Here is a 288,358-nt window from a genome sequence, read left to right on the forward strand (position 1 = left end):
CTCATTTCCTGTATTAACTGCACCTGTTTGAACTCGTTACCTGTATAAAAGACACCTGTCCACACACTCAAACAAACAGACTCCAACCTCTCCACAATGGCCAAGACCAGAGAGCTGTGTAAGGACATCAGGGATAAAATTGTAGACCTGCACAAGGCTGGGATGGGCTACAGGACAATAGGCAAGCAGCTTGGTGAGAAGGCCACAACTGTTGGCGCAGTTATTAGAAAATGGAAGAAGTTCAAGATGACGGTCAATCTCCCTCGGTCTGGGGCTCTATGCAAGATCTCACCTGGTGGGGCACCAATGATCACGAGGAAGGTGAGGGATCAGCCCAGAACTACATGGCAGGACCTGGTCAATGACCTGAAGAGAGCTGGGACCACATTAGTAACACACTATGCCGTCATGGATTAAAATCCAAGGTCCCCCTGCTCAAGCCAGCGCATGTCCAGGCCCATCTGAAGTTTGCCAATGACCATCTGGATGATCCTGAGGAGGAATGGGAGAAGGTCATGTGGTCTGATGAGACAAAAATAGAGCTTTTTGGTCTAAACTCCACTCGCCGTGTTTGGAGAAAGAAGAAGGATGAGTACAACCCCAAAAACACCATCCCAACAGTGAAGCATGGAGGTGGAAACATCATTCTTTGGGGATACTTTTCTGCACAGGGGACAGGACGACTGCACTGTATTGAGGGGAGGATGGATGGGGCCATGTATCGCAAGATCTTGGCCAACAACCTCCTTTCCTCAGTAAGAGCATTGAAGATAGGTCATGGCTGTGTCTTCCAGCATGACAACGACCCAAATCACACAGCCAGGGCAACCAAGGAGTGGCTCCGTAAGAAGCATCTCAAGGTCCTGGAGTGGTCTAGCCAGTCTCCAGACCTGAACCCAATAGAAAATCTTTGGAGGGAGCTGAAAGTCTGTATTGCCCAGCAACAGCCCCAAAACCTGAAGGATCTGGATAAGGTCTGTATGGAGGAGTGGGCGAAAATCCCTGCTGCAGTGTGTGCAAACCTGGTCAAGAACTACAGGAAACGTATGATCTCTGTAATTGCAAACAAAGGTTTTCTGTACCAAATATTAAGTTCTGCTTTTCTGATGTATCAAATACTTATGTCATGCAATACAATGCAAATTAATAACTAAAAAATCATACAATGTGATTTTCTGGATTTTTGTTTTAGATTCCATCACTCACAGTTGAAGAGTACCTATGAAAAAAATTACATGCTTTGTAAGTGGGAAAACCTGCAAAATCTGCAGTGTATCAAATACTTGTTCTCCCCACTGTAAGTGCAGTTAGTTTGAGTGCAGGTGGACAGCCACTGTGCTGTTTAGAAGTATTGCTGTACTGATGGACTGGGTTGTCCACATCACTTTTTTTGTCTACTTATAAAAGCTGGTCATAGTCACACACATATCTGGATGAATGATTGAGTCAGGTAGCTAATTAACGAAATAAGTGACTTGCATGCTTTTGTGAAGACAATGGAAACCTAACAATAGCTCGGCATAATCACCCCTTCCCTGAAACACACCTAGCTATCTGCATTGATGGTTCGACTAGAAAGCCAACATACAAGAAGTGTTACAGTATTATTTACTAAAGTATTGCTAATCATCAGGAAAAGCTAGCTACCCAACGAACAAGCTAGACACCAGGTAATGTTAGGTAGCTGGTAAGTTAACGTTGTTACCTAGCTAGCTAACGTCCCATACGGAAAATACATGTATTCTAAATATATTTTTGAATACATTTGGAAAATATATTTCCGAACACATTTGGGAAAAAAATACCTGAATAAATATATGTCAAAATATTTTAAATTGGCTGCTTAAATATATTTGTAAAAAATATATTTAATGCATATCTCAATATATCAGACAATTGGCTAGATGGTATTTTGAACCTGAGACCTAATGTCCTACGGTCAAACACACTAACCACTACTCCAAATAAGATCTGGTTGATATGAGAGGCAAGTGATGTTACCAAGTTTACCTTAGTACATTAGGCTATATTTGTGACTAAGATGAAATGTATTTTGGTAATGTACACATCTATAAAATTTGTTTCAACATCTAAATGTGATAAAATCAATATGTCGATAATTACAGTTCGTCTTTTTACTTTCATAGCAACTGAAAAAATTCATTTTAATATGGGCTTCAATATACATTTTGTAATGTATTTTCTATAATACATTACAACTGTTATGAGAGCATTGTTGATGGTGAAATACATTCGGACAAAACTGAAATGTATTCATACATTTTCAAATAAATTTAGGAATAAAAGGTGAAATACATTTTGATACCTGAAATGTATTTTGAATAAAGATAAATGTATGTATACATTTTTAAATACATTTCATAATAAAAGGTGAAATACATTTTGATACCAGAAATGTATTTTGAATTAAGTTCATTCCTCCACTTGGGGTGGAGGACGTCTGTGCTGCTGCGTCTTGGGGAAGCCGTCGCCTTTTGTCTGGTTTTATTTGCGTGACATGGCTGCAGGCACACTGGCCCACTCTGTGCTCAGTGTGGCTGAGACTGGGGTGTGAATTGGGTCCGTTGAGCTGCTGGGAAGGTGCATTTGACATGGTCCCGTATGATGCTCCGGTTTGCCTGTGCGGTTTTTGTTTGGGTGCTCGCATTGGCCCTCATTTATCATTCTTGCGTAGAAACGGGCGTATATGTTGGCGTAAGATTTTGCTTACACTCCTCTCACCGCCTGATTTATGAAGTTGTGCGTACCTTTAAAATCCAGGTGTACGCAATACCTGCCCTTGATAAATGCCGCGGCTGAAAACGATCGTCATTATAATAACACGCCCCTATATATTCAAGTCTCCGCTTCCCCCACGCCCTCATTTTACGCCATGGACACACGGAAGATGGCAAAAAAGAGAAACTTCTCTGACGTGGAGATTGAGACGATCACCAGGGAGGTAGAAAGAAATACAATTGTTTTATTTGGCAGTTTAAAAAGTGGAATAAAAGGCACCCACGAAAACAAAATATGGACCCAAATTACGAGTGCTGTTAATAGTGTGGGGGTTGAGAAGCACACTCCAGCAGAGGTAAGAATGTTTTATTGCTTAATACAAGTTAAGCATGAGCTTTCTTTATTGCTTAATATAGACCGATCAAGTTAAGCATGAGTTTTCTTGTTTATTGTAGGTGAAAAAAAGTGGTCTGATTCAAAGATCGCCACAAAGAGGCGCGTCTCGGCACTAAAGAGGAGCCAGAGTCAGACTGGGGGAGGCCCACCGGATCCAAGTCTCCAGCTGACACCGAACGAGGAGCGTTATAAAGCTGTTCTTTTAAAGCTGTTTGGATGAGCAAATGATCACAATGCATTTTACAGCACGCGTTTGAAACAATTAGCATTTCATTTCGTATCACGTCACATGTATTGGGGTGTTCAATAGTGATGATGATGTGATGTAGAGTACCATTCATTCACATTAATAATTGCATGACAATTTGTAATATTTGTCTTATTATTTTATGATTTTTATTATTAATGACGTTTATTGTTATTTAGAAGAATGTCGTTATTATTATTTAAAAGAAGAATGTCATTTTTATTATTTTGTCAGTCTGAATTATATTTTGGTCATTAAAAGCCTTTTATTACTGAACCCAGTACGTGCGCAACTGCCGGGCCCAACCCTGAAACTTCATGTAAAGCGCACAGGCTCGTATCTGAAGGAATACATATAAATCAAATGCTTTGGTAAAGTCACACAAATTAAACATTGAAGTCCATGTTGCACAAAAATAAACACTTAAGTTTATAATTATGGTTTATACATTTTTTTTTTTTTTTTACAGTGGATCATAATATATCATATCTTTTAGTTTGTCAGTGCGTTAGGATTTTTTTTTCTGCGCATTTCCGAACTAACTTGAAACGTGCGTACACCACCTCCTGAGCTGGCGTAGGATTTGAGAGTGCCGTACGCCAACGTCCATATTGATAAATCTCAAAGTCACCGTGGTTTTGGGTGTACGCCAGGTGTACGCTGAAAATTTGGTGTACGCACTTTTGATAAATGAGGGCCATTGTGTGTGCTTGAGAGTCTGCTTGTGGGCTGAGTCCAGGTGTTGGAGTGTTTTTTAGCCTGGCCTTGGTCGCTCTGATTCAGTTTTTACTGATTAAAAAGGTACCGGTTGGGTTAGTGCCGTGTGTGCATTCGTTTGGGGCTATTTATCAGTGCGCAAACATATGTGACTGAAGTGAGTGGGATGGAAGCGGCTCTGTGTCGTGGTTAGTATTCGGCCTGAGCCATCCTGTTGGGCACTTATCTCGTTGGTGAGGTAGGAGACTGGCAGGGAGTACATCTTGGGCTTGCTTGCTTTGCCCTAAACCAATAGGACTGAAGCCCCTATGGGCAAAGCATATTTACATTTTCAGTGACTGCCTATTGGCAGAGGGGTAAACCAATAGGAGCAAAGCCCCTATGGGCAACGCTCCACTCATAGAACTGGAGTTACGAAAGTAACTGTTACGAAAGTAACTATCGTACTGCTCCTAAGGCAAAAAAGTGGTTGGCTATCGCAGTGACGGGAAAAGTTAACTTGCGCACAAGAAGTGATGCAATTGACATATCAAACAAAGAGCTGAGGCTGGACAAAATAAGGAAGTTGGCTACTCTCATTTTGTGGATCATGCAGAGAGAGATGCTAGCCAATTTTATGAAAAAAAATTAACAAGTTCAGAATGTAACGGAACCTAAGAAAGTACGATTTGGATCAAAAGAAAGCAAATCTGGTAAATGAGAGGCAGATAGATACAGTTCGGAGTGAACATTGGTGCAGCTGCCTATCCACGATGGATGGAACTAATCATGGAGCAAAATGCATTAAACTTCCATGCTGATGTGGAAATTGATGTGAAAAATGCTAGCTACTTAGCTAGCCTCACAATGTTATTAGTAATTTCCCTACTGGTGTTAATGTTTCTAGCTATACAGACAGAGCAGACATGGCTATAGTTACTGACTGTACATCTATCCAGCAGACATAGTTCACAAGTTTTGCTATTACTACCAGCTTCTAATAACGTCAGCTTGCCAGAAAGGAAAATGTTACCTGCCTAGAATAACCTCTTTCTGTTGTTAGTAACTGGCTATAACTAATTACCAGGCAAAAACGATTGGCCAATGTGGTTAACTAGCTTACTTTCTGTGGATAAAGAGGCGAGCTGCCGTCTGTAAATGCTGTTTGCTTTGTTTACTAGCCCAGCTAGCAGTATTGTAATCGGAAAACATTTCCAGGGTGTGTTTAGACTAGTGGCTCGCTATTCTCACATTTCCGTATGTGTGCTAGATCAGATACATTGCAGCAGCTCGCTGCCTGTAGCCATTTGTTCATGCTGTTTGCTTTTTTTACTAGCCCAGCTAGTAATTGTATGTTAACTCACCTGGTCAGATTAATATTTTTTTTAGATGAACTGAGTAAAGTGCACAGATTATGTGTGGGGCTTTAAGAGTGAACTGACGTCACACCAGCGAAAGCTGAGATTTCTGGGAAAATGAGGCGGAAATACTTCCTATTTTGAAAGTTACATCCTTCAGCTTTAAGCCTTTAAATGAATTCTGCCACATTTTTTATCAAGTATCTTCGTATTGTGCTCCTTGAAACAACCACACCGTCATTTTCCAGAGCAACCTTTATTTTTCCTGAGGTTACCTGTGGGGGTTTTTTTGTATCCCGAACAATTCTTGAGGCAGTCTTGGCTGAAAAGTTTCTTGGTCTACCTGACCTTGGCTTGGTATCAAGAGATCTCCAAATTTTCCACTTCTTGATAAGTGATTGAACAGTTTTGACTGGCATTTGCAAGGCTTTGGATATGTTTTCATATTCTTTTCAATCTTTATGAAGTTCCATTACCTTGTCAAACAGGTCTTTTGACAGTTATTTTCTGTTCCCCATGGATATCTAGCCTGCTCAGTGCATCCATGTGTGAACTAAGAAACTCATTGACAATTGATACACAGACACTAATTGCAATTTAAAAAGCCTCAGGTGTGAGAAATTAACCTTTAATTGCCATTTTAGCCTGTGTGTGTCACCTTGTGTGTCTGTAACAAGGCCAAACATTAAACGGTATGTAAACTTTTGATCAGGGCCATTTGGGTGATTTCTGTTATCATTGTGATTTAAAAGGAGCCAAACAACTATGTGATAATAAATGGCTTCATGTGATCACTATCCTTAAATAACATTTTAAAAATAAATAATCAGAAGGGTTAAAATTAAGAGACCAGGGAAAGAAAGGAAAGAAAAAGGTGCAGTGGTAGATTTTTTCTGGAGCTGTATTTTGTCAAAACTATCTACCTTTAATAGAATGATTTTTTAAGGAGGTAATTTTCTGTTGTTACGTCTCGGTCTTAACGCTCCATTTTTCTAGTGAGTCAGTGTTCACTGCCTTCGGCCGTTCCAACTATTTCCTTTCTGAGTCTTTGCTTCCCTGTACTGTTGCTTTTTTTGTTGTTATATTATCAGGGATCTGTTTGTTAGTTTGGATGAAAACCATTACGAGAAGCCTAAAGCAAATGATACATATGGCTTTTCGAATAGCCCAACACGCTGTGTTTTCACAGCACGTAACGCGTCAACCCGCAAAAGTCCTAAAATCCGGGGCTTGTCACCTAGTGAGAGCTGGACTACTCGGCCAAGGTCTAGTGGCTGACTTTGCTGGCCTGTGTCATTGGAAAGAAAAAAAAATTGTTAGAGGCACAACATTTAATGTTGTTGTATACTTAGCGCACATTTTTAAAAAAATTATAATTTAGAACAATTTGAAAATGTTGTATATCACTTTGACATTATTATCTCTTTGTGTTGATCAGTGGAATCATCTCGATTTATTCCATTTGGATTTCATTTACACAATAAAAGCTGGAAAATGTCAAGCGTGTGAATACTTTCGAGGCTTAGTGGACCTACTACAGCTTTTGCAATGTAATTAAATGTTCATTTGTGTACCTAAGCCGTCTCCAACATCATTTTAGAGAGTGACAGTACATCCAACTGGTCTCAAAACTTAATATCACATAGGTACACAATCCGATGACCTCCACATCCAGATTCTTCGCCTACAGGATCAACGGAGACCAGCTACCTGCACAGCTGAGGAATTTGTGCGCAAACTGTTCAGAAGATCTCCGTGTGAGCTTGTCATTCTTACCAGGCTGTTTTCTTTTTTCAATTCAAGTTTTTATTAATTCAAACAAGCACATGTACTGTAGACAGGCTCTATACAATCATCAGTTAAGCAACCAGTTATCCGAAATCATTGAAACCCAAGTTTACAGACAAACACGTTACCTATATTTCATGAGCAAAGAAACGGTCCCATGTTCTCTTGAAGTCCTTTCCTCGATCATTGATCCTGGCCAGCACAGGTTCATGTGATACTATTTCTAACACTGAATCAATACACTCTTTAAATACTGGGATGGGGCTCTTCCAGAAACTGAGAAACAATAGCATAGCTGTTACCAACTCCACGTTTATAACAGCATAGCCTTAGAGGAAGATAAATTGTGCCAATGCTGGTATATTTGAGCCCAAATCATTTCCAATATATTCCAGAACCTTTGCCCCAAATTGGGTGCAACATTTTTCCAGTTTCGCTCTAGCATTTCCAAAGCATATCCAACACAAATTATCTTTTATCAAACCCCTCCAACAGTATGAAGTCGAGAAGTCCAGTACAACCTGTGTATTACCTTCTACTGCATGGACTTCCCCCTAGCTTCTCTGATATACTTCCCTGTATTAGACAAAATCTGCAAGCATGTGTCATCACTCAATTCCCACAGTAATTCTGCCATATCATCTTGAGTTCAAGGTTTGATAAAACAGAGCAACTTTATGTACTATAGAGGGAGACTCTAGACATTTCCTCAATGGGTCATGTAACCCTTCATAGTACAGCTCTTCAATTTTGCATATTCCTTTTAAAAGCAACTGTTTTCGGTACACTGTATCTTCCCCTATAAGTATGGCTGGAATAGGCCACAGAGATGGATAGTACTGTGCTAGATGTGAAGCCCCACACATTCCATGTACCTCTCTCCAAACTTCTCTTGAATGAGATAAGATTACATCTCATGGATGAATCCAGCCATGTGAAAGACTATCAATAAGCTTCAAAGGGTATACTAATTCCTGCAAAATTTCAAAAGACATGTTATAGAACTGAACATTTTGGAGAGCAAGATCTTCTTTTTCCTTTGGTGAACATTTTCTTTTCTGTATTCAACCAAGGCAACTTTTTATCCCAAAAGAACATCTTTAACAATTGTCATATTGCGTGAACAACTGTGATGGTATTCTAACGGGCACCATCTCAAATATATAACTGTTTATGTGGAGCAAAAAACATTTTAATTACATTGATCATTCGCCATAAAGTACGTTTTAGGTTTTCCAATTAATCTAGATTTGGTTTTATTATGTGGAGCAGTCGTTCTATGTTTGTTGACATCACCTCATCCAAGTTTGCCTCACAAGGCTCTTGACCTGACTGCAGTTTTGTGTTGTAACCGACTTCAATGGGAAAATGCTCATCTGATATGGCCACTGGTAAGCTGGAGAAGTGTGCTCTTTATGGATGAACCCCAAATTCAACTGTACTGGTCAGATGGCAAGCAGCGTGTATGGTGTTGTTTGGGAGGTTGGCTGATGTCAACGTTTGTGGCTCAGGGGTTATGGTATGAACAGACATAAGCTATGGACAACAAATACAATTACATTTTATTGATGGCTATGGAATGCAGAGATACTGTGAAGTGTTCTTCATGTTACATTGTTGTGCCATTCATCTGCTGCTATTACCTTATGTTTCAGCATGGTAAATGTGTTTTTGCATACTTACCTGGAAAAATAATGGTATAAACTATAATAATATTAATAATGCACAGTGTCTTGAGGACACAGCTGACTCAGTTCCTCCATGCCTGCAAACTCAACAGACATGTCACCCATTAAACATGTTTGGATGCTTTGGATTAGTGGATACGACAGCAAGTTCCAGGTTCCAGTATGCTGCAACTTCTGATAACAATCAAAGAAGACAGAGACAACATTCCACAGGTCCATCAACAAGAAGAAAATAGTGCTCACACCAGGTCCAAACATTTTAAACTACACCTCTCCTTTTTTAGTGTCTGTTACCAACAGATTCATATCTGTGTTTCCAGCCTTGGAAAATCTTTACATGGGGGCCTGAAATGTATTTCAATTGACAGATTTTCTTATATGAACTGTAAGTGAGCAGAATCTTTGAAATGATTGAATGTTGTGTTTATATATATTTTTTGTCTTTAAAGCTCTTTTAACATGAGCAGCTGTTGCAAAGTGCTTATAGTTGCTTAGAGTTGCTTATCCTAAAACCCTAAAACTTAAGATTCAGAGAGGGAATAACTAAGTACAGAATTCAGGAGAAATTACAACCAAGCAGTACAGACTGACCCTAGTCACCGGATGGTTACTGTCCAAAGAAGGATCAGTTGAGAGGATGAATTAAACAGATTTTTGGCAAATATTGTTAGATAATTAAGTTGATGTTAGAAAATTGGATAGCTTTGGGCTGCTAGTGAATGCTGACAACATCATTTCAAATTGAATGTCATTGTAACTGAAGTGTCAGAAGATGTTCAACCTTGGACTTGCAATGTTACTTTACTAGGATCTGCTCTTGTATTCTAAACCTAAAGTTAACGTACCATAGTCTTAACTTACAGTTAAGTTCTATGCTATAAAATCAATTACATTTAAGAAACATTTCACAAAGATTTTTTTCTGGGAATGGTTGAAAATATATTGGACTGCCAAAACACATGGCATGCCTAATTGATTTCTATTCACTCAGATCTCACTACTCCCAAGAGTGATATACTAAGCATCATTAGAGTATTGAAACTTCTCAGTGGATAATTGGCTGAGTGGCCAACCGTCCTGGAGCATGGAGGAAGTGCTTAGTAGCAGGAAACATTCAGGATGTCTGTCAAAGAGCCAATTAAGCTTATGGTGCAGATCTTCAGTCTCCCTCACAAAAGAGCTCACTAAAGGTAGATGGACATGATGGTAATTCCAAATACAGCCCTGTAAAGTCACACTCTTACTGTAGGCATAGATCCTTATAGTGTTTGTCACTGATAAAAGACCACCACAGGAAAGACTATAGGTGCATTTGCTACAACATACTTGATAGTCTCCCTGGGTGGTGGAGTGTGTGCCAAAACATCAATATGACTGGGAAAGTAGTCATCACACTGAGCCATGTTTGGATGTTGTAATTTGGCCAAAACTCAAATAAATCTGAAACATGTTAAAAAAAGGTTTGTAGCTATTGAGGAATGGTGTTTCCAAGGACATGCATGATCATAACCACAATACATTTGCTGCTAGTATCCAAACTCTTTGAAGGAAGATTATGGGACGTTGATATTCCAATTGATCTCCTGTGACCACTCTGTCAATGAAAATGTAGTTTTTTTTTTTTTTATCAACAGTTAGTAATATGGATAAACAGAAGACAGAGCATTTGTGGAGAATTTAAACATAAGAAAATACAAATATAGCTACCTAATATGTACCAAGGAGAAGCTCTTTTGTTCTCCCAGCTTCACCTAGTGAAATATATAATCAACCAGGGAAATATATGTAGAATTTCCAAAGAGTCCATCACTCAAATTCTACCTGCCCTCCTTTCTTCAGCAGAAAATGTATGCATATTTATTACGTTTTAGGAGTTTTTACTTCTATTGATTTACCTTTGCTTGTTCAACCAGCAGTATTTATTCCTATCACTGGATTATATTTTTAAAGAGAACCATTCCAAGGATCATTTAACAATTACATTTTGAATTTTAGAACCGATGTTGGTATATTAAAACAAAATCCAACAAGTAACAGTAAAATTGGTAATTACTGCTATAGTTCATATTCATGCATTTTAAAATGTGTACTGTATCTGCAAATACACAGATTGTCCAAAAAAACGGTAATAGGTTTTATCTTTTAGAGCCATTGATACTTAGCTTACCTTTTGATCAGTACTGATGCTTGTGTGTGTTATGCAGACTCTCTCTCCAGTTTTAGTACTTAAAATAAAATGTTTGGTTAAAATAGGTAAGCAACTGTTTTATTAAAGGTTAAAAGGCATCAAAACCTGGAAGTTATCATGCGATAACTCCATTCCAAATGATGTGCCCTGGTCCTCAGGTCTGCCTCAGGGCTACAAACAGCCCTTACTCGAGAGTTATGACACGACAACACCTGGGTTGTCATGACTTATTTCCAAATCCGTTTCTAACCCTACCTACATGTACATAATGCTTAGACCACCCGTACACCATGCATACCAACCGGGTAATGGTACTAACTGCGTTTTTACCATTGGAATTGCAATTGAAATGACTATATATACCTTGTGTTAACATCTTCCATCTTAATATTCTTGTCACTTTTTTAGAAAGTGAAATGAGCCCGCAAGTAAACATCTCACTGTTAGTTGATACCCTTTAGTTAATGAAGCATATTACATTGCATGTATGAAGCACGTTTTTGATTTGATTCTTTTCAACTGCCATTACAAAAGCATTGCAGAATTCTCTTTTTTGGTCTGTTTTAGATTTCCTCTATCTCTATGCTATTGTTCCAAAATGGGAATATACTGCCAAAATGGTAATATGGCACAAATTAGTAGAGTGCTAAACATGTCTTTGTGCACCCTATGATTATCTTTTTGAATATTACTCATACAACTTGACAGCTTGACTTGCAGCAACAGTTCTGAGCATTATGTAATTGTTGGGATTTTTGTCAATGTGTCTACAAAAACATTATTTTCATGGCTTGGTGACTTTGTGCAGTCAGTGAAATGTTAAAACTGAGCAAATATTTTCAAACTGTGGTTAATTGCATTTTCCCTCTAGTTGCATTACATTATGCTCACAGGAAAGCTCATGACATACTTTTCCCAGTACTGCATACAGTTTGGCTCAGGGGAAGCATAGACTAATGTTGTTTGTTTTCCTTTGAGACCATGGATTTTTTAGGTGCTCTATATATTTTCATAGTTTGCTTTGAGACTTTATAAATTATTTATATGCAGTAATTTGCCTAGATGACATCTTGGTTTTGTGTGCCCAATTCAGGTCAAGGCAAACATGCAACTATTTTAAATTACTGATAAATTGGTTATTGTGTTCAATGATATTCCATTATTTTGAATTTATATTTAACTTCAGATACACATCCAACAATGCTAAACATTCCCAAAACATTCCTTTATTATAAATAAAGTATTTGTATAAAAATGTGCATGCTTAAACCATGGCATTTACAGATTTCACAACTCAAGGCTACAATTCAGTTAGCCGATACAGAGATCAACTCATCTCGTAAAGCAGGTCAGACGACATGAGACAAAAATTTGAAATCTTCACAACCACAAAATACATACAACTAGAATAACAACTAACATGGTTGATCCCACCAAATTCTTTTAAAATTCTGTTTTAAATGAGGTTTTGATTTTGGCCTTGCTTCACCATCCTGTCTCTTGGATGATTTGTTTAGTGACCATTCATTCTATGTTGTCTGCTTCTAGCAGGCCATTTAACTCTGTCTGTGAACATGAAAGAGCAGGCATATTTATTTTGGCTGCCACCTTCTTGGTTGTCATTTTGACTCAGAGCAATATCAATGTCTCATGCTTGTTGGAGGGCCCTGTCATGTGTGTATCTGACACTTCCAAGTCTGCATGTGGAATTCCTCCGTAATCCTCTATTCTGGGCTTCACTCTTCAGATAGCATGATTGGTGTAGCTGACATATGTTGTTTTGGATGATGGCACTGTAAAGGCAAAGAATAGATGAAAAGTATGTTAGTTTCCTTGAGGGCAGTGATTCCTTTTGTACTCAATGATTTGTTTTCAATCATTCCTTAAATGCATACCTTAATAGAATATTGAGGATATCCTGGCTTACAATCAACATACCAATATGAAATAAAATTAGATGTATGTATTGACCATTTTATGCAATTGGTCATGACAACTGACTAGTGGTATTTACCTTTACAAGTTTGTAGCCATTTTTTTTCTTGTTTTGCTGTTTTCCAAATAGAATTTTGGAATATTTTTAATTGCATAAAAATACAGTAAACGCAGCAATTGAGCATCTACCTCCTGCTACATGAGCCACTTTATCATAATGTTACTTAGATGTCGAACAAGTCTAGTTATCACTCAATATCATGTTGTGCTATTGTCATGTCTGGGACTGCTGTCTATGAAAGCATACCCCCTGTGTTTTTAATGATGAATGATGAGTTCCTTTGTCAGTAGTTCTGCTTGTGCACATTGCACTGCATTGATACACAGTGAGCCTTCAAGTCATATTGGCGGTGATAACACTTAGTAGGCAATAAAGTACATTTTACAATGGATTGGGGCTTCTAATTTTGTATTCCTGTTTTGACAGAAAGTTTATTGATTTAGGTTTTTTCACTAAGTTCTATCTATTGCAGGTGTTCCCAACCTTTTCATTACCCAAATGTTTTATAAAAGCTATTAGGCAAGCAAGGCAGTGCTGTCTGATGAATATGCTCATAGATAAATGGGTCAATGATACAGTATGGCATTTACCTGCGACTGTGTTAATGATACAGCCTTTTGTGTCATATAGCTTTTTACGTATTACTCATAATGAAGTTTATATTTTCTGTTCTAAAGCAGAGTTATAGTGAAAAAAGTAACATAATTTAAAAGCAGAAAATTACATCCTAATGAGATATAGTGGGGAGAACAAGTATTTGATACACTGTTGATTTTTATCATAGGCACTCTTCAACTGTGAGTGATGGAATCTAAGACAAAAATCCAGAAAATCCCATTGTATGATTTTTAAGTAATTCATTTGCATTTTATTGCATGACATAAGTATTTGATACATCAGAAAAGCAGAACTTAATATTTGGTACAGATTTCTTTTTTGCAATTACAGAGATCATCTGTTTCCTGTAGTTCTTGACCAGGTTTGCACACACTGCAGCAGGGATTTTGGCCCACTCCTCCATACAGACCTTCTCCAGATCCTTCAGGTTTCGGGGCTGTCGCTGGGCAATACGGACTTTCAGCTCCCTCCAAAGATTTTCTATTGGGTTCAGGTCTGGAGACTGGCTAGACCACTCCAGGACCTTGAGATGCTTCTTACGGAGCCACTCCTTAGTTGCCCTGGCTGTGTGTTTCGGGTCGTTGTCATGCTGGAAGACCCAGCCACGACCCATCTTCAATGCTCTTACTGAGGGAAGGAGGTTGTTGGCCAAGATCTCACGATACATGGCCCCATCCATCCTCTTCTCAATACGGTGCAGTCGTCCTGTCCCTTTTGCAGAAATACATCCCCAAAGAATGATGTTTCCACCTCCATGAGTCACGGTTGGGATGGTGTTCTTGGGGTTGTACTCATCCTTCTTCTTCCTCCAATCACAGCGAGTGGAGTTTAGACCAAAAAGCTCTATTTTTGTCTCATCAGACCACATGACCTTCTCCCATTCCTCCTCTGGATCATCCAGATGGTCATTGGCAAACTTCAGAAGGGCCTGGACATGCTCTGGCTTGAGCAGGGGGAGCTTGTGTGCGCTGCAGGATTTTAATCCATGATGGCGTAGTGTGTTACTAATGGTTTTCTTTTAGACTGTGGTCCCAGCTCTCTTCAGGTCATTGACCTGCCATGTAGTTCTGGGCTGATCCCTCACCTTCCTCATGATCATTGATGCCCCACGAGGTGAGATCTTGCCTGCCCCAGACCGAGGGAGATTGACTGTCCATCTTGAACTTCTTCCATTTTCTAATAATTTCACCAACAGTTGTTGCCTTCTCACCAAGCTGCTTGCCTATTGTCCTGTAGCCCATCCCAGCCTTGTGCAGATCTACAATTTTATCCCTGATGTCCTTACACAGCTCTCTGGTCTTGGCCATTGTGGAGAGGTTAGTCTGTTTGATTGAGTGTGTGGACAGGTGTCTTTTATACAGGTAACGAGTTCAAACAGGTGCAGTTACAGGTAATGAGTGGAGAACAGGAGGGCTTCTTAAAGAAAAACTAACAGGTCTGTGAGAGACGGAATTCTTACTGGTTGGTAGGTGATCAAATACTTATGTCATGCAATAAAATGCAAATTAATTATTTAAAAATCATACAATGTGATTTTCTGGATTTTTGTTTTAGATTCCGTCTCTCACAGCTGAAGTGTACCAATGATAAAAATTACAGACCTCTACATATTTTGTAAGTAGGAAACCCTGCAAAATCGGCAGTGTATCAAATACTTGTTCTCCCCACTGTATGAATGAAAATTATATATATATTTCCTTGTTTTTCCTCACTGTGCAGTCAGCACAATTTTGTCAAATGAGCAATTTAATACTTGTCTTTATGGAACTTCTACTCAGAAAAAGAACCAGCTTTTATAGTCTAAAATATAGTCTAAAATTGAGCATTAAAACTTACGCTTTATCAGTTCTCAGGTGTCTTTCAAATTCTTAAAAAGGAGCATACAACATTTAAAACAAGCTGATTTCAAGAACAGTATTTCAGATACTGTAACTATAGGTGACAACCTGCTGTTTATTTTACAGTAAGTATGAATTCTAAAGCCCAACATAGGCTACACTACACAAAAATGACAACAATGAAATGATGGGCGAACAAACTGGGGGCGGTGGTATAATATGAAATAAGTGAGGGGATAATGTTTTTCTACTTACTGCTGGCATCCGTGCCCTCGCAGAGTTCTGTCTTCACCTCCCCGTTGGGTCGCTCAGAGGCCAGCTGGGACAACTTGCTGGTCATCGTGGCAACGGTGACAATAGCCTTGAAGCTGCGCTTTCGCTTGGGGACGTTCTGCTCGGGGTGGAAGATGATGATGTAGACCTTGGGCATGTAGAGCATCCCCAGAGAGACGGAGGCGCTGAGGCTGAGGGAAACGGTCAGCGTGGCTGTCTGGATGTACATCTGATGACACACAGAAAGAGATAGAGAAGGGGGAAGGAAGAGAGTACATTCACCTGAGTGGCTGCAAAGAAAACAACGGGGAGGGGAACATTTGTGAACTCTGACCCAGCAGCCGGTATCGATCAAATCATATTGCACAACACCACATAGTCATGCACAGTGTGTAACCATGGAATGTTCCGGAAGTATACTATTCCGGTTGTTATAAGGGACCCATTCTACCACGGACGACCCAGGTGACGTACCCTGACAACACGTGCACACCTCCCCTCCTCTCCCACCTGTGGAGCTTAACCAGGCTTTACCAGCGGTATGATTCCTTGCTTTCTTTCCAATGTTTCTGTACCAAAATGCCTGTCAAGAACCATTGATGCGAACACTCCTGCATGCACAGCAAACACTCCTGCTCAGAGACCATCTCCAGTAGTCATAGCAACAGCGTTTAGAATCTTGAATACAACTAATGGCACTCTCATTGAGCAGTAAACTGACAGTGAGAATTCTCAAAGGGTGTCTACTCAGCCATATCTGTGTAGTTAGTGTGGTAGAGAATGAAGAGGAACTGGCAACAGATGGCACATCTCCCTTGAGTCTAAACATCTCCTCAGAGGAAACCATTACATCAAACATCAAGGTATCATTATGAAAATGTATGGTAGACGTTCAAGCATAAAACCATTTAGAGAGCATTTATACAAACATTTAGGAATGATTGATAATGTGACAACAAAGCTTAGACTATTTCACAGACCTACTTTAAGATGTAGATTTCAAGGTCAGCCATGCTGGTTCACAAACAAAGTAATTGGTTAAAGGGATAGTTTGTCCAAAATTCACATTTTTCTGAAAGTCCACTTGATAAACATTATTCCTGAATACACTTTTTCAAACAATCAAAATTATTCAGCTCTGTCCCAGTCTGTAGTGACTGTTATTGGTGTAGTCCAAATTCATGAATGGAAATGGTTCAAACTTTATCAGAAAGATACATTGCAAGCAGAAAACTACTCTAAAACACTTCCGACCACATTCAGGTATCAGTCACAGTAGCATTGATTTTTCCATCTGTACACAGACAAAACAGCCAGCGGAATTGGCTGACTTCAAACTGGCACTAGCGAACATTTTCCACCATACACATCTTCTGTTCTTCGGTGAACATGAACTTTAACCTCAATAAGCTATGTTAAGATTGGTTGCTTCGTATAGCTTTTTAAAATTGCTGCTAGGTTGCACTTAGGTATATTATTGCAATATTTTTGCTTTATATATTTCTTAATTCTTACTACGTAGATGTTGTATGACATCAAGAATTTACAAGTCACAAGAATTTCATAGTGCAGGATGACGCTGTGTTATTCGGTGCATTTGATAAATAAACTTTGACCTTCTGGATTTCCTTTGTTTGTAAGTATCGATGTCAACTTCTGCCTGCTCATGGATCTTGAGTTAATAAAATTCTACCCGCTCTGCAATTGGGACAATAACTCTACCGAGTCGTATTGTGGGAAAACCAATAGAGAAACTTCGCTAACGAGACATACAATTGTTGCAAGAAACATTTTAATACAGAGGATCGTAACCCCCGTTCACTTAGAAGAGGATTAAAGGCGATTGCAATACATATATATGTATTTTCCTTTCTCTCTCAAGAAAATAAAATGTGATTGTCCGAGGTGGATATCAAAGACGAAATAGGTAACTTGCTTTTTAGCTTGCGATTACTAACTTTTGTTTATAGTGTATACACTTACACTTCCCAAACAAACACATGGATTGATACAATTGTGAACAAAACTGACCGGTACACGTTTTATTGAAATGAGAATTATATTGCGAAAATTTAAATGTATTATGAGGAATACAACATTTTAATCTTCTTTGAGGTAAAAAAAAACACCCCTTGTCTTAGTTTGCAGTTTTTTAGAGTAGTTTTCCGCTTGCAATGCAGCTTTGCGATAGGGATACATACAGTTTCCATTCGTGAATTAGTATGATGCTAACAACGCTAATTACAGACTGAGACAGAGCTGAATAATGGATTGTGGATGTGCCTGAATGACCTACTTGGGGTAAGGGGACTGTCACCGAAATATGATTTTTGGACAAACTATCCCTTTAATGACTTACAGAGGGGATGCTATTATCTTGGCTGCAGAAAGTTTTCCAATGAGCCTCCAGTTGTGGCGGATGGCAAGCCCGAGTTCGAGACAGTTAAGCAGCTGCTTTAGATCTATAATAAGAGTAATGGTGTGTGCTTCAAAAGGCAAGAGCTAAGGAACACTTGCTTTTAGGTCAGCCAAGAATCTGGGGCATGAAGCTCAGTGACATTTACCGCCAGAGCTTGCAAATGTGGCCATGGCAGAGCAAAGAGATTGAGTAATAAACACATGCTCATAAGCACAATGTTTATAGTGGTTGTGGGGTTAAAGGAGGACAGAGTTTCTCATTATTATATATTATTATATACACTATATGACCAAAAGTATGTGGATACCCGACCATCACAACAACATGAGCTTGTTGTACAAGCTCATATTGCAGTTATAAAAGCTGTGTCTCTGTGCAAATTTGTGCCCATTCAGCCAAAAAAGCATTTGTGAGGTCAGGCACTGATGTTGGACAAGAAGACCAGGCCAAATGTGTTCAGTGGGGTTGAGGTCAGGGCTCTGTGTACGCCACTCAGGTTCCTCCGCATCAACCATGTCAAACCATGTCTTTATGGATCCCATGTCTAGAACAGAAACATTGTCTAAAATGTGTTGTATCCTGTAGCATTAAGAAGATCCTTCACTAAAACAAAGGGGCCTAGCCCAGACCCTGAAACACAGCCCCAGACCATTATCCCTCCTCCACCAAACTTTACAGTCGGCACTATGCATTCCAGTACATAGTGTTCTCCTGGCATCAGCCACACCCAGACTAGCCCATCAGACTGCCAGTTAGTGAAGCATGATTCATCACTCCAGAGAACACTTTTCCACTGCCAGAGTACAGTGACGCTGAGCTTTAAACCACACCAGCCGACACTTGGCACTGCGCATTTTGATGTGAGGCTTGCGTAAAGCTGCTCGGCCATGGAAACCTTTTTCGTGAAGCTCAACTTCACTGAGTAAAGTATACATACTAATATTGAGTTGTGCGATTGTCCCAGCTATCCATCTTACGATGAATGTACTAACTCAAAGTCACTCTAGAAAATAGCATATTATTAAAATTAATCTGAACAAATTGAGAATTACATGCTTTTGGCACCACACTGTACTTGAGTTTTCGGCTCTATGATGAAGAACAAATGTACACTCACCTAAAGGACTATTAGGAACACCATACTAATACTGTGTTTGACCCCCTTTCGCCTTCAGAACTGCCTTAATTCTACGTGGCATTGATTCAACAAGGTGCTGAAAGCATTCTTAAGAAATGTTGGCCCATATTGATAGGATAGCATCTTGCATTTAATGGAGATTTGTTGGATGCACATCCAGGGCACGAAGCTCCCGTTCCACCACATCCCAAAGATGCTCTATTGGGTTGAGATCTGGTGACTTTGGGGGCCATTTCAGTACAGTGAACTCATTGTCATGTTCAAGAAACCAATTTGAAATGATTCAAGCTTTGTGACATGGTGCATTATCCTGCTGGAAGTAGCCATCAGAGGATGGGTACATGGTGGTCATAAAGGGATGGACATGGTCAGAAACAATGCTCAGGTAGGCCGTGGCATTTAAACAATGTCCAATTTGGCACTAAGGGGCCTAAAGTGTGCCATGATAACGTCCCCCACACCATTACACCACCACCACCAGCCTGCACAGTGGTAACAAGGCATGATGGATCCATGTTCTCATTCTGTTTACGCCAAATTCTGACTCTACCATCCGAATGTCTCAACAGAAATCGAGACTCATCAGACCAGGCAACATTCTTCCAGTCTTCAACTGTCCAATTTTGGTGAGCTCGTGCAAATTGTAGCCTCTTTTTCCTATTTGTAGTGGAGATGAGTGGTACCCGGTGGGGTCTTCTGCTGTTGTAGCCCATCCGCCTCAAGGTTGTGCGTGTTGTGGCTTCACAAATGCTTTGCTGCATACCTCGGTTGTAATGAGTGGTTATTTGAGTCAAAGTTGCTCTTCTATCAGCTTGAATCAGTCGGCCCATTCTCCTCTGACCTCTAGCATCAACAAGGCATTTTCGCCCACAGGACTGCCGCATACTGGATGTTTTCCCTTTTCACACCATTCTTTGTAAACCCTAGAAATGGTTGTGCGTGAAAATCCCAGTAACTGAGCAGATTGTGAAATACTCAGGCCGGCCCGTCTGGCACCAACAACCATGCCACGCTCAAAATTGCTTAAATCACCTTTCTTTCCCATTCTGACATTCAGTTTGGAGTTCAGGAGATTGTCTTGACCAGGACCACACCCCTAAATGCATTGAAGCAACTGCCATGTGATTGGTTGATTAGATAATTGCATTAATGAGAAATTGAACAGGTGTTCCTAATAATCCTTTAGGTGAGTGTATGTTTTATAACTTCAGTATACATACAGTATCATACTGTATTTATGCATTTTGGAATTGACGAGACTCCATCTGTATATCAATCCATGCCAATGCTGAATTTACCACATCTTTTTTTGAAAGCTAGATTGAGTCGTTATTCTGCTGAAGAGGTCTGTGATACGATATGTGTAAGCTATCATAAATATACCAGCTCCAACTTGCCCCATTCTTCTATCAATTTATTTTTATACATTCTTCCACAAGTCTCTAAAGTGACGATTACCTTCGGTCCACTGCATATCGTTCTCATATACCTTGAACTTCTGGGAAGAAAGTCAATACAAACCATATTATTATTGCCACCATCCATAGCCATCATTTAAGCTCCAGTTATATTTCTACTGAAAAGAGGGTTGTCTTGGGTCAAATAACACATTATTTGTTTCACAGAAAAGAATTGAGTAGTGTTGAAACTTCCAAAAATGTGTTCTTTCTTTTACAAGTTTAAGTATATAAACTTGTAGTAACATTACAAACATTATAGCTAATAATTATAGTTTATGATTAAGTAATATTTTAGCATTGCTTCAAAGAGCAGTATCATGCCTAACACACTCCCTGTCCTCCCTGACTAGATCCCCAAACATATATATTTTTTTGATGACCTCGGTCTGGCACTTGGCATTGTGGGTAAAGCCCTGTGGTAAACTAGTGTCCTGGCAATTGGGAGTAGAAGTACATCAAGCTGCCTCACACTAAAAAATCAGAATATAAACTCCTGCTTTAGACCTCCTTTTCTCTCAGACAATACTGACTTTTTAATGTCTATCTTTTCCCCAGGCTTTTCTCTTTTGCGATATTCAATTTGTATTTATAAACTTGTCTTATCGCAGGGACTCCCAATGCTGTTGGGAGACTTGGAAATTGTCAACTGTCCTTAGACGCATGCTGTTTTTTCTTCATTTCACAAGTGACTTAACCCAACCGATCAGAAAAGAACCATCCCACAACCATCAACCTTAACTTGCACAAACCCAATCTACCAGAGGGTATCGCTAGAGCATGATGGGACAAGCTATCCATCCATCACTCTGGTCTGTGCTGAGCCAATTCAGATGGTCAATCAGGGACAGCAAGCCACAACCAGCTAATGGAGCAACCTGGGAGGCCCACCCCTATAAATATTATGCCATTAGTAATCATCTTGCCATCTGTCCTTGAAACAAGGCAACGAGACCTGGAGAGGAATTACATGATGAGGAACTGTACAGCAATACCAACTAGTCAGGTACCAACAGCCCTCACAGTTCAGCATATATAGATCTGACCAAGCTACTGCATGAAACAAGGAAGCCATAGACGAGTAGGCTAATTGATTTATAGGAAGTGGATAACCTAATTTGCCCACAGCGGCAATGAACCTAAATGACCTTTTAGAATGTCATCTCCACACACTGGTGACATTTATAACAACTTACTTCTGATGGAAAATCGACTCAATGTTTCGGAAATTAGGATGAGGAAATGAAGGAACTGAGAAAAAAAAACACGCCTTCCGAAAGACTATGCTTATTAAATGTTAAATGGAAATTATCTATAAACACTGCATACATTATTTGTATAGGACTAATGCTGAGACTTTGCATGTCCTTTACAAAACATGTGGAAATGGAAATTGTGGTGACATAAACTCAAAAGATCAATGTTTTGGGGGAATTTTAATCTGAGGAATAACAAGCATTAACGTGCAACCATAAAAATGGGTTGGAAAATGACATATCAGTTGACAATCTCAGCCAGGGAAAGTGCACACGCCCCACACATGGGTATTAGCCTACTGTACCTTAGTGTGATGAAACTGGAAGTGGCAAGCATCTGTTTCTAAAGTGACAGACATGGGCATTTATACAGCTATTAAATAGCTTGATATGATTACTGGGGAATACTGAGTAATAGTCATGTCCAGTTTGTTCCCACTTTTTTCTTAATCGACAACTAAATATTTTGATATGTTGTTTACTGTTCTCTAAGAATGTGATGGTTGTAGAGGTGACTTGTTAAGGTCCAGTATTTTCTGCAGATTAATAACATATATTAACATTCTCTCTGAAGACAAAATCCTCAACCATCAATCTATTGGTTAGTGGTGAGTTTCATGCATCATGCTCAGAGCTACACTGCGGATGTGCAAAAACCGAATAAATTAGCAACATTACAAGAGTGATATCATCTAAAAGGAGACCGAATAAAATGAACAATTATAATGGACAGAATCCCAGTCATTCATTGATGCCTATAGGTTTATGCGCTGTACCATGTTATTACTGTAGCATACTGTATATCAACATTGGATAGAAGTGGGATTGTTGTATCGATGCCTGAGGAAAAAGGGACACACAAATCAATACCGTACCTTAAGCAACAGTTATGTTTCTTGTTTCAGAGAATAGCAGATACAACATTTTGCAGAATAATAAAGATCAAGGTGTTTCCAAGATTTAAATAGAGAACTCTTGTGTTGGAAGCCACAGTAAAAACAAGAATGCTGAAGAATGAATCTGAGGAATCTTGCTTCATACGTACCATACACATTTCACATAACTTTCTTTAAGGTTCCATTGGTCTACAGTTGCTTAATGCGTTGGAGGCTTTTTTGGTACATTAAAAACGAAATATGGTACATAACAGTCAAAGCACAGTTCATGATGTCAGAGAACTTAAACACTGTATTTAATTGAAAACTCTACTGAACATTGCAGGATAAGGAGTTGAACCTATTACCCCCACTGATTGGGCAACTCTTGCAAATGTTTTGTTGTCTATATGAGGGAAATTCTGTAAATAATGCATACTTTTTATTCTTAACGGATAAGAGAAAGGTGGAATTGATTGGCTGCAATGCCAGACAATTTGTTTGGCAAAGAAAAACACTGCCTTTGAACAGAAGAAGCCCATACTTACTATTAAGCCTGGTGGCAGGCGCATTATGGCTTGGGTCTGCTTTGCTGCCTCAGGGCCTGGTCAGTTTGTCAACACTGAGTTTACTTTGAATTCTGCATTGTATCACAGAATACTTGAGGAGAGTTTGAGGCCATCTGTGAAAAATCTGAATCTGAAATGAAAATGCAACAGGACAATGATCCAAAACACTTGGCAAAAAAATATACATACAAATGAAGGGTAATGAAATGACTGTGTCAAGGCCCATATATACATGGTGTGGGAGGACTTGAAGCCAGCTGTACATGCAAGAAAGCCCTCAAACATAACACAGTTGAAGCAGTTCTGTGAGGAAATGGGACAAGCAACTTCCAAAGATTTCCCAGTCAAATAAAAAATCTAATAGACAATTACAAGATATGGCTGCATTAAGTTTTTTCTACCGAATGGGCAACACCAGCTTTTGAATCTGAAATAAATGTTTTGCCATAAATGAAAATTGCTTAAATTGACTTAAATTTTGTGTTATATTACTACAGTTTTATCATTTAGTAGCATTCATATAAAAATACGTAGGCATAATTGTAGCAATGTACATATTATGGCGTACATAGCAAAATTGTAAATAATCAGCGTTAAAACCACAGAGATGGCAAAATGTATTGTATTGCAGAAAATCCACTTTAAAAAAAGATGTATCACTACTTTCCATGGCAAACTTAATAAAATTCCATGAAATTTACGTTTCACTTTCCATTGTAAAGGGGACTATTACATTTTCTTTGCCTGTAGGTGGTGCCCCAAACCAAATCTAAGGGCCACCAAAAGACCTGCATTGCATCATAACCATCATTCTTTCTAAAAAGAACTAGTCTACTTTCTTTTGTTGACTGAGAAGAAAGGTCAATGTAGAACACAAAAGTGAATGACTCCTTTCTGAGCACAACAAAATTATTATGGTTTGGTTCTCTGAATTGTCAGGTAAACTATTCTGTCCTCACCTTGGGTATAATCATTCCTCCATAATCTTTTATGGAAAAATAACCACTGTTCCATTTCACTTCACTTGCTTCCATATTTATGCATATGCTCGTGGGAAACATTTCAATATTGCCTATCCCTATAGGCCAATTCCCATGTGTATAAAGTATTAATTGTTGGGGACCACACATTGTTTCACATCCCCCCGCCTCTTCCATACCAATGTGATAGAAGAAACTCTAACTCACAAGAACACTGTACTAATGAGATCTGGTCCAAAAATAGAGGGAAGGAAACAAAGCCTTTCTTTGGCAAACCAGATGCAGAACAGTTACTTAATTTGATATCGGATAGGTTCCGTTAGAAAACTTCAATGAAATAAATCTCTCTTTGAAATCATTCATACAGGCTATTTATTGTAGTCTTTGAAAGTATTTGAAATTGTCCAATGTGCTGCAGTATTTGGATCAATTGAAAGCATTGTATTGCCATGGGATTTGCTAGTGTGTGTGTGTGTGGTATGACACTGACAAAATTGTGCATGTAATCCCATGGAAAGACAGAATATGCAATGTGGAGATTGGGAGCTAAGTTTCTCATTTTATTTTAAGATACCATGCTTTTAAAGTGTAACTGTTATGGCCTTTACACTTACCTGCTAATAATATAGTGAAAAGCACTAATCGCTCAGCACTGGTGAATAGTAAACAGACAGGGACAGAATAGTAAACACACAGGGACAAAAAGATTAGGCTACGAGCTTATAGGTAACACAACACTGACCAAGGTCCATGTCTACTACCTCTATCACCAAACAGCCTCTGAGGTTCCCAACATATTAGCCAAAGGAGGGATGAATTTACTGAAAAATACACACACAGTACACAAAACATTTTCGTGTTCCCATTAATCATTGAACTTATGATGATTACAGCTCGATTACAGCTCTGACATGCCAAACCTCACCCCTGAGCTAGCACGTCACAATAAAGATTAAGGATTACATTATGTTACTCGTCAGTTGAAGGTTCAACTGAAATTTGACTCCTGGTTTTAAACCAAATTGGATCGGTATAGGGGGCTGCCACATTAGATGCCCACGGAGCAATTAGGGTAAACTTTGTTACTCAACGAGAGAACAACAGATTTTTCAGCTTGCTTGTTTAGTGATTAGTCTAGCAACCTTTTGCTTACTGGTCAGATCTTTTAATTGCAAGGCACATCTGCCACCACATCTATACAATGCAAATTCTCCAGTGTTAAATTAACCCAGTGTTAAATGTGGAAGAAAATATTGCAACCAGTTTTAAAATATTAAATCATATTTTAATATATTTCCGGAGTGCCTTTCTGGTGTCTGTCAGGTGAATTTTAGAGTTATCAAACTTTTATATATGGCTTTGCATTGTATATATGAAATACATGCCTATTTCCTAAGTCATTAAACCTTAGTTTTATCCTAAAAGTCACACATATCACTTTGAACCACTCAATAAAAAGTTATACTTATTACAATTTAACAACTCTACATAACCCCATAGCCACTGTATATTTTCATCTCCAAAGTGATGGAATACAGTGTACAAAAATATAACAATCATGTGTCACTGTCCAAATACTGGAGTTCACTATAGATTTATTAAACCAATATAAAATGTAACTTTAACTTTTGCACCCACTTCTGAAATAATTGTTCCAGTTTGGATGGTATAAACCCTTACTGGAAACATAAGTAAGAAAAGTCATAGTGTACTTGCAAATTAATGTAATACTGATGGAATCCAGCCAGAGTAGCAGTATACACCATTTGGATTTATTTTTATATATCACCTTTAACCTGCATGCAGAATGACTCCTAGGGTTGGAAAGACCATGAAACGAACCAAAGCATCTTACCTGGACGCATAAGATTAATTCTTGAATACATTTACGAATAATTGTAAAACTCCACCCCCAATGGGAAATATGATAATCATCAGCATGGTTTAAAGTGGTGTTGGTAAGTTTCTGGGTGCAGTCAAAGAATTAATGTATAAAAAATGTGCTTAAATCTCAGCTAGTGAGGTCTTACGCACCAAATACGTATGAATGCTTAATATGTCTGTCACTAACCAAATCAGTCATTAGTGAAAACTCTACAATTCACCTGAAGGACAAGGTTCTTTGGTACATTTTCAAATATAGTTTTACATTTAAACCACACATAGTCAAGTAATTGAATACTTGTTCCAGTGTATATACCAGGCCCGGCGCTAGAACAAACGTGTTGGATGGGCACTTGATTTCCATGGGTGGGCACATTTATCCTACTCACCAATGTAGAATAGTAACTTTAGCATGTGGACGCAAAGCAAAAAATTACAGCATGCTTGGCTTACTAAAGCTATATAAAAGCAAAATACACAGTTGTCAATCAAATTCAAAAGCTTTTAGTAACTGCAATAGTTACACATTCTTTGTAGCTTAGTGATCACATCACTTAAAGAAGATCTTCGATCGCATTTGCAGACGAAAGCATGAGGGCTACATTCCCAACAGTAATTATTAAGAAACTTCTAACCCAAACTATTTTTGGGGGACAAAACATTCTGGTTGGAGGTGTGCACTGCCCACGCCGCCGGGTCTTGTATATATGGACCCAATTTTAACACAGTGTTTATTTAACCATGGAAAACTTGCTGTGAGAATGAGTAAGCCATTTTCTGTCCAAGCATGTGCTAAGAAACCATGCCACATCTTGTTTCATCCCCTTCTAGGGTCACTACATCAAGGACCCACAGGTAAAAAGGTTGTATATAAGTATGTTCATTTTACTGTGTTGATCTGATTGCATCTTATTCCCTTGCGTGTGATCCAATGTATACAGTATGCATGTTTGCATTAGGTGGAGGTGACAGCCTATGCATACAAAATAAGCATATTTGATTATATTACCAAGCTACACATAGGGCAGTTGATGTAAGTGCATGAAATACAATCACACAACCAATTGAGACTCACCCTTTCCGCTGACTGTGCCGTCCCAAAGAAGATCGGTATAAAAGCTAACCAAATGATGCATGTAGTATACATAGTAAATCCAATAGGCTTGGCCTCATTGAAGGTCTCCGGCACTCCCCTGGTCTTGATGGCGTAAACAGTGCATGTGACCATCAGGAGGATACTGTATCCAAGTGAGCAGATGAGTGAGAGGTCCGAGATGTCACACTTGAGAACCCCGCGGGCATTCTCTGGGTCCTGCGTGCGCTGCTCGCCATAGTCCACCACCGTGTGTGGTGGGTCGGCGGCGAACCACACCAAAACTCCCAGTAACTGGACAGAGATCAGGCTGAAGGTAATGACCAGCTGGGAGGCTGGGGAGATGAACCGCGGCGCAGTCACGGCCTTCTTGCCCTGCTCGAAGATGCGGTGGATGCGGTTGGTTTTGGTAAGCAGAGCCGCATAGCTGAAGCACATCCCCAGGCCCAGGAAGATGCGCCTGAAGGAGCAAACGGAAACGTCAGGGGCTGCGATCATGGGGAAGGTGATAGCGTAGCAAAGGAATATGCCCGTTAGCAGAACATAGCTCATCTCCCGGCCCGAAGCTCGGACAATGGGCGTGTCATGGTAGCGCACAAAGGTGACAATGACAAAGGTGGTAGCCAGAATGCCCAGCACAGAGATGAAGACTGGCACCAATGCCCAGGGTGAGTGCCACTCCAGCTTGATGATCGGGATAGGTTGGCACCCGGTGCGGTTCTGGTCGGGGCGCTGCTCATACGGGCACAGCTCACATACAAACTCACTGGCCTGGAAATGGTAGCCCTCACAGCGTTCGCAGTGCCAGCAACATGGTACGCCCTTCACCACCTTCTTTCTCTCGCCCATCTTGCAGGGCAGGCTGCACACTGAGGCAGGCACAGAGGAATCTCCATTGGTCCACTGCATGGCATCTATCTGGAGGGAGCAAGACGTGTAACATTAATCTAAAAAATCACCAAAAGAAGATGACTAATTAACACTTCATTACTGAGCATCATGATCATCACATTTGAAATCTTTCATTTTTTAACTTATTTGTAGATTTACCCTATGATATTGATATAACAGATATTGTGGAAAAAGAGTTCTCATGGAGGTAAATTGAATTCATCAACAAGTAATACAACATACCATACAATAACGAGACAACCTATTTATCGAACTTGGAAGAAAAGATGATTAACGCTTATTGTCCTTACATTTAAGTAAAGCTGGTCGGTCCAGTGGCCAATGACCTTGTAGCCTGCTGTGGACCGGTTGTTGATCTGGTACTGAAAGATGTCATAGCGCCCTGGAGCATCACCATTCTCATTAAATGTGACTGGAGTACCAGCACTTCCTGTAAAACAGGAAACTTTATTAATTTAATTGAAGAATGTAAATCAATATAGAGAAAATATCACTGACACAAGGACTTGGATTAGTGTACAAGGCTTTGAATCCCCTGCTTTTACCTGATTGGAGGGGAAACGCACTGCCACTGTGTGAAGCAAATATCTCTCAAGGTTGTTTGTCAGTATGCTTGTCAGATACTGCTAAAGAAATGGTTTAGCAGTCATTATTTACTACAATCTCCACTGCCAAGCTCCAAACTCCTTTCAGGTAGCTATCTTGTCTCCCAGAAGACCTGCCTACAGTAACGTTGCTCACGTATCACCTCAGGTCCTTAAAACCTGCAAAATCCAACACAGTCAGGATAGCTATGTATTATTAAATTTACTGCAGAGAAGTCAGGCGGATTGGGCCTGAAGTATCAGATAAAGAGATGCGACTTGTCTCCCAAACACCACCCACAGCTCTGTGCAGACGCTTCACTTCCTGTGCCTGTCAGAGATAAATTAATCCACTCACACGCTTTGCCACTGCACCTATCACCCTCTTTCCTTGCGGTAGCTTGGCAGAGAGTTGGAAATTAAACAGGAAGAATAGCTCTGATTGTTTGGCCATGCACGGCCTAGCTACCTTCCTCTTCCTTTAGCACAAGTGAGTCTAAATTAGACACAGGAGGAAATCCACCAGTCTGAAGGTAATTGTACATCTTCATTTGTATTTTAAGAACTAATACATCAGGGATTGGCATCATGAACCATTGCAATAAGCCATTGTCATATGTTACTGAAATACCCACATTACACGTATATATGTTTGCCTTGTTATCACAGCATTGTGGAGGTTGGAAAAGTCAATTTGTGGCATGTGTTTCCCATTAACCATCACTCACATGATGATGCTGTCTATGTAATTTATTATTTGTACCAGTGCAGACTTTCTCTTTCTTGTTTCACATTAGTTACTTAATTAGACTAACTGCATTGTTCAGGAGCCGATACACAAGCATTCCGCTACATCCACAGCAACAACTGAGATAATGTCTATGCAACCAATACATTGTTCAAATTTGAAAGGAGACATTTGTAAGATTTCTACCGTACAAAAGCAGAAAATAACCTTTTGCACAAAAGAAAATAAAACGTTACCAGTCCCAAGAAAATGGTGATAAAGCTTGGGAGAGGATTTCACTAAATATTTGAATCTCTTTTGAGTGATAAAGGAATTGTCCAGAATAGTGATGCAGAGTTCTGTATATTTATCCTCGCCAGGTAAGCTATTAATCCATCTACATAGTACCAAATTAGCTTTTTGGCAACACTAGCCTAGCACACATATACAAAAGGCATTTGTTCACTTGTTTATAGTTATAAACAGCAGGAATGATAGGCTGTAGTTTCTGCTACATCAACTTTTGTGGATTTATATTTAAAGAAAATTAACAATCCTGTCACATAAACCCCAAACCCCTGTCTGATTTGTGAAGTCTGTTTTACATCCATTCCTGGAAGTCTTTGGCTTTTAAAACCTATGTTTTTGGTCTCCCTCCCAGTGTATTCACCAATCTAATTAAACATTTTAAAAAGCTCAGTGTCATTATCCTCACAAGGTGAGGTCACAGAACCAGGAGCCAGATGCTTACAGGGTGTGTAAATGTGAAGCATCTGGTTGTTATTTCCACTCCCTAAGGAAAGAGGCTGGGCACTGGGAGCCTGTGGAGCAAGATTGAACTGGGCCAACATTCTGCAGATTTTTCTCATCAATGGAACATCTGGCCTCAATACATATATACAGTTTACTGTTCCCTGAAGTTGAGTTTGTTAGGAACAGAGTGGACTGGGTTCTGTGGATTTTACCTGTGGCCAAAGTTTCTAACGTATTTTGTTTAGAAGGTGCATTTTAGAAGGAGCTTAAATGATTATATGTTCCCTACCCCAAAAAATGCATGCATGACAGAACACGGAATAGGATCTCCTACTTGCATTGCTCGCCCCCTTAAGCTTCTCATAAGTATGATTTCTATCATTTTAAGAAAATTAAACCTTATAGCCCTAATGTGCCTGCAGCATAAAGAAGTTGGCCGAGTTACAGCAAGAACAGTTTACATTCAAAATAAGTTGTGTGGGATGGTACATTTGGCCAACATCATGAATTTACGACTAACTTGATTATAACAGAATAATGACTGGGTATGGGGGATGGCTCTGGACCATCCTTCAAGACAGATACTTGATTGGCTGTGGGGATGTCTCTGGACTTTCCTACAAGCCAATCAGATCTGTATGACTGGGTATGGGGGACAATTCTGGACCATCCTACAAGCCAATCAGATCTCTATGTAAATATTTTGAACAAAGGGCCCACACAATCAGAGTGAGCATTGCAAAGGAGACTCATTATAAAAAGCACACAGTGATCTATTGTAATGAAGAAAAAAAAAAACTATTAATTAAAAAGACTGCATGGGGACTTAAAACAATTACTCAATGTCCTGGTAATATTTTTTTCCTAACCAATCTGCAATCAGCCTCCTGATTGTAACTTGAATAAATGTGCCTCAATTTCTATACAGTGGCACTTTACATAGATGATTATGTGGTTGGACGAGACATAATTACGGGTTGACCCACTCTCAACCCTCCAATCACCCACACAGTTTCCAATGAAGATTCTTTCAACAGGATTTTTTATTAAAGACCAGACACCCTCTGTAATGTATGATTAGTGAATGGGCACAAGTTATGATTACATTAAAGATCTACTTTCTTCAACATGAATATGAGTCTTCCTATACAGTGTGGAGAACAAGTATTTGATACACCACCTGTCTACACACTCAATCAAACAGACTCCAACCTCTCCACAATGGCCAAGACCAGAGAGCTGTGTAAGGACATCAGGGATAAAATTGTAGATCTGCACAAGGCTGGGATGAGCTACAGGACAATAGGCAAGCAGCTTGGTGAGAAGGCAACAACTGTTGGAGCAATTATTAGAAAATGGAAGAAGTTCAAGATAACGCTCAATCTCCCTCGGTCTGGGGCTCCATGCAAAATCTCACCTCGTAGGGCATCAATGATCATGAGGAAGGAGAGGGATCATCCCAGAACTACACGGCAGGACCTGGTCAATGACCTGAAGAGAGCTGGGACCACAGTCTCAAAGAAAACTATTAGTAACACACTATGCCGTCATAGATAAAAATCCTGCAGCACACGCTAGGTCCCCCTGCTCAAGCCAGCGCATGTTGAGGCCCATCTGAAGTTTGCCAATGACCATTTGGATGATCCAGAGGAGGAATGAGAGAAGGTCATGTGGTCTGATGAGACAAAAATAGAGCTTTTTGGTCTAAACTCCACTCGCCGTGTTTGGCCAACAACCTCCTTCCCTCAGTAAGAGCATTGAAGATGGGTCGTGGCTGGGTCTTCCAGCATGACAATGACCCGAAAAACACAGCCAGGGCAACTAAGGAGTGGCTCCGTAAGAAACATCTCCTGGAGTGGCCTAGCCAGTCTCCAGACCTGAACCCAATAGAAAATCTTTGGAGGGAGCTGAAAGTCAGCATTGCCCAGCGACCGCCCCGAAACCTGAAAGATCTGGAGAAGGTCTGTATGGAGGAGTGGCTCAAAATCTGGTCAAGAACTACAGGAAACGTATGATCTCTAATTGCAAACAAAGGTTTCTGTACCAAATATTTATGTCATGCAATAAAATGCAAATTAATTACTTAAAAATCACATGTGATTTTCTGGATTTTTGTTTTAGATTCCATTACTCACAGCTGAAGAGGACTTATTACAGACTTCTACATGCTTTGTAAGTGGGAAAACCTGCAAAATCGGCAATGTATCAAATACTTGTTCTCCCCACTGTACATACAGGACCCAAAGTGTCACATCAGGGTCCACATTTCAAAATCGTTTGAAAATATATATAAATATTATTTTCTTGCCTATTCACAGGAAGGAAAGTCTGGATTGACATAATGAGACAATTACTCCACCTAGAAAAAACAAAACATGTATACACACCAATCATAATGTCACATCAAACATGAACAATGCATCATTATTTTCATGTTTTTTTTATTTTTATAGTTGATGTTGATGTTCCTGTTTCCTCTATACATAATGTTATGAAGACGTTTAAGGCCTAGTCCAAAGTAATTAATTTTTGGTGATTTCAATATTCATATGGAAAAGTCCAATGACCTTCTTCAAAAAGCCTTTGGAGCCGTAACTGACTCAATGGGTTTTGTCCAAGATGTCTCAGGTCCAACACACTGCCAAACTCATACCTTAGACCAGTCACGAGAAATAGATATTGTGGATCTAATAATTATTCCCCATAATCCTGGAATATCGGATCGCAGTCTCATTACATTTACCGTTAAACTTGCTTCCTGGTACACAAACAGTACTAGAGCACACAAGCAAGCCTCCAGAAAACTGGAGCGAAAGTGGCGCTCCACCAAGTTGGAAGTATTCTGACTGGCCTGGATAGACACTACACTACAATATCGAAAGCACTCACATACGCTTGATCAGCTTATTTCTCCAACCTGATTGGGTGAACCATCATCATCATCATCATCATCTTCTTCCGCTTATCCGGGGCCGGGTCGCGGGGGCAGCAGTCTAAGCAGGGATGCCCAGACTTCCCTCTCCCCAGACACTTCCTCCAGCTCTTCCGGGGGGACACCGAGGCGTTCCCAGGCCAGCCGGGAGACATAGTCCCTCCAGCGTGTCCTAGGTCTTCCCCGGGGTCTCCTCCCGGTGGGACGGGACCGGAACACCTTCCCAGGAAGGCGTTCCGGAGGCATCCGAAACAGATGCCCAAGCCACCTCAGCTGACCCCTCTCGATGTGGAGGAGCAGCGGCTCTACTCTGAGCTCCTCCCGGATGACCGAGCTTCTCACCCTATCTCTAAGGGATCGCCCGGCCACCCTGCGGAGAAAGCTCATTTCGGCCGCCTGTATCCGGGATCTTGTCCTTTCGGTCATGACCCAAAGCTCATGACCATAGGTGAGAGTAGGAACATAGATTGACCGGTAAACCAAAAAAATCAAAACATTTTCTTTGATACAGTTGCAAAGTTAACAAAAAATGAATACAGGAACTTTTTTGATGAATAGATCATCACAATTATCACCTAAAGGATTATTAGGAACACCTGTTCAATTTCTCATTAATGCAATTATCTAATCAACCAATCACATGGCAGTTGCTTCAATGCATTTAAGTATGTGGTCCTTGTCAAGACAATCTCCTGAACTCCAAACTGAATGTCAGAATGGGAAAGAAAGGTGATTTAAGCAATTTTGAGCGTGGCATGGTTGTTGGTGCCAGACGAGCCGGTCTGAGTATTTCACAATCTGCTCAGTTATTGGGATTTTCACGCACAACCATTTCTAGGATTTACAAAGAATGGTGTGAAAAGGGAAAAACATCCAGTATGCCTTGTTGATGCTAGAGGTCAGAGGAGAATGGGCCGACTGATTCAAGCTGATAGAAGAGCAACTTTGACTGAAATAACCACTCGTTACAACCGAGGTATGCAGCAAAGCATTTGTGAAGCCACAACAGGCACATCCTTGAGGCAGATGGGCTACAACAGCAGAAGACCACACCGGGTACCACTCATCACCACTTCAAATAGGAAAAAGAGGCTACAATTTGCACGAGCTCACCAAAATTGGACAGTTGAAGACTGGAAGAATGTTGCCTTGTCTGATGAGTCTCGATTTCTGTTGAGACATTCAGATGGTAGAGTCAGAATTTGGCGTAAACAGAATGAGAACATGGATCCATCATGCCTTCTTACCACTCTGCAGGCTGCTGGTGGTGGTGTAATGGTGTGGGGGATGTTTTCGTGGCACACTTTAGGCCCCTTAGTGCCAATTGGGCATTGTTTAAATGCCACGGCCTACCTGAGCATTGTTTCTGACCATGTTCATCCCTTTATGACCACCATGTACCCATCCTCTGATGGCTACTTCCAGCAGGATAATGCACCATGTCACAAAGCTCGAATCATTTCAAATTGGTTTCTTGAACATGACAATGAGTTCACTGTACTGAAATGGCCCCCACAGTCACCAGATCACAACCCAATAGAGCATGTTCGGGATGTGGTGGAACGGGAGCTCTGTGCCCTGGATGTGCTTCCCACAAATCTCCATCAATTGCAAGATGCTATCCTATCAATATGGGCCAACATTTCTAAAGAATGCTTTCAGCACCTTGTTGAATCAGTGCCACGTAGAATTAAAGCAGTTCTGAAGGCAAAAGGGGGTCAAACACTGTATTAGTATGGTGCTACTAATAATCCTTTAGGTGAGTGTAAAACATATAACTGGCTCCTCCTTAAATAGGTATAGTCCTCAAAATATCAGTTGTCCTGAGAATACCCAGAACTTCTCTGACCTGGTGTCAATGGGGACACTTGAATTTTTTGAAACTATATCGCTCGACACTATTAATGAGTTCCAAACCCACACATTCTCAACTAGACCCGATACCAACAAAACTACTTAAGGAGCTACTTCCTGTGCTAGGTCAACCAATGATGAAAGTAAAATAATTGTGGAAATAAAGCCTCTTCTGAAGAAATCTAATCTGAATCCAGATATATTAAACAATTATAGGCCAATATCGAACCTACCGTTCCTCTCAGAAATCTTAGAAAAGTGTGTTTCTCAACCACTGAATGCCTTCCTGACACTGCCAATTGCATTACCTTCAGTAGTTAATCGCGACTAATCACACTTTTAGATTATATTCAAATTTTCCACTTAAAACCCACTTTTCTGGGATTTTCTGGATTTTTGTTTTAGATCCCGTCGCTCACAGTTGAAGTGTACCTATGATAAAAATTACAGACCTCTACATGCTTTGTAAGTAGGAAAACCTGCAAAATCGGCAGTGTATCAAATACTTGTTCTCCCCACTGTATATTTGTTGTGAACTTTGGACAGTGCTGGACTTGAAAGTACATAAATGCAAGTTGTCACAGCCCTTAAATGTTGGCCCCTAACTTATCACAATAACTGCCAGCATATATACATAGACCATAAATAGAAGGTCTCTGATCCCATAGTTCTAACATCTCCTACCATTGTTCTATTGATTAAGGCACCAAGTACACCATCTGCTACGTTAGGCTACAGTGTATAACACTTATCAGACCCTCTTATCTGGAGATCTGAAAGGTGTGCAGGCATTTGACAACACTATATCACACCTTTGCTCTTCAAAGTATTGCCCTTTGATGTTTAGGCTGATATGTTGTTTGAACCGATTTTAAGTGGTGGCCTTTAAACAGTAGCTTTTCCCGATGGACTGATAGCCACAATTAAATACTAGTGTCTATATTCCCAAATTCAACCAAATGTATAAGGTAGTCTAGTTGAATACACAGTGGCATAAGCTAGTAAAGGTGGCTAGAGAATGTTTATCTACAAACAATAAACAGGAGACATTCATACAGAGTATGGACATTATTAATTCCACAATTAGAATGTTTGGTGGAAACGTGACCAGCAACGACATTAATGCTTAGATTAGATTACAAATAATATTCAATTGCTAGAAGCAATGTTTAAGCAGGTGGATTCACGCAACAAGCAAGCATGATCGGAACCAGTTGGAGAAGAAGGTCAGAGTTAGGGGAGGCAAAGCTGGCCTAGGATTCTAGGTTTTATAGGCTGACTTGTAGCCTACTATCGCATTGTTAGGCAGGATTCTTAAACTAGTGTAGAAGAAATACTATTCACAACATGAATGCTTACACTCCAATGCTATATAGAAAAAATACCTGTCAAATAATAACAAAGTTACTGGTAAACAATAAGTGCAGACGGGTACTACAAGCCTGCCCAGGGATGCCAGATTTCATTGACAATCATAGACAAAATCCCTGCATTGTTCAGTTTATTTATTTCTGGAAGTGTTACATTAAATTCTCTTTAGGAAGCTTTTGTAAGAGTGTTGGTGGTTCCAAACATTTTCCATTTACAAATGATGAAGGCCACTGTGATTGTGGGGACCTTCAATGGTGCATTTTTTGGTACCCTTTCCGAAATCTGTTCCTCAACATAATCTTGTCTTGGGGCTCAACGGACAATTTCCAAATGGCACTGTAGTTAAGGCCTTACCAGATATGTCAGACTTTTTCATCAATCTTTCATCAAATTAAGTTTACACCATACAATATAAAGAGCAAATAAACCAGTGGCATAATCATTTCCATAGCATTTCTATTTAACTCATATTTGTATAATCTCTAACCAGAATCAAGGGTTCTGTGTGTGCAGCAACTTGCTCCTTATCAGTTTCCACTATCCCGATGTATTTTCAAAGGCTACATTTGATAGTCTACTTAAAATACTTGGCTACCTATGGCCAAATTATAAAAGCAGGTGAATTTCCATTATCGTCCTCCTCCTCAATCACCCCCGATAACAAGGTAGGGTAAAACATAGCCCACAGAAACGTGCATTTTACAATCAGACATGACAATGACGTCCAAACAATTGCATTTGAGATTAATTTCAGCTCCTCAAAACTTCATAGACTATGTTATCCTTCATACTTTAACACAGGTGCATTTGAGATCGTTTTCAGTGGGAGCAATGCGATCCATTCCGCAGTGTGTAATTGCATTAATTAGCACAAAGTTCAATAATTTCCTTAAAATTACAAATGTGAAATATGATTCTCTTACAATACTCAGCTGTTCCGGCAGACTTTTTCATGGCCAATTTTAATCTGTATGTTAATTTATGACAAGAATTATGCATTGCATAACATTATCAGTACAACAACAACAACAGCAACGATTAAAATTAATCTAAAATTATTTCCCCCAGTTTTCACTTCAGAAATCAGAAGTCTTCCATTTTATGATCTATTATCTAACAGGATGCACAGTCCTGTTTCAATGAAACATTTGGAGAGGTTTTATTACACCAATTGGTAGAAAACAGTGTACATTATGTGCTGAGGGTGTGTCCCATGTCATCAAAACCCCTCACTTTAAATTCCATTGCTAACCAACGAACAGTACGAAAGTGATTCAACTTATAGATTACACATTAACAACATATTACACATTCAGCATAAAATGGAAGATTTTAAGAAAACAGTTATTTGCAAAATTCCTATACTGCATCTTTAATTATAAAATGTAAAATACACAGTAAAAGTGATAGCGTACCTTTTATAATAAGTGTACCATCGTACAACCGATGTTGGTTAATATCACTGAACAAAGTGACACAGTCCTATGAATACATTTTAATAGTGTTACATAAAAACACCCACTGTGTTCAATTTACTGAGCATATTTTGCTGTTTGATTCATTGTGTGAGTCTAATCTTTGCTATATTATAATGCATCATGAGGCAGTTTCCTGTACACAGATTAAGCCTAGTCCATGACTAAAATATAACTGCCATGGAGATTTCCCATTGAGCTTTCCATCTGAGACTGGGAAACTATGGGGATGAGCACATTGTTATGATGCATTTGGGTAGCAAAGAAAGTGTTATGTAATACTTTTGTTTGGTTGAGCAAGCAGCTAGACTGTCAATGCAATTTATTAAGGAGTGTCACTGTACAGTAGGTCATGTAGACATGTCCATATTTCATGTATATCTAATGGAGGGGAATGGCAAGACACATTTGATTTCCTCTATTTACAAACAATCCATGGCACTGCCACAATACTCTCTCAGCTACAATAATGCCCCCCTGATGGAGCCAACTGTGTTATGATTTAAATATCGAATACCAGCCCTCTTGCAAGTAAGAGTAGTAATTTCCAAAATGCTTTAAGGGATAGCTCGTTCACAAATCATATTTCGGTGACAGTCCCCTTACTCCCAGTTGGTCCTGCAGGCACAGAGTTTTTTTTTTTAAACAATCCATTATTCAGCCCCATCTCAGTCAGTAATTAACGTTATTTTAACGTTGTACAAATTCATGAATGTAAGCCATACGTACCCTTATCGCAAAGCTGCATTGCAAGTGGAAAACTACTCTAAAACACTCAAACTCAATGGTGGTGTTTACCTCAAAGAACATGAGGAAGCTGTATTCCTCAAAATAAAGTTGACATTTTTGCAATATAAATATATTTTCAATTAAGCGTGTATGGGTCAGTTTTGTTCACAGTTGGATCAATCCATGCATTCGTTCAGGAAGTGTAAGGGTATACACAGTAAACGAAAGTCAGTATTTGTGAGCTAGAAAGCAATTTACCAATTTCGTCTTTGATATCCACCTTGGACAGTCCACCTTGGAAAATACTTATATATTATGTCTGACTCTGAATACGAGCAGGAAGAAAACATATCGGGGGACACAGCCTTCCTTGTTCTAACCATAATAGACAGATGAAGAATTTACTGGATAGAAGCTTGGAGAGCAGCTAAAAGGGGGCAATGGTGAACACGTTAATCCCCAACCCTTGCCCAGAATATCTTTGTGTATACTTTGTGTATTATAACATAGCAATCAGAAGTATTACTTACAATCTGTCTTGTCTGCACGGGTTGAACTGGGTAACTTGATCGAATAGCATTCACCTTTAGTCCTCTTCTAAGTGAACGTGGGTCACAATCCTCTGTATTATGTTTCTCGCAAAAATTGTATGTCTCATTGGCGAAGTTGCTCCATTGATTTTCCAAAAATACGACTCGGGAGAGGCAGAGGTATTGTCACAATTGCAGAGCGGGTAGAATTTAATTAACTCAAGATCCTCGAACAGGCAAATGAGCAAGCAGAAGTTGAAATCGATACAATCAAAGGAAATCCAAAGGTTTAAAGTTTATTTATCAAAGGGTCAACCTGCACAACGAAATTATTATGACATGGCACAGGACATCTATGTACAGGGTTCATACACCTTTTCCAAGGTCAAATTGAAGCACTTTTCAAGCACTTTCAAGGTCGTTTTTAAAGCTTTTTCCAGTAGTTAGTCTATCAGATTCACCTCATTGACCTTTTTAACAATATTGTGCAAATCAAAACAACTTCAGTTGTCAAACACAGAATTAACAACACAAAATAGTGCTAAAGTATGCAGCCAAAAGTGCTACATTTACAGATTAGGCCAAAAGTTGCACTTTATGTATATGGTATATAACCTCAAGTGCATATTTAACTTAATTTAACAATCAACTCAACAAGATGTGTAAATGTAAACAAAATCAACTTAAAGTTGACTTCAGTGGACTTTATCCTGTAAAAATAAATAAAAATAAATACACCAAACAACACAAAATACTGCAAAACTAAACAAATCAACTTAAGTGGTCTTTATCACTCTGTTAAATAAAACAAAACATAAAACTGCACTAAACACCGAACATTACATGTTAAGGCCATATAATACATTAAGGACCTATTAAGGAGTGTCTTTGAGCTCCATCAGCTTGTCGTTTTGCTGTTTTTCTACAGCCTCCAGACTTTTTGCAGCTGTGCGAAGACCATTTGATTTCGAGATGAAGCTGAGTTTTCCAACCGATTCAGCTTTCTCTGCATTACTCTCTGCATTTCAGAAGGATCCTTATGTCCTCCTCCATTCTCTTCTTTTTGGCCTTGATCTCAGCTTTCTCTTCTGAGCAGTCTGCTCATCTTTTTTTCGACATTTTTGGTCATCCAGATAATTGTGGTATTTCTGTCTGGCAGCAGCTGCAGAGAGGAGTAGCTCCTTCGTGTAGACTATGTTGAGCAGCCCTCCAATATGGTTTACATGGTCATGAATGATCCGCTAAGCAATAAGAGAATCCTCTTTCAGGTTCTCCACCATCACCTCTTTGTTAACAGAAAACCCTCTCTCGACAGAGGCTTGACCATGGGAGAGGACCAGGACAAGTTTGACTACCTCCCAGAGATGGCGAAACTCTACATTGATTGATAAATGTTCATGGTAGAATTCATCCAACCTTCCCATCTGTGGGTTGAAATTCCTAAATGAATCTGACGCACACATCAGACTGTGGTCATAAAATAGCCCAAACTTTGCTTTTGAGGAGCAGACAGGCCTCTAACAAGTGGATATTTAAGTGTTGCCTTTTCAAACAGTTTAGACACCATCTTAAATCAAACAACAATATTGTTGATGATAAATTCAAAGTATTTATTTTTCAAAACGCTATAAATCCATCAATTTCCCTCCCAAAACGCTATAAATCCATCTTTTTTTTTTTTTAAATGAAGTGTTTTGTCTTTTATTTGTTGTGTTTGCATTTATGAGGAAAAAACTAAGTTATGGGCCGTGAGCGCTCTAAAAGCGGCACTAAAACACTTGCAAACTTTCACGTAAACCTCAAAACAGAAAGCACAAAGCCTTTCTTTAAAACAAATTTCGTTTTGTATAAATTGTATCTTAATTTTAAAAAGAATTAGGTAGGTTAAACATTCAGAATACGATTCCATATAAGGTATATTTCAGCACTTCGGGAATGGACAGCGACTCAAAAGTAGCACATAGAACGCGCGTTCATGTTAAGTGAATTTGACGCTACGATGATGAGCATTTACTACTTTTAAAAAATGTGGGTTGGGTACAATATTTTCTTTTTTTTTGCGGTCCGAGTTGCGGGCGGGTTAGTTGAAAACGTCAGTTGGGTGCGGGTTGTTTATATATTGACTCGCGCATCACTGGTGCACAGGCCCCTGCCTGATAAATAGGCTATATTAATTGAATGAAAAGTGTATTCCACTGGCAAGACATACATTTATCTACTGTAATAGAGCAGTGTAATATTGCATAAGCCTAACCCATCCTCAAACTTACAGTAGGCTACTTGTATGACACTCAATCTGACACGATTTCTGTTCAGCAATCAACAAGTTTTTATGCACTTGGCTTACGTTTGCAGGAAGTTAACGTTACAGTTACTGTGCTGTAACTTTTGCTAAGTTCACTGCATATTGCACAAATGAACTGCAATACTAACATTACGTCATTATCACACCAAGTAGCCTACTCTCAGTCACTAATAGCCCTTTCAGACAGTATGCGGAATGCACCGCGCTATGAAACACATTTATTTCAATGGCTTGCTTTCCAAAGAAAGCGAATGCACGCAGCGGGCAAAGTAAAAAATAGCTCAACTTTCGGCATTGTGCTCTGTAACAATTAACTGCGCGGCCAATAGAAACAGGGCATCCAAACATGCACAGAAATCAAAATGAAAACACCATAAAAAATAAAAAAATCAGCGGCCAGCGCAGCACATTCTGGTCCTGTCAGAAAGACCCATTAGCCTGCGAATTCCTAGCTAGCAGTTACTAGCGTAAACAAATAGGCACTAACGTGTACAGTAGGCTAACGTACTTCAGGCTTAACGCTACTTGAAAAATCTTATGACTTACCTTTATGTGACTTGAGAAAGCAGACTCGCCCATTGTGAAAAGCTACACGTCTTTTTTGCAGACTTTACAAGCGGCAGCTAGTGGTGTTTGCCCCCGTTTAATCCATAATTTATATTTGGCATCTTCCAGCCAACGTTCATTAAAACGACAGCATCCCGGCATGGTGCAGTAGTGGTTTCATGGGGGCAGAGTCACACAAGGAATAGACTGGCAGATCGCAGTCCCACATGCACAAGCGAGCACAGCAGGTTTCATTTTACGATCTCCAACATTTTATTTCTCCATTTAAATAACTATTCATGCAGATTAGATATTTGTTGTGAAATAAATACAGTTTCAATTTCAAGCATTTTCAAGCACTTTATCCAAAATGTAAGCACTTTTCAAACCTTGAAAACATCATCAAAATTCAAGCACTTTCAAGGACAAATAGCTTGTTGAGGTTAAAGTTCATGCTCAGCTCGATGACATCACTGCCGAAGTACAGAAGCTGTGTATGGTGAACGAAATAGTTCGCTAGTGCCAGTTTGAATTCAGCCAATTCCACCAGATCTTTCGTCTGTGTACAGTTTAAAAAAATCTATGCTTTTTGAAGTGATGTCATGAAGTGTTTTGGAGTAGTTTTCCACTTGCAATGCAGCTTTGCAATAGCAGTACGAGATGTTTCCATTAATGAATTTGGATGATGCTAATAACACTAATTATAGACTAGGACAGAGCTGAATTATGGATTGTTTGAAAAAAATATCTCTTGGTAAGTGATATTTCAGAAAAATATGAATTTTGGATGAACAATCCTTTAAATGTTCAATTATTTCACAGACTGCAATTTAATATTTCCAACACATAGGTTACATTCATGAGACAACAGACATTAATGATTTTCAAGTTTTTGTCACTCATCAACACAAAAACATCCACAACGTCCACATAAAAAATGTAATCCTGAAATTATTCTAAAAAATCATTGATGGCATAAATATTACCCCCCCTTTCATAAATATTTGGTAGAGGAACATTAGGCAGCAATTACACTTTCACAAATCATGTCATTGGAATTTTTATTGGAATAAGGTTCTATGGCCTGATGAGCCTAACATTTTTATTATTGGCGACAAACATCCGAAGTGGGTTTAATGTGCAAAGAGCCATGAACCTAATTCCCACTGTGAAGTACAGCGGGGAATCTGTGATGCTGTGGGGCTGTTTTACTTCCCAATACCCTGGGAACCTTCTTCAAATACATGGCAACTTGAACTTCATCAAGTACTAGAGGATTCTAGGCCAAATTGGTCTGCCTCTGCCATGATGATAAAACTGGGTCATTGTTGGATCTTCAAGCAGAACAATGATCTATAGCATGACTCATAATTTACACAAAAATGATGCAGTGATAGGGCTTCAACAACTAATTTATAAAATCGATAATTGGCAATAAACTTCATTATCGATTAGTTGTGTCTACGTAGTCATTCCGATTAAATACTAGCTTCTATACTACTTACATTAAGTTGAATTGTCCCAAGCTTAGTATACTCAGATGAAATGGGGGCTGTAGAACTCAAAGTTCTGTTATACTTAGTTGGTAAAACATAAATGTGTGTATGTGTTGAAACAAAGAAACAGAAATAAAAGGTGACAGTCTGTACGTTTGCTCATATTCATCTTTTAATCATATTTTTGTGTCTCACGTTCTGGCACGGCAGGTTGCCTGTGAGATCCAACGCACTCTCCCTCATTTGGACCACAGACACCTCTTTTGTTGTTTATTGCCCTGACCTGTTTCCTTAATCACTGACACTTTGTTTGGCGCATGCCATATGTAACAATTGTTCTTCCTTGTCTTGATGCTCAGTGTTTCTTTTGTTATAGTTACAGTAAGCACATACTCCCAACAGACACAAGAAAGTTACTGATGTGGAACTTGCCAAAACCGAAGAGGAGTGACAGAAATAAAACAATTAAATTGTCCACAAGGACTGACAAGAGAAAAACTTTACCAACCAGCAGGTGTCAATTTATTGTCTTAAAGGGAACCAACAATAACACGAGCAACCATTTACTAACAGAAATGATCTATTTGTTTATATATATACACATGTTTTATTTGTGATTATGTTTTCGCATGTTTGTTGCAATAGGTGTAACCCAGTTGTTAAGTGTATTTGTTCTAACGTTCTTTATAAATACAGAACAAATCTAAAAAATGGCTGGGTCGCATCTGTAGCTGCCAACATATGAAAAAGAGTCTATTCTCTAATAAAATGTAAATATAAATTAAAACACATTATTTGTAAAAGTAATTATTTGCTTATGTTGTTATTCATTGGCAACTGTTCTTTAAGCGGGATAAACGCTTCCATAAATTTTGGTGTTTTTCACTTTCTAAATGTAGTGATCTGGTGGCCTTTTACATCATGATTAGGTTTCCTGTTTATCTGTCCCAAAATATTTAACTGTCCATGAATAAATGTTCATTGTTGAAATCAATCTAGCCAAAAAGCAACAAGTATTAAAAAATAACTAGCATATCTACAGTACACACACACACACACACACCCATATATACTCATTAATTCTAATTTGAGTGAACAGCATATTAGTAAAAACTGTGAAAATTGGCATCCTTGTCTTTATTACCCTTTAGACTTTAGACTATATCCAAAATAATGGAATAAATCCCCCTGATGGCTATTCTGCTATTTCTATGTTCTAGTAATCACAAGGCACAAATGCCTTTATATTACAAGAGTGTTATTATAGTAAATGTTAGCATTCAAGGCCAATAGTCCTGTTTATGCTCATTCTCTATTAGACTCCCGACGCTAATCTAAATATAAGGTTATGCATGAAGCCACTCGGGCAAATGGGATTGCGGTTGGGTTAGCAATTAGCCCCTGGCTGTAGACACAGTAACTGTCAAAGCGCTGCTCAAAGCTTGGACGTCTGATTCAGTACATTTCAAACTCTTATTATGGGTAACCCTATGCCCTGCTCCTAGAAAAGCAGTGTGGGGGAAAAAAAATCTGATGATGCTCATATGTGAAATGTGTGTTCATAGGCTAAGGCACTCCTAAGGGCTTAATCAAGCATGGGATGCCCAGGCAGAAAGAGACACACACATACTGACTATAAAATACCCAAATGCGTGTTGGAATTTATCTTTTATGCTAAGGCACTCCTACAGGCTCAATCAAGCATAACACAAACACACACTTGCTTTCTTTTCTGTCCTTGTGGGGACCAGAAAAATGATTCCGTATTTTTCCTATTCCCTAAAACTAGAGCTGGAAACTTTCTCTATTTTGTCAACCCCCCCCCCACACACACACATATACAGTAAAGTAATGATTGAACTGCATATTGAGGGTTTTTGGACATCCACAAACAGACATCAAATGTTTGTTTACAATGGAAACTGTTTGTTTGATTGCACTTAATGCTGAATCTGTATCTTCCATATCTGACTCTATTGCTGGCATTCTATCTGGGATCCTTGGGGCGTCCCCTGGATGCCCATGCATGCGTTGAATATCATCCAATCACAATTCAGCAGCTGTCTCGTACACTGACTATGGTAGCTCTGTATGGATCCTTTCAGGCAAAAACAAATCCGGACAGAAATGAACCAAAATTGATGAATTGGTTAATTCAATGCAAAGGTTTGTAGAAATGTAGGATATCTGTTGATTTACATTTTACTGATTGCATTTACTTTTAGTCCACTTTTAGATCAATGTTGAAGATAATGTTTTTGTTTCTGACTTTGTCTACAGATACAGTAGTCAGTGCAATTGTATTATATATTGTCTTGCATTGTTCATGAAGTATTTGTGTGTGTGTGTGTGCGCGTGCGCATGTACGATTATGATCGTGAATTCTCACACACACTGAAATACTCTGTATTCCGATCTCCTTATTTTCTCTTCTCTTTAACTTCCAGTATCAATCACTGTTATTTGTGGAGAAATAATATCTGTGAAAACATTCATCATACACATAACTGCAAATTAATGCCTTTTTTAATATCACAACTTCTCATTTAATTAAATGTTCAAGACACAATACATTGGGTTTCATAACCCAACTTTGCTCAAATGGGGTTTGACATTGACAGAGCGTTGCATTTTTAGCCCTGTAGTCAAATTTATTGTCAACTCTGTTTATTTTCTCTCAAAATAACACTGTGCATTTATACATTAATAAATCTTAGCAGAGTTCGGAATCAAAGAATTAAAAAAATGAGCTTTACAAGTTCTGCATGTTTGCTGTTAAAAAGTAGTGAGACTGAGCTACTGCAGGATGCATATTCCCCTGCTTCTTATCTCTCCCTAGCCATTTGCATGTGAAGAAGATAGTAGAATTATTCAAATCTGCCTCTCCTTTTCAGGTAGGCAGCTAGAAGGAGAGGCGCTGGTGGATAAATGGGTACTTTACCGACTGAGGTGTTAAATTTTTTAGGCATATCCACGCAAAGCGTGGAAGCCAGCTACACAGGAGGGGAAAGATGAGAGCAGGGAAGAGTACTTTGTAGGATCTGTGTTCACTGCTCACACTTGGACAGCAAAAAGGAAAAATGTCAGAGCCAGCTTTTATGTCAGAGCCAGCACGCAAAAAAATATTCTGAAGATAGCGTTAAATGTTAACGTACATTTTTATTATAAAAAATTCTAAGTCAAAAACCCCTTAATGATGATTAAAATTATGTGTACCGTGACGTCGCCCGGTATGGCGCAGCCGGGGCCCCACCCTGGAGCCAGGCCCAGGATTGGGGCTCGTATGCGAGCGCCTGGTGGCCGGGCCTTCCCCCATGGGGCCCGGCCGGGCTCAGCCCGAACGGGCGACGTGGGGCCGCCCTCCCGTGGGCTCACCACCCACAGGAGGGACCATAAGGGGCCGGTGCGAAGAGGATCGGGCGGCAGTCGAAGGCAGGGGCCTAGACAACCCGATCTCTGGACACGGAAACTAGCTCTAGGGACGTGGAATGTCACCTCGCTGGCGGGGAAGGAGCCTGAGTTAGTGCGTGAGGTTGAGAGGTTCCGATTAGAGGTAGTCGGGATCACCTCTACGCACGGCTTGGGCTCTGGAACCACACTCCTTGAGAGAGGATGGACTCTTCACCACTCTGGAGTTGCCCATGGTGAGAGGCGGCGGGCTGGTGTGGGTTTGCTTATAGCTCCCCAGCTCTGCCGCCATGTGTTGGAGTTTACCCCGGTGAACGAGAGGGTCGTTTCCCTGCGCCTACGGGTCGGGGATAGGTCTCTCACTGTTGTTTGTGCCTACGGGCCGAACGGCAGTGCAGAGTACCCGACCTTCTTGGAGTCTCTGGGAGGGGTGCTGGAAAGTGCTCCGACTGGGGACTCTATTGTTCTACTGGGGGACTTCAACGCCCACGTGGGCAACGACAGTGACACCTGGAGGGGCGTGATTGGGAGGAACGGCCCCCCTGATCTGAACCAGAGTGGTGTTCAGTTATTGGACTTCTGTGCTAGTCACAGTTTGTCCATAACGAACACCATGTTCAAGCATAAGGGTGTCCATCAGTGCACGTGGCACCAGGACACCCTAGGCCGCAGGTCGATGATCGACTTTGTTGTCGTCTCATCTGACCTGCGGCCACATGTCTTGGACACTCGGGTGAAGAGAGGGGCGGAGCTGTCAACTGATCACCACCTGGTGGTGAGTTGGATCCGATGGCGGGGGAAGAAGCTGGACAGACTCGGCAGGCCCAAGCGTACTGTAAGGGTCTGCTGGGAACGTCTGGCCGAGTCTCCTGTCAGAGAGATCTTCAACTCCCACCTCGGGCAGAGCTTCGACTGGATCCCGAGGGAGGCTGGAGATATTGAGTCCGAGTGGACCATGTTCTCCACCGCCATTGTCGAAGCGGCCGCTCGGAGCTGTGGCCGTAAGGTCTCCGGTGCCTGTTAGGCGGCAATCCCCGAACCCGGTGGTGGACACCGGAAGTAAGGGATGCCGTCAAGCTGAAGAAGGAATCCTATCAGGCCTGGTTGGCTTGTGGGACTCCTGACGCAGCTGACGGGTACCGACAGGCCAAGCGGGCTGCAGCCCGGGTGGTTGTGGAGGCAAAAACTCGGGCCTGGGAGGAGTTCGGTGAGGCCATGGAGAAGGACTATCGGCTGGCCTCGAAGAGATTCTGGCAAACCATCCGGCGCCTCAGGAGAGGGAAACAGTGCCCTACCAACGCTGTTTACAGTAGAGGTGGGCAGCTGTTGACCTCAACTGAGGATGTCGTCGGGCGGTGGAAGGAGTACTTCGAGGATCTCCTCAATCCCGCTGTCACTTCTTCCATTGAGGAAGCAGAGGATGAGGTATCAGAGGTGGACTCGTCCATCACCCGGGCTGAAGTCACTGAGGTGGTCAAGAAACTCCTCGGTGGCAAGGCACCGGGGGTGGATGAGATCCGCCCTGAGTACCTCAAGTCTCTGGATGTTGTGGGGCTGTCTTGGTTGACACGCCTGTGCAACATCGCGTGGCGGTCGGGGACAGTGCCTCTGGGATGGCAGACCGGGGTGGTGGTCCCTCTTTTTAAGAAGGGGGACCGGAGGGTGTGTTCCAACTATAGGGGGATCACACTTCTCAGCCTCCCCGGGAAAGTCTATGCCAGGGTTCTGGAGAGGAGAATACGGCCGATAGTAGAACCTCGGATTCAGGAGGAACAGTGTGGTTTTCGTCCGGGCCGTGGAACACTGGACCAGCTCTATACCCTCTACAGGGTGTTGGAGGGTTCATGGGAGTTTGCCCAACCAATCCACATGTGTTTTGTGGATTTGGAGAAGGCATTCGACTGTGTCCCTCGCGGCATCTTGTGGAGGGTGCTTGGGGAATATGGGGTCCTGGGTCCTTTGCTAAGGGCTGTCAGGTCCCTGTACAACCAAAGCAGGAGCTTGGTCCGCATTGCCGGCAGTAAGTCAGACTTGTTCCCAGTGCATGTTGGACTCCGGCAGGGCTGCCCTTTGTCACCGGTTCTGTTCGTAATTTTTATGGACAGAATTTCTAGGCGCAGCCAGGGGCCGGAGGGTGTCAGGTTTGGGGACCACACAATTTCGTCTCTGCTCTTTGCAGATGATGTTGTCGTGTTGGCCCCTTCTAACCAGGACCTTCAGCATGCGCTGGGACGGTTTGCAGCCGAGTGTGAAGCGGTGGGGATGAAAATCAGTACCTCCAAATCCGAGGCCATGGTCCTCAGTCGGAAAAGGGTGGCTTGCCCACTTCAGGTTGGTGGAGAGTGCCTGCCTCAAGTGGAGGAGTTTAAGTATCTAGGGGTCTTGTTCACGAGTGAGGGAAGGATGGAACGGGAGATTGACAGACGGATCGGTGCAGCTTCTGCAGTAATGCAGTCGATGTATCGGTCTGTCGTGGTGAAGAAAGAGCTGAGCCGCAAGGCGAAGCTCTCGATTTACCAGTCAATCTACGTTCCTACTCTCACCTATGGTCATGGGCTTTGGGTCATGACCGAAAGGACAAGATCCCGGATACAGGCGGCCGAAATGAGCTTTCTCCGCAGGGTGGCCGGGCGATCCCTTAGAGATAGGGTGAGAAGCTCGGTCACCCGGGAGGAGCTCAGAGTAGAGCCGCTGCTCCTCCACATCGAGAGGGGTCAGCTGAGGTGGCTTGGGCATCTTTTTCGGATGCCTCCGGAACGCCTTCCTGGGAAGGTGTTCCGGTCCCGTCCCACCGGGAGGAGACCCCGGGGAAGACCTAGGACACGCTGGAGGGACTATGTCTCCCGGCTGGCCTGGGAACGCTTTGGTGTCCCCCCGGAAGAGCTGGAGGAAGTGTCTGGGGAGAGGGAAGTCTGGGCATCCCTGCTTAGACTGCTGCCCCCGCGACCCGGCCCCGGATAAGCGGAAGAAGATGGTATGGTATGGTATAATTCTAAGTCAAATGACATTACATTCATCCTTTTCTGTCAAGGCGAGGCAACATAAAGTGACATTGAAGTTGCCCAATTTTTGGGAAGTTCACACCCCAGGATAACAAGGAATCACCAATCCATTTCACAGATACTAGAGAGCTATTCTTTGTTGGCCAATCACAGATAATGTCATCAACACACAAATAGCTGCTCACAAATATTACAAGGGTTCCCAAGTGTTTTTCTCAATCTTGACCTTCATACTGAAGCCTTGACACTGGCGTACAATCTTACTCCAGAGAAATACATTTTTGACTTTGAAAACATCATCTAGATAAACGCAACACCTGAAGCAAAAAAAATATTGGAAAATTTCTTGGACTTTCGAGTTAGCGGACTTGAGGAAGTTAGATTAGATTAAAAGGAAGTTAAATGTAACGTAAGTTAATTAGTCAGATAATGATTTTCACTGTTACATAAAATATCATATTTTTTCATATTTTCTCACAAATGTCAAATAAACAAAAATATCACAATATCAAAAAACGAATTACACGTTTACTTTGTTTTAAAGAATGCATAATCTTCTTTAATTTGACATCACATACATTTTACCTGGAGTGCGGTTGGAGCCCCCCTAACGATCAAGGGTCCTAAGCAACCGATATTGTCACTTACAGTTTGCATACCCTTGGAGAATTGGAAATAAATGTAATACATTTGTGAAGAAAACATGAGTGAGCAGGCAAAACACGTCTTTTATTTCTTATGGGATTCACATTCAACTGTAGGTTATAATAGAATGGCACAATAATAAAACAAAACATGGCAAGAGAACCAGTCGTCTTGGCAAAATGCCTCCACGTCATGCAAATTCTTTGGTCGTCTGCATGAACCGCACATTTGAGATCTCCCCAGAGTGGCTCAATGATATTAAAGTCAGGGTACTGTGATGGCCACTCCAGAACCTTCACCTTTTCTGCAGTAACCACTGGTGGGTCAATTTGGTCTTGTGCTTAGGTTTATTGTCATGCTGGAAAGACCAAGAGCGTCCCATGTGCAACTTTCATGCAGAAGAATACAAACTTTCTGCCAGTATTTTCTGATAACATACTGCATTCATCTTGCCATCATTTTCACAAGATTCCGTGTCTTTAGAGCTCAAACACACCCAAAACATCAGTGAGCCACCACCAATCTTCACAGTGGGGATGGTATTCTGTTCACTGTAGGCCTTGTTGACCCCTCTACAATCATAGCACTTATGCTTGTCAAGGTGTTGTCGGGCATATTGTAACCAGGCTTTTTTGTGGCATTGGTGCAGTAAATTATTCTTTCTGGTAACTTGACCATGCAGCTCACTTTTTTTCAAGCATCGTTGTATTGTGCTCCTTGAAACAACCACACCATCTTTTTCCAGAGCAGCCTGTATTTCTCCTGAGGTTACCTGTGGGTTTTTCTTTGTATCCCGAACAATTCTTCTGGAAGTTCTGGCTGAAATCTTTCTTGGTCTAACTAACCATGGCTTGGTATTAAGAGACCCACAGTTTACGACTTCTTAATAAGTGATTGAACAGTACTGACTGGCATTTGCAAGGCTTTGGATATCTTTTTATATCCTTTTCCTTTATAAAGTTCCATTGCCTTGTTACAGTCTTTTGACAGTTATTTTCTGCTCCCCATGGCTCAGTATCTAGCCTGTTCAGTGCATCCACGTGAGATCTAACAAACTCATTGACTATTTATACACAGACACTAATTGCAATATTAAAAGCCACAAGTGTGGGAAATTCACCTTTAATTTCCATTTTCACCTGTGTGTATCACCTTATGTGTCTGTAACAAGACCAAACATTAAAGTGTACTGTATGTAAACCTTTGATCAGGAACATTTGGGTGATTTCTGTTATCATTCCGATTTAAAAAGGAGCCAAACAACTATGTGATAATAAATGGCTTCATATGATCACTATCCTTTGCATGATCAGTCATATTTTCAAAATCAATGCCAAAATGTCACAATTTCTGCCAGGGTATGCAAACGTATGAGCACAACTGTATGTGTAGAACCAGTCCTGAATATACCATTTGAAAATGTCAGATATTGGTAATAATAGAATGCTGGGGTTGGCTGATTATGCTTCAGGGATTGCAGCTTTAACTCTTTGTTTTCTGGAGGGAAAATTACACAGGTCACGCATTGATTGGCAGCCAATTACAAAATTTGACAATAAGTAAACTATTTACAGATCCCTACATAACATTTAGTTAGTTCAGACTTCAGAAATGTATTCATTTATTTTTAAGTGTGAACTTACTATTTTCGTCAGGTACTTTCGTCACAACATTGTACAACAAATGTCCCACGATGCCTGTATACATTTACCATAAATCATGAATAAACCACTTATAAAACCAGTATTGTAACTGTATCCAGCAAACGCCTCATGTCCATAGCAATCTTAGTTTTTAGTCTTCTTTTGTACTTCTTACTTTTTTGTTGCCCAGTTTTTAAAACAGGATACAGCACAGTTTTGTCTTAATAATGACAAATATTACCAAAGTTAGATAGGGCCTTTGTGTGGAAAGGATGGGAACATTTGGAAAATAAAATGTTTTTCTGCCCTTGTTTACAGTACAACATGGACATTTTGCCCGAGGCCTCTGTCAGCACCGCAAGTATAAAGAAAGCCATTTTAAAACCTTACGTTCCACAGTCAGAGAATACAGGAGATATGTGAAGCATGCATCACTTCTTTCTGTCTTTATCTAAGCAAATCCATCTCACGACATGCTTTGAGATGTCAACCTTGAAATCCAAGCCGAAATATGAAGCTGTACATGCTTTATCTTGCCTCTCATCAAACTCATTCATGAGGTACTTTGGTGTACACTACAGAAGTTCTGGGGCAATGTAAAATGTATCACATTTTTATCTCAAATTACTGAATATCAGCTGTCATCAGCTATGCACATGTTTTGAACTGGAGAGATGTACAAATATATATATATGACTGTATAGTCTGAGCCAAATTGGTGAATCATAAGTCTAGCTCACAACACAAAAACTCGAAGTGAAGAGAAAGCCATTTCTATCTGCCCTACAGTTACTGTAGAATAAACCCAGTAGTAATGCAAACAGAAGGTCTATACGTATAAGATCAAGATTACGATCTTACAAGAGTAAGGCAACGGTCAGTTATTTTTCAAATTTTGTGTATTAGCGTGAAGAGGCCGACTATTAGATCTTGGAACATTCCTAAACATGTATTTGACAGCCATGGATCCCATAGATTCTCATTAATCATGGATTTACTCAAGCCAATGGAAGTGGAAAATAAGAATCGCACCATTAATTACAGACTGAAAAAGACATGATGAATGGAAGAGAAAAAACTAAGAGCACAATAAACTAACAATTATTGTAACACTGAATGATTAACAAATCATCTTATTATCTCTGATAATACCAATAACCAAAAATTAAACGGAGAGAATTTGTTTTTCTCTGGCTACTCAAAAAATAGGACACGTCTTGAGGGAGGACCAACACTGGGGATAAGTGAAGGAAGATACGTGAAAACGGCTGAACAAGATGAGGATTCCTTAAAGGAGAGAAGGGCTGAGTCAGTAATAGAAGATACTGTATGGAGAGGAAGGAGTGAGAAAGAGGAGGATGAATGAAATTAGATGAAAGGGGTAGAAATAGATGGACTGCTCAGGATGCTGGTGAAGAGAGTAATGGCCAAAAAAAGAGATGAAAGGGCTAGTCAGATGGAGGAGGAGGGGGAGTAAAGTGAAGCGAGAAGAGCCAGAAAGGAGAATACATGTTATAAAAAAAAATTTGAGGTCAAAAGGGATGCCCGTGCTTGGCCTCTATAATAAATATTTTCTTGTATTTTATGTTATATTGTATTTTTCTATACTGCTATCGCACTCAGACATCGGCTGTGGGGTTAATCTACACCAGGATCGGTTTTAGATGCAAATATATCACATTTTATTTTTTCGCACAGGAGGGGGCCTGTAAGGACAGCTTGCACCCTGGCCCGGCATCACCACGCTACGCCAGCACTGGTAACATTGGAAGATAAGTATGAAGTGGATGGTACCAAGCATTTACTGTATAAAGAAGTAACAGACAAATCACAAGGTGATAAGGAACAATGAAATGAATGAAACATGTTGAAAATGAAACAAGGTGCTTACCATTGAAGTTTACAGCCCGGATGTAGATCAGTAGCTCCTTCCCGTCAATGTTGGCCATGCGAGGGCACAGGCCTGGGTACCCAGAGCAGAGCTCTCTGTGCATGTGGTGAAGGGCGTGGGCCATTGCATAGACCGCATCCATCACAAACTGTACCTTTCCCTCCTGTTCGTAGGTTGAGTCACGACCAACCTTCTCCAGTCCTGGACATGAGTAGAAAAACACAAAGATAAACAACATTATTCAATAGCCAGTTGTTGTCTGTCAGGTCCAGAAGTTGAGGCTCTCTAGAGCATGCGAGTCACATGCTCATCTCACAGCAAATAGGTGGTTGGTTAACAAATTTGTAGTTGACATTTAAGTCTGACAAAAATGTTGTATTTCTGAATTTTTTAACAAAAACAAAGAAAACCTACAAATACTGTATAAGCTAATTGTCTGAAGAACAACTCAAAAATCAAATGAACATATCCCAATTAGACAAAAACATATCTAAAAATACAGTAATGGCTCTAGCATACAATTATTAGGCAAATCGTATACCTCAAGATTTATTTGATTGTTGAACAAACAAAATGCTCTCAGTCAATCCTAAATATAATAGAACCTCAAACATGAATGTTTAATAAAGGAAAAGTGAGTTTTGATCTATTTCAGGGGAATACATGAGAGTGCAGAATTATTAGGCAACAATTGGTGTGCAGAATTATTAGGCAACTAATAAAAAAAAAAAATCACCCAACTCACGTGTCTATTCTCAAATTTTTAAATAAGTGTAACAAATGACAATTAAAATGTTTGTCCTTTCAAAAATATTCAGTGACCCTTATATAACCACCCTTCTTTTCAATTCTTCTTTTTAATAACTGCCATGAGCCTTCCATCCATGGAGTCCATGTCAGTTTCATGATCTGTTCACGATCAACTTTCGCTGAAGCAGCAACCACAGCCTCCCAAATGTAGTTCAAAGAGTTGTATTGTCTTCCCTGAATGTAAATCTCACGTTTGAGAAGGTTCTCAATAGGATTTAAATCAGGAGAGGAAGGGGGCCAGGTCATTATTCGGGCATCTTTGTGGACCTTGCTGACTAGCCAAGCAGTGGAGTACTTGGATGCATGTGATAAAGCATTGTCCTGCATGAAGATCATGACCTTTTTGAATGCTGAGGACTTCTTCCTATATCACTGTTTGAAGAAAGTATCTTCCAGAAACTGGTAGGTTTGGGAGTTGAGTTTCAGTCCATCTTCAACCCGAAAAGGTCCAACTACCTCATTCTTAATGAGAACAGCCCATACCAATACCCCTCCTCCACCTGGCTGGAGCCTGACTGAAGTGGTGCTGTGTCCATTAGTGATCCAGCCACGGCCTCATTCATCTGGTCCATCAAGAATCACTCTCATTTTATCTCTACATAAAACCTCTTCAAGTATTTCTTTGCCCAATCTATACAGTACATTTCAAATCCTATTCAGTGGTGGTTGTGTTTCAGCCTTCGGGACCTTGGCCATGTCTCTGAGCACTTGACACCTTGTACTTCTGGACACTCCAGGTGGGTTGCAGTTCTGGAATATGGTGGCACTGGAGGATAATGGGTTCCTGGTAGCTTCACGTTTAATACTTCTCATGTCTTTTGAAGTTTAATTAACATATTTTTCTCAATGCGTTTTTGTACCCCAGTTGACTATTCTCAACAAAACCTTTGATTGTCCGGTGGTCACGCCTCAATAGTTTAGCTATTTCAAGGGTGTTCCATCCGTCTGAAAAGCATTTTACAAATTGGTTGGAGTCTGTTTGATTGAGTGTGTGGACAGGTGTCTTTTATACAGGTAACGAGTTCAAACAGTTGCAGTTAATACAGGTAATGAGTGGAGAACAGGGCTTCTTAAAGAAAAACTAACAGGTCTGCGAGAGCCGGAATTCTTACTGGTTGGTAGGTGATCAAATACTTATGTCATGCAATAAAATGCAAATGAATTACTTAAAAATCATACAATGTTATTTTCTGGATATTTGTTTTAGATTCTGTCACTCACAGTTGAAGAGTACCTACGATAAAAATGACAGACTCCTACATGCTTTGTAAGTGGGAAAACCTGCTAAATCTGCAGTGTATCAAATACTTGTTCTCCCCAATGTATGTACCAATACAACTATATTACCAAATATAGATACATTTAATTACAAACACATGGTGTGTTCCTTTAACTTTCCTATCAATTCTCTGTATAAAATTTACTAACTAGACTTTTGTTATTATAACTCAATTACCTAATATACATGAACTATATTTAATAGCTTCTAATCCAGACAACATGGACTTCTAAAACCACTTGCATTTTGTACACTGACCTTCCTTGTCAAGAGTACGCCCCTTAGTTTTGCCATTTTAGATTTCTGTGAATTTACAGGAATTTATCTTTCGAAACCACTCTTTTTTAATAGCTCACTATCCATATGAGTAAGAGATCTACAAACAAGTGTGATATATGTTCCATTACCTCTCTTCTGAAAGGTACACCTCTTTTTTTCCAAATTCATCATCTGGATTTCATTTTAAAATGACATGCATTATTAAAACTCAATTACCTAATTCACATGAACTAATCTTAATAGCTTCAAATCCAGATGACATGGACCTCCAAAACCACTTGCATTATGTTCACCGACCATTACATTTTTCATTTTCAAATTAACGACAATTTTTTTAAAGGATAAAGTCTATGCCAAGGTACTGGAGAGGAGAATACGGCAGATAGTAGAACCTCGGATTCCGGTAGAACAGTGTGGATTTCGTCTCTGCTCTTTGCGGATGATGTTGTCGTGTTGGCCCCTTCAAACCAGGACCTTCAGCATGCACTGGGACGGTTTGCAGCCGAGTGTGAAGCAAATCCGAGGCCATGGTCCTCAGTCGGAAAAGGGTGGCTTGCCCACTTCAGGTTGGTGGAGAGTGCCTGCCTCAAGTGGAGGAGTTTAAGTATCTAGGGGTCTTGTTCACGAGTGAGGGAAGGATGAAACGGGAGATTGACAGACGGATCGGTGCAGCTTCTGCAGAAATGCGGTCGATGTATCGGCCTGTCGTGGTGAAGAAAGAGCTGAGCCGCAAGGCGAAGCTCTCGATTTACCAGTCAATCTACGTTCCTACTCTCACCTATGGTCATGGGCTTTGGGTCATGACCGAAAGGACAAAATTCCGGATACAGGCAGCCGAAATGAGCTTTCTCCGCAGGGTGGCTGGGCGATCCCTTAGAGATAGGGTGAAAAGCTTGGTCACCCGGGAGGAGCTCAAAGTAGAGCTGCTGCTCCTCCACATCGAGAGGGGTCAGCTGAGGTGGCTTGGGCATCTGTTTCGGATGCCTCCGGAACGCCTTCCTGGGAAGGTGTTCCGGGCCCGTCCCACCGAGAGGAGACCCCAGGGAAGACCTAGGACACGCTGGAGGGACTATGTCTCCCGGCTGGTCTGGGAACGCCTCAGTGTCCCCCGGAAGAGCTGGAGGAAGTGTCTAGGGAGAGGGAAGTCTGGGCATCTCTGCTTAGACTGCTGGCCCCGCGACCCGGCCCCGGATAAGCGGAAGAAAATGATGGCTATTTTTTTATAGTTCACTACCCATATGAGTTAGAGATCTTCAAACAATTGCAGCACCGGTGCTTAGGGACAGTGTAGAGGAGGTGAGGTTGCCCATTCTCACCACCTGGGGTCTCTCCGTCAGGAAGTCCAGGATCCAATTGCCGAAGGAGGTGTTAAGTCCCAGGGTCCTGAGCTTGGCGGGCACAATAGTGTAGAATGCAGAGCTGTAGTCCACGACCAGCACCCTCACGTATGTTTTGCCTTTTTCCAGGTGGGAGAGGACGGTGTGTGTCGTCAGGGCGATGGCATCATTCGTAGATCTATTGGGGCAGTATGCAAATTGAAAGGGGTCTAATGTGTCAGGAAGGGTGGAGCAGATGTGAGTTCTGACCAGCCACTCAAAGCTCTTCATGATTGTGGAGGTCAATGCTACAGGGCGGAAGTCGTTCAGGCAGGTAATGGAAGGTTTCTTCGGTACAGGGACGATGGTGATCTGTTTGAAGCATTTACAATGTATACTTCTCAGCTATTTAAATATAAAAATAAAATCTCTTATCAAACTTGAGATATTGCAATGAAAGCAACCAAACAGGATTTTTTGCAATTCTTAAACAGATTCAATTAAATGTACTTTCCAAAAAAGTTGTGAGCTGCATAAAAATGTAAATAAAAACAGAATGCAATGTCGTGCAAATCATTTAAAACCTATATTCATTAGAAAATAAAAGGACAACACATTGAATGTTGAAACTGAGAAATGTTATTGTTTCTGGAAAAATATATGCCAACATTGAATTTGATGATAGTAACATGCTTCAAAAGGTTGGGACACAGGCAACAAATAACTGGAAAGGTTGTGCAATGCTAAAAAACTAAACCTGGTAGAATATCACACAAATAATTAGGTCAGTTGGCAGCAGGTCAGTACATTCAGTACATTATTGGGTATAAAAAAATTATTCCGGAAAGGATGGGTCTGTCAGAGGTGAAAATGGGGAGAGGTTCACCATTCTGTAAGACTGCGCAGGGCTTATAGTGCAACAATTTAAGAATACCGTTTCTCAGTGTAAAATTGCAAAGAGTTTGGGGACCTCATCATCTATGGTACATAATATCATTAAAAGATTCAGAGCATCCGGAGAAATCTCTGTACGCAAGGGACAAGGCCGAAAACCAATATTGGATGGCCATGATCAGGCCCTCATGCGGCACTGTATTAAAATCAGACATGATTCTGTAATGGAAATCACTGCAAGAGCTAAGAAACACTTCAGAAAACCGTTGTCGCTTCATCCCCAAATGCAAGTTAAAACTCCCAAAAGGTCCCAAATTATTGGAAATGGGGTTGCAATAACATGTAGCTATACTTCTGATGAGTGTATAAATATTCCATACCGGTCTAGAGATAATGCAACCATAGCAACATGTTTTTAAGCAAAATTTGCCAAAAAGATGCCGTTTAACCCACTTGCCCAGCTAGATAGACAAAAACTATTTATTCCTCTAATTCTGAGCTATTACAAAATTACAAAAATATCTCTTCCCAAACTCAAGATACTGCAACCAAAGTAACCATAGTAATAGGATTCCTTTCCAAAAACAGCTCCAATGTAATGTACTTTCTTAACCAGATACACAAAAATGGATTTACTCAAATTAACATATATTTCTCAATTATTCAAATGAGAAAAATACTGGAACCGGGGACATCATAGAACCAGAAATGTTTCCTACTTTTCGAAAACAGCTCCAATTGAATGTACATTCTGAACCAGATACAGCAACATGGATTAACTTAAATTCAGCAATTCATATCTGAAAACAAACATTTAAAGTGAAAAGAATTAAATACTTTTTTTGACCAATAATGTTTTTAGAGAACTCAGTTGATTAGATTAGTAAAGGCCTTCTCACAAGGGGCTTGGCTCCTAACTTGGGAACCTGCATAATAACCGTTCCTTCTGCTTGTTTCCTCTCTCTGTCTTCACTGCTTCTCCCTGCATGTATTACAGTGTACCTCAGCCACGCAACTGGGTGCCACACTACTGTCTGTCTCATTAGTAGCTCATTCTCTGTAAACAGAGTTATTTTGAGAACTTAGTTGCCAACTGTGGGCTCCTGCAGAGGTCAGCCTCAGTGTTACGTTAGCTTTTTATTTCCTTATTCCAGCTGGCTAATAGCCAGACACACAGAGCCCTAGAATTCTGCCTGAATATAAGGTATCTATAAGCAACTATTAAGCAATTGTGCACTCACTCTCCCCAAAAACTATTTTGCTTGGTTGGCGAAATCCAAAAAATCTACCATATACCTACACAAAAAACTAAAACAAAGACAAACCGAAAACATGTATTTCAGAATTTGCACTTCTGCCAATATTTCTTCAGGTCATGCCACAGATGTTCTAGTCTTAGTAGACTTTTTCTCCCATCCCTGCAGAGATACTCTGAAGCTCTGTTGAAGTGGATATTGGGTTTTCTTCCCTGACCTAGGGAAGAAAACCCAATATCACTTCCCTGACCTAGTCCATACTTAGTTTCGCCAGACAGCCGGCTGTAGTATGAGTGTTGGTGGTTCCAAACATCTTCCATTTCAAAGTGATGGAGCCCACTGTTCTCATGGGATCTTTAAGACTTTTTGATATCCTTCCCCAGATCTATGCCATGTATCTCAGAAGTTTTGTCCTGCCCATTTGATTCCATGTCATCGCAATCTTGTGCGGTTGATTCTGAACATTTCTGGATCAAAGGCAATCTTGATAATGCCATGACTTTTGTTCTTTCTCTCCGTGTTTACTGATTCTCTTCTCTCTCTCTAATGGCATTTCCTATTTTATTTAAAACAAGTCATGGAAGGAGTCACCTTTTGTTGGGTGCTGGAAATGGAAGCTAAGCTGAATGCTTATATTCTTGGCAGACATAATATATTTCAACATATCATGAAAATAACAGTACTCTAACTCAAGCTTTTTGTGTCCATTGCCATCATATCTTAAATAATTACTTTTCGACATTTAATTATTTAACCTATCCACACTCAATGTTATAAACAAACCCAGCCTGCAGATGTGAGCAGTGCACTTTCACTTGACAGTTGCAGGCTGTGGACAAGAAAATTAAACTGTCATTTACTAATTTGCTCCATTGAAAACTGGGCCACTGTTTTTCCATCGATGAACAGCAATTGTTTCACAATAGATGCTGTAATTTTTACTGACTTTTTTGGCAATGTTCAATTCACTGACAAACAAAAAAGCATTCAAGTCACTTTCACTGTATTTTATGTTACTGCACATCAGCATCTGATATTTCTCTCAAAACACAAGTATGTTCATTCAAACAGACTAGTATAATCAAAAGGAGCTCAGAGATACCCAAATAGGTTTTCCCAGATGCAATTGTTACTCACCAGCTACGAAAGGAATACATTAACTGACATCCAGTAAATTGAATAACATGAAGTGTGAATAGGGCTATAGTATAATTGGAATTAATTGTAAATGCGGCATACAGCAAGATCCATAGCTATTCATGTTATGAGATTCTGTGACCTGCCAATCTTTCAGGAGAAATAGTATTATGCAAGACTTGTCTTATAATGGACATTAAATGTTACATTCTCTGGATTAGACAGGGCTTTTAAGGCTTTGCAATGGATAGCCTTGCATTTTTTATAGGTCCTGTATAAGCTCTCGGGAAAGTCAGTTGGTCGTAAGAAACAGTTGTTCTTGGCATCTTTGATTTAGTAACAACCAACTCAACAAATTCAATGAAAAGTCTACTGAAACAAAATACATTTTGTATATTCCACAATAACTTCCAACGTATTTTTAAATGAAAGCCTGTCATGACAGATTTAAACCAAAACGTTATATTGTCAAGATTTGATTGATTTTGAGTTCAAGCAACACATTAATTAATACTTGTCTAAGCAGATGTTAATCAAGTCATTGATACATGTAATGAGTATGTGGAAACAATTTTATATATGATAATGAACAAGCCTTTGTTTATGGCTCACATCTGCTAAAGAGGTCTTGGTTTGACCTGAGGATAGCTTTGTATCTGTTCTTATGTACAGTAAATATATTGCCATTTGTCTTGCAAGTATCATTTACAATGGTGAAGGAAATGAAAAATAGCAATTCTATGTTTATTTACATATTTAAATCAGGGATGGAAATTACATTTTTTGTCCACCGGCCACTGTGGCTGGTGGATTTCAAAATCTACCAGCCACTCAATGTTTTTACCAGCCACTTTCTTGTTTTTAACCAACAATGTGAAGCGTGTTGACGACATACAGAGCAGTACATTATCAGATTTGTCTCGTCTTGAACTAACCAATCGCGGGACTCCCCATTGTCTGCTTTTCTCCATCGTTCTTTAAAAACAGTTTTTTGACTTTCGCCTCTTTGTCCACTGGCTCCTCCTGAGATGTTTTCTCAGCGGACATCTTAACGGCTGCGATGTAACGCCACATTTTTTTTAATGTGCGCCGCATCTTAAGTGTACGGAAGAGGATTAATGCCAAGCAATAATAAAAATAAAAACATCTCGACAATAAAGTCATTATAACGCGAGATTAAACTCATTAAATATCGAGAATAAAGTTGTGTTTCGAGAAAAAACAATTAGTCAAGCTATATTATAGACTTTCTTTCAGTAACAAAGAAATACTATCAACTATTAGCTAATTATGACATAGTTATAATTAGCATACGAATTAAAAAGAGAATTTGCAAGCGGCTAGGTCTTTTTAGAAGAAAAAATCTGTCCAATTAGTGCGATGTACTCGCTTTTATCCAACATGAATTGACAACCAGTGGACAAATGCAAGGTTATCGCTGGCTTCACCTACGCGATTCATCGAGGTTTCGTGGTTTCCCAGGATACCATAAGACGGATTATTAAACTTTATTCTTGATATTTAATGAGTTTATTCTCAAGATTGTATTTTTTCTCAAAATGTGACAAGTTTAATCTCGCATTATAATGACTTTAATGTCGAGATGGTTTTTTTTAATTTTTATTATTGCTTGGCACAAATCCTCTTCCGTAAAAGTGTCCGGGTGAAACAGTATGCTATTTTTATTTACCCGCCACGGTGGCCGGTAGGTGAAGCGAGTTTACCCGCCACAACACAAAATCACCCGCATTTGGCTGGTGGCGGGTGCTAATTTCCATCCCTGATTTAAATATTCTTCATTATTTAATATAGACATTTATAAATATTTAAATATGCACTCAGTTTCCTTCCTAGCCTACACCCTGTGTGTATGATCATATACCATCATTATGAATACAGGACCTAAGGTCATGCTTTAAATCACCATCTTGACCCATGAGTAGATGACTCTGTTTTATGATGTGGTGCCAGGAAGCATAGATTGGAATGTGTCTCTAGTTGATAAGAGGGTCTATTCTTTAGGACTAGTCTCGCTATCCTTAGGTTAGCTATCAAACCCCAGAACTTCAGTTTTTAGAATAAAAGCCAGAGCAGGTTGTGGAAAGGGTCTCTCTTGCATTTTCCTCATCTCTGCATGTGTCTTTGCTCATGCAATATCTCAAATCTCCAGATAACTTTTATGTTTGTACTGTATTTGTAGCACTCTTAACATATTAAATGCAGTTCTTACATTCATTTGTTGGCTATTTGAATTAATCCAGTTCCTTCAATGGTCAGTAGTGCCCAAGGAAAAGGGGGTTGACTCCCATCCACAGGGTTCTATTTAAGCATGGTCAGGACTTAAATTCAGTAAGCAGTGTGTTGCATATGAGACTGGAACTATTGCTTCATGCAATTGCTGTATTAATAACGGTTCAATTTGAGTATTCAGACTCTCTTCATCATTTCTGGTCATTTCCACGACAGGTACAATAGACAATTTGTTTCAGTATCATTATACAGCATTTGTAACTGCTGATGAGGCAGGACACAAGCACAGGGAGAACAGAGGACATTTAATAAAATAACTTGAACTGCAGTATAACCAAAGGAAACAATACAAATGAGACAAGACAGAACAACTGAAACACATGGCATACACTAAACAAAGACCGACAAGATACACTGAGAAAGAAAGAACTTAAGTAGGAACAGTAATTAGGGAAACAGTTGAGGGCGATAAACAACAAAACGATTGTCCGTGATTCAAACGAGGGAAAGTTGGATCTCACCGGCACCTGGGCGTGACAATATTTTTTGTGTTGTACTCAATATATTTGGTCATTATAAGGTCATTTCAGTTACATTGTATTAGGTCAATTCACTTCATACACTGCTCAAAAAAGTAAGGGGATACTTAAATCACATACTGGGTGTTGATGAAGGGAATACATAAAAACTCTAAATCTTTACATTGTGTAATTCATTTTGAACCAAATGACGTAACAAAGGTCAATGAATACCAAATTTACCATCTGATTGAGGGCTGGATTCGAACTCATATCAAAAAACGAAGTTAAATAATTGAAATCACAGGTTGTTCCAACTTGCGTGAATTTCATCACGGAAACTCTTAATGCGACTCAGTACGGTGTATGGCCCCCACGTGCCTTTATGCACTCCCGACAACGTCTGGGCATGCTCCTGATGAGACCACGGATGGTGTCCTGGGGGATCTACTCCCAGACTTGGAGCAGGGCATCAGTGAGCGACTGTAGTGCTACTTGCCAGCGTCAGGTGCACCGATACATAACGTCCCACAGGTTCCAGGAGGAACCCAGGGCCCACTGCACCAGAGTATGGCCTGACGATGGGTCTGTGGATTTCATCCCAATACCTAACAGCAGTCAGGATATTGTTGGCTAGCATTTGGAGCTCTCTGAAACCCTCCAACACCAATTCTGGTGTTCTCTGGCGAATGCCAATCAAGCTGCTCAGTGCTGGGCAGTAAGCACAGGTCCCACTAGAGGACGTCAGGCCCTCATGCCACCCTAACAGAGTCTGTTTCTGACAGTTTGATCAGAAACATGCACACCAGTAGCTCGCTAGAGGTCATTTTGTACTGCTCTGGCAGTGCTCCTCCTGTCCCTTCTCACACAAGGGAGCAGATACCGGTCCTGCTGCTGGGTTAATGCCCCTCTACGGCCCTGTCCAGCTCTCCTCCTGGTATCTCCTCCATGCTCTTGAGACTGTACTGGGAGACACACCAAACCTTCTTGTGACAACACGCATGGATGTACCATCCTGGAGAAGCTGGACAACCTATGTAGCCTAAATGGGCTGCAGGTACTGCCTCATGCTACCAGTAGTGACAAGGTCACTAGCAAAACCTAAAAAATAATAACTCAGGAACGATAAGGAGATAGCAAATGTCTGTGGCCACCACCTGCAAAAGCATTCCCTTTTTGGGGGTTGTCTTGCTGTTGCCTCACAAGTGCACCTGGTGCCACTTTCATTTGCACAAAAACAGGTGACATTGATTCACAATTGCTTATGGTTCCTAACTGGACAGATTGATATCCCTGAAGTTTAATTGACTTGGTGTTATACTGATGATTACGTGTTCCCTTAATTTTAGCAATATATTAATAAGCCATTGAAAGGACAATGTGTTAATGTATTACATTAAACAAAATCATTTTTCTCAATATATCTATCTGATAAAAAAAATGTGTAATTATATTTAAGACTTACAGTTCATAGCTCACCTTAACATCTTTTGAGTTATTTTCACTCATGTTGTATTTTGTGACTACTAATTTATTTTGATAACATCAAATCCAGAGCAGACTTGTTTTAATTTTTTTTTATTACAAGTGTAACATTTCAGTAATATTATCCAAAGACTGGAAATGGCAGGAAACTTGCCAGATGTGAAATTTAAAGTCCGTGGTTTTATCCAAAAATATCCCATTTTGTGACTCTAACAGAACCCTAAACAATAGGACCATAGCCAGAGGTTGAAGGAAGATATCCCACTCAGTCTTTTGTTGTTTGTTTCCCATTAGAGTGAAAAGCTATGTTTTAGCCCTGCAGAGCTGTGTAAAGTACATTGAGCAAGGCCAATGCAGCCTATCTGAGAGGAGTACTCTTCTGGGCATAACTTCACTGCTTTTTAACAGTTGCACCACACAATAGTCAGCTTATGAGCGGCCTAAACATGGACACTAATAACAGAGTAAGTTTCACATATCTCCACAAAGACAAGACAGACAGACTTTTTTAGGGCTCACCTACTAACTACATGTACATAGGGCTGATTTTACTATTGTTTCATAGTAACATCAGCCTTGAACCTGCTAACAAATCTTGTATGAATGAGACAAGATGAAAAAAGAATCATAGTATAATACATTTTAAAGTTAAATATTTTTGTTGGACCGCGTCAGTGGTGCCGGCCAAGAAGAGCAAATTACTCTTACTGCCTACCTGTCTGGCTGGCTGATGTTGTGGTTAGAGATGCAGCCTGTCACGCAGGCGACTGGGGCTCGATTCTCGCACCAACCAAACAACCTAAGCATTATGTTTTCTTCAGGATAGACTAGAACTTTGCGTTATATTGGGATGGACGAACAGCACCGATGATGAACATATTCCTCACATTTTTCATTTACCTAGCATAGTTCAAATTTATTTGTTTTCTAAAGAAATGAACCAACCAATTGTTTTTATTATAGGTACGGTATAGCTATTAGCAAGCCTTACCAAACAAATTAGGCATGAGGATTTTTTCAAGATAGACAGAAACTAGAGAGATATAATGAAGGGTGAGGTCACCTATTTGTTGAGGAATATCATGGCTAAGCCCGGTAACGGTTCCTGGAGTTCCCCATGCATACTCTTACCTAAACCCGTCTTGTGTACAGACTATCGTCGCGTGAACTCTGTTACAATTCCTTATTATTTTCATCTGCCTTGCATAGATGACTGTGTTGATAGAATTGGTTCTGCTGCTATTCGTGAGCAAGATAGATTTGATAAAAGAGTATTGTCAAGTGCCTCCCCAGTGAGCAATCGCTGGCGCATCGCAGGCATTTTGCTGCTGGGGGGCCGCCGGCGGCTATAATGTCGTGCAGCCAGCGGGCCACCAGCTTTTGCCGCTTTTCTCCTGATCTCAATTTGCATAAGTTCATTTGCATCTCAGGCGGCTTTCCACCAGCAGCCGACTGCGTTAAGCTGGCGTCTTGCCGCCGAAAAGTGGACATGCGCTTTAGTCGGCTCTATCTGCTTGTGTTGCCATTTTTTCCAGCAGAGATGCTATTGTACCTCTTTGGCCATTTTTCACTACATGGTACCAGCTCAAATCGTCTATAGCCTCGACTTTAATGCTTTATGGGGGACAGTTCTTTACGGCGTTTAAACACCGCCGTGTCCGTAGATGGCGCTATAGTAGCGAATTGCACATGTGTAAGGCAAGACCATATGTCTATGGGTACGACAGTCGCCATTTGGATTCCACGCTGTTGTACCGCGCAAACTAGAAGGAACATTAATTTTAGCGACTTGGTTCTCTCGTCAACTCTTGTTCAAAGTGTATAAGTCTATATGCTCTGAATTGGACAATACAACATGTGGATTATCACATTGTTTTACTACAATTTGATGAATTCCCGAAACAAACAAATATCAAGGATTTTTTAGACATCAGACCGAAAATTGTTGAACGCCGAGTCACCTACATAGCTATGGTGAGTTCTGTTTTACGATATTATAAATAATTAGTGTTGTTAGGTTACTGAGTAAGAACGTAATGACTGTTTTGTATTAAACAATGACGGTTTGCAATATTATATTAACATTCAAATTCTTTAGTCAAGTCACTGGTAGCTGAACCCAAGTTATAAACCATTGGCTGGAAAACAAGTTATAGAAACTGAGCTTGAAAAAAACAGTGCTGGCCTGAGATGAAATACCTGCAGTAACCCTTGTTTCTTCGTGTGTCAATAGTTTGGTTGGTTACTATTTTTGTTTCATTGTTTATCCTCAAGTTTGGATGTTTTGTGCTTCTTCGCCTATCAACAGTTGAACAGGTATGGTAACATTGTTAGCTAACTTGTCTAAATCCTGTTTCTTAGGGTATCAACAAGTTAGAATTTTATAATATGTGCTTACTCCTTGTAACGTTTATCAACTGATACGTAACGTTGGCTGAATCGTGTTTCTTTGTGTACCGTTATCCACATCATATGGATAACGTTACTCTTGGCAGTAAATTTAGATAGACTAGCTCAACCTGGACCTGTTGCAATTCCGTTACTGAGGACTCTGTGTATCCACATTGTTCTTAACTAGCCTGTGTGTGTCTAATGCTGCCGTTTTTTTAAACTTATTTTCTAAACATTGCTTTCAGGTGATGACGTTTCTGTAGTTTTGTTCCCGGAGGATGACTGTGTGGCAGCAGTTCCATGCCAGGTATGTGAATTACATGTTGATCTCGTAATTGCTGCAATGTTTACTTGGTTTCACCACATTTACCTGTTCACCAACTTTTGTTTATTTTTAGGATGGAGCAAGCACAGTACTCGAAGGCACCAGAGAGGTACTCCACGCTACAGGATGGCTACATAGGTAAGTGTGGGTTCATTCACTTAACCCAGATACTTAATTTGTTATTAAAGCATGTTGCTATTTTTAAGGGAAAGAAGGCAGAGGTAGGGGGAAGTTTTAGCTCTGCACACAAGGTAAGAATGAACATTTTGGTGGACACTGTGATTTGAGTTCTGATTGTAAAATAACCAGATATTTAGGACTGAATAATTAACTGTCTGCCTTTACTTTCAGAACATTTGGAGAAGATCAAGTGGCTGACTGAAGAGAAGGTCGAGCTGAGGGCACAGCTGGCTCTACAATCAGGTAAAAACAAGACTATAGTTACGCTAGCATCTTGTCTTAATGAAACTGCATTTGTCTGAATGTGAGCCCTTTACTGAAATGCAATACTGTACAGCCTTTCTGAAATTACATGTATATGGCAGTTTTGTTTATTTCACTATTAAGCTATTTCATTGTGCTTTTTAGCTTCTGATAAATGTCTGACTGAAAAGAATGTCAAGCCGAGGGCACAGCTGGCTCTACAATCAGGTAAAAACAAGACTATAGTTGCGCTATCATGTTGTCTTCATGAAAAAAAATGTTTGTCTTGAATGTCATGCAATTCTCAAAATGATGTCAGATCATTAAATACAATATCTGATTACTGTATTACAGGAGCCATAAGGAAGAATCTTTCCAGCCGGGATGCCACTGATGAGGCTGTCCAGAACCAGGTCCCCAGGTACCAGAAAGGGGCAGCTGACCGTACAGGTGGGAGAAGATGTCGCGGCGGTACAAGGGACCTGCCGTGAATATGAATTACATCTCCAGCTCAACCAATATTGCTGCTAAGCTGCAGTACTGTATTTCCTTTTTTTCTTCTTTTTTTTTTTACTGCTGCTATGTACAGTGTTATATATATGATTGCATTATCCTCTTAATATATTCATAGCTCAGTGTGAATGTTCTTAATTCTGACTGTAGTTGTAGTGTTATGCCACCATTAATAAGCTCATTGCACTGATGTATCTGATATGCAATAACTATTGATTGCTGCTAGGTCATACTTATGTATATTACTGCCATTCTAGCTCTCATTTATTTTGTATTGTATTATGTTTATTTTGTACTTTCACATTCAAATACTGTAATTTTACTACCTGTAACTGGACACGTTTCGTGCACTATTTGATTTTCTAACATTTTCAATTCATTTGCACAGGTTTATTATGTATGCTTGCTGTATTAATGCTTTTTTGTATGCATCTTGCACTATTTGAAATAAATTGTTTAGATTTTATTCAGTTCATTGTCATTTGTGATATGACCAAAATTATTATAAAGGATAATTATAAATAAAACCTAATATTGGGGCGTGAGGCATCCCGCTGGGTTTATTGCATAAAAGCGGCTAGCTATCGTCGGGCTGCTGGTGAGCCGGTGATCAGGGTATTGTTAGATTGCAATGCGCGCTAAAAAAAAAAGCCGCTGCCGCCGCCTGCCAGACACTTTGCGGAAACGCTCGGCGGCCGCAGCGGCAAAAAGCTAGTGGGCTGCCGGTGAGCCACTGGCGTGTTGCTTGTGGGTCTAACCTCTCGGGCATCTGACGTCTCGGCTTTCATAACACATAACTTTGCACAGTATACTTTAATGCCCTTTGGGATGTGTAATGCTCCTGCTACTTTTCAGCGTCTGGTTTACCATGTGTTAGGGGATGTGTAATGCTCCTGCTACTTTTCAGCATCTGGTTTACCTTGTGTTAGGGGATGTGCCAAATTGTACCGCTTACCTAGACAATGTGGTGGTCCACTCGCCTACTTGGTCCGATCATCTTGCCACTCTGGAAAATGTGTTCCAGCGGTTACAGAAGGCTTCTTAAACCCTCGATTTGGCCAAGCGTGAGTTCGGGAAGGTTACTGCCATTTCAAAACATTAGGCCAATTTCCAAAACACATTTGAATGAGTAGTAGTAGTAGTAGTACAAAAATACAGATTTCCAAAGTATTGGCATCCTGTTATGGTAATTTTGAACTAAGGTACATTTGAGAAATGTCTGTCTTTCCATTTGGCTGATATGTAGATCTTTACTTTGATTGTGACACACATGTATGTATAATATCAGAGGATTAACAGGTATTTGGGCCATGTCCTCCTGCCTAGAAGAACGGTGTCAGTCTTTTGTTCCTCAGGAATGTGGTCCTTGGTGGGAGTAAGGTCAGTTGGCCCCTTTGGGTAAACACTACAGTAAACATGGCAGGAAGGATAAGGTGGGGGAAGATAGCATTTGACTTGTGTGATAGAACAAAGGGAAAGGTGTTTGATTGACATGAGACAGATGGCAGCATCTTACCACACCCCTTTTTCCTATGTGATATATACGGTTGAATGAGCTATATTGAGTTAGAGACTCCTCAGACGATTATGTGTGTGTAAGCGGTTGATGCGTCTCTCATAATAGTCTCTGTGCATAATAATTAATAAAACGGTTATAATGTACAAAGAGAACTTTGTCTCTGTGTCCCTTACTGCGAGTGTCGATACATGGAATTACCATCACAATCCCTAAAATCATAATTTTTTGGAGCCTCCCTAGGAGTGGATGTTATGAAGCACATTTCAAGATCTTTGATTGTGTTTCAATTGATGCTTGTAGACTGCAATCTTTAATTCAGACCACACATTTTCAATTGGATTCAATTGAATGGTTGTGGGACCATGTTATTTTCTGTCATAAAATCACTTAGTAATAACTGCAATTACTACAGTTATATTTATTTGCACTCAGTCTTTAAAAGCTTTTCGAACTATTTAATTAATTTATGAGACAAAAACAGAAAGAAACAGAGCCCCTGTGAATTGAATGTATACCACATGGACCTCCATATAACCAGGCTCCCCTGGGGCCTCTAAATTATTAGACCAAATGTACAGGTTAATTACTACTCGATCTGTTTTCTCAGTGTTCCTCACTCAGAACATCCTAAGATAACATGCTCCTGATGTTACAGACTTAAAGGCTGTCTGAAACCTTTTTTCCAAACCAGAAAATGGCAAATCTAAGATTATGCTGATTTGCATGGAAATTGTGAGTTACAACCAAATGAGAATTTGATAAGAACATTGATAATGCTTACCTTTTCCTAGTTGTATTAATATCAAATGGCTATGACTGTGGCAATGACTGAACATCACATAATCATACTGTCTGACTAAACTGTTTTTCCACAACCCAATTGACAATTCTTAATGATGAGCAGTGATGTGTATTCTCTATTACATTGTTTCAGGACAATGTTGTCCTTTTGCATAAGGAAGAGGAGCCATTTGAGATGTAGGTCTGTGCTCGGTGGTTTTCCATTTCTCACAACAAACGCTTTTTAATTAAAAGCTGTGCAGTTACTCGGAGTGGCTGCTCCGCTCCGGTATAATGAGTTGAACCTCAAGAGCTTATCATCATAATAAGGAAAAAAGAAGAAATTCTTAGGAAGAAGATAAACACTGTCCATTTTTTTTGTAAGCTGTTGTCACAGATTGAATTGCCAGAGAAACTCTTTGACATCAACCTTTGCCAGGTTTAGGCACTTTAAGACTCAGCTTCACTATTTTATCAATTCAAGATTCTTCCCAACCTGATTACTTGGTAACTTATATTCTAAAGAGACCTTAATACCTTGACTAGGGTTGGAATTGGTTTAATCTCTTCTAATGTGATTGAAATTGCATACTTTTGAGTTAATGCTTACTACTTAAGGCTAGACCGATTGATGAAAAACTGTAATGACAGGACTTACTCACTCATTGGATTTTGTCGGCTAAATTTGGCTTCCTATTTGGCTACATAACAGATGAATGTTGAAAGACAAGGTTAGACCTTGAAGCATATCTATGTTATTTCACCATTAATAAATTTTTTGACGTGAGTGATAAACAATGGAGAGTATAACGATAAGATATTAATGTAAATATATTCAGGCTTGTCAGACTTGTCATATTTGTGCGGAACTTGCTGCTTTAGCTTCTTTCAGGACTTCTAATCGTAGAAGACTATCTCTGTAATTAGTCTGTCATTTATCAACTTTTCTTATCTAAATGAAACAGAATTATGCCCCTGTGCATGACAGAAAAAGGAAAACAGAAACTACTCATTCTTGTTCAAAGGGAATTAAATTTGCCCTTGTAAACTATGTTTAATTGAACCGCCAGTTTCCGTAATTAAGTTGTCTGTCAAGCGTATTGCAACACATCCTTCAAAATGATAAAGCATATCATATTCCATGTATTATCAGCTAACATCATTAGTAAACACACTGGCAAACACACCCTGTGCAGAACTGGGAGACACTACATACTGCTACAATAGCCTACAATGGCCTTCATGGAAAGTGGCAAAAAGAAAAAAAGACATCAAATCTCAACAAGGTTGCTAAAAGGCATGTAGTAGACCAAGTGGAAGAAGATTTTATGGTTGGATGAGACCAAAATAGAGCTTTTGGCCTCAACTGTGTTTTTGGCGTGAACCTTACACCACACATTATCCTGAAAACACCATTTTCATGGGGAATCATGGCGGTGGCAGCACTGATCCAGAGCGCACAGGACCACAGATTGGAGAAAAGATTAATCTTTCAGCATGACAATGACCCAAACACATAGCCAAGACAATGTTGAAGTGGCATTGGGAATCTCTGGATGTCCTTGGGGGCACCAGTCAAAGCTCGAACCTCAATCCAATTGAAAATATGTGGAAATAGGTGGAAACTGCAGCTCACCAATTTTGCAAAGAAGATTTGGCAAAAATAGCTTGTAGAGATGTGCAAACCTAGTTTCGACTAATCCAAATTGTGGCAGAAATTGCTGCACCATATATTAACTACAGGGAAGCAATCAATTATTGTCTGTTTTGTATTTGTAATTTGCAGTGGCAAACACATTGTGGTTTCATATTGTAACACAATAAAATGTGGAGGTCCATGGGGGGTGAATACTTTTTACATTTCAATTCTAATCGACAGCCGGTGTCTGAAGATTTTACACGTGGTCGAATAATCGTTGTAGTCCTACTAAAAATATTTATCAGTTGGGAAATGTTTGCATTCTGTTCCTCCCCTGCACAGACTGTAACATGGCTAGGGCTCATCAACACAGAGAAAGCTGACAATTATGAATGTGCCCTCTGACCTTGGCCTGTTATCTTTTGTAATATACTTCATAATCCTAATTACAATTAATCTTAATTACGATAATTGACCATAGAGCCATAGAGGATGTATAAAAAAAATCAAGTGACTCATTCTCTCTCCTTTTCTTTATCCCTTTTCCTCTCTCTAAAAGTGTGAAAATTAAATCAATAGGACCACAAAGGGGTGTATAGTCCTTTTTTACTGTGATTTATGGACCAATGACCCACATAGCCTGAAGACAAACACTGGAAAGAAAAGGGAACAAAAAGAATACAGAAAGGGTTGGAAAACATTATGACTGTATACAACTCACTACCAAATGGCCTTAACAGTGGAGAGGATGGGAGGGATGCTGGAAAACAAAAATAACGAAACATGACAGTTTCTGACATGAAGTGATTGATTGAGAGAATACTGCCATATCAAGACAGTAATTACAATATTTTTTGGGTGGATATATAGGTGAACTGTACTGTTAAATATTCATATATGCTAAAAATGTCCCCCCTAATATAGTGATATATAAATAATAAATAAAATAATAATGTGCTATTCTACGACAAGCAACCATGCGCCACCGTCCAAAATAATAATTAGCAAATGTAAACATAAACATCACTAAACTTAACAAATTGCCATTATTATTATTACCTGTTCCAGTTTTAAGGTTTACTGTAGTTATGCGTGTGGTTTGTACAAGTGGTGTTGCCGAACCCCAGCAGAAGCCGTTGATCGACTGCTGTTGGTAGGTACAATCAATGTCAAGCACTGTACTGACTCTCTATAATGTTACGTAGGCTATCTTCCTTTCAATTGTAATAGTTATAACATCAACACCTCATTTTGTACTGGAACTGTAATTGTAGAAACAAATAATAGTGTCAGTAATTTTAAAGTGAAAACAGGCCAATTTGTGTGTGCTAATCAATCAACCATCGCTAATGTTATCTGTCATAGCTAAGTTACCTGGAAAGATAATTAGCCACACATTCACCCAGCGACCAAAAATGGCGCTCATGTATTCAACTAACGTTACTGTCTTTATTTTGTTAGAATTGTCAGAAAGCTCACATGAGCTTTGAGTAAAGTGTCAATCATTTGTTGTGCTACATGTGTAATTTATGCAGACAGTCGTTTTCATTGATTGCATATTCGTATAGTTTACTGTAGCTGTACCTGCTTATAATAAATAGCATTATTAGTGTTTATTTGATTAAAGTGCAAGCAGTTTTATTAGACAGCTTTCTTTCACAGAGTGTCATCATGAACATGAAGAAGGGTGGCAGTTACATTTGTCAGATTTTTGGGCAGCCTTAGAAAAGCAGTTGAGAGCAGTGAGAAAATGAGTTCCAGTCAGATGATAGAAGTAGTGTAGGACAAGAGGTGAGTCACTGTTTCTTAATATAATAATAATTGCCATTCAGATCGGAAATGGTTAGTAATCCATTCCTGAAAAACATGCCAAGAAACAGAACTTGTTTACTGATAATATTTTTTTCATGTTCACTCTGGTGCAAATATTGATGACTGATCTGATCGCCGTGTTGGAGTTGTTCCTACGACATCATCATTAATGCAGGACTCACTGAGGTCAGGTACAGGCCCCACTGAGGTTAGGTTTAGGCACAGGTGTCTCTGAGGTTATGTTTAGGTCAAAGGGTGGGGAGCAGGGGAATATTCTATAATTGGACTGGGGTAACCAACTAACTACAGGTCAGCTGCAATGATGGTCCTGGAGCAGCATTAATTATGATGTTGTAGGAACAACATCAACACAGTGATATCAGATAGTGTAAATATATATGGTTAAGAGTTATAAATATTTTTTTGCACCCCCCAATGTTGACTCCATGGCAACGGCCTTGCGCCAAATGATTGATTACACGTAAAAGCCAGCAATCATTTGCACACTGGAACTAAATTATAATTATAATAAACTGGTCCTATATACTGTTCTACGGAATACCAAAACGTACTTAAAAAAAACAAAATGAGTATTTCAGTACTAGATTTTTTTAATGTTAAGTCCTTATGTCACGTGGCCCTCAAATTCAGTGGATCAAGTCTGTCATCTGCCTAGTATTTAGTCTTTTGAAAAAGACGTTAAATGGGCACTGTGTAGAATCCTGCCTCTACAAAATAATATGACTTGTCTCCTCCTTGTCTTCCCTTATGGAATGAGACCGGAACAGTATTAGATAGTCCAGGGTGGTTTAAGGTGTATAAATTTGTACTGTGTGTCTAACGTGAGTATAAGAAGAAAAAAAGTCAAAAAGAAGTCAAAGCAAATCTAATAAGCAGAAAACAATTATTTTAAACATTAACTTAAAACATTAACTGCAGGTGCCTACATGTAATTTTTGCTTGTATTTATGATAGTAGTCAAGTAAACATCTTAAATAATTCCCCTTTAAGTGTTTAGCTTCCTCCACTGACAGTTCACCTGGCCTCACACTGGGCGCAAACACACGGTCCTCTGTTTCGCAACACATATACCCATCTAAGATGTACAAAATGGAACCAATTCATAGCCTCATCTGTGTAATTTTAAGCAAAATGTGGAGTGAATTTACGATACGTTCTTCACTCTATTACACTTGCGCATCCAATAGTTAGCCAGTGGATTTCAATTACGTGAACTGAGAGTGAAATAATTTAAGGCGTTATTTTGCTAACAGCATGGTTTCCCCATCTGACAAGGACACAATACCCCCACGCCGCAACAAAACTATCTCAATTATGGAGATGATTACGAGGGCCAGTCCATAGACGCTAGTAAACCTTTGTGTAAAAGGTGCTCGAATGCCAAAGCGAATGGGAGGCAATACCTCCAACCTGGCTCCCCTGGTCACTTAAATGGCCCCCATAGGCTTCAGGGAATTGAAAAGATTACAGCCATGCAAATAATAAGCTACTGTAGCTAGCCGGCAAAAAAAAACAGTAAACATTTTCATTGATATGGGGAAAGTGATGCATTTGTACACTCCATTGAATTTCAATTACATTGTGACACAAGAGCTCACGTTTAAATTGCTAAAAAAGAACAAAACTAGCTAAAGTTAAATAACTTTGTCGCATCAAAAACAGTTGCCGTTATAAGTCGTTATGCTGTTATTAAAGTTACACATTATATACATTTAGGTCTGGAAATAATTGGGCACTGACACAGGTTTTGTTATTTTGGCTGTTTACCAAAATGTATTCAAATTACAGTTAAATAATGAATATGGGCTTAAAGTGCAGTCTCTCAGCTTTACTTTGAGTGTATTCACATCCAAATTGGAGGAAGGATTTAAGAATTACAGCTCTTTAACATGTAACTGTAACCAAAAGTAACTGGACAGTTGACTCAAAAGCTGTTTCACGGACAGGTGTGGGCTATTCCTTTTTTATTTATTCATCAATTAAGCAGATAAAAGGTCTGGAGTTGATCCCAGGTGTGGAATTCACATTTTGAAGCTGTTGCTGTTAACTCACAATATGCGGTCAAAGGATCTCTCAATGCAAGTAAAACAGGTCATCCTTAGGCTGCAAAAAAAATCCAGCAGGGAAATAGCTGGAACATTAGGAAATCAAAATCAACAGTTTGATACATTCTGTGAAAAAAAGAACTCTGAATGTGAGTTCTGCAACACAAAAAGGCCACATTGGCCTATGGAAGACAACAGTGGTGGATGATCTTAGGATCCTTTCCATGGTAAAGAAAAACCCCTTCACAACATCCAGCCAAGTGAAGAACACTCTCCAGGAGGTAGGCATATCATTATCCAAGACTACCATAAAGAGAAGACTTCACAAGAGCAAATCCAGAGGGTTTACCACAAGGTGCAAACCATTCATAAGCCCCAAGAATAGAAAGTCCAGATTAGACTTTCCCCAAAAACATCTAAAAAAGACAACCCAGTTCTGGAACAGCATTCTTTGAACAGATGAAACTAAGATCAACCTGTACCAGAATGATGGGAAGAAAAAAGCTTGGAATGGCTCATGGTCCAAAGCATACCACATCATCTGTAAAACATGGTGGAGGCAGTGTGATGGCATGGGCATGCATGGCTTCCAATGGCACTGGGTCACTAGTGTTTATTGATGTGACAGAAGACAGAAGCAGCCGGTTGAATTCTGAAGTGTATAGGGATATATTGTCTGCTCAGATTCAGACAAATTCAGAGAAGTTGATTGGACAGCGCTAAACTTTACAGATGGACAGTGACCCAAAACATACTGCGAAAGCAACCCAGGAGTTTTTTAAGGCAAAGAGGAATATTCTGCAATGGCCAAGTTAATCACCTGATCTTAACCCGATTGAGCATGCATTTCACTTGCTGAAGACAAAACGTAAGACAGAAAGACCCACAAACAACAAACGAAGACAGCTGCAGTAAAAGCCTGGCAAAGCATCACAAAGGAGGAAACCCAGCGTTTGGTGATGTCCATGCATTGTAGACTTAAAATAGTAATTGCCTGCAAAGGATTCTCAACGAAGTATTAAAAATGAAAATTGTATTTATGATTGTGTTAATTTGTCCAATTACATTTGAGCCCCTGGAATAAGGGGACTGGGTATGGTTGAAATTCCCAAATGTTTCATATGATATTTTTGATCATCCCCTTGAATTAAAGCTGAATGTCTGCACTTCAATTGCATCTCGGTTGTTTCATATCAAATCCATTGTGGTGGCGTACAGAGCCAGAATTATGAATATTCTGTCAGTGTCCAAATTATTCCGGACCTAACTATATATCACTATATAGTATATCATTGCAGTGGATTCGGTACCATCTTGACTTTAGTGCCAAAGTATCTGTGGATCCTAAACACCTTTGTCATGACTTTCACAACTCTTGTTCATGGACTGTTTTAGTTGCAAGTGTTTTAAAATAGCCAAACCATGGATGTAATAGATGTTGAGTTTTAGGACCGTACATTTTATGTAGATAGAAACCTATTGTGATAGCACTTTGATATAAAACATTATGAAGCATAGAAACACAATGGAAACACTAACGGTGCTACACAGAGGCTGACTGGGAGTTGTAGCGGCCGCGTAGGTGGCCATTGGCCAGCTGTGATTCCCCGGATCTCAAGATCCAACTAGACATCACCTAAACGCTACTAATACCAGTCCAGCAGTTGTGAGTACCAATTTCAAGTGTTATTACAATCGAAAGTACATATTTCAGTTTTATCTGTAAAAATGTATCTTCACACTGGAGAAATATAAATGAGCTGTGATATCAAATCGGTCAAGTAGATAACTAAGGATAAACATCTGCATACGTAAAAAGTCCATAATTACACAAGTACGTTTTCACATGTCTGCAAACATGGTTTGATACAAAGTCAATAAAAATGCACTCTCTAGCATGCCAGCACTTATTTTCTTTAGGTTTTAAGGAGAGGCATAGGGTTTTGGTGTGATATTGAAACGGCAACAAACTCAAAAATGAGTGTACACACACACCCAAGTGGGTGAAGACCAGAGGTGATGCTGATGCAGCCGTTTGTCTTGTTACATGATTACTCTGCAAACAGATAAAATATGTCCGTACAGCTCCTCTCCTCATGGCACTAAAACTCAATCTTGAGTTGCTAATAAAATCAATTCAAGCTGCTACCCTCACTCCCGCAGCAAGGAGAGAATACAGCGAAAAAGCCTGGAGTGCTTCTGACAGGGGCAAACAGCTTTCAAACTGTCTTCCTTGCTCAGGCAAAATGACTTGAGCTTCATAATGGAAGGGGATACAATACAGGGGTATTTATGGGTAAGCTGACATTGTTGTTTCTTTTTTTCGTCATCTCGGTCCTGCTGCCTGGCTACTCTCAACACTTTCCAAATCCTGTTTGGTGTGTCGGACATGTCTTCTGAGGATTTGGCCCAAAGTGCCTGTGTTCCAGAAAAACTCCTCAAAATCATCAAGGATTACATTTTTTCGCCCACACAGTGAAGACATTGTAGTCAGCACAATGCAACTCTCAGCAGACAAGTGCTATATGTGCTAAGCTAAGTGATGTGGAATTCATTTCGCAAGACCCTCAGGCTGCTTGAGCTGTCTCCCTCAGTCGCAACGAGTTTTTCTAATTTCCAGCACAGCAAAGTTAGCGCGCGCCACTTGCTCTTGCTGGATCATGGCGCCTCCACTTTGTTTTCTGACAGAATGCATAGCGATTTTTGTCACGCTGTCATGATTTGATGCCTCCCCATCCTGCCTTTAAAAAATATGATAATAATCATGTGGTCTTGCTGTGCGCTGCTGACAGACAAATCCATCAGCACTGGAGCATTGTGTGCATCCTAGTGCACATAAGGAGCGAAGAGAAAGAGAGAGCAAAAGAGGAAAGAAGGAAAGAGAAGGAAGGAGACGGCTCCATAATTATTCTCATTATTTCAAGTCACCGTGTCAGAACAACAGTAAAGATTGTCTGGGATACCTACCAGCCAAAACAGCCAGAGTTGTTGGGAGTCATAAAGATCTCAAAGGCATCCATATTAACATTCATATCCCAGACCCATACCATAACAACTGCAAACCAAGCAAAATTGTGTTTAATTTGATTTTGTTTGATTCTATTTTCTTTATTTTCGTTGTCGGTCAGGAAAGTGGTGAAAGACTGGAGAGAGTTTTTGCTGAAAGAGCAGTGGGTGTGATTCAAGGCCACTGTTTGAAATAGTAATTTTATAAATCACACGTAAATAAAAACAAATGAGGTTTGAGCTTTAAGCTGTTTGTTGGGACAATATAAACAATCAAAAATGAAAAGAAACAGACATTGGTGTTTATATAAATTATATAAACACAACATATCTACAAAGTCTTCATACACCATATACCTACACACACAGAGATAAAGAAACACACGCAAAAGAAACAGACAATAATTCACAAAAAGGTACCAGTTTCAGTTATTTCAAACATTTGGCAGCTATGCTGTATTAAATTCAAGTAAGTCAGGAACAGAATAGTAAAACCATGGAATTGGTTCTATCTATGCATTTAAATTAATAATTCAGATAATTCATAGAATATAAACAAAATGCTCAGCATTTGAGGCATTGAACAGTCTAGGATTTTCTGTCCATCAGTGGCTCATTTTTTATTCAGATTTGGATTAATATTATGGTGTGATTGTATGTGCAGTTGTTTTTTGAGGTGGGGGGTAAAAGACAAAGCTGTACATAAATAAAAAGGCAAATAATAGAATACATGTGGTATAATTGCAACTCAAGTGTAAAAAAGGAAGAATAGAGACACATTGCTTGTGGACTGCCCTTGTCTCCAGTGGTCTACAACACAAATAAAAGCATCCACATCTTGAGACATACAACCTGTCTCTGAAATATAGTTGTTTGTGCCTCAGGCACATGCATTCAAAGAGTGCCAACTGGATGTTTTCAATTCAAGCTAAAGCAGGCCCTTTCACCTACATATTCTCAGATATATTAAAGTAAGATTCCTTTGGGATGATCTCTGAGCTGACTGACTTGTGCTGTTACTTATGTCACAAGTCAATCTGTTCAAAATTAATTGAGGCGGATTGAGGTAAAAGCAAAAAATAATAGGATATCATGTGGTGTCAAAAGTCATATCTCCCCAGGTACTTCACGCTTTATATACCACATATTAAAATCATGGCATTGATTTGCTTGGACAAGTCATGGTTAGGGTCTGTGGAGCTTTAGGATTCCACCAGACTCGGTTGTTCTCAGCCTATCTTTGTAGTGCACATGTTATGCAGTCAGGTTTACACTGGAGGAAAGCACTAACTGTCTGGCAGTAGTACCTTGGTCCCCAGACAATGTAATTTCTTATTATGCAGCCCAGGTTAGGGTCATTTCCCTTTACTTTGAGTCAACTGCGGACATGAGTTTGAAGACAGTTCAACACACCATTTTCTGTTTGGTTCAAAACCCCTCCCAGCCTCAGTGCAAAACCCCTCCCAGCCTCAGTGCAAAACCCCTCCCAGCCTCAGTGCAAAACCCCTCCCAGCCTCAGTTCAAAACCCCTCCCAGCCTCAGTGCAAAACCCCTCCCAGCCTCAGTGCAAAACCCCTCCCAGCCTCAGTGCAAAACCCCTCCCAGCCTCAGTGCACAAGAAAGAACATGCTGTACCTGTGCACTTCTTTGGGCTCCCAGGTCGCTTGCCATGCATCCCTAGCTTGCAAACAAAGTTTTCTTCCCAAAACTCAGCGAACCATACGTTCCTTCGGTTGTTGGAAAGGGAGCGGCTTCGAAAGTAGCGATCAAAGGCTGAGATAAGGAGGAAAATAAAGATGATTAAAGAAAACTGAGACAGAAATTCAGCTTGACGCCCCACTCCGTATCACGTCATTATGTTTGTATATCTGGAAGGGCTATGAAACCCTTCGTTATGTCCTACGGTTTGCAGGGTAAGATGCACGTGTCACAGTGTTGCTGTTCCCTCACCGTCCACGGAGGCTCTCTTGGGGAGGATTGTGACGGCCCCCTCTGCCACTCTCTCCTGCTGAACCACAGGGGAGATCTTGGAGCCCCAGCTGTCGGAGCCCACCCACAGGAAGTGACCGGTCTGGTTCAGGCGTTTGGCAGCGTCAAGGATACGCCTGTGAGAATAATTAATAGGTGTCAGGCAAAGATTTGATTTTTAACTTTTGATTCACTTCCTGTATGGATCTGACTTCACAGGCAGCATCATCTCAATAGAGAGAGAAATATATGAAACTCTCCTATCTGTGATATGAATCTAATATCTCCTGTGATCCATATAAGCCACACTAAACTGATGGCTTCCATATTGCTATTTAAAGAAATCGGTAAATGTGAAACAAACCCATATTAAAGTATTGATTGCAGCAAAGTCCCCCTCTCCCAACATTCCCAACACCCACTGAGTTCAAACTGAGGGAGATCTGGCCTAATACGACCGTATTAGAAAAGCTGTGTGGCTCTATTCTAGTCTAGTCCTCAGGAGCTTGGAGAACTAAGTTAACTGATTACCTTCTGATGCTGAGTTTAGGTTGTGGACCATGGACAATTGAGCCCCCCACCCCCCTCAGGATGTAGTTGGGCCAGAAGAATAGGAAAGGGCTTTCATTTCAGTTGTTATATTGGACAGTGGCAGATTATCATTTCTGTTTAACTCAAGTTTAATCAGAGAAAGGCGAGGTAACCCCTGAGTCCTATGTAGACAAGGCACTCCACCAAAATAGACAAGGCCCTCTTACCCAGTGCACAGGAGTTAATTGAGTTCAACTCAATCCACAGTGAAGAGTTTGTGGATTTGATGAAGGATAAACACTCTGTTCTTGACTCGATGGTGCCTGGATTGCACCGTCTGTGTGTGCATGTGTATGCACATTACTTTGTGCATGTCTGCTTGTGTGTATGTGTGACAGAGACACAGACCTGATGTCGTCCTCATTGGCAAACATGATGACGGCTCGGGCGTTGGAGGTCTCCAGCAGTCGCAGGATGAGCTTGTCAAATTCCCCCGGCTTAGGCTCCCTGGGGATCTTCAGAGACTGGGCAATGCACACACCCCCTGTGGGGACAGGAGGAGGACGGGAGGCAGAAAGGTGCGCATGTGTTGGGGGTGGGGGTTGGTACAGAGGGAGGGGATGTTTTGAAAGAGGGAGAAGTGAGAGTGGATGAGAGAGAAAGGGATGAGAGAGAAAGGGATGAGAGAGAAGGTGGTGAAAGAAAAGGAGTGAAGGCATATAGAGGAAATATGGAGAGTAGAGAGTGGGGGGGAGACAAAGTGAGAGTTTGGTGAGAGAATTGGAGGGGTTGCCGGTTGAGGGAAGGGTGTGAGGAGTGGGGTGGGGACAGTGAGACACCAGTGACAGGCAGGGTGAGGGAGACAGAGAGTCAAGGGAATATGATACAGATGGGGTGGATAAGAGAGGAAGGTGAGAATGAGAGGGCAAGCAGAGGTGGAGAGCCAATAACAGGGGAGGTTAAGATGAGGTGGTAAAACAGGGAGGAGAGAGGAGAGATGGAGTTGAGGAGGGTAGATAGGTGAATAAGAGGAGAATGGAGAGGGAAGAAACCGAGGAAGAGGCAGTGATGTGTTATGGCAGAGAAAAGGGAGGGAGAAACAGGCCATCACTATTTGGTTCACTGATGTAGATAGTAGCCAAATACAGAACTACAGAAATCCATCCACATCCTCCATCCCATCTTGACTGCATTATGCATGTTAGATGAAGGGACGTTCTTGGGTGGTGTTGCATTCCTAATTAACAGCAGACACAGGTGTGCAGGCTAGTGCAAGCAAACACAACAACACATAAACACTAAGTACTTTATTTGTGTATTCATGGATTTCTGGGGGGGGGGGGGGGGGGGGGGGGCGGCAGCGGCAAGTGACACCTTTCCTGCACATCCGCGCTGACGGCTGACAAGGAGCCGAAACCCTCTGACTGCTTCCTCTTGGTCTTATGCAGGACTGCAATCTGTACTAACTGCCTATAACCTGTGCTGATATGATATTTGAGCAGCTGAGCAGCAGCTGCTCCACGTAGGAGTCAAATGAGCAGCCAACTTCCACAATGAGCACGTTTGGTACACCAGAAAACACACACACATTAAACCAGCTGCCTCTTGCGAACAAATGTTCATTTTGTTAAGTAGGAGCCAGACTGAGCTAGAAGGTGATCACATCTGGCAAAAAAGTGTAAGAGTCCTTAAATGAACAGTAGGTATTCACAACTTGGGCAGAAAGTACATTGTTGGTAGAAACTGTAGCCCTATTCTCAGGAGAGGTGAGAATGTTCTGGCCAGACACTCTGTTACATGGAATGGGAGACAGAGTGGTGTGAAATTATGGTTGTGAAAAGTAATTAAAGTAGTCTTAACACAATGCTTGTGAATACTAACAGAAACTGTTCAAAGAAAAGGAGGTATAACATGTGGTTTCCAACACTAATGGGGCCCCGGAAAGTCTTATATGTACGTGCGTGTGGGTAGAGCCATGAACTCTAAACCTGCATAACAGTCATAAGGCCATGGATAGACTGAATGGACTCGGTACCACCATACAAGGGTAAAACATAAAATAAACATATGTGCCTGGAAGATATACAGACTGTGAAGGGTTCTGAGGACCACTGGCTAATTACCATTGCTTTTACCATCTCCTCTGTATTCTGGCCTAAAAGACTGTTAACCATTTTCCCACTGAGAACATAACATCCACAGAAGATAACATCTTGATTACTTGAATGCTACTAAATACGTTCTCCAATGACTTTCTGGTTTTATTATTTTGTTCACGGTTCATAAGGGGACAATATCTAACAGCGGTCAGCACAGTCCAGCTGCAGAGGGGTTTGAGCCTGAAGTCAGTCAGCTGCTTTCATAGCTGGCTCCTTGACCACACAGGGATCGGCCACTACTAGATCACTGGCTTATTCTCCATGTCAGTCTGCATGGCCAGTCTAAACAGACTCTTAAGTACACTGTACATTAGGGGCTGTCAAAATTGGTCAAAAATGACGTTCGAATATTCCCTCAATGGTATGCTAACTGTATTTTACATAGCTTGCATACAACTTTATCTCGCGGCTCAACAATTTTACCTCCTACCGACCAAAATCCAAAGTACTTCCAGACACGGCTTTTTAGATTTTGGGGGGTTAAAATCACTTTCTCTGATGCGGTCGAGTTGGGCTCTGCGCTTTCTGTCATCTTCCATGCAAGACAAGTCAACTGTCAGCAGTGACGCTGTGCCAGACAGTGCGACTCCTGTGACCTGTCCCTGAACCCTCAGGTGCGCTAGCGCGCCCACTCGCAAAGCAGTGGACTACCGCAAGCGTTTTTTTCCCCAAATTTTTTTTAAAATTCGAATATACATTTTCACCTTCGAAATTCGTTTATTAAAAACTATTCTAATAAATATTTGAATATAGAATATTAGATGACAGCCCTACTGTACATCTTCCTAAAGCCCGGGAACTTATCATTGTCTGTGGTCTGTGGGAGTTCCTCCTCTGAATTTCAAGACGGAGGGACACTGGTAGCAGTGTAAATCCACTGAATAAACTCAAACCCCTCCTACTTTAATCTCAGGAACATTGAGTCTTTAAGCATAGCCACATTCCAACCACTTCAGCTATTCTATTATTTATGTCCCTCCACACTGTTTTGCGGCACGTGCACTTCAGCAAATAGCTGTTGAAACTTTGCTGGGGCCATCAATTTCACCACGCCTCTTCAAGACCACTGGCCGAGGGGAAATGTCAATCAAATTAAACCCAGTTGAATACTCGTGGCCAAGTTCCTCAACTCGTTTCCCTCACTGAACATTACACACGACACAAACACACATTCCTAAACATACACATATAAGGAGTATAATGGCTTGCTTTTCCTTAAAATCTTGGACTTAAGCACACCCTTCTGAGATATTAGCATGCCCAACTCACATGCACTCCGCCAACCTTCTTGAAAAACCTCTGCCAGATGTGACAGATCCATTATAGGGAATTTAAATAAACAGCACTCGACAAGGCGTGCTGACAGGAGCACCCCTCCATCTTTAATAAGGTCCCTAATAACCTGCCATCATTTCCAGGCTGCCGTATTGTCATTAGGCTCTCTGCTCTGACTTAAGCAATAATCTCCCCTTGGAATCCAATCTCTCCTTGTTACAGCCCATTTAATAAACATCTGCACCAGTTACATCTTTTTGTGCCACTTCCCGTTCCATCAGGGGAGCCATCTCGCCACATTACTGTCCCAAACACAACTAGTTATTACCCCCTAAATTGATACCCTTTCAAGGGTAATGGCCAATCTGCTTTCCCTGCCGTTCCCAACCTCAAAATCTGCTTCCCAACCCCCAAATTGTTATGTTTAGCCGCTGTCCTCCCTGTCATCGTTCTGTAATTAAGGGTGTGTGGGAGGTGTTTGTCTATGTTTCATTTTTCTAAAGGGGCACCCTGATGGGATGTTTTCTGAGAGAATATTTGAGTGAACATCGCAGTGAATGAAACAATGTACAAAAAGCATCTGATGAACAAGATTAGTTAAGCATGTCTGGATGTTGTTTTGAAGGGCACAATAAACAAGACTTAGAGCCAATTGTTTTATGACATGCTATGACCTTCCACCCTCAACCACCTGCAACCTCTTTAGGCAGACAGTGCGCACATATTTTAATAATGTACTGTTAACTCCTCAAAGGGTTGACAGAAAATCTTTCACAACAGATTTAAGAAACCTATCACCGAATCTGTTCTGCTCTGTTGCCAACCCCACTTACCAAAGTTGAAGCTAAATACTGCCCAGTTAGAGTATTTGTAATTCAGTTTAAAGGCTGTGCACCTGCTACAAACTACAGTTTCATTTAATTGCCGACAGACTTTCGTGCAAGAATACTAAAGTCTCCATAACAAAAATATTTCCACTGATGTTGATGTGCGCTGCCTAAGTGCACATTAAAGCAATTGTTCATGTTTGCACGTACACAATGCCGTTCTACAGCTTGTGTTTTCATTTTGTTTTTTAACCTAAAGATGCTTCTGAGACAAATAAATGATTGGGTTACATGCCGAGTATGCCCCCTCTAGCATTCAGGCTTGCCATGATGAGATTTTTATGGATTACAAAGGCAGCCAGACAAATCCTAGATAAATTATCATGTTATCATAATAAGACCCTTGATATTTATTGGAAAGGAACATCAAGGTCATCACTTTGCACTTCCACCATGCTAGGAAGTATATCATACATCATTCTTAGTCTCTACTCTTCTAAACTGCAAGATTTCAAGAGTTGTAGTGGAAGGACCCGAGAACTAACGCAAGACTCTAATTGTACCTTGGCCACTATGCTGTATTTAATATTTTATTGATTTATATGTTCAATTACACATTTAATAGATTCAAGGAACCTATCTATATTGCAGGGTGAGAGTATCATCTGGGTTAGGGGTTAGGGTAATTATACAGAAATACTAACCCCAAAAATTCAGAAATATAGTCTAGGTTTTAATTTGTTTAACTGTCCTCTAATGAATGGACAAATTCCCCATGTCACTACATAGTAATACAACCACTAAATGATTGTGCCTTGCTTAGTGCTGAAAACTGGGGAAAGGTTGTTGCCTGAAGATCACTTTAAACAGAGAAAGTCTTGGGGTTGGAGCAAATTTTGACATCCAATGTTATAAAGACTTTAGTGGGAAACCATAAAGTGATCATGAACAAAACTAAACCTCAATAACCACAAATCTTCAGTACAAATTGTGTGTAAAATGGTAAACTAGTAGGTTTTGTACATTTTGTAAAGAGTGCTTTTGGTTTTTGTGTGGATTATTTAAATCTATGCAAATGTCATTAAATCACACATAATACACCATTTTTGTCACTCAATTATTGCTCAACATTATTGCTCAACAATGACTTACATAGCCTACAGTGGCCGTGTGAAAACCTCACGGCAAGGAGACAAAGGTTGCCTCTAATGATTAGGTGAGAAATGAAAGGCATGACACTCTGTTGAGGACAGTCTGGTTCCCACAGAGTAATATGTTCTCTTTTGTAAGCTACCTCTCTTTATAAAATATAAATGAAGCCTGCTGAGGTCGTGGTAGCATGGGATATCAGGGGATATCGCCGTACCCAGGCACTGCAGCAATCAGGACTCATTGCAGCCTGCTGGGACTTAATGCTTGAGTTTCAAATTATATAAGGGAGTGTAGCAATATCAAGCTGGGCAGGGACATTCGTGTATTAGTACCATGCATTCCACTAACAAGTCTGTTCTGCATGGAATAAGGCGGATGTGTGTTAAGAGTTGTATAATATCAATAAAGGCTGGGAATTCAACCACATTACACATTTTTATAATCCTGATAAAGGTTGGAAAATCAACCATTTGCAGGGATCCTAACTATTCTGGCGGTATGAAGTGGACATTCCCTGAAGTAATAAAAGTGTTTATTAACACATGAAACAACAGGTGTCAAGTGTACTGTTTTTCACTGGGATCAATTCAAGAATTATAGTTTAGTGTGGAAAGGCTTTGTGCTGCATTAAAGGTTTTGGCTGATAACAAAACCACTATAGTTAAAACCAACTTTATATATAGTGACACTAGATGTAATGACATTATTGTAGTTACTGCATATAGCATGGTTACATGATGGAGTTAGAAATATGGTGTTAATTACAATGCACATGGTGTTCTCTGTACACCTACATTTCATCGCAAAACTCACTGCAGGGTTCATTTGAACACTTTCGTGGTGATAGAGTGATTCTCACACACTGGCTGTGTGAAATTCGTTATACACTCAAGTGAACTAATATGCATTTCACTGTACACTGAGATGAAATATAAATCAACTCACTCACTCAACTTTATTTGCATATTTCCAAGGGTGCCTTTTCTTTTCTAGTGAAATAAATAGTTACCACACATTACTTCTTTTGTCTTTAATACTTTGTCATTTTTAGATGTGGGGTATTGTAATATACTAACAACCAAGTTTTGGAGTGGTAAGGTACATTTTACTTCTTTTGAGCATAGTAGGCCAGTTCCTACCCATTGACAACAGGTAATTGATCTAAGCTACAGTAGTGATATGCTACACTTCAACTTTCTTCACACTGCATTAAGAGACCTACAATTGGTATACATCAGTTTGTCTAACTCTGGGTAAGTCAGAAAATACCTCAAATGTCAAAATCCCAAAGTATCCTTTTAAGAGCAGAGACATGATTGTTTTTCTTATTTACTTTCGAAAGGCTTTTTACTAACCCAGTTCCTAGGCAGAGATTGAAACGTAACTATGACAGTATTTGTATGGCTTGTAATTGATGGCCTTTTTAGTTTTGTGAAACATACTTATATTTAAACCAAACTAAAATGGTATTTTCTGCAGTAGGCCATGCTGGGAAATATAATGATGGGTGGTCATTTAACCGTAACAGAGTGACATTATGACCTGAATCAACAATTGAAATGTTACACTGAAAAACCAACACTGGCCAACTTGCTTTGTAGCTCTCAGAACACACCATAAACACAGCAGGCCTCTCCTTCACATTCTCATGTTGTTTTTCTTTACACACTGAGATGTATGGCAATGGATGTTACATGCAGAGAGAACAATCACTCTTTGATGAAAACAGACCAAAAAAACCTAATATAACCAGACAACACTGTTATTCTAAAACAAATGAATAAAAAAAAAAAAACATATGAAACATGGGTACTTCCAAAGGGTACTATGCACCAATGACACTTCCTCTGTATACTTTACATTCAATTATTTATTATTACTGTAACTGCAATTTAAAACATAGAGTCATACACAGTCTGGCTCCTTTTCTTCTAAGTCACATCATTAGAGTTCCATGTTTGCCTAAGAAGATTATATTTCAAAATAAACGTTTACCATTGTCATATCACTACTTCCAGTTCTGCCCTTGGGATAAACATTGACCTCTGAAGTGTTTCTGTAGTTGGGTTTGTCTTAGATGAGAAAGTTACATTAAAGTATCCCAGCCAGCCCTCTGCCTGAGATCAACTGTTCACATTAATAACCACAGAAAGATTTGTCTGGCATTCAAAAGCTGGCACATTAAATTCAGACATGTTGGCCCTTGACAGACTCTTACAGAATGTGTAGGACTTGTGTTTGTGATATGGTTGAATCAATTGCACATAAGAGCACATGGAAAGTTACCTTTTTATGGTCGCTGTATTTTGGTTATAATGTAGGTAGTGCCGGCCCTAGCCTTTTGGGGGCCCTAAGCAAAATTAGATTTCGGGCCCCAACTCCCCTATTGGTCTGGGGCCTCCCCAAGTGGCCAGGCGGTCAGGAGCCCTAAGGGCCTGCTGATGTCTTGGCTTATGTCTTGGCTTATGTCTTGGCTTATGTCTTGGCTTATGTCTAGGCTTATGTCTAGGCTTATGTCTAGGCTTATGTCTAGGCTTATGTCTAGGCTAGGCTTATGTCTTGGCTTATGTCTAGGGCCGGCCCTGGTTGTAGGTATGAGGTGATTGCCGTGGACCATAGATCAGCACAACTAAAAAAGAGGTCTTAATTCAACCTTGAATATATATTGCTGTGGATATAGGCAGTCAGCCTTTCAAAAATAAATACTCCCAACACAAAACTAGTGTTGCAACCTGAGCCAACTGGTTGTTCATTCGATTTGCAATGTTATTTTTCAAACCGATCATTCACTTAATTTGAGTAAATGTGGGCATTGGACGCAGTTTACAGCGACAGTGCTGTCAGTGGTCAAACAGTTACAGTACAAATCAATCGGCTGATCAAGCAAGCACAATCAAACAATTAGCTGTAACCTGTCTGCCGTACCACTTTACATAAATTCTGAATTATTGTTATCACACAATTGAAGACATTTTATTCACTTATGACTGGCTGACTCTTTACTCTATCATACAAAAATGTTAACAATGAAATAAATGTAATAAAAGCAGAGAGAGACGTTTGTGCAAACACCTGTTGTTGCAAACCCATCACTAGGCTAGAAGTGAGAATAAATGTCCTGACGCTTTTTACAGAAGTGTATTCATTTTCCTAGCTACATTAAGATTTTTTATGGGTCTTAAAATATGTTAAAACTAACAAAACTATCAACTGTGATTTCTCTCATTGGCAGTAGTACATATTCATCATAATATGGTTGATATAAATATTTCATACTGCACGCTATCTCCTACTCTGCTTCTGTGACTACATTTGCATACAAATGACATCGCTTTAACTTGTGAGGCCCACAGACTTATACAATCCCTAGATGGGTGCTGAAAATGGGGGTGTCTCATTGCAGAGATACTGTCAATTCAAAACCTCCATTCCAGAGCACTTATCCGGTGCTATGGAAAACAGAAACATTTAATATAATCTAAGGGAATGCAGAAAGTGTTACAGAAACACTCCGGTTTGAAAAAGGTCAGCGCAGAGTCAGATACAGCTGGTTTGCACTGAATGAAAAAACAGCCGTCCGCACTGAACGAATAGCTCTCTGCATCCATCGACAAATTGGAGATGACAACATGTTTAGAAACCCAATTGAAAAAGGGCAAAGGGCATTAGTTCGTTCAAGCTTCCATTTCCCTCTGACAAAAGGATGAGCGCTGAGCGGGGTCAGGACCAATCGGCCCTTACATTTCAGTCAGTTGATGTGCTTTTCCAGAGCAACTTACATACATCAATGATTTATACTTTTAGTATTTTCAGTACTTCACAATTGGTTTTGTCTGTTTGAAGAGTGCACATGCTGGGTTTATTATTGTTGTAACTGGAATGAATAAGCCAGTTGGAAGCTGATGATGTATTATGATGGTATGCAGTTCAGCCACGATGCTGGGGTTAACACATATAATCTTATCATCAGTGCCGTCTGTGGGTTATTTAGTGACCATCCCTGATCTCCCATTCAGGGACCTGTCCTTGAGATGTCCCTTACTTCAGAGGTAAGACATCAGCGGAATAAAAAGTGATATATTTTATTATGTCTTACAGGTAAAGAGATGACTAGCAATAACCACATTATGGTTGTTTCACTATTGCAGTACATATTTTATATTTAACTTGTCTAACGTTGTTTCTAAAATCAACAGTGTACATCTAGACAGGTCAATCAGTCTAAGGTCACATTCACAACTTGCTTATTTAGTTTGGTTATATCAAACCCCAGAGAGGTTTCCCCCGCATAGCACGGTTCAGTTGGGGAGGTGTTCAGACTTTCTGGTGCAAAATGAAGGGAGAGAGGATTTTTAGCGAGTGGATCAGTGCCACGTAGTAAAAAACTACAACAACAGTAGACGAAGGTGAGCGTTTCACAAAAGTGGCACCTCTCGGGATGAACACACAAGTTTGTGTGGTATGACGGTGGGTGTGACGGTGGGTGAGAGCAAGGAGAACAGAGTATATCTAGCACAAGCGCAAACAAGGCAAATCAGTCAAGCGAAACTACTTTGGTATGTATAGCTAGGTATTGCCATTCAACATGTATCACACAATTATACAGTAATATATTCCCTGGAATTTTATTTTATTGCAGTCTGAAACATACACTGAACAAAATTATAAATGCAACACTTTTGTTTTTGCACCCATTTATCATGACATGATCTCAAAGATCTAAGACTTTCTCTACTTATACAAAAGGCCTATTTCTCTCAAATACTGTTCACAAATCTTTCTAAATCTGTGATAGTGAGCACTTCTCCTTTGCCGAGATAATCCATCCACCTCACAGGTGTGGCATATCAAGATTCTGATTAGACAGCATGATTATTGCACAGGTGTGCCTTAGGTTGGCCACGATAAAAGGCCACTCTAAAATGTGCAGTTCCATCACACAGCACAATGCCACAGATGTTGCAAGTTTTGAGGGAGCGTGCAATTGGCATGCTGACTGCAGGAATGTCCATCAGAGCTGTTGCCCGTGAATTCAATGTTGATTTCTCTACCATAAGCCGCCTCCAAAGGCATTTCAGAGAATTAGGCAGTACATCCAACCGGCCTCACAACCGCAGACCACGTGTAACCACACCAGCCCAGGACCTCCACATCCAGCATCTTCACCTCCAAGATCGTCTGAGACCAGCCTCCCGGACAGCTGCTGCAACAATCGGTTTGCATAACCAAAGAATTTCTGCAGAAACTCAGAATCCGTCTCAGGGAAGCTCATCTGCACGCTCGTCGACCTCATCGGGGTCTCGACCTGAATGCAGTTCGTTGTCGTAACCGACTTGAGTGGGCAAATGCTCACATTCGATGGTGTCTGGCACTTTGGAGAGGTGTTCTCTTCACGGATGAATCCCGGTTTTCACTGTACAGGGCAGATGACATCATGTGGGTGAACGGTTTGCTGATGTCAACGTTGTGGATCAAGTGGCCCATGGTGGCGGTGGGGTTATGGTATGGGCAGGCGCGTGTTATGGACATCGAAAAAAGGTGCATTTTATTGATGGTATTTTGAATGCACAGAGATACAGTGACAAGATCCCCATGAGGCCCATTGTTGTGCCATTCATCCACGACCATCACCTCATGCTGCAGCATGATAATGCACGGCCCCATGTTGCAAGGATCTGTACACAATTCCTGAAAGCTGAAAGCATTCCAGTTTTTGCATGGCCAGAATACTCACCGGACATGTCACCCATTGAGCATGTTTGGGATGCTCTGGATCGGCATATATGACAGCGTGTTCCAGGTCCTGCCAATATCCAGCAACTTCGCACAGCCATTGAAGAGGAGTGGACCAACATTCCACAGGCCACAATCAACAACCTGATCAACTCTATGTAAAGGAGATGTGTTGCACTGCGTGAGGCAAATGGTGGTCACAACAGATAGTGACTGGTTTTCTGACCCCCCCCCCCCCCCGGGTCAGTGAAACTGCACATTTTAGAGTGGCCTTTTATTGTGGCTAGCCTTTTATTGTGTGCAATAATCATGCTGTCTAATCAGCATCTTGATATGCCACACCTGTGAGGTGGATGGATTATCTCAGCAAAGGAGATGTGCTCACTAACACAGATTTAACAATATTTGAGAGAAATAGGCCTTTTGTGTAAATAAAGAAAGTTTTAGATCTTTGAGTTCAGCTCATGATAAATGGAGGCAAAAACAAAAGTCTTGCATTTATAATTTTGTTCAGTGTACTTTATTGTTTACAAAAACATGTGTCACTTGGAACTGTAGTTAAGTTAGGATAAAAGCATATGCTAAATTACCATATTTTCAGGTTGATCCCACTTTTGAGTTGGCATTCTACACTCTACACATTGTGTTACTCTGAACAAAATATAACCTAGGGTGCTAATTAATACCTGCAATAGCCTGCTGCTCCATCAAGTCACTGCTATCCTGCCACTTGTGAGGTGTTGCTTGAGTGTTGTTATCTCAGCCTTTACCCTCAGGCAGAGAGTTCTGTTTTAAAATCCAGAAGCTAATGACAAACAGTTCATGACCACCATTCCCCATAATATTCAATGTCATCAAGATTACTGAAATCTTACACATCCAAAAAATAAGCAATACAAAATTGATCCATGACAAACACTGACATACAAAACAAAACACGCATGCAGACTTTTCTATGCTCTTAGGCTTTTCTATGAGTGAATTTCAAAATATGTTTTAATTCAGCTTTACCTAAATCTGCCACTAGGTCTCAAGGAACATGACCAGATCATAACCACTTTCACAAACTCTTTAAAGCCTTGGCGGCGAGTGAATGAGCTCATGCTTTTTCATATCTTTGCTGCTGTTATTTATATTGCTTTGAATGATTCAAACTAAATGTGTGAAAACAAAATCCATACTAAAGGAAGATGTAAATTATAATATTAAAGCAAGCACAGTGCTGGAAAAAGTAAAACATAATTTGACAAGGTCAAACACTGCCTACAGTCATCATTACGGTTTCATGACCTACAGTACATCATCACATCACTACCATACATCTGGAAACAAACTGCCACTTCTCTAGCTATCATAAGACAGAAGTGGCTACCAGAATCTAGTTAAACTGAGCTTTCATTCTGTATGATATATACTAATTCAATATTGACTCAGTAGTTTATTGTAGTAATTGGTTTGTGGTGAATTGCTTGATGGCACTGGGTAGAAACCTGCCTCTAACATTTACAATAAATTATTTTGAAACAATGACACAACTTGTCTTCTCTCCTTCCCTTATCAAACAAGACCAGATTACTTTAGTATTAGCTAGTCTACAGGGTAAATCAGAGTGATGGTAAGTGTCTACAGCGAGTATGAAGAGACTACATGTCATAACAAACTGACAGACAGAATGTCAAGAAAGTTTCAATGGGGAATACTTCAGGAGCATTGAACTTATTTTTGGAAAAACTTTGCTTCTCAGCAGGTGTCTTCTGGTCATTTATGATAGTAGTACAGCAAAAATCATACAAATGGCCCCTATAAAGAATTTGATTGTGGACCCTGTGCTTTTAGCCTAAGTGTAACCATTTAAAAAACTAGTTCCAAATAGCTTTCAAATATGTTTTGTCGACCACATACAGGAAATAAAAACAGACAAGGAGGCATACAGAATGAGGTGTGATAAAATTCTAACAAAAAAAATGAAACAATATTCTAATACTTTTCTTTCAAATAAGAGTGACCTAAACATATTGTTTGGATACAGTATGCCTTGAACAGTAATGCAATATATACACCTCAAGCCATGATGATGTCTGCTTATCATGGCTTGAGGGTATGGAATCAAGCTACTGGGCAAAATGGTTCCTGAGGGGTGTCTGCTGCTGTAGGTTGGCCTCCATTGTGCTTCCATATAGGATTTGGACTTTGTTCTGAAGGTACTGTGTGTGAAAATAACCAAATAGGTTTGGGATGGATTTGGACCCATCTTGTAAGGTGCATGAAATACATTTCATGTGATCACATGAAAGGGTTCCAAAAACATAGCTTAGCTCCTAGAGCATTTGACAGGTAACCTGCAGGTAAGTCTGCTTTTAAACAATGCAATTTAACTTCATTTCTATCCTGACTACTCCTCACATCTACCTAACATAGTATGGTTGAGTTAGGTTTGGATTCAATCCAAATGCAGCTTTTAAAGGCAATGCACATGAAGATTTCAATTCACAGAAAATGCTGTCAATTTCGGCTCACTATGAAATTGCCTTTTAAAGCTGCAATGCCTACAACCCATTTCAGGCCTGAAAAGCAACCTTTGGTTTAACCTTGTGTGCAGTTGACAACAAAAATTATATAATAATTTAATGGTGCTTTGATGGTACTTTTATATGCATAGGTAGGGAAAGATGATGGCAGAGATGCATAATTCTGAACATCAAAGTGAGTTCCACTAAGTTTGTTTCATTGCTACCATCTAATCAGGGATGAATTTAGACCTGGGACACCAGGTGAGTGCAACTAATGATGAGGTAGAAAAGAAACCAGCAGGCTCCAGCCCTCGAAGGGTAAGATTTGAATACTCCTGTTCTAAAATACATTGTATTTGTTCAAAACATTAGTAGATATGTTTTATGCGTTGATTAGTCCTATAGCTGTTGTAAAAAACCTGTGATGAACAAGAGCTGCATTGCAAAACTTACATTTACAATTAAACTGGAATTTCTAGAAGATTATTTGCAGCTGACAACCGATAGCTTACAGAAAGTTCCTGTTTTTTTTTTTAAATGTACCTACTGGAAAACAAACTGCAAATGAGTTACTGGCAAGCAATTTACCAGTTACTTTAAGGAATCAGTCACTGACCAGGCATTTTGCTCGGAATTAACTATAGTATTGTTCTTTGAAAGACAGTTCATGTATTCCCCAACAGTATTTATTTCTTAAACCTTTAAATAATACAATCACAATTGATGTTTTAAAGTCATGTCAGCCTTTATCAAAGCACCAATTTCTTTATGCAACAGGCTTGACGTTCCCTGTCATAGGATGCCCAATATGAATTACCCAATAAGTCCCTCCTGCAGCATTCCAATAGGCTTCCAGTTCAACAATGTAATGTGATGTGGCATGTTTTCAACGGAAGAGTCGATAATGGTGACTGACATATAATATGTGGTGGTTCTCCCAGAAGCATTGGCCCGATGCTGATATGAAGAGTGTGCATTCACGTCACACTAGTTAGTAACTCTTTTGTATATGAAGTGGCCGACTCGATGTAGACTTGATGTAATCGAAAATGTTTAGTTCACACAATCAACGACTTAAATACAGCCCCATGCCTGGCAGAGTTTTGATACATTCTATTTGCTGTGAAGCTCATTACTTACCTAAGTTGCACTGTCACAAACACTGGAAACTGTTCAAAGTTAAACTGTTTATTGCTTAAAATGTGGATCAAGAAATGTAAGTCTATTTAATCTCACATGCATAGCCAGTCCCATCTGAAAATCAGGCATACTTTAGCACTATGCTAATCACACTAGGTGGTAGTGATTACATCTTGGAACACATTTTGATACCCCTCAATCTCAGACTTTAAGGTCCACCAACCAACTGCATTTCATATAATAGGTCAACCTGTAATCTCAAGGGATATTTTATTAACTGAAATTCAAGATTTTCTTTGCTCCAATTTTCTGTTAGAAATGGTGCATACCAATATTCAATTGAAACACCCTTGGTCATTGTACTAGCTAGGCAGAATGCAAAAAAGTGCAGAAATGTATTCTTGCCAAAATGTTTGTTCCCATATACAGCATCTTTAATATCTGCATTAACTGCTGTTATTTACTGAACATACTTGAAATTATAAAATGAACAGTTGGAAAAACTGTAACCATACAGTAATCTCGAATGGATCTCATCTATCACTACTAATTTGATTTCTCGATCTCCCCCTGAAAAACAAAACCCACCCAGGGATACCCTCCTATATATAACTGCAACCATGTGAATTTTTTGAGCCTCTGATTTCACCATTAACAAACAGCAATATCCAGTCTGTGTTTTTGACGGACACCCTCATAACTTTCCCATTTGCTGAATATTTCACGATGTCCATGATAAATATACAGTATGTGTAGGCAGCAATTGAGCCGAAGTGCATGTTACCTATTTATGGGTATGGTGTATGCACAGCGTTATTCTGGTCAACTCTGAATCCACATTCTTAAATGCACTTAAGCATGCAGACAGTTTTATGCTGCATAAATGGTGATGATATTCAAGCAGTGAATCCCATGACAAATGGCATTGTTCATCAAATCAGATTGTGTCCTTTGTGGATGATATCAACGTATTTAGTCATAACAACAGTTATTACAGCTTTGTTACTGAGGTATTGTGATAATAAAATAAACATGATGGCCAGTTAAACAATTGTTACGGTACATTTTAAGGGCAAAAGGTGGCGAAGCACACCCAGTTAGACAAACTGTTGGCTAGTGGAGCAGAAGAGTTTTATAAAATAAAATAAATTGCCACACCATGCCACCGTACATCTCAGGAATTCCGTAAATATACTACTAATTTGAAAACCACAATTAGGTTCAGTATGATCATACATCGTTGGAATTACATTCACTAACAAGGTATCCCCAGTGCTATTGGTCCTCAATGACTCACTATTATGTTGCTCCATTACGTTTTGCTATTATGTTGCTCCTTAACACAATTGATTGAAAATGAAAAACGCCATGTTTCGAATATCATCTTTGGTTAAAATTACAGTATGGTGTAATCTGCGTTAAGCATGACAGTACTGGCATTAAGAATAAGGTTAATTACAGTTAGGCATTACAATGATGGAAACCACTGTGATCCTGGGAACTTTCAATCTGTTAGCCTTTTCTTATAAACATCCCCAGGTCGTTCCTTGGACTTCATGCTTTAGTATTTGCTCTGAAATCCATTGTAATGTGTGGGAACTTAAAACGATGTGCATATGCCTTTTGAAATCATGGCAAATAATTTATGTTCTAAAGACACCTAAAGGATGATCAAAGAACAAAGTATGACTAAACTCAATTTGAGGTTTTCACTTATTATGCAGTGTTGAGTGTATACTGATGCAAAAACGATCAATGTTATCTGATAGAAATATGTCTAACAGAGGAGGCACCATATAGCATCAGTATTTTGGGAACATTCAAGGTTGAACTGGAATATTATTAGACGATAAAAATAGAAAAAATAGATTTAAAAAAATCCATGACTGACATGACTTTCAATAATACTTTTTTTTTTGTCTTGAACCATAATATTGTCTGCCCACGACAAACCTGTTTGACAGTAAGTGCACATAAAAACATGTTTTAAATGATCTGTTTATAAAGGTTACCATAGTTACTTTAGTTTGCCATTGTTTTTAAACAACATATTTAAACATATTTAATACACTGAACACTGAGCTGAAATTTGAGAGAAGCAAACGCCTACAAAAACTGTCAAGTCTTCAATTGAGGTATTAGAAAAAGCTAGTAGAAGGATAAGGATGTAAAGCACTGTGTTCTATTTCCAGAAGGAATCATATTCAGCTACCCCTGCAGCAGCCTGTTCAGCATGCCCTTAAAGTCTTTACACTTACAAATAGCTCATGGGCCTTTGCTTTCGGCAATATTCTTAATATTGCATGACCCTTCCCAGTGTCTGCAGGGTTTGTATGTCCTCAAGCTATAATTCAGCCCCTGTATATACCAAGTGCTATTACTATTGAAGTGGAATGGGCAGTTACAATTTTTGGGATGCATTTTAGGATGCATCTGAAATGTCAAAACATATATATAAATATTATTTTCTTTATTTTGCATTTCTAAATGTATTTAAATGTGTGATGTTTCTTTCGAAATATAAAACATTCATGAACAAAAAAAATTTAACCCTCAATAAGAAAGGATCCCCATTCATGCTCACTCATGTAGAGTAAATGTAAATGCCATCATTGTAGTTCTGCAGAATGAATGATGTGCATTTTCCACCTGGCCACCACATTCAGCAGCGTCTGTTACGCATCACCTGTCCTCTGCAAATTAAATGAGTGGAAGGCAGTTCCATTTACAGTTGAACACGCCTTGGGATGATGCTTTCATGTTGATCTGGGTGTCATCTATTCCAGCTATAGTTTTTTTGAAGCCCATTGAAGGCTAACGCACCTTAGCTTTTACGTCATTTAGCGGACACTTCTCCAAAGAGATGTACAGTAATGAGTGCATACATTTTCATACTGGCCCCCCAAGAGAACTGAACATATAACCCTGACATTGGAAGGGCAATACTCAGAGCTACATGGGACAAATTAATCCCTCTGGACATCCACTTGCTGTGTGACAATTTATGGAAATTATATGAAAGTTTAGCTTATGATTACATATAAAGCATGTATTTTTCTTTATAGGTTTCAAAACCCGCAAACACTACTGGGGGTGGACAAAATAATGAAAACAACAATATATAAATATCAAGGACATAATAAGGAGTATGGCTACCCTTTGCCTTAGTTCTTTGAGGGACGAAGTGGTAAAAATCTACTTCAAAAACTCTGGTCCAGAACCCATAATGGTTCAATGAGGTTCAGCTCTGGTGACAAGGGAGATTGGGGAATGTGTTTGATGCCATCCTAGTATTCATAAAACAACTATTGAGTTTGTTTAGCAGTGTATATGGGGGTATCATTGTCCTGGAACATTGGAAAATCATGAGGGAATAGTGTTTCCACCATAGGGTGCACCTTGCCCTGTAAAATGGCCTCATATTTCTTAGGGTGAACAATGACTCATCAGATCATATTACTGTTTTTCAATGTTCAAGAGTCCAGGTTTTGTGCTCCAACAGAAATGCAAGCTTTGTGAAGATCACTACATTACAGTTTCTGTTGAGACTGGGTCACAGAGGTTTTGATTCAATTACGTGGTAATTTGAGGCTGTGCTTTTGCGGCATTGACCAAGTATCCTGTTAAGTGTCTGTCTCTCCCTGTGGGCCAGCTTCAATTTGTGAACACTGTTCGTCTTTGCCAATGCAATTTGTCCATGTTCGACATACAGTGCGTGCCATCATTGAAGGAAACATGAATCTCTACCAGAAAACTCTGAAGGAGAATGTCTGGTCATCAGTACGTGACCTGAAGCTAAAGATTTGGTTGTTGCACCAGGACAATGATTTAAAACAGAACATACAGTTGTGCTCATAAGTTTGCATACACTGGCAGAAAGTTGTTTGGCTCCTTTTTTAATTATAAAGATAACAGAAATCACCCAAATGGCCCTGATCAAAAGTTTACATACCTTTGAATGTTAGGCGTTGTTACAGACACACAAGGTGACACACAGGTGAAAATGGCAAATAACACCTGTGGCTTTTTAAATTGCAATTAGTGTTTGGGTACAAATAGTCAATAAGTTTGTTAGCTCTCACGTGGATGCACTGAGAAGGCTAGATACTGAGCCATGGGGAGCAGAAAATAACTGTCAAAAGACTTAACAAGATAATGGAACCTTATAAAGATGGAAAAGGATATAAAAAGATATCCAAAGCCTTGCAAATGCAAGTCAGTACTGTTCAATCACAGGGATCTCTTGATACCAAGCCAAGGTCAGGAAGACCAAGAAAGATTTCAGCCAAAACTTCCAGAAGAATTGTTCAGGATACAAAGAAAAACCCACAGGTAACCTCAGGAGAAATACAGGCTGCTCTGGAAAAAGATGGTGTGGTTGTTTCAAGGAGAACAATAAATTTATACTTGAACAATGGTTGAGTTGCCAGAAAGAAGCCATTACTGCGCCAATGCCACAAAAAAACCTGGTTACAATATGCCCGACAACACCTTGACACGCCTCACAGCTTCTGGCCCACTGTAATTTGGAGTGACGAGACCAAAATAGAGCTTTATGGTCACAACCATAAGGGCTATGTTTGGAGAGGGGTCCACAAGGCCTATAGTAAACAGAATACCATCCCCACTGTGAAGCATGGTAGAGGCTCACTGATGTTTTAGGGATGTGTGAACTCTAAAGACACAGGGAATCTTGTGAAAATTGATGGCAAGATGAATGCAGCATGTTATCAGAAAATACTGGCAGACAATTTGCATTCTTCTGCATGAAAGCTGCACATGGGACACTCTTGGACTTTCCAGCATGACAATGACCCTAAGCACAAGCCAAGTTCACCTTCCAGTGGTTACAGCAGAAAAAGTGAAGGCTCTGGATTGGCCCTCACAGTCTCCTTACCTTAATATCATCAAACCACTATGGGGAGATCTCAAACGTGGGGTTCATGCAAGAAGACTTTGCATGACCTGGAGGCATTTTGCAAAGATTAATGGGCAACTATACCACCTGCAAGAATGTGCAGCCTCATAGACAACTTTTACAACTTTTACAAACTTTTACATTTTCTTTGTTGCCATGTTTCTTTTTATGATTGTGCCATTCTGTTATGACCTACAGTTGAATGTGAATCCCATAAGAAATACTGTTAAAAATAATGTTTTGCCTGCTCATTAATGGTTTCTTTTCAAATGGTACATATATAATCAATTCTCCAAGGGTATGCAAACTTTTGAGCACAACTGTAAGTCATGTGATAGAAATTTGAAACTGAACCAAATATCCAGCACAGAATGGCTTAAGAGAAACATAATTGAGGTTTTGGAGTGGCCTAGTCAAAGTCCTCACTTGAACCCCATCGAGATGCTGTGGCAGGACCAGAAACGAGCAATTCATGTTCGAAAATCCTACAATGTTGATGAATTACAGCAATTCTACAAAGACGAGTGGGCTAACAAACCTCCACAGCGATGTAAAAGACTGACCTCTAATTATAGGAAGTTTGATTGCAGTTGTGGCTGCAAAATGTGACGCAAGCAGTGATGCTTTAATTTACCTGTATTATTACCATAAGAAATGCACTGACTTGCTCAAATAATATCACACACAGTAAATGCAAGTCATTTAGTACAACCCTGTTTTCAAAAGTAGGGGCGCTGTGTAAAATGTAAAGAAAAACAGAATGCAATGATGTGCAAATCATTTAAACTCTATATTCATTAGGAAAGAGACAAATACAAAATATCAAATGTTGAAAGAGATTTTATTGTTTCTTGAAAAATATATGCCCACTTTGAATTTGATGGCAGCAACACATTTCAAAAAAGATTGGAAAGGTGAAATATTTCTCAAAGTAAAATTGCGAGAGTTTGGGGATCTCATCATTTACGGTACATGATAACATTAAGATTCAGAGAATCCTAAGAAATCTCTGTATGCAAGTGACAAGGCCGAAACCCAATACTGGATGGCCATGATCTTTGGGCCGTTGGGATGCACGATTCTGTAGTGGACATCACTGAGCTCAGGACCACTCCCAAAAACGATTGTCTGTGAGCATAGTACCTCACTGCATCCACAAATGCAAGTTAAACTCTACCACCACTTTCTTCCGCTTATCCGGGGCCGGGTCGCGGGGGCAGCAGTCTAAGCAGGGATGCCCAGACTTCCCTCCTCCCAGACACTTCCTCCAGCTCTTCCGGGGGGACACTGAGGCGTTCCCAGGCCAGCCGGGAGACATAGTCCCTCCAGCGTGTCCTAGGTCTTCCCCGGGGTCTCCTCCCGGTGGGACGGGACCGGAACACCTTCCCAGGAAGGCGTTCCAGAGGCATCCGAAACAGATGCCCAAGCCACCTCAGCTGACCCCTCTCGATGTGGAGGAGCAGCGGCTCTACTCTGAGCTCCTCCCGGGTGACCGAGCTTCTCACCCTCTAAGGGATCTCTAAGGGATCGCCCAGCCACCCTGCGGAGAAAGCTCATTTCGGCCGCCTGTATCCGGGATCTTGTCCTTTCGGTCATGACCCAAAGCTCATGACCATAGGTGAGAGTAGGAACGTAGATTGACTGGTAAATCGAGAGCTTCGCCTTGCGGCTCAGCTCTTTCTTCACCACGACAGACCGATACATCGACCGCATTACTGCAGAAGCTGCACCGATCCGTCTGTCAATCTCCCGTTCCATCCTTCCCTCACTCGTGAACAGGACCCCTAGATACTTAAACTCCTCCACTTGAGGCAGGCACTCTCCACCAACCTGAAGTGGGCAAGCCACCCTTTTCCGACTGAGGACCATGGCCTCGGATTTGGAGGTACTGATTTTCATCCCCACCGCTTCACACTCGGCTGCAAACCGTCCAAGTGCATGCTGAAGGTCCTGGCTTGAAGGGGCCAACACAGAGCAGAGACGAAATCGTATGGTCCCCAAACCTGACACCCTCCGGCCCCTGGCTGCGCCTAGAAATTCTGTCCATAAAAATTACGAACGAACCGGTGACAAAGGGCAGCCCTGCCGGAGTGCACAGGGAACAAGTCTGACTTACTGCCGGCAATGCGGACCAAGCTCCTGCTTCGGTCGTACAGGGACCTGACAGCCCTTAGCAAGGGACCCAGGACCCCATATTCCCGAAGCACCCTCCACAGGATGCCGCGAGGGACACAGTCGAATGCCTTCTCCAAATCCACAAAACACATGTGGATTGGTTGGGCAAACTCCCATGAACCTTCCATCACCCTGTATGGTAAACTCTACCATACAAGTAGAAACCATATAAATAAGATCCACCTTGCCACCTTCTTTCAGCCCAAGCAAAATTTGAAATTGCTTTTGGGAATCATGGACGCTGCATCCTCTGGACTAAAGAGGAGAGGGAGCATCTGGCTTGTTATCAGTGCACGGTTCAAAAGCCAGCATCCGTGATAGTATGGGGGTGCATGAGTGCACATGGCATGGGTGACGTGCACATCTGTGAAGGCACCATCAGTACTGAACAATACAGGATTTGGAGAAACATATACAACCATCCAAACAACATCTTTTTCAGGGAAGGCCTTGTTTATTTCAGCCAAACCACATTCTGCATGTATTACAACAGCATGGGTCCGTAGTAAATGATTTTGGGTGCTAAACTGGGCTGCCTGCAGTCCAGACATGTGACCCATTGAAAACATTTGTCTCATTATGAAATGAAAAATACAACAAAGGAGACCCCAAAATGTTGAGCAGCTGAAATCCAATGTCAAGCAAGAATGGGAAAAAACATTTAACTTTAAAAACAACAGCAACTGGTCTCCTCAGTTATTTATTATTGTTAAAAGAAGAGGTGATGCAAAAGTGGTAAACATGCCCCGGTACCAACATTTTTGAAACTTGTTGCTGGCATTAAACTCAAAATGAGCATGTACTTTTCCAAAAACCATAACATTTCTCAGTTTCAACATTCAATATCTTGTATTTTACTATTTTGAATTACATATAGTGACGAATGATTTTCACATCATTACATCCTGTTTTAATTTGCATTTTACACAGTGTCCCAACTTTTTAGGAAACGGTTATACAATTTTCCTATGCTAGCCAGTTGAGAAATGTTGTATCAATTTACAGTGGAAAAACAAAATAAGAAAAATGATTCAATTGTAACACATTATAATATACATTAACCCAATAACCAGGCTATGCATATCAAGCAGTTTCCACATTCCACCATTTGGCACTGCATATGCATGCTTGTTGATTTGCCTAAATTTACAAATACTCTCAAGCAAACAACCATATTGATACATTTCACATTTCGTGTGTAAATAACGATTTTTTTTTTATGTAAAGATTTGTGCTTATACATGACTGTCTATTAAATAAGCTCCAAGGCTTTTATAACCAATTTGTATAACCACTATATGGTGAAAAATGCACTGGGATTTCTGTTTTGTGAGAAAGAAATGGATGGTTTCAGAAGTGCATCCCCCTCCCCAAACAACCTGCTGCACATCTTAAAATCATTTTCTTGGGATTGGTGGTGATATGTATGAGAATGTGTTTGATTACTTTGAGATAGTGTGAGAATATTTATTTTCAAAGGAGCATGTGAAAATGTTGGACATTTCTAAGCATTTCAAGGTTCACACTCCATGTACTGGAGTAATGAAGACACGTATGTTTACATTGTTTTCCTTTTAAGCCAGAGAGCAGGGTTTAACCAAATAATGCAAATTAATATAATTATGGGCAATAACAGAAATCATCAACAGGTCTTCTTTCCACTGCAACAAATGTATTGAACAGCTGTATCTCCACACATGCAAATAAGCATTTAAACAACCTTTACTTTCCGATTCTTTGTGGCAACAGTGAAGAAATAATTTCTCTTATTAACATCTGTTCCAAAGAAATATTTTGAATGGAAGCCTTGATGGGAAACATAAGTCCATGAATTTCTTCCCTAAGCGTTGGCGTTGAAGCTTTGAACTTTAAGGCTTGAAAGTTTGGCAGAGAGAGAAAAAAGATATTAAGGGAAGGTTAAAACTGACTATTTAACAACTCAAATATAGTGTTCTTTATTTATATATTGTAAAGCATTAATAATAAACTTTTAAAAGGAGTGCAAAATCAGTGAGCAAAAAAGCAGTAATTGAACTTCTCTGCTCTCAATTTCAGCAAATGAGCCTTCGATACATGTTGACATCCTACATGTCAATGTACAGGGAATCGTATACTCTAAGAAATAAAAGTTCCAAAAGGCTTTGGTTGCCCCTATCGGATAAACATTTTATGTCTATGTAGAACCCTTCTGGGTTCCATGTAAGGTTCTCCCATCACTTGAAGAGGCAAAAACAAGAAAATGAAAGACTGACTGCTTTCTTAGGCATTAGAAGATAGTAAAAGAAACAGAAACAAAATATTGTAAGATTAATTTACAAAATAGCTGAAACCGAGAATCTACACCACTGACTCGATGTCCCAGATATGGTATTAGACAATTAAGAAATTCAAAGGAAGCATATAAATGTGATTGATTTAATTGAACCAACATTTGTTGCAGTCTAAAAATGTATTGCAGCACTATGTGTGATGAGAATGTCACAAGTCACAACTGTTGAATATTAGTTATGATTCTTTATTAAGTGCTTTTACCTTTTCTGTTAGGCTTGAGTTCAGACTCCAAAATGAAGGCAAGCCAAACTAAATAGAAAATATAAGCAGGCTGGAACGTTTAGTGCTTTGTCCTAAAACCTGATTTAATATGTAATTTGATGTGTACTTACTCATTCCCCACAATGAAATCTGGAGAGGCCTATGGCTGAATCTCCATCTGTGCATATGCACGCAGAAAACCTAAGTCAGTTTGCTTGCTAGCTTGCTCAGCTGATCAAATCTTCAATTCAAAATGAACAGTTCCATTGATACTCGTTGCTCATTTGGTAAGATAAAGTATACAATTGTAAAATTTGACCTAATACTTATTCCTGATAAGGATGTCGCTGTCCTGTTGTGTTCAAAATTATTGCATTGAGTTCCGCATACAGCATTCACTTTAGCTGCCTACAACATGATAATGTAAACTAAAAATCAAAGTAGCTAGCCACATCACTGCTAGCTGCCAAAGACCTTAAACAACAGTTTCTCAATTTGGTGCAATACAATTCTAGCCACCAATTAGCTGAAGTTGCTGTATAGCCATTTAAACTAGCCAACTAGATTTCTGCCCGTATTTGGTAGGGACAGTAGTCATAGAGTTAGGCTGAATAGCCTTGTTTTACAAGTTAAGATGCACATTATTTTTTTACAGCAATGACCTGAGAGCAATTAGGATTAACAGCCTTTCTCAGGGACAGGACGACATATTTGATATGTCAACAGATTCACCTATGAATTGCCAACTTTACTCGCATTTGGCAGGGTTCGGGGTTGACTTCATTCCCTTAAGTCAGAGATGTTTACTATGAGGAAATACATGTCATGGTGCGGTGAGCAGCAGCGCCACCGTGCCATATTTCCACAAGTTCCCATATCTCACGAACACATCCCGGACTGTCACATGTTTTCAATCCTTCACACCAGGTCCCAATTTGTATCATTTGTATGTGTATATATGTTTCCCCTCTGCTCCCCACATGGTGGATCATTGTTGCTGTCACTGTCATTGTTGCTGTCTGTATGCTGGTGAGTGTTGTTTGTGCTACTGTTTGTATGTTAGTTGTTAAGTCGCATTGTTGCGCACTTTATTTTCATTCAGTAGAGTAGTTATTGTTTTCCGTTCGTGTTCGGTTTGTTGTTTGTTGTTTTAATAAACCAACGAACGTGATCTCTGCCTGCGCCTGGTTCCTCCAACGCTACACCACGACAGTTGTTACAGAATGATCCACCACAACTGGAGCCAGCAGGCAGCCCCTCCAGAGAGGGTGTATATGTGGAGGGGCGATTGGGGGTCTGACTCCCTCTCATCGGACGAGGATGAAGCGGTCTATGAGAGAGTGGAGGAGGATCCCCTTGGGGAGCAGTGCTGGGGGTTGCCCCAAGATGGGTTCGGGGTGCCGCTGTGGGGCATGGACCAGTATGGAGTGGTCAAGCCCCTCACCAAAGAACAAGGGGAGCTGGTGAAGGGTCTCCTGCAGGACATGCAGGAGGCAGGTAGGACAGGACGTAGGCGAGGCCGGAGGAAGGAGAGGGCGAGGTGCCCAACGCCCGGTCCGAGGTCCCCCCAGGAAAATTTTAGGGGGGGGCTGAGAGGGTGCCCGAGGGAAGTCCCGACGGCGCCCCCTCTATGTCCGGTGCCTCCTCGACCCCGTGCAGGCTGGCCAGGCTGTAGGCTGGCAATTAGGCGCACACCGCTTCCTGCTCCGCGGCCTTACGCCGCCCCTGTCCCTGCGCCACGGCGCCGATTGCCCCCTGCTGCATTGGAGCAGCAGCCAGCGCCTCCTTCCTGCCAGTGGCAGCAGCCAGCGCCTCCTTCCTGCCAGTGGCAGCAGCCTGCACCGCCTGAGGCCGAGGAGGAGTGGCCTGCACCGCCTGAGGCCGAGGAGGAGTGGCCTGCACCGCCTGAGGCCGAGGAGGAGTGGCCTGCACCGCCTGAGGCCGAGGAGGAGTGGCCTGCACCGCCTGAGGCCGAGGAGGAGTGGCCTGCACCGCCTGAGCTTGCCGGGGTTTGGCTGCCACCGCCCTTTCCTGTCCCGGCCGCCCCGGCGCCCCTTCCTGTCCCGGCCGCCCCGGCGCCCCTTCCTGTCCCGGCCGCCCCGGCGCCCCTTCCTGTCCCGGCCGCCCCGGCGCCCCTTCCTGTCCCGGCCGCCCCGGCGCCCCTTCCTGTCCCGGCCGCCCCGGCGCCCCTTCCTGTCCCGGCCGCCCCGGCGCCCCTTCCTGTCCCGGCCGCCCCGGCGCCCCTTCCTGTCCCGGCCGCCCCGGCGCCCCTTCCTGTCCCGGCCGCCCCGGCGCCCCCTCCTTCGGCTCTTCCGGCTACCGACCCACCGTCGGCTCTTCCGGCTACCGACCCACCGTCGGCTCTTCCGGCTACCGACCCACCGTCGGCTCTTCCGGCTACCGACCCACCGTCGGCTCTTCCGGCTACCGACCCTCCTTCGGCTCTTCCGGCTACCGACCCTCCTTCGGCTCTTCCGGCTACCGACCCTCCTTCGGCTCTTCCGGCTACCGACCCTCCTTCGGCTCTTCCGGCTACCGACCCTCCGCCGGCTACCGACCCTCCGTCGGCTCTCCCGGCCTCTGACCCTCCGCCGGCTACCGACCCTCCGTCGGCTCTCCCGGCCTCTGACCCTCCGCCGGCTACCGACCCTCCGTCGGCTCTCCCGGCTCCTGACCCTCCGCCGGCTCCTGATCTTCGGCCGGTTCTGCCTCCCCGGCCTGTCCCGACGGCTCCGCCACCCTGGTTAGTCTCGGCTGTTCCGCCCCCTCGGCGGGTTTGTGCCGATGGGGGTACTGTGCTGCCCCGCCCCCCCTCCCTTGGGCTGGGGTTCGTCTTGGCCCGTCCGGTGGCCGGGCCTTTGGGGGGGGGGTACTGTCATGGTGCGGTGAGCAGCAGCGCCACCGTGCCATATTTCCACAAGTTCCCATATCTCACGAACACATCCCGGACTGTCACATGTTTTCAATCCTCCACACCAGGTCCCAATTTGTATCATTTGTATGTGTATATATGTTTCCCCTCTGCTCCCCACATGGTGGATCATTGTTGCTGTCACTGTCATTGTTGCTGTCTGTATGCTGGTGAGTGTTGTTTGTGCTACTGTTTGTATGTTAGTTGTTAAGTCGCATTGTTGCGCACTTTATTTTCATTCAGTAGAGTAGTTATTGTTTTCCGTTCGTGTTCGGTTTGTTGTTTGTTGTTTTAATAAACCAACGAACGTGATCTCTGCCTGCGCCTGGTTCCTCCAACGCTACACCAGGACAGTTGTTACAATACAGTATATTTGATTAGATAAAAACTTGACTATAATGTAAAGGGATTTGGACATTTTCACTTAGGGGTGTACTCACTTTTGTTGCCAGCGTTTTAGACATTAATGGTTGCGTGTGGAGTTATTTTGAGGGGACAGAAAATGTACAGTTATACAAGCTGTACACTCACTACGTCACATTGTAGCAAAGTGTCATTTCCTCACTGTTGTCCCATGAACAGATATAATCAAATACTTACAAAAATGTGAGGAGTATACTCACTTTTGTGAGATACTCTATATCATTATCATATCAATATCATAAAGCCCAGAAAGACAGGCTCTGGTAACGTCCCTTTTCATCACTGACTTTCAGGGCATCATTCCTCAGGTTGTCCTGGTTTGCATTTAGGGTCTAATATTTTCCAGAGAATCTACTAAATGCACTTTCTGCGAAAATTGCAAGAAATGTTTCAAATGGAAGTGCCATTTAAAAGCATAACATTGAAAATAAATTGGAGAATGATCACTCCACCATAAATGTAGAAATATAAATGAAATAAAAGTTGCATGTGTTGTAATCAACTTAAAGCTCTTTCAAAGTCGATATTCAGCCAACTGTTGGGGCTAATTTTGAGAGAGGGAAGGATCTGAATGTCCACTATAAACACATCTAGCTGAGATTCAAAACCATAAACACCAAGGCACTTTATCATTTGTGCCAATACTAAACCCGCTGGTGTGTCATTATCAGCAAGCTTTTTTTTTTTTATGCAGCATTCGATACCATGTGCATTTGTAGTGCAACAAATAAACCTTGCTTCGACTGGCCAATTATGTGGGAGATAAATCTCACTGCTCTAGAAATCTCTCTGACATGATATGCACTACCCTATGTCCCCCTAGGGTGAAAGGCCTCTTTAAGGTCTTGTTAAATGTTTATTAGTAACACAGCATAAATTAAACAAAATGTGAGCCTTCTGGTAATAAAATCCTGAGCTATCAGTCTTAATCAAATATAATAAATAGCCAAGAACACCTTTCTGCATTAGGCCTAACATTTTGGTGTCGGTCTGCTGAATGACAGAGCAATTAATTTGTGGAACATGCTATACATGCTCTGACAAACCGTTTACAGATATTTCCCAGGTATATCAATACCTCAAAAATGTGATCACATTTTATAATTGTATACAGTAAGTGCATCTTTTATTCACGTGTAGTTTCATTAGATATAATGTGTGTGCTTTGAATTTATGTAGACTTAAAATATGGTGAAAAGTAAATATGGTCTTCATCACAGCTCACAGCATTGAGCATTGACTAATAATCATGCAGACAGAGGAGCAGAGATGTCGATAGGGAAGACATATTAAGACAATATTTATATATATTTAACAGGTCCATTTTATGTCAAGCGGTTCATATAAATCATTCATTACATTTTCCGGTTTCTGTACCAGGAAAAGGGAGCGAGTGTATGGGGGACATGCCAGTGAATCTTGGTATCCTAGTTCCCCCATTTAACCCTATTCCCATTCTTCTCCTGGTCCCTAGGCCCAGAATCAGAACAAGCAATGGTTTCCCAGTATTTGCCCTTGCACCAATACGTTCATCCCATCGCCATCCCTGCATGGTGTCCCCGTTCCAGACCAATAACTTTCTGTACCTTCATCATAAGTTAAATATCTAATACTGAGCTTTTTAGTTTACGATTGTATCTAGGAGCTGTTGCAAAACAGAGCTCAATGGAATAACATTTTGAGCAAAAACGTGACGAAATATCTACCAGCAAAAATTACAAGCCATCAGCAACAGAAATAAATTAAGGATAAAAGCTTGACAGCACTAAGGTGGGGCACTAGAGGCAGATAGACATTAATTCCTGTAATAGGCATTATCTCATAGTGATATCAGACAATATTGGCCACAACAGTACGTGAAAAGCAGCCATTACGATATTACTACTTTGATTATACACCAAATGTAGTTTTCTGCATGGGGTATTGTGTGAAAGACTGGGATGCATTGTGTCGTATAATGGCAGCATTGAATTTATATCATGCAATAGAGCATATTTTATATATTCCATCTAGTCAATTTTTCCAGCAACACAGTGTCTCCAAAACCTTTCAGATTGCAGTGTACATAACATAACTGTTACATTGAATTGCATAAGTATTCACACCCCTTATTCATTTTTTCACATTTTGTTTGATTAGAAAGTGCGATAGAAAAGGATTTACTTGTGCGTTTTAATTTTTAGTAATTGTCATAAAATATTCTGTAATTTAAAAGTATAAATGCAATTCTAAATGCATAAGTAAAACCATTTTTCCTAAAAAGTTGGGACAACATGAAAAATGTAAAGCAAAATGGTAGTCACAACTTTTTTGGAATCAGGGTTGTATTTACCACGTTTAGCCAAACCTAAATGCGTTTTGCAGCCAGATTTGGTGTAGAAAACCCATGTAGTAACTTACATGGAAAAATATATGAAATATAATACGGCAGATGGGTAGTAATAACACAACAGACATTTTGTATGTAGTACATGTATTTCAAAGTAAAAGTACTTGGTTGAGTTTGGCTGAGTTCACCAATTTTGGGAAGTTTCTAATTAAGACCTAAATATAGTCCTGCAACCATTTCTGTGTTGATTTTTATGTATATTTGTCTTGTTAAAATGTCCATCCACAGCAAAGTCTCAATCTCCTGGTAAAGGCAGTCTAGTTTTTAGGCTAAAATATCCTGGTATTTAGTCGAATTCATTAGGTCATTGAACAAGAGTTCCTGGACCACTAACAGAAAACCAGGTCCAAAGCATCAATAATCCACTGCCATATTTTACTTTGGGTATCAGGTGCTTTTCCTTACCAAACTTTTTCATTGTTGCCCTCACTGTGGTTAGTGGTATTTTTTGTATACACTTTACCTAATCTGTGTAGGTCAGCAACCATCTGTCTCTTTTCAGCAGCCCATTGGTTTTACCTATTGTGATCAATCACAAAGGGATTTTACATGCGTGCAACCCCATATTTATACCTCAGGGAAACAACACTACTCTTAAAATGTTTCGTATTTTGTTGAAATGAAAATACACGGCTTGTTTGGCCCAACATACTGTATGACTTACTGTTATTTTTTTATTCTCTATAGTGAAGGGAGGCAATACTTCACGAGTTGACTGAAAAGTGTTCCAAAACCAAAATTGAATGTATGAAATGTCAGGTGAATTGTTCTAAATCTATACTCAGTAAATAGTGGATGTGTGTAAGAATTTGAACTTAAGTCCTCATAAAGCACGACAAAGTGCTAGGAGAATGTAATTTAGAAAAATGGTGTGGAGATACAGCTGTTCAATACATTTGTTGCAGTGGAAATGCCATGAATTTGGAGACAATGCTGTCTTCTCAGGCTGACCTAATAAAGAACTATTTTAGCATTGTTGCATTGAAGCCATTTTTCTGCTGCTGCGCCAGAATACATTGGTGATTAAAAAAAACATACAAAAAAACAAAAAAACAAAGAGAAGCTGAGATCACATTGCATTCTCTTATCAGCTCTGTACTAAATCCACTGGAAAGAGAAAAAGAGGTGTGGGAGTAGTGAGACAGATTATTCCACTCAGTGTGCATATGTAATCAACTGTGGGAAACATCTAACTCCCTAATTATCCAGAACCATCGACATTGTATCTGCACCAAAATGAATTGGGACACATGCCTTTCCTGCAATATCAATACATTTCTTACCAAAGCTTCCTCCCTAAATTCCCATTATTTTTGGTGCTTGACATTTTCTTGTAGTGTTTTTGGAAGAAAAGCGTTGACTTGTGTGGTTTGCTCTTTATTAGAAAAAAAAAACAATTAACAAACTCCTTGATATCTCAAAGACGGGGGCTTATGCAATCAACCAGGGACTGCATTGCCCTGCAAGAAAATAATAAATCTACTCAACAAAATAAAGTTTAAGTGTGACTGGTGAACAAGTGATGACAACCAAGTTTTTTTTTTTTAGAGAGCAAGTAGTTGTAGATCAGCTCAACTGAAAGAGACAACTAATTTGTTTCTGAATGGCGCTTCGGTAAAAATAATCCCAGAACAATAAAAGTATGCAAATCTCCAATGTAAAGGTGAAAAACTGTGACTCGAATTATTACAAAGCTGGAAATAAACATTCAAATACGTTACATTGTTCTTAACTCTTAGATCACCTGCTATGTTTGTTTTTTTACCTGACGTTAACGTGCTCGGAAAATGCTTGTGGAACAGAACAATGTGCTCTCTGTACTATTTCCTAGTTACGCAGTGCAGATATACAGTCTAATGAATAATTTAGCAATTTATCTGCAAATAATCATGAAGCCAAATAAATGGCTCCTTTTACCAAAGTGATTCAGTTCCTAATGTTCAGCAAAAACAGCTATTCAAAAAGATCTGTTCGGTTGCAAATGTCCCATCACTATTTGAACTGCATGTTTTCACCCAACACATCTTTACCCTGAAACCATTTGTTGTTGAATTGCGCCCAAGATATTCACATTGGTTTAGCTCTAAGTTCAGATACAGTTCTCACTTTGTTCCACAGACTCCAACATGAGAGCACGTCTCAACTCATAAAAACCATTCATAGGAGGAGGGTTATAAAGAAATCCAATGTCATGCAATATTCATTCTATTCCATTTTAGTATTTAAAAAACACAGTTACAGTCTGAATACCATATACCTGTCCTGCTATTTAAAAATCTTGCCACTAGTGCTTCATCAAAGTTATAGCAGCCAAACTGTTTACATTTAGTCTCATATACTTCAACATATTTAGCCACACAATTTGTTTACTTGGAATGTAAAGGTTTTGACAGCTTCCTTTCAACATTTTTAAACACAATCTGCACAAACATAATCCAAATACCTACTGCCTATATACACTGCTCCAAAAAATTAAGGGAACACTCAAATCACACATTGGGTCACAATGATAGAAATACATTAAAGAACAAAACCTTAACTGCACATGGTGTAATTTGTTGAGAAGAAAATGACATAACGGTGAATGGAAACAACCAATTGAGGACTGGATTCAAACTCATGCCGAAAATCAAAGTAAACAATTTAAATCACAGGCCGTTCCAACATCTGTGAATTTCATCACGACAACTCATAATGTATGGTTTGGCGAGACATATACTTGGAGGGTTGCACAGACCTCCACGTGCTAGCCAACAGGTACCGGACTGAAAACCTCAGACCCATCGTCAGACCTTACGCTGGTGCAGTGGGCCGTGGGTTCCTCCTGGTGCAGGACAATGCCCGGCCTGAATCCAATTGAGAACCTCTGGGACGTTATGTATCGGTCCAGCCAATGCCTCCAAGTAACGCCACTGACTGTCCAGGAGCTCACTGATGCCCTGATGCAGGTCAGAGAGGAGACCCCCCAGGACACCATTCACTGTCTCATCAGGAGCATGCCCAGACGTTGTCTCGAGTGCATACAGGCACGTGGGGGCCATACACACTACCGAGTAAATCTACCTAAGTTGGAACAGGCTGTGATTGAAATTGTTTACTTTGATTTTCGGTGTGAATTTGAATCCAGCCCTCTGTCAGTTGGTGGTTTTTGTTTCCATTGACATTGTTACGTCATTTTGTTCTTGAACAATGTACATGTAGCGCCTCTAGTGTGTTTGACTATAGTGAAAGGTGGCTATCCTGAGTTCTTTAAAACATCTATCCAAATAACCAAATAAGTGGGATTTCTCTAATGAACGTACCATACCATACCATCTTCTTCCACTTATCCGGGGCCGGGTCGCGGGGGCAGCAGTGTAAGCAGGGATGCCCAGACTTCCCTCTCCCCAGACACTTCCTCTAGCTCTTCCGGGGGGACACCGAGGCGTTCCCAGGCCAGCCGGGAGACATAGTCCCTCCAGCGTGTCCTAGGTCTTCCCAGGAAGGCGTTCCGGAGGCATCCGAAAAAGATGCCCAAGCCACCTCAGCTGACCCCTCTCGATGTGGAGGAGCAGCGGCTCTACTCTGAGCTTCTCCCGGGTAACCGAGCTTCTCACCCTATCTCTAAGGGATCGCCCGGCCACCCTGCGGAGAAAGCTCATTTCGGCCGCCTGTATCCGGGATCTTGTCCTTTCGGACCCAATGCTCATGACCATAGGTGAGAGTAGGAACGTAGATTGACCGGTAAATCGAGAGCTTCGCCTTGCGGCTCAGCTCTTTCTTCACCACGACAGACCGATACATCGACTGCATTACTGCAGAAGCTGCACCGATCCGTCTGTCAATCTCCCGTTCCATCCTTCCCTCACTCGTGAACAAGACCCCTAGATACTTAAACTCCTCCACTTGAGGCAGGCACTCTCCACCAACCTGAAGTGGGCCAGCCACCCTTTTCCGACTGAGGACCATGGCCTCGGATTTGGAGGTACTGATTTTCATCCCCACCGCTTCACACTCGGCTGCAAACCGTCCCAGCGCATGCTGAAGGTCCTGGTTAGAAGGGGCCAACACGACAACATCATCTGCAAAGAGCAGAGACGAAATTGTGTGGTCCCCAAACCTGACACCCTCCGGCCCCTGGCTGCGCCTAGAAATTCTGTCCATAAAAATTACGAACAGAACCGGTGACAAAGGGCAGCCCTGCCGGAGTCCAACATGCACTAGGAACAAGTCTGACTTACTGCTGGCAATGCGGACCAAGCTCCTGCTTCGGTTGTACAGGGACCTGACAGCCCTTAGCAAAGGACCCAGGACCCCATATTCCCCAAGCACCCTCCACAAGATGCCGCGAGGGACACAGTCGAATGCCTTCTCCAAATCCACAAAACACATGTGGATTGGTTGGGCAAACTCCCATGAACCCTCCAACACCCCGTAGAGGGTATAGAGCTGGTCCAGTGTTCCACGGACCGGACGAAAACCACACTGTTCCTCCTGAATCCGAGGTTCTACTATCGGCCGTATTCTCCTCTCAAGAACCCTGGCATAGACTTTCCCGGGGAGGCTGAGAAGTGTGATCCCCCTATAGTTGGAACACACCCTCCGGTCCCCCTTCTTAAAAAGAGGGACCACCACCCCGGTCTGCCATCCCAGAGGCACTGTCCCCGACCGCCACTCAATGTTGCACAGGCGTGTCAACCAAGACAGCCCCACAACATCCAGAGACTTGAGGTACTCAGGGCGGATCTCATCCACCCCCGGTGCCTTGCCACCGAGGAGTTTCTTGACCACCTCAGTGACTTCAGCCCGGGTGATGGACGAGTCCACCTCTGAGCCCTCATCCTCTGCTTCCTCAATAGAAGAAGTGACAGCGGGATTGAGGAGATCCTCGAAGTACTCCTTCCACCGCCCGACGACATCCTCAGTTGAGGTCAACAGCTGCCCACCTCTACCTCTGTAAACAGCGTTGGTAGGGCACTGTTTCCCTCTCCTGAGGCGCCGGATGGTTTGCCAGAATCTCTTCGAGGCCAGCCGATAGTCCTTCTCCATGGCCTCACCGAACTCCTCCCAGGCCCGAGTTTTTGCCTCCACAACCACCCGGGCTGCAGCCCGCTTGGCCTGTCGTTACCCGTCAGCTGCGTCAGGAGTCCCACAAGCCAACCAGGCCTGATAGGACTCCTTCTTCAGCTTGACGGCATCCCTTACTTCCGGTGTCCACCACCGGGTTCGGGGATTGCCGCCTCGACAGGCACCGGAGACCTTACGGCCACAGCTCTGAGCGGCCGCTTCGACAATGGCGGTGGAGAACATGGTCCACTCGGACTCAATATCTCCAGCCTCCCTCGGGATCCAGTCGAAGCTCTGCCGGAGGTGGGAGTTAAAGATCTCTCTGACAGGAGACTCGGCCAGACGTTCCCAGCAGACCCTTACAGTACGCTTGGGCCTGCCGAGTCTGTCCAGCTTCCTCCCCCGCCATCGTATCAGTGTTTAACTGGTGTATGTATGTAGCTACTAACTTATTATATGAAATGCTCTTTCCCTTTAAATCACTATTTAAGCATTAATATTTACACTTTAACATGATATGAAAGGTATATGAATTACTTTTGCTTTAAGACAAGTACTTCAACTTTTAAACAAAAATACTATTTTCTTTAATAACCTAAAACATCAAAAATGTGATTAACCACAACTGTTATATTTATATAAAAGATTTATATTAAAAAGGAGGTTAGTAATTAAATGTATCTTGCAAAAATCACTCCTCAGATTACAAATGCAGTCATATTCACATTGAAAACCTAAGGGCCCCAGAAAATAAAATAGCCTAACCTAGCCTAACTTGAAATACCCTTCAAATTTCCCGCGCGCAAGATGAAAGGCGACAGCAGCAGGAGACATGACGAGAAGATCCACGATGAAAAGAAGACGGACGAAAAGAAGATTCACAGGGTTCAAGAGATAACTCACACCGCTGACGATCTCGGCAAAGTCCACCACTCTGTAACGCTATCCGGCGCCGTCAGGGTATTTGGCCGCAGTCGGTCTCACAGTTCCACACAGGCTTAACTAGGCCAGGCCGCTAGCAGCTAGCTTGTTTGCAAAGTCCATGCAAAAAAACACTAGCCAATAGCCAACACTATCCTAATAGCCCCAGTGTTCTTCCTGACTACAACTATAGGGGATGCGTAAGGGCTTCGCGACTCTGTTATGATCCCTGCCTGCAGCAGTTCCTGTAGATGCTTTCTCACGTCTTCGATATCTGCAGGGGCCAGCCGGCATGATCGTTGACGGAGCGGCCAGGAATCAGAAAGTCGGATTCCGTGCACTACTCCTCTTGCTAATCCCATGTCCCACTCGTGCATTGAGAAGACATGAGACTTCTGAGCCAGTTTTTTACGTATTCTATTTTTTCATTGTTCTCAGATAGGAAAGTCTCCAAAGTTGATCATGCTCTCATCCAAGTCAGAGGAAGCAGACTCCTTAGAGGGAATCGTCGCAACTGAATCAATGTGGCACACACATCCAATCATTGTTCCCACAGGTATGGAAGTTTCTCTTGAAGATTCATTCTTAAGTAGTACTCTCAAGCTGTTGACATCCAATGCCCCGCTGGGCACAACCCTGGGATGAAGAATCATATCAGCAGGTAAGGCGGCTGCACACAACTCTGCACACAACCTGTGCGTCACCATCTGGGGGTAAGACCAAAGGGCATGGACCCATCCATCTAACACGCCCAGCCTCATCATCACAGACCGGGACAGCAACACCCTGGAGTGCAGGTTGATCCTCCTTGACACAAACACGAAGGCCTAGTGTTTGGGTAACATCTATGCCATTGTCTTTGCATTGATTCACCGAGCATCTAACATGGCTCGCATTGGTGCCCACAATGACAGACGCCTCATCTTCAGCCCCAGGGTCATCTTCAGTCCTGGGGTCATCTTCAGTCCTGCGGTCAGGACATATTAGAGCTAGGATAGTTACAGTCTGGCTGGTTCCTAACACCTCAGCTGGATACTCTATATCAACTACCACATAGCCATGGTAAGGGTAGCTAGCTCCAGACTCACTTAAACCCCACAGGGAAAGACCAGATACTGGCTGAATGGGGATATAAGACAAGTACTTCCAGTACCAGGGTTAAAAAATTATCATCACCTGAGAGCCACTATCTAATAAAGCAGTGCAGGGTTACTATGAAATTATTTATTAAAACTTGTATATCTTATATTAATGAATATATTTCAACAGGGTTACATACAGTAAAGATTTTGATTTTTAATATATTTCACATCGAGACTTGATGTGTAATTTAAGTGTTCCCTTAATTCTTTTGAACCGTGTACATTAGTATTTTAATGTGTGTTCATGTTTCTTTCTCTCTCTGTATATGTGCATGTGTAAAGACCTCAAGCAGACATTCACAGTGCTAGTGCTTTTCTCAATTTGGCATTCTAAAGTCAGGAATGTGCCTACCCAGGCTGCTAACTCCAGAAGGACAAGTCATTGTATAAAACCTGGACATTACTTTGTGATGTATTCTCATAAAGAATGTAGGATATTCTAAGTTCCTCTGGTTAAGAGCTGCTGCACGTCTAAAGCCGAATACAGGCTCATGCACAAGCACAACCACACACACAGGAATCCTCTACCTGCCATTAAATACAGGTAAAAATCGAATCAGTGATTTCAAGTGATTTAGAGTAATTAGATGATGATTTGGGCTTACCTCTCCCTCATTATAATAAAACCACATGAGATGTAGTTTTTTCTTTCTAAACCACAGCGTTTCAGGTGCAGATACGTTTGATGCACTACACTTGCTTTTCATTTGGTGAGCAGCAAATGGAGGCATGCATGATTAGGTTCCTTGAGGCGTGTACTTTCCATAGACACTCTTTGATCCACAGGAAAATTCTACATAATTCCATGCAAAAGTATCAACTTTGAGTAAAAATGTCTTCCACTGTGAAGTTTGAAAATGTAACTTTAAAATGCATGTCAGACTTGAAAAGGGAAAATAAACATACCTAATCTTAAGAGTACAGTCACTGAAATAGATTTTTGGATAAATGGTATAAGTTCTTCTTTTGAGCATTTACTCTAGCCTGGAGTATTGCCAATAAAATAATTAAGAAGTCCTTGTTTTGTTATAAGGCCTAATACATTCCATTTAAATATGTATTATTTACATAGCTTAGTCAAACCCACAATTAGACAGGAATTCTGGGTCACAATGTAGATATACAACTCCGGAAAAAATTAAGAGACCACTGCACCTTTTTCTTTCCTTTACAAAAAAGTTGAAATGGAAAGTTTTGAGTGAGGAACAGAAGCGTTCAATTTGCAATGGTCTCTAAATTTTAACACTTCTGTTCCTCACTCAAAACCTTCCTTTTCAACTTTTCTGGAAAGGAAAGAAAAAGGTGAAGTGGTCTCTTAATATTTTCTGGAGCTGTAGGCTTAACATGTTTGTTATCAAATGAATAAAATTTGTTAGAAGTTAATAACAGTATTTTTCAGTACTGTTAACCTTACCCCTCTGGTATATTGTATAAGGTTGCACTTACTAATACAGGATGTGCCAATCACTATAACACATAAAAAGCAATTACTGTAGTTAGACAACCCTTATTCCATTGCTCAAAGAAACAGCATGGTGTTTGGGGCTGAAATTAATATGTCCTCTCTGGCTGGACCAGCTCCAGAGCAGCAGCTTTCAGAGCTTTAATTGAACACTATTAGTGAACTCCTTCAGTCTTTATCCAAGGGCGGCAGCTATTAAACTGATTTAACTCTTATGTTTCCATCATAGCAGATAGAAGCAACAATTAAACCCCTTAATTAAATGTCAGCAGGATATGAATAACCTTCTTTGTGGTTGATTGATGGCAAATACAGTACACGGCAGCTAGTAAAAAGACTGGAAAGCTTTTTCATTTATTTTCTCTTGACAGTTCAAAATGGTCATGTCATTTGGCAGTCAGGCTTTTCGTAAGTCACTGCAAACTTATTGATTAGGCTAATTGTTTTTAGCACTACATTATGTGACAGCTCAATTATAGCTGACTCAATTGGAAACAGTTTTGCCATTGGCAAAGGGTTCTTAACCGACATGCAATTACATTATGAAGTCTTTTTGACTCAAGTTTGCTTTGAAAGAAAATACTAACCTATGTAAACTCAAAGGTGTTTATACCACTATCCGCTGAGCATAGATTCCAGCAAAGTATGCTGTAATCACAACCTGATATCAGGGGACCACGTAGGCTATTTTCCGTAAATCCATGGCACCTGATTTCATATGATATGTTACATTACGTTAAGTTACACTACAATGTGCTACCAAAACGTATAATATATTAAGAATTGGCTAAAATGTAACATGTTATGAATGCTATTAAAATGTATAATATATTACGAACACTATGAAAACGTATAATATGTAATGAACACCAGACAATCGTATCTTATCTTATGAATGGTATGAAAACATATCATACATTACAAACACGACAATGTTTGACTCTGCAGATGGGCACCCTGCCCACAGCTCCACACAGGGATTAGAAATGACTAATGGCCTTACCAAGGTCAATACAATATGTAATAAATGCATTTAAATGTTACAGTTAGGTTAACGTTAGGGATCACAGCACTGGGGTTAAGGTTTGAGTTAAAGTTTGGGGTAAGGTTAGTCAACGAAAAAAGTTAGGTTAAATTTTTATTAGGGGAAGGTATCACAGCACTCGGGTTAATGTTAGGGTTTGGGTTAAGGTTAGGTATTACAGCACTGGGGTTAAAGTTTGGGTTAATGTTTGGGTTAGGGTTAGAAAGAAAATCACTTGTAACGTATTAACACCACTACTTGCTTCTTTTATAAAGAAGTTCTTATTTGGAGCAGTGTGTTGGGCACCTGTCGCATGGAACGGAAGGACCTGTGTCCAAATCATGGCCTTTCACTTTTTTCCTTTATTATTACTCTAACGTTACTTCAGCTAACATAATATATTTTACGAATTTGGCTGTCAAAGATTTACGTAAAATAGTCTACGTAGTCCCCTGAGACCAGGTTGGTAATCCTGACAAAGCTTATATCAAGTCTCTTTCATTTAAACTCACAGGACCCTGCAGCTGCTCATATGGAATGAGTGTTGGAGTTCATTATATAAAGATGAACATATGTAAAGTTGATTAAAGTTAAAAAGTATTAGGAACACTAGTGTACTTTAGAGCACATTCTTAGAAACATAAATTGGGTTCAGTTATAAGTCATCCTTCAGTCTGAAGATTCTCCTGCTGTGAGAACATGATGCTAATGGGTTAGCCTGCTGGATTCACAAAGTGCATATCATATTTCAGCACTGGCTGCTTGCTGGGGTGCATGGTGCACTGCACTAGGATCATTATGGAAGTGGTGCTTTTAAGATCACAAGCTTATCAATTTCACTCTACTCTTGTCTCTCTGCTTCCTCATTCTCGCAAACTGTCCTCTTTTGCACTCAGTGCTCTGCAGGTTGCTACTCTGGTGAAACGTGTAAAGTTATTGTTATTTATGCCAGCAGTGGTTTGTTCTGTGATGTTTCAAGTTAGCAGGTATCAAGGAAAGCAATGCATGCAGCAATGGTTGCTTTTGTGAGAAGAATGAATTTGAGGTGAACATGCATAGAAGGGAGCTCCAGTCAGACAGGACTCTACTAGGTACAATTTAATAATAGTGTTGATGGAACTATCATTTTCACCCAGGTTTCATACGGGGCTAATCAACAGTCTGTTTACCAAACTGTAACGCATATTCCTCTATTTTTTTGTCTTTCAAAAATTGTGTATGCATTGCTACTTCAGCCAGTTTATACAAAATATTATAGAGAACACTAAAACAGATCATATGCCATATGTCATATGCTTCTGTTAAAACATAATGATACAATATTTGTTCCATTGAGAATACATCTGTTCTCTGCTCTTCATCTGAAAAGACTGCTAAATCCATTCTTTAAAATGTATTACCATTCACTGATTCTTTCCTTAGCTTTACAATGGGCAATAAAAATGAATATTTGTGTTCCTGGTAAAAGGTTGTTTTTGAGGAAGTATCTTTTAGCATGTACCGTATGTATGCTAAAGATACATGTACCTTAAAGATAAGGGATGGTTAAATCTGGCAGGATTCATAGGTAAAGTGCTTATCAAATACTTTACACTTGTATTGTGGGTACAACCTCAAATCAAAATCTGTTCAATTAGGAGTTGTTGCCAATAATTGCTTCAATAATGTCAAAGTGAAACATTAAATCTGCAAATTGTTCTAAATTAATTACAAATATAAAACAGAAAGGGGTTTACACAGGGATTACAGGTGCAGAGGAATGAGTAATGGCCTTTCCAAGGTCGCTACAATATGTAATTGTAACATTTTAACGTTACAGTTAGGTTAACGTTAGGTATCAATACTTAAACTGCACAAGTATTTACACCCCTGAATATGCTGTGGGGTAAGCAACTGTCTTTAGAAGTTACATTATTAGTTGAATGGAGTCAACCTGCGTGGAATTAAGGTGTGTTCATGTTGATTTCAGGTTAAATACACCTGTTTCTAGGAAGCTGCTGTAGCTAATACTACTGTCGCAGTGGTGGCTATGTAGCTAATGTTTGTGTATTTGATATATTGTTTGTGTATCTACTGTTTGTGTATTTGAGCATTATATTACTAAATCAAATTTCGTCCTGCTTATTAGTAGTATTCCCAACACATGAAATTTACACTGTTATACAAGCTGTATGCTCACTACTTTACATTGAAGCAAAGTGTCATTTCTTCAGTGTTGTCACATGAAAAGATATAATCAATTATTTACAAAAATTTGAGGGGTGTACTCACTTTTGTGAGATACTGTATAAACAAGATCCAGAAAAACTGCCGCCTTCTCTGGGCACAAACCTGTTTAAGATGGTCTGAGGCCAAGTAAAAAACTGTCTTATGGTCCGACGAATAAAAATGTGAAATGAGAGGGACCATACGACTTGTCATCAGCTTACAGTTCAGAAGCCAGCATCTGTGATGGTATGGGGTTGCATTAGTGCACATGACATGGGTGACTTGCATATCTGTGATGGCACCATTAATGCTGAACAATACACAAAGGTTTTGGAGCAACATATGCTGCCATTCAGACAACGTCTTTTTCAGGGAAGACAATGCCAAACCATATACGGTACAATATGGTATAGTGGTGTCACGGTCCTGTATAGTTTCGATACATCTACAAAATAAATGCCTGAGGATTTATTTAATTTGTATTTAGATTTCCACTTAGTAGTAAACATTGGTAGATTGAATTCCCAGGAGCATTTGGAAACAAAGGGACAACAAAAAACAGCAGGGCCTGCCTTATGAAATGAAGTAAAAAGTAAAAGCACTTTCAAAAAAAACTTCAACATGAGTGCTTTAATGTCCTGTGTTTATTAGCCCAGCAGCATATATCAAGTCACATAGCACTGCCTTAAACAAAATATGAGCACTTGAAACACATGTACCTCCAAAGAAAAAAAGGATAATTTGTATGTGAGAAATTGCGTTTTCTATTTTTCATGTATGACAATAAATAAATGACAAGTCATGTTACTCGTATTGCCATCCAAATAGAATATAGTCAATGAACCGAACCTGTATATTGTAGAAGTTACATCCACCACTCATTGGCAATCCCTGTTATACTGTAGTTTACGGAAAAATCTAAATGTTCCCAGACAGCAGACCTAAATTATACTGGGGCATCCTCTAGTTCTGGCTCACCAATGCTTGCTAGGAAAGTACTGGCTGTGTGCTACCTGTGACAACAATCTCCCATATTCTTCATATGAATGGGCTATGGGGTAGGGTGGCAAGACGAAAGCCTTTCATTACAAAGAAAAACATCCAAGCCCGGCTGAAGTTTAACGTTTTGGAATGGCCCAGCCAGAGCCCAGACCTGAATCCAATTGAACATCTGAAGAGGGCTGTGCACAGGAGATGTCCTCGCAATCTGTCAGATTTGAAGTGCTTTTGCAAAGAAGAGTGGGCAAATGTTGCCACGTCAAGATGTGCCATGCTAATAGACTCCTACCCAAAAAGACGGAGTGCTGTAATGAAATCAAAAGGTGCTTCAACAAAGTATTAGTTTAAGGGTGTACACTTATGCAACCAGGTTATTGTGAGTTTTTAATTTTAAATGTTTCCCGCTCAAAGATTTCAGTTTGTTTTTCAATTGAATAGCTTATGTTATAGGTCACATTAAAGGTGGAAAAAGTTCTGACATGATTTATCTTTGTTTCATTCTTTTACATCCCAAAGACCTGGCATTTTAACAGGGGTGTGTAGACTTTTTATATCCTCTGGTTGCTATGACAGTCTCTTAGCTCTGTTGTCATTGGAGTGAAATAACTAACCTGCGGCGCATATAGCCATGAGACGAAACAACATTCTTTCTTTATAATAACTTAATTACTATGTGGATATTTTCCCAGGTTAATTCATATGCCATTGGCAATATACATTTTTTACAATTATATTTGTTTATATATAATTCATTAAAGTTTATTCAAGATTAATGTATTGTTCGGTTCACATTGTGTACATTAATCTTAAGTGGAATCTTAAGTGGCCACCTGTTGGGGTATAAATATGAGATGACACATCTCAAGCTCCCTTAGTCATCTATTAACATGTTGAAGTAAGTGGTGCACTATCTTGATCACTCTGGGTAAGAGCATCTGCTAAATATTTGAACTTTCATGTTTGTCCCCACGGACAGCAAAAAGGAAAGATTGAGGGATAAAGAAAAATATCACAGTTGGAGAATTGCAAATGTTGGCTAAATGTGTGGGTCACCAACAAATCTCCAGAACCACAATTAGACACCACCTCCATGCCAAAAACCTATTTGGACAGGTTGCTAGAAAAAAAAAAAGTTACTCCCATAAATGTCAGCACATGGATTTGCTAAATGTTATCGGAAATCTAATTAGAAGAAGGTTTGACAGTAAAATGTTTCATCTGGACTGAAGTCCAAATAGTTAGATTTTTTTTTTCTATGATCAAGTTAAATAATAATTTCTTTCATAGCCTTTTTTGCTCATGTATACCACAGTGTTCAAGAATGCTGGAAGGCATTGTACAAAGGCTATAGCTTGGCTCTACACTTTTTGTTGTACAGTCAAGGCATGTGAAAATATGATTACACATTTGAATATGAGGCAAGAGTACTGACTGTCAACTTATATTTATGTCTATTTCAACAAACATATGTTTTACCAAATAATAAAAACAGCATTTTCAAATCCTCCCATTTAATGCAAGCATAGTTATTGGGATAATTTAACTTAAAGCAAAGGAAAGAAGTATAAAAGCTAGTATTTTCTCACAAATCCCTTGCATGCTATAAGAGCAGTGAGTCGTCGATCCATTTACAACAGCAAACTCTTGTTATCATTCTTAGATGTTTTGAGTCACTGTCCTGTTACATTTTGTAGTTTAGCCCAACAATTATGGTGGTTTTCTTGTACATTGGTAGAAAAAAATGCTTCTGTACACTTTTGCATTCATTGTACTGCTGCCAACATTAGTCACATCATCAATAAAGTTGAGTGAGCCCATTCCAGAGGCAACCATGCAAGCCCATGATGAATCTTTGTCTTATCTGTCCATAAAACTATGTTCCAAAACTGTACTGGGTGATTGCTGTACTTTTTTTTAGCAAATCCAAATCTGGCCTTTCAGGTTTTGGTGCCAATCAAGTAGTTTGTAGTTTAGCCTTTGTAATTCTGATGCAGAAGTCTTCTGCACACAGTTGATTGTGACACTTTCATCCCAGCATTCTGGAGATTGTTGGTGATTTCACTGACACTTATTTTAGTGTTGTTTCTCAGAGCTCTGATAATTTTCTGTCATCAACTGCTGTGGTTTTCCTTGGCCAACTGGGTTGTTGCTGATTTCTGCAGACACCAGTGGTTTCTTTGTTTTTCAAGACATTTCAAACAGTTTTGAAATGTTTGGGTTATGGTTCAAGTTTTGTTTATGGTTCGAGTTGAGATCAACAGACTCAAAAGCAAAGGGTAACACTGAGACAAGAGATTCATAGCTCTTTTATGAGTGAACAACCAATGCAACAAGAAACACCTGATCAATTAAAAACACCTGTGAGCCAAATGTCCCAAGAGTCATGCTCACATGAAATGTGGGGACAGAACACTGACAGTGCTGTTATTCTTAGTTGGTAAAACATGTACACGTTTAAACAGCCATAAATAAAAGGTAACAGTCTGTACTCATTTTCAACTTCTAATTGTGACACTAAAAACTGCGATTTTTCCTTTACTGTCCCAATACTTAAGGAGGGCATGGAACATATTACACAAAACAGGTTTATGGGGCTAAGCTATAATATCCCTTTTATCACTCACCTCACCATCCACCCTGCAGTACCTCACATCCCTCTGACAGTCCCCTGCCTCTGGTTCAGACTCACTCTGCTAAATTAGTCAAATAAGACAGTCAGACAAACAATGGACATTCCCTGCGCAGTTCAGATCTATACCTATTATTGCTGCTGTAGTGCAGAACATGTACTATGTAACACAATATTACTTTGTTAAATATGTTTAATGCATCCAGCAGCTTTCATTTCTGCAAATAAATCTCCACTGTTGGCTTTTTTATTAATCATAACAGGTAAAGTTCTTATTCACTGGTTCAAAATACACAGTAAAATAATGAGACAAAAATAAACAGCAAACCCAAAATTATCTACAATGCTGCTATTAGGGTGTTACAGCCCGACTGGCTAGATAAGACAAGCCTAGAGCTAAGGTAACACGCTCTGCTCTATGCACTGCTGCGTAATGTTAGGCTAGGTAGTCAAGAAAATGTAGATCAATTGATGTAAATCAATGGAAGTGAAGATGCAAGTCCAAATTACTTACACATAGTCTTACAGATAAAGATAAGTAGCTAGATAAATATGTACAGTATGTTCCACAAACATTGGTGGAGGCGTGCTACCCTGTCTCACCTGGGAATAACACCCATGCCAAACATAGAGACAAAGACACACTTGAGAGGCATAAAATAAAAAAGGTCAATGTCCTGGAGCCCAGTCAAAGCCCTGAAAACCAGTCAAAGCCTGGATCTCAAAACTACTGAGAATATGTAGAAAGATTTTTAAATTGATGTTCGCCAGAAGACCACATCAAACTTGACAGAGCTTGAGCAGTTTTGCAAAGAACAATGAGCAAAAATAACCCTAACCCAAATAACGTATGTATTTTGTTTAGGCTTACCCCAGCTCTGCATTTTGATGAATGTGTAATTTCCATCCAGACATGGTGATGTTTGTCAAACGAAACACATCCTTTTTTTGAAGTAAATCTAAAATCCCCCTATAGAAAATAACGGTGTAGTAACGCAAAGAAATGCTTCTCAAGTGCACATTTCCGGAATGCTTTGAGAACCAAGCTTAATGCAACGCTGGATTTTCCCTCAAAGTATTCCTAAAGCGAGGATCAATAACCATACACACAACTGCAAACCTACAACCTGTAAGTAGGTACAGTAAATAACAAGATAATGTAGTAGCCCATTCAAACTAACAATATAGCTACCTGGCTTACAATACAGAGAGCCAAATAATTAATCCATAGCTAGCTAGATAGATTTTCTTGAGTCAAACAAAAATAGTGTCTTTGTATCTTTACATTACTTGTTATTAAAATATCCTCAGCTAGTGGTGAAGGAGCTAGCTAGATACTTATGATAACTAGCATAACGTCAATTTCTTACCACTCTTCTGAGAAGATTTTTGTTGGTGTTTGTTGGCTAGTCAGAGGCAACCTGCACTTTCATTACAAGACTGGAATATAAGACTACGCGGTAAAAAGGTTAAAAAACATAGTGTCAATCCTTAATAGCCAACTTTGAATGGTTGTGTGCAAAGCTTTGGATGGGGTATATTCTATTGATAATCAGAATACAGATGATTTAAAATACTGCAACGATTTTCCATATTTTCATTGCAACCCAATGGCCAGGTTGGTTTTTACTGTGTACTGAATAAAGAGCCTTAGGTTAGATTTGAACCGACATTGCAGCATTTTATCTGCAGTAGAGATTCAGCACTAACTAGCACCTACACATGAGTGTAGATATAAAGTATTTTTATGAAAAAATGCTTCATCATCCAATGTTTTGGATGAGTGTTTGGAACTGCCAGATTGATTTGTGTAATCAACCCAATCTTTACAGAGACTATTTTACTTTCACATGCTCCTCCACACCCCAATGTTCCTTATCTTCTTCCTAGACCAGCATTGCTTCTGCAATTTATTTCAACCATGGCATTTGATCAAACTTTAAGGACACTTTACCAGTCTTAGCAGTAAAACCAAAAACCACTGAAGCACAATATCGCCTCCCGAGTAGAACAAAGGCGAATAAAGGTGTTCTCATTCAGTCACAGATGGACACTCAACTGCCGATGCATATTCTTGGTTTATAAACCAATAGTCAAGAGGAATAGTGTGGGCTTTCTGAATCTATTCAGACCACTTTACTTTTTTCACATTTTCATGTGCTATAGACTACATTATATATAACATAAATCAATCTACACATAATACATGATAATCACATAGCAAAAAGCTAGTTTGTAGTAATTTATGCCAACTGATTGGGAACATTGTAAATATCTAATGCACATTATTATTTAGACCCTTTATTCAGTGCTTTATTGAATTACCATTAGCAGTGATCACAACTTCGAGTCTTCCTGGTCGTGCCTCTACCAGGCTTTGTGTAACAGTCTCGCTCCAACCTCCTCAAGCAGTAATTGAACCAGCGATCCTGTAAACACCATGACTAGTGTCACCAATGAATCACCGCTACCATCGCCCCACAAAATCCATCCTTTGCAGAGAATGAGAAACAACTACTTCAAGGTCTAGGAAGAGGTGACGTAACCGGCTGAAATGATTCCATTGCCAACTGCAGTGCTTACTTCACACTTGTTATACTAACCCCTTTTGACCAGCTACACAGCTGGGACAACCCAAATCAGTGATCTGTGTCACCAGGCACGAAATGTAACAGTCTCACTCTGAATGCCACATGCAGGGCTCGAACCAGTAATCCTCTGAACACAATGACTTTCACCCATGAAGTATTGTTACCATCCCCCAAAAAAGCTGTTGCTATCTCCTCAGAAATGTTCAATGGGGTTCAAATCAAGGCTTCGGCTGGGCCAATTAAGGACATGTCATGTGAAAGGTGAATTATTCACCCAGGTCTGATGTTGTGCACTCTGAATCATGTTTCTCTATATTCCTCTTTTTAAACTGATCAGTCCCCAGGATCTGCAACGGAGGAGTATCCTAACATAATGCATGCCGTAATGCAGATTTCTCAGAGTTCTACGAACAGTTCCTGGGAAGACTTCATGGCTTGGGTTTTGCTCTGACATGGCACTGTGAAGTATGGAACCTTATATAGACATGTGTGCCTTTTCTAAATCATGTCCAATCAATGAAAACTTTATTGGAATATGAACCTTTATGCGCATTACTTTATCACTCCATACTTTCTAAGTCTATATTGTGGAAACATACACATGGTGAAAACATTTGCAAATGTTCATATTGCACATTTTAGAATGCTCAAATACACATTTCTGTCCAGTAAGAGTGACACCTAGCTATTGACACAATGTAGAGCAGTCCTAAGAAATGGGAAATTCTGGGGATCATAACACAATCTCCTGACATAGTAGGGACTTCCTAAAACGTTTATTTTTGCGTTATTGGCTCCCATTGATCTAATTACTTCACTTTGTATAACATGCATTGGAAGTCAAAGCTATAGTCCAGAGAGTGGATTCTCCCTATCTGCTTTCACTTACTGATCTGAAACTGGAAAGGCAAACACAAATCGCCAGGTGATATTCCTTGTTCCTTTTCTTTTAACTCTCTTGTTTTAACCAGTACATATGAGTGTGAGGTGATGTTACTTGTGATCAACCTAACTCTGCTTTACATCCAGTGGTCTCAAGTTCACTATATGGAAGGGAGTGCTAAAATCTCTGAGGCAAGTTGAAACATTTATTTCTGCCCTTGAGCAATGCAGAGATTGCTCCAGGGTGGCCACTAATATTAGCTGGTCCCCTTGCTGTGACGCCACTCAAAGGGTGCCTTAGGGAGAATTGGATATGCAAAAAACACATTTCCAATTCACACGTGTGAAATAATACAAATATAAGCACTCACCTAATTAGTATACATTATTGCAACTTGTACTGCTCCACAAGGCAGGACCTCATTGGTATGATCTGCACAGATTTGGGATTTGCTGACCCCTACAGTCAACGGGGAGTGTTTATTTCCAATTTCGCTGTGTCAATAACAGTGCAATCTGTCACACTGAGAGGTTTCCGTGGAAACAGCTTGACTTGGCGAACCTCAAGTGGACAAAGTATTAGCACAATGGTAAAAAAAGATTCACACTTCCAAGGTAAAGTAGAAGAAAATATATGTATCATAGCCCTAATAGGATTACCAGCCTTTAGAAATTATTATTTAAATACATTTTTATGTTTTCTACATGGGTGTCAGTTACTCTGCAGTTAAATTATAAATGGTAGTTCAAACGATGTGGTTCTGTGAAAAAGAATTCCATTTTCTAAGATATTATGTAAATGGTTTCTAAATCCAGGACAGTTTATCCCTCCAAATGAGGTCAAAAACCTTGTCCCTTCTGAAAGTTTGTAATAATTTTTTGCCAGTCTGGTAGCAGGACACTTTTAAGGTTACTCTGGTATCCTTTTTTATTTATCCTGTGGGAGGATATTTCCTTCTGTGTGCGGATGGAGTTATTACCCACCTTTAAAGGGCAAGGAGCAAAAAGAGAAACGCTTTTCTTCTGAAGGCCTCAGGTCTGGAGAGAAGCCTCAGATATCCTCTTGTTCTGTACCAGGTGTAGATCATTGATTATGAGCCCAGTTGGTTAGAGCCATCAGCAATTTGGGGCAGGGACTTCCTGATATTCAGTTTTAATCAGACAGGAAGTGGAATGGGCCTTATGTTGAGACTTCAAAATGACCCCAGTGCCAGCAATGCTAAAGTCATCATGTTTCCAGAGAAGGGTAAGATCCACAGGGATTTTGAGACTTCATGACAGCAATGAGGAATAGAGTAGATTTAATATTAATGCTGTTTAGGGCTGCAATAACTAGTTCACGAAAATGGATAATGTTGATTATAAAAATTGTTTGCAACAAATGTCATTATTGATTAATTCTGTCTACATAAGACGCAGCAAAGAACAAGAAAAGGAACGAGGCAACCCTAATTCTGCCAGACCACCATTAGAAGTGATGAATCAATCAATCAATCAATCAAAATGTATTTATAAAGCGCTTTTTACAACAGCAGTTGTCACAAAGTGCTTTACAGAGACACCCGGCCTTAAACCCCAAGGAGCAAACAACAGTAGTGTTGAATTTCAGTGGCTAGGAAAAACTCCCTAAGAAGGTCGAATTTTAGGAAGAAACCTAGAGAGGACCCAGGCTCAGAGGGGTGACCAGTCCTCTTCTGGCTGTGCCGGTGAGATATTAAGAGTCCAATTGGAATAATAAATAAATTTCTCTTGGCTAAATCCAGAGTATATTCGATTTTAGACTAGGTCAGAAGTATGACCAGGTGGACAAGGACAGGAACAGCAACGGTCCCCCCAAACCAGGTAATCCGCAGGTGTGGACCAGGACCTCATCTCCTTCTAAAATTTTAAATTGGAGGAAACTGAGAAAAGTTAGTAGTACATCCCTCATGTCCCCCAGCACAATAATATAGCAGCGTAACACCTTGGAAACTGAGACGGGGGGGGTCCGGTGACACTGTGGCCCTACCCGGGGGAGGCCCCGACAGGGCCCAACAGGCAGGAAATCAATCCAACCACATTGCCAGGCATCAACCAAAGGGACACCCACCAACCGCAACCCCCCTGAATGAGGGCCGAGTATTGCTAGCAGCGTACAGCCCAACTGCACAAGTGCGCAATAGAGAGTCAACAACTAGCCAGTGACTCTTCCCCCGAAGGGCATTGGAGGGAGGGCATCCCAGTGGCGACGAGAGTCCACCTGGCAAGACAGCAAGGGTGGACAGTATCAAGCCTACTGGTCACCTTCACGCCCCCGGGCCAGGCTACACCTAATTATAAACCGTGCTGTAGAGATGAGTTTTTAGTAGACACTTGAAAGTTTGCACTGAGTTTGCATTTCTAACCTTAATTGGCAGATAATTCCACAGGAGTGGAGCTCTATGAGAAAAGGCCCTGCCGCCAACTGTTTGTTTAGAAATTCTATGTACAATTAAAAGGCCTGCATCTTGCGATCTAAGGTTACGTGTAGGTATGTATGGCTGGATCATTTCAGCAAGGTAAGTAGGAGCAAGTCCATGTATTGATTTATAGGTTAAGAGTAAAACCTTAAAATCAGCCCTAACCCTAACAGGCAGCCAATGTAAGGATGCCAGGACAGGAGTAATGTGTTCAAATTTTTTGGTTCTAGTTAGGATTCTAGCAGCTGTGTGCAGCACTACTTGAAGTTTATTTATTAATTTGTCTGGATAACCAGAGAGAAGAGCATTGCAGTAATCTAATCTAGAAGTAACGAAAGCATGAATTAATTTTTCTGCATCAGTTTTTGATAGAAAGTTTCTAATTTTTGCGATGTTTCGAAGATGAAAATAAGCAACTCTTGAGACATATTTTATATGTTCTTCAAAGGAGAGGTCAGGGTCAAGGGTAACACCAAGGTTTTTTACAGTTTTTTGGGATACGACCATGCAGCCGTCGAGGTTCACAGTGAGATCTGCTAACAACGCTCTTTGTTTTTTGGGTCCTAAAAGGAGCATTTCTGTTTTATTTGATTTTAAGAGCAAGAAATTCTCTGTCATCCACTTCCTAATATCTGAAACGCATGCTTCCAAAATAGCTAATTTAGGGGCTTCTCCATGCTTCATTGAAATATATAACTGTGTGTCATCAGCATAACAGTGAAAGTTAATATTGTGATTTCGGATTACATCGCCCAGAGGGAGCATGTATAGTGAGAAAAGTAATGGGCCCAGAACCGAGCCTTGAGGAACTCCAAAGCATACCTTTGACTTGTCAGAGGATATGCCATCCACACTAAATGAATGTTGTTACACAGGCAGGATTCAATCCTGGTTTACTATGTGACAGACTGCATCTTTAACAAATACGTTATTAAACACTAGAACCACCAAAAGCCTATGCCTATTAGCGTTTGAGTTTGTAATTAAAACAAAACTGCCATTTTGAAAGCTACACCCTCCTCGTTCCATGACTTTTCCTAAATAGGCGTGTCTTATATTGTTCCGTTGTCGGAATTCTAAACTGACGAACAGAAAAGTATTTAAAGACTATATACCTGTTTGTTTTTTTACCCTGTTTTCTGATTTAATCCGCCAACAGTCCACGCCACTTAGCGTGGGCTGAATGCATGACGTCAATGGATGAATGTGCGATACTCCCAGATTAATGAAAACGTAATTAGGCTATTATTTAAACATAATACAAATGATATAGGCTACTTACCACATGGGTTACCGTTTTTCAATAGGAGATTCATCTTATTGTGCAGGCTAATTCATCAAATGTACATCGGAAATGTAAAACTACATTATTTTAGTAGAGAAAGAAAAACTAAATCACACACACTCCTATCATCTCTCAGAATTGTCTCTGCTTATTTTACTGAAGATTAATATTCTACAAATGTGTTAGGATAAATAATATTATTCACAAAATAAAATTCCTACGATATCTCGTCTTTTTCAAAGAACTCTCGGTTTTTTAATAATTTATTAATATCACCTATACACTGCAAAAAATTGCTGGCATATCAAGTATATTTAACTTGTTTTCAGGTAAAAAAATCTAACCATCTAACCATACTTAAAATAAGGTACATTTTTCTTAACAAGCTAGAATATACCACTTGTTTTTAGAAAATATGCCTTGAATATTGTGTCATCTTGTGGATCGTGTGCCAATGGAACTACATTCCATTGGCAGATTATTTCACTTATTTTAAGCAAATATCTCCTCAAAAATAGTTCAATTGTCTTGTTCCATTGGCAATTTCTTTGCAGTCTAGAGCTATGCATTGGCATTAAAATCAACTTGATAGCCCCACTAAAACCCGCGGGAGAGACCTGTAAAGACACGTCGTTCACAGCCTATTCATTTTGGATCTCGTCTTTTTCTATGTATTCTTTTTTTAGTATGATGAGACCTTCAATACAAATTCATTCTTGTATTTTTCAAATTCATTAACCATTTAAAACAAACAGATTCCGTAATTCATTATTGTTTAGACTTATCTATACAGTTTGATAACGATCTAGTAGATGGACTGATGCTCTGACTGGATGGTGATGCTGCGAAGGAGAATGTCCATGAATAGGGACACCTGGTGTGCTAATGACGCCAAACAGCGTTCGGTTCTGGCAGTTAATGGGGGTCAAAAAGGTTAAACAGCAGGTGTAGGTGCACGTGATATGTGTGTAAAGATGTGGCGTCTGTTTACTTGCAATGTCACACCAATTAGTCGGTTCCCTACATTTGTCCAAACCAATAACAGGTATAACAAGATCGCTACACTAGATTCAACACATTAAATTACAGATTGCTGTAGATAGCTAGCTAATAGCTGTACAGTACCTATAATGAAAACAATGACTCGAATCACTCCAAGGCTGGTTTGTTTCTTTAGAAAACAAATAGACAGTTGAATAGCTAACCACTACGCCATTTGAACTACACTATGTAAAGCAAAAATGAGAGCAATATTGTTTGTTGCCGGTGCAGTTCGTCCTTCGCAATATAGCGCAAAGTTCTAGTCTATCCTGAACAAAATCAATATTATAGTTATGGTTACCATTACTGTGCATGTCTACTGTTCTGGCGCGCCTGGATGGATAACATTCATTTTATATGAATTGACAAGCCAGGACCTTCCTGTGTTTACCGGTCAGTTTTGTTCAAAATCAATCCGCATGTTCTATCAGAAAGAGGACATGCATATGTCAAAGTAAACAAAAGGTAGTATTCGTTAGCTAGGAAGCAAGTTACTTATTTCGTCGTTGATATTCACCAAAGGACAGTCAAAGTTTATTTCCTAACATTAGCAACCAAGTGTATAAGTCACAGCTATTTATTTGGATAGCATATTCCATACACAGGGAAATTAAAAGTGCTTTATATTTTTATGCTTAAAAAAATAAATATATATCAGGCATACTAAAAACTACATTTAGCATCAAAGTGTTTGTCCAACCTAGCAAGAGAAATACCTAGTTGTTAGCTAACCCCTTTCAAATTAATTTACTGAGGAGGTTTTAGAATGTCTCTTGTCGAATGTAGTTTTTGTGTAGATTTTATATTGTCAAGACCATTCCTAATGTCTTTTGATCAGACAATCTGTTTGTAGGCAAAAGTGCTATCTTTCTGTTTTGATTCAAGCAATAATATAGGTTGATATGCTTTGCTGGACATAGCCGGTCAGGCAGGCATTTATCTGATGAATGTATTTTGGCCAACTACTGTATGTTTCTAAAAAAAAGTATGTGATTGTAAATCCAAAATGCACTATTTAGGCCTGTTGTACATCAGACTAAAGATGATGCTTCTGCATCATCTATAGTATGATGAGCAACATGCAAAAAGCGTCTTATTTCTATCCATTCAATCATGTATCTGAACTGAGCTAATCTGCTGAACCCCTTGAATGTAAACCTACCGTCTGGTCCATTGTTTTTGGTGCACAAACGTCAGAGGCTTTAGCTCAAAGCTAAACCTCTCTAATCAATTGATGTCAACAAAGCTTATCAGACAATGGTAGACAACAAATGTATATGATTTCATGTATTTAACCACTTAAGTAGCTTTTACAAGAGTCAATATCCCTGTATATCTAACTAAATCGTATGTCAATGATAGAATGAAGTGTTACATGTCTGGATTGAGATATGGCAACGAGGGAAACACCAAGTCTCCTTTCCCAGGTCCCTTGTATCTTTTCTTTGCAAACAAAACATGACCACGGCATTTTCCACAATTATTGAAATAAAACTGAAGTCCACCAACGATATTCATGATAATGGGCCAGTTACATAGACATAATAAAGAGTAGACGCCGCATTGGCTGCTGGGGCGCGAGAAATACGGCCGCCATCTTTGACCGGTCATACTCCTATTTGCGTAGCAGCAGAAGCAACCATGCCAGAGCACTGTGTAGCATACTCCTGCTCATATCGGCGGACCATCGAAAGCAGGGCTCGGGGGATTACTTTTCACAAGTAAGATTTAACATTACCGTATTATTGGTTGTATTTTGTGACTAGAATATTACCAGAGAGTTGAGAAGGAGCAAGGATCTTTGATATTACTGTACCGAAATCGTATCCAGCTAGCTAGGCTATGTTTACTGCACCAGCCGGTGTTCACCCAGCGAACTGAGACTTAATAAGTCATATTCTATAACACTGACTTAGATTACAACGGACTCAAGAATGTATGTAATGAACTAGCCTACTGCTGTGTTTGTGTTACTTAGCTTGCTACATTTGACTGGGTGGTAGCTTTTGTGTAGTGAAGCTTTATTCATGACAGAGTAACTAATAGCTTAGCTCACTGCAATTTCCAAGTAACTTACCCCACACTGTGTATTATTCACGTGTAATTCACCCAAACAAAAGTAAGTTACCTCTCATGTCTCATACCCACCCCACTTAAAATAAAGGCAACAGAACATCTGATAGTAGAATGGTTTTCAAACAAGCTTATTATTTAGTTCAGCGGTATGTGCTCACCTACAGGTTCAGCCAAGATCACTTGGAGCTCCTATTTAATTCAATCAGAGTGTCAGGTAGGGTTGGTGTTCTTTTAATTACAATTTTGAAAATATATGTGTGCCTGTTTTCCATATAAGGAGGCTGGAACAACAATCCATCGGTACTTCCAGGCCATCTTCTGCCGCCTGATGGTTCGGTGTGGTGTCTCACCTGTGTAAAGCACTATATAAATATAATGTATTATTAATATTTTAATAAGGTGCTGAGTGCTGCAGAGAGGGTGATCCGCCAAGCTTCACCAATGCCAGCTCCTAAGGTGTCGACAGTCACAGACATCGTCCGGGAGGAGATTGGAACGGAGGATGTTTTTCTGCTTGGGGAACACATTGAGGAGACTCAGTTTGGCATCGACAACCATCATTCTGACTTGTTGTGTCTGTTTTTCTCAAAATAAGGCTGCACCACGTTACCAAACTCACCTCTCTTGAACTGCAGAAAGGGAGCACGAGGAAGAACTGTCCTCTTTCAGGGGTTTTAGAGCGTGTGCATGTGTGTGGTTCCATGACAATTCAAGACTTTAATCCTAAATTCCAGCATCCAAAAACGAATTCTAAGCTTTATATCTGTACTTTAACCTTACTCATCACACATAGTATCTTTGTCATATCTGTCATCATTCTGACAAGATTAACACTGTAACTGAAAGCAATGGCTTAAAACTGCCTGATAACAGTGGTCTGTCACATTTTATTTGAATACTGCTGTAAGTGTTGGTGGGTCTGTAAATACCTCTGTTTGTTTGTGTTTCATGAACTCTAGCCTCATGGTGTGTGTCTCCAGGAATCCAAATGTTGGTCTCCTTTACCTTACACTGGGTTTGTGAGCTTGTGTATAATGAAGTTTATCTTTACATTATGTCCTTGTGTTTGTGATTGTCTTAGCCCTGATCTCTTTCCCTCTGGGTTCTGAAAAGCACTTGTAACTGTGTTTTGAAAATTGCTACATTAATTAAGTTTGCAGACTTTTCAAGGGAGTTTCAACAAAGTAAATGTGCAGTTTAAATAAAAACTGTTTAAAATTCATCCTGCTATTTTAGACTGGGACCCATGTGTGTATGTTGGGATGGGGGCTGTGAAATGAGAGAGAAATATATATTTCTGACTTTACTGCCACTATTTACACATTAGGTGTTTCAATCAGAATGATAGTCAAACTGGAAATGTTCCTGTTTTTCTCCCTTTTTGGGGATTATGTTCACAGTTTTGATTAATATAAAACTATGAATATTAAAATACGCCGAACCATGTGTCCTGTATCATAGCTACATGTATGACCGTTGCAGCAAAAAAACCCGCGTTCACTGAGGTATGATTATTTAAATGCGCTGACAGCTCGTTTCACTTGCCAAAACAGATTACATTGAGTGGAGTGGTGGACCGGTTCAAGATGGCTGTCCCACGGCTCGTCAGCACCAGTAGGCAGTAGCGGTCGATGCGGCGTCTATTCTTTATTATGTCTATGGGCCAGCTAGAGAAACTCACCTCGAGTAATTTCCGGAGGTTGAAGTTCACTCCCACCCCGATAACGTCATCACCGAAGCACACAAGGTATGTGAATGGCTTTTACACTACCGTGTACAAAATCTATGCTACCGCGACAGATTACTAAATGTAGTTTGAAGTGTTTTGGAGTAGTTTTCCCCTTGCAATGCAGCTTTGCTGTAGTGGGGCGAACAGTTTCCATTCATACTTTTGGATGATGCTAAGAATGCTAATTACAGCCAGGAACAGAGCTGAATAATGGATGTCCATTCCAGACTAACTTTTGTTAAGTACATTTTTAGATAAATATGATTTTTAGATTAAGTGTCCCTTTAAGTTTTTCATAGAGAAAAAATACTAATAATGAATCTTGAATGAGTTAACTGAGTAAACATTAACTTCCAAGTTTTTCACCACAATCTACTTGAGCACGTTGAGTTTGGTATGGTTGAGCAGCTCCGGCTAGATAAGAATTCACTACGTTACTGATGAATTAACCCATTAGTGTCAAATTTGGTGAGGTCTATAAATCTCCTGAATAGGAACTTTGAGGTATTTAAATGCATTACAATTTGCATTAACATTTACTGTCACAGTTAAATGTTTCTCAATTAGCTTCATGAAGTAGTACACTGGATTGCTTTTCCAAAAGACTTGAAAATGTCACTTTAAATTTAGCACGTTTTTATTTGTTTTAGAACTAATGCCTACAGTTGTTTTAATGAAGGCACTGTAAAAGGATAAGAAAAACACAAATAAAAACTTTTACTTTAAACAAAAAATTCTGGAATTGATGTATTATTTCTATCTGATTAATCAAAGTAGTAATCAGCTTATTAATTGTTTATCAAAATAGCTGTTAGTTGCAGACCTTATACTGTTTACATATTATTCTTAGAAAACGACTTAACTAAAAAGTAGATAACTAAAAAAGTACTTAAATTAAAAGTAATTGAGTTACTTGAGTTAATATAATTATTTAAAATAATTAGCTAAGGTAAAATAAGGTAAAATGAATGCCAGACATGATTATTTACATGCAATACACAGAGAAATTAAGATATAAAAATGGATTCTCATCTCAAACGGTAAATAGAACATTAGGGAAAGCTACTCAACCATAATAAGAGTATTTATAATTCGTTACATCCACCCCTGTAAAAATGTTGTGTTTTATCTGTAAATAATGAAGCAGCAATTACTAATCATCTATAACATAGTACTAAACCACAGTTATTATAGAATGGACATGCAAACAGTAACTGCTGAACATTTCATTTTACTAAGCAATATGTTACATTTATCTATCATGTAATACATACTGAGCTCCAAAGACACTATTGGCCCCTCAACTGTCTTTATCCACAATATCACAGTCAGCACAGGCCAACATATTCTTTATCTTGGCTTTTTGGGCAGACCTCCTAGGCTAATCACATTGTGATACTGCACTGTGTCTGTCCTTCAGTCTGTCTCTATTGTATGTGTACTATGGGTATCTGTCCCTGTTGTCATGGAGATCATCAGGCTCCAGAAGAGTTGAGTGACACTGCTCCTTGGATCATCCTCCAACCATTAGACCTAGTCCACATACAGAACCTTCAGAAAATATTATATCATTTTATCCACATTTTGTTGTGTCATAGACTCAATAACTGATGTTTTGTTACAATGAATCTGCACACAATACCCCATAATGACAAAGCAAAAATACATGTGCCAATTAATTGTATATGAAACAATATTGTATTCAGACACTTTGCCATGACTCTCCAAATTGAGCTCACCCTCATCACTTTGCTCATCCTTAAATGCCAGGAAGATGTTTGGAACCACCAGGACACTTCCTAGAGATGGCCGTCTGGCCAGGGAGGTGTCCAAGAACCCAATGGCAACTCTAACAGAGCTTCAGATTTTCTCTGCAGAGATGGGACTGTAAGAGCATGAGGAAAATTATTATTTGCTCTAATGAGACCAAAATCAAACTATTTGTTTGCCAACTGGCAAAAACAAGTTACCGTTCATCCCCTGGCTAAGCCCCATTCCACCTGATATAGTTTGAGAAGATCTGCAAGGAAGAATGGGAGAAACTGCTCAAATCCAGCTTGTAGAGGCATTCACTTGAAGATTCAAAGCTGTAGACAAAGTACTGAATGAAGGGTCTGAATACATATATATTGCTTTGTCATAATGGGGTTTTGTTTGATGATTGATGGCGACCAAAATTAATATAATCAGTTTTATCTGCACTGCATAATGGAGAATGAGCTAACCACATGTTTCCATGGTATTGCATGGTATTGCAGTATATATTTATTTAGTATCTGCTTGGTTTACGCAAAAATGGTGGTTAAAAAATATCAAACCTAAAACCTCTATAAGAAAGTGAAGCGGAGGCAGAAGTACAGTGGCCAGTAAGAACTCCCTAGAAGGCAAGGATGTATAAAATACCTAGGAACTTCTGACGTGATGGATTATACTTAGTGCCAGCCAATTAGGCCAAACTGCTTTGACAGATACACATCATCACTTGTTTATACCGACTCAGAATTTACCTAATATTATGTAAACATTATTTTTGTTTTTTTTTTACAGTTTTTAGACTCAGCATTTTACCGCCAAAGAGAAAAAGATGGATTATACATATAATTGAATGTTGGCAATCAGCCCACAGTATAATTTATCAATTACTTCTTGGGGGGTAGCCAAGACAGAAATGTAATTGCTATGCCTACTTTGATCGGTGCAAGCTATAAGTGTCATTGTAAAGCATTTATTGATGTTATTGTTACATGATGTTAATGTAGTGGCTAATTGGATGTCTGTTAAAACCTACATTTCTAAGGGATTAATCCAAGCCTGTTTTAGGGCTACATCTGGAAGTCTGGAACTGCTGACAAGCCCAAAGGGAGAGTCTCACATAGGAAAATGTCTGCAACCTCTTCCAGAACTGAAGCAAAGAGCCATGGCAAGTGGTAACGGTCCCAAGCACCACTCTTGTGGGTTCGTTTTCTGTCTGCTCCGCTCTCCGAGATGATCAGGACAGACAAAGTACAACGCAGCCTAATGTGAGCGAGGATCCCAACTACTAACTGAAAATCAGCATTCCAACCAGCACACATGGGAATGTGATGAACTGCAGAGTGCAGGAAGGATATCCAAGTAGCACAGTGGCATGTCCGATTGTTTTATTCAAGTTCTACCTGTGTTGCACAATTGTTGTCCAATCGCTCTTTAGGGAAACTCATATACTGTAGCTGATCTATTCCAAAGATGACACAACTGATTCAACGTATTAATATAGCAATTGATTAGTGAATAAGGTGTTGAAATTCAGGATTATAACCAGAGGATATAGAATTTCTGTTCCAATATGCCCACCATTTGAACTGGAAACAGTTCAGAAAAGTCAAGGCACTTAAAACAGTCATGGTGGTACTTTGTGCCACAGCGAATTAATGTAAAACGGCAGGGGTGACTGCTATCACTTTTCATAGGTCAGTGGTTCTGCACAGAACATCAATAATGTCAGTAGTGTATCTATCTTACTTTTAAAGAATTTGTCAAGAAAAGTAGTTTGTGATGTACAGCATTTTCCTCCAAATAATCTTTGGGAATTATATTTATGAAATAGAACTTTGGCTCAAAGTGGGAACTCCAATTTTTCCTCTCCCTCCCACATACATCTCCCAACTCAGGCTAACATTAGTTTAACTAAATGGCTAATTTTGGTGTACAGTATAAGCTGTCTGAAAATTACAAAAAGCAAAACATCTAGGTATACAAGCACTTTTATTTTGAAAAATAAAGTTAACCAGCAAGCAAGCCTCAGTTACTATAAGTAAGACCTACTTGTCCAACTCAGTCCGACTAACGTTAAGTTAATAATTAGCTAGCTGGGATAGCTTGCTATGTTCGTTTAGCCATACATTTAAAAAAATAATTCAACCAAATATCTCACATGAGATCTACAATCAAAAACAAAAATGAATACCTACAATAACAACATCTACAACTGTACATATTTGAGTTAGATAGCTTTGTGATTTAATGGTATAATTGGATTAAATCATTGTATTTGTGTTTATACGTATAGTATAACTATATAAATGTACACATTTGCTGTCTGATTTGTGTTATTGTTATAGGAAAATGTATTATGAAATGCAGGGGATGGACAAGATGACAGAAACCCCATGGAAAAGGACTGTTACTTATACAACTTTAGTTTATAAACCCAGAGGTATAGTAAAAAAAAAAAAGGTTTTGCAGCATTCGATAAAATTACAGGAAGCTCCCTTAAAAATGGTAATAGATATGCATGCTTTATCCCCTGGTATTGTTTATGTAGAATAACGAATGGAAAAGTGAATTTTAATCCCAGCACAGTCTTTCATAATTGGAAATTTATAATTTTAGGTTAACTGCGTTACGGTTCCTTTTGTAGTAACAAGCCTTAATGTAAGGCGTTGGCTATATTGATGAACATAGTTTAATGCTGAGTTTATGCTATACTTAGTTTTTTATTTAAATTAGTTAACAGAATGAACTCTTCACAATCTTTGCGGAGCACAATAGGTTAGCTACATCTAGGGCTGCAGCAATTAATACGTAACTGCCTGATTATAATTATTTGAGCCAGATAGCAATTATTCTTGCACAATATTCCAAAATCATATGTTTCCAATCTGAATAAGGGAATTTAGGCAAATGTTAGGAATGTTAGGGAAATATACCAAATAAATAAATTGAAAGCATATTAAATAACCTAATATTGTGTGACCTGTATTCTATGATATGTTGCCTTACAATAAGACATTTGCCTTCTGAGTGAGACTAAGGAAAACATTATATGCAATGGGACAATATATATTTATATCCATACATTTTAATGGGCATTATCTGATTAGGAAATATGTTTGGACATGGCAAAGTTCGTCAAAATATTTTACACATACATGGGTGTTTCTCTTTTAATCAGAGTTGATGCGACAAAACGACTGAAAGCGACTGAAACGTGTTTGTCTAAAAATAATGTTGAGAAATTAGGTTACATTACGGTGCATTTCAAAACAACTCTAAACTAGGTTTAAAAAATATTGAAATTAAGAAGCACTAATGTGCCTCTTGATCAAATGTCCTTCTTCCGGCACTAATAGTGTCACTGGCATTGGATATAAGCACAAGATGTGCCATCTACTGATCATTGCGTGTCACCAACACCCTCCCATTCAACCATGCATGGGTCAAAGTGATTCCTGATGGCGCTTCTGGTAGGTGTCAATGGCTCAGCGCTTCTAGTGTTTAATCAGCCAAATAAATAACAAAACACAGATACTTGTGCAGGCCAGTGTAAAAAAAAAAATGTTGACACAAATTTTTTTTTTTTTTGGCACAATGTTTTTCGTGCTTTAACGGAGATGGTCTTATGCTTCATGCTGATGGCAGTGCACTTCATTTCAATTGTACAAGGTTGTTTGGCATATCGGCGGATTATGTCAACATTTGCAAGGGATCTTGGCCTGCTCAAAATGAGATATTGCTTTTGGAAATCAAAATTGCCCAGCTTCTTTGACCAGCTTGACCTGGTTATGTTTTCCTCCCAAAAACACAATCTTGAGGCTGTTTGTATTTGGTTTTGGGGAGAGAATAACCTCTCTGCGGGAACATTGTATATTGGTTTAATGAAGGCAATCTTTGCAAGTTTAGCCTAGTTAGGGTATACTAAAAGTCCCACAGTTCAGTGACTGTTTGGAGGAAGACAGCTTGACAGCGCCCTCAACAAGGGACATATGCCTAGTGTAACCCCACACAGCTGGGCCTACAAAACTGTTTCTGTGTCTTCGTCTGGACAAAATGCGGTCCAAGGGGGTGAGAGAGAAGCAGATATGGGCCAGTAAGGATGACATAGACGATATTCTCGGCTTAGACAGAGCACGGCTGGTGCAGTTTATGGAAACCAGCTCCTTTATGACACATTTAACTGATCAGTGGCAGGTGTAGACTTCTATGTTTATTTTCCTGCATACCATGGCTTTTGCTGGTAGTTTTCTTTTTTTATTGTTACACCTTGTGTTTGTCAGCACTGGAGGGATTCCATGTGAACCTGCACTGATTATTTGCCCACTCTGCCTGCCCAATCACAAAGCTACCAGTCCCCTGTTTAAGATGTACGATCCTCAGAGAGAGCAGTTGCACCCAGTGTTTCAGGGGTGGTCGAGCGAAGGCACCTGGCAGGGATTCGACACAGAGTCGTCTCACCCTGACTGAAATGAACTGCCCCCCTTGACCCAGCTTGCACAAATTCACCCTATCCTTAAACAAGATCTGTAAATGGAGCTGTATCTGTGATATCGGAAAATGAGTCGGACCAAAAACACAGGTGGTTGGATTGTGAAGCTAATCAATTCTAGTTAAGCTTCACAGAGATATTGGGTGTACTATAAAGCGACAATAAATGTAGCTTACTGCTAAAATCCATTCAACCGTGGCCTCGATTTGCACTTTCATTGCCCATCCTGTCATTTGCACAAGTCTCCCAGAGCCATGTTAACCCACCAATTGCAATGACACAGCCTCCAAAGCAAGGTAGAATCCCATTAGGCAGGTAATTTTTTTACAGTTCCACAGAGAAGGGATTGGCATGTCTAATTGTATGACCCGTGCATTTGTTAATGTCTGATTTCTAGTCAGGACACCTAAAATATGAACTTCCTCCTATGAACTGTTTATCTGCTATACAGTAAATGATCCTGTGTTAAATCAACTGTGTTAACAGTGGATCCACAATATGTACCTACATAATTTAATACTGGTTACATTGCATTTATGGTTCAACCTTTAACTCTACAATTCATTAACAACATATCCCAGAGTTCTTTATCCTTATTAACCTGAAATAATGTTCAGTGTCAAGATATGAGAAGTGCTGGTTGCTGTTGGAACCCGGCTGCTTGGGCATTTATGACGTAAAGATAGTAAAATAAATGGGTAGTTTGCTATGGTGTTGTGGTCAGGGACAATGGGTGGGCGTTGTGGTTGTTGACAGTGGGCGGGCGTTGTGGTCGGGGACAGTGAGCGGGCCTTGTTGTTTGGGGATTGTTCGCGTGTGTTGTTGGTGGGTGTTGTTGGTTGGGGACAGTGGGCGGGCGTTGTTGGTCGGGGACTGTGGGTGGGCGTGGTTGGTCGGGGACTGTGGGCGGGCGTTGTTGCCGGGCGTTGTTGGTCGGGGACAGTGGGTAGGCGTGGTTGGTCGGGGACTGTAGGCGGACGTTGTGGTTGGGGAGTGTGGGCATGTTTTGTTGTTTGGGGACTGTGGATGGGCGTTGTCGTCGGGGACTGTGGGTGGGCGTGGTGGGTCGGGGACTGTGGGCGGACGTTGTGGGCGGGCGTTGTTGCCGGGCGTTGTTGGTCGGGGAGAGTGGGCAGGCGTGGTTGGTCGGGGACTGTGGGCGGACGTTGTGGTCGGGGATTGTGGGCAGGTTTTGTTTTTTGGGGACTGTGGGAGGGCGTTGTGGTCGAGGACAGTGGTTGGGAGTTTGTTGGTCGAGGACAGTGGGCGGGCGTTGTTGGTCGTGGATTGTGGGCGGGCGTTGTTGGTCGTGGATTGTGGGTGGGCGTTGTGGACTGGGACTGTGGGTAGCTGTTTTTGCAACCGACTTTTAATCCGGTAGTTCAGAGTTCGGCTCCATTGAGAGACATTTTGTGAATCCAATATAATTTCACTTTTTATACAGATTTTTCAGATGGCTGTTTTACATATGATTTAGATACCTTCCCTACACTGATTGATGAAATTTATTTGGAATGCAATTATTTGGAAATCCTCATACTAAAATAAGGATATCAATAGGAACTACACATTGCTTTGCAAGCCAGTATTAAGTTTATACAGCAAGTATCTGCATGAGGATTTTGCGTTTATTCAACAAAATGGCATGGAAGTTTATTCAATGTACAATTTTATGGCAACCAACTGCAATGTTGATCAAAGTGTATTTGCCTAACAGTTGAATAAATTCACAATCATATTACAGCTGGTTGCCCGACATGTGTGTTAGTCATTTTTCTTCCTTTTTGGTATATTACATGCTGCCCAGAAATGACTGTAATTTATAATAGCCCCTGGGCTTCTGCGCACACATACTGTCAATCTCAAACATACAGTTACAACTGATCAATTTTTATTCACAAATTACAATATAATTAATGTGATGCCTCATGTCCACTTCAGGCAAAAGCTGCAATAGCAATTTCATCAGAAGGTTCAGTGAGAACTGATTGTAATTATAACATGGCTCCTACAAAACAGCTCTGTACTTACAGGTGATTGCAGAATTAATTACATTGCCTATCGCTATATTCTTTTATCAACCAAGTACATATTTCATTGAACACTTTTTGATCTACCATCTCCGTACCGTTATGATGTATGCTTAAGTGGTCATCTACGCAGTTTTCTTGATAAAATAGCGGAGTTATCATTTATTTTTGTGAGTGCACTAGTGTTTTATGTTAGCTCACTGTGAATAATGGTTATATGCATTTGGGATAATGGGGCAATACAATGTTACTATTCTGAGCAAAGAGTAAGCAGACAAAAAGAGCATGCAGGGTTGGTCTTTGTACTATTTGTCTTAGACACTCCCCTGGGAGTCTATTCTGACAAGAAGCAACATGACAGTGAACCTTCAAGGTGTCCTCTGCTGTTAAGACAGCACACGCTGAGGTACTCTATGTCAAACTAGGCAAAACACTATTTGCTTATGTTTGAGTCAACGTTAGGGCAATTCATGTATAAAGAGCAGAAAATGCTGACCAACAGTACACATCTTCCAATCAAGATAATATTTTTTTTTACATCTCCAAACATTGTTCTTAAAAGCCTTGTACAGTAAAAGCCTCATTGTATATTGGGAGGGAAAGATGATTGATTTAGATTTTGCATTCAATAGCATTTATTCTTCTAAATTTGTTTTACTTAATTAGAGCTTCAGTAATGTCCTTAGTGGGGAGACATTTGTGCCAGGTTGAAAAGAGCCACATCACACCTACCGGACTCCCTGGAGATCTGGACAAAAGCCTCCACGCCACTTTCGCCGTAATTCCCCTCAGAGGCCAGGGTTGACACATAGTTCCAGCCCATCGCTGTGACGATATCCAGCATGGCCTGAGCTTGGTAGGAGTCTGGTGGCACCACACGGGAGAAGAAGTCATAGCGTGTGTTGTCACTCAGTTCGGGTGCAGTGGATGCATAGCTGATCTGAGGGATCTGTGGAGATAAGGAAACTATGGTGTAAAACACGTATTTATTGCCAAACTATTACTGATTCTATTACAAAATAGAAACTATTCAGAAATGTACTATAGGTACACATGGGAATTGTAACAGAATGACAATCTCTGTGACTTCCTCCACCTGACTTGAGTTTACTTTAAATGTATATACAGAACCAGTCAAAGGTTTGCACATACATGCTCATTCAAGGGTATTTCTTTAGTTTTACTATTTTCAACATTGCAGAATAATATTGAACACATGAAAACTATGAAATAACACATAATGGAATAATTTACAGTAGTAACCAAAAAAGTGTAAAACAGATCATAATACTTTTACTTTTACATATTTCTTCCAAGTAGCCACCCATGCCTTGATGACAGCATTGCACACTCTTTGCAATCTCTTAACCAGCTTAATGAGGTAGTCACCTGGAATGCATTTCAATTTACAGGTGTGCCTTGTAAAAAGTTAATTTGTGGAATATATTTCCTTCTTAATCTGTTTGTACCAATATGTTGTGTTGTGACTAGGTAGGGTGGGGATGCAGAAGACCATCAAAATATTTGTACTGTAGTATTCTATATTGTAGAAGCAAAGAGAAAAAAGTGTCTATCATTACTTTAAGACATGAAGGTCAGTCAACACTGAACATTTTAAGGACTTTCAAAGTATTTTCAAGAGCCCTCAAGCACTATTATAAAACTGAGGCCCTGATGAGGACCGGCACAGGAAAGGATGACTCAGAGTTACCTCTGTTGTAGAAGATAACTTCTTTAGAGTTACCAGCCTCAGAAATCTGCAATTTACTGCACTTTATTTGCAGTCCAAGATATGAGAAACAGAAGTTCAAAAACATCTGATGAGTCCAAATTTGCGATGAGGTTCCAACCACCATAACTTTGTGAGAAGCAAAGTGAGTGAACAGATGATCTCTGCATGTCTGGTTCCCACTGTGAAGCATGGAGGAGGTGTGGTGGAGTGGGGGTGTTTTGCTGGTGACACTGTCTGTTATTTATTTAGAATTCAAGGCTAGGGATGGGCACGGATAGTCAAATATTAACTGAAATTAATTTAGCATTCGAGTACTTGTGTGTGTGTGTTCAATTCTACCTATAGGCCTATGTATTTATTTGGTTGAAATAAAATTCCAATCCCACAATTTTACATATGATGATTGTGATGGCAATTTCTAAAATCCAAAGTTCTATGAAAATGGTAGGCAAGACAGGAGAAATCAATTGCGCAATAAACGGTTTTAATCTTGCTTGCAAGGAGAAAGTATACAGGTTACAAAGTAACGGTGGATAGTTTCTAAATAAAAACATCATTTCGACAGTATTTATTACATAGGAAAAAGGGGTGTGGTAAGATGCTGCCATCTGTTTCATGTCAATCAAACACCTTTCCCTTTGTTCTATCACTCACGTCAAATGCTATCTTCCCCCACCTTATCCTTCCTGCCATAATGTTTTCTGTAGTGTTTACCCAAAGGGGCCAACTGGCCTTACTGCCCCCTTGCTGTATCTTCTCCTATCCTGTCCTAAAACCCATTGATCTCCATCTGGACAGACAATAGATGTCCCCTATGCAAATACCAGGTCCCACACATTCCTGTACCTATCTTAACAGTGGGACTCACTCCTTTATACAGTCAGAATACATTGTATAAGAAATTTCCACAACATGATATACCATGAAATAAAAAAAAATATATACATTTAAGTCATGTTTATAACATGCGCTCCTTCACGAGTATTTCTTATTTAGAGTCATCAATCAAATCGCTATAGTTTGTTGGGTTCCAGCAAGTCAAAATGACGCAATATATACTGCATATTTGGCCATAAAACGCTACATAAAGTTCGGCTGTGGGATCTAAAGGTGGTTGAGGGTGCAGAAAACGGTGATATAAGCAAATAGCATATAGCTGGCTAGGTTAGCTAACTAACTTCTTTAGACTCCTCCATCCAATTAATTTAGTGTTATGTGTTGATATATATTGTCTTCTACAGTAGTTCTGTAGCTGAGTTTTGTATGGCAACCACACAGCATCTTCCATATGTGCGCTCGCTCTTTTCTTACATGAACGGCCATCTAGCCAATGTTACATGAGAACTACACCCTCTCCTGTACACGTAATGTACTAGCGCTCATGTTGAAATGGTAGTTTTTACATTTTGGTTAGCTGAATACTATTCGAATAATAACACATTTGGATAGTAAAATCTTGTCCAATTAACATCCCTCTTCAAGGCACACTTTACCAGTTTGGCTACCACAGCATTCAGTGTGAAAGATAAGCAGCCAACCAGTGCTTAGCATATGCGTGAACTCCTTTAAGACTGTTGGGAAAGCATTCCTGGTGACTACCTATGAAGCTGGTTGAGAGAATTGTCATGAGTGCGCAAGGCTGTCATCAAGGCAAATGGTCCCTACTTTGAAGAATCTACAATCCCGTTTCCAAAAGAGTTGGGATGGTGTGTAAAATGTAAAGAAAAACAGAATGAAATGATGTGCAAATCATTTATCCCTATATTTAATTGAAAATAGTAGAAAGACAACACGTCAAATGGTGAAACTGAGAAATTTTATTATTTCTTGAGAAATATATGCACATTGAATTTGAAACATGTTTCAAAAAAGGTGGGATGGGGCAAAAAAAGACTGGAAAAGTTGTGTAATGATGAGACCCCTGAACTCTTGCCAAATGTTGAGAAATATTATTTGTAATTGTTGCAGTATTTGCCTGTGCAGTCTTTCACAGAGTGGTGAACCCCTCCTCATCTTTACTTCTGAAAGACTCATCCTCCCTGGGATGCTCTTTTTATACCCAATCATGTTACTTTCCTGTTGCCAATTAACCTAATTAGTTGTGAGATGTTCCACCAGGTTTTTTGTTTTTACATTATACAACTTTTCAAGTCTGGGTCCCAACTTTTTTGAAACATTATGCTGGCATCAAATTCAAAATAGGCATTTCTTTTTCCAAAAACAGTAACCTTTCTCACTTTCAACATTTGATATGTTGTCTTTCTACTAGTTTAAATTAAATATAGCAATACATTATTTGCACATCATTGCATTGAGTTTTTATTTGCAGTTTATTGCAAATGGTATTGGAAACAGGGTTGTACAATATAAATGTATTTTGAATTGTTTTAACACTTTTTTGGTGACTGCATGATTCCATGTGTTATTTCATAGTTTTGACGTCTTCACTATTAAATAGCAAAAAGAAAGAATGAATGAGAAGCTGTCCAAACTTTTGATTGATACTTTGTTTTAAAGGACTATGTTTATAAATCCTGAAATAACTTCAAACCAAACAGAACCATACATCCACATTATAATTTCAATTTTTCTTGTCAGCAGAATACAGTGCAATGGGATAGTGTAAAAGAACTGTACGTAATGTGGATTTAGACAGACAGACAGACTGACTCACACACACACACACACAGGAGGGTTGGCATAGACTGTTAGACAAAGAACTGAGGTTGGATAATGGTCCCTTAAAGAGCGATTGAAGGACTGATTGATTTTACTTCAGTCAAAGGCCAGGGTGTGCGGGCAGGCACCACAGGCCTGTCTCATTGACATTCAAAGAGAGGGGGAATAGAAGAAAGAAAGACAGACAGGCAAAGGCCTGCCAGCAATACAAATGCCACTCACTGGCTGGCAGCTTGAGCCAATCTCAGTTCCTTCAAAGACAGTTACAAATTACACATGTTGTAAATACAAAATGCGAATGGTTGCTTTGACATAATTGAAATCACCTGTGAAATCTCAATCTCTGTCATTCCCAGATGGTTAACCTTTGACAATTGTGATTTAATTTTTTTTTATAAACTTGGGTTTCAAGGCTATAAGATAACAGACTCTAAATGAATAGGCTACAAATGATTAACACTCTTCATCATAAATTTTTAAGATCTACCTATATAGAAATAAACCCCCAGATGCAAGTTGTATGTGTATTACTATTGATAATTGACAGCATGTGCTGTTTTTCCAGGTGAATATTCACACTGTATTAATTTTATTCAACTGCAATAGTTTTTTGTCTTTGAAATGAGACATTAATGACAGAAATGTTCAAGGTCTGACGTGAATTGCCTATTGCCTTTCTGTCTAAATATATCAACAAGAACCATGATCAATTCACTGGTGTTTTCATTTGATTAACATTGTGGTTTGAGTTCCTCAAGAGCCACCACACTTATTCTCTCAAACTGCTTGGAAAAAAGCTAACACGGGCTGGCTAGCTAGAACTAAAGATGAAATGACTAACTATCGATTTGACCAAATATTATTTTGATGATGTTATAATTTGTGTCCATTCCATTTGCATATTTTGTATATAGCAGTATTGCAACAGTAGTCCATCCATCTCCTCCCTCACTTCTGTCAGTTTATGTCAAAAACATTGAATCACTGAAAATTCAACAACGGACACTCTGTAATGGCTGGAGGCAGCAAACAACAAACCAGTCTCTTTTAACTTGATGGCAAGCAAAAAATTGCACAATTAAATTAATGATTATTTGAACTGTGTCAAACAAATGTGTTGACAATGCCTTGTTATACATCATTACATTATGTGTCTCAAATACCAACAGTTTTTTAAACATACAGCTGGCTTTGCAGAATAAAATGGAAATGTTATTATACTGGCCTATAATGATTGGCTGTTTGCATCATAACTGCAAAATAGCTACAACTTTGTTCATTTTAATATATTTAAATTAGCTATAGACTATGATTGCATTGCTTTCAGTCCCTATAATATATGAAACAAAATGTCCAGGTCCAAAGAGTTTGTGGTTGTCTTTATCTTTTCATTAGCACATAACTGAAAAAGAAAGGAAAAGGAGCCGAAGTCTATACACACTTAAAGGCTTTAATTGAACAATAGGAAAGACTCAAACACAATTCAGTCTGGCTTCAAAGAACTTGCTCTGTCTTCATAAGATGTATTCCATTTATAAGGGGATTTATAGGGGTCACCTTGGGGAAAACATTTTTGCAACTCTGAATCTTATAGTGAGATAAATCATATTGAACTCTAGATAGAGAACTCATCTTTCCAAACATGGGGAAATACTATTTTCTTCACAAAACACAGACACACAACTCTACACTATACTACACACATAGACACACAGACTGACACACACAGACAGACACACATGAATAATAATCCAATGCATTCACTTCCATAAAGTTTAGCAACTGAGTAAAATGAATAATGCAAGATAAAATTCCAATGAAGGAAAACAAATTTAAATCAGAACAGGTTAAGATTACATTTACCGAACAGATACAACAAAATGACTGCATTACATGGGTACCAAGTCTGTTTGTTGCTTAATCACTAAGTACCACTAAGTCAAAGTATTAATACCAATTAAAGTTCAGCTTTTTTTCGTATGCAAAAAAAAAGATTCAGATTTCCATAGTCAAATTTGTAAAAATGTCGTTCTACACAATGTATAGTAAATTGTGTTATCATTGGTATGATATCACTTAAAATTTTAAGGTTATGCTTTGGTAACCATTTTGTAATAATAGCATCTCCTAGGTTTGTAGTATATTGCCTATATACTGTACCTGGGCTAAGTACTGTATCCAGGCACTCCACTATGCGTTGTGCAGAAGAAAAGCTTTTGGTCATATAAAAGCTTTTGGTCGTACTAGAAATGCCCTTTACGGGACAATTGCTAATGTTTTCATACACATTGTTTTACTATTTGTGCAAGAGTGACAAAGCCCTCCCCATCTTTACTTCTGAAGGAATTGTGGCACTATTTGCCCACACAGTCTTTCAGGCCCATCCTCTCTGGGATGCTCCTTTTAAACTCAATCATGTTATTGACCTGTTTGCCAATTAACCTAATTAGTTGTGAGGTTTTTAACCAGGGTTTTATTTTTTTACATTACACAACTTTTCCAGTCTTTTGTTACCCCTGTCCCAGCTTTTTTAAACATTTTGCTGGCATCAAATTTAAAAGGGGACATACCGGAATATTTTTTAATAAACAATAACCTATTAGTTTCAACATTTGATATGTTGTTTTTGTACTATTTTTAAGGAATTAGCATTTTCATCATTCAGTATTCCATCATTGCATTCCATTTTTCTTTACATTTTACACAGCGTCCCAACTTTATGTGAAACAGGGATGCACTTAACATGATGAATTATAATAAATAAAAGGTTGCCATTTTGACCTTCTGTTTTCTCACACCAATGATGTGTGTGATAATTCCCTCACAACAATCTGTCATATCATAAAAGGTGCTACACAATTTCTACCCCATGTGCAAGTTACATTGCAAGAATATTATGCCTTATTCTAAACATATCTCCCTGTCCCTTTAAAGCATGAATTTTCAACAAATGATTTATTATTAAAAATGCATTTCACAGTCATTTAGATACAATTAGGTAAAAGTAGTAATTCCGTCTATATTGACTGCATATTTCATGTAGTGGTGTATATTCAAGGAAGTCTAGAAAAGCCAGTCTTCCCCACAAAATATGACCAATAAAAACAAAAAGATAATTTAGAAAGCATCTTTAATTTTGTTACTGTTCTGTTAATATTTTTATTTGGGCAGTTGCTGAATCTCTGTCGGAGATGAAATCATCTGATGGGACTAGATTTGAGCAGAGCTCAATTGTGGGTTGTCTTGCTTAAGAAAACACCCTCAAAGGGAAACCAGTTTGGATCTTGATACACACACATCAAATCACATCAAAGTCAAAATGTCACAGACAGAAATAAAATACAACACGCCAGTTATGTTTTTCTCCCTCATTGGCAAGCTAGCTAAAAGTTGCCTGTTCCTAAATAGTCATGGATGGCATTGGAGTTGTCCTTGATGGCCTCTGATTTTATTGTGTCCTTATGTGCCCAGGGACCTGAGAAGATGGGAGTTCATATTCTACTCTGCTAAATGTTCTTCTCTGCAGGAATTGTAACATTTTGCTTAATCTAGCTAGTAGCTAGGTCAAAAACAAAACAGGTATACTGTCTGCTGTATGAAGTCAAGCCATTTTAGCAGGTTGGTAACCAAGAGAAGAATGGCATGTGACTTCCACCAGAAGGTTCAGTCCCACAAGTGTTTCTAGTTGTACACCACACACACACAAACACAGATAGTAGCCTACCTCACAGCATTGTACACATTTCATGTGGCACATATGAAGGTAATACTGGTATTGCAATCTCGGTTATACATTGCATATGTACTGTATACGCTGATAATCACGGCTTATAAAGGTTGTAATGTAGATTTATTTATATTTTTACTTTGCTTCCCCAGTACTGTTACCCAATGATCAATGGTTTTCAAATGTTCTAACCTCTAGGAAATTAACAAAAAAGACATTCCACACCAAGTCAAAACAGCGTTGCCATTTTGAGAACAATGCCAGCCAGGTTGGGAAACAAATTTGTAACTAAACCCTCCAACAATGTTTTTTGACTACGTTTTTTCCAAACCCTAAAAATTATCAACTGATGGTATGCAGACATTGTTGTGGACTTAAAACATCCAGACAACAGCCTTGTCTCAGACCTTTTGGCATTATGCCAAAACAATAATGACTAGAGTACTTTTAGATGGAGTGTGGTAGACTGTGAAGGCTGTGTAACCCTGGGTCAATGTGTGAGATATGTGTAATATGTCTGTGAGTGACTGGAGAGCAAACAGCAGAAACGCTTGCTGCAGGGCTGAGTTTGTGGCTCACTAACCTCACCCCCAGTCTATAGCACACAACCATATGAAGTTAGAGACACCGGGTCATTCTATGAGAGTAATATTGTAGGTGTTGCTCCAAATGGGGCGTTATGTAAATATTTGGTAAGCAAATGCTTCATATAAAAAAATTAAAAGCTAACCAGCCATTAACGTAAAAATAAATGCAATGCTACTCCAATAAGCTGTAGCAAAACAGCTACTGAGGTAACACGACCTAACAACAAAGAACATCTTTTGATGAAGTAGTAAGTGCCTTGTTGTCCTGAGTAGGTAGAGCATTGAGGGCAGCTCAGCTGTCTTACAACAGTGTTACAGTGGAGTAATTGGGTGTTAGGTGCATATGACACCTGGGGGAATGTTTTGTGGGAGAAGATTTGTGGGTAGACTAAATCGATAAAGCCAACGCTTATTGCACCAGGAATTCCTCACAACTTTCTTTTTGGCTAATAAGGGCCAAGTATGATACGTTGTTCCAACAGACCGCCATATGGATGGAAGTTTCTAGGAACAAGATTTGTTGCCCAGCCTTTACAGTGCTGCTAAGAGCACCAGTGATGGATCATGCATTGATTCTACAGTGCTGCTGTGGACATCCAGATACCTCCACTGGGACGGAGAAAAAGAGTGGGAGGAGACGATGAAGAGAGTGGGGGAAATTATGATGAAGATAAGATGACACTGAGAAATCTGTATAAGACGGAGTATGGAAGAATTGAGAGACATTAGGAGAGAGATTGTGAAAGCAAATGTGGAGGGGGAAATTAATAAAGAGAGAAATGTTTTGAAATGTGACTTGAGGGCTCACCAGGTGTACTCTCACATAGTATAGCATACAGAAAGTGGTGAGACTCATCAAGTATTTAGAGGGACATCGGTGTGAGATATTTCTTACATTGCACACATCTGCAGCACACAAACATGGTTTGCTACTGGGTAAGAATTTAATCCAAGAAGTAGGACAATCCATCACAGCTGATGTAACTGAGATAACATTTTTTCTGTGTCATGCATTATTTTCAGTTTATACAGTTATAATTTGAGTAACTGTGTTTACCAAAAGGTCCATAATTATCTCTGGCCCTCTGTGTGGCCATATCACATGTAACATTAAATAATTCAATAAGATGACATTAAAATATGCTTCGGTTTATTGTTGAAGGTATTAAATCATTATCCTAAAAATGAACCACAAATGATTAGTTAATACCATGCATATATATTCCACACAATACATTGCTAAAGTATTTGGTATTTTATTTTATTATGTGGTGGCATGTTTCCTCTGTATGCTATGAGACATCTGCTGTGGGCTCCTTGCACTGTAGGCCACTTGTAGTGGCTAATGGAGCTGTCACATCTACAGGGAAAAGAACTGCCTTGATATTAGGGCAATGACAATTCTCATGAATCTCAACAATGACCTTTATTCAAACAAACCTATAGGGAATAAGTTTCTCTTTCACTAAATATCCGGAACCCTTTGATCATTTGCTTATGACGTTCTTAGTATTTTTTCTCAATACTTTAGAATAGTTCAATTCCTCCCTCTCATCACGTATCTTCACCCTGCGCTGACTTGATTGTTATGACAATGCAGACATGCCTTCACTAATAGGTGAATATCCAAGCTTTGCCAATTCTGTTGTCTGCACTATAATAGAGTAATCACTCACTGATGTAGTATGTGTTTTGGCTAGATCTCTAACCCCCCCAATTTCCATTGTTGCACATTCTTTAATTGCAAGGCTGCTGAACAAGTGGCAGTACAGAGAAGAGTTCTGTCAGAACGCCTTTGACATATCTGGTGGATATCAGGAATTGATATCAAGAGTAAGGCAAAAACATAACTGACAATTTGTCTTGGTTCAAAAACATGCCAGCAACAATAAACTTTTATGACAGTAAACTTAAACTTAAATGTTTTATTCTAACACCTTATCGCAAACACATTATCACTGATGTTGATAATGAGCTAGGATTTGAGTCACCCCAGCTGTCTTCCAATAGATCAGCCCAGCTTGCCTATGAGAAGTGCTAGCTTGTGACACTGATGATAGCAGGCTAATGTTGGCAACAACAACTTGTGTGTTTATTTTTTAGACATTGTCTTTGGAAAGTATTCATATCCCTTCACTTTCTCCACGTTATTGTGTCACTGACATTATAATTGACTACATATATTTATGTTGATATCAATCCACACAAAATATCATATAATGACAAAGGGAAAACACTTTTTTATTATTATTTATGAGTTATTTCCGTTATTCATTCGTAAATGAATAACGGAAATAACTCATGTACTTAAGTATTCAGACCATTTGCCTTGAGACTACAAATTGAGCTCAGATGCATTGTGGCCATAAATCATCTTTGAGATGTCTCTAGAATTTGATTGTGACAGATTCTATTGATTGGACATGATTTAGAAAGGCACACGCCTGTATCTGTTAGGTCCCATATGTCATGTCAGAGCACAAACCAAGCCAAGTAGTCCAAGGAATTCTCTGTAGACTTGGAACTGTGTTGAAGCACAAATCTGGGGGAAGGTTATAAGAAAATATTTTACACAACATTTAAAACACATTAAAAAAACATTTACAGTTTCCAGGACAGTGATCTGCATCATTGTGAAATGGAAGATGTCTGGAACCATCAAGAGTCTTCCCAGAGCTGGCCTTCAGGCCGTGCTAAGTAAACAGATAAGAAGGCCCTTGGTCAGGGAAGTGTCCAAAAACACAAATGCCACTCTAACAGAGCTTCAGTTTCTCTGCAGACATGGGAAAACCTGCCAGAACAACAGGGAACTCTGCAACACTATCAGACAAGCCTTTATGGTATCAGCAAGATGATACAATAATTATATGATTTACAATCTACATGACGCTACTTTCATTGGACACTTCAGCTGAAAGGAATACATTCTTTGGTAGGGGATTACATGGGGGCATCGATGGCCATGGCGTCCCACGCTGCTGTGAAATTCCATCCCTGCTGACCACTGAATTTAGGAGGATGACCAGTAGAAATGTAGCTGAAAACATGTAGTTGACCAACAAACACTAAACATAGAAGCAACACGAGGCTTGTCTACAACCCAGAATTGAGAAATGTATGTCACTCACCTAAATACGCTGAAACAATGATTTATCCAAACATTGAGCATATTTTATTTTACCTTGCATTGCAGTGAACATACAGTGGTTTTGAACCTACCATAAAAAGTGTAGGAGTTTCTAAATGGTCTTTTATGACACTGAGTCCCTTAAACACAAGCGGGTTCACTGACTCGTTGGTTTCTTCCTTATTTGCTCAAAGCTTCACAAAATTTGACACAGTGAAGTTACTTCAATAACATGATCCAATTTGTCAAAACCTCCACGCTGTGTTTGCCCTACTAGTATGGTAGCCTTTGGCCATCTTTTTTACTAACATATGGCTAGCATGAGTGAACATTGTGTTTTTCTTCAAAAAAGTCACCTTGTCCTTTAGTTCATAATCAGAAAAGAATCCCTGAGAAACAAGTATTAGGCAGTCCTTTAATGCCTGTTTAATGCAATTACATACAGAAAATTACATAAGCCCTGTTTTTCTTTCACACAACCACACACACACACACACACACACACACACATGCATACACACAAAATCCCCACCATCTGCAACATCGATTTTTATATTAATAGAAGCCCCACTGTTTTTGGCTGAGTAATGATGATAAATGCTTTGGTGTAGATTGACGGAGAAAAGCTAAATTTGACATGACAGACAGGTTTGTTGGTGTTTGAATGGAGCTCCCCATGTACCCTCCATTGCAATGTCCCTATCTGCCTCTCCTCGCTCCCATCTCCTTGTTCCTCTCTACTCTCTCCTCTCTTCTTGTTTTACTCTCCTCACTCATCTACCCAGGTTCTCACTCATCTACCCAGGTTCCTCTCCTCGTTCCCTCTCTGCCTTCTTCTTGCCTCCTTTCTCTCCCCTCCTTCCTCTCTTTATTCTTCTTTCCTTCCCCTTTCCTCCTTCATGTCTCCTGATTCTCCCCATTCCTCACTCCTCTCTTCCTTGTTCCTCCAATATCATTGCATTGTATAGGATTTGGGAACCTTTCGGACAAACTCTCTTCCTAACCAGATGCTGTCCACAGGAACATCCAAAAGTGACAGAAGCTGATGTGACTTCATCATTTCTGCCTTCCTACAGTTGTTGACAGTGGCATCCTGGGACCAATCTGCCTTCCATTTTATGACAGCTTGACTGCACTGTAAGGTCACAGTTCCTCCTTGTTGTTCGGTTTTTCATGCATTTCTACGTTAACTGCTTACGCATGCTTTTAGTGTACTTTTTGTTATGTTTGTTATGTACCAATACTCTTTTGTGTGCTTATGCACACTTACTTACAACTTACTCTGCATTGCAACTGAAATGCAGTGAGCAAACCTGAAAGTGTTTTATCATGTAGTTGAAAAAAAAATCCCTTCTGTAAAAGAAACATACTGAATATTCTAAGAAAAAATTGGGCAACACCGTCTCTTAAAATATCTTCACACACTGTTTACCCATTGTACTTACTGATGTGAATCCCCTGGTTACATATTATCAAGGCAAACTGTTCCCAATGTGACCCAGTTCAATCCTTCGCTATGTCTCTTAGATGTTAATGTTCAATTGCTTCTCTCTGTGAAGTTCAATGTGAAAGATGGAAGACATACATTGCTGCAGTCAAACTTTGAAACCAGCACTATGTCCATAAGAAGATACACTTTTAAAGTGTAGAGCAAAATTATCTTTATTCTAATGAAGAAATATAAACAAAAATGGTATGCAGTGTATGCTGTGATATGGTATGCAGTGTAAGATCAGAGAGTTTTCAAAACAGGGCCACATGATAACAAATCTGACAATGGAAAAAAATATCTATCTTTACAGCATCAAATGAAAAGATGAGTAGAAATGTACCATGAGGTCTATCTAATCTGTATTATCAAGAAATCCTTAACATGTTTTTTGCCAGCTTTTGTTTTTCTTTACAACATTTGAATCTCTTTCATATTTCTGGCACAGACAGAAACATAGCCTTTTTACAGCACATGGGTAAGTACTACAGTAAATGTCCTTCTCCATTGATTTCTCTTTCAACTACTGTATGTTCAGAATGCTTCAGAAAAAGAGAAGAACAGAATGTCGTTGGTGACAACTGGATTCAGGGACAGGACATCTCTACCCTGCCTTCTGAGTCATAGCCTTTTCAAGTAGAACCAAAAGCTTTCTTTATCCTACAGCTGAAATTAATGAGATTAAACATGGGTGGAACATAAGCCTTATCCATATTTAGCAGAATTTCTCTCCAGCCTGAGCTCGCCCCTGCCCTAAGTTATCTTCCAACTCCCATTATTTGCTAGTTCTATGAAAAAATGAATGGGACTTAGTATTCAAGTGAATCCTAATCCCCAATTCGTTGTCATTGCTCTGTTTTGTGCACCTGCCAGACACTTAAGAAACCCTACGTCAACTCCACGGCAGCGTGTTGTTATCACCCAATTGGCTTTGAAACAGAGCCAGTTAGGCATAATGAACATGTCTGGCCTTTTCATTCAGAACTGGTGATTCCAAAACTTCCACCTGGGCGGTGATATTGGTGTCACCGTCACAAACGGACTACGTTTGCTCAGCCCACGGCCAGCCCAAATGCCTGAAAAACAAACACAGGAGCTTCACACCAAGTCCTGATATGATCTCCTGCAGTGGGGTTCCATCACTGCTCCGGAAGGTTTTCCAAATAATCCCTTCTAGATTGCAGCAGAGCTAGACTTCCTTCTCAATACTTGCTTTCACTGTTAACAGTCCCCAGACAACAATCTGGGGACAGTTTAGTTTAGTTTAGCCAAACCTCTAATGTAGTAGATGTACGCAAGGTATATTAAATGTTCTACATACTGGACACACCTCCTGAGTGTCTGCTGGGTGCATGGAAATACACAAACTGCAATTTAGGGTAATTACAGGTAAATATTATACCTTACATCTTAGTGCATGTATCTACACACTGTATGTGTGTACTATTTTGGCATTCTAAATGCATCCAAGTGTTTCTCACGGTCTAAATCTACATTTAGCATTGCCCATAAGAATAAATACCACATGTTTTGGGGCAATATGGAAGTGTTATCTTGGTTGCACTCATCTATATATCATGTGTGAGCTGCCATTTGCAAGTTCACACCTCTGTCTTGGTCTGAGTCTCTCTCAAGGCTGGATGAAAACTCTTCATTGTGTGACCGAGTAAGAAAGAGACAAACAGAGAGCTCTCTGTAATGTGGGATTGCAACATTGATACTGCATCACTGAATCCTTTTGTCTGAAGGACTACACAGACTGTCATAGCGGTTTTGATGTGAACACTGATTTTCATATGAATGAGCTGGAGGCAGCAGAAGGCCTATGTTCTGATTGGATACCTCAATGGTTAATTACAGTAGCCTCTGTTGTGAATTGGACACAGTGATGACAGGTGATTTTTCTCTTCACCATCTTTGCTGGGGCAAGGAAAGTATTGCATGTTGTTGTAATTAGTGACTATCCAACAGTGACAAATTGCCGCTTGTGTTCTCTCTCTCCTCTCCACCCCCCTCCCCCACCGCCCACGACCCTTTCTTTCTGCCTTTTTTATTGCGATTACTATCAAGGTAAACTAGCTATATCCATATATATAGGATCAATATAGATCCAACACTAATTGGTAAAAGTCACCTTGTCACAGGCAAAATCTCAGTTGGCCCCATTGTGGCATCTTTTGGGTATGTTGCAATTGGACAGGCCCTCTTGGGCCAACTGCGTTCTTGCATGTGACTAACACATTTCACTTAGGGTTAAGGTCATCATTTGTGGGGGACGACATGTTTACGTTTGCCTTTTTCTCAAATGTCCTTCTATACAGTAGCACAGAAAAAAAACTCTGAGGGGGTGTGTGTATTGAGTTTTAGTTTCCAACCATTAAAGTGACCCAAAAGTTTTCAGACAAAGCTTGATAAATCCACATAGTACATTGTTACATTAAAAATAGGTAGTGATCATTTGTTTGTAACAGGTTTATTATTCTGGTTTATTATTTTTCGTATTGTTGATGGGTATGCATGTATGCTTGTTGTGTTTAAATAATTAAAGAATATCCGTACACAGGAAGTAACCTCATGAACAATAAACTATCAAATGCTGCAATAAATAATTTAATGACTCTCTCCCTTGACGACCAGTTATGCAATCATTATTTCAACCACTATACGAAACAGCTGATTTCTAACAGTATCTACCTATCCATCAAATACGTCCAAAGACTTCCAATGAAATACAATCCTGATCCTTTGGAGATTAATTCCACAACTGTATGGCGACCACAGTGAATAATAACACAACTGTCCCAGTTACCACTTTCCTGATACAATTTCACTAATACCATCTGAGTCTGTCCCACGCACAAACGTCAACAGGCCCACAGCAAGGCCTTCGGAAAACTTCTCCAACACAGGGCTGATTAAAAGATACAGCTTCTGCTAGCTTAACCATGGCTGCACCCTTATTGTTATGGTACATGAACATAATGCTCTCTCTAGCCTTCTGGGGGTCCTAAGCAAAATGTAATCTAGCAGTCGGGGGCTCCCTGGCGGCTGGGGGCCCTAAGCTACCACATATGTCGTTTATGCCTTGAACGGGCCCTGATTGGACAAAATTAGCAGCATTCGGCAGTCAAAATGATCAGTGTCACTTCGGGGGAAAACATCCTAAACCAGTATAGCACACAGAGTTTGTAAGACACAAAAGTCAACACTCAGCGGAAGTGGCACATTGTGCTGATGCAAAACATAATGTCAGTGGTGTCTGCTGATAGGCTAAATGTGCTTCATCTCATATTTTTAGCTCACAGGTGATGCATAGCCCCTCACAGCATAACAACCCAGCCGCTGTCCTGTTATTACATTTCACACTCTGACAGAGGAAACGAGTTGCACGTGTGCAGGTGAAATGCAAACATTAGTGAAGTAATTAGGTCAAGCTATAACGCTACAGTATACTCTGTCGCTGAACACATGATTGGCAATGACACTAGCACACAGAGTACCGCTGGCTGTTCTGTTCAGTGGTTGTTACACCCAAGGGCGGTTTTACCTCATAGTGTACTGGAATTAATATAGGCATCTATAAACACTATCCTATGTTCATTGAAAAACATCTATGTTTGTCTGAATGACAATATGATCTCAGTCACACATTCATGTCTTTTTTTCACGACCTATTCATCGATATCTCCCGTAATATTATTTTTACATAATTTCCTGCATTCACAAAAGTTGCTTCGTTCCTCTCAACTTTTATTTTTAGTAAAACAATATACAACCCTGTTTCCAAAAACGTTGTGACACTGTGTAAAATGTACCAATCAAAAGACTGGACAGCTACTACTATTCATTCTTAATTTTTACTATTTAATAGTGAAGACATAAAAAATTATGAAATAACACACGTGGAATCGTGCGGTGACCAAAATAAGTGTTAAAATAAATCAAAATACATTTATTTTGTACAACCTTGTCTCCAAAATGTTGGGATGCTGGGTAAAATGTTCATGCATTCTGTAAAAACAGAATGATGAGCAAATATTTTCATCCCTACTGTATATTCAGTAGGCAATAGTTCAAAGACAACATGTCAAATGTTGAAACTGAGTAATGTTATTGGTTTTGGAATTGATGCCAGCTACACGTTTTAGAGAAAGTTGGGACAGGGGCATGTTTACCACTGTGTTGCATCACCTCTTCTTTTAACAATACTCTGTAAGCGTTTGGGAACTGAGGAGACCAACTGCTGCAGTTTTGAAAGGGAAATGTTTTCCCATACTTGCTTGTTGTAGGTTTGCAGCTGCTCAACTGTTCGGGGTCTCCATTGTTGTATTTTTCATTTCATAATGTGCCAGATGTTTTCAGTGGGTGACAGGTCTGGATTGCAGGCAGGTCAGTTTAGCACCCGGACTTCTTCACTATAGAGCCATGCTGTTGTAATACGTGCAGAATGTGGTTTGGCATTGGAATAAGCAAGGTCTTCCCTGGAAAAGACCTCATCTGGATGGACGCATATGTTGCTCCAAAACCTGTATACTATGTTCAGCATTAATTGTGCCTTCATAGAAGTGCAAGTCACCCATGCCATGTGCACTAATGCATCCCCACACCATCATGGATGCTGGCTTTTGCAATGTCCGCTGATAAGAAACCTGGAAGGGTCCTCTCCTCTTTAGCCCGGATGATGCGGCGTCCATGATTCCCAAAAACTCTCTCAAGTTTTGATTCATCACACCACAGGACAGTTTTCCAGTTCACCTCAGTCCATCTAAAATGAGCTCAGGCCCAAAGAAGATGCCAGAGTTTCTGGATGTTGTTTTAGTATGGTTTCTTCTTTGTATTTTAGAATTTTAACTTGCATTTTTGGGTGCTGCGACGTACTGTGTTCACAGACAATGGTTTTTGGAAGTGTTCCTGAGCCCATGCAGTGATGTCCACTACAGAATTATACCTGATCACATACATCCAATACTGGTTTTCGGCCTTGTCCCTTGCCCTCTCTGAATCTATTAATGATATTATGTGCCATAGATTGTGAGATCCCCAAACTCTTTGCAATTTTACGTTGTGATACTTTATTTTTGTATTGTGGCACTATTTGCCTGCAGTCTGTCACAGAGTGGTGAACCCCTCCCCATCTTTACTTCTGACAGTCCCATCTTCTTAGGAATTATCTTTTAACACCCAATCATGTTACTGACCTTATTCCAAACTTACCTCTATCCCCTAACAACTTCCTTTCCCTGGGGTGAAAAGGAAGGGCTCCGTTTAGAACCATAACCAAAACCACTCCAGCAGCTTTCAGAAGTTGGACTTCATACAGACCTCATATCCATCCATCAGAGGGATTTCTCACCCTGCTCACCTTCCAATCGCTTTAACTGAGTGCCCTGGAGCTCCGTAACTGCCTTCGCGTGCAGGTGATTGTCACATTCATCTGCACATTGTGCTGATTTTCACTTGGGCATGGCCTCATCCACCCCCTCAATCGTCTTAACGCGATTGTATAGATTAAAACAAGTTCTTCTGGATGATCCCACTAGTGGAGAACCATTATGAAAGCCTCACTGAAAATGTCCGGGGAAAAAAACACTACAAAGACATACCGATAAGTGGGAATCTCTGCCTGGATGGTTTATATCTGATTGAATATTGATTAGTGCTGCAGAGAATTGAAATTACAGCAATGTGGGAAATCAGAGGATAGCCTGAAAAGGGGAGGATTACACTGAAAAACCAGTCAGCATGAAGAAGCAAACAGGATTTATTCTGGTGAAGGCAAGGTTGACGATTCAGAGACATAATTAGCATAAGTCACCCTGTGGGAGCACTGGGAAAGAACTGCTTAGCTGCACTTGTCAAAGTTTATTTAACTGACGGATAGAGACAAACGTGTGGTTTCCAGAGATCAAGGCATATACACAAGGAGCAACCTTCAGCTCCTCAGGGTCCTTGATGTGTAAATCCACGTTGTACAAAAACACTACCACGTAGGTGTTAGCGATCTAACTGATTTAAATATTACTAGAATTTCAGTGGAATACAGTTGCTTCATTAATTATTCAGAACCCTCCACTTTCTCCAAACTGATGGTGTTATAGACTGATTTTATGATTGATTTTATGATTATGTTTTTCTTTCTTGCAGTGGGAGCATCATACTATAGGGATGATTCTCAGTGGCAGCGACTAAGAGACTGGGAAGGATTGAGGGAAGGATGAACCAAGTAAAACACAGAGTGGTCCTTGAAGAATACCTGATCCGGAGCACACCGGACCTCAGACTGCGAAGATTCATTTTTCAGCACAACAGTGACCAGAAGCACAGCCAAGACAAGGTTGGACAAAGCATCTCAATGTCACTGTTACGTTTAAAAAAATAAAAAACTTTCCAAAGCCACTGGATCTTCTTACAACAATTTATTTTCCATGAGTACATATAAGTAAATAAGTAATTTAGAAGACACTCTTATCGAGAGAAACTTACATTTAGTAATTCATATTTCACAATCAACATTTACTGTATTGTAAGTATGTAACAGATTTGAAAGATTTTAAAATGTGTGAATGTACCTAAGAGAAATTACCTGTCCTTATGAAATAGACTATATTATCCCAAAACAATGTACACTCCAGAAAGAGGCACATTTATCATTTCCCCCCACCTGCATCTTCTCTGCCAGCTGTCACTAAATGTTCTTTGAGGAACATTACCTTCATGTAATTTCTGCTCAAGCACCTGTGTGGTTCTCTCTCTCTCTCTCTCTCTCTCTCTCTCTCTCTCTCTCTCTCCTGTGTCTACTCTGTTTCCTCTTTCTCACTTTGAAACCCATCTTTTATTTCACTCTAAATGCAAGTTAATGAGTTATATGAAATCCCCACCTACAGTGATTACTCAGACTGTAAAAATACAATACAGGTATTACTATTGCGGGTGCATCCTTTTCTTTAAAAGCACTTACTGTTTGTAAGTTGTACAGTTGATATAGCATCAGAGATACCACTTCTTATCTGAGGATAAGTATTGTAATTATATAACATAATTCATCAACTTGGCAAGATCTAAGGTAAATCCTTTCTGGGGCATGTTTCAATCTCCTGAAATTAGCAAGATATCACCCCAATTCTACAAAGAGACGTTTTCTGAGGTTTTCTGCTGGAGATGCATTTTTTTCAGCTAAAAGATGTAATAATGCAGTTGCCTGGATCACTGATGCTGGATTTGAGAAAGGGATGTACTTCACTAGCCACATAAGATGCTTTGTTGCCAAACTCAATTTAAAAGCATGAGTCACATACAGTGAGTTGGTAAGAAACAAGAGAGTAAGAGAGATACTCCTGTATCAAGATCTGTGGATTTCAGACATCCATTCCTTTGAACTATCACCGCCTTGACTTAAAAGCAGACTTTCTTGTTCAGCTCAATACCTTGAGCTGCTATTGATAGCAGGATTCCAAAAGGAACACTGTGGTTCTTTAGAGAGCTTAGGCCATTGCTCATTTGCTAATGACTGGCTATTTTTTAAACAACAATGAACAGCAAACCCAACTAATTGTTGGGTTTCAGGGGAATAAAATGTTAAGCGAGAGACTCATTAAAGGCAGATCACGCTGCTATGTGGGTGAGATGAAGGATGATGACAATCACACTTCAACTTTCCTCAGTGGATGTTTGAGCTTAAAAACCAAGCCATCTAAATACCCAACGCAGCCTTCAAACCCTGACAGGAAATCTGAATATGTGCTATTAATTGTTAAAGGGAAACAGATATTTAACTGACAATATTTAATGGCATATACACTCACCTATAGGATTATTAGGAACACCATACTAATACTGTGTTTGACCCCCTTTCGCCTTCTATGTGGCATTGATTCAAGAAGGTGCTGAAAGCATTCTTTAGAAATGTTGGCCAATATTGATAGGATAGCATCTTGCAGTTGATGGAGATTTGTGGGATGCACATCCAGGGCACGAAGCTCCCGTTCCACCACATCCCAAAGATGCTCTATTAGGTTGAGATCTGGTGACTGTGGGGGCCATTTCAGTACAGTGAACTCATTGTCATGTTCAAGAAACCAATTTGAAATGATTCGAGCTTTGTGACATGGTGCATTATCCTGCTGGAAGTAGCCATCAGAGGATGGGTACATGGTGGTCATAAAGGGATGGACATGGTCAGAAACAATGCTCAGGTAGGCCGTGGCATTTAAACAATGTCCAATTTGGCACTAAGGGGCCTAAAGTGTGCCATGATAACGTCCCCCACACCATTACACCACCACCACCAGCCTGCACAGTGGTAACAAGGCATGATGGATCCATGTTCTCATTCTGTTTACGCCAAATTCTGACTCTACCATCCGAATGTCTCAACAGAAATCGAGACTCATCAGACCAGGCAACATTCTTCCAGTCTTCAACTGTCCAATTTTGGTGAGCTCGTGCAAATTGTAGCCTCTTTTTCCTATTTGTAGTGGAGATGAGTGGTACCCGGTGGGGTCTTCTGCTGTTGTAGCCCATCCACCTCAAGGTTGTGCGTGTTGTGGCTTCACAAATGCTTTGCTGCATAGCTCGGTTGTAATGAGTGGTTATTTCAGTCAAAGTTGCTCTTCTATCAGCTTGAATCAGTCGGCCCATTCTCCTCTAGCATCAACAAGGCATTTTCGCCCACAGGACTGCCGCATACTGGATGTTTTTCCCTTTTCACACCATTCTTTGTAAACCCTAGAAATGGTTGTGTGTGAAAATCCCAGTAACTGAGCAGATTGTGAAATACTCAGACCGGCCCGTCTGGCACCAACAACCATGCCACGCTCAGAATTGCTTAAATCACCTTTCTTTCCCATTCTGACATTCCGTTTGGAGTTCAGGAGATTGTCTTGACCAGGACCACACTCCTAAATGCATTGAAGCAACTGCCATGTGATTGGTTGATTAGATAATTGCATTAATGAGAAATTGAACAGGTGTTCCTAATAATCCTTTAGGTGAGTGTAAATGTCTCTTTCATTTCGACTCTGTGTCAGGCCAAAAAATGTATAATAGATTCCATCCATATTATTTTTGACGCCAGTTAGCATCTCTTCCCTTCAGAATTTTTTTATTCCATTGTGAGTTGTCCCGGGACAATTAACAACCCTCAAGAGAAACCAATTATTATGATGTGACTGGTTTGAAGCCAGGTTTTAAAAAAATCTGTTGTCATTATGTTGTTGGTTTTTAGTTGCTGCCTAGCTCAGATCTGTCCTTTTTTATATTCAGGTTTATTGCAAAATCAATCAGTAGTAATGTTTATGGGGTAGTGAAGATATAAATTTTTTTAAAAGGTGAATTTAAAAAAACAAAATTTTCAAGCCATTTATGTGATAATGGGCACCAGTGCTACTTATGAAAATGCAGGTTTAGTTGCAAGGCATAACTTCAAAATATTTTTTTACAAGATTGTTACATTTTTCTCCTCAAAAAGGTGATTCAGAGTGACCATGATAATTTTATTTCTATATCTATAGATTTCTATTTTGAAGAAAGTAGAATAAAACAAATATATTAAAGATTTCAAGTATTCAAAATGAAATAAATGAAATGTGTAGTATAATGAATATTTTTGTTGCTCTTATTTTTCACTAGATTTCTGCTAATATCAAATTAAAGTCAACAGCATCTTCTGCTTTTTGCATTATTAGGGATAATTTCATTGTAGTTTAATACTATTGCTGGTTATTGCTGGCTGTCCTGAATACTTTTAGTGGGATTGTGGGTTTGTTGTGGTATTGTTTACATGCACATTTTCTAAAGACAATTAGGCTTTTGTCTTTAAGGCACATACATTTTTGCTGAATTACTATCATTCCAATTGATTACATTTCCTGGATCCTAGAGAATTCACTTGGAAATATACCTTATAATAGCTGATTTGAACATAATCCAAAGACAATGGATGTATTAGCCTCTGTAGTTTTTTGTGTCATGAAAGACTATCCCTATTGCTTCAAATCATCAGACACTACTGGAAAGGGCTATTTGCATTTGAAAAATCCTTGCCATATGCTGCATTTACTGTAGGCCCACCCATTTTTGGGTGACACTTTGTTGTTGAGAACTCTATTAAGTGAACACAAGATTGAGCATGATATGTCTTTGAGTCCTATGGAAAGAAATACTGAGTCAGCACAAATTTGATTGAGCAATAAAAAGCCCCAATTGTTGTTTTCTGAAATTGAACTTTTTTTGACAATATGTGGAGACCAACACCATAAAGGAGTTGAGAAGGCATAAGCTACTCCTTCAAACCTGTTTTTCACATTGGCTGGGATTCAAAAAATGTTCTTGCAAGAGTATATTTTCACGGCCTGTCCTTGGTCAGCAAAAACAATGATTGATAGTTACGCTACACATCCTAAAATCCACTATGTTGGGTTACATACAGTAGACTGTTAAATTGTAAACAACCATTCAATCAGAAAGGTGCAAATATTTCAGAGAGCAGAAGTGTGATTGACATAATTGTCGTCAATAAAAGGCCAAGTGACATTACCAGTACGCTACAGAAAACAACCTGTGCACGGCTGCACACGAAACCAGGGGCACACATTAAGAAAATGCTGGACAACTGACTCTGTGATTAGGCCTATGGGCAATGGAATATTGGAGTCTAGAAAAAGCTGAAACACACTTACGTGTATGCTGCAGAGGACGCAGTAACTGATGCTTAGCATCTGCGTCATTTTGCATTATTGGGCATATCAAATCATTTAATTGGAGTTTAACACAGTAATTTGTTAGATTTAACAGATCAACTCTCTGGATGAACAACTTCATTAAAAAGCAACAATGGCTGGTTTTCATTAGTACAATGGAATACTGCTCAAAACCATATGCTGATCAAATATAGATTATCCATGTGCAAATATAGTGTTCTGTCACAGCAAAAACACAACATTTGGGATCCGCAATCAATTGTGGAAGATATGCAACATACATTTTGTGATAATATTAGTTTCCCTTTTCTAAAACCTTCTCTATAGATGGATCGTAGGCTTACTGCATAAGCCATCTTAGGGGTAGATGTTTGAAATGGGAAACACTGCACTCGCGCTACCTTGAAACTGAGGTAGAGAACTGAGTGTTTAGAGAGAAATTCCAACAACTACTACAAGCAATTTGTGAACTTGAGAACAATTTGAGATATTCCTCATTGTTCCCCTTGAAATGTCCCCACACTGGAGTAATAGCAGCACTTCCATCTACATGCATTTGATTTGGGATTCAACGTCGCCCACACTGATGGACTCTCGAAACATAACTTACACAGAACACGTGCACCAGAACACTTATCATATACATTTTATTTGATACATGTCAAATGCAGGTTTTAAACATTTTAGATGTTTTGTATAAATGTCTTCCATAGAGAGCTTTTGGGACGAGATGTTAAGGTAAACTTAAAAACCTGTGACCAAATTTATCACATAAAATGTATATGTTATTGATTGGGGGTTGCGGACTTTTTGTGTTATTGCTGTGATTTGACTTTCATGTAAATCATCATTATTTCACAAAGTCCTATAAAATCCCTTTAGTGGGGGGAGAGAAATGTAACCCTCTGACACTGAACTTGTGGTAGCCCGACTTTGCGTCCATAAAGAAACAGACAGGGAAAAGTCTCCATTAGTAAAATGTATCTGATAACCACAGTTTTGGGACACTTTTGTACCCATAATATAGTTAGGTTAGAACACACACACATAAACACACAAAAGCCAAAAAGTGCCTTTCAACATGCTAGGACTGTACAAAAGGTTATATCAGTACATTCCTTGATTGACAACACTTGTAAGAACTTTAAGGAATTCTCACTACAAGAACCCCTCCCCCCCACACACACACAACCAAACACACACAAAAACACACATTGGTGACAGCATTGTTCATCTTCTTTCATTCTGCTACAACGTTCCAATGTACTGATGTAATGCATCCTGACATCTCTGCGGTTGATAAGCCAACCCTTTGGGCCCTGATCCACCCTTTGAATAAGATCAACTGAAGACCTGTTTCCTGTCTTCACACTGTCACCGCGGTGTGTGAGAACAGGGTGAGTGTGACGGGTGGTGTTTTACTGTGAGTAGGTGTGTTGGCTGTGGGTGAGCTTCTTGTGTGAGTATATATACTGTATGTTATCTAGGTGAAGACGACAACAAGCTAAGTGAACAGCTCAGAGATGTGTCTCTTTTTTGGAAAAGGTTATCTGTGTGTGCCCGTCTGTCTCCCTTGGAGACAACCCTAACCCTCAGTGGATGTGAAAGGGAAAGAACCACTGATCCCACTAATCCAGAATCAGCAAACTGTGCAGCAGCCTGATCTGCCCCGATTACGCTGTGACACGGAGACAGACTGTCAGACTTAGAAGCCCTGTCAATATCTATCAATATTCCCCGCCACGTAACAATGACAAAGCTTCAACTCAGATTGTTCAAGTGTCATTTCTTTGGCACGGGAACCTTTCCCTCTTACGCCGTTTCTTTCCCTTTTCTGTCGGAGGAAACAGGGAGAAAAATAGTTCCACTTCATGACACAGGTAAATGTGTTTCTGTTCTCTAAAGGGAGAACTGTTAAATGCCAGTTAAATGCCACAAGTTTCCAGCTTGACTTTCAGAACAGTCAGGCACTAAATGAACCATGCACGGACGGACCTGGGATCTTGCCACAAAGGGCCAGGAAATATTTATTAAACAAATATGCAACAACTAATCGATGAATATCGAAAAAAGTCGATAATAAAAATTGTTGGCTACAAATGTCATTATTGATTAGTTCTATCTACACGAGAGGCAGCTAAAAAATTATATATATATAGTTTTTTGGAAAATGTGCAAAGTAGAACTGTCACTGCATGGGAGCACACATGTAATGTATGAGTCCAATTTGCTAAGTTCTATCTTCTCAACAATAGCAACATTGAGGTATTTTAATGCATTACAAATTGCATTAACATTTACAGTCTCAGTCCAAAAAGAAATATATCCGATTAATCTATTAATCAAAGTAGTAATCAACAGTTTAATCAATTATCAAAATAGTTGTTAGTTGCAGCCCTAATTTATTGGGCTCCCATTTTATCTACAATTTTAGCTAGATGGCAACCTAAATTAAGTAACATTTGAGCGATTGTCAAATAATCATTAGGCTAAATCGTAGCCCATCAAGATTAACCTACAAATCACCCACATTGGTTCAAATCAGAAACACTGAGAATAAGTTGGTCTCCTCTCCCAATTTCATAGTATCAATATGACTGTAATCGCTTTGCCACGTCATAACAAATTCAGAAAGGTACGGAGATGTTTCCTCCAAGCATGTTTCACCACGCCATTCTGATTCTTTTCACTCAGCTGGCTCAACCATAAAGTGTTCAGCTAGTACATGCGCTCTTGAGGGTAACACATTACACTAGTGCGCATTGTGACAAGGCTGCCCCATTCAGGGTTGGCAGATTTCATTGACAGTATACCCCCCAATCACTTGCAGACTCAAACATCGTTTTTTTTCTATACTCTAAACTCTGTTTGTAAATTGACCAGCCCAAGCCTATTTTGGCCTACACACTGTCATTAAAAGTAGCCAAATTGAGTAGGAAACCACCTCATCTGGCAACATTGGCCCCATTTGAGGAGAAGTTTGGATTTTGACGTATTACAATTTCAAGGGTGTACCGTGAATACAATAATTTTGGCAAAACATCTAACTTATGACAGCAGTGTGGCCGTAAAAAGACTATGGGAGACCATGACCAGTGTCTGCTGGCAAGAATTGTTTCTCGCGATAGTCATGCAACACTGCCTCAAATAACATCTACATTCAATGCTGGGTCCTCAGCAAACATCTGCTTGAGGACTGTGCAACGTTCCCTCCGGGATATGGGCTTTAGGAGCCGACACCCAACTCGAGTACCCCTGATGAATACTCGACACACAGCTATGCGCCTCGTCTGGGCTTGGGAACACCGCCACTGGACACTTGATGACTAGAAACGAGTAGCCTGGTCTGACGAAGCCATGGATCCTGCATGTCAATAGGGCATTGTACAAGCTGGTGGTGGCTCCATGTCAACAGGGCATTGTACAGGCTGGTGGTGGCTCCGTCATGGTATGGATCATGTCAATAGGGCATTGTACAGGCTGGTGGTGGCTCTGTCATGGTATGGATCATGTCAATAGGGCATTGTACAGGCTGGTGGTGGCTCTGTCATGGTATGGATCATGTCAATAGGGCATTGTACAGGCTGGTGGTGGCTCCGTCATGGTATGGATCATGTCAATAGGGCATTGTACAGGCTGGTGGTGGCTCCGTCATGGTATGGATCATGTCAATAGGGCATTGTACAGGCTGGTGGAGGCTCCGTAATGGTATGTGATTGGTTTAGCCAGCATTCAATGGGACACCTGGTTTGTCTACGTACGTCTCTGACAGGAAAACGCTGTGTGCATCCTTTCTGACGAGTTACACCCGTTCATGTCCTGCGTTTATTCTGATGGGTTTGGCCTCATCCTACATGACAATGCGCCGCCACACAAGACACCAAAGTATGGTTAGAGGAATGCTCATCTGAGTTAGGGGTCTTGCCATTCCCACCTAAGTTACCAGATTTCAATGTTATTGAATACATCTGGGATGCCATGAGACTAAGCCCTGAATATGTTGTGATCCTAGCAACACCTCTGCTGAGAACTAATTTTGAGGTATGCTTTACCTTGTTCTTTGGAATAGCTGTAGGGTAGGCGAAACAGAGTAATGTAAATCATACAAGGTGTAGTACACCACACTGCAGTGTGAACATTTACAGTCTCTCACTTTCTCTCAAACTCACATCAAATATCAAATCAATCAATGACATTTATTTTATAAAGCAATTTCTCCAAGTTGTCACCAAGTGTTTATTCAGATACCCTGCCTATTAACTCCAAAGAGAAAACAACAACAACAAATTGAAGAAGTCAAACTCACTGGGGTTTGGGCTGGAGTAATGTGACCACATTTTCTTATTCTAGTTAAGATTTCAGCAGCCTTATTTTGCACTAATTGAAGCAAATTTAGTGTAGCTGGAGAGAAGATCATTGCAATGGTCTAATCCTGAAGTAACAAAAGCTTAGAATCACGTTTCTGCGTCATTCACAAAACGGTCTCTAATTTCAGCAATGTTCCAGTGATGGAAACCAGAAAAGGAACCAGACAAGCCTAGTTCTGCCAGACCACAATTAGAAGTGATGGATGTTGTTGCCCTGAATGGATTTAAACCTTTCTTGAGTGTTAGGATCGCGTCTCAACATTAGATCATTTTGTCACGCATTAACATCACACCAAGTTTTAATATTTTCGCTAAACGCCATTAAGCATTGTGTTAAACTGACTAACATTTCTTATGAAGTATACTTCCACCACAAATAGCATCTATGAACTGTATTGCTTTTGCAACTGGCCGTTTTAACAGCTTATTAGCCAGTAACAGGCTTACTAGTATCTACTCATTTATTAATTGGAATAGTCATAAGAATTGAGCAATTGCAAACAATTGAACTTTACTCTGCCAATGCTATTTCATTTCATGGCACAACAATGTTTGTTTTTCTTTCATTCGTGAATGACATTGGACCATAACTATCAATATAGGTGACGATAATTTACTTTTTCATCAAGTGAAAAGACAAGAGAATTGTGGAAACCTCTACTCTTTTACTGCCCATTGGGTTGTGATTTAGCCTACATTACCTCAAAAAGCATGCACTGAGGCGAACTTCTAAATCCACCAGAAGTGGTTGCAATATAACCGTAAACAATTTTACTTAGGCTTACTATAACGTAGCTACTGAAGGTTTTAACCAGCAAAGTTTTTGTCTATCCTGACCCAAAAAGCATGCATGCAAATCCACTAGAAATAGTCGCAGTATACACTCACCTAAAGGATTATTAGGAACACCTGTTCAATTTCTCATTAATGCAATTGTCTAATCAACCAATCACATGGCAGTAGCTTCAATGCATTTAGGGGTGTGGTACTGGTCAAGACAATCTCCTGAACTCCAAACTGAATGTCAGAATGAGAAAGAAAGGTGATTTAAGCAATTTTGAGCATAGCATGGTTGTTGGTGCCAGACGGGCCGGTCTGAGTATTTCACAATCTGCTCAGTTACTGGGATTTTCACGCACAACCATTTCTAGGGTTTACAAAGAATGGTGTGAAAAGGGAAAAACATCCAGTATGCGGCAGTCCTGTGGGCCAAAATGCCTTGTTGATGCTAGACATCAGAGGAGAATGGGCCGACTGATTCAAGCTGAACTTTGACTGAAATAACCACTCGTTACAACCAAGGTATGCAGCAAAGCATTTGTGAAGCCACAACACGCACAACCTTGAGGCGGATGGGCTACAACAGCAGAAGACCCCACCAGGTACCACTCATCTCACCAAAATTGAACAGTTGAAGACTGGAAGAATGTTGCCTTGTCTGATGAGTCTCGATATCTGTTGAGACATTCAGATGGTAGAGTCCGAATTTGGCGTAAACAGAATGAGAACATGGATCCATCATGCCTTGTTACCACTGTGCAGGCTGCTGGTGGTGGTGGTGTAATGGTGTGGGGGATGTTTTCTTGGCACACTTTAGGCCCCTTAGTGCCAATTGGGCATCTTTTAAATGCCACAGCCTACCTGAGCATTGTTTCTGACCATGTTCATCCCTTTATGACCACCATGTACCCATCCTCTGATGGCTACTTCCAGCAGGATAATGCACCATGTCACAAAGCTTGAATAATTTCAAATTGGTTTCTTGAACATGACAATGAGTTCACTGTACTGAAATGGCCCCCACAGTCACCAGATCTCAACCCAATAGAGCATCTTTGGGATGTGGTGGAACGGGAGCTTCGTGCCCTGGATGTGCATCCCACAAATCTCCATCAACTGCAAGATGCTATCCTATCAATATGGGCCAACATTTCTAAAGAATGCTTTCAGCACCTTGTTGAATCAATGCCACGTAGAATTAAGGCAGTTCTGAAGGCGAAAGGGGGTCAAACACAGTATATGTATTGTGTTCCTAATAATCCTTTAGGAGAGTGTAACTGTAAACAGTTTTATTATAGACTTATTATGGTTGTATCCAGCAATTTTTCTTTCTATCCAGAACAAATCCTAATGCATAATTCGATTTGACTGTGATGAGAACTGATGAAACGCAATTTAACAAGGGGTAGTCCGTCAGTCAGTCACTGGTTCACTCAGTAAAAGACATTCACTCTTCTTGGCCGGCTCCGCTAACGCGATCCAGAGTAACATCAAAGTCCCTCACAGTTTTGACAGTACATCTTTTGAGGCTCATTGTGAGATCTGACAGCCAGTGTCTTTGTTTCTTAGTACCTAAAATGAGCATTTTCAGAATTTTAAGAGTCATGTAATCGAATCATATTTACAGCATTTCAATTAAGACGTGTCTTAATGTTAGCGAACATTGTTTCTATAGTATTTGCTTTTTGGTGAATCATCTGATTTTTAAAATACATTTCATAGACAGCTATGCATCAGTTTCTCTTCTCTGCATTGACAAGTACTTTCAATCCAGTGACCAAAATAAATACAATTTCAGTCTGAGTTTTGAAAACAGTATCTACACTATAAACTGTTAGTGTGGTGACCCTGTTACCCAGCTGCCTTTCATGAGAACAACTGAACCACTTCCAACATGAATATGTTACACAGATTGTTACCCAGGCTAGATTAAAATGAGGAGAGACCAATATATGTCAGTTACAGGGACACTGGATTTTTGCATGGGTGACCGCAGGGTTGAACAAGACAAGGACCTTGATAGGATTATGCTCCTGATAAGGCTAATCATATGCATTACATTATGTTGTGATCCATTATTCATTCATGTTAGCAGACCACACACTGTCCTAAGAATATATGCTCTGGTGTTTTCCTTGTAATTTTTGCCTGCATTTTTAATGCTACAAAAGTAGTCCATCTCTTTCCCAGTCCAAAATTGAAATTCTCTTTTTACTTTGTTCTGTCCAACCAGTACAGGGTTTTTAAATGCATGCTGATAATGTATGCAGAACACTGCAATGATAATTAGGAAGTTTGAGAGCATAGAAGGAGGATACAGTGATGAGCCAAAACATTATGACCACCTGCCTAATATGCTGTTGGTCCTTCGCATGATGCCAAAACAGTGCCGACCCACCGAGGCATGGACTCCACAAGACCCCTGAAGGTCTCCTGTGGTATCTGGCACCAAGACATTAGCAGCAGATCCTTCAAGTCCTGTAAGTCATGAGGTGGAGCTGCTGTGGATCAGACTGGTTTTTCCAGCACATCCTCACAGATGCTCAATCGGATTGAGATCTGGGCCATTTGGAGTTCAACACCATCATCATGCTCTTCAAACCATTCCTGAACATTGTGTACAGTGTGGCAGGGCACATTATCCTGCTGAAAGAGGCAACTGCCATCAGGGAATACCATTGCTATTATGGGGTATACCTGGTTTGAATCTGTTTTGGTAGGCAGCACGTGTCAAATTCCCACAGTGCATCCTGGTGCCATCACTTCCCCAGTGAAACGGGGAAGTGACACAACCTTCCACATGATGTGAAAGAAATTGGGACTCAACGGACCAGGCGATCTTCTTCCACTGTTCCAAGCTCCAGTTTCGATGTTTTCGCGTGCCTATTGTAGGCGCTTTCGAAGGTGAACAGGGTTCATCATGGGCACTCTGACTGGTCTGCAGCTACTCAGCCCCATACGCGTCAGGATGCATTGTGTGTTGTGACACATTCCTTCTGTAACACATTCCTGATGAAAATCATTAAAAATGTAATCTGTAAGTTGTGCCACAGTAGACCTTCTGTCGGTTCAGACCAGACGAGAAAGCCTTTGTTGCCCTCGCAAATCAATTAGTCTTAAGTGCCTAACACCCTGTTGCCGGTTTGTGGTTTGTCCCTCCTCGGACCACTGTCAGTAGGTACTTACCACTGCTGAACGGGAGCACCCCACATGCATTGACGTTTGAGATCAAAACATCTGGGCATGGTCCTGATGAGATAGCAGATGGTGTCCTGGGGGATCTTCTCCCAGACCTGGATCAGGGCATAAGGGAGCTCCTGGACAGTCTGTGGTGCTACTTAACATCATGAGATGCGCCGATACATAAGTCCCAGAGGTTTTCAATTGGATTCAGGTCTGGGGAACTTGAGGGCCATTCAATAGCATCAATGCCTTCATCATCCAGGAACTGTCTACACACTCTGGCCACATGAGGCCACAGCCCACTGCACTAGAGTAAGGTCTGACGATGGGTCTGAGGATTTTATCCTGGTACCGAACAGCAGTCAGGGTACCATTGGCTAGCACATGGAGGTCTGTTCGACCCTCCAAGGATATGCCTCTCTAGACCAACACTGACCCACTGCTAAAAGCAATCATGATGGATGATTTTGCAGGCAGCATAACGTTCACCACAGCATCCCCAGACTCTTTCACGTCTGTTACGTGCTCATTGTAAACCTGCTCTCATCTGTAAAGAGAGCGGGGTGCCAATGGCTGACATACCAATTCTGGTGTTCTCTGGCGAATGCCAATCAAGCTGCACAGTGCTGGGCTGTGAGCACAGGTCCCACTAGAGGACAATTTGGTCAGAAACATGCACACCAGTAGCCTGCTGGAGGTAATTTTGTAGGGATTTGGCAGTGCTCCTACTGTTCCTCCTTGCACAAATAAGCAGATACCGGTCCTGCTGCTGGGTTGATAGGGCGTTTTACGGCCGTATCCAGCTCTCCTTGTGTAACGGCCTGTCTCCTGGTATCTCCTCCATGCTCTTGAGACTGTACTGGGAGGTACAGAAAACCTTGCGACAGCACGTATGAATATATGGAACTGGACTACCTGTGCAACCTGAATTGGCTGCAGGAACCGCCTTTGCTAGTGTCCATGTCAGTAGTGACATGGACACTAGCAAACTGCAAAGCTAGAGAGGAATCAGTCAGAAAGGATAAGGAGAAAGCAATTGTCTGTGGCCACCACCTGCAAAACCATTCCCTTTTTGGGGGTTGTCTTGCTGTTCCCTTTCCAGTGCACCTGTTGTCACTTTCATTTGTACCAAAACAGGTGACATTGATTCACATTCACCTATGCTTCCTAACTGATTGATATCCCTGAACTTTAATAACTTGGTGTTATACTGTGATGATTGCATGTCCCCTTAAGTTTTTTTTGGAGCGGTGTATTTCAGCCAAAAGGGTGCAACACAGCTATTAAAGCTAGGGGTATACTGCTTTTTTCTGCAATATTAAAATGCATTTTAGTAGATTTTTGATGTATAGATGATTGCAAAGTTTAATCTTTCAGTAAATATTTTTTAATTAGGTTACTTTTATCCCTCAGTAGAGTTGACTTGAAAAATGCATATCGATGTGGCCAAATATGTAAACAAAATACAACTTTCCAGGAGGTTTACTTACTTTTCTGCATGAACGTACGATTATTGTGCTGCTAAGAATAGACCAGAGTTTAGTACGCCATTGAGCACACCATCAATATTAGTGTGGAGCAGAGGCTCCACCATAAATCCTGCTAGATTACTTCCCCAGACAGTGGGGGGCTACGCATCGCATTGAGAATGGCACTAGCGAGACACAGCTCTTTATCTAAATCCAAGATATCACCAACATTATTTTTATTTACTGGGTGTTGTTAAGATGCAATCTATAAACCTGTTCTACACTACCATTCGTCTTCTAGGTCAGAATCTAGGAATGCTTTTGCACCTAGTTATTCTATGTTTACCTTATCACCTAGTTATTTAATATCTACCTAATTGCAAGCATTCTGATATAGGTTTCTGTGTCTTATCAAAAGACTATTCAGAGGATGTTTCTGTGTTGCACTATAGCAACAAGGGCAATATATCTATACTAGATAGTGGGCAATCCTCAGAGTCCAGTGCCTGTGGCTACTTCTTTTTTGGTCTCCTCACTAAGGCGCTTAGGGGATGTATGCTTGTCTCACTTTTGACTAATTAGTGTTATTTCTCTGCACCAGTATGTCTTACAAGACTCTTTTCAGTATTATGAGAGAGGTTTTAAATGGGAAGCCTTTTTGGTTACAATGTCGTATTCATACATGGAATTATAAGCCGTCAAAACACACTGCCCACTTGTTACAACAAGCCTCATAGCAGTTGAGGTGGCGCTCACACAGTATTTGGGTTTGTTGTGATAGTTTTTGCCTTTTTTTCCCAAAGTATATGTGTGCTCATCCATTAGGGAATGATGGGACTACAAACACACGTGTCATCCTTGCCATTCATTTGATGGTGGCAGTGTTAGTTTCTCCCTGTCCTGGAAACCCGATATTGAGTTGTTGTGTGTGTACTACATTTAGCTGACTGGTGTGCATTTGTGGTTGTCAGATTGTGTCCAGCAACGATGTGACCTGGACGTCAATTTGACAACAACTGCCCAGTTAGCCCAGCTGTCAGAGCATCTGATCAGTAACCCAACGATGCTAGATTAAATGTCTGAGATGAAAAATATGTTGTTTTGTCCTTGAGCACAACAATGAAGTCTACTTGCTCTGGGGTCTATACAAAATGTTCATCCCATGGCCATTACCCCAAGTCTCAGAGGACTCATCTATCTCACAGGACTCATCTATCTCACAGGACTCATTTATCTCACAGGACTCATTTGTCTCACAGGACTCATTTATCTCAGAGGACACATTTAACTCAGAGGACACATTTATCTTAGAGGACACATTTTCTCAGAGGACACATTTATCTCAGAAGACACATCTATCTCAGAGGACACATCTATCTCAGAGGACACAAATTCACACCCATGTAATACACCTTGTACATGGGTGAAATGGGACAAATAGAAGCAACCATCACCACTAAAGAAATTAGAAGAATATTAATAGTCACTTACTTAAATAAATGTACCAAATGAATGACCTATCCTATGTTGGACACAATTATTACACAGCACCCACTTAATTTAATAGACACTTTGACAACAACCCCTATGACAGCTAACATCTGTGACAACAATCCCTGTAAAATAAACTGCTCTTTGGAGCCATCTACTTTCTCAAAGCCATGAAATAAATCATAGACCAGATGTGTGAATCCTCAATTAATACATTTTAAAATAAAGTGTTTAAGCAGACGGAAAATAAACTTGCGTGACGGATGCTATAAGAATTGAAACAACAAAAATTTGCTAATTCTAAATATCAATCAGAGCATATCTCAGTGGTTACATTCAGGTCTTAGAAATATGATGACTGCAATATTTTCTGTGTGTTACAACAACATAACGTCATAATATTATATATTATATAATATTTTATTATATCATAATTCTATTTTTAACAAACAAACCTATGCACAATGGCTAAAGGGCCATGTTGAATTTTGTAGAATTTTTGAATTTTGAATTCCACAATTTATATGCAGTAATAATTAAATGAAAGTGTTTCATATCATTTAATCACCAGAAATGATTTTGGGTGCATACAAAGGCGCAGAATTTCAACTGATCAGCAGGTGCGCTGGCAACAGGCGCACTTTCTCCAATGATCACCCCTCACACCCACCAGTGTACCCCAGACTGGAATGGCATGTGTGTTCACGACTCCACCGGTTTTTGGGGGAAAGAAGATGGATGCTGACATAGACTTGCATTGCATTTGACATGTTTAAACATTGATATGAGGCACACTTATTTTCCTTAGATACATTTACATTTGTGCTGCATTCAGAAGGCTATGTCGGTCAAATATTTTGTCTTGCTTGGATTCATTGAGATTGATCAGTGCATCATCATGAGACTCTTCAGTCTCCCTCTTGCTGCTTGGAGCATTAAACCCACACAATAGCCAGAGAGAAGCCTTGTCCGGAAAATCTGCTGCTTTAGAGAAAGTCCAGGTAAGCTAAACATAAATTGTTAAGATGGCCACCTCAACTTTTTTGACATTTAAATAATTTTGTGTAATGCTTGATTATCTATCCTGACTCCAGAAGCTACTATATAACATTAAGTAGCTAATAATAGTGAGAGTTTTCTTTGACAGTGGGCTGCATGTTACTTTACACTGCAAACATTTCTTTAAAAACAATGAAAATGTAACTATACCGTAGGAGATAGAGATAGATTTTTGCATGAAATAAGTGAAACAATCTGCCAATGGAACAAGACTTATAACTTGGCATAACCAAGCGGTATAATCGAAAACAACTTTAGCTTATTAAGAAACACTGACCTTATTTTAAGGATAAGGATATGAAAACAAGATAAATATGCTTGATAAGACATTTATAAACCTCAAATACATGATTGCGCTATTGTGCATTTATGTTGCTGTGTCCTGAAACTCTATTATAGGGTTTACACATGCAACTATACAAGCCAAATACATCTCCAAAATTGAACTGTGGATGATGCTTTATCACTAAATGGAAAATGAGGCCTAACATGCTAATGAATCATTCCTTTAATCTTGGTACAATAGCCTTGCTTTTATAGTTTAATCTTACATCAATTCAAACTGTAAAAAAAGTCAGTTCAGACTTACATTTTAACCTCCATGTGAGGTCCCTCTGTAAACAGGACCAGAATGTTAACAACCTAATTAACTTTAACAGGAGGGTACACAGTAGTGATCGACCGATGTATCTGTTTACCGATATCTTTCCCGATATTTAAGCATTTTTCCATAATTGGGAATCGGTTTTGTAATATCGGTTTCGCCGATTAACGGCGCCATCTTGTGTGTCTGTTTCATGTAAGCTTACATGACAACTGTGCCAGGCCACAAAATACTTTTTGTATAAATCTTGTATGACACTCAGGTTAAGATCAACGCACTTCCCTTAATCCTATTACTATTGGATTTAAGTCTTTTGCATCTTACAAAGAGGAATTTTACTTTGTCCCCTGTTTGCTTTCACATGTGCAGCTGCAAATGTTTCTCTGTCATTCTGGCTGTGCTGATTGTGTCACCTGGACCCCACTACAAGTGTCATCTTCCGTGGTCAATGAGGTGAGGATTTCCTCAATGAGGCAGTGGATACTATGAGGCATGTATACCCTCAGATGGTAGGAACCTAAGCGCCAAAGATGGATGGGGAGATCTAAGTAAAAACAAGAAACGGAACTAGGCAAGCCTGCCTGGATCGACTGTTGTTGCCCTCACTGAATTTAAACCTGGGTCTCTCATGTGAGAGGCTGTGTGTTTAACGACTACGCCCCAAAGAAATACGTATGCCATGTTTGAATATTTCGCTAAACACCATTAAGCATTGGGTTAAACTGACTTACGTTACTTATGAAGTTGACTTCCACCACAAATAGCATCTATGAATGTGATGGCTTTTGCCACTGGGCGTTTTAACAGCTTATTAGTCAGTAATAGGCTTACTAGTATCTTCTAACTTTCTACTTGGAATAGTCATAAGAACTGAGCAATTGCTATCGAGACTGAAGATGAACTTTACACTTCCAAAGCTATTTAATTTCATGGCACAACAACGCTTGTTTTTCTATCATTCATGAATGACATTGATGTAATAACTATCAATATAGGTGACGATAACTGACTTTTTTAAAAAGACAAGAGAAAACCCCTCCTCTTTTAATGCGCAAGGGGTTGTGACCCTTCAACGTCTTTCCCTTGGAGTTTCCTGCCATGGGTGACCGCTGGGGTGAGCACATTGTAGATCAGGGTGAAGTCGTCTTTAAGAGCAAAACCCTGATCAGCCGACATCCAAAACAAATGGATGATTGGAACAAAAACCTGTCTGAGGTCTAATTGTAAAGATAAAGTATTTATACTGGTCCTCTTCATCTTGTTTAAGATGTGTGGTATACTCTTGGCTTCGTACCTTTTGAAATGACGAGAGTAAAGAGCCATTATTTCATGGTTGACATACCTGCTCCTCTGGGTATGTAGGTATTCTCCTGATATAACTCTCTGACTATGTTTACATCAGACGCTCTTCCACCCCCACCTCCAGTTGGACTACACTCACCTAAAGGATTATTAGGAATACCTGTTAAATTTCTCATTAATGCAATTATCTAATCAACCAATCACATGGCAGTAGCTTCAATGCATTTAGGGGTGTGGTCCTGGTCAAGACAATCTCCTGAACTCCAAACTGTATGTCAGAATGGGAAAGAAAGGTGATTTAAGCAATTTTGAGTGTGGCATGGTTGTTGGTGCCAGACGGGCCGGTCTGAGTATTTCACAATCTGCTCAGTTACTGGGATTTCACAATCTGCTCAGTTACAACCATTTCTAGGGTTTCCAAAGAATGGTGTGAAAAGGGAAAAACATCCATTATGCGGCAGTCCAGCAGGAGAATGGGCCGACTGATTCAAGCTGATAGAAGAGCAACTGACTGAAATAACCACTCGTTACAACCGAGGTATGCAGCAAAGCATTTGTGAAGCCACAACATGCAAAACCTTGAGGCGGATGGGCTACAACAGCAGAAGACCCCACCGGGTACCACTAATCTCCACTACAAATAGGAAAAAGAGGCTACAATTTGCACAAGCTCACCAAAATTGGACAGTTGAAGACTGGAAGAATGTTGCCTTGTCTGATGAGTCTCGATTTCTGTTGAGACATTCAGATGGTAGAGTCAGAATTTGGCATAAACAGAATGAGAACATGTTACCACTGTACAGGCTTGTGGTAGTGGTGTAATGGTGTGGGGGATGTTTTCTTGGCACACTTTAGGCCCCTTAGTGCCAATTGGGCATTGTTTAAATGCCACGGCCTACCTGAGCATTGTTTCTGACCATGTCCATCCCTTTATGACCACCATGTACCCATCCTCTGATGGCTACTTCCAGCAGGATAATGCACCATGTCACAAAGCTCGAATCATTTCAAATTGGTTTCTTGAACATGACAATGAGTTCACTGTACTGAAATGGCCCCCACAGTCACCAGATCTCAACCCAATTGAGCATCTTTGGGATGTGGTGGAACGGGAGCTTCGTGCCCTGGATGTGCATCCCACAAATCTCCATCAACTGCAAGATGCTATCCTATCAATATGGGCCAACATTTCTGAAGAAAGCTTTCAGCACCTTTTTGAATCAATGTCACGTAGAATTAAGGCAGTTCTGAAGGCGAAAGGGGGTCAAACACAGTATATGTATGGTGTTCCTAATAATCCTTTAGGTGAGTGTATAAATGGTCAAAATACATTGGTGACACTTTTGGAAAATAATCGCTTCCCTTGGCCTCCCTTTAAATATGCCACAAGTATAGGGCAAGTCTAACACTCATTTTGTGAAAAGGCCTTTGGTGGGTCAGTGGTCATCAGAGTGGTTATGGTGGATTGGAAGTCAGATGTTTTTGTATATACAGTTTAGGAGGCTAACAAGTAGATTCTCTTTTTGGTCTGCATCCCAATTGTCTGGAATTTATGTTAACATCCACAAAAAAAAACATAGTATCACAGAATATAACATGTTGGTAACCCTTCACATATCTTTTCGCACACAAAAACCCATGGATTTCTTTTGATTGGTCCCAGAAACTGACGGGTTTGGCCAGAGTCAGATTACACGTGGGTAAAGCTACATTTAGAAAATGTGTTACTGGCTTCGATACACTGGTTAAAAATTATCCAATTGCTGGTGACACAGTTTCTTACAACATACTCCATTTTGATGTCACCTGAAATACTGCAATGGAAGCAGTCTCAGAACGAACCTTGTAGCAAACAAACATGCAGCTAATAAGAAGCCAATAAGTTCAGCCAGTTAGAAGTCTCGGAGGACACGGAAGGCTGTTTGGTCAATGGGTATACTGGTTTGATGACCTGAGACAACTGGTTGTTGATTTGACTAGCTATTCCAATTATGCTGTTTTGATCATAATCAGGAATTTTGATTTTCAGAAGGTCCTTTTCCATTTCAGCTATGGTTTGCACCTGTAATGGGTTTTCTGTTTTAAGCTTAGCAATCTCAGAATTAAATGTCAGTTTTGCATGTTAATTGACTTTCTGTTATTTAGTTTCTGTAAAATTTGTTAAAATAAATGATCAAGGGCTTTGCATTGAGTCAATTATTTAATTGGCAAATGTCTAGCAGCAAGATTAAAGCCAAGTAGTCTCTTTACACGTCTAGGTTATTTTCTAAGCCCTAAGCTGTAATCATTTCCAAACAGCGAGGTGCAAGGTGGTATGGCTGCTGGCTTATCGAAATTTCTAATTAAGTCAAACAAGTGAGACAGTATTTTTCTACAGAGGAAGGCTAAGGCCAAAGGGTCACATGTGGTTACTACTCTGAGGGCTACTCCCAGCAGAGCTCTTTTTCACAGCAATGAACAATCTACCACTGGCTGTCACATAGCACCTGCCAGCACCCATTACCCTATGTGTACATCGAGTGCAACACTCCCTTAGGTAGCTCTCAAATGCCAAATTGCATACGGTTACTTCAAAGAAACATTGTACTGTTCTCACAGGGAGTGCCGCCGCCGGGACACCAAAACCTTTATAGTGTGCAAAGTGTTGAAAAGTATATTATATATGTGCAGAAAGCTTAGAATCTCGTTAATCTAACTGCAGTATACAATTTAACGTAGCTATTACGGCGACTAACTCCTATGCAATTGTTTGAGTATAGTCAGCATCCACAAAAATGGCACCAGGGTCACTAGTGTCTGATGGTAAATTGTGTACTTACAAAGTCGTCTTCTTCTGATTTCTTATCTTGATGGTCCCAGAGATTTAGCCAAGCATCGTTTTGTTTGATAAAATCAGTTTTTAAATTGACAACGATTCATGTTCTTCACAGCAAAATCCAACTCGATCAACTTGGCGCAAAAGTATTCATGATATTCAAAACCCTTACTAGTTTTTAACACAGCATAATTCATCACAAAATGCATGTTATTGGTTTGTTTTATCTTCTGCATCTTCTTCATATTGTGTTATGTTTTCCTGCATTAATTTATAATACCTACAAACTACAGAGTGTCTCCTTTGAAATGGTACCAAAAATATGTTTCTACTATATTCAGGTCATGAGCTACAAGCATTTAGATTTGGGTACATCATTTTAGGTGAAAATTGACATTTTTGCCCTTGTCGGAACAGGTTAAAAGACTCAAAGAGGGGTCAAAAATGTTTAATAGAAACAAAAACGGAAGTCTTTCATTAGCAAGTTGCCAAATTCATTTCAGAGAGAAATGCACAAAGTGAAAGACCTGACATACTGTATCTTATCTCCCATCAACTCACCGGTGCGCTGATGTCAGGCTCCTGCTTCATTCAGGCATAACCAATAATGTGTTGATGTTAATTATGTACCGGAATATTGAACTCTAGCCTCAAAAGTAATTTTCAATGCCATCTCTATTATTACAGGCAGCACCAAGTATGCAAACTGTTGGCTCAGTTCATTGATCTTCAGTCAATATCATTTTTGTCAGCTTTACATAGTCAAAGAGACTGTATCGAGCAATGCCTGAAATAAAATGTCAGTCCTCGATTAGAGCCACTGTACTGTCAGTGACAATTGTTCATTGATTGTTCAGTAATCTGAAAAAGACCTAAAAAAAATCTATAGATGAAAAACCAGCCAGGAGAACCGATCCATTGACCATCCAAACCAATTAAACCATTGCTAAAGAACCATATCGGTAATAGCCAGCTCCGTAGCTAAAAATCATTGCCCAACACAGAAGGCCAGAAGCTTGCAGGATATAAAATGATTTGTTTGGCCACGTGGAACAATGATTTCATGCATTTTCCTTTTGTTGTTGAATTACATAGCCTTGAGTTATTTTTTAAGTCCCTCCAGCACTTCAACAAAATAAAAAATGCCCTTTGCAGAGCATGCACAGAACCGAGATAAATAAAATATTTTATCAAATAATAAAAGAGACAATTTCAGGAAGGCCTTTGGATGTTCTAGGTCTCTAAAGTGTTCTGTCTCAATTGCTGTTCTCCTTTTCTGTCCATGCATTCCTCTCCCAAGTGATTGACAGAGAAATGTGGATTTATTGCTACTCAAGAGAACCTTGACTATGGCCAAACTATCACCGAATTACTGAATAGCACAAATCACATTCAGCCCCTAAAGCGCACAATACCATAGAGCTTCAACTTCAAACCTGTCCCAAACATAGTTTATCATTGTCTGGATGACCAAACATGTTACACGCAAAAACAACACTTGGTCCAGAGGTTCAGTCATAGAATAAGAAAAAGCAAAGTGCATTATAATCAAACATTTTGGATTTGAGATGAAAATCTTGCTGATGAATTCGTTTTCTTTTATCTGACCATGTTTTCCAAAATCGTCTCTAATCTGAAGGTATAATGAGGTCTACAGAAAGAATGAGATTAAGCTAGGATATCCCAAATTCAGATAGCAATTCTATTTTGGTTGATTAACTACACTAAGTGAAGTGGATCAACAGTCGCTAACAGAATGATGGTAATAGAATTACCTCATGGGTCCCTGATCTGTACTTTACAGAAATGCATATTTATGGATATGTGATGTATTAATTAATGTGATGCATTCATTAATTATGGATGTGTGATGTATCCTCCCCCTTCCCCCCGGTTACAGGAAATAGAAAGAGAGGGAGAGGGCTCACAGATAGCACCAAGTAGGAGCTGGGAGAGCTGACATTAACTGGAGAGAGAGATAGGGAGTGGTGTTGTCCAGACTATTTTCACAATTATGTGCTGAACATAACAGTATGTCAGTAGACAGAGAATTTGATGTGTTCATATTAACCTTGTCTCCAGTCTATTGCCTAGAGTGCATATGAGCCTGGAACTATTTCCATTCAAAGTTGACCTTATAGGGGGACTTTACTAAAAAAATATTTTGGTTTAAATGGAGACAGGATTCCTCCAGGAACTGGTAGAGTGTATTTGCAAAATTCTTCCCAGTGACTTAAGACCAGTAAAGAAATATGCCCTACATTCTAATTAATTAGAAAGTAGGGCATAACACAGCACGCAAATGTTATTGTTATTTATTTAAACTTTATGGATACATGGAAATCAAATCTCTCTTTTACAAGTGAGCCGGGTGTACCCGAAATGTAAAAGATGATATACAGTGGGGAGAACAAGTATTTGATACACTGCCGATTTTGCAGGTTTTCCAACTTACAAAGAATGTAGAGGTCCATTAAATCACATCCATTAAATCACATTGTATGATTTTTTAATAATTAATTCTCCCCATTGTATACTAGCAAAAATACAACAGTAGATATGCTAACTCACAATGCTTATTCAATGCTGTGAATGGCCACATCAACCCACTTCAATCATTTTACCTAGCCATGCATTTTATTCAATATGATCTATATTTTCTATTACATCAGCAGTTGTCACAAATGCTCATAGAGATACAGTACCTTGCCTGAAAAACAAAATATGACTCCAAAAATGGCAGACATCTGCTATACAGTTCCTATTGAGCACAGCAAAATCCAAAACACAAAATAAATATTTAACAACTTAGTGCCATCTAGGACCATGGTATTACATTTTGAATGATTGTCATTGGCCAACCAAATGAAATGACAATGGTTACTGCAATAACTGTTTGAATAGCATGTTATGTGACTGCATGAACTCCTGGGATTTTTTGTTGTTCAAGCAACAAAGGGTTGTTTGTTGCAACAACTTGCATTTTCAACCATAGAGATGCATTCACCTCTAAATCTGAGGCCATGGTTCTCAGCAGGAAACCGATTGTTTGCCTCCTCCGGGTAGGGAATGAGGCGTTACCCCAAGTAAAGGAGTTCAAGTATCTCGGGGTCTTGTTCGCGAGTGAGGGCACAATGGAGCGGGAAATTGGCCGGAGAATCGGTGCAGCGGGGGTGGTATTGCATTCGCTTTACCGCACCGTTGTGACGAAAAGAGAGTTGAGCCGGAAGGCAAAGTTCTCGATATACCGGTCAATTTTCGTTCCTACCCTCACCTATGGTCATGAAGGCTGGGTGATGACCGAAAGAACTAGATCGCGAGTACAAGCGGCTGATATGGGTTTTCTCAGAACGGTGGCTGGTTTCTCCCTTAGGGATAGGGTGAGAAGCTCAGTCATCCGTGAGGAACTCGGAGTAAAGCCGCTGCTCCTTTTCATCGAAAGGATAAGTAATTATTGAGAACAGCAGTCAATCATTGTGAATGGCCAATGGCATCGTAACCCTTTTTCATACTCATGAAATATACCCTTGGACTGAAATATTAAGTAAAACAAATGTCCATCTTCCGTCATTCAGATTTTGTTTTGATAACACTAAAACCCTTTTAGATTAGAAAGTAGAGCTTGAGAGAAACATTGTGTGGTGTGGATTGACAGCAATTAGGAAAAAATACTGCTTTCCCAACCCCTTTTCATGCAATGCTAGAAAGTTGTGATAAACATTTTTTTACCTTGTCATAATTTGTCCACTTACAGTAGTGTTTGAGTCTGTTCTGCTCTGCAATGGCTCAAATGTTCCTGTGGCAACATTTGTGATAGATGGCTTAATAGATGGCTTCTTTCAAGTGAAAACTAGAAGTATTCTGTGGCTTTGGCCTCTACAGTCAATAAAACAGCCAACTGAATTGAAAATGAATTGAAAACCAGTGAATTGAAAATCTGTCCTGTCTTTCTTGCGGTGCAGTTGACCTGCAAGCAGCTCACTTTGTCTTTTTCTGGCGACTAATTATTTTCTGGAAGCCTTGTAGTTTATTCTTTCATCACTAGAGTAACTCAACAACTAATAACATTTCAAAGGTAGCCCAACTCAGGTGTTAAAAAAAACTGCAAGTAGATTGTTGTAGCCTTTTGTGTTACAGTTCAGTCTTGGTTGGGTTAATGTTAGAGTTAGTAAAAAAAATTATTGTAAGATTTATTGTGGCGGATGTAGCCACAATAGTACTGGTTTTAATGTTGCTAAGAATACTTTTTACGTTTACACGTACATGTACAGTTACTCTCCCACCATGTTGAGGAACATAGATAACTAGGCTTCTGACTGGCCAGCATGCCTTTTAGGTTGTGGTTATATTGCCTCCTATTGGTTTGGCCTGCTCTTGACCGTGCTTGACAGTGTGTTTTCACGTTTTCATGTGGACAGAGTTTTTTTATACAGTGCTTGTATTGACAAAAAAAGAATTTAAGAACAAAGGAGAAAAAGACCTGTTTCCAAAATACCTGTTTACATGTGACCTAAGGTCATTGAAATGTGTCTAGATATACAGTGGATATTAAAAGTCTTCACACTCCTGTAAAAATGCCAGGTTTTTGTGATATTAAAGAATGAGACAATGATAAATCATGTCAGAACTTCTTCCACTTTTAATGTGACCTATAATGTGAACAATTCAATTGAAAAACAAATCTTCGAGGGTGAAAAATAGAAACCTTACAATAACCTGGATGCATAAGTGTGCACACCCTCTTATAACTGGGGATGTGGCTGTGTTCAGAATTAACCAATCACATCCAAACTCGTGTTAAATACAAGTCATTACACACCTGCCATCATTTAAAGTGACTCTGATTAATCACAAATAAAGCTCAGCTGTTCTAGCAGGATTTTTCTGACATCTTCTTAGTTGCATCTCAGAGCAAAAGCCTTGGTCCGCAGAGAGCTTCCAAAGCATCAGAGGGATCTCATTGTTGAAAGATATCAGTCAGAAGGGTACAAAATAATTTCCAAAGCATTAGATATACCATGGAACACAGTGAAAACAGTCATCATCAAGTGGAGAAAATATGGCACAACAGAGACATTACCAAGAACTGGTTGTCCCTTCAAATTGATGAAAAGACTTGAAGATAAATGACCAGGGAGGCTTCCAAGAGGCCTACAGCAACATTAACCATCCATAGTCGACACCCGCGATACCGTGGACAGTGCTCATTTGCATAAATATTTCGAAAATAGATTCGCCATAATCGTCCAATTCCAATGGTATATTATTTGTAGCCACTTTCCTGAAGCGTTCCGTGTATAATTGGGGTTGTCCGTGTATAATATGGGTTGTATAGTTGTATAGTTTGGGTTGCTATGAGAACTTTTCACCAGGCAACGACATTGCCAATGCATCTTAGAAAGGCTCATGTGTACACTAGAATAAATATTACAAGCGTGTACATCACTATATATGATGTTTTGAACCATAAAACATCGTTTGTATTATATATAAGATATAAAAATAAATATTTAGTCAAAATAGTATGGGGAAGTTGGTAATTTTTCTGAGGTCCCTGTGGTAGACATGTGTACTGTATGTAACAAATGTAAAAATGCATGTACAATGGCAATTCTATGTTTTCAAAGAGGCAAATTGAATGTGCAAGGTGCATGTGCAACTGAAATGCAGGGTTAGCTGCAGTGAGGTTCCCGAGGTAGACATCTACCTGTAACAACTGAAAACATCCATTATCATATTTATCAGGGCATTTAAATGAATTTACTAATATCGTGAAATTAATGGTGGCAATGCATTCTTCCTAACTTGTTTCATTAAAATGTTTGACTGCATGCAGATGAAGGTAGATAAAAAAAATTGCTCTGCGATAACATGCTGGATAATTCATGCTGTTTGAAGGGCAATGGCAACAACTAGGATACAACTATTCATGCTTTACAGAAGCCTCATTCTGCAATTAAAACAGAAAAAAATTACTTCTCACAGCTTACACTTTCTTAACTTCAAGCAATCTGCTGGTGGATTCCAATGGATTCATCTTTGACCAAATTCATTTCCTTGTCAACAAACCATCATCAAATAAAGTTTAAACGTTTCATATAGTAAAAGCATCTTTTAAAGGATGTTATTTTTGCCATGCAACAAAATATCTGACCACTGTAGCTTTAGAGACAGAGAATACATTTGGGGTGACAAAAGACAAAAGTAAAATATCTCAATGTCAAGCCAGCTTCCTAAGTGGTGATGACAACCTTTTACAAGGTACGATTCAGACCTGCTTTTTCCTCCACTCAGTGAATTGGGTTTGATGGCTCTTTAGTAGCGGTGAGTGGTGGTTATTATAGTCCTGCCACCCAAGGGGCCTGTCCATGTGGATGGTTGTAATCGATTCAATCTGAGCCCAGAGGCAGATCACTGCATGGAGAGGATTACACCTCTGGGAAAAAAAGAAACTTTACAGACTTGGGAGCTTGACGAAAAGGTGGGTCTACAAGCACATACAGTACCTGCAGGCTTCCAGAACTTAAGCAATCACTAGAGCATAAACACCACATTTATTGTTCTGCTTGTTCAGAAACACATACTAGTACAGAAGCTGTTAAAATACAACTTTGTTTTTTTCTCCCCTTCTCATTCTCTCTCCCTCACAAATATACAAGTGTAAAGACAAGTAAATCAATTTGTCTATTGGAACACAATAATTAAGACCGCAATAACCTTGTCTAATAAACCTTTCAAAAGTAATTACATCATGGAAACTTGGAATTGTACTAATGAAATTAGCCATCTGTCAAGTGCAAGAAAAGCAGCTTGACTCGTGCACTAATCAGCCCTTGCCTCAATGCCTCATTTCCACCACTTCTGAACAAGTAGCTACGATGTTAGGTGACATACAGTCCATGACTGAATCAAAGATTACCTGCCTACAGTCCTCTGTCTTTACTCTTTAAACCTCCTGAACTAGTAATACATTTATAACTATGTTAACTCAAAAGTTTGAAATACCATGATGTACTGCCAAATGTTGCTTCTGGACCTGAACCCATTTTCATATTACAGTATGCAGTACGTACCTTTCTAGCATACTTGTAATAGAATGTTAAGAGAGTATGATTTATCTTCGGGCACAATTTCATACAATGTTGTCGAAATATCTACACAAATTGCCACTTGCCAATAGTGTAGGTTGGTAAACCGGAACATGTTTTAAAACTGAGTGCCAGTGTGGTTAACATGCTCAGCGGCTGGGCTTTCCCTTTGAGAATCCAACCCAGGGAAAGGCAAAATGTCTCAGAGCACCCATACATTACAGGGGTGGCGGGAGCATCCCTAATGGAATATGAATGTATAATGAAGGCTTTCACATCTATGATCAGTGCTGACTTGCAGACTTGGGGTCCAGCACAGTGTCTATCTACTGACAAGCTGAGTTCAGAGACCCTGTAAGCCATCCTCCCACATAGCTCCACCGCCATCTTCCCAGGCCAAAACCAGCACTTAATAATATAGACTTGGCAATGAGGGGATGATATACCAGAGAATTGAATAATTTCCAATATAGATTTGGTTAGGAGTGGTTGTGTCAGCCTTCAATACTATTGTGCTCTCTGTGGACTCCTTCACTACTGCATGTTTATTTTATGACCCCCACGCTGAAATGGAGGGATGGACAAGGGATCGGTCACAGAGCTGTGAAAAAAGAATTGCCCCATCACAAATGTGTATTGTTTTGCATATTCTTCCCACTGAGTAAGATCGTCAACCAACCTAATATAACATAATCTTTTTTTTTTAAAGATAATATGTTTAATTAAAAGATAAGATAAATGGGTAAAGATAAAGTTGATTTTGTCTGTTCCCACCTGACGATATCCTGACACGCAGACCAAATGTGAATCAGCTACAGTTAGGGCCGGAACTAACTGGACACTGACACACGTTTATTTTGTTTGTTTACCAAAATATATTCAAGTTACAGTTAAATAATTTATATGGGCTTAATGTGCAGTCTCTCAGCTTTAATTAGACAATTGATTCAAAATCAGTCTCATGGACAGGTGTCAATATGTCTTCATCAATTAAGCAGCTAAAAGGTCTGGAGGTGATTCCAGGTGTGGAATTCGCATTTGGAAGCTGTTGCTGCAAACCCACAACATGCAGTCAAAGGAGCTCTCAATGCAAGTGAAACAGCCCACCCTTAGGCTGCAAAAATAAATCCATCAGAGAGATAGCAGGAACATTAGGAGTGGCCAAATCAACAGTGTGGAACATTCTGAGAAAAAAAGAACGCACAGGCGAGCTCTGCGTCACAAAAAGCCCTGGACGTCCATGGAAGACAAATGGTGGATGATCATAGGATCCTTTCCAAGGTAAAGAAAAACCCCTTCACAACATCCAACCAAGTGAAGAACACTCTCCAGGAGGTAGGCATATCATTATCCAAGTCTACCATAAATAGAAGACTTCACTAGAGCAAATACAGAGGGTTCACCACAAGGTGCAAACCATTCATTAGTCTCAAGAATAGAAAGGCCTAATTAGACTTTGCCAAAAACAGCCCAGTTCTGGAACAGCTTTCTTTGGACAGATGAAACCAAGATCAAAGAATGATGGGAAGAAAAAAGTATGAGAGGGCTTGGAACAGCTGATGAACCGAAGCATACCACAATCATCTGTAAAACATGGTAGAGGCAGTGTGAAGGCATGGGCATGCATGGCTTCTGTTAGAAATCAGCGGCTAAGTATAGTGGTCAAATAATGCAGAACCCGTATCAAATCGAGGGAGAAGTTCGCTCAAGTTTATTGAAAAATTGCAGCACAGACGTCATTCAGTGAACGTTCCATTATCTTCTCAATGTAAAGATAGTTGCCAGCTAGCCTATACATTAAGGAGCGTTTCTACCTAGGTTTCCAAGACAGTTACCTACAGAGAGATAATCTAAACAGAGAGATTTCTGTTGTTCTCATTATCTAAGCACATTCACTTCCAATGAAACGTAAATTCATATTGTAATTGTTAATGCTCAGATTCCACACTTCCAGTGGCACTGGGTCATTAGTGTTTATCGATGATGTGACAGAAGACAGAAGCAGCCGGATGAATTCTCAAGTATGACCCAAAACATGCAAAAGCAACCCAGGAGTTTTTTAAGGCAAAGAATTGGAATATTCTGCAGTGGCTGAGGGAATCACCTGATTTCAACCCGAGCATGCATTTCACTGAAGACAAGACTTAAGGCAGAAAGACCCACAAAACAAACAATAACTGAAAATAGCTGCAGTAAAGGCTTGGAAAAGCATCACAAAGGAGGAAACCCAGCATTTGGTGTCCAAGCGTTCCAGACTTCAAGTAGTCATTGCCTGCAAAGGATTCTCGACAAAGTATTACAAATATTTTTTTAATTTATGATTGTGTTCATTTGTCCAGTTACATTTGAGCCCCTGACACAAGGGGACTGGGTATGAAAATGGTTGCAATTCCTCAACGTTTCATATGATATTTTTGTTCAAACCCTTGGATTCAAGCTGAAAATCTGCACTTCAATTGTATCTCAGTTGTTTAATTTCATATCAATTGTGGTGGCGTTTAGAGCAAACATTTTGAAAACTGTGTCAGTGTCCAACTATTTCCAGACCTAACTGTAAACATATAGACACTGAGATAGCAAGCTCTTGCTAGGGAATCTGACCTGGAGATAAACATTGGATTGTCATTTTTTACCTAAATTGCAGTCATTTCTTTGTACTGGAACTACATGTATGTAGAAAGTTGTTTCTGAGGTATAAACAAAATCATAGAACAATATTTTTGGTAAATATATTTGCATAATCCCTCCTCATTTTTTACAAACCAATCAGAGTTTAGAAACAATGAATGAACAACATGTTTTTGTGTAAATACATTTTGCAACGTTCAAACACTTAATGTGTCTCGTCTAGTTTACCTATACAGTAGTAGTAATTTAAAACCCTACATGATTCTCCTTTTCATATATCCCCTATTCCTTCCTTTCTTTCTCAATCCGTATTTCCCTCTCTTTCCAGTGTTGGCATACAATTACATTTCTTTAGTTCATCTCTCATTTCTCTCTGTCATGCCTCCTTATCTCATTCCCCTTCTCTCTCAGGTTCCTTTCTATCTTTTTTGCCCATATATGTGCTCTGTGTGATTAAGAAACTTACATATGGAATAATCACATTCCCAACCTCACTTCTCCTTGGCTACCATATCTAGACATTAATTCTGAACAATTTATTGTTCAGAACAATTTATTTAAAATAATAATGTATTTATTATTTTATATTCTATATTTGCTAGAGCTTTTTCAAAAAGTAAGTTCAACAACAAAAACATAAGTACTGATTAATTTCTTACAATCATGTTAAAAAGTGTCATGTTTGGTAGGCAGGACCCAAGGCGCAGCAGTGAATTGACATTCCTTTATTTGTATCCTCACAAACTACCAAAAGGTACCATCACAAATAATGATCCAAAACAAAGGGCTGAAAATGGCAACTTAAAAAGGATCCCCAAATTGAGACAACGCAGGGCAGCTGCCAAAACTGGGGCCCAACAAAACCAAACATAGAAATGCCTAGAGGGAATCCCTGCAGTCAGGCCCTGACAATAAGGTTTGTTTAAGTGAAATATTGTCCCTAATTCATGAAACATGTGTACGATCAAATCTTAAAATGATCGTATGATAATTTCACCAACAGAGCTGGTATTATTTAATATTATCTACATTGTATATACACTCACCTAAAGGATTATTAGGAACACCTGTTCAATTTCTCATTAATGCAATTATCTAATCAACCAATCACATGGCAGTTTCTTCATTGCATTTAGGGGTGTGGTCCTGGTCAAGACAATCTCCTGAACTCCAAACTGAATGTCAGAATGGGAAAGAAAGGTGATTTAAGCAATTTTGAGCATGGCATGGTTGTTGGTGCCAGACGGGCTGGTCTGAGTATTTCACAATCTGCTCAGTTACTTGGATTTCCACGCGCAACCATTTCTAAGGTTTACAAAGAATGGTGTGAAAAGGGAAAATCATCCAGTATGCGGCAGTCCTGTGGGCGAAAATGTCTTGTTGATGCTAGAGGTCAGAGGAGAATGGGCCGACTGATTCAAGCTGATAGAAGAGCAACTTTGACTCAAATAACCACTCGTTACAACCAAGGTATGCAGCAAAGCATTTGTGAAGCCACAACACGCACAACCTTGAGGCAGATGGGCTACAACAGCAGAAGACCCCACCGGGTACCACTCATCTCACCAAAATTGGACAGTTGAAGACTGGAAGAATGTTGCCTGGTCTGATGAGTCTCGATTACTGTTGAGATATTCAGATGGTAGAGTCAGAATTTGGCGTAAACAGAATGAGAACATGTTACCACTGTACAGGCTGGTGGTAGTGGTGTAATGGTGTGAGGGATGTTTTCTTGGCACACTTTAGGCCCCTTAGTGCCAATTGGGCATCGTTTAAATGCCACGGCCTACCCAAGCATTGTTTCTGACCATGTCCATCCCTTTATGACCACCATGTACCCATCCTCTGATGGCTACTTCCAGCAGGATAATGCACCATGTCACAAAGCTCGAATCATTTCAAATTGGTTTCTTGAACATGACAATGAGTTCACAGTACTGAAATAGCCCCCACAGTCACCAGATCTCAACCCAATAGAGCATCTTTGGGATGTGGTGGAACGGGAGCTTCGTGCCCTGGATGTGCATCCCACAAATCTCCATCAACTGCAAGATGCTATCCTATCAATATTGGCCAACATTTCTAAAGAATGCTTTCAGCACCTTCTTGAATCAATGCCACATAGAATTAAGGCAGTTCTGAAGGCGAAAGGGGGTCAAACACAGTATTAGTATGGTGTTCCTAATAATCCTTTAGGTGAGTGTATATGATCAAACTCAAGTCTGGTCGAACACCAGATAAACCATAATTAAAACATAAGATAACCCATACAGAAATCTAATTAAAAGACAGAACCTATATTTTAAAATATATGATCATTAATGTACATATAGTGGATATAAAAAGTCTACACACCACTGTTAAAATGGCAGGTTCTTGTGATGTAAAAGAATGAGACAAAGATAAATAATCTCAGAACTTTTTCCACCTTTAATGTGACCTATAATGCAAACAATTCAATTGAAAAACAAACTGAAATCTTTGAGGGGGGAAATAAAAAATTCACAATAACCTGGTTGCATAAGTGTGCACACCCTTAAACTATTACTTTGTTGAAGCACCTTTTGATTTTATTACAGGACTCAGTCTATTTGGGTAGGAGTCTATTTGCATGGCACATCTTGACGTGGCAATATTTGCCCACTATTCTTTGCAAAAGCACTCCAAATCGGTCAGATTGCGAAAACATCTCCTGTACACAGCCCTCTTCAGATCACCCCACAGATGTTCAATTGGATTCAGGTTTGGGCTCTGGCTGGGCCATTCCAAAACGTTAATCTTCTTCTGGTGAAGCCATGCTTTTGTGGATTTGATGTGTGCTTTGGATCATTGTCGTGCTGAAAGGTGAACTTCATCTTTCTAACGGAATCCTGAAGGTTTTGTGCCAAAATTGCCTGGTATTTGGAACTGTTCATAATTCCCTCCACCCTGACTAAGGCCCTGATTCCAGCTGAAGAAAAACAGCCCCAAAGCATGATGCTGCCACCATCATGCTTCACTGTGGGTATGGTGTTCTTTGGGTGATGTGCAGTGTTGTTTTTACGCCAAACATACCTTTTGGAATTATGGCCAAAAAGTACAACCTGGGTTTTATAAGACCATAACACATTTCCCCACATGCTTTTGGGAGATTTGATGTCTGTTTTTGCAAACTTCAGCCGGGCTTGGATTTCTTTTCAGCTGGGCTACCCCATAGCCCATTTATATGAAGAATACGGGAGATTGTCATCACATGTTGCACACAGCCAGTACTTGCCAGAAATTCCTGCAGTTCCTTTAATGTAGCTGTAGGCCTCTTGGAAGCCTCCCTGACCATTTTTCTTCTTGTCTTTTCATCAATTTTGGAGGGACGTCCAGTTCTTGGTAATGTCTCTGTTGTGCCATTTTTTCTCCTCTTGATGATTACTGTCTTCACTGTGTTCCATGGTATATCTAATGCTTTGGAAATTATTTTGTACCCTTCTGACGGATATCTTTCAACAGTGAGATCCCTATGATGCTTTGGAAGCACTCTGCAGACCATCGCTTTTCCTCTGAGATGCAACTAAGAAAATGTCTGGAAAATTCTATTAGAACAGCTATTTAACATTAATTTGAATGTGATTGGTTGATTCTGAACACAGCCACAACCCCAGTTATAAGAGGGTGTGCACACTCATGCAACAAGGATATTGTAAGATTTGCAACCAGGTTACTGTACTCCTCACCTGGTTGCCGCCACACACGCTTGACATCATCTGAACCAAATAAGTTTATCTTGGTCTCAAGATAAGTTTACCTGTCCTTAGTCTGCTTGTCTTCAGCAAAATGTTTGTGGGCTTTCTTGTGCATCATCTTCAGAAGAGGCTTCCTTCTGGGACGACAGCCATGTAGACCAATTTGATGCAGTGTACAGCGTACGGTCTGAGCACTGACAGGCTGACACCCCACCCTTTCAACCTGTGCAGCAATAATGGCAGCACTCATACGTCTATTTCCCAAAGACAACCTCTGGATATGACGCTGAGCACGTGCACTCAACTTCTTTGGTCGACCATGGTGAGGCCTGTTCTGAGTGGAACCTGTCCTGTAAAATTTCCTGTATGGTCTTGCCCACCATGCTGCAGCTCAGTTTCAGGGTCTTGGCAATCTTCTTATAGCCTAGGCCATCTTTATGTAGAGCAACAATTCTTTTTTTCAGATCCTCAGAAAGTTCTTTGCCATAAGGTGCCATTTCGAACTTCCAGTGACCAGTATGAGGGAGTGTGAGAGCGATGACACCAAATTTAACACACCTGCTCCCCATTCACACCTGAGACCTTGTAACACTAGCGAGTCACATGACACCGGGGAGGGAAAAGTGTATATATATATACACTCACCTAAAGGATTATTAGGAACACCATACTAATACTGTGTTTGACCCCCTTTCACCTTCAGAACTGCCTTAATTCTACGTGGCATTAGTTCAACAAGGTGCTGAAAGCATTCTTTAGAAATGTCCAATTGGCACTAAGGGGCCTAAAGTGTGCCAAAAAAACCTCCCCCACACCATTACACCACCACCAGCAGCCTGCACCGTGGTAACAAGGCATGATGGATCCATGTTCTCATTCTGTTTACACCAAATTCTGACTCTACCATCTGAATATCTCAACAGAAATCGAGACTCATCAGACAATGCAACATTCTTCAAGTCTTCAACTGTCCAATTTTGGTGAGCTTGTGCAAATTGTAGCCTCTTTTTCCTATTTGTAGTGGAGATGAGTGGTACCCGGTGGGATCTTCTGCTGTTGTAGCCCATCCGCCTCAAGGTTGTGCATGTTGTAGCTTCACAAATGCTTTGCTGCATACCTCGGTTGTAACGAGTGGTTATTTCAGTCAAAGTTGCTCTTCTATCAGCTTGAATCAGTCGGCCCATTCTCCTCTGACCTCTAGCATCAACAAGGCATTTTCGCCCACAGGACTGCCGCATACTGGATGTTTTTCCCTTTTCACACCATTCTTTGGAAACCCTAGAAATGATTGTGTGTGAAAATCCCAGTAACTGAGCAGATTGTGAAATACTCAGACCGGCTCGTCTGGCACCAACAACCATGCCACGCTCAAAATTGCTTAAATCACCTTTCTTTCCCATTCTGACATTCAGTTTGGAGTTCAGGAGATTGTTTTGACCAGGACCACACCCCTAAATGCATTGAAGCAACTGCCATGTGATTGGTTGATTAGATAATTGCATTAATGAGAAATTGAACAGGCGTTCCTAATAATCCTTTAAGTGAGTGTATATTTCACTTTATTCTGCATTTTCTATCTCTTATTTCTGTTGTTCATGTGTTTGTAAGGTTTGAATTGCCTCTGTGTATGTAATGTGCTAGACAAGTAAACTTGATTTGCCTTGCTTTTCCTAAGTGACTCATGCCTACATTATCGGCATACTTGGAGATCATAAATGGTCATTACAAGTTTGATGGCATCTTGATTAGCTAACAGGTCTTAAATTGACTAGTGAGAGGATAAATAAACCAGTGTTTCTTGGTCGGAGCAATTATTCTGATAATGGCAGAGCTTGCTCTTTTAAAGGACTTTGGCTCTGGGGTGAAACTCAAAAGAGTATTCCATAACTTCGCTGATTTTGTCATGGAGAATGACGAATGATTAATTAGCCATTTCAGGCTATAATTTATGTTGAAAGCTGTCAATTCATAGGTTGATGATTGCTGCTAAACCAAGATGTTTAGCAGCAAACCTGGATGTTTCTGTTACAACATGCACACATGAGGTGAACTCGTTCCCAGCAAACAACCTTGATTGACCTTCTCGGGTACCGAACATTTCACAAGAATCTCTATGGCGTGACCTAAATGCATTTTGAGGGTCATTGTTTTCAAGATATGAGTTAGCTAGCTAGTCAATTCATACTAATACAAGTTGATTTCCAGCCTATTATTGTAGATGTACTTTGACATGAGCCAAGATCTTTTGACTCCAGAGTAGTGTATAAACATTAGTATATACATTGCTCAAGAAAATTAAGGGAACACCAAGTCAATTCATCTTCAGGGAGATCAATCTGTCCTGTTAGAAAGCATAAGCGATTGTGAATCAATGTCACCTGTTTCGGTGCAAACGAAAGTGACAAACGGTGGACTGTAGAGGCAACAGCAAGACAACCCATAGAAAGGGAATCATTTTGCCAGTGGTGGCCACAGACTATTCCTATCTCCTTATCCTTCCTGACTGATTCCTTTCTAGTTTTGCATTTTGCTAGTGTCCTTGTCACTACTGGTAGCATGATGCAGTACCTGCAGCCCATTCAGGTTGCACAGGTACTCCAGCTCCTCCAGGATGGGACATCCGTACATGCCGTCACACGAAGATTTGCTGTGTCTCCCAGTACAGGCTCAAGAGCATGACGGAGATACCAGGAGACGGTCCGTTACACGAGGAGAGTTGGACATGGACTTAGAAGGGCACCAACCCAGCAGCAGGACCAGTATCTGCTCTTTTGTGCGAGGAGGAACAGGAGGAGTGAATGACCTCCCGCGGGCTACTGGTGTGCATGTTTCTGTCCAAACTGTCAGAAACAGACTCCATTAGGGTGGCATGAGGGCCTGGCATCCTCTAGTCCGCCACTGGTGCCCCGTTCGCTTCACAGATGCTTTACCCCACATGGACATAGACACTCTTGAGATACATACTCTTTTGATAGACAGACACTTTGTTCATTCATACATCACTTAGTTTAGCACATACATCTCACTTTGTCCTGTTTCATGTGAGTATGTATTGCTGTGTTATTTTGTTTGGTGTTGTCTAGTCAATTGTTGGCTGTTTGCTGTTTAGTTCCTGTTTAACCTGTGTAGTTTGTCCCTGTGTCCCTGGGAAAGTTTTTTTTAGCAAGTCGCCCTTGGGCATACAGAACCCATAGGAAAACTTTTGTCTAAAAACAATAGTTAGAACTGAGCAGGCCACCCACTGTATTTTTGTATTGGTTAGTAGTCAGCTAACTGGTTCTTGAGGCAGGCAAGTTTACTTTAGGGGTGTTTGGACTATATTATTAAATTACTTGGGTTCAGCTCAGCCCCTTTTCCCTAACCCCTTTACCGTGTGTTTATAATAAACGTTTTGTGTTTGAGGGTAGCTTTGGTTGTCTTTGTTGTTTGTTCTCACTGTTCATGTACACTACACCACTTTGCATTAGTTTTATGTTACGGGTCTCTGTACCATCCACCCTAGACTGTTAGAGCCACAGGGTTCGTAACAGGTACCGGGATGAAATCCTCAGAGCCATCGTCCGACCATACTCTGGTGCAGTGGGTCCTGGATTCCTCCTGGTGCAGGAAAATGCTTGTCCAGATGTGCCTAGAGTGTGTAGGCAATTCCTAAACGATGAAGGCATTGACTGGCCATCACGTTCCCCAGACCTAAGTCCAATTGAGAACGGCTGGGACGTTGTGTATCAGCGCATCTGATGCCGTCAAGTAGCGCCACAGACTGTCCAGGAGCTTACTGATGCCCTGATCCAGGTCTGGGAGGAGATCCCCCAGGACACCATCTGCCGTCACATCAGGGGCATGCCCAGATGTTCTCGGGAGTGCATACAAGCTAGTGGGGCCATACACATTACTGAGTTACATAATGAGTTGCCATGATGAAATTCACTCAAGTTGAAACAGACTGTGATTTAAATTACTCTGATTGTTGGTGTGAGTTTGAATCCAGCCCCGCAATCATTTGGGGATTTCGGTTTCCATTGATAGTTGTTAAGTAATTTTGTTCTCAAAGAATCACACAATGTACAGTAAAGATTTTGATTTCAAATATATTTTGTTCATCAAGACCCGATGTGTGATTTAAGTGTTCCCTTAATTTTTGGAGCAGTGCACATGTCCACCCTGTTAGGTTGATCTCCACAGTCTTGGTTGAACAAGGCTAACAGGGTGGACACTAACAAGGTGGACATTTTTGTTCTAAAGTTAGCTTTTAGCCTTCCTGTTTTAGCATAATGTAGTATGACCTTGAATACTTCATGAGGAATCAAAACATTTTCAAAAAGATTTTTGAAATGATTCAACTTGATTGATCACTATATTTATGCTTTCACAGGGTGGATATGTTATGTTCAAACACATCAAAATCACTTTATAAAAACATCAAAATCACTTTATAAAAACATCAAAATCAGACAGTAAGTGGATTAGAAAATCCCACAGCATGAATTTCCCTCCACTGATGTGATGTCACCTCATGAGAGTGATGTCATTGGGAAATATGCTTTTTTTCTGAAAGGGATTTAAAGGCTGGGTGGACAGTGACTACCGGGGACAATCATAAAACCTTCTTTCATTTGTACAAAATGTTAACATTTTGATAAAAGCAACATCTGATTAAATCTATTTTGACCTGAAAAATTAAATAATAATGACATTTTTTGAAATACATATGTTTTTATTTGTTCTTTTTTAGATCAAAGTTGAATGAATAGCACTCTGGGACATGGCAAAATTCCATTTACTTCTTTAACCAAATAATCAAAAATACAGTTAGATGCCCAGGTTGCCCCTGGGCAGAGTAATGTCCAGGTTGACAGAAATAAGGTCCTGACACTCTTCAGAGGTCTTAAGGAAAGGAAAAGACCCACTCCAATTCGCCTACAGACCAAAACGGGGAGTGGAAGATGCAGCATGTACTCTTTTTAACTTGATCTATACCCATCTTGAGGGTGCAAAGAGCTTTGTGCGGCTGCTTTTTATTGATTTTTCTTCAGCTTTTAACTGCATTCAACCACATATTTTGGCAGGGATCTTAAAGAATACTTTTAATATTGATCATAGTCTTATTTGTTGGCTGATGGACTTTTTAACTGACAGGTCACAACGCGTGAGAGTGAATAGCATCTTATCCGATGTTCTCTTTTCCTCCACTGGTTCCCCCCAGGGCTGCGTCCTCTCCGCTATCTTATTTATTTTATATACAAATGCATGCCAAAGCCAGCACGCCAGGCGTCATATCGTTAAGTTTGCCGATGACTCGGTAATAGTGTCACTGCTGACTCATAACGACCCCGAGTATGGCGCTACTTTAAATGATTTTACAGCGTGGTGCAAGTCGTCTTTTATGAACATCAACGCGGCAAAAACTAAAGAAATGCTGATCGATTTTAGGAAGAATCCCCCCACCCTCTCTCCGACCCTTATTAATGATCAAGCTATCGAAGTGGTGAAGCAATACAAATACCTCGGTATTATAATAGACGACAAACTCACCTTCGAACCTCAGGTTGACGCTGTCTGTAAAAAAGCACACCAGCGTATGTTTTTTTATCGTAAACTTCGCAATTTTAATGTCGATAAGACTTTTATGAGGATGTTTTATTGTTGTTTTATTGAAACTATTCTTTCCTTTGCCTTTGTGAGCTGGTTTGGGTCCCTCACTCTTAAAAACAAAAACAGGCTGCAATACATTACTAAAGTGTGTGGAAAAATGTCCCTGAACTCTCTGACTGACTTAAAATCTCTATACGAGACAAGGACCCTGAAGAAGGCCCAGTCAGTCCTGGCTGATATAAGCCACCCTCTGAACAGCTGCTTCATGTTGTTGCCGTCTGGCCGCAGATTCTGTCTGCCTAAATGCAGGACAAACAGACACAAAAACTCTTTTGTTCCTGCTGCTATAGGTTTTGTTAATAATTCAATGTGAGATGTGGACCTTTGTGTAGTATGTATTTACTTGTGTTCTCCTTCGATAGTATCTGTTGTATGTATGGCTTATGTGTCGTTTATGTTGCACTTTATTTTGCTGCAAAACGAATTGCCCCTCGGGGATAATAAAGACTCCTTGAACCTTGAACCTTGAACCAAATCATAGTGTTCATAATAAATTACAATTGACCATACACGAAAACCAAAGTGACACCTTCTTTATTTACTTCAACTTTTGCAGTGACCTCTACTATAGTTGCTTTGTTACATAGTTATTATTATCATCCCCCACTTGTCCTTGTAACATATACCAGAGTTACTGTATTATGGCCACATTTTGCATGGTCTGCCAGCCATTATACTGCTCTTCAAAAGTAATTATTTCCAAAGGGCTTTCCGTAATGGTGCTGATACAATATAAAATATTGCTGAGAAGTGCTGGTACTCAAATTCAGTTCATCTTATTTAAAATTGGAGTGCTGAAGGGGTGCAAAGTCTCTGGAATATAAACTATGTGTGAAAAAGGGTTCTGGACAGCAACCTGATCCCTTTAATACGTTTATCATTTCAGAAGAAAAGCTCCTTCTTCTGAGCACCTGTCCAGAACTGTTTTTTACACATCCAGAATAAAAAAATGTGTATTGAGATTGGAACAGAACATTAATTCCAAGATGAGAAGTGAAGATGAGTTCTAGTTTGTTCAAATTGAATTTCAAGCTTCATTTATGGTAAAGCAAATCCCTCATTTACAGCCCATCAACCCTTTAAAAATACATAATATAATTCCGTCTGTGGTTTAAGATGTATTGCATATGGGTGTTGAGGAGCTTCCAAATACATTAGCAGCAACATGAGATTTCTGTGTCTCCATTATCTCTCAAAGGAACTTGAAGCACCAAAGAAAAACTATTTAATTGTGATAATACTGCACATTTTTACAGTCAGATTTTGGATTTCCTTCATTACAAAATAATCAGATCAGCCATAACATGATGACCACTGACAGGTGAAGTGAATAGCACTGATAATCTCGTTATCCTGGCACCTGTCAGTGGGTGGGATATATTAGGCAGCAAGTGAAGATTCCGTCCTCAAAGTTGATGTGTTACAAGCAGGAAAAATGGGCAAGCGTAAGGATCTGAGCGATTTGATGAGGGCCCAATTGTGATTTCTAGCTAGACGACTGGGTCATAGCATCTCCAAAACTGCAGCATTTGTGGGGTGTTCCTGTTCTGCAGTGGTCAGTACCTATCAAAAGTGCTCCAAGGAAGGAAAAGCGGTGAACTGGCGACAGGGTCAAGACTCATTGATGCACATGGGGGAGCGAAGGCTGGCTCGTGTGGTCCTATCCAACAGAGCTACTGTAGCTCAAATTGCTAAAAAGTTAATGCTGGTTCTGATAGAAAGGTGTCAGAACATACAGTGCATTGCAGTTTGTTGCGTATGGGGCTGCGTAGCCGCAGACCAGTCAGGGTACCCATGCTGACCCCTGTCCACCTCCGAACATGCCTACAATGGGCACGTGAGCATCAGAACTGGACCACGGAGAAATGGAAGATGGTGGCCTGGTCTGATGAATCACGTTTTCTTTTACATCACAATATCAGGCATGTGGTTATCTGATCGGTGTAGAGTTGTTGTACAAGAAAAAAGTATGTCACGCTTTACAGTAAGGTGAGTGTCATCAAAGCAACCAGATTTGCAAACAAAAAGGACCCCAAAACCATTGAGAGTCATCCAGCTGCAGCTCAGGGATGTCCTTCTCAGACCAGTATACTCCCAACTACTTGATTTCTCAAGAGAGGGCCAGTGTGGGACTCATTTTCAGCCCAGGAGTTGCATGGTGCACCAGCCCATTTAGATAGGGGGCTAGTAAAATGTTCTATTGAAAACTACATGCTTTTTCTGGCACTTAACAAATATATCATATAAAAAATATAAATACAGATAACACAGAAACGGTTTGATGAAAATATCTCAAATAACAAGAACATGAAAATATATAAAAAGTAATGCTGTTAGATGATTAAAATAATAAATCCTGATTAATCTCAATCTTCTGTAGTTAATCGCCATTCCTCAAAATTTTAGAATGTGTTTATTAAAGTTGGCCCTTAATCCACACTTTTCAGTTTAAAAATCAGTGCATTATGTTAAAGGCATAATGTGTTTTATTGGAGTATGTGGACAGTGCTTGACTTGGAATTAAGTAAATGCAAGTTGTCACAGTCTTTAAATGTCAGTCCATAACTTACTACAATAACTGGCAGCCTCTGTATGGAGCCCATGTAAATCTAAATAAATGTTTGCTGGTCTGTGATCCAATAGTTTTACCATCTTATATTGTTCTCTTGACTAGGGTTCCAAGGGCAAGAACTGCAACGTTAGACTACTGCAATGTTTCTCAACAGGGCGGTACCGCCCCCCAGGGGGTGTTCAGAGGACGACAGGGGGCGCTGGAAGCAATATTATGGAAAGGGGGGCGTTGAGGTGCCCTTGGGGGGGGGGGGTTGTTTTAAGGCGAGTTTACACCGAAGATTCACAACCATATGAGTTTTAAGTGTATCATAACACTTCTTCTCTTCAGTGTTTCTGTCAGCTTCTTGTGAAGTCCTGTTCATGGGAACGGGACGTCAGAGTATCATCTATAAAATGTCACCCACATGGCATTTACTGTGTAAACTCTGGAAAATGGATGCTCTCTTTCTTGGTATTACCTGCGAACAATTTCTTTCTCTTAAAAGAGTTCATTTCTCTGAGGGATAACCCATGAATGCCTTGTTAGTGGCTTTGTTGATATGACTGCAAAACAACCAGGTGCAGGGCTCTCACTAACTTTCAAATGTTTTCAACTTATTGCCTTTGAAAGTTAATAATTACTTTTACCCCTTGATAAGTGGCAGCTTGTTTTCTGTTGAAACAATTAACAAGAATTATTATTGTTTGGCATTTCCAATTGGCTGTTGTTTTATTCATATTTAAAAGTTAAATTGCTAGCTGTTTCTGATTGGCTGCTGTTTGTTTTGATCAATAAAATGTATTTTTAAAGCCCTTTTTACATCAGCAGTTGTCAAAAGGGCTTTTTCAAAACACCCAGCCTGAAACCCCAAGGAGAAAGCAACAACAATGTTGAAGCACAGTGGTTAGGAGAAACTCCATAAGAGGGGCCGAAATGTTGGAAGAAACCTTGTGAGGAACCAGGCTCGGAGGGGTGACCAGTCCTCTTCTGGTCGGGGGTTTCCCTGGGAAACTAATAAATCTGGTGTTTGTCAATAAATTATGTGCTTTTTGATGATAACAACAATAATAATAACAACAATAATAAATATTATTAAAACAATCATAACAATATTAATAATAATAATAATCACTAATATTCAGAGCAATTAGTCTACATCTTATTTGATGGGGGGCGGTAAGGGACCTGGATAATGGATAGGAGGGTGCTGGCCCAAAAAAGGGTGAGAACCACTGGATTACTGTAGAAAACACAAATCAGTCCCTCCTATCTGGAGAGCTACAGGGTGTGCAGACATTTGATCAAACACTTAATCAGACGTAAGCTTTTGAAGATATTGTACTTTGATGTTTAGGCTGAAATGTTAACAGGGGTTTCAGGTGGGGGACTGTAAACATCAGCTTTACTGATGGATGGTTGGCCACAACCAAATACATACTCTTTTAAATTGTTTCCTATAAAATAGGCTACTTGAATAGGGAATGGGAGCTGTGCTCCAAAGTGAGAGCTGTGTTCGGGTTCTCGGTAATAAGTTGGACTCGTTCCAGGTGGGGGTTGGCCTCCACCAGGGCTGCACTTTGTCATCGCTGTTTTTTGCGGATGATGTGGTCCTGATGGCATCATCGGTCTGTGACCTTCAGCACACACTGGACCGGTTCACAGCCGAGTGCGAAGCGGTTGGGATGAGGATTAGCACCTCTAAATCTGAGGCCATGGTTCTCAGCAGGAAACCGATGGAGTGCCTCCTCCGGGTAGGGAATGAGGCGTTACCCCATGTAAAGGAGTTCAAGTATCTCTGGGTCTTGTTTGCGAGTGAGGGCACAATGGAGCGGGAGATTGGCCGGAGAATCGCTTTACCGCACCGTTGTGACGAAAAAAGAGCTGAGCAAAGGGTGAGGAAGAGAGGAAGGCAAAGTGTGGCTGGCTTCTCCTTCAGGGATAGGGTGAGAAGCTCAACCATCCGTGAGGAACTCGGAGTAGAGCCGCTGCTCCTTTGCGTCGAAAGGAGCCAGTTGAGGTGGTTCGGGCATCTGGTAAGGATGCCCCCAGGACGTCTCCCTAGGGAGGTGTTCCAGGCACGTCCAGCTGGGAGGAGACCTCGGGGTAGACCCAGGACAAGGTGGAGAGATTATATTTCGACACTGGCCTGGGAACGCCTCGGGGTCCCCCAGTCAGAGCTGGCAAATGTGGCTCGGGAAAGGGAAGTTTGGGGTCCCCTGCTGGAGCTGCTGCCCCCGCGACCCGATACCGGATAAGCGGATGAAGATGAGATGAATATGCTTCAGTGGAAACGCGACTGGCGATGACATTTGACTTATGCTTAGCTGAGATTAGCAAAAATAAATCAATATGGACAACATACCCATCTACAAGCAAGGAGTTAACAGGTGGATTCACACAACACAACGTTATTTGAATCTCAAATCACATACTACATAGTATGCCAGATTAGTATGCGATAAGCATAGTATGTCTCAATCCATAGTACGCTGAAAATAGTATGCCAAAGGTTCCCGGATGATCTACTGTTTCTGCTGGATTTTTTAAGTATAAGTCCGTGCATTTTTGGGGTAATATAGACCACAACCCCTTGCGCTGAGTAAAAGAGAAGGGGTTTCCACAATTCTCTCCTCTTTTCACCGGACAAAAAATGTCAGTTATTGTCACTTTTGTTTATAAGCTAGTTATTGAATTAATTTAATTCACGAAAGAAAGAAAAACAAATGTTGTGCCTTGAAATAGTTCTGTCAGTGTAAATCTCATCTTCAGTCTCGCTAGCAATTAATCAGTTCTTATGACTATTTCAAGTAGTAGATACTAGTAGGCCTATCAATGGCTAATAAGCTGTTAAAATGGCCAGTACAGTTCTTAAATGCTATTTGTGGTGGAAGTAAACTTCATAAGAAACGTTAGTCTGTTTAACACAACGCTTAATGGTGTCTAGCAAAATATAAAAATTTGGTGTGATGTTAATGCGTCACAAAATCATGTAATGTTGAGACGCAATTTTATGACGAGGTAGTATATCCAAAACAGTGTTTTCTTTATATGGTATGCTGTACTATAGGATGATATTACTGATTTGCTCCCACCTTGTGGAATTTAATTAAATTGTATGAACAGAACATTCAAACTAACTTACTTTCACTTTAGATCAACATGAACACAAAAGCTAGAAAAAACCATTTTTGGAATATTTTAAAATTAAAGGGATGTGGAAAGCATATTGATCACCTACACTATAGAGTGATTTTTTTCTGTGTAGAATTTTACAGAGGGATGTGGCTAGCCACCATCTGCCATTGCTCCTTTGAAGAAAGATAATAGGGTGTCTTTGTGGTGACGAGGGAAGATATTGTAACGTCTGCTCCGCGTGGCACAGCGCCTCCCCTTCCTCTCTGGCACTCCACCTCACCGGTGTACTAGCCACCGGCAGGAGAGTGATGGCAGCAATGCATCCGGAGACACATCTGTTTCCAATCACTGTTTAGTTGTGTTAATATTCTGTTGTTCACCCACCAAACTTATTTGGTTAACAGATTATTATTTGTTGGTCGTTAACCATGCTGGTGCGCTTGGCATTTCTTCTTTCAAACAAAAGAGAGCCTGTTGACTACTATCGTCTGTTTTGTTTCTTTTTCCTTTTTGCCTCATTTTTACAAACTCATTACATTCGCACCTTCACAGAGAGGGAGGATTCTGCTTTTACATTTGACAACAGAAGCCTTCTGATGAGCCATCTTAGGATGTACTTTTGAATGCATCCAAAATAATTGCTGGTAAATGTTGTTTTCATCCATTATTGCTGCATATTATAGCAAATCTCTTGTATTATTATGCCAAAAAAGCCTATTTTTACAGCCAAACTCCCAACCAGCAATAATTAGCAATTGGGGATGGAATAATTTTACTGATTTAATAACTGTATTATTATTCTCAGACCCTCCAGGATTTATAGAGTACCAAAACTGCTAAACCAACAATATGTTTACATTATCAAGTGTGCTTACATATTTGTCCAATCACTGCACCATTTATGGTTAAATCAAGCAATTGGCAACCACCGCTTTCGCTTCTCAGTGTGTTGTTGTGCATACTCCTATTCAAAACATTTTATTTGCCGCAGCATACTAATTTAAAACAACAATAAAATCCTAACTTGCCTGCACAGAGCCAATTCTACAGAGGTGAATATTTAACCAAAGCCTACTGCAACTTGCCTTTCCCCTATACATCCGTGCACTGAATCAGACTGAATAGCATAGATCAGGCTGTTCCTCCATTCTGGACGACTGGGGAAGACCAAGTGGCAAAAAATTGCACTTTCTGCCGTGAACGCAAAACAGTATGTCTGAAGAAAACACAAAAGATATTGTGGGTTACTGTGTGTAAATAAAGCCGGAAACCTTTTGAAAGGAGGTTATGACTCTATGCTCACTGTACTTGTAAAAATGACCATCCTACCGCTACTATCTTCAGTACTCATCACTGTGACCTTAAGACTGATTATTAACCTTGAATCCAGTTGTTGGTGATACTTCCAACTGTTTGTAAATATGTACTTCGTTAATGTTTACGCTATATGTGAGTAGCCAATAGAATATAATAGCCAGTGCCACACTGCATTTCACTGGGCTTAGCAGACTGTATCATTAACCCTTGTTATGTTAAGGTCAAATTGACCCATTTGAAGACTTTGATTGGTCTGCAATACCATCTAAGTTTCTTTGATCTGCTTGAAACTTGATGATATCCTCAACATTGTGCCTATGAACATAAGAAATTGAGCAGTTTCAAGGGCCTCTAAAAAATAGTTAGAATAATAATTTTAGGGTCAAAATGACCCGATGGTGGAGAATAGTTAAAAATGCTTGCTGAAAATTCTGCTGAGTGCTGATATAAAATGTAACCTGTCTCACTACACTTAAACACACCCACACACATACATACACACACAGTGTTTCAGTACTTCTTTACCAGGTCATATGAGGTGAAAGAAGTGTCACATGTTATAGACCTTTCATCCGATGAGAACCTTTGTAATGTCTAACATCACACACAATAAAAGTTAAATCACCTTCCCCAGTCACAAACACAAGCTATTATTATATTTTTTATTATTGGAATTGAACTTCTCTCGTGGGAAAGGCTTTGTTGTGTAATGTGTGGGAGGGGCCAGGAGGCTCTGTTCATAACTACAGTGGGGCAAAAAAGTATTTAGTCAGCCACCAATTGTGCAAGTTCTCCCACTTAAAAAGATGAGAGAGGCCTGTAATTTTCATCATAGGTACATTTCAACTATGAGAGACAAAATGAGAAAAGAAATCCAGAAAATCACATTGTAGGATTTTTTATGAATTCACTGGTAAATTCCTCTGTAAAATAAGTATTTGGTCACCTACAAACAAGCAAGATTTCTGGCTTTCTTCTTTAAGAGGCTTCTCTGTCCTCCACTCGTTACCTGCATAGGCGCCGATTTATGTTTTCCTCCGTGGGTGCTCATAGGTGCACAGCCTTTATATATATATATATATATATATATATATATATATATATATATATATATATATATATACACACCTATATATACCTATATATACACCTATATATACATATATAAACGCACTACGCACACCTATTCATTTACTTATTAATAAAGACGTAAAGTAGATCTTTCCAAATTTACCACTTATCACAAATACAGGATTAGAGATGAAAAGTTTAACTGACACGTAGGCCTAACCGCGATCAGTTCGTGGGAAATTAATGTTTTGCGCTATTATCTAAATATCGATTAAAAAAAACGACTCATATAGTTTCTGGGAGTTTCTCCCTAATTTCTGCTACGAGTTTTTAATAGTGGCATTTTTTCATCTGAGAAACGCTGTGATTGGTGGATAGGGAGCACCCGGAGCAGGCGAATGGTTATGTCGCTGTCACTAACATCGACATAACCAATCACAGTGTGACAAACGCTTTACATATCACCAACGGCAAGTTTAATTTTAAATGAATGTAGCCTACTGGCGGACAGGCGGTCTGGCACACGTGGGTGCTCGTGCTCGGTATTTTCGTGGGTGCTCGCTATTTTCCGTGGGTGCTCGCTATTTTCCGTGGGTGCTCGAGCCCCGGAGCACCCACGGTATCGGCGCCTATGGTTACCTGTATTAATGGCACCTGTTTGAACTTGTTATCAGTATAAAAGACACCTGTCCACAACCTCAAACAGTCACATTCAAAACTCCACTATGGCCAAGACCAAAGAGCTGTCAAAGGCCACCAGAAACAAAATTGTAGACCTACACCAGGCTGGGAAGACTGAATCTGCAATAGGTAAGCAGCTTGGTGAGAAGAAATCAACTGTGGGAGCAATTATAAGAAAATGGAAGACATACAAGACCACTGATAATCTCCCTCGATCCGGGGCTCCATGCAAGATCTCACCCTGTGGGGTCAAAATGATCATAAGAATGGTGAGCAAAAATCCCAGAACCACACGGGGGGACCTAATGAATGACCTGCAGAGAGCTGGGACCAAAGTAACAAAGGCTACCATCAGTAACACACTACGCCGCCAGGGACTCAAATCCTGCAGTGCCAGACGTGTCCCCCTGCTTAAGCCAGTACATGTCCAGGCCCGTCTGAGGTTTGCTAGAGAGCATTTGGATGGTCCAGAAGAGGATGATGAGAATGTCATATGGTCAGATGAAACCAAAATATAACTTTTTGGTAAAAACTCAACTCGTCGTGTTTGGAGGAGAAAGAATGCTGAGTTGCATCCAAAGAACACCATACCTACTGTGAAGCATGGGGGTGGAAACATCATGCTTTGGGGCTGTTTTTCTGCAAAGGGACCAGGACCACCAATCCGTGTAAAGGAAAGAATGAATGGGGCCATGTATTGTGAGATTTTGAGTGAAAACCTCCTTCCATCAGCAAAGGCATTGAAGATGAAACGTGGCTGGGTCTTTCAGCATGACAATGTTCCCAAACACACCACACGGGCAATTTCAAGGTCCTGGAGTAGCCTAGCCAGTCACCAGATCTGAACCCCATAGAAAATCTTTGGAGGGAGTTGAAAGTTCGTGTTGCCCAGCAACAGCCCCAAAACATCACTGCTCTAGAAGAGATCTGCATGGAGGAATGGGCCAAAATACCAGCAACAGTGTGTGAAAACCTTGTGAAGACTTACAGAAAACATTTGACCTCTGTCATTGCCAACAAAGGGTATATAACAAAGTATTGAGATTAACTTTTGTTATTGACCAAATACTTATTTTCCACCATAAGTTACCCATAAATTCATAAAAAATCCTACAATGTGATTTTCTGGATTTCTTTTCTCATTTTGTCTTGAAGTGAAGTTGAAGTGTACCTATGATGAAAATTACAGGCCTCTCTCATCATTTTAAGTGGGAGAACTTGCACAATTGGTGGCTGACTAAATACTTTTTTGACCCACTGTAAAGGGCAACTCAGTGACAATCAGGGTTTTTAGATGTTAGATTTGTCTTTACATTTTTGGATGACTTAATTTCAACATTGGCGTTACTACTAATTACTAACATAAGGCAAAAAACATTGCCTTCCATGTTTTTGGTTTTGATCAGTCTGCTCTGAGTTGTCTTATTTGAACCTTTACGTCAAGCACTACTCCAGTGAATGACATAAAAGTCAGTGGTGGACAGATTAAAATACCAATTAATGGTACTGTCAATGGATTACAATAACAGCATTGGTACCATAAATATGTTTTAAAATTAACTTAAAGGCCTGCAAGTTAATGCCGCATAGAAAAGCAGATTAAATTTCATTTTTCAAATGAACTTTCATAAGGCTGAAAAAAAGCATCCTACATCCTCTGAACCGACAGTTAAAGCTTATTAAGACATGGCAACTCCCTGCATTGTTCAGAAATAGTGCCACTCTATTAACCTTGGGAAAGAAGGGGAATCATATTCATGTATGCATTATAACACCTTTTCAGAGCTATTGAGTGCAAGTGAGACCACACATTATTATCCCTTACTACCCAACCATAGGCTCTCTTCTATGCTAAGTTTCATACAGCTGTAGATCTGTGTTTGCCGCAGCTGACCAGAGCTCATAATAGGGTCTCTGGAGAGGATGAACCTCGAAGAGATAGTTCTATGTGGGATAATTTATTCATCATACTAATCCAGACATACAATCCAGGCTGCCTGAGTTTAGAGAGTTGCATAAGTGAGGATCTATTGTGTGTCACAACAATGGAGAGGAAGGCAGATCAACAACAGAGAGGTAAGCCCTTAATGTTATATATTCAGGACTTGTAACTTGACTTGGACTTTACCATTGGTGACTCAGACTTTGACATGCCAGCCCAGTCATTTGTGTCAAAGAGTTGAACTCACTTAATGACTTTTAGGCTATGATAAGGAGATAATTACTTTTAGTAGTGGGAATTTTGCACCACACACCCCCACATCAGCTGGTGAGCTGCTGGGGAGGGTTGGCAGACAGAGAGACTGAGAGGCAGGCAGTTTCTTCCACAAAGCTTCTCCAGACACCAGCCTGTGATAGTTCCCATTTGCATGGTTAAGAAACACAAGCTGATGTAATTAAATCCAGTAGTATTGATATGAGTTCAATAGTACAAACCCAGTCTACCTATTTGCCTCTCCCAATGGAAAAGCATTCATTCTTTGATTTTGTTACCTCGCTCAAATATCTAACTTTTCTCATTGCATCCCATTGCCAAGTTCTTCTGACAAGTTTCTCCTTGGTCAGTGCAAAGTGCCAAGGCATCTTTAGTGGCCAGAAAGAGTCATGACATTTGTTTAACCTACCACCCTAGACAGGGCAATGTTCCCATTTAATGCACTGGGGTATACTGGAATCGCTCATTTTATTCATTCACCAATCCCATTGTGTTTTACATGCTGCTACCAACCCCAACAGTTCACTACAAATATGTTCATGGTCTTTCTATAGCTCATTCATGTCATAAGATGCCTATATTTAGGAATCTTAACTGATGCAATAATACAAAAGTGTACTTCTGCCATACCAGTGTTTATGAATGTCAAAAGGCCAAAAAGAAATTCAAAATAACGCTGATATATATCAGCTACAGGCCAATGACTCACCCACAATCTTTACTGTGGACTCAACTCGGCCAACAGAGTTGAATCCACAGGGTACATTTTACATAGTAAATTGTATAATTGAGGGTCATAACCCCTTGGTCATAAACCATTAACTCATCCACATCACAATTTATTATTAAAAAAAGTAGAAACGCAACATGCAACAATTTCTAAGATGTTACTGAGTCACACTGCCATCTGCCTGGTATAGATGAAACTGTGATTCCATGAAGAGCAAAATTCTTCGTTCTGCCAGTGGCCATTGAAATGCAGTTAGGTAAAGACATTGATGAGAACAATGAGCATGCATATGAGCTCCGCTGATAAGAAATCTGAGTTTGGACAGAAGAACTTCAGTTGGTTCTCAAGGTGGCTTATTATAAAATTAAATACTAAATACTCTGATAAAAAAGCTCTGGTGGATATTCTCACAGTGAGCAAGTCAACTGCACGTTTCATCAACACTTTAGAAAGCGTGGCATTATGTTTCTCTGACCAAACTGTAAATTAAAGACATTCCGCACATAGCTTTTTGGATGCACCACCTATCAGATGGATTATCTGGATTAAACACTTACAAAGAAAACACTTGAGAAATAAGCCTTCATGCAATTGAAAAATGTCTGGGATGTTTTATTTTGGTTTATTTCAGCTCATGAAACATGGGGACTTAACATATTGTGTTTATGTGTTCAGTGTTGAACAGCTGATTGGTCATGAAATAGCAACACAGATTTAAGCTATATTCATTAAGCTATTAAAATACCCCCAACCAAAACAAAATAAAATGTACATGGGCTGTAAACAAAACACAATAAAGCATGCAATTAATTTAAAATGCTTAATGGCAGTTTTGCATCACTGTTAACACATTTTATATATTTTTTTCAACCTTGCATAGTGAGTAGCTGTACAATATTGGCGAACAATATTTGGCCTTGACGCTGAAGAGACTACCCCCAAAAAAACTGGGCATGTGGAAGAATTTGCCATTTTGCCATTTAAAATGTGGCCAAAAATAATGTTTTGTGAAACAGCGATCGCTATATGTGGGTACACATCCAAAACCACTGTAAACTGGTTCATTATTCAAGTAACCTACCTTATGCCTTAAAATTGGAAATGTAATAAAGAAAAAAGTATTTGGTTATGAAGATCGCAGTTCACTAATGCTCTTTATCCACTCTGACAGAGCTTTAAAGAATCTACAAGAATAAATTGAAACAACTGCACAAATCCAGGTGTACTAAGCTGGTAGAGGTATACCCATGAAATCTCAAAGCAGTGTCTACTGCCAAAGGTGATTCTACAAAGTACTATAATTAATATAATAAAGTGTCTGAATTCTTAAGTATGTAACATGCCTTTCCTCCTAATCAGGTGTATTTCTGGTGGTAAGGAATAAGAAGGGGGGGGGTCTGGGGTCTAGTTAAATAAAACAACCCCAGATTTTCCTCTTTCCTTAGCTAAATCCCCTTTACTTTAAACCAGCACCCTACACCAGAATATATACACAAGACAACATTTCATTTGAGGACAAGTATTAAAAGTATTGGAAACAACAACATATCATCTAATAGCATGAATCATTTATAACTATACAATTCAAAGAAACTAGTAATGTATGGCGACTAATCAATAACTAACAAAATTCCTTTCACTTATAATCGCACCCGTAATAAATAAATAATAAAAATTAAACTCGGGGTACCCCTTTTAAATAAATAATCTTAATCAGAGCTCTGCAATATATTGACCAGAACAAATGACAGCAATTTACTTTCCCTCTAACTGACTTAGCCAGCCCAGACAAACACCGGGCTACAAGTACATGAGATTTCTTTACATTTTTATTTTTTATAAATTAGCACCATTCTAAAAACTCGTTTTCACTTTGGGTTACTGGGTTACTGTGCTTTGATGATCAAACAATTTTTTTTTATGAGCAATAAATTACACCTATAACAGGAAAATGTGGAGAATGTGAAGAGGAATACACTTTTTCCAATAAATGTAAAACAAGTGACAACAAGAGATGTTCTAATGAGAAACAAATGCACTCACACACCCTCCCATTTAACCAACCTAGTTACAAGACGTTTTCGGCCATATAAATGGGGACAAGATGAATGACTAATTTAATCTTTTCCAATACCTGGGGATCTGAAGATCTATAACTATATCTAATTCATACAAGAATGGAATCATTGCTCATCGCTATATTAGAGACATTTGAGAGACATTTTATCAACTGAAATGTCTGACGATCTTGGTCTTGCCTTTGAAACACAGTGATGACTTTGCAATGAACAGGAAGTGTTTTTAGTCAATTCAAGCCTTACAAAACCCACATTGTTCTTCTGCTCCGACAGTGAAGAAGAATTGTTATTTAGCAAAACAAAACAAATCGTCATATAATAATGGAACTATGAGATGGATAACTAAAGGGGACCTCTGCTCAGCATGCTATTTCACCCTGAAGTCAATCTCCTAATTAAACATGCATCATGTGCACTATCTCCACACTCAGACCCATTTACATTCACAAACGTCTTCTCTTTTCTGATGGGATTGGAGATGAATGTGACGGAATGGGGGGAGGGGGTTGTAGACCAACACGCACACACAAATATACTCTCTCTGGGGTTCTAGGAGGGTGTATTGATTGAGACTGCAGTGCAACATCTCTGGCAATCTACTTCTAAATCTGGGAGTGGTTATCATGCTTCACCCTGCAAGATTAGTTATACCTCTCACATGCACATTTAAAATACTTTATTTAGATTGATTAGATAGATTAAGAATGACCCAAAAATAATTTCAATGATTCCAGAATGTATGGATGTTCAAGGATACAAACCGTACCCCCTTCTCCAAACAACTAGGCTAACCATTGTTTTGTCTATGGCAGGTCCGCAATCAGGAAACGATGTACTGAAACAGGTTGCCAAATATTAGAACCAACATGTACAGATATTTAAGGCCATCTCAGGTGCTTACAAGGGGCTGATACTTAAGAAGCTTTTCTTCTTGTGTGTAGTGCTTACAGGAGTGGCACCCACAAGAACTGCAACAGACTCCATTAAAGTTCAAGGTGCAAAATATAAAAAGAATCAGGGATTTCAGGATACCAGTGCTAATTTACTTTGTTGGTAGAACTTGTAACTTTGCCCTAACAGTAAAGAAAATTATCTCTCCAACAGCAGCATTCTGATACGACTCATGACAGAACGGTCAGGTCCACAGCAGTGAGTTTCCCCATAAGTCTGAGACCGGTCCAGTGTTATCGTAGCTGCATCTGCCTGAAGTGATTTCCTAAATAATAGGAGGAGATGTTCCATCAACCATACTGGTGTCAGTCATGTCTTCAGAGGCAGCCAATGGCTAAGTGTATGTGTCAGCCTGTGGGTATCTTAGCTGCACTCTAGTCTGGTAACACAGGTCATTAATGTCTGGCAATTCTATCTTGACTCCAAAACCTGTGGCATAAGTGTCAGGTTTTTATATGGGGCCTCTGTCTAAACCCCAGGAAGTTTTCACCATGTATTACTTTAGTTCATTTCATTCAGAAACTTTCGTGGGATATGTTCATTGGCAAATGTTGATGTTGAATATATGCCAGGGCCTTCTCTCTCACAGCCTCTTGCTTCATGACCACAGCCAGAGTAGACATAAATTGTATTAAGCATGGTTGAAAACACAAGGCCAAGCTATTGAACTTCCCACTCCCAACTCACCAGCAAAAATCAACTTTTCGCCAAGACAGCTGAACATTTTATGATGAGAGTATACTGATTGGTTTATTACTTAGTTTGGATGTTGGGGACTTCCACAGATAGGTCCCCAATATCCACAGATAACACATCAGATATAATGTCTACATAAGGCTGATGTAGTTGTTTCTCAGGTGCAATGTTCATTACACTCCAGCCTTATGACATGCATTGCGCCTCCTTACCATCAGCATTGTGGCAATATGACATTCTACCTGCTACACAGAAACGAAACAAAATAAAACATTTTCCAGTAGACATTTGCCAGTGGACAGGGTGGAACATGGGCAGCATAGCTAGCGTGTCCACGACGGTGGATGGCAATGCTTAATGGTGATGGCTGTGGTGTAACATTTACATTATGTTAAATTGCAGCACACAGATTAGATCCAGCATGTTTAGCAATTTATGTCATTTCTTAATTCCTTCAAATTCATTAAAGAAATATTAAAATATTCAGCACATTAATAAAAAATAGATTGCAAAAATATCTTCAGAAAATTATGTTTAATGCAAAAATGCACCCTCATTCAATATTCATGAATAGGATAATTTAAATTTTTCTGTAGTCCTACCAATTACAGTCTGTCAACCAATTTCTCCCAACGTTCAGGTTAGAGCAAATCAGAGTTGCAAAAAGGGACAGGGTCTCTCTGCCTGTGATTGTGATTCATTGCATTGCTTTCTACAATAAATTGTGCTTTGTAGTTGTGTCAAAAGTTATGTAAAAATAATAGGGGAAAAAAACAACAGTCATCACTATAATAAACTTTATCCTGAAAAGATGTAGCTTGCAATCATGCATGCTTTTAAAAGACATGTTGCTGAGGATTAGGATCTGGTCTACTTCTCATGATGTTCGGTGGCTAAATAAGGGTAATGCTCTCAAGAATGTACCATTATGTGCACAAGATAATGGTAGTTGCCTTACTCTGTGATTGCCAAAACAAGAAACCCATCAGACAAACCAAGTAAAAATAATTAAAGGGGACTTTGTAGCAGAGTTTAATTTTTTCTGAGTGACATTTTCGATCACTTGAGTTATTTTCTTCACATCTTTGAGCCTAAACAAAAATGCTCAATATCCCTACACAATTATATTCAGTCATCATCAGCAAAGATCACTCCTGGGATGTCAAAGTATTTCAGATGAACTGAAAGCTACTTTTTAAATAAGATTGATTAGTTTAATTTCCCCATAGAGTCACGCAGTTGGTGAAGGAACTGTTCTCATCTGACAAGAGAGGGAAAAATCTCTAAAAAGCAAGACAACAGAAACATGCTATGCATTAAAGTTAAAAAAAGCCAGAACAAGTGACTAGATAATGAAAAGAATAAATATGATGCGATCAAAATATCACTATGCATGCCATGCTTAAGCCTTTTCCTAAATGTAAATCACAATTTGATTAATGATGAAGCTGTAAATCAAAAAGAAAAGGAAAAATATGTGAACAACTCATCAGAATACTTCAGTATATTTCCAGTGTATTTCCATTTTTACATTGACTAACAACCTTAAAAATGACTATCATACCACAGTTTGCCATGACATTTCAAATTTGAAAACCTGTGGTTTTGATGATATATGGCAAAATGTATTTATAATTTATAAGTACGTGCCCCTTTACAACAAGCAGAAAGAAATAATTTAACCTTTACATTAAATATATTTCTTTATATCATTAAATAAATCCAAAATATATATTTACTTCACAGTTTATAAGTGGGCTGCATAAGCAGAGCTGGCCTAGCAGAGCAAACGTCTCTTACTGAGTGAGTGAGCAGGTGAGTGACTGACTGACTACCCCTTCTTAAATAGCATAGTGGTTAGAGATGCGGACAACAGAACAACAGGCCCTGCGTTTGTGTCCTGTCACAGTCCAAACAAATTATGCCTTAGGATTTGTTCAGGACAGACAAAAACTTTCAGTAGCTATGTTATAGGAAACCTAAAAATAAAACAGTCTGGTGGATTTTTTAATTATGCATTTGAGGTGGAGGTCAACTTAAGAAACATTAGTCAGTTTAACACAATGCTTAATGGAGTCTAGCGAAATATTACTGGCTAATAAGCTTTTAAAATGGCAATTGGCAAAAGTCATACTGTTCATAGACGGTATTTATGGTGGAGGTAAATTTTATAAGACATTTTAATCAGTTAAATGCAATGCTTATGGTGTCCAGCGAAATATTAATACTTTGCGTGATGTTAATGTGAGACAAAATTATCCAATGTCAAGATGCTATGCTGTCACTTGATAAGCGTGCAGTTCCGTGGTGTAGTGGCTAAAGACATAGCCTCTCATGTGGGCAACCCGTCTGAATCCAGGGCTGGCAACAAAATTCATCACTTTCATGTGTAGCCTGGCTGAACTAGCCTTGCCTCATTCCTTTTCTGGTTATTCTCTGGGACTGTCCTAGCTTCAATGGGAAGTAGTTTCAACCATTGGGGAGCACATAGAAAGAAGTGGTTTATATAGACTGAGTTGTTGTGGGATGACCTAGAGACCAGAGGTAGCAGAATGCACAGCTTGATTAGAGATGTATCATTGAAGTGACAACATCAGATCAAATGGTCTTGTGTTTAGAAGGCAAGTCGAAATAATTACCTCCTCAAGGACGCAATTACACATCTCTGCCCCAATGAAATAAAATGATTTCATTTCATGACTTTTACAGCACAAGTTAATGGATCATTTTGAAACTTTGAAATAATTGTACAGGTTTATATATCAGGTACTCAGCAGATGTTGCTAAAGAGCAAGGTGTAATAGACTTTTAATAAATGCATTTCAGTTACTGTCATTATTATGATCTCACTGAAAAGTGTAAGAAATCAGTCCACTTCACTCAGCAATTTGTTGAAACACCTTTGGCAGCAATTACAGCCTTAAAGTCTTCTTAGGTATGATGGTGCAAGCTTGGCATACCTGTGTTTGTACTCAGGTCCTCAGAAGTGAGATCCTCTTAGGCTCTGCCAGGATGGATGTGGAAAGTCACTGTATAGCCATTTTCAGGTCTTTGCAGATTTGTTAGAAAGGGTTCAAGTCCGAACTCTGCCTGGACCACTAGACGTACATTCACAGACATGCCCCGAAGCCACTCCTCCTTTGTCTTGGCTGTATGCTTAGGATCATTGTTCTGTTGGAAGGTGAACCTTCACCCTAGTCTGAGGTCCTGAGTGCTCAAGAGCAGGTTTTCAGCAAGGATCTGCACTTTGATCTGTTAATCTTTCACAGTTTCTGCAGCTAAAAAAATCCCCACAGCATTATGCTGCCACCAGCTTCACGGTAGGGATGGTAGTGGCCAGATAATGAGTGTTGCCCGGTTTTCCTTTAAACGTGATGCTTGGAATTCAGTTAAAAGAGTTCAATTTAGGTTTCATCAGACCAGAGAATCTTGTTTCCCATGTTCTGAGAGTCCATCAGCTGGCTTTTGGCTAACTCCAAGCAGGCTGACGTGCCTTTTATAGAGTAGTGGCAACTGTCTGGCCACTCTACCATAAAGGCGTTATTGCTACAGTGTTGCAGAGATGATTTTCCTTCTGGAAGGCTGTCCAATCTCCACAGAGTTACTCTGGAGCTCAGTCAGAATGACCATTGCATTCCCAGTCACTTCTCTGACCAAGGCTCCACTCCCCAAATTGCTCAGTTTGACCAGGTGGCTAGCTCCAGGAAGAGCGTTGATAATTATAAAGTTCTTCTATTTAACAATGATGGAGTCCATTGTGTTTTTGGGGGGCTTTAATGCTGCAGATATTTTTTGGTACCCTTCGACCGATCTGCACCTCGAAACAATCCTGTCTTGGAGTTGTGTGGACAACATGGCTTGGTTTTGGCTGAAATGCATTGTCAACTGTGGGACCATATATACACAGATGTGTGCCTTTCAATGTCATGTCCAGTCAATTTGATTTACCACAGGTGGACATTGTTAAGACTGTAATTGGGTCAGTACACAGATCAATAGTGAAGAAACAATGGCTAGTCTGTTTATGAGAGTCAATGGAGTGTTAAATCAGTTGTTTCCGTGTCCAGGATGTAATGTATCCTTCACCAGATATGTTTTTCTTTCAGTTATTTGTGCGACTGAATCACTCAAATCCATGGGAAAAATTATCTACCACAATCTTAGATGGGAAGACAACAGTGATCATAATGGAGACACAGGCAAGCAGTACAATTCAATCCCAGCTGGTGTTGTTAATGTTTCCATGTTTTCAAATTTTAACAACAGACAGATCCTTAACTTACAAAATACAATGCTGTAAATTTTTTTGCAGAAATATTTTTTTTAGCAATTATTTAATTAGCTAGAGTTGCAACGCATAAGAATAACAGTTGCAGGAAAAGAGGGAGGGAGGAAGGTGTGTCTGAATTGATTACATAAAACGAGAGAGATAGTAAATCAAGTCCACTCAACCTGGCATGGTAATCTAATTTATTCCTTGTCATCTCTTTTACACTTTAACATACTAACTGTCTTTAATTGTATCAACACGAGATAAGCTAAATTAGCTAAAGCTAATTGAGAATTAATCTGTGAATTAACCTGAGAATTAACCTTTTACTGAGGGTTTTCTACTGTTCAAAATCCTTTTGAATTAGGAAAATAGCAAGCCTACTGGTTTGGTTCTGCAGCCTGTAATTTTAGCTTTTATTTCAGTCATTTTGAATTCCAATGATCCACTCATGTGCCAGATATTTCAAATAACATGCTGTACAGAGACACAACAAATAATTTTGACCAGTGACAACATTTTTAATTTGTCACATCACTAATCATAAAACAAAATCCCCCCACGTTTTTTTCCCCATGCTGTGGCCCTCAACAAATGTCCATCTGACCCTCAAAGACAAATAAGACCTTGTTTACCACAACTGTTAACTACATAGTTGCACTAGACTACACTTAATACTCTGCTCATCTTCCTTCATCTAGATACAGTGGGGAGAACAAGTATTTGATACACTGCCGATTTTGCAGGTTTTCCTACTTACAAAGCATGTAGAGGTCTGTAATTTTGATCATAGGTACACTTCAACGGTGAGAGACAGAATCTAAAACAAAAATCCAGAAAATCCCATTGTATGATTTAAAAAAAAAATCATTTTATTGCATGACATAAGAATTTGATCACCTACCAACCAGTAACAATTCCGGCTCTCACAGACCTGTTAGTTTTTCTTTAAGAAGCCCTCCTGTTCTCCACTCATTACCTGTATTAACTGCACCTGTTTGAACTCGTTACCTGTATAAAAGACACCTGTCCACACACTCAATCAAACAGACACCAACCTCTCCACAATGGCCAAGACCAGAGAGCTGTGTAAGGACATCATGAATAAGATTGTAGACCTACACAAGGCTGGGATGGGCTACAGGACAATAGGCAAGCAGCTTGGTGAGAAGGCAAAAACTGTTGGCACAATTATTAGAAAATGGAAGAAGTTCAAGATGATGGTCAATCTCCTTTGGTCTGGGGCTCCATACAAGATCTCACCTCATGGGGCATCGATGATCATGAGGAAGGTGAGGGATCATCCCAGAACTACACGGCAGGACCTGGTCAATGACCTGAAGAGAGCTGGGACCACAGTCTCAAAGAAAACCATTAGTAAAACAATTAGCCGTCATGGATTAAAATCCTGCAGTGCATGCAAGGTCCCCCTGCTCAAGCCAGCGCATGTACAGGCCTGTCTGAAGTTTGCCAATGAGGAATGGGAGAAGGTCATGTGGTCTGATGAGACAAAAATAGAGCTTTTTGGTCTAAACTCCACTCGCCGTGTTTGGAGGAAGAAGAAGGATGAGTACAACCCCAAGAACACCATCCCAACCGTGAAGCATGGAGATGGAAACATCATCCTTTGGGGATGCTTTTCTGCAAAGGGGACAGGACGACTGCACCGTATTGAGGGGAGGATGGATGGGGCCATGTATCGCGAGATCTTGGCCAACAACCTCCTTCCCTCAGTAAGAGCATTGAAGATGGGTTGTGGCTGGGTCTTCCAGCATGACAACGACCCGAAATACACAGCCAGGGCAACTAAGGAGTGGCTCCGTAAGAAGCATCTCAAGGTCCTGGAGTGGCCTAGTCAGTCTCCAGACCCGATACTAATAGAAGATCTTTGGAGGGAGCTGAAAGTCCGTATTGCCCAGCGACATCCCCGAAACCTGAAGGATCTGGAGAAGGTCTGTATGGAGGAGTGGGCCAAAATCCCTGCTGCAGTGTGTGCAAACCTGGTCAAGAACTACAGGAAACGTATGATCTCTTTAATTGCAAACAAAGGTTTCTGTACCAAATATTAAGTTCTGCTTTTCTGATGTATCAAATACTTATGTCATGCAATAAAATGCAAATTCATTACTTAAAAATCATACAATGTGATTTTCTGGATTTTGGTTTTAGATTCCGTCACTCACAGTTGAAGAGTACCTATGATAAAAAATTACAGACTTGTACATGCTTTGTACAAGTCTTTTGTGGTAAAACCTGCAATTCTCCCCACTGTATAATATACTGGAATTGTGAATGTTTAAATCCATGTATATAATACATACTTGCCACTCATATCCCATTCATTTACATATACCCATTGTATGCACCGATCAGCCAAAACATTATGACCACCTGCCTAATATTGTGCATGTCCCCCTTCTGCTGCCAAAACAGCCCTGACACGTCGAGGCATGGACTCCACTAAATCTCTGAAGGTGTGCTGTAGTAGCCGGCACCAAGATTTTAGCAGCAGATCCTTTAAGTCCTATAGGTTGCGAGCTTGAGCCTCCGTGTTTCAGACTTGTTTGTCCAGCACATTCCACAGATCCTCGATTGGATTGAGATCTGGGGAATTTGGAGGCCAAGTCAACACCTTGAACTTGTTGTGTTCGTCAAACCATTCCTGAACCATTTTTGCTTAGTGGCAGGACGCATTATCCTGCTGAAAGAGGCCAATGCCAGTTCTGATGCTCACGTGCCCATTGTAGGCCTATTCGGCAGTGGACAGGGGTCAACATGATTATCCTGACTGGTCTGCGGCTACAAAGCCCCATACACCACAAACTGCGATGCACTATGTGTTCTGACACCTTTCTATCAGTACCAGCATTACATTTTTCAATTTGAGCTACAGTAGCCCGTCTGTTGGGTCGAACCACACGGGCCAGCCTACCCTCCCCATGTGCATCAATGTGCCTTGGCACAAGGGCTGCAGTCTTGGAGATGCTCTGACCCAATCGTCAAGACATCACAATTTGGCCCTTGTCAAAGTCGCTCAGATCCTTGTTTGCCCATTTTTCACATGTACAACAAATTGTCTTTGGTATGTATATATATATACAGTATATATATATACATATAAATATTAAGAATTCACATCTACAATTCACATGTACAACAAATTGTCTTTGGTATGATGGTGCTGTTAGTGGTAGACAACTGGTATAAAATCCTCATATATATAAATATATATATATTATTTTAAGGTACTGTCTTTTGCAAGGTTCAACTAAATAACATTAGTCAGCTGTACCCTTGCCAACATTCTTGTTTTCCATTTTTTAGTTTATTTATTCTTTAGCTAAATTCCCTATCTTCTGCTTAAATTGTGAGCCACCATGTTATCAGCACTTTCATTTCCATGACTGTATCAATACACTTAGGCTTATAATATGAATGATATCAGTTTTTGGGTGCTGATATAGTTGGCATTCATCTTTCTGCTACTTCTCACTTCCAGAAAAAGATGGTTTGAAGTGTTACCATATGGTGAATACTCACATACAAAAGAGATCTATCACAGTAAAATCGGTTCCTTGCAACAGTAATACAGTTGCTAACACTTCCACTTTTGAATTAAATGACAACATTGGTAGGTGGGTTGGAAAACTCAGCATCAGCACATTTTAACTCCTTCCTCCAGTCATTTAGAGCTAATTATAGATAAGGCATGTTGGTAACGCCTTCTCTTCTCATTAGCCATGTATGACTTCAACAACCACAGACTCAGAGGCTCTTTGGTTGAACTTATCACAGATGTAATTCAGGATATTTTTGTGACAGTGGTCGGTATCTTAATAGAGCCTCTGGCTCTGTAGTTTGTCTTAATTATTTCCATACACTGTGGGATATTATTTCAATGACCGAAATTCTAATTGTTACATAATTCGTTTTGGCAGCTTTTCAGTATGTGTTAGTTTTTCTCATTGAACATCCTGTTGAACTCAGGGAATTTTGTCCTAATGAGACACCCAGTTTTGTTGTTCGAATGGCACTTCATTTGCCTCGGGATCATTATTATCATCGTCATTTGAACATCAGCACTACAAAACAGCAGACATCGTTGCGGGGCAGGAAGCAGACTCAGCCGCGTATGCACCTGTATGGTTCTGCCTCCTACGCTGACTCATGCCCTGCATCAGACACACGCAGCCAACACCATAGTTGACGCAATTCAGGTCAGGGAGCTCTGTGGAGGGCCAGATACATGTGGATCGCACCATCTTCAGGCGTCAAACAGCTCATCGAACCGTCCACCTCAAAGGCTATCTGCCTATCCACATGTGCTGATCACATCATCTTCCCTGACATTAACACGAAACCTTCAAGCGATTCTAGATGTGCACTTTATGTTGCACTAGTAGTGTTAAAATCTAATTAGAGAAGTGTACTGCGCAGTAATACCGGAAGTGTGTAAATAATGGATGATCAAATCCATATGGTTTCATACATTTCGGTGGGTATTAATGGATTTAATTTCTACAGGGAGCCATTTTTTATTTAAAATGTGGTTGTATTCTGAAAAGATTGGTTGTAACTGATTCATTGAGGCAGTCAACTTGGAATGACAGGTAAATGTGATCTCCCCTAGGCCTACTCCCTTTAAACCATTATTGCACCACTTCTAACCCCAATGGCTACACTTGGGATTGGGTGAAATAAAAACCTGATCTAAGAGCAGTGCTTAGGGAAAGAAATTCCCTTGAGTGTTTGTCTTCTGTGGAAGATGAAGCTGTGCATATCCATTCCATTACTAAGACTATAATTGGGTCAGTACATGGCACACAGATCAATAGTGAAGAAAGAATGGCTAGTCTGTTTATGAGAGTCAATGGAGTGTTAAATCAGTGTTTCCGTGTCCAGGATGTAATGTATCCTTCAGCAGATATGTATTTTCTTATTACAGTTGTTGAACTGAGGGGGGAGTGTGTAGGAATGTCTGAGGGAAGAACTGGTTGACAGATCATTTCAATCCCATAAACAGTGAGTTATGGTTAACATAATACCCTGTGCCTAGCAGATGGTTTACAATATCCGCTTTGTTAAGGCAGAACATCTGTACGTAGCCTATCAGGCCATTGTTGGGGCATAAAACCTGTTTGTAACCTGTTAGGTCATTGTTGTGGCAGCACCACTGTATGTAGCCTGTCGGGCCTTGATGGAGCAAACCCTCTGATAATAACCCGTTAAGTCCTTTTTGTGGCTGCACCTCTGTATGTAACCTGTCAAGCCCTTTTTGGGGCAGCATCTCTACAGTATGTGTAACCTGTCAAGACCTTGTTGTGGCAGCACCTCTGTATGTAGCCTGTCAATCCTTGATCTCCCGTGTTATGACCTCTGATACTACCTGCTATTAGATCAGCATTTTCCATTAGTCAGACACTTCAACAATCTTGACACTGTTATAGGCAAAAGATTCAACCTCCTTCAATATTTCCCTGTCTGGGTCATACTCAGCATTCACCTTTTCTCCTACAGCTGATCAATGATTACTTAAACTCTCCTCCATGTTGGCAAATCTGTGACTGGGAAAAGGAAATATATTATGAAAAGTTCCAAAACAGTTATTTTCTGTATTAAAAGAAAGAAAATCAAGCAATTTAGGGAGCAATAAGCTGTAATATCTTGATAAAGGAATATTCAATCCTAGACACATGGATATACGTTTACTATTGGACTACTCAAGGCAAGAGAAGAGACTCATATATACACTCACCTAAAGGATTATTAGGAACACCATACTAATACTGTGTTTGACCCCCTTTCGCATTCAGAACTGCCTTAATTCTACGTGGCATTGATTCAACAAGGTGCTGAAAGCATTCTTTAGAAATGTTGGCCCATATTGATAGGATAGCATCTTACAGTTGATGGAGATTTGTGGGATGCACATCCAGGGCACGAAGCTCGCGTTCCACCACATCCCAAACATGCTCTATTGGGTTGAGATCTGGTGACTGTGGGGGCCATTTCAGTACAGTGAACTCATTGTCATGTTCAAGAAACCAATTTGAAATGATTCGAGCTTTGTGACATGGTGCATTATCCTGCTGGAATTAGCCATCAGAGGATGGGTACATGGTAGTCATAAAGGGATGGACATGGTCAGAAACAATGCTCAGGTAGGCTATGGCATTTAAATGATGCCCAATTGGCACTAAGGGGCCTAAAGTGTGCCAAGAAAACATCCCCCACACCATTACACCACCACCAGCAGCCTGCACAGTGGTAACAAGGCATGATGGATCCATGTTCTCATTCTGTTTACACCAAATTCTGACTCTACCATCTGAATGTCTCAACAGTAATCGAGACTCATCAGACAATGCAACATTCCTCCAGTCTTCAACTGTCCTATTTTGGTGAGCTTGTGCAAATTGTAGCCTCTTTTTTCCTATTTGTAGTGGAGATGAGTGGTACCCGGTGGGGTCTTCTGCTGTTGTAGCCCATTCGCCTCAAGGTTGTGCATGATGTGGCTTCACAAATGCTTTGCTGCATACCTCGGTTGTAACGAGTGGTTATTTCAGTCAAAGTTGCTCTTCTATCAGCTTGAATCAGTCGGCCCATTCTCCTCTGACCTCTAGCATCAACAAGGCATTTTCGCCCACAGGACTGCCGCATACTGGATGTTTTTCCCTTTTCACACCATTCTTTGTAAACCCTAGAAATGGTTGTGCGTGAAAATCCCAGTAACTGAGCAGATTGTGAAATACTCAGACCGGCCCGTCTGGCACCAACAACCATGCCACGCTCAAAATTGCTTAAATCACCTTTCTTTCCCATTCTGACATTCAGTTTGGAGTTCAGGAGATTGTCTTGACCAGGACCACACCCCTAAATGCATTGAAGCAACTGCCATGTGATTGGTTGATTAGATAATTGCATTAATGAGAAATTTAACAGGTGTTCCTAATAATCCGTTAGGTGAGTGTATGTATTGGAACAACACAGCTGTTTTTGGCCTGACACTATCTATTACAACAACTACAAAAAAAAACTTCAGGATAGAAGTAAAACATATTTAATAACAGTCACTGTATTCTAAGAAGAGTGCCAAATAATTGAGCTGTATCTGCTTGAATGGAGAATCAGCCAAGCACAAAGCCAAGATGTCTCAATGACAGAGCAGAAGTGTCAACCCTTAACCTAGCATTAACTATAATACCCACTAAAACATGAAAGGATATTGACCCTTGTGTCAAGAAAATCTGAATTTCTATCAAAAGCCCATTCACTACCTTCGAATAGTGAAATAACTATCAAAATAAAGTTGCAGAATGTTATCAAGATGACACCCCACAAACCAAAACATAGGCAAGCCCCATATGCATTCAAATGTTCAAGACAAGAGAACAAAGCTTGCTATGAGAACTAAGCAAACCTTGAAGAGAAGCCTCACAAAAACCTATCTCACCGTTTTGATCTGTTCACAGCTTTCTGAGAACGCTAGAGATAGAGCTAAGCCTGAGTCAAATTAAGCCTTATTACTACAGACAAAATGGATTATGGGACATTCAACAGAATCCCATCTTCAATTAGCAGTAACAGAATTCTCACCTTGAAAAGCCGAAGGATGTTGGCCACCATGATGGACACAGAGCTAGCTGAAGCCCCAATGACCCCCACCACCTTATCCGGCTTGGCAAAGATGGGCTGCTCCCCGCTGGCACATCGCACGTCTGAGCCATCCCTCTCGATGAGGGCCTGGACGAAGGTCAGTGACTGCTCCAGGGCATAGGTGTCTCTAGAACATGTGTCGAGGATACGCGCTCCCAGGGTCACGTTGGGAAGCAGGTCCGGGTCCTTGTTGATCAGGTCAATAGCAAACAGCATGGCCTCTAGCCTGTGAATGCCCTTCTCCTTCTTTAGTTCTCCACAGGGCACACCTCTCTCCCCACGAGAGTGCACAGGGAATAGGCCTCCTAGCATGATGTCCCCGTCCAGCCGGATGGAGTGGGCGAAATCCTGTAGAGGCAGCTGGGTGTCTGGGGGCCTCTGAGTTGCAGAGACCAATGGCCAGTAGAATTTGGTGGTCAGTAGGAACAGAGAGCAGTAAAGGAAGAGGGATGGGTGTTTGGAGTCCCCCTCCATGATGGTAGCAGTGTGGGAGAGCGGGACAGAGGGTCAGGGCAGTGTGGCACTGGGAGATCAGAGCGGCAGGCAGCTGGTTGGTGTTGGCTGGTACAAAGGGTGGGGCATACCATGGGTGCCCCTCCTCTCTGGATCAGGGCAGGGTTAGGGATGGTTCTCTCTGGGTTTCAAAGAGCTGCTGATGTATGTACCTGGCATCCCTGAGGAGTTGTTTGACTGATATAAGGGAGCTTGAGAGAAGACTGGCTATGTTTCTCACACTAGTTGGACTATGAGGATCTCTCTCCACAATCCTGGGCATCACACGCTCACAAGACCCTGTCAGAGTGGTGTGAGACAAAGAGGAAATACAATCCATTTGTTACACACAGTAGGCTTCAGCTCTCTGTTAGTCATTACGCATATCAATATACTCAGAGCCGACGCCAACACACAAATTTACATATTGCCCTCTTAAAGGCTATATCCTTTATTTTCTCCCAAATTGTGAAAGTGTGCTGAATTACACCAACAATTACTTTTTCTATTTTCCCTGACCAGCTTACAAAAACTATAAAGATTTACTTTTTTATATTTGAAAAATCTAATCTAAATACACCTGAAACTTATCTATAAATCACAATGATTCCCTACAATATTATGTGTTTTTTCTCTTTTAAAATGTTTTTTGGGGGATATTTAAAAAAAAAAAAATGTATTCAGATGTCATAATGATTCCCTACACAATTCACTGCTTGTTTTCTAACTTGAACAGAAACAGAATGAACTGTGGGAGTTTATGCAACCAGGAAATAACCAAAGGATTTTGCTTACTGATGTCTGCAATTGCTTGTATGAGGGATAATAGAGTTTCTTAGTGAAGAGAGGGAAGTTGCCGCTTTTCTATTTGCCAACAAAAGCATTTTAGAAAGCGCTTTTGTATAAATCCACATCATTTCTGTTGAGTAAATGTGAAATGCTATCATTCCACTATTACTGCAGCTATATTATAGACATTTCCTGATATTACACTACAAAAGTGTTAATGTCCCCCTGTAAACACAACGTTCATACAAACACACATACACAGTAATGCCCACAAATTCAAATCTGGACTTTTCCACAGTTTTTCTTCTTATTTCCCATTATTCAGGGACAGATTTGGACCTGGGACACCAGGTAGGTCTAGTTAACTATCAGGTATAACAGAAACCAAGCAACAGTTTGGACCTCCAGGAAAGGATTTGAATACCCCTGTACTAAAGAATGTACCCATAAGCTGGCATAAACACACGTACTTATGCACGCACAAACACTCTGTGATATTGGCATAGACACAAGAAACATCCACATAGCCCAGCAGGGAATCTCCCTTGGACAACAGTGAAATTTTAAAACATACTATGTCACATCTGCTCAAACTTTGTCAACAAAGTTGAGACTGTGATTGATAAAAACAAATTGTATTATAATAATTTAATGAGCTATTTCATTTGTGGTGCAATTAATCCATACCCTGATGTGAATATAAATTAATGTGATATTAAGAAAATGAAACAATGTAATGTTATAAAGGATTAACATTCACACAGCAGGCAGAGATGGAAAATACGCTGTAGCTTATTGTTACAGACACTCTAAAGAAAAAGGTATCCAAATGAATTAGAATCAGTAGCCTAGATGCTTTTCCCACAACATACTGGTTAAATGTTTAACTATTACTGTGCAGTATGATTTTTCTTCGACTTTCCCTGACCATTTAAGTCTCTCTGGATAAGGGTATCTGTTAGTGCCATGAGAGTTCTGATACCAAAGCAGGGATTAACCTAACCCTCAGAGTACTACACGAGTAAGGATGCAGGCACCTGTGTTACATCCCTGCTGAATGGCCTACATTATTACCCGCCCCCAAACAGGCATCCAGCTGTGCAGTACATGTCAATGATTGCATCATGTAAATGGTTGCATTGTTCTTAGATTGACGAGGTTACATATGTGCAAGAAGCCTCATAATTTATGAAGGCTATTTTGATAATGCAGAACATATTTGAAAGGTGGCTAGACTTAGAGACGTAAGTGAAATGTCATACCCTCATTAAGACGTCCGTAAAAAAAAAAATCTACGCAATAACTGGGAACCACTCAGACATAAACCTACAAATATGTAACTGCGCGTCAAAATGACAAATCACTTCAAAGAAGTGACAATGTAGTTAAATTATGAAATAAAGGGCTTGCATATAGCTAGCGGTTATACATTCAAATGCATAGCAATTTTAGGCATATCTTTATTGCGCCAATTACAGTAATCTAGGTAAAGATTGCATCGCCCAGTGACAGATTATTTAACTCACCTATTAGGCTACTACTTCTGAATAAAACTCATTTATAACAGAATAAAGGTGTAATACGGTCTAGGCATAACGTTTAAAATGTAAGAATGCCACTAACATTTTATTTTTCAGTTCGTTGGTTTCCATTTTTAAGTTTTAATGCTCTCACCTTTTCAATCGATTTGTTGACGATGACAAAGGTGCGTATGAAACGTGTATAACGAAGCTGATCATTCCAGTGCTTTTGTAAATTAATGTTTACAGCAATTGGACAACTTCATTTGCGTTTTGGGTACATACCAGAATAACAAGTAGCCGAACCTTAGCTCTTCGTAGTTTATACAATTATAAAATGTGACTTGGGATGAACAATTTTTGGAAACGGGCGCGCATCGGAAAACTGCAGGGTATTGCCGAAGCTTAACATAGAAGCTCATTAAGGAACATGATTCACATCCAAAGAGAATTTGTTTTAATAAATTCAACAATAAAGTAGGACTTACCTGCGGATGACAGAGATCTCTCACTGCCAAACCAACGCTGCGCAAGCCTACGCTGTGCCCCTTGTGAAGAAAGAAAAGCGCACGGTGAGGTGATGCAAGTGCGTCTCTGTTTTGTGGAATCACCCAATACTCCCACACCGCCGTGATTGCTTTCCGAACTCCAGGTTACCCCGTGCTTCTATGATGTGTGCTGGTTGTTGCAGTAAATTGTTAACAGTTTATATCAATTCACAGTTTCAAATCACCGTAACACTAGGCTACTTGAGGACGTGTGCAGGGACTATTGAGGACGTATTTTAATAATTAATGCTCAGTGTTAGCTTGGTCCAAACCCAGTGCAGCTTCGCTTGTTCCTTCCCTCCAGAGTAAAGATATCCACAGCTCATTAGGCTACCTTGGTTGGTATGGCACGATTTTAAACTAGCATTTTCAGAAACATTTGTAATGTGTGTGCGACATGGCGGATGACAGCCAACAGCTTGAATAAAGATTAAACTAGTTTTATCTAGTGTCATTTTTAAAGTGCATCACTCACAAAGACGGTATCGCTCATTGAGAATATAAGAGGGGATTCAGATAATTAGTTGAGAATGTTTCACAGAAAACATAACATATTTCTTTACTATTATAGACAAACGGAAATGTATTACAAAAGTAGGCTAAGATGCCTAAGGCGCTGCATCAAACAATTTTCGCTGTGGGAAAACATCTGCACATTGTGAAACGGAGGTTTTCATTATTAACGGCACGGTTGGGAAATGCAGTCGCACAGCGACACCGCGTGGACGCAAAAAAACCTAATCCACTATTGACAAATCGTTTTGGGAAAAACTAGGCCTAATCCAAAATCTACATGATGTAGGAAACGAAATACGGTAATATTAATTGTAAATTGATTAATAACTGATCGTAAAGTAGGCTTAGGTCTCTGGACGTTGAGCAATGAGTATAATGTAAAACCCACTATGGCAATCCATTTATGTCAGAATACTCTCCTAATACCAGCTGTATGAGGTACAGAGGTGAGTAGTGATGTCAATTAAGAATTAGGTGCGAGAGGTGATTGGGAGGCGTCATTGAAAATTAAGACAGGTTGGGAATTTAACCAGGACACAACCCCCTAGTCTTATGAAAAGTGGCATACAGTAAACATTTTCAGTGTCCAAAGATTTTACTGAAAAACAATAATACAGGCACAAAATTATTACACTTGAACCGCTTGCTCCTGGACTGTCTGGAAGCCAGTCAAAATCGAAGAAGGGTGTTTAGCATCTATTTTGGAGGAGGGGTTTCAGAAATGAGGGTTTTCTTTAAAATGCATGTACACACTGTAAGTTGCTTTGGATAAGAGCATCTGCTAAATTACTTAAATGTGAAATGTAAACAAGGAATAACATCTTCTTTATCCTCGAAATGTCTGTCTGTAACATTTGAGAATGCTGAGTAACTGAACCACATTCCCTCCCTAACCCTTCACACAGTGGCGTGTGGGGCTATAGCCTTGGATTTTTTATAAATAGCCCCGGATTTCAAACTGACCAAAAATTATAATAATAAAAAAATAGCCCCTGATTTATTCATGTATAATTCCGATCGTGTATTATGACAATGTAGACGTGTAGGCCGCTAGCGTGTACATCTGAATTTTCCGCATGTACGTTCAAAACCCTGTACTTTCTGTCCTGGACGGGGCGGGAGGGTGGGCTAAGCCCCAATGTATTGTGATCTCTGCCCTCACACCCCCATGCAAAGGTTTTCCTCATCACACCTTTAACAACTTTTATGTGCATATTATTTTGTTTAAATTAATGTCTATTGCACTAATGCAATATGACCAGTGCAAATTGACAGGGTCCATATGACAATGATATACTAACTTTTGATAACATTAATTAAATTGATTATAGCTAAGTAGTAAAATTATTCTAGTTTTTTGCTAGATAGTTGTCAGCTCCTCTTCTACTTCCTGCACTCTAACAATCAGCTCCTCTTCTACTTCCTGCACTCTGACAAAGAGCCAGCCAAACTGATTTCAATGTAACAGACCAGAGCTAAACCAGTGCCAAGCTAAATATAGTTTGGCTAGAATTTCTCACAACTTTCTAATTGAATTATAAAAGACTGGTTTTACATTTTTCTCCAAACCCTAGGAATAACATCAGATGCATGCTAAAGAAATATATATATTTTTATTCCTTAACATCACATCCCACTGCATTCAGGGCCGCTTTAAAAAAAAAGCTCCATAAATTTTTTTTTTTTGACTTTATATAGGCTTAAGAAGAGCTTACATTTGTAAACTGGTAACATTATAATGTTACTCGCGATTAATTTAAATGTTTAATTAAGGAGTTATAATTTATAAAGGAATTATGCATTATGGGATACATTGTCTCAAGATCATTCCATTGACAAAAAAGCAAGGCTTGGCAGGGAAACCCCTAAGTAAAAAGTATGTTACAAATCCCCAAAATAGAATGAGCAATTACTCTAAAAATAAGCACAATCAATTGCAATGCAGAACTTATCTGAATGGACAATGTGTACAACAGCATAGCAAACCGTAATAATGGGATTATTGCTTGCACGGCAATATATGTTGCTTTGGTTTCCCCCAAATGGCATAAACATTCTTCTAGTATTCTTCATAAAATTGTGAAACTGTATAAACTATTAAATAGAGCCCTCAACTTGTTGCTTAATGAGGGTATTTCAGAAAGCGAGTTTAGTGAAAACTCAGAGTAAGTTTCAAAGAACCAGTTCAGCGTTACTCTGAGTCAGTTACTACGGCAACATACCGCGTGAAGCTAACCTGCTCGCTAGCAGGTTTTATCCAACTAACCCTGAGTTTGTTCTTCTCTTTCACTGAAACCTGCCATATGAATGTGTCAGACAGGGCGTGTCCTTTTCTCGAAGAGGCTTGAAGCACAAATACTCTGCAGAAATCTCAGTCGAATATCAGACCCCGATTGGATGTTTTTTTTTTTATCATTCTCTAATGATTATCTGTTTGAGCATTACCGATATTCTGCACAATTGATCATTTATCTGAATATTCTCAGCCCTCATATCGTTCCAATGATACATCGTTGACATGCTCTCAGTTCGAAACACATTCTTTGTGTTGCAGTCTTCTGTATAACATCAGTGATGCTGAGCATATGTCCAAAGCAACCGTATCTGTTGGACTGTCGTCATATATGTGACTCATGCACTGAAATGTTTTATATATACTTTTGTAGTGTTCCCAAGTCACAGATCCACAAGACTCATCAAAAAAGAATTACACAGAATTCCAGGTATCAGTCTAAGCAGTAATCAATTTATTTAGTATGAAGCTTTGAGACTTGAAGCACTAATCAGTAAATATTTTAGGGTGTCCAGGGATTGGCTGTATAGATGGCACTCATACTCCTATCACAGTTCCTTAAGTAAATGAAGGAGATTGTGAATAGGAAGTCTTTCCACAGCATTAATGTGCAGATAGGCCAGCAAAGAATTTTAATTATTTTGCAAATTGAACTTATTTTTTGCTTAAATGTCACTTACTACTTAAATATAAAGCTCTGGAAAAAATTAAGAGACCACTGCACCTTTTTCTTTCCAGAAAAGTCGAAAAGGAAGGTTTTGAGTGAGGAACAGTTGTCTCTTAAAATTAAGGTACCACTGCAAATGAACGCTTCTATTCCTCATTCAAAACTTATTTTCTGTTTTTTTGCTTTATATATTTCTTAATTCTTACTATGCAGATGTGTGCCATGTCACAAGAATGTCACTGTTCAGAATGACGCTGCGTTATTCGCTGCATTTGATAAATACACTCTGAATGTGATATTACACCCCCAAACACACATTACATAAATGTGACATTTAATTTCTTTCAATAAATGCTCATGCATTGTCTCGGTCAGCAATTTTCTGACACGCTAGCTCATGTTCTTTTGCTGCTGCTACTGCATTGCTTTTTTCTTGAATATATACTTGTTTTCTGCATGTGCGTTCATTAATTTATCTAACTCCACCGGGTAGAAGTAAGGTGTTCGAGACCTTTTTGTCTTGTTGCTATGGGGAATCATGTTATTTCCGTTCCACTGATGAGGGCTTTTTATCTCCTCTTTACTCAAGGTTAACTTAACTCAGAGTTGACCGAACTGTTACCAACTGTTCAGAAACCGTAAACTCTGAGTTTGACAGCTCAGTCAGTCAACCCAGAGTTATGGTTTCAACTCAGAGTATGTTAACCCTGCTTCTGAAATACCCCCAAAGTAAAACACCAAATGGTATAACATGCCTTGTTTATACACGCAGATCAACTTCTTTAGAGACCGCCAACATTTTCCTATTTTTTAAGCCCACTCAGCGGCGTATTGGGGAATTATATTCAACTAGCATTATAATCACACTTCAGTTAATTCTCATAGGCTACGACACTGCCTCTGCAGTAAGAACATTAGGTACTGGGATCTGCGGGTCTCACATCAACACACTCCAAGTCTGTTTTAAACGTTACATAAGCAGAGCTTGAAACTGGTAATATTATTTTCAAATATTTTTTGTTTATTTTAAGAGTTTTGTTAGGGTATTTTGGGGTAACACACCGGCCCCCCTAAGATCAATGTCTATATACTGACACAAAAAAGAACAGATTTGCAACATATAAAATGTTTTTTTGTATGTTGAACATGGCTACGGTATGCTTAGAGTAATGGATTATAAAGTAAAATAAATGGCTACAGTTGACAGATTACAGTTTTTTTATCAAATTTGTATTTAATCAAACTACTGGGGTAATATGCCCCCCATGGAGTTAGCTGCCCCCCAGGGAATCTTATCCCAATAGAAGTTAATGCCTTAGGGTTTTAAAGAATTGACCCTGTTTTGTTAACCCATTCACCTTTTCATTACATGCCATTTCATACAGTTAAACTAAACTTATTATTGTTAAAAATAAGGCAATATTTTAAAACCCAGCAGTCTTAAAAGTTTTTTAATAGTTGGCTGAGTAGGTGTGATAATACAGAGGACATGTGCAGTTGATTAAGACAAGTGTCAGCCAGAGGAGGTGTTGAAATAAAGAGTGGTGAGAGTTACATGGGGGTGTCTGCCCCATGTTACCCTACTTGAAATCATTAAAAAACCTTTGACTTGCATTATGGTATACATGGTATACATTATCTCAACATTTCAGCAGTGGTTTTCATTCAGAGATAAGAACCCAGGAGGAAACTGAATGGAGAGTATTATTACTTAATAAAAAAAACAGATATACTGTAGGAATAACAAAAGAACTTCTCAGAAAGCGCATTGCATCTCCAATCAGTAGTTTGATGTAGATGTGCCGTAAATGGCTTCGATCCACATCTGCTGCATTACCTGACTCCCCCGAAAGCTAGTGTTCAGTGCATGTAAGGGATTTTTTACACTGCAAAAGACAAAATAAAAACACTAGACTTACCATTTCTTGCATAATAATAAGACGTATCACGCAGGATTGTGTCTGCCAATCACAGGACAAGTTTACATCCGACCTGTACTTGGAAATTGTAGCATAATGTTAACAAGCCCTAAACAAAAAATTCTCAAAGAATTGTGTGTTATGATATCAGAGCTATATCATGTTACAGAGAACTAGTTTGTAACCTAAAATCTAGAAAAACCTAGCTGCAAAATGTTGCACTGGTTCTTTACATTTGTCTCATACATTCCATAAGAAATGTTATAATCTCTTTAAAAAAATAGTCTCTTTTAGGCTTACACTGCTTGGCTTTTCATAAATTATGTCAGGACAAGTTGACATTTGTGAACATATTGGCTCCCAGTAGTACTAAAAATGTAATTGATTAAATTCAGACAATACTGATAACATTCAACTTGCCCCATGGATATTTCTAAGTTTAAAAAATGGCACAAAAAAATAATAACCAAGAGGTTTTGAAAATCTCCCATAGAAGGTCGGAAAACCTCCCATCAAGAGGTTTTGAAAACCCCACATCAAGAGGTTTTGAAAACCCCACATCAAGAGGTTTTGAAAACCCCACATCAAGAGGTTTTGAAAACCCCACATCAAGAGGTCTGAAAACCTCACATCAAGAGGTCTGAAAACCTCACATCAAGAGGTCTGAAAACCATTTCCCCGAATGGAGTAAAGCGCTCATTCATAGGCGCATGAAAAGAGGTTATTCCTCCGATAGCACCAGAACTTGCATTACAGAGAGATGATTAGTAAAACATAGCATAGCAGGAATAGATTAACCACAAAATAATAAAACATTAATAGAAAAAGAGAAATATAAAATGCATCATAAGAGAATCATCATAATGCCTAAGAAAATAAAAATATTCCATGAGGAAGCTATAAAAGCAGTAAGGCAGTAAAGTTTAAGCGCTCAGTCATAGGTGCGTGAAAAGAGAAGTGTTTTTAACCTGGATTTAAAAATGTAGACATTTGGCGCACGTCTAAGATCTTCTGGTAGTTTATTCTATTTTCATGTAAGAACCAAGAGGGACTATATCCCATTAGTGTAGCAAAGTTTATGTGGATTAAAATTCATAATATTTCAGCCAATAAGATTTCAGAACAGTTTCAAATCTCCAGTTTCAAAAATACATTAGTTTCCACTTTTATCTGTGGATTAATCCTTGGATTAGAGAAACATGCATTTTTATGACTGAGTCAACATTCCACAAATACGTAGCACAAAAAATGCCTCTCAGGTAAAACAAAACCAGCAAAGTCTAATGTGCTAACAACTGCAAGTAATCTCAATGTCTGAATTAATGCATCTTTTGACCAGTCCGTAAATGTGTGTTATGTGAAAGTTAGGACACTCCATGAAACATTGTGTTTTTTAAAGACTTATGGACATATCAATCTTTAATCTTCCTTCAAACAATAGCTACAGGTAAAGTAAATGTAATTGAACCAAAAACTATTAAAATGTAACTGTGTTATCATTTATTTAACACCAAAATGTACAAAGATGTCATTTCCTGGTGAGCAATTGGCAACTTTGCTTAATAGCTGGTATTTCACTCTTTGCCTGAAATAACCTCAAATTAGACATTTCCTATGACTGTCTGCCAGTCTCCAACATCTACTGGGAGAAAGTTTCTCCCATTACTCCAACTTCAGCTGCGTGATGTTTGATGGGTTTCTTGCATGCACAGCCCATTTAAATCACACCGCAGCATCTCAATATGATTAAGATCCAGGCTTTACTGGTCCACATCTGCATCAGCGTCGATTTTCAGACACATGGTCTCACATTTTCCTCAAGCACCATCTGATACATTGAAGAATGCATAGTAGATCCTATGATGGTGAGCTGATCAGGCCTTGCTACACCAAAGCAGCCCCAAACCATGACATTTTCATCCCCATGCTTCACAGTTGGTATGAGGTTTTTGTGCTCAAATGCTGTCTTTGGTTTGCCCCTGACATGTCATCTGTTACTGTGCCCAAATAGTTGAACTTCGGATTCTTCTGTCCACATTGTTCCAGATGTCCAGGTTAATGTCTAGATGTTCTCTGGCAAACTTTAATCTTGCCCTAAAGTTTTTTTTTACAGCAAATGTTTCCCCCTTGCACACCTCCCATGACTATCAAATGTGCAGTCTCTTTCTGATGGTAGATGCATGTACTTTGACAACTGTGGAAAAAGCTACCTGTAGGTCCCATGATGACATTTTAGGATTGTTTGAGAGTTCTTTAAACATTTTGTGGTCTGCGCTTGGGTTGAACTTGCTAGGATGGCCTGGCGTGGCCGTGTTGGCCGATGTTTTAACCTTTTCACGCGTGAGTTTCAAATATTCCTTACCGACCCCCCAGCGTGAGTTTTTTTGCACGTGACTTCGGTACTCTGCAGCATTTGAACTCACGCCAGCCTTTGAACAGTCACCTTGCTAGGTAAGGAACACTACATGCATTGCATTGCAAGCTTCTCTCGTTGACTCGAATTCTAAGAGCTGCAAAAGTTGGTTGATTTATAACTGTAGCTAGCTAGAAAACATCAGCTAACCGCTAGCAAACGTCAGCTGCCTGCTAGCTAACAAATCGTGACCAGTTATTCAGTGCAGTGAAAATGAATAAACTATATAAAATGCATACAACGGGGAACGTAACTTCTAGAAAGTTTTTGCAATGGTTTTGATCTGTAGTAGTCGCTAATATAATTCGTTTTTGTGCATTAGTGTTGGCTGTCTGTTGGTACGTAAGTAACGCTTCTTGTCCCGATTTGAATGCTTTCTACCTGGCTAATATCACAGTATGGTCTTGAAACAATTACAATCAGGAAATAAAGTTATAAACACTGTTTGAGCTAAATGTGAGTAAATAATTGCGCGGTTTTACCAGCCATTGTTACGTTACTTGTAGCTAGGTATGCTAATGGTGCGTTCTAAACATGACGTTCTAATCACACCAGTGTGATCGTACGCTCCAGGGACCACTCTAGATTGATCACACCGGTGTGATCGTACGCGCCAAAGGGTTAAATGTTCTCCAATCATTTTCCTGACAGTAGAATGGATTTCTTATTGTTTGGAGATCTTTTAAATCCCTTCCAAAACTCATACGCATCTACAACCTACTGCCCGAAGGCATTAGAGAGCTCTTTTGATCGTGTCATGATGACACCACTTACTTCAACAAATAGAGGGGACACCAAACTTAATGTCTGGGGTTTAAATAAGACAGGCGCCTCCAAAATCCTCGCTAACAATGTTCTAATCATTTGCACTTAATGTGGTGCACCTGATTCAGGGAATACCGTTGCCATGAAAGGGTGCACATGGTCTGCAACAATGCTTAGGTAGGTGGTACATGTAAAGGAACATCCACATGAATGGCAGGACCCACGTTTTTCCAGCAGAACATTTCCCAAAGCATACTGCCTCCACCGGCTTGCCTTTTTCCATAGTGCATCCTGGTGCCATGTGTTCTCCAGGTAAGCGACGCACACGCAGCCGGCCATTCACATGATGTAAAAGAAAGTGTGATTCATCAGGCCAGGCAACTTTCTTTCATTGCTCCGTGGTCCAGTTCTGATGCTCATCTGCCCATTGTAGGCACTTTCGGCAGTGGACAGGGGTTAGCATGTGCACCCTGACTGGTCTGCGGCTATGCAGCCCCATACGCAACATACTGTGATGCACTGTGTGTTCAGAAACCTTTATATCAGTACCAGCATTAACAATTTCAGCAATTTGAGCTACAGTAGCTCATCTGGTGGATTGGACCACACAAGCCAGCCTTGGGCCGGCCAGCTCCCCACGTGCATCAATGACCTTTGGCCTCCCATGACCCTGTCGCCAGTTCACTACTTTTCCTTCCTTGGACCACTTTTGATTGGTACTGACCACAGCAGAACGGGAACACACTACAAGGGCTGCAGTTTTGGTGATGCTCTGAAAAAAAGAGAAATCAATAGATCTTCCATTACTTACCACTCTGCATGGTAATATATGTGACAACTGCGACCTCTGCTGGTTCACCTCCCCCTGCAGCGGGCGGGCCCCGGCGGTCAACGTCACCGGCTTTCTGACACCACCGTCTCATCATACATTTCACCTGTGTCTCGTTTAGTGCACCTGTTCTTCATCATCGCTGTTTCCCCCGGTATATATGTTCCCTCTGCTCCCCCTGTCTTTGTGTGTGATTGTTCTCTACCTCATGTCAGAGCTGTGTACGCTTTGTGAAACGCTCATTTCTGTTTATTTGTTCGGTTGAACTATATAAAAATCTCCATCCGCCACGCCTTCTCCTGTTCCTCCTTGCTCCCTCAACCAAAGCCGTGACAATATAATAGAGTCTGTATCTGTATACAAATATTATGATTTGAATTGAAGACACTCTCTCCTTTAAGACACATATTTTATACTTGTAAAAAACTGAGGTTAAATTTGGGTTGTTATTTTAAAACTACGTTTTTTGTTTGAAGCTAGAATGAAAATTGAACTTGCAACTTCTTTGCCTGTTTTAGATAATGGGGATGTCATCTACATGCATGCTTCTTGTCAGTCTTTACATGCTCTGGGCACATGGTGCTTTAAGGTTCATTAACAATTTTAGAGCTCACTCATCACTGTGTAATAGAGTAGGCTGGCCTTCATTCTCCACACTCTCTCATCGGTAGTTTAATTTATAAAGCTATTCTGGGTTTGACACCATCCCACATTTGTGAACTTATTAGCACAAAAAGTTCTAAAAGCTGTTCTAAAAGTTAGAAAGTTCTGCTAAATATGGTATCTATTTTGCTCCATGAAATGACACGTATTAATGTTTCTACACTCCCTAGTGAGTAATTGTCAAATGCCATGTTCCACTTCACATAGTCTAGTTGTTTTGTTTTAAGGCAATATATTGAACAAACCCCAGTCTGTACATTTTGTTTTAATAGTTTGTTTTAAAACTTTGCGCTTTGCATTTATCAGAAAACTACATTCGAAAATGACCTTTGGTTATAAATAACTATTTTTAAAACTAATTATACAGATTGCAATAAAATGACAAAGGTCATTTTATGTACAAGGTTTAGTCATTACCATACGAGTGTGACATCACCGTTTGTACTGCTGGGAGACTACTAGTGAGCAGACGAATTAGCATTCTAATAGCAGCAGGATTTTATGCTGGCAGCACCGACTGAGATTTTTTTTCACATTAAAATCCATAATTGAAATGCATGGATTCATGTGCTTAATTGGTTAAAAAATCTGAATTGTAGTTGAAATCAAGGTATATGTTTTCTTAAAGCAAAAGCATCATGATCATAAACAAATATATGCATATTTTATATATACATATTAAAAGAATTAAGAACAATATTGGAACAGACCAGTGTTTATTCTTGCTGTGGAAATAAAGAAACTGTTCTAATTTATGTAGGGAGCTTTCTTTTTTTCACAATATTACAATAACAACTTTAGTATTCTAAATACATGAATTGATAGCTACATATCAAAAACACCAAATACATTTATTAAGTGTTAGAAAAATGTTTTAGTCAAAGAAACATTGAAATAGGATTCGATGGGTGTGTTAGATGTTAAAGAACACCCTTAGCCCCCGACATAGATTGCAAACTATGTTCTTCTCTCTCAAGATGCTGTCCTTTCCCTGCCTAGTAAAGTTATTCATACACTTCTTATAAAAAACAAAGCATACACTTTTAAAGATGCTACTAATAATGTTCTTCTAGTTTATAAGGCTATTCAGGTTCAAGTAAATACATGATTAAATTCAGGCTGTCATCAGTTTAGCTATATTTCTGAAGAAAGAAAAATGACATCGTTTCTCAATATATCTCAATATAACTGGGGATACAACTGTGGCAACAATGCTGATTGCTAGCGTAGAAGACCCTATTATCGACAAAGACAACAGCAGTTTTTAAATATATATTCTTGTACCGAGTAATGATTTGATCAAGATGTCAATGTTTAGTGATTATTAGTGACATACAGATGCTAGCATGTCATTAATTAGCATTTCTGAAATGTCAGTGGAGAATAGATATTAATATTTTCAACTATTGGTTAGACACGTGGCTAAAAATACGACCCTATTATTGGCCAACGTCCCCTATTGTTATTATATTAAATTGGCTTATAACAAAAGAAAAATTGACATTGTGAGGTGGAACATGGCATTCGAAAATTCTTTACCCATTAGCATCTTTAGAACCCATTATACACTATGAAATATATTAAAATTGGCGCTTTTATTCTAAAGGTTTCCTCATTACAATACTACTATGTCGTCATGGTTAGTGCTGCTGGCAGAATAATAGTCGCAGAAGGCGCAGATGTTTTCATGACAGAAAAACAAGGAGAAACTGAGATATCCACGCTTTTAAAAATTTTCACATGCATTACATTTATCCTTAATTGTGACGGATTTCTATCTTGGATTCTGGAGCGGTAATTTATCTCCGAGAGCGTAGTACGTTGTTTTTGTTATGTTGCTGTAATAATAGAATTCAAAACAATGCGTTTTAATTGAAATCCGGTGCACATTTTGAAAATGTAATAAATGTTCGCAAATGCTCTAGCCTAAAACAGTTGCCGACGCTTTGTGAAAGTGATACGCTAAATAATAGTCTACGTGCTAGTAATAATAATGCCCTGACTCAGCCTCTCCACGCTATAAATTGGTTAAAAATTGATGATAAAAAGACTTACATGGAAGATGTCTCTCTGTTATCTGCGTCTTGTGAGCAACATTAAAGAAACACTTCCGGGTCACGAAAATCTGGAATTTTTCAAAATAAAAGAGACCAACGAATTACTTAAAAACGGAGATAAATTGAGTTTATTAATTGTTTGAGAACATGTAACTCTCAAAACATTGACAACAATTCACATATGATCATATTTAAGAGTAATTTCGATAAAAAGTGGGTGTTAGTGGGTGTTAAAACACGTTCCAAGGGTAAAATTCAGACAATGCCAATGACAGAATATGGAATACATATTGCCTCATAACTAATAAACTATTCAATATTCCACAGAGAAAGCAGTGTAGGAAATGTCCAGGAGAATGTGTAGAGTAAGACAAACCTGTCTAATCATGGGGAACAGTGTGCTACATCTAGCAACACAATATTTCCACACCCTCTTTTTCCACAATGCAACTCAATGGATATGAAATACATATTGGCCTATAAAAAAAAAACTATTCTACACGCCGCGGTGAATGTATTGTAGGAAATGTCCAGGAGAATGTGTAGAGTAAGACAAACCTGTCTAATCATGGGGAACAGTGTGCTACATCTAGCAACACAATATTTCCACACCCTCTTTTTCCACAATGCAACTCAATGGATATGAAATACATATTGGCCTATAAAAAAACAACTATTCTACACGCCGCTGTGAATGTATTGTAGGAAATGTCAAGGAAGGTGGATAGAGTAATTATATGCAAAGAAATCAAGGGGCACTCTGTATTTGCAATTGTTGCTGGTGTTTTACTCCACCCACCCCATTGGCCACAATGCAACTCAATGGATATGAAATACATATTGGCCTATAAAAAAAAAACTATTCTACACGCCGCAGTGAATGTATTGTAGGAAATGTTCAGGAGACTCTATAGAGTAAATATATGCAAAGAAATTAAGGGGCACTGTGTATTTGCAATTGTTTTTATAGGCCAATATGTATTTCATGTGCATTGAGTTGCATTGTGGCCAATGGGATGAGCGCAGTAAAATCCCAGCAATAATTGCAAATACACAGTGCCCCTTGATTTCTTTGCATTTAATCAATCTATATAGTCTCCTGAACATTTCCTACAATACATTCACTGCGGCGTATAGAATCGTTTTTTTGTACAGGGCAATATATATTTCATATCCATTGAGTTTCATTGTGGCCAATAGGATCTAGGATGGGTGGAGTAAAACACCAGCAACAATTGCAAATACACAGTGCCCCTTGATTTCTTTGCATATTATTATTCTACCCACTCTCCTGAACATTTCCTACAGTACATTTTTACAATATACACTAAGCAAAATGTCAAAATCGATACATTTAATATTATTAAAATCGCGTTTTCAACCGTACTTCTATTTTGAAGGCAAAATCCGAAAACCGGAAGTCTTATTGTTGATACGGAATCTCTATTGTTGCCATTATGACGCTAATGGACTTTGATCGTTCTGAACTTCATAGTCACATTCATAACATAGGCTAATATAGCTTTGGCTTTTTTTATACATTTATATATCATTTTGGCAGGATGACTGAACGAGCTCCGTCTCCCTTGCTTTTGATTCACCCGTCCAGAGGACTAATTGACGAAAAGTTCAGTGTAATAGTCCAGCATTTGCCGCCGTTTATTGAGATCACTTTGCATGCGCTTATCCACTCAGATGATGGCGATTTATGGGAGGCATTTGGCCACTATGTTAGTGATGCTACAGGATTAGTCAATGGTAAGCTGCCTTATTTACACATTTTCTTAAAATTTTGAACAGTAACCAAATCATTTAAAGAATGTAATAAATGTGACTTTATGTTAACTATCCTCTTTATAGTTGACAGTAATGCAAGTTTAGGAGGTACGTATGATGGTCTGGAACCCATGGGTCTGTTGTGGAGTATGAGACCAGTACCTGGGAGTAGACTTGGACTCAGGTAAACAGAATTTTCAGACTTTATATAATAATACTTTAAAATGTTGCTATTTTTGGCCACCAGCTGATTACTATATACAATCTTGTCATTAGGTTGAGGAAGAAAGAGGTCAACACTCCTGTGGTGGTGACCATCTCAGTGTACAGAGGGCATATGGGTCAGGGGTTTAATGAGCAGACAGCCTTGGCGAGTGTTGTCGCAGAGCGCTGGTACATGGCCCCTGGAGTTCGTAGGTTAGACATCACAGAGGCAGGAGTCACAGGGACCCTCTTTCTGCCATCAGGTATATCACAGTCATCAGCCAGGAGTATCAAAATCCTACAAAAATCATTCAGATTCTGTTCTCATAATGAGTGCAAGTTCCCCAGGCCTGAGCAGAGCATGTTGTGTTTGAAGGACCCGGACCCTTTCCTGCGCTGTTGGACCTATGGGGTGGAGGTGGGGGTCTGGTGGAGTATCGCTCTGCCCTACTGGCCTCACATGGCTTTGCATCTCTCGCCCTGGAGTATATGACACCCCGGACATCTGGGGACTCAACCTCTCATGTGGGGAACGAGTACTTTGAGGTATCAGATCTGATTGTGCATTGCCAAGGTTGTCTTACGTGGAATGCAATCAATTAGCTCTATAATATTAGCCATACAGTATATTACAAATGTTCCTTACTGCTCTTATAAACTTGTTCCAATACAATTAGAACAATAAAAAAAAAAAAAATCATACTCGTGGTGTAGTCATATACAACAGCTTTCAGTCATTCATTATTCAGGGTTCGAACCAACTGGTTTATAAAAAGTAATATACTTTAAATAACATAGAATGTCTTTAAAAAGTAGATACATGTACAGTATATTATTTTTCATAAAGGAGGATTCAAGCTGTTGTCAGGTCATTAAACCCACAGTGCTCATTCAAAGGTTCACTGACCTGCACAAACAATCCCTTGAGCAACCTACACATTCAAATTGTAATTGTTCTTATCTTAATAGTGTGTTGTAAAATGAATGGGATAGTTGTAGTGACATTTGAACCTTATAGAGAACAGATATGGCAGAAGTCTTATAATCAAAATAAATCTTATAATCTTTTAGTCTTATAATCCTCCACAGAAATTGTACAAACCCAAATCCAAAAAAGTTGGGACACTGTACAATTGTGAATAAAAACAGAATGCAATGATGTGGAAGTTTCAACATAGATGACATATCAAATGTTTAAACTGAGAAAATGTATCACTTCAAGGGAAAAATAAGTTGATTTTAAATTTCATGGCATCAACACATCTCAAAAAAGTTGGGACAAGACCATGTTTACCACTGTGTGGCATCCCCTCTTCTTTTTCTAACAGACTGCAAACGTCTGGGGACTGAGGAGACAAGTTGCTCAAGTTTATGAATAGGAATGTTGTCCTATTCTTGTCTAATACAGGCTTCTAGTTGCTCAACTGTCTTAGGTCTTCTTTGTCGCACCTTCCTCTTTATGATGCGCCAAATGTTTTCTATGGGTGAAAGATCTGGACTGCAGGCTGGCCCTTTCAGTACCCGGATCCTTCTTCTATGCAGCCACTTTCAACATTCAATATGTTATCTATATTCTATTGTGAATTAAATATAAGTTTATGAGATTTGTAAATTATTCCATTCCTTTTTTATTCACAATTTGTACAGTGTCCCAACTTTTTTGGAATCGGGTTTGTAGTAATAACTTTATTTAAGAAAGTTACTTCTACAATACTGGGCCAAAATGGACAACACTTTCAAATCAAGATGTGTACTACATAAGCAATTTCATTCTAAATGTATTACATTATCAGTTGTTCATTTCCTGTATTCCCCTCTAGGCTGCATTCACTCTTCTGAAACAACACCCTCAGGTCTGTGGGGACAGAATAGCGATAGTAGGTCTGTCCTTTGGGGCTTCGGTGGCTTTGGGGATGGCTGTGTACTCCACTGTGATTCAGGTACTGTAGGAGTGTGCTCAAACTGTTCTGTCAGTCTTCTGATGCTGTAGCGCATCTGCTTCAGGGTCTGACACTTTGTTCACACTTTCTTTCTTTACACCATTGTTTTAAAAATCTGTATTATGGAGTTAGATGTGTCTTCAGTATTCGTAAATATATCTAGAAAATCTGTGCGTGTATTCATCCCAACTCACAAATAGAAATAGGATTTGTAAATGTGTAAAAATATTTTGTAAATTAAACCGTGAGCTGTAAATATGTAAACATGTTTCACAAATATAAATAAAATCTGTGAATATGTAAAATATATTTCACAAATTAAACACTAATCTGTGAAAATACAATTCACAAATATTCAGTTGTTCAACATTTACAAATCTTGGCAAACATTTCCAACTGTTGCGTTACATTTAGAACTCTTAAGTTTTCTTATGGATCTGCATTTTGTATTTACACATTTTTTGACACACATTTTCCTTCGGTCAACAAGTTCTCATATGCATGGTTTCAGTCAGAGGCAGAGTGATTTATGTGTAAAAAATATAATGTATAGCACACATCAGCAGATAATGCACAGTAGAATGTCCACTGACCGAGATGACCGTCAACTCATTTGAATGTCACTCACCCCTGTTAAAATGCCAGGTTTGTGTGATGTAAAAGAATGAGACAAAGGTAAATCATGTCAGAACATTTCCACCTTTGATGTGACCTACAGTGGGGAGAACAAGTATTTGATACACTGCCGATTTTGCAGGTTTTCCCACTTACAAAGCATGTAGAGGTCTGTCATTTTTATCATAGGTACACTTCAACCGTGAGAGATGGAATCTAAAACAAAAATCCAGAAAATCACATTGTATTATTTTAAAGTAATGAATTAGCATTTTATTGCATGACATATGTACATGTGTGTGTGTGAGCTTTATATATTTATAATATACTTAATACACAGCTCCGGAAAACATTGATACCATTGCACCTTTTTCTTACCTACCAAAAAAGTCAAAAAGGAAGGGGTCTGAGTGAGGAACAGAAGGGTTAAAATTAAGAGACCACTGCAAACTGAATGCTTCTGTTCCTCAAGGTGCAGTGGTCTCTTAATTGTTTCTGGAGCTGTATGTATATATACACTCACCTAAAGGATTATTAGGAACACCATACTAATACTGTGTTTGACCCCCTTTCGCATTCAGAACTGCCTTAATTCTACGTGGCATTGATTCAACAAGGTGCTGAAAGCATTCTTTAGAAATGTTGGCCCATATTGATAGGATAGCATCTTGCAGTTGATGGAGATTTGTGGGATGCACATCCAGGGCACGAAGCTCCCGTTCCACCACATCCCAAACATGCTCTATTGGGTTGAGATCTGGTGACTGTGGGGGCCATTTCAGTACAGTGAACTCATTGTCATGTTAAAGAAACCAATTTGAAATGATTCGAGCTTTGTGACATGGTGCATTATCCTGCTGGAAGTAGCCATCAGAGGATGGGTACATGGTGGTCATAAAGGGATGGACATGGTCAGAAACAATGCTCAGGTAGGCTGTGGCATTTAAACGATGCCCAATTGGCACTAAGGGGCCTAAAGTGTGCCAAGAAAACATCCCCCACACCATTACACCACCAGCCTGCACAGTGGTAACAAGGCATGATGGATCCATGTTCTCATTCTGTTTATGCCAAATTCTGACTCTACCATCTGAATGTCTCAACAGTAATCGAGACTCATCAGACCAGGCAACATTCTTCCAGTCTTCAACTGTCCAATTTTGGTGATCTCGTGCAAATTGTAGCCTCTTTTTCCTATTTGTAGTGAAGATGAGTGGTACCCGGTGGGGTCTTCTGCTGTTGTAGCCCATCCGCCTCAAGGTTGTGCGTGTTGTGGCTTCACAAATGCTTTGCTGCATACCTCAGTTGTAACAAGTGGTTATTTCAGTCAAAGTTGCTCTTCTATCAGCTTGAATCAGTCGGCCCATTCTCCTCTGACCTCTAGCATCAACAAGGCATTTTGGCCCACAGGACTGCCGCATACTGGATGTTTTTCCCTTTTCACACCATTCTTTGTAAACCCTAGAAATGGTTGTGCGTGAAAATCCCAGTAACTGAGCAGATTGTGAAATATTCAGACCAGCCCGTCTGGCACCTACAACCATGCCACACTCAAAATTGCTTAAATCACCTTTCTTTCCCATTCTGACATTCAGTTTGGAGTTCAGGAGATTGTTTTGACCAGGACCACACCCCTTAATGCATTGAAGCAACTGCCATGTGATTGGTTGATTAGATAATTGCATTAATGAGAAATCGAACAGGTGTTCCTAATAATCCTTTAGGTGAGTGTATATATATATATATATATATATATATATAATGTTCATCCCTTTCCAGCCCTCTTCATCCTTTTCCAGCCCAGGTGCTTGGTGTGTGTGAGTTGCAGTCATGTCCAGCCTGTGAAAGGATCCCTCTCTGACGTCTTTGCAGACATTTCTAAGTATGTGCATAATATTGTTTAAATGTCTATTCTTATGCTTCTTGCTTTAAACTATCTAAAACATTTTCCATATATCTTATTCGCATGCTTCTTTAATTTTCTAGAAACGCCCAGAACACTCGCTATGATGAGGAGAATAGAGTGATCTGGCGGGATCTTCTCTTACCTATTCCAACTGACCCAACTAAGAAAGTAGATGTGAGTTTAACTGGACTTTCCGCCTTGATTTTAACATATCACACGAATAACAGTGCTTTGTTAACTTTTGCATTTGACTTATCCATATGTATTCGTTTTGTGCTACTTATCCCGTGGTTTACCGTTTTATATGTGCTCATTAGATGGGGAAGCTGCCATGTCCTGTTCTGCTGATTGTGGGTGAGGATGACCAGAACTGGCCTGCCACTGAGTCAGCGGAAGATGTGAGTTCTTTGAAATGGTTTGGACTTTGGCAGAATGATGTGTGGTTGAGTGGCTCTACTCATACTCATGTAAAAATGATCGAGCTCTTGTGCCTTTACAGATGAAGCAGATGATGGAGAAAGCAGGGAACAGTCACCTGCTGACGACTCTGTCCTACCCTGGAACTGGTCACCTGATTGAACCTCCTTATAGTCCACATGTCCGCGTGAGCAACTTCATGATGACTCAGACAAGACAGAAGAGTACGTTAACATTGACACACAATCTCTCTTTCTCTGTCTTCATATAAATATAGAAGTTCTCCACAGTCATTATTAGGTGCTGGATGCTGATTTGCGAAAAGCCTAGAAATATAAGTCATAAAATGCGGTTGTTTACTGTATATAAAGCAATCAGACTCTTTGGGGATTGGTGGTATATGGCCTATAAACACACCCTTTTCTGACATTATTGCTTAATTCCATCATGCCTCACTTTCCCTGTTGCTTTGGGGGATGTGTAATTTTGTTTGCTGCTAGACAACAGCTCAGTTCAACACAAATTCTAATGGTGATATAGTCGCATTGATGTATAGTATATAAGTGAAAGTGAAATGAACTCATCATGCTTTGTCTTTGTCTTGCTTGGAAATGAATTGCTTATTAATGGCAATAACTACAATTGAAATTGAGCACAGTATATACAGCTTTTTTTTTTTTTTTACCAATGATACCAGATTTTTCTGACCATGTCCGTGTTGAAGCACAAGCGATATACTGCAGTGGTCGTTACTCACCGAAATGCTTTAAAACAATTGTTATTTTTGAAAAGCACTCTGAGAACCTTTTTTGTCTTTAGATTTTTTTTTGTGAAGATTGTTTAGAACATGGTTTGGGGGTGATTCCAACTACTGCAGTAGATGGATCGTGCACGCAGCTAGACAGCCAAATAACTCTTAGAACTGGAACTTTCACCAAATCAACTGGATGATACTTCAACACTAAAAGTGTAAAATTAAGTCTAACATGCTAAAAAACTAAATACATTTTTAAGTAATGGGTGCTTCGATGGCATTTTCTACTGACTAAAACAAATGTTGATGTGCGAAGCAGTCTTCACGGTCACACTTGATTTGTTTTAAGCTTCCTAATATTTTTTATTGTAGTCTTGGTTCTTTGGGGAGGAGATACAGCACCGCACAGCCATGCACAGGAAGACTCCTGGAAGAAGACCATCACCTTCCTAGAGGAGCACCTTTATCGAACTACATCAGTGACCTCACAGTCCCAACTGTGATCAGGCCTGATATATAAGATTATTTTATAATAAATGATACATTTTTACTCTTATCAGAGATTTTATGCAAATCATTAGTTTGACACACCTGTCGTGGGATGACCACATTATAGTGCAAATGTCTCAACAAGAATACTTTTCTACTGTTTATTAAGGTCTACAAGCTATGGTGTTCAATTGCAAAGATCTACAGAACCAGAGCTATTGTCGCACATGTTTCTTTGTTCATTCATTCACTTTAATTAAATAGAAATTAATGCAACCAGTTATTTGTCAGATCACTTTGTTACCCCCAGATCACTATCTTTTATTTGATGAATCACTATGCAATGGAATGTTTTCCTGCTCCGGCAAGCAATATAGTCAACTGAACCCAATAACTTTTAATACTGTGCATTTTGAATTTCACAAAGATGCAGTTTTTGTTAGGGTGGGTAGCATGTCCACAAAGATGTGGTTATTTTGTGAAGAGTGCGTTGGGGAAGAAATATGAATTCTATTTACATTAATTGGATGGCAGTAATGTTATGATTCTACCTACAATGCTGTTTCACTTGGCAGCCTTATATTTCTACTGTCCATATGTCCATTTTTTAGTGTCCAACATTTTAAAGTATGTGAAGATTTTAGATGCAAAAGATTAACTTTGTTATTCAAATTCAATGTTTAGAACGGATGATGTTGTCGTGTTGGCCCCTTCAAACCAGTACCTTCAGCATGCACTGGGACGGTTTGCAGCCGAGTGTGAAGCGGTTGGGATGAAAATCAGTACCTCCAAATCCGAGGCCATGGTCCTAAGTCGGAAAAGGGTGGCTTGCCCACTTCAGGTTGGTGGAGAGTGCCTGCCTCAAGTGGAGGAGTTTAAGTATCTAGGGGTCTTGTTCACGACTGAGGGAAGGATGGAACGGGAGATTGACAGACGGATCGGTGCAGCTTCTGCAGTATTGCGGTCAATGTATCGGTCTGTCGTGGTGAAGAAAGAGCTGAGCCGCAAGGCGAAGCTCTCGATTTACCGGTCAATCTACGTTCCTACTCTCACCTATGGTCATGAGCTTTGGGTCATGACCGAAAGGTCAAGATCCCGGATACAGGCGGCCGAAATGAGCTTTCTCCGCAGGGTGGCTGGGCGATCCCTTAGAGATAGGGTGAGAAGCTCGGTCACCCGGGAGGAGCTCAGAGTAGAGCTGCTGCTCCTCCACATCGAGAGGGGTCAGCTGAGGTGGCTTGGGCATCTGTTTCGGGAGGAGACCCCGGGGAAGACCTAGGACACGCTGGAGGGACTATGTCTCCCGGCTGGCCTGGGAACGCCTCAGTGTCCCCCCGGAAGAGCTGGAGGAAGTGTCTAGGGATAGGGAAGTCTGGGCATCTCTGCTTAGACTGCTGGCCCCGCGACCCGGCCCCGGATAAGCGGAAGATGATGATGATGATGTTTAGAACCATGGAGATATCTCTGAAAATGGGTAACAGTAAAAAGTAGATTTAATAATCTGCATAAAACGCACAAATGTTTGTGGAAAAGGCACCTTTGTTTGCTACATTATATGGAGGTGATTTTGTTTTAAGACATGAAATGTTGAACAAACTATGCATAACTGTCATAAGACAATTGCTACAAAAGGTAGGAGCACAGCAAACCTCTTCCAGCATCAGAGGCACGATGACGCAGTTGAATGGGAGGACTATGTGAAAGGCTAAAAAGTCAATTTGAATAGCTGGTTCTGCAAGCTGTCCTCGGTATGTAAACCACTGGTAACTGATAAATAACTAGATACCAAATGCCATATATTACAATATATACGGTTCCTGTCTATACAGCGAACGGATCGATTTAATAAATATTTTCATATTTTGCTATATGCAATTTTAATTGCAAGTGTGTCATACTTTACCATCGCAAATGTTATGGTTGAGCATTATTGTTTTATTGATATACTGTACATTTAAGATGAAAATAAACACACATTTTAGCTACATTAGTAAATAAAAGCCAAACAATAACCTGTGTGTGTCTATTTGTTCATTTTAATAATAATATCACATTATGATATAATTTTTAACTCAAAACTTTGGAAAAAGAATTGGTACCTCCTTATAGTCCACATGTCCGCGTGAGCAACTTCATGATGACTCAGACAAGACAGAAGAGTACATTAACATTGACACACAATCTCTCTTTCTCTGTCTTCATATTTTTGGCCAATATGGTCCAGCAATATTCTCTGACAAGAATCCTTAGTAAATGTTACCTGAATAAATGGATAATTTCCACAAACAATCTGGTTTCTGTATTTGCGAAAATATTTGAATGATTTACTTGTGTGCAAAATGCATGACATTTAACAAAACATATAAAAATGACAGAACCAGGTGAACACTTTACCCACTTTACCACACTGAGATACCTTGGCCTTTTATTTTGTATGGTCTCTAAGGAGTATGCAAAATAAATGTTTCAGGAACCTCTGATTTGTTCTTTGTTACTGTCTTACATGGATTTCTAAAGACATCTGCATTTGAATCAATCATATAACATTTGTTCCCTTCCGAAATTTACAGGGAATGTGGAAATGAATATCAATGTTCTGAACTTTATCTCCATAACCATTGGCGTTTACTAAATTTAGAACCTTTGTTGCCTTTGACAACATAATTTGGTGTCCTGTATATCAATCCCAAAGGCATCCAACTTAAAATCAGATATTTTTGGGAATAAATAACATTCTAGAACTCACTTTAAACCAATCAGAAACAAGTATTCAACAATGCTGTGGGATAATAACGTTTCAATGTTTTCTTTTTGTATTATTTGCGCATTGTTGCTGTTCCATACTTCATCATAAGCAGTGGGTGCCGCATATACACTGTTCAAATTAAAAATAACAAAATTAATCAGAAAGACAATGTAGACATTGCTAATGTTGTAAATAACTATTGTAGCTGGAAACGGCTGATTTTAAATGGAATATCTACATAGGGGTCCATTGGCCCATTAACAGCAACTATCACTCCTGGGTTCCAGTGGCACGTCGTTTGTTAGTCCAAGTTTCTTTTGCCCATCTTAAGCTTTTTTTTTTATTGGCCAGTCCGAGATATGGCTTTTTCTTTGCAACTCTGCCTAGAAAGCCAGCATCCCAGGGTCTCCTCTTCACTGTTGACGTTGAAAATTCATAGAGGTAAATGAGTAATTCCGATAGCAATCTCCCTCTATGATTTGTTCATCTATCTTTCTATTGCTCTGCAACATATTATTGTCTGGAGGAAACCTGTCATCACCTATCCAATAACATCATTATAGTGAAGCATGGTGGCGGCAGCTTTCTCAGCCTCTACCTTTGGGATCACCTGATCACAGCGTAAGGTTGTGGGGATGTTTTACAGCGACTGAGGGACTAGTCAGGATAGAGAAAAGAAGAACGGAGCACAACAGACAGAAACTTGAAGAAAACCTGCTCCACAGCGCTCAGGACCTCAGATCGTGTGAATCTTCACCTTCCGACAGGACAACCCTTAGCACACAGCCCCAAGAAGGCAGGAGTGGCTTCGGGACAAATCTGTGAATGTCTTTGACTGGCCCAATCAGAGCCTGGATTTGAAATCAACTGATCATCTCTGGAGTGTCCTAAAAAGGGCTGTGCAGCGACATTCCCCATACAACATGACAAAGCTTGAGAGGGTTTGCAGAAAAAACATATCTATCCATGAGAAGAACATATGCAGTTGAATTAAAAGATTTCCTTTTGGTTCTGATGTTCCCCATTGCATATGCAGCAGCAAAGCTGCTTGGGTCTACATTAAATATCAAACGCATGATTCTCCAGACCATTTAGACAACATTATTTTGATTGCTTTATATTGAACTGAAATATATTTAAAATAGAAAGAAAATGTTGAGGGACTGGATCGGCCTGACCTTTACCATGAGACCAAAAGGGCTCCGTAGAACTGTGCATACTAAATACATACACACTAACAAAGTGCACGCCTATCAACTGACGCATCTCTCATTTCATGTAATAGGAAAAAAGGTCTATACAAACCCTGAACATGCAACATTTCAGGCTGTCCATATTAAGGTAATCCATAGATCTGGAATATTATATATGGAGGAATGGTCTTCCAACAAATTGAGATCTCTTCCAACAAATTCTCCAACCTAATAAAACATTTTCAGTCCTGTTTTCCTTGCGAGGGGAGGGTCATGAACTACAAATTATTTTTATTTATTAGTTAATCGTATTCCACAAGCTGGAACATTAATATAGCTCATTAACTTTCTTATTTTATACAGCCTTTTTTCTCATCTTTATCTAGGATGCCAATAATTACAGCGGTGACAGTACATATCAATGGAATCATATTACCATGTAAACAGCAGATGGCAGTGTAGGCTAAGATTTTTGGATGGGTTTCTCAATGGCATGTTTGGGTGTTATTAGATCTGTACAGTGACTAGTGCAGTTTATTTTTAGGTGTGGGAGATCCTTTTGAGTTAACATTCTATAAGTGGAACAGGAGCTCAAGCTGTAAAACATCTATGGAACCCCACACTCAGGTCCAGTAAACTCCTGCCAAATTAAAGAACCGCCCAGGTGAAGCACATCTGCAAGGTCTTTAACATAATTTGGCAAAAAAAATATTTGTGGAAATATATAAAAGATAAACATTCATGAAATGGATAGAAGACAAGGCCTTTACTTCCCACATTTCAATATAATTTGTTTGTTATTGGGACTCTCAAACACTTTTGTAAACACAGATTAAGCCTAGTATAACACAAAAAATAGTTATCTTGGAGTTTCTCCATTGAGCTTGTTTTTTGTCTAGGAATTGGCTTATTCTGTGTCCGGGCAATCGCCCCTTTGTATGTGTGTGTGTGTGCGCACAACTGTGTTGTGGTACAGTGGGTTGTTATTATTTGCGTGTGCAATTTGTGTTGATGTGCAACTACATGCATAAGACATACGGATCATCTCTTTGCTCTTTTTTGTTTTGAAATTATATCAGAAATCCATTGAGCTAAATTGTTAATCTTAAACCCAGAACAAAACACTGGCATTGAAAAAGTTAATCTGTTTACCATAGAAAGCCAACAAATCCATATATTTAGCACAAGGTTTGTTTGTACTGCACACTTGGAGGGGCTGGTGTTAGGCCAATATGTGGCCTGTGTTGCTGATGTAGACATTCCTAGTGGATGGAGTAAGCAGGCACAATAGAATAGAATCACAAGTATGGAACAGAAAAAGAAGAAAAAAAACAGATGAGATAATCCATACTTTGGTAGCGTACCCCCTCCTCCTAGCTGACATTCCGATGCAAAGCACACTGTTATTCCAGGCTGGTAAACAGGGAGCGCACAGTGACGCTAAGAGGAAAAGCTGGATCAACCGATTGGGCGCGTGTGGAGCCGGTGATGTCATTTTGGGGGGGCACAGGGATGATGTGGGTGGATGTTGGACCACGTAGATAATTTATGTCTGTTTGAATTGTCTTGCGCTTGAGTGCTACGCAAATGAGGACTCGTACTCCATTTGCCTCAAGGGGATTGTGTGTGGCGGGAATCTTACCGCATCATCTACTTGTGTAGGCTGGCCTCACAATGGAAACGTACGACACTGTACATCACCCGCATTCCTATATATCCTTACGTTTTCTAAGTAAATAACGCGTAAAGCAATTGAAGCAATAAATGGCCACGTGTAGACCCGGTGATGTCCTTATACTTTAACCATTCTGAACTCCAGTGCTGGCGAGTTCGAATTACGAGAGATGCGCAATATAAAATAATCTGACCCCTAACTCCTAACCTTGATCCTAAACTTAACCATACTGGAGTATTAGCAAAGCTTAACCCTTAACCATTGAAGGAACCAACTCTTCCTAAAGTGAGGTTATTTATGAAGCGGCTTTGCTCCCTATACATCCGCATTTGGGAATCGACGTCATCAACTATGGACACGCAAATATTTCCAAAGGTAAAACTATTTACATCTGATTGACTGTTCATACGTTAGTGTTTATGTTTGAATGACTGTTCATACGTTAGTATTTATGTTTGAATGACTGTTCATACGTTAGTGTTTATGTTTGAATGACTGTTCATACGTTGGTGTTTATGTTTGAATGACTGTTCATACGTTAGTGTTTATGTTTGAATGACTGTTCATACCTTAGTGTTTATGTTTGAATGGCTGTTCATACCTAAGTATGTGTACATATGCAGGGACATAACATTACGTATTGCTGTGTTTTGTGTCAATGGCCTTACAGGAGGAAAGGTCACAGCAGAGCCAATGTCAACATGCACCATGCAGTCTACACTGTGTCTGCACGGACCATTCTATAAGCTTGAATATGAACAGCTCCATAGACTTCTATTGACACACACAGTATTTTCTCAGGACCTTCCTGACAGCTCCACAACCCCATTTCCCTCTGGGTGCTCTCCTCTCGCATGCATTCCCTGGCATACGCCCTTGAAATTTTGGTCAAAATCAGCAGGACTCTTGAGTGAGCTAAGCGTAGATTAAACTAGAAACATGTGAGGTCTGTTAGTGGAGTGGAATCAGACACAGTGATCTCAGCGTCTGTACCCTGACCCAGCCCAGACCCAGCCAGTCAGCCAGTCTCCACCTGCCAACTCTGGAAGTCTTTAACGCTTAAGAGAGACGTCTTCTCCCTTGATCCATTCCATATGGCTGACTCCTGCAAAACCCATGTGCATACCATAACAACAGATGCAAATTCTTTAACAGGGTGGGTTGCTTAGATAGAGAGAGAGGGACAGAGGAGAATGAAGTGAATGAGACTGGAATGATTTTGTCATTACTGTACATACCCTTTGTTCTTTTTTTGTTACTTCATCATTTTCAGTTTTACAAGCGATTGTCATGGAATTAGAATAGTAAGTGATACCTGCTTAATGTTATACTGTACGTAAAATATCTGATAACAGTCACATGACATCAACATACAAATCTATAAGAAGGACTAGCTATTGAGAACTCTCAATTGTTCAAAATCAGAAGGTTCTTAGTCTTAGTAAAAGTGTCTGGAAGAAACTTTTGGGTTGCAAAAAGTTGCCACATGGCCAAAACATTTCCTGTTTAATTAGATTTCTTGTGGAACTCCTCTGAAAAGGGTCACTGAGAAAACTTTTGTTATGGGTGTGGTTCACCTTTTCAATAATATAATGTAAAGAAGTGGCAGCCTATTAGATTCTAGGCATAGTTTTTTTAAGGAAGACAAAAAGTTTGTTGATTGGCTTACTTTTTGACCATCTGTTAGTTTATCATGTTAAATTTGTCCTTTGCTTATTAAGATGTAACTTCAAGATTTATAGTCTAATGTAAAATAATATAACATTGCCGGTTGTAGTAAGAAAGTAGTAACTTTTATATCTTTGGAATTTGCAAAGGTTGTTGAGATACTCACATACCCGTTCGGCTCATTGGAGCTACGTAAGTGGTAGTATTCAACCTCAATATGGGATGATACATGAGGTATTTAACATGTGGTAAAAGGAAAAACTTCACACCCCACCCTTACTAAGCAATGCTACTAAGCCCCACATCCACTTCAGAAATCCTCCAGGAACCCTGTGCTACATCAAACCATTAATGGTTCCTCCAAAAAAGCCTCAACTAACCAAAGGTTGCGAACAGGAAGTATAGACCAGCAATAGTTTCTTATGGAACTGCAGGGGTTCTTTGAGGATCTCTTGTCACCACTAATTCTAAGAGTGCGCACTTGTAGACCAATGGAAAACTGGGCGCAAGTTTCACAGTGCCACAATCTTTAAAACACTTGATGAATGACAGACCAAAACAGTTACTCCCAGTCTGGGCTGTGCAAACCAAATGACCCCGAAACCTACCCACCCATCCACCATGCAACACACGCCCTCTCACCTTTGACCCAAAAAGGCCTTATTTGTTGTGCTATAGCCGACTGACTGCACAATGGCCTGCCTCAGTGTCCTCTGGTGAAGAAGGACACCAACTTTCCTTGGGGGGCCTTTTGACCCTGTATGAGGAGGCCGCATTCATCAGCCACTGTTCTTTGGTCAGGTTCAGAGACAGGATCGACGGTTCCTAATGGACTACAATGGTGTTTCATCAGGTACACGGGGGAATCAGGTGAGTACAGCACTGACTGAGAGTGACAGCGGAGAGAAAATTAGAACAGCTCAGTGGTTTTCGTTGAATATCATTCATCCCAATAAGTTACAAATAATTGAGACACAAATAGTCACCCTTTATAAAATCACTATTTTTGCCACAGTGCTTCATCATCAAATATGCAATGTAATCATAACACAAAGAAGATGAATGCACTAACTGTAAATTGCTCTGAATTAGTGACTACATTTAAAATGTAATTACTGCCTCAAATTGTCACTGCTCACAACTGCCAGCAAATAAAGATAACCTATGTTATTAAACATGTAATCAAATAAATAGTACAGCTGTCTTACCCTATTATTATTTTAATCCCAAAGTATTTTTTACTATGTTGTAATACAAGCTATGATATGCGGTCGCGCTGCCTTCTTTGTAATGTCACATTGACAAATGTGTCAAATCTCTGCCCCTGAATATTTACAACCATGATGAATGATCTAATGCTAATAATGGCGTCTGGTAAAAGGCACACAAAGTCATGTTAAGTAGACAAAGCTGAGCTGTCTTGGCCTGATGAAGAATGTTTGAAACCACTCCCCTCAGCTCCCCTCAAAAAACGTGCTAACTTTGCTCCATTGTTAACAATGGTGACTTGTACAACAGCTAATTTGAAATATTCCTAAGTATTCATGGTTCTCATAAATCATTGTGTGTCAGTGGAGGTAGGTCTTAATTCTGGACAAAGGGAAACAATTGCGGAAACACCTGTTACTAAAGGGACACATTCTATAAAGTGTTGGAGTATATGTTTATGTGTGTTTGTTAATAATGGATAGATCAAACCATTAAAATGTACTAACCATCTTGGAAAAAAGGTGATAAAATTTTTTCCATGTAACATCATCAAATAACCTCCCCCAAATTGCTGTTTATTTTGGAATTAAAAGAGCTCAGGTAGTGAAAATAGTGTCAATGCCATAGAATTGTATCTTATATAAAGAAATCTAATCATAACTATTCAGATACACTGCAGTGGATTCTATATGAAGGTAAACATTTTGAAATAGAGATTTATAATGTGAACAAAAAAGAATGGTTGTTTCCATTTGTCCTTGACTGAATGAATACTAACATATATTGAAACATCCTTCCCGTGGGCTCACCAACTGCAGGAGGGACCATAAGGGGTCGGTGCGTAGAGGATCGGGCGGCAGTCGAAGGCGGGGGCCTCGACAACCTGATCCCTGGACACGGAAACGTGGAACGTCACCTCGCTGGCGGGGAAGGAGCCTGAGATCGTGCGTGAGGTTGAGAGGTTTCGACTAGAGGTAGTCGGGATCACCTCTACGCACGGCTTGGGCTCTGGAACCACACTCCTTGAGAGGATGGACTCTTCACCACTCTGGAGTTGCCCATGGTGAGAGGCGGCTGGCTGGTGTGGGTTTGCTTATTGCTCCCCAGCTCTGCCGCCATGTGTTGGAGTTTACCCCGGTGAACGAGAGGGTCGTTTCCCTGCGCCTACGGGTCGGGGATAGGTCTCTCACTGTTGTTTGTGCCTACGGGCCGAACGGCAGTGCAGAGTACCCAACCTTCTTGGAGTCTCTGGGAGGGGTGCTGGAAAGTGCTCCGACTGGGGACTCCATCGTTCTACTGGGGGATTTCAACGCCCACGTGGGCAACGACAGTGACACCTAGAGGGGCGTGATTGGGAGGAACGGCCCCCCTGATCTGAACCCGAGCGGTGTTCAGTTATTGAACTTCCGTGCTAGTCACAGTTTGTCCATAACGAACACCAAGCATAAGAGTGTTAAAGCATAAGGGTGTCCATCAGTGCACGTGGCACCAGGACACCCTAGGCCGTAGGTCGATGATCGACTTTGTTGTCGTTTCATCTGACCTGCGGCTGTATGTCTTGGACACTCGGGTGAAGAGAGGGGCGGAGCTGTCAACTGATCACCACCTGGTGGTGAGTTGGATCCGATGGCGGGGGAGGAAGCTGGACAGACTCGGCAGACCCAAGCGTACTGTAAGGGTCTGCTGGGAACGTCTGGCCGAGTCTCCTGTCAGAGAGATCTTTAACTCCCACCTCCGGCAGAGCTTCGACTGGATCCCGAGGGAGGCTGGAGATATTGAGTCCGAGTGGACCGTGTTCTCCACCGCCATTGTCGAAGCGGCCGCTCAGAGCTGTGGCCGTAAGGTCTCCGGTGCCTGTCGAGGCGGCAATCCCCGAACCCGGTGGTGGACACCGGAAGTAAGGGATGCCGTCAAGCTGAAGAAGGAGTCCTATCAGGCCTGGTTGGCTTGTGGGACTCCTGAGGCAGCTGACGGGTACCTATGGTCATGAGCTTTGGGTCATGACCGAAAGGACAAGATCCCGGACACAGGGGGCCAAAATGAGCTTTCTCCGCAGGGTGGCTGGGCGATCCCTTAGAGATCGGGTGACCGAGCTTTTCACCCTGGAGGAGCTCAGAGTAGAGCCGCTACTCCTCCACATCGAGAGGGGTCAGCTGAGGTGGCTTAGGCATCTGTTCTGGATGCCTCCTGAACGCCTTCCCGGGAAGGTGTTCCGGGCCCGTCCCACCGGGAGGAGACCCCGGGGAAGACCTAGGACACGCTGGAGGGACTATGTCTCCCGGCTGGCCTGGGAACGCCTTAGTGTCCCCCCAGAAGAGCTGGAGGAAGTCTAGGGAGAGGGAAGTCTGGGCATCTCTGCTTAGACTGTTGCCCCGGCGACCCGGCCCCGGATAAGCGGAAGAAGATGGATGGATGGATAAATTGAAACATATATTGAAAAGGTTTAAGGTGGTGTAAGTACAGTATAAACGTGTTTACTCTAAATAATGAAATGAGATGATGTATACATATTTACATATATAATATTATACATATTATATATATTATAGGCAGGGCTTTATTGGTGAAAGGGGTAAGACATGCTGTTAAATCAATTTATGTTGCAATATATTGTCAAAAATGTACTCATATATATTTTTATATTTTTTAAAGTATGAACAGCTCCAGTAGAAAAAGTTTTCATTTTCATACTTTGAAGTACATACTGAGTTGCCTAAAAAAGCTTTACATTCAGTGTATTTTTAGGAATGGTGCAATATTTTTCCCTAAATAAATTCCTGTCCGTTGTCTTTTTCCAAACAGCTCCCTGAGTGGACAGAGTTCTCCAAAAGCAGTCATTAATTGGAGTCATTAACATGACTGGCACAATATTGATTGTTTTATTGTGACACTTTCAAAACAAGTTTGCATTCATGTTATCTGGCCAAAGTTGTTCCTGCTATTGCCAAATATGTTGCATTTTCTGCATGTACTAAATGGTATGGGATCACTGAGTTCATTTGGTTACATGAGTGTGTGTGTGTCTGTGGGTGTATGTGTGGTGGGGGGAAGTCTGACACACTCATGTTTGTAGACCTGTACAGCAGGGGATACAGACCCTTGGCAGTTTTCAGCTTGAGTTCAAACAGATGGTTCACAGACCATCTCTTTCACCCTCCCTCCTTTTTGCCACACCCACGTCTCGCTTGCTTAGCCCGCTGTATCCATCTGACTCCAAACCCTCTTCACGTCCTCATACCACCATACTATTTGATATACTGTACTAGAACAATACCTCAATGGAAAACAACATTTGACTGTGCCAGTACACTGGGGGTTGATTTGACTGTGCCAGTACCCCAGAGGTTGATTTGACTGTGCCAGTACCTCAGAGGTTGATTTGACTGTGCCAGTACCTCAGAGGTTGATTTGACTGTGCCAGTACCCCAGAGGTTGATTTGACTGTGCCAGTACCCCAGAGGTTGATTTGACTGTGCCAGTACCCCAGAGGTTGATTTGACTGTGCCAGTACCCCAGGGGTTGATTTGACTGTGCCAGTACCCCAGGGGTTGATTTGACTGTGCCAGTACCTCAGAGGTTGATTTGACTGTGCCAGTACCTCAGAGGTTGATTTGACTGTGCCAGTACCCCAGGGGTTGATTTGATTGTGCCAGTACCCCAGAGGTTGATTTGACTGTGCCAGTACCACGGAGGTTGAGTAAGGAGTGAAACAGATAAGCATGACAGTTTGAGGGACAAAATTATAAGGCTTCTTCTGAATTACTGTTGAACTGTGGTGCGCTTCATGGCACCTTGGGACTGTGGTAGCATCACATAAATTGGTAGCGCATTTTTCAGAGCAGTAAAGAATAATATGCTAGCTAGCAAGTACCTCCTTTGATTGGAACTCATGAGCCAGGCAGCTTAGTTGGTGAGCGTCATTGATTTGCTTGCACTGCTGGACCATCTAGGAGGCCAAAATGGTGGTTTTACTGGTGATGTTCAATGTATATAATATTTTTTTGATTTTTTATATTCAACTTGACTTTTTAAAGTGAAAAATAAGTGCATTTTCAGTTTACTTCGGTAGTGGTTTATAATTTCTGTCACTGATAGCAAATTCCCTAGAGATTGCTTTGGTCAGTATGTTAATAATAAAATGTAAAATAATGAAGTATTTGGCTCTATAAGCCACAAGAGATAATAGTTGCTTTTATAAAGATTTGTCATGATTGAGATCTAACAAAAGACATCCAAAGTTGTTAAAAAACTGAGCCCTGGAATATTTTATAATTTAAATAATCTGATGCTATAATCAAAACAGTAAAATAAATGATGAGGTCTCTGTGATTACTCTCATCAGAAATATGCTTCACATAAGTGTCTCAATAAAATTTGGTAAGATGAGTTAAAATAAGCAAGAGGGACATTAGACAATGTTGAAAAGTATGTGGAGAATGATGGAATATAAACTATACAGCTCCAAAACTCAAATAAAAGTAATAAATGGGTCAGATTTCTGAAAGACAAATGGGGCATATGAGGACACAGTGGTTGGAATAAACTGCTCCACCTAGCAGTAGTGAGACATAGAAAACAGAAAGATACAGACAGATACAGGTAAAGAGAGAGAAAGAGAGGGGTAACAAAGACAGAGTGAAAACAGATTTAGTCAAAGCTAGACATTGTTATATAGGTTATTGTAACACTCGCAAACAGATAGCTGTAGTGAAAATAATTGTAGTTACATGAGTATTACAATGTCACTATTATGGTTGTTGTGGAATCAGTTACGACACAATTGGAACAAGTAATATGTTGTTACCGATTCACTTGCTGAATGATATTCTATGTGTGTAATTACTGATGTTAGTACACATTCTCTTTTTTGACTATGTACATAATGTTTTGTAATTAAACATTTTTTGTCAGTCATTTCCATGTTAAAAACTTAATTATTACCTTGTTATGTATACTTACATCAACCTTATGTCCTAGGAATTATGTGCACATTCAACTCATCTGTACAATGTGAATTATCAACATTTCTCCATTGCCATTACATTGTAACTTAAAGTGTTCTAGAGCCACAACATTTTTGACTGCTACTGTCCATTACTTTTGGGTACATTCCATTGGGATTGCATCTTGACTATCAAAAATGTATTGTAATAAATGATATTAAGGATTTAGGGTTAGGTTATACTATGTCAATGTCAAATTTAGGGTTAGGTTACATAATGTCAAATGAAAAATACTCACTAACAGGATAAAAGTTTTCTGCGGCATTAGTAAGATATTAAAAGCAATATACTTTTTTAATATGTTTGAAGTGAGAAATCAGGTAGCAATAAAAATTGGGGAAAAAGTTAAGCACCAGCCCAGTCTAATGTCTACTGATTTGAATTGGTTAAACCAGGTAACTCAACTATATTGTTTTGTTATGTTGCACTTTATTTGGTATGGCCTTAAACACTGGTATTACTTGTGTAGTGTTGATAGTAGAGTCCCCATGTAGTTTTACGTAACAGACTAACAATGTTGTATGTGTAACTAACATTGTAATTAATTGGTAAACATCAACCACGTAAATACAAAACATTAGGTACATTGTAACAGAGAACGTGTAAAAACAGCAGTAGTTACACACGTGTAATAACTAATTTTGCAAAAACTGCATTACTACATAGGTTAGATAGCAACACTTAATGTAAGCATCATGATTCTGTTGGTAACAAAGAGGCGAAGGCAATTTAATTCAAAGTGTTATCCCATTTTGCACAAACACACATTCCCAAACACAAACTTGCTCAAATGAACAGACACACTCATATACACACATACATGCATACACATATACACACACAAACAAAACACACCAAAACCACCAACACCCCGGTTACAGACACCCTGTCTCCTTGTCAAGCCAACAGTGGCTAGGCCAGGAAGCTGGCGGTTAGTCCCATCACCAAAAGCATTCTTTGCTCCCTCTTTGGGCAGCAGAGAAACCACAGGCCAATAAAGCATTGACACTTTTGTGTTTGGACTCGGCAGCACGAGGGATGATATCTGTTCCTCATGAGTATAGTGACCCATGGTAAAGCATTATGGAGAACCAACCAAACCTGACATCATTTTTAAATGAATAAATAATGAAATACACATATTAATAGGCAAATAAATAAATACATATAGAAGGGAATAAATAAATACATATATACACAAATTTAGAGATAAATAAAGGGATATGTAACATCCGCTACGTGTGGCACGGCAGCTCTCCCTCCTCTCCGACGCTCCACCTGGTCGATGTTCCCTGAGGACGCACCTGTTCTCAATTGCCATTTAGTTGTGTATATATGTGTTGTTGTCTCCACTGGACCCCACGGACTATTGTTTTTATGTATGACACAGTGAAAAGGACAAGTAAAGAACCTATTGATAGTTATTCCTTGTTTTTGTTTTTCCTTTCTTTTTTGCCTCACCTTTACGCACTCACACCGTAACAGGATACACACAGAAGTGTTACATGATTAATAAAACTGGAGTTTCTTTGTGTTCGATTTTGTTCAGTTAGAAAGGTGTTTCATCCTACGGTCTCATGTAAATCTCCAAACATCAACAATAATAATTATAGTTACGTTTTTATCTCCCATAACGAAAATTTGAGATAAAATCTTTGGCTAATCAGCCATGAATGCATTGTAAAATCCCCCAAAAAGATTAAGATGTTTGCAGCACTGAGCCTATAACACCCTGGTTTCAACTGGGGGCCGGGGTTACGTTATGCATCAGAGTGAATACTCTTACCATGCCATGTGATCTTTTGTAACCACAGAGTCAGGAGAGCCGAAAGATTGCATAAGACATAGCAATGTCCTAACATGGGCCACTGGGATACACTAGTCCCCTAACCAGGAACAGGCCCTGCTTATCTTCAGAGGCAAGCTAGCAGTTGGGCTGCAAGGTATTCCCACATACCCCCTCAACCCCAGTGTCTTATCTACATTAACAATCTGTCACACATCCATACCACTATAGCCAACTGATCATCACCAGCTTTCATTTCCTTTTGAATGACTTAAGCAGGAGGCCCTGGGCCAGTATATCCCTTTTCTAGCAGACTCACTACCTCTGTCTCGCTCCTTTTATAATACATTCACTACCTCTACCCCTGTCCCTTTAACACACACTCACTACCTCTACCCCTCTCCCTTTAAAACACACTCACTACCTCTACCCCTCTCCCTTTAAAACACACTCACTACCTCTACCCCTCTCCCTTTATAACACACTCACTACCTCTACCCCTCTCCCTTTATAACACACTCACTACCTCTACCCCTCTCCCATTATAACACACTCACTACCTCTACCCCTCTCCCTTTAACACACACTCACTACCTCTACCCTTCTCCCTTTATAACACACTCACTACCTCTACCCCTCTCCCTTTATAACACACTCACTACCTCTACCCCTTTCCCTTTATAACACACTCACTACCTCTACCCCTCTCCCTTTATAACACACTCACTACCTCTACCCCTCTCTCTTTAAAACACACTCACTACCTCTACCCCTCTCCCTTTAAAACACACTCACTACCTCTACCCCTCTCCCTTTAACACACACTCACTACCTCTACCCTTCTCCCTTTATAACACACTCACTACCTCTACCCCTCTCCCTTCATAACACACTCACTACCTCTACCCCTCTCCCTTTAACACACACTCACTACCTCTACCCTTCTCCCTTTATAACACACTCACTACCTCTACCCCTGTCCCTTTATAACACACTCACTACCTCTACCCATCTTTCTTTAAAACACACTCACTACCTCTATATCTCTCTTTGGGTCCAACAGAGACAGAATGGTCCAAAGACACTGTCTGACCAGGTAAACTGCAATCAGTGTGTTCTGGGTCGGGTGCCTGTGAGCTCCATCATTGTTGTTGGCATTGCATTCCTCAGGCAGGTATTCCTCACTTCCTGGTTGAGCGAGGAAGAAACAGAACAGGATTAGATGTACTTTAGAGGATATGTTTCAACTTCGCTGGGAGTCCGCTGGGAGTTGCTGCAATAAAGAAAGGGTCTTAACGACAAATTAGAAACCATGAAGTTGATAGGAGGAATGCGGGTAAAATTTTAAACAATACAGCTCTGGAAAAAATTAAGAGACCACTGCACCTTTCTCTTTCCTTTCCAAAAAAGTTGAAAAGGAAAGTTTTGAGTGAGGAACAGAAGGGTTCCATTTGCTCTGGTCTCTTCATTTGAACCCTTCTGTTCCTCACGTTGCCATGTACACATTCAAGGGTTAATCCTTGTGGAATGTTGGTTAAGCCACATAGTAAAAAAGACACAGCAGAAAATGACATCATCAGTCACATCTCCTGCCTAATACCAGTTCTGTTGCAATGAAATGCTGTCTGGTGTGGTTGCCACAATAGTGCAAACACACTATTTCCTATTTCACCCTTCCTTTTACTTACCGTCCTTAACCTTTCACCAGTTGAGTCACCAGACAATTTCAGAGTCCATGAATCAAATAACCTCCTGTCATTTAAAGGAAATTAGGCCATTTTCAAAAGTATCTAGCGGCAAATCAATAGCGAGATCAATGAGAGGAAAGGCAGAGTGATGGAGTTAGTACATGATTAATGATCTGGTTGAGCTCAGGGATATGGTGGAATTGAAGATCTGAGATCATTTGGGGTAGAAAATGTGAAAATGATGCATCGGCACTGAAGAGATTGGGTTCCTTTGTTGTTTGTTCAGGTGGAGCCTACTGCCCTATGGAACGGCTTGTGTGTGGTGACCTTGATAATCCGAAAGAGACTCTTAGGACATTTCATTAAGCATAAAAGCATACTGCATTGCTCTTATTTAGAATGTATCTAGAAGAGAAATGAACTGACTACAAAAATTGGGGACATTTCGAAGAGAAATAACAGTGTCCCCTAGAAAGCAGACTGCTATTACACACATCAAACAGACAAGCTGCCATTACAAAACATCAGAGAGACAGTCTTTACACTCAGTTGCATACCTCTTGAGAAATTCACATCTGCTTCCTTGATTTCCACACAATACCCATCTATTTGCATGTGTCTTTCGTTTGAATATGCTGAACTGGGTGATACTGACAAGTAAGGGAAATCTTGCAATTGCAGGGATCCTTTTATTGCATTAATACAATATTACTTACAATAGTTTAGCTCATTCCAGCACAGCCTCTTTTTAGATATATAGTGAAATATAGTGGCTAACGAACTGTTGCTTTAAAAGCAACAAAGGCATAACATATTTACAACTACATTAAATGGGTTTGGTATTCCCCCACTCTGCACTACAACCCTTTTCCTGATAATGTAGAAACTTTTTTCTGTTAACAAACATTGCTTCAAGAGGCCAATGCATGCATATAATGGAGGCTGAAACACCACCAAGCTAGCACAGTAACCGAAAGTTACTAGCACAGAAATCGATAGTTACTAGCACAATAACTGATAGTTACTTATATAGCTAGTGTCTTTTTTTAAAGTTTGTGTTTGGTTTTAGTGGGGCTGCGACTAACCAACAAAAAGTAGCTGCCTCGAGATCATTGAATTAATTTTTCTGAAAACCATATTTGAAACATCCAAATCGATGCACACATATTCATTAGTTAATAACTGTTTCAAAAGTCAGATGAAATGCACCTGGGGAACAATTAAATCAGAACCTAATTAGACTTAACTGCATTAAATGGTGTATGTCCAAGCGACCAAGCTGCCTGCGATATTTTGCAAAGAGGTTTCAGTTTCATTGGCATTTTATTGTGTCCTTTAAATTGTAGCTTTTCCTCCAACCTGGGTTGATAATTCCTCTGAACATCGAATTAATTTGTGAATGTTTTTTGTCATGTTGTTGCTATAACACAAAGGCTGTGTTTAGAGTGGCAGAAGAGTTAAATTTGAAAAATAAATTAATTGATATTTGGGCCAATCAAATCAGCTGTGTAATTGATCTGTAAAATTTGTGATAGGATTGGTCAAAAGACCAATTGTAAATGAAGCCTAAGTTGAACCATAGAAAGATGAAGAGCATAATAGTCAAGCTGAGCTCTTCAAACTTTTCTCCTTCCTTAACCTTTGTACCATATCTACCCAGCCAGACACATGTATGTGTGCATCTGCCTTCATAAAGCGACAGAAAATGTCAGATTATATGTAGAGTATGCTGTGTAATAGGCCATATTAATGTACTTACTGTGGAAAAGGGCCATAAATAGTGGATCATCACTATGCCTGAAGCATTACAAAATGAAAAACACTGTTGTGCCTAGTAGGACTAAACAACAGCTGGCAAGCTTCAACTCTGTCTAACCTTTAACCTTAAAAGGCCATCTCTTTGTCAGTATTTCAGCAGGTCTGGTTTGGCTTCTGGGTGTATAAAGTATTTACATGTGACCAGACCGACTGATTACTGGTATAAGTTGTATTCAGTAAAGTCTTGGGTATTTCCTTACAGAGTCACATCGGGGGAAAAGTCGCGTAATTTGAAAACATGGATGTGGAACAAAGATAGGCCATTCATATATACAGTATCTCACAAAATATTTTATTATATCTTTTCATGTGACAACCCTGAACAAATTACACTGTGTGTAGAGCTTGTATAACAGTCTAAATTTGCTGTCCCCTCAAAATAACTCAACACATAGCCATTAATGTCTAAACCGCTGGCAACAAAAGTGAGTACACCCCTAAGTTAAAATGTCCAAATTGGGCCCAATTAGCCATTTTCCCTCCCCAGTTTCATGTGACTCGTTAGTGTTACAAGGTCTCAGGTGTGAATGGGGAGCAGGTGTGTTAAATTTGGTGTCATCGCTCTCACACTCCCTCATACTGGTCACTGGAAGTTCAACATGGCAGAACTCTCTGAGGATCTGAAAAAAAGAATTGTTGCTCTACATAAAGATGGCCTAGGCTATAAGAAGATTGCCAAGACCCTGAAACTGAGCTGCAGCACGGTGGCCAAGACCATACAGCAGTTTAACAGGACAAGTACCACTCAGAACAGGCCTCGCCATGGTCGACCAAAGAAGCTGAGTGCACATGGTCAGCGTCTTATCCAGAGGTTGTCTTTGGGAAATAGACATATGAGTGCTGCCAGCATTGCTGCAGAGGTTGAAGGGGTGGGGGGTCAGCCTGTCAGTGCTCAGAACATATACGCCGCACACTGCATCATATTGGTCTGCATGGGGTGTACTCACTTATGTGGCCAGCAGTTTAGACATTATCTGTACACTCACTCCTTCACATTGTAGTAAAGTGTAATTTCTTCAGTGTTGTCACATGAAAAGATATAATCAAATATTGGCAAACATGTGAATGGTGTACTCACTTTTGTGAGATACTGTATACACAGGAAAGGGCCTTTAACATACACTTATAACAGTCTAACTATGTATTTAATAATAAATTAATTGGATTATTGCGCCATCCAATCAATTATGAGCTATAAACAGGGTTTTTTCTTCTATATAGACCATTGCTGGTCAGAGCCTTACAGTCTTTGGCCAGAACATGCTTCTAATATACAACAAAAATGTACCAACAAAACGAATCACGCTGCAGAAACAAATCATGACTCATTAGTCAGTTAAAATATTAAAAGCAAACCAGGTCACTGGTTTTTGGTTTTGAGTCTGGCACCTCCCATGTCATCTCACACAAGCAGATGTTGCAGTCATGGTCTAAAATATATATCATTTTCGCAAATCATATGGGGTTTACCATTATCTTAATGAATGTTAAGCACCATATGTGTCACTGTCAGTTATGTATGATTGCTTTTAAATTGTGATGATGAAACCTATATAAGTTGTCCTATCGCTACTGTGAGAATGTTACTCTGCAATTTCCACTAGGCAAATGTTAACAAACTGTAAACATGTTTTTGAAAACATGCAGCTGTTTAAGACGCTACAGTATTACAACAGCTATAGTGGGCATGTGGATGGCTATGACTATATCCTGTGTGTGAGTGTGTCTGTGTGTGTTCGTGCGTGTGCGTACATGTGAGATCTGTTGTTCTTCAGGGTAATTGCCCTGAACGCTCAGACTGGTAACCATAGCAACTTTCTCATCCCCAGGCCTACATGTTCAGCTGGTGGTTTGTTTGGAAGAAGCTAGTTATTATCCGTCTCTGTTGTGAAGAGCACAATATTTCCACTCCATGTCCTCCTATATTAACTCGTCTTGCATATGTTGTGGCGGGGTTCTGACCTAGTCTGCTTCACATGCCTTCGCAGTTTGATCTTGAAGAGCTCATAGCCATTACAGAACCATGGAAGAGATGTCATTAGTTTCTGTCTCTGGTACATTGTCCCTGTTACCAACCTTCTCTGTGATTAATTACCTATGTCTCTATGTTTCTCTGTCTATTATTGTATATGTGTGGGTGTTGGTGCCTGGGTGTGTCAGCTGACTTTTAGTTAGATGATAGATTAAAGGGGATCTATATCACCTCAATGCACATTGAGTATTTGCATAAATGTGTAGATACATGTGTCTGAGAGTTCGAGTCTCTCTGTGGTCACACAGGACACTTTTAAAGTCTAGTTCTCAAATAAATGTTTTGTCTTGCTGTGGTGGGTGGGCTACATAACCTACGTGCCTCTAGGATCTTGTTTATACTGTATACGAGTGTGTTCCCTACTTGGTCAGCTGTTCCTCAAAAGCCATCCAGCTGCACCGAAGGAGAGATGAGAGGGGGGCAGTGGGCTGGGAGGGAAACGAGAGAGCAAGGCCTTTCTTGGTTACGAGATGGGGCTAGAAATGAGTCCTGACCGAGTTGGAATGTCACACAGACCTGCATGCCTTGGCCCTGAGAGGGATTCTCCAGGAGAATTTTAACAGTCCGTGAGTCAAGCAATTGTTATGCTGGGAGAGGTGGAATAGGAGGGGAAGGAGGTGGAGGAGAACTGCAGGCCCTTCCCTAGACCTGTCTGCCATGTCCATTTTCTCTCCTGACAACCCTGGAATTCTCGTCTTCTTCGTGCGATTTGTGCTGCACACACGATCACCAGCACTACAATATCGCTTGGGCTCGATCTATACCAGGGATGGACAAACATGTCACCATGAGGGCCACTCCTGGGTGTTCATATATTTTCAATTTCTTTGTAAAAATCTATTTATGGGGCAGTTTGTACTTTCTACATATTTTCCATCCAGTTTGAGTCGTGGCCTGAATTTTTTTTAACCCCCAATAAACGATGTATAGATTTTTTATACCTATGCCAGATGGTTAAATTGACCTTCAATGGTCCATACAGATGATATCAATAAACATGCCTAACTACAACACTGATCTGGCACAGTCTGATAATGGCATATCATGACCTCACTAGACCTCAAACTAGAGACATTGTAGACTTGAACTTTTAGTAATTAGTATCTCTTCAATTAAATTTGGAATTCCCTTGGAAGACTTGAGAAGTGAAATGTGAACACAATTAGATGAGATGGATCCCTTCCACAACGACTGGAGTTTCCAAATGAGGTCATGGGAACGATTCAGAGCAGTCGCTCAGGAGGGTCTGTTGTGACCACTGTGGACTGTGGTATGCTTCACTAAACTTTTCCATTCAGCACGTACAGTAGCTATATTGTTTTCACTATTTAGCCAGACTAGTGTGTGTGTGTGTGTGTGTGTGTGTGAGTGCATGTGTGATGTTGATAGTGGGGGGTGGGTGTAAACATATAAGCACTGTACACTACACATCTGACAGCATGTTTAAGAGCAAAGGGAGGTAGGCATTTATGGTGGTGACTGTGTTGGCTGATTATGTTTGTGTGTGTGGGGGGGGGGGGTCAGAAGGCTTTTCTGCATGGGAGTCAGCGGGTGTGCTGGTGAAAGGTTTTCCCTACACTCACAAACACACACACACATGTGCAACACAACCACAGAGGGAGTCCCAGTGCATTATATAGTCTCATCTCTGCCTCCGCTTCATCCTAACCTGTTTCTTCACAAAACAATGATGATACCATTCAAAGCCAATCCATTCCATAAAGACCTTAGCGTCCACTCTGAATAATCACAAACAAACAAAGGTAGGCAGTAGACTGTCGCACACACAATGTTCTTTAACTCCACATTTATACGTCAGTGTATGTAAATGCAACGCACGATTTTAGGAAACATGTGCAAAGCAGTCCTGCTGATGGATGAAAGAGGACATTCATCAGCCAATCGCTCTTTAACAATGACCCCCTCTTTTTCTTGAAACGGAAAGAAGTGACAACATGTTTGGGCAGGAGGTGTGCCCCTTCGCTTAGCGTGGGAAGATTCTAGATCCGGCTGGAATTCTGGCGGAGCATTGTCGCAGGAGAGTGGGCTGTTGCTATGGTGACCCCCAGTCTGTATTCGTGTGTCCGTGTGTGTTTGTGTATGAAAACGTGTCCCCCGTGTTGAAATGAGTTCGGGAAGAGGGAGTGCAGGACGAGATCCAATCAGATCCGAGCGTGATGTATATGGCCTCCCCTAAACAATCCGGATGTTAATTAGGTAGCAGTGCATTTTCCCAAACCTGCTGCCAAATCGACCGTGTATTTTTAGTCCCTGTCACTCCGTTTCTAAAACCCCAAAACTCGTACAGAGAGTAGCTCCCCGCTAAGCTGTCAAGATAGCAAAAAAAACTGCTGCGGGACAAGCACCCCCTCCTATCCCACTCTTGTTTCCGGTCTTTAATAAAATTCAATTAAATTCACCTCAAGTGTTTTATAATGAGAGATGCTGAGAGCCTTCACAAATATTTCCCCTCAACTCAACGCTGCCTCCCCACTCTTCCGTCATCTAAGACAGGAAACACAGACTGCCAGCGTGTACCATCCGGATCAGGGTAGTGGAGTGTGCTTAAGCATTGTGGGTGTTGGGAAGCAGGATGAAGGTCACCAACCAACCCTGCAGTCACTGCCAGTATTGCGATAAATACTTTGGCCTGGATTCAATCCGACTGCCGGGTATAGGCGTTGCGGCATTTAAAGGCAAAAGCTGCAACGCGTAGAACTTGATTTCAGGTTGAGCCTGGGATAAAGTATTTGTGACAACCTCATATTGACACAGATGGATGACACGTTTTTAACACATATTATTCAGTGCAACTAAATTATAATCGGGAGCTAGGTTATCATTATATTGATACAGTGAGGCTACAGAACACTTAAACACAGTTTTGAAATATTAGAACACTCCCACAATTCTCCCCAAGAATAATTGTATTCAGAAATGGAATTTGTAACACTGAATAAGATAAAAAAAGACCATATTTATGCGGACCATGTTGTCAAACCGGCTCATATGTGGATTTAACCAGCCCTCATACATTTTTTTTGGTCAAGATTTGTTTGCAAAGAAAATGCTATTATTTTTCCTTACTGGAGATGGATGGTCTGAATGTGCTTTTGTGTGAGTCAGGGAGTGTTAGATGGTAGGCTGAGGAAGTAAGCGCTGTTTTTATTTGTGACAAATTGTTCTTGACTCTTAAGCACTACAGAAATGGTTTCTTCCCACACTGGGCCCTCTGTGTTCTATCACTCTGAATCTCACTAACTGTGCTGGACTGGCAGGCAGAGTATGGGGAGAGAAAGGGAAGGGCGGAGGGAGGGAGGAGACAGACTTCACCTTATTGTGGGTTCAGGGTTTTCATTAAAATAGGCGAGAAAGAGGGAAACCTTCTTGATAGTTATTGGGAAGGAAGGAGACAGGACGATTTATGGAAAGAGAGAGAAAAAGTGTGAGAGACTGAGAGAGGAGGAGGAGCCACACGGACAGACAGATCAGGAGATAGAAACCTAATGAAAAAAATGGCTGGGCAGACACATTTCCATCCCTGTCCAGCAGGTGGCCTCTGTGTCTCTGCATCAGGGGCTTGGGAGGGCGTGTCTCACTCAGTATTCGGGTCAGGGGGTTCGTTGTCGTGATGAAGAACGCAGCTCCCTGTGGAGCCATAGTGGCGCTCTGTGAATTCCCTCCCCCCTCTCCTCTCTTTCTCTCTCATTGCTATGAGATGAGCACGCACTGCGTTTGGTCTCCAGCCCGCGAGGCCCCACTGAGGCCTGGAGCGGCATGGATGAAGGGGGGGGGGGTTAAAAAGAGAGATGGGGAGAGGAGTGACAGAAAGACGAAAACATTTGATATAATGTTTGAGAAGGAGAGGTGGAGAGACGAGAAGGGAGGGGAGGAACATAGTGGGAAAGACAGAATGGGACTGAGAGAGAAAGAGCTGTTTCATTCATTTTACATACAGGATACAGAACCACACACAGTCACAGTTGAGCAGACACACACATGCAGTGTGCAAGTGTGAAGGCAGACCAAATGGAATGTCCCTCATACACAGTACCCAAACACACACATACATGTCCCAATACAACAATGTAATATGACCATGATGTTCTTGCAGTTGACAAAGATCACAATGTCTTCCTTGACTGAACATGGTTACTGCATGATAGGAGGGAGAGAACCAGGTACAGGTTAACAGGAGTATGTACACATTTACTATCTGAACACATAAATACTTGAATAAAAACGTTAGTATATAGCCGCCATTTTCAAAAACAATCCAAAGGGGCAGAATTATATAGATAGTGACTAGCCTTGTACTGCATACATATTTCACCAATTACATGCACATCTAAGAAAACTAAAAATATTGGAATCAAAATTCAACACAGCATTTGTATTCAGTGATTTGTAGCCTTTAATAAAAATGTAATTAATGTAAAGGCCACAATTGACAAAGCTCTATAAAGCAAGGTCACAATATCTAATATGATGGCTAAGGAGTAACACAATGTTACTAACTAACTTCTCTGCATCTTTACATGTATGTAGTATTATTTAATATTGTGGTCTTGTGTGGCTTAGTTGGTAGAGCATGGCACATGCCAAGCCAATGGATTTAGGCTTATTTCCCACTGGAGTACTCCATATGTTAAATGTATGCACGCATAACAGAGCTGATTTAGACAGACATGCTAAATGGCATCTGTTAAATATAAATCCTTTCTCAAAACAATGCTGTTGATGTTTAAAACTGATTTTTTAAGACTCAAAACTAGCATTTTCTAGTACATTACATTAGTATTATTATATAATATAATATTATTATATAATATTATTCTAAATTACATATACCTTCTTTAAAATCATTTAGTCTAAAGTCCAAGCATACAAAAGTCTTAAGATTCCCAGTAAATCGATACAATTGGAGTGACAAAATACATAAAACATATAAATTGCATATTTATTGGAAATAGCTAAACTTTTATACTTATTTCACTAAACAATTTCATACACAACAAATAAAATAAAATTCCTAATCAAAAAGCATATTTGGTGCCTAATTTATCTGTAAATCTAAAAACCAACTACAGTACAATCCAAATCCAAATCCAAAACAAAGTGTCTGTGCACAACTGAATACCTCAAATTATTTTATGTTTTCGACATTAATTTGAGTTGGTATCAGTTACAACATTTGGTATAGAATGGGGCTTGAAACTCGAGGGTTGTGGTTCAGAATGGAACAAAATCGAGTAACTTTTTCAATTCTCAAAAACCTTGCCAGTACGTTTGTTAGTTCTTTACAAGGTCTTCCAGGGGGCTGCTCCAGTTGACATTTGTACTGAATACAAACCCCATATCGAACAATTGAAAACATACAGTGCCTTACATTAAAATATTAAAATAAATCTACACTCACCTAAAGGATTATTAGGAACCCCATACTAATACTGTGTTTGACCCCCTTTCAACTTCAGAACAGCCTTAATTCTACGTGGCATTGATTCAACGAGGTGCTGAAAGCATTCTTTGGAAATGTTGGCCCATATTGATAGGATAGCATCTTGCAGTTGATGGAGATTTGTGGGATGCACATCCAGGGCACGAAGCTCCCGTTCCACCACATCCCAAAGATGCTCTATTGGGTTGAGATCTGGTGACTGTGGGGGCCATTTCAGTACAGTGAACTCATTGTCATGTTCAAGAAACCTTTGTGACATGGTGCATTATCCTGCTGGAAGTAGCCATCAGAGGTTGGGTACATGGTGGTCATAAAGGGATGGACATGGTCAGAAACAATGCTCAGGTAGGCCGTGGCAATTTAAACGATGCCCAAGTGGCACTAAGGGGCCTAAAGTGTGCCAAGAAAACATCCCCCACACCATTACACCACCACTACCAGCCTGCACAGAGGTAACAAGGCATGATGGATCCATGTTCTCATTCTGTTTACGCCAAATTCTGACTCTACCATCTGAATGTCTCAACAGAAATTCGAGACTCATCAGACCAGGCCACATTCTTCCAGTCTTCAACTGTCCAATTTTGGTGAGCTTGTGCAAATTGTAGCCTCTTTTCCTATTTGTAGTGGAGATGAGTGGTACCCGGTGGGGTCTTCTGCTGTTGTAGCCCATCCACCTCAAGGTTGTGCGTGTTGTGGCTTCACAAATGCTTTGCTGCATACCTCGGTTGTAACGAGTGGTTATTTCAGTCAAAGTTGCTCTTCTATCAGCTTGAATCAGTCGGCCCATTCTCCTCTGACCTCTAGCATCAACAAGGCATTTTCGCCCACAGGACTGCCGCATACTGGATGTTTTTCCCTTTTCACACCATTCTTTGTAAACCCTAGAAATGGTTGTGCGTGAAAAACTGAGCAGATTGTGAAATACTCAGACCGGCCCGTCTGGCACCAACAACCATGCCACGCTCAAAATTGCTTAAATCACCTTTCTTTCCCATTCTGACATTCAGTTTGGAGTACAGGAGATTGTCTTGACCAGGACCACACCCCTAAATGCATTGAAGCAACTGCCATGTGATTGGTTGATTAGATAATTGCATTAATGAGAAATTGAACAGGTGTTCCTAATAATCCTTTAGGTGAGTGTATTTTATGTATATGTTATTATGTAAGAAATATCTAAAATTGAAACATGTTGCTTGCATAAGTTTACAAACATGAATATTTTATAGAGCCACTTTCGCTGCAGTAACAACTTTAAGTTTATAGATAGTATACGTAATATCCACTGTGAACAGAGTGATTTTGGCCCATACTTCTTTGCAGATTTGCTCCAGGATGTCCAGGTTGGTTTGGCAATGTAATTTTCAAATAGTGCCATAGATTCTCAATAGGATTTGAGAGCAGGACTTTAACAGGGCCAATGTAGGAAATGTACCTTTTTGTACTTGAAAAAAAAGGTTGGGTTTTGCCTTCTTGGTATTCTTGGGTTTTCTGCTTGGGATTCATGTCCTGCTGAAATGTTTCTTTTCTCCCAGGCTTTCATTTTTTGTTGACTGGAGCAGGTTCCCTTTTGCTGTATTGGCCTGTATTTCTCTGCATCAGTTCGTCCTCTGTAATTTGATCCTGCAGCACATTTGATTCAGATGTACTGTTTAACTTGTTGAATCTCTCTTTTTCTAGTCATGTAGTATTACTGTGTTGAAAGTGAGTGGCTATTGCTTTCTCTTTGGTGCCATCTAAGCAATACCTGACATGAATACATTTCTTTGTAACAAAATTGTAGATTTTAAAACACCAAAGCAGTCCATTAACACTCTGCTGTAAAAGTCATATGAATAAATTCTTAGTATCTAATTGGTGCAGCTCGACCCAACAGGCAAGCAATTAAATGCAATCACAGTGCTGTGCATTCTTACTAATGTCCAGAGCTTCTACTGACCAAGTAGCAGGTAACTGAAACGCTTGTTTTTAATTATAGATTTTTAAACAGTATTGTGTTAACAAATTTACCTCAATTTTATCCGAATTTGTTACATAATCCATGATATAAATATATTGATACACCAAGATGTATTGATATATATATATTGATGTATACACAATCATTTTTTTACATTCACAAGTGGGACTTTATATTGGACTCATCTGACCACAAAATCTTTTCCCACATAGCAGCTAGGTGACTCACGCCTTTAGATGGTACATTTAGAGTAACAGCTTCTTTCTAAACACCTTCCAATACAGGTCGGTTTTATGCAGAGCTCGTGTGCGATTACACGATCCCCAGCCACTTAACTTTGTAGCGCCTTCAAATGGATTGTTGGCCTCTCGTTTGAGCACTCAGGTTTTAGGAATAGTCAATATTCAAACACTTGAATATTATTTTGTGCCCTTTTTCTAATATATTCATTTGTATTACTTTATCTTCCGTCTAAAGCTCTTTGGCCCTAAGTTTCCTTCATATTCACAGCCTCACTAATAATCCTTCAACATTGGATTTTTTATCCTGAAATTGTAACAGCAACTTTAATTGTTCACAGATGGAGGCCAGTGGTGAGGTAATTGTGTCTT

The 288,358-nt window shown here is 40.0% G+C and overlaps 2 protein-coding genes across 7 annotated transcripts; one reads left to right on the forward strand and one right to left on the reverse strand.

Annotated features, from left to right (window-relative positions):
* Positions 1 to 12,306: 12,306 nt before the first annotated feature.
* On the reverse strand, positions 12,307 to 239,591 carry grm8b (glutamate receptor, metabotropic 8b). Of its 6 annotated transcripts, none has more exons than XM_013131660.3 (11): positions 239,223 to 239,589; positions 235,874 to 236,725; positions 149,120 to 149,336; positions 82,905 to 83,040; positions 81,948 to 82,102; positions 81,633 to 81,770; positions 54,300 to 54,500; positions 28,699 to 28,838; positions 27,479 to 28,414; positions 15,808 to 16,054; positions 12,307 to 12,893 (listed from the first exon to the last, which is right to left on the reverse strand). In XM_013131660.3, the coding sequence occupies exons 2-11, from the start codon at positions 236,405 to 236,407 to the stop codon at positions 12,844 to 12,846; spliced, it is 2,754 nt and encodes a 917-aa protein (XP_012987114.1). In that variant the 5' UTR covers positions 236,408 to 236,725; positions 239,223 to 239,589; the 3' UTR covers positions 12,307 to 12,843. The 6 variants fall into 6 exon arrangements, with proteins under 6 accessions (XP_012987114.1, XP_019900516.1, XP_034144402.1 ...); XM_034288511.1 differs by lacking the exon at positions 12,307 to 12,893 and adding an exon at positions 23,519 to 23,669 and having other exon boundaries at positions 15,974 to 16,054; positions 239,223 to 239,591; XM_029114809.2 differs by lacking the exons at positions 12,307 to 12,893; positions 15,808 to 16,054 and adding an exon at positions 25,134 to 25,171 and having other exon boundaries at positions 239,223 to 239,591.
* Positions 239,592 to 252,817: 13,226 nt separating this feature from the next.
* On the forward strand, positions 252,818 to 259,781 carry LOC105030726 (peroxisomal succinyl-coenzyme A thioesterase). The gene is made up of 10 exons (XM_010904775.3): positions 252,818 to 253,162; positions 253,265 to 253,364; positions 253,457 to 253,647; positions 253,761 to 253,930; positions 255,205 to 255,324; positions 257,739 to 257,821; positions 257,926 to 258,019; positions 258,163 to 258,243; positions 258,345 to 258,486; positions 259,389 to 259,781. The coding sequence occupies exons 1-10, from the start codon at positions 252,967 to 252,969 to the stop codon at positions 259,517 to 259,519; spliced, it is 1,308 nt and encodes a 435-aa protein (XP_010903077.2). The 5' UTR covers positions 252,818 to 252,966; the 3' UTR covers positions 259,520 to 259,781.
* Positions 259,782 to 288,358: the final 28,577 nt, after the last annotated feature.

Source organism: Esox lucius, chromosome 19, assembly GCF_011004845.1.
Source record: "Esox lucius isolate fEsoLuc1 chromosome 19, fEsoLuc1.pri, whole genome shotgun sequence".
In the NCBI taxonomy this organism is placed as follows: Eukaryota; Metazoa; Chordata; class Actinopteri; order Esociformes; family Esocidae; genus Esox; species Esox lucius.

Excerpts from the sequence above, each read along its gene's own strand:
- grm8b (XM_013131660.3), bottom strand. The coding sequence starts at position 236,407 with ATGGAGGGGGACTCCAAACACCCATCCCTCTTCCTTTACTGCTCTCTG. Across the intron at positions 81,771-81,947 it reads CAAGAGAGCCTCCGTGGACG|CCTTTGATCGCTACTTTCGA; the intron begins GTGAGGGAACAG and ends TCCTTATCTCAG. Across the intron at positions 54,501-81,632 it reads GAGCCCAAAGAAGTGCACAG|GACTGGAGAAGGTTGGTCGT; the intron begins GTACAGCATGTT and ends ACTCATGTCCAG.
- LOC105030726 (XM_010904775.3), top strand. The coding sequence starts at position 252,967 with ATGACTGAACGAGCTCCGTCTCCCTTGCTTTTGATTCACCCGTCCAGA. Across the intron at positions 253,365-253,456 it reads GGGAGTAGACTTGGACTCAG|GTTGAGGAAGAAAGAGGTCA; the intron begins GTAAACAGAATT and ends TCTTGTCATTAG. Across the intron at positions 253,648-253,760 it reads GACCCTCTTTCTGCCATCAG|GACCCGGACCCTTTCCTGCG; the intron begins GTATATCACAGT and ends TTGTGTTTGAAG.